The 288,358-nt window shown below is 39.6% G+C and overlaps 9 protein-coding genes and 4 long non-coding RNA genes across 23 annotated transcripts; 7 read left to right on the forward strand and 6 right to left on the reverse strand.

Moving 5' to 3' along the window:
- Positions 1-8,755: 8,755 nt before the first annotated feature.
- On the forward strand, positions 8,756-12,189 carry Parg (Poly(ADP-ribose) glycohydrolase). Its single transcript, XM_002055329.4, has 3 exons — positions 8,756-9,225; positions 9,287-9,956; positions 10,038-12,189. Exons 1-3 carry the CDS (start codon positions 9,012-9,014, stop codon positions 11,464-11,466), a joined length of 2,313 nt encoding a protein of 770 aa, XP_002055365.2. The 5' UTR covers positions 8,756-9,011; the 3' UTR covers positions 11,467-12,189.
- Positions 12,190-12,692: 503 nt separating this feature from the next.
- On the reverse strand, positions 12,693-15,044 carry Ilp7 (Insulin-like peptide 7). Its single transcript, XM_032440280.2, has 3 exons — positions 14,054-15,044; positions 13,080-13,246; positions 12,693-12,984 (listed from the first exon to the last, which is right to left on the reverse strand). The coding sequence occupies exons 1-3, from the start codon at positions 14,194-14,196 to the stop codon at positions 12,809-12,811; spliced, it is 486 nt and encodes a 161-aa protein (XP_032296171.1). The 5' UTR covers positions 14,197-15,044; the 3' UTR covers positions 12,693-12,808.
- A 71-nt stretch (positions 15,045-15,115) lies between these two features.
- On the reverse strand, positions 15,116-16,323 carry LOC6631644 (uncharacterized). 2 transcript variants are annotated; one of them, XM_002055327.4, is made up of 3 exons: positions 16,166-16,323; positions 15,758-16,099; positions 15,116-15,710 (listed from the first exon to the last, which is right to left on the reverse strand). In XM_002055327.4, the coding sequence occupies exons 1-3, from the start codon at positions 16,172-16,174 to the stop codon at positions 15,192-15,194; spliced, it is 870 nt and encodes a 289-aa protein (XP_002055363.2). In that variant the 5' UTR covers positions 16,175-16,323; the 3' UTR covers positions 15,116-15,191. The 2 variants fall into 2 exon arrangements, with proteins under 2 accessions (XP_002055363.2, XP_015026668.1); XM_015171182.3 differs by having other exon boundaries at positions 15,758-15,979; positions 16,166-16,309.
- A 4,073-nt stretch (positions 16,324-20,396) lies between these two features.
- On the reverse strand, positions 20,397-152,689 carry AstA-R1 (allatostatin A receptor 1). The gene is made up of 12 exons (XM_002055326.4): positions 152,324-152,689; positions 103,605-103,765; positions 82,920-82,963; positions 56,921-57,586; positions 37,764-37,953; positions 37,615-37,710; positions 36,603-36,753; positions 27,430-27,548; positions 24,162-24,237; positions 22,397-22,552; positions 21,649-21,757; positions 20,397-21,564 (listed from the first exon to the last, which is right to left on the reverse strand). Exons 4-11 carry the CDS (start codon positions 57,300-57,302, stop codon positions 21,653-21,655), a joined length of 1,275 nt encoding a protein of 424 aa, XP_002055362.1. The 5' UTR covers positions 57,303-57,586; positions 82,920-82,963; positions 103,605-103,765; positions 152,324-152,689; the 3' UTR covers positions 20,397-21,564; positions 21,649-21,652.
- On the forward strand, positions 35,725-36,629 carry LOC116652221 (uncharacterized). Its single transcript, XR_011417438.1, has 3 exons — positions 35,725-35,993; positions 36,051-36,256; positions 36,324-36,629. It is a non-coding gene; the product is annotated as an uncharacterized lncRNA (long non-coding RNA).
- LOC138911317 (uncharacterized) lies at positions 66,755-68,440 on the forward strand. 6 transcript variants are annotated; one of them, XR_011416836.1, is made up of 6 exons: positions 66,756-67,398; positions 67,508-67,580; positions 67,641-67,730; positions 67,790-67,862; positions 67,914-68,043; positions 68,153-68,440. It is a non-coding gene; the product is annotated as an uncharacterized lncRNA (long non-coding RNA). The 6 variants fall into 6 exon arrangements; XR_011416835.1 differs by having other exon boundaries at positions 66,756-67,377; positions 67,440-67,580; XR_011416834.1 differs by having other exon boundaries at positions 66,757-67,377; positions 67,443-67,580.
- Positions 84,422-87,852, forward strand: LOC26530535 (uncharacterized). Its single transcript, XR_004305214.2, has 2 exons — positions 84,422-86,020; positions 86,079-87,852. It is a non-coding gene; the product is annotated as an uncharacterized lncRNA (long non-coding RNA).
- On the reverse strand, positions 114,950-124,178 carry LOC138911024 (uncharacterized). The gene is made up of 2 exons (XR_011416329.1): positions 115,973-124,178; positions 114,950-115,921 (listed from the first exon to the last, which is right to left on the reverse strand). It is a non-coding gene; the product is annotated as an uncharacterized lncRNA (long non-coding RNA).
- Positions 152,690-155,983: 3,294 nt separating the features above from the next.
- Crag (DENN domain-containing protein Crag) lies at positions 155,984-166,799 on the forward strand. 3 transcript variants are annotated; one of them, XM_015170954.3, is made up of 15 exons: positions 155,984-156,142; positions 156,813-157,148; positions 157,212-157,758; positions 157,830-157,980; positions 158,040-158,311; positions 158,378-158,591; positions 158,659-158,814; positions 158,885-159,049; positions 160,280-161,721; positions 161,806-162,114; positions 162,425-162,505; positions 163,946-164,396; positions 164,456-164,890; positions 164,952-165,136; positions 165,561-166,799. In XM_015170954.3, exons 2-15 carry the CDS (start codon positions 156,848-156,850, stop codon positions 165,877-165,879), a joined length of 5,028 nt encoding a protein of 1,675 aa, XP_015026440.1. In that variant the 5' UTR covers positions 155,984-156,142; positions 156,813-156,847; the 3' UTR covers positions 165,880-166,799. The 3 variants fall into 3 exon arrangements, with proteins under 3 accessions (XP_015026440.1, XP_032295524.1, XP_002055361.2); XM_002055325.4 differs by lacking the exon at positions 155,984-156,142 and adding an exon at positions 156,181-156,348; XM_032439633.2 differs by lacking the exons at positions 155,984-156,142; positions 162,425-162,505 and adding an exon at positions 156,180-156,348.
- A 2,376-nt stretch (positions 166,800-169,175) lies between these two features.
- Caf1-180 (Chromatin assembly factor 1, p180 subunit) lies at positions 169,176-172,996 on the reverse strand. The gene is made up of 3 exons (XM_002055324.4): positions 170,888-172,996; positions 170,655-170,824; positions 169,176-170,590 (listed from the first exon to the last, which is right to left on the reverse strand). The coding sequence occupies exons 1-3, from the start codon at positions 172,860-172,862 to the stop codon at positions 169,439-169,441; spliced, it is 3,297 nt and encodes a 1,098-aa protein (XP_002055360.1). The 5' UTR covers positions 172,863-172,996; the 3' UTR covers positions 169,176-169,438.
- A 24,539-nt stretch (positions 172,997-197,535) lies between these two features.
- Positions 197,536-217,828, reverse strand: oc (ocelliless). 2 transcript variants are annotated; one of them, XM_032439981.2, is made up of 4 exons: positions 217,093-217,828; positions 208,920-209,302; positions 206,134-206,288; positions 197,536-198,924 (listed from the first exon to the last, which is right to left on the reverse strand). In XM_032439981.2, the coding sequence occupies exons 2-4, from the start codon at positions 209,089-209,091 to the stop codon at positions 197,671-197,673; spliced, it is 1,581 nt and encodes a 526-aa protein (XP_032295872.1). In that variant the 5' UTR covers positions 209,092-209,302; positions 217,093-217,828; the 3' UTR covers positions 197,536-197,670. The 2 variants fall into 2 exon arrangements, with proteins under 2 accessions (XP_032295872.1, XP_032295871.1); XM_032439980.2 differs by having other exon boundaries at positions 208,911-209,302; positions 217,093-217,775.
- Positions 217,829-247,221: 29,393 nt separating this feature from the next.
- RhoGAP15B (RhoGAP_ARAP and RA_ARAPs domain-containing protein RhoGAP15B) lies at positions 247,222-265,380 on the forward strand. 2 transcript variants are annotated; one of them, XM_002055320.4, is made up of 9 exons: positions 247,222-248,428; positions 256,151-257,022; positions 258,741-261,099; positions 261,171-261,297; positions 261,920-262,560; positions 262,629-262,724; positions 263,368-263,502; positions 263,567-264,090; positions 264,149-265,380. In XM_002055320.4, exons 2-9 carry the CDS (start codon positions 256,160-256,162, stop codon positions 264,282-264,284), a joined length of 4,881 nt encoding a protein of 1,626 aa, XP_002055356.2. In that variant the 5' UTR covers positions 247,222-248,428; positions 256,151-256,159; the 3' UTR covers positions 264,285-265,380. The 2 variants fall into 2 exon arrangements, with proteins under 2 accessions (XP_002055356.2, XP_015026442.1); XM_015170956.3 differs by having other exon boundaries at positions 247,224-248,428; positions 256,151-256,863.
- A 1,377-nt stretch (positions 265,381-266,757) lies between these two features.
- LOC6631707 (uncharacterized) lies at positions 266,758-268,081 on the forward strand. The gene is made up of 3 exons (XM_032439998.2): positions 266,758-266,907; positions 266,982-267,344; positions 267,758-268,081. The coding sequence occupies exons 1-3, from the start codon at positions 266,848-266,850 to the stop codon at positions 267,908-267,910; spliced, it is 576 nt and encodes a 191-aa protein (XP_032295889.1). The 5' UTR covers positions 266,758-266,847; the 3' UTR covers positions 267,911-268,081.
- The last annotated feature ends 20,277 nt before the right edge of the window (positions 268,082-288,358 follow it).

Below are 288,358 nucleotides of genomic sequence, written 5' to 3' on the forward strand. Positions count from 1 at the left end.
CTCAGTATTAACAGCAGTAGCACCAATAATAACAGCAAACAAAGCAAAGAGAGGAACTGAGAGGCTACACTCTCGCACGCACACACACACAAATGCAAATGCATACAAAGAGCAGTAACAAACATGCAAAGTCAACGCAACAAAGAAAATAAAGCAAACAGAATGAGGGAAAACAACTGCATGCAAGGCGCGCTCTTTAAAATTTGCTGGCTTTCTCTGTATGTGTGGCTCTCTCTTCCTCTCTCTCTCTCTCTCTACCATTCGCTCGTACAATGTGCGTGTAAGTATCTGTGTGTTAATTGCAATGCGTCAGCTTTGATTATAACCACGAGACAGCGACTATTAACAACAACAATAACATTGGGCCTTGCATACGACGATAGGTTACGACGACTGGTCTATGCTCTCAGTTGCTTGTGTGCCTACACAACGCCCTCTTGAGTCAAAATTACCGTTGGTTGTTACGTGTATGACGAGACGTTAAGTGAACGCGCAGTCATAAGGCAAATCTCTCATTGCAGTTGCATTAGTCTCGGTTAGACCGGTGGTGGACGCTGTAGCTGCAAAAATATTTATAACGAACTTATTTAAATTGTTGTTATTGAAAATCTTGATTACAAGAAATGTCTGTTATTTTGGCCCACTAAATAGAACCTGCTCACATGCCCTGTAGAGTAGCGTACTCAAATTGTACACGAAATTTACACATACATACATGCATGCATATGCACATGTACAGAGACGCACACAAACACAACTCAATACATACATATGTATTCCAACGTGCTCTTCTGCTCTTCTTGAGTTGCTCACCCACACAGACAGAGGCGTTTTAATACAAACAAATGCAGTCATGTGAATGCATTTATGACCTACAATAATAAAGTGGCGAGCAGCGCGTGAAAGCGAGATGGCAATAGACCAGGCGTGACACCCACACAGATAAAAACAAAGACAGCAGAAGAGAGAACAAAACTTTGTATGATCGATGGAGATGTGTGTTTTGCTTTTGAGCGCATTCACACGAACAACGCCTTGTTTTCTGTGTGCCTAAAAAATCACGCGACAAAAATGTACGTAAAAATGTTCAAACTTGTTTACAACTTAACAAATGCGTGTGAGTGGGGGTGTACATATACAAATATGGGCATATGTATGGCTGTTTAATGTGTGTGCGTGTGTGTGTTTGCATATGTGTGTCAGGGTGTGTTGTCGTTGGCAGTGCGAATGCAAGTGCTGAAGCGGGTGCCTTGCTCTCTGCTAAACAGTCAAAACAAAACACGAAAAAGATGCTCATTTTCATTAGTATTGGTATGCAAAACTTGTTTTTGTCCACGCACGCTCTACGCGCGCTCTCTCTCTCTCTCTCTCTCTCTTTCACATAACAAAGCTCACGTGTCAGTTTCTCAGTCTTGGGAAAACTATCAGCCGGTTTTTTCTGGCTGCCTTCGCGCGCTCTCTCTCTCACTCTCTTGCTCTCGCTCTCTAGTTTTCTGGTCTCTTTTGAATGCCGCTGACGTGTTTACTGGTTTTGGTTTAAGTTTTTTGCTTTGTTTTTGCGCGGCGCGCACGTTGCTTTGTTATTGTTGTCGCTGATGTCAGATACACATATACATACATATATTTATATATACATACATACATAAACACTTAACACATAGTCAAGCACAAAAACACACAAATACATTGACAGAGCTGCCGCCATGTGCGATGTACACATGTATATGTGACTGTATATGCATGTATGCACGATGATGGAACGCTAGGCAATAGCAAATGTGCAACGCGTAAAATGAAATTGAAAAAGTGAGCGATAAAAAAAACTCACCGAAAATTGTATAATAATTAAAAAGACCATAAACTGCAAACAACAATTTTATTACGTATGCGAGTGTGAGTGTGCGTGTGTGTGTGTGAGTTCCACTGTTAACGAAATGCAAAATTAACATCCAGCTACGCCCAGCCGCCCCTAACACAATTACTGACAACCCATACATACATGCATACATACATACATACGTGCATCAAATTTGCCTTTGTTTTTGTTGTAATTTTCTGGCCCTTTTTGATGTGCGTTCTGACGCAAATGCAAAAACAAAATAAAAACAACAACAAACAGCTGAAAGGAATCATATTTGAGTTTGTCAAAAATTTGCGAAATATGGGAAAATAAATTGAAATTGTCATTAAAATATAATACATACATATACATATGTATGTATGTATATGAGGAGCGCATGTGGCATTTCCCCCAAATAAACATTTTCTTGCTCTGACTGGGAAAATTATTAAAGCGTTGACATTGAAAATATACTTGTGACACCTACAAATTTCCTTTTCATATTTTTATCTTTTGACAAAATAAACATTTCAAAAATCATTTCCATTTCTTTGCTCAAATAGATTTCGATATTGCAAACATGCTTTTCACAAGCTTTTCCCCAGGACTTTCGATTGTAACTGTAAATGTTGAGAGGAATTCTAATTGATTTCGATTTACACTCGATATTTTTATGAAATGTAATGTATGTATGAAATGTACATATATGTATATGTATGTTCCTGAACGGAATCAATAGATGAGTCGATGAAAAACACTTCGATTTAAGAGACTTTAGAAATTTCTTTTGTAATCTAGGTTCTTTTTTAGCACAAGCATCGAGCCTATTAAAAATGAACGATAACTCATGTTTTTCCAAAATCGATAAGAAATCCATACAAAAATTGAATATATGTAATTCGATCCAAAAGTTTAGGTTTGTTCATTCTTCGAAAAAAACTTGTGACGGCACTGGACACAGGGTATGTTCTAGTCGTTCAGTGCCGGACAATCGTATTTTTTCTTTGTAGTTTTATTTTAAGAATGTTTCAATATGGGAATCCCAAATTTCAATGCGCTTTTTGATCCACATTCGTTTGAAAAGTCGTCTGCGTCATTTGAATCATTTTGCTCTCTGCAAACGGCTTACCCTGCGCCTTCCCGCTACCGCTTCCCTTAACACCTGATAATCGCTTATCGCCTTTTGACATAGTTCGCGTTGCTATTTCTTTTGGTTCTCCTTTGGAATCGCATTTGGCTTTTGCCTTTGAATTTCATCATGCGTTCAACTAACGGCAAAGCCGCTGCCGGCGACCCTGACCGAGCTAGTTACAGTACACATCATCAACAACATGTGCGTGTGTGTGTGTGGAGGGGGGGGGGGTGTTGGGGGGGAAGATTAGTCACCAGGCACTGGCACAGACAAAACGGCATTTGTGTCGTTTGTCTTGAGGTGTGCTTCGCATGTTCTTCTTTTTTGTTGTTGTTGTTGTTGTTGTCCCCAACTAGCACACTGATAAGCCCAATGGCAGCTGACTAATGCTAAGCATACCGAGCCCTACCCCCCCCTTGTCTGCACCCATGCGATTAACACAAGTCGCCGGATTGGGATTGAGCCAAGCGTCTTAGCCATTGGCAAATTGCATTTAGCCAACGGCATTTAAAGGTCGTACAATGACTTTATGCAGCAATTGCAACAACAAGAACAATGCAAGGCAACACCTGTCTGTTTTCTCGCGCTTTAAAGCTCTCTCTCCCCCTCTCTCTCTCTGTCTATCAGTCTGTTGCGTTCTGAGCTTTGCACACGGCAAGTGCATAAAGCGAGCACATGTGCATATTTGCTATACTCACATGCGTTTGTGTTTGTGTGCTTGGTATAAACGGCAGCTGGCTTTATCAAGTTCCAGTCAAAGTTCATGTTAGCTGACAAGCGGAGCGGTACAACAAATTGCAAAACATAACTGTTTATGCTTTCGGCTCTTAGGGAATTACAATTAGTTCTTACTTAAATATATATCAAATGCATAGTCAGAATATTTTACTTTATGAATGCCTTAACTCTTGAGGGTAGGGAATAGGTTCGCCTATGGCTCCTCTGTATTACGGGCTAGCTTCAAACCATAGATAACTTGACCCGTTTCTAGGAAATCAATGCAAAATCGATATAAGCATTTTGTATCTAGAGAACTCTCGTTAACGCGAGTTTATTGAAATCAAGAAAATTGCCTTCTTTGCACACCTTTCTCTCACCGCGGTCCTTGTGGTTAAAGGAAAAAGCTCGGCAGCGGCATAAGGTGCAGCCCTTGCTTTCACAGGCGATATGACATATTCATAAGCATGCAATTAGATGGATACTATATGGAAGGAACATTGAATATGCAAGTACCTCACGTTAAGTACAGTTTGTCGAGAAATGTTATATTTTTGATTTATTTATAACAAGAACAACTTTACAATCATATTTATATAGCTATACTATTGTATTTCAAAGAATACATTTATTTTTAAATTCCCTTAAGGAATGACTTAATATCTTGGTCAACTGTGATTATCCGCAGGATAAAGAGAAAGCTTGCGGATAATTGAGTTAAAAGTGGCATCTTGGTTAAGAGATGTTCCCGGCCAAAAGAGTTCCTAGCCGAGCTAACCGAGGCTCAACCATATCTCTAGGGTTTCTCTGGCAAAGCTCCCATTTCCGATGCGATTATAACACAGATATAACATCATGTACAGTTAATTGCAAGTGCTTTGTATGTGGCGCCATCTGTTCTCTGTTTGATTTGTTTTTGATGGAAACACTTTCGCTTGAAACTGTCACGCCCCCAGTCAAAATAAAGCCGCCCACAACATTCAAGGAATACAAAAACAACAACAACAACAACAACAACAAAAACAATTTGAAGTACGCGTGCGATCCACATAATTTTTCGTCTTTTTTTGACTTTATTCAATTTATGTGTGTGTAAATTTTGTATTTTTAGCTGGGCCCGCGTGTATTTTGTTAATTGTTTTACAAATTTATTGGGGTTAAGGCCTTCTTGTTGTTGTTTTTACATATTTATATTATTATTTGCTCAAAGCGCAGATACTATTCAGCCATATATACATACATATATATATATATATATATATATATATATATATATAATTTGTATTTGCTGGCGCTTTATTTTGAAAACGTGCGAAATGCGAAATGATTTCTCTTTTTCCAAATATTTTTTTTTGTTGCTTTCATTTGCAATAATTTGTTGTTGTTTTTTTGCTTTAATACGTCTTTATTGTTGTCACTTTTGCACCAAATGACATTTTCGTGTAGGCGTTAAACAATTTCCGAACGAAAATTCAAAAAAAAAAATAAATAAAATAAAAGCCAACAATAATTAAGTGTTTGCTCGTTAACAATAAAATAAATAAATATTAAATAAAACTAAAATAATTTCCATTTGCAAGCTGGCAATTGATCGTATATTTCACACCTATTTATAAATAAATAAGAATCATAATATAATTAATTCTTTTCAAATTAATAGTAGGGGTAGTCCTTTGACTGCTTATCCTTATGTCTATCGATTATCTTTATTAATTATATATAATTTATCAGATCTTCGTGTTTGCAATGCTTCATTCTAACCAGATTTTGGAATATATTTACAGATTTGATACAGTGGAGTCGAGTAGGTGTTTCAGAGTTCGGTTTTTGTGTCCTGCGAAGGACCAAATGTTTTGCTAAATATATATATCTTTATGTATATTCGACTAGGCCCTTTGTGTTTAAATAGAGGTTAGTCCTGTGCGTGGCTTGCACTGGTTTAGGCCGGGCACAAATTATGTTTATCTTTATTAATTAAGCCTAAAATTAAATGTTGTCTTCTTTGAATTCTATCAATAGCATTGCAATTGCGTTTGCATTGTGCTGCTATTTTAATTTGTTTTTTTTTTTTCTTTCTTTTTTTCTCATCAATACTCGATTATTGGTGTGGCTGCGGACTAGAGACGGCGGCAGGTAGTGTGGTTTGCTGTGGGTTCGAACCCTTATCGGGTGTACATTTGGTGTTGAAAGAAGAGGGTGCAGGGTATCCCCTAGTCGGGGACTCCCGACTCGATCCATTTACTTGTTTTTCACTGAAATGGGTGAAAACTTCCCAATTGAGCCAAATCTGTTTTTTTTTTTCAGTAAACCTTTTCTGAAAACTATGTGTGCTAATACATACAGCACATATGTACTTATGAATGTATCTATGTACGTATGTATGTACGTACATACATACACACAAATGTATGTATGCATGGGCGCAAGTGTCGGTAACAATTTGTGATTTTGTTTTTCGGGCAACAAACAAGAATAAAGAAAATGTTGTTTTGCCTGCGTCTCTATCGCTGTTTGTTGACTTGTCATCGTCGACGTCAACGTCAACGTCAACGGCGACGTCGACGCCGGCGTCGACAGCGCACAGCCGTTTTTAGATATGGCTATAGAATTTTCAAGGTCATGCGATGCGAAAATTTAGCTGAGGAACACACACACACATGCGCGCAATCATGAGTGTATCTATGACTGTGTGTGTATGTGTGTGTGCGTGTGTGTGTGGGCCAAAGTTAAGTAACAAACAGAAATAAAAATTGATAGCAAGTGCAGCAGCTAGAAGAAGAAATGGCCAGCGCAGCTGGGTTGAGCGACCCGCCTAGCAACACGTGGTTGGCCACGCCCCGTGCACTAACAGCCCCACAACCCACTAACAGCTCACACATCCAGTTTGTTTCTATTTATAGATGGCAACAGCGTCTGCCCGTACAATATGCATATGTGTATGCAGGCGTGCGTGTGTGTGTGCGTGTGTGTGCGTAAATTGCATTGTGTTGCTTTGTGCTCCACGCCCCAAAAGCCCACCCGATTGCCCACTCCGCAGCAAAATCGAGCGTTTGGCAAGGCGAAAACAGGGAGAAACACAAAGTGCAAACAATGCAAATCAAAAATAATATTCGATTGCTTCGATTATCGCACCTCTTTGTTTCTTGGCTTTTGTGTTTGTTGCTGCGACGCGGCGCTGACAACAACAAAAAGAACGACAGCAGCAGCAGCAGCAGCAGCAGCAACAATAAATTGGCAAACGTGCGACTTGGCGCATTTGATTAACGTTTTTGTTTTTGCCAGCGCAGAAAACGCAAAAAGAATAAAAAAAAAAGAAAATAAAAGAAGCAGCAAATCAAAACAAATGCGGCTTAGCTTTAAAGCTTACCGAAACGCACCTAAAAGCTTGTGCTACGCTTTTGAAAACATTAGAGCAAAGTGCAATGAGTGCTGTTTACAGGGTGTCAGTCCGCAAGCACAGGGTGATCCACTCGCACTGCATGAGATAAGCAATAAAAGTGAAATTTTGAACTGAACAATTGATAGCTAAAAAACTCGTAGGGAATTCAAACATAAACATAAATGCACTAACACAAGTTCATGATTTTAGTTATATATCTAGTTATCATATCAACAATACCGTACAGTATTACGTCACTTGCATCCGAGTAAATTGATATGGATTTACTGTAAACGAGATGCTTAGATAATAATATTGTGTGACTACTCAAGCGCATCGATTAAAGTTAAATTCCAAATGTTTTGTTGTTTGTCTGAAAAAAAAAGTTCTGACAAAAATGTATTTTTTTTTCAATTTTTTTTTTGGTTATGCAAGATTTTGTAATAAGAAAAACAACTACACAAATAACTACTTGTCATCCATTGAAGAGAGTATTCCAGACACATCATTTAAAATTACATATTTTCTTATCCCTCAACTAAGCAACAATAAAATATGCAATACGCAGCTGACGCTGCCTGCAGTTGAGTGCGCTGACGTCGACGTCGGCGTCGGCGTCGACGTTAATTGTGATTGCGATTTGTAGTTCATACTTGAGATGACCTTGAAAAAGTTTAGTAACATTTCGCATTCTCTCTATGTATGTACATATATACATACATACATTCACATGTATGTATGTATGTATTTGTGGCCGGCAGCGCTTTCATTGCCTGTTTGTGTGTCTCCTTATGCTGCCGCTTTGTTGCTGTTGCTTTCACTGTTGTCGTTTGTTTTTGGCACCTGATTGGACGCCGGCGTCACTGCCGCTGCCTGCGTACCTGTTTGCAGCTGCGCAGCTGACGTAAACACACATATGTACACCTTATAGCACATACACATACATACATATGCATGCGGGCAATCTCTGAGAGCGACACAACGCGTATGTATATTTCTAGGTTATGGTCAAGGCGACTGCGGCGTAGACTTGAAGGCTACACACACAGTAAAACATACATACACAAGAGCACACACACACACACACACACACACACACCAGAAAACTAATTGAGTTTCGCGGGTCGAAAAATTTCAGTGATAATTTTGTTGCTGCTTTCTTTTGCTGTTTTCATTTGTTTACGCATTTGACCGCCATGTGACGCGACGCGATGCTTCGCACGAAGCTAACGCAAAAGAGTTCCAAATAAAATCCAGCAACTGCGCAGCTCGCCTAGTGCGGCTGATTAGGCATCGATAAAGGTGTGTTGAACTCTGTGAAAGTACTTAATATGCACATACACGCGAACATTTTTGTATATGTGCATGTGTGCGGGCCGACGCTAAACAGCAAAATATTAAGCACAAGCGAACGGTAAATTAAAGTGCAGTTAGCAAAAGTAAGTACCTAACATGTTCCCTCTCTCTCTCTCTCTCTCTCTATGTCTATGTATATCTCATTGGTTACGTGAAATTCGCTTGGTTCACTCAAATAAACAAATGTGTATTTGCGTAGACCATTCTGATGGCATGGTCGAGCAATAACATTTTTTGAAGAAAATACACAGGCGAACTTTATTTTTCTGATATTTCTCTCATTTTAAGTATTCTCAGTAATATGTTTACTTTAAATGCCATACAAAAACACACACGTAAGATTGCGCGCGCGCAAATTCGAACTTACGTGAAGTTGGCTGCGCGCAATTTTCGACTCACGTGAAGTTGACTGTGAACGCGCGTTTTTCTTCATCGATACAAATATTTTATACGTATACTAAATGTGTTAAATAAAGTGAAAAGTGTTATTTTTCGTGTGAGATGTTATTTACATGATATTTCGAATTTGATACTTACAAGTGTGCGCGGATTAAAAATTGCACATACTGCAAAATCATTCCGTGAGTATGTTAAAATTCAGTAAACGTTTACCAGCACTACGTTTCCATTGGGCAACGCTGTCGCGTTTTCAATTTGTTAAACAACTTGCCGATTTCAAGCATACGCACAGCAGTGATAATCAAATGGATAGTGAAAGCAATAACAGCATGGAAATAGATGCGGAGAGGCAGGATATAGTCGCTGGAAAAGTCTCGCCGCCTGTGTCGCAACGCTCAGATGGTGAGTCCGGCAAATTTTCCACCGCCGGTTTTTCAATTTTGATTTCCTCCCATTTTCGTAGACAGCGACGGCGAGTCGGAGCCGCAATGGCACTGGCGCTGTTTGCCTATTGAGTCCGTGCATCGTGGCTTGCATCCGTTTGAATTGGATCACTTGAGCGCCGTTCAGCCAAGCGGCCAGCACAAGGTGCTCTATCGACATCCAATACGCGAGCCGGCTGTTGAGCCGCCGCGTCCGTTTCGGGCTCCACATCGCTGGGACGCCGAGCATGTACGTCTCCCCTGTGCCGCAGAGAGCAAATATCCAGTGGAGGCGGAGGACGGCACATCTGACATTCAATCGCGCTGGGGCATGATAGAGCGCGCCCTACTACGTCCGATAAGCAATAGCAAACAGCTGCAGGCGGCAATTCTCTCGTACAATACCACGTACAGGGGCCAATGGAGCTTTCGTGCGCTGCACAAGCTATTCAACGAGGAGCTGGACGAAAGCGAGTCGCGCGTCTTTTTTGAGGATCTACTGCCGCGCATTATCCGCCTAGCCCTGCGCTTGCCGGAGCTAATCAAGGCACCGATACCGTTGCTTAAGCAAAACCAGTCAGTTGCCCTGTCGCTGAGCCAGGAGCAGATCTCGTGCCTGCTGGCAAACGCATTCCTTTGCACATATCCTCGTCGTAATACTCTCAAGCGCAAATCCGAGTACAGCAACTTTCCCGATATTAACTTCAATAGGTAACCGAATTAGGTTTGGGCAGTGAGAACAAACTATTTACCATATACACAAATATATATATACGTATGTTTAATTTACAGACTCTACCAGTCTGGCGGTGCGGCGGTGTTGGAGAAACTCAAATGTATTTTTCATTACTTTCGTCGCGTTTGTCCCACGGAACGGGACGCCAGTAACGTGCCCGCAGGCTGCCTGACGTTTGTGAGGCTCAGTGGCAGGCCGGAGGATGAGGTTAACTGGTATTCAAGCGGCGCGATTCTGGCCAGCATACCCATGCATATTAATGCTGGTGGCACCATTGAGGATGAGGGCATTGGTCTGCTGCAGGTCGACTTTGCCAATAAATTTCTGGGCGGTGGTGTCCTGGGCCAGGGCTGTGTACAGGAGGAAATACGCTTTGTTATCTGCCCGGAGCTTCTGGTGTCGAAGCTCTTCACAGAGTGTCTGCTGCCCACGGAGGCCTTGCTGATGGTTGGCAGCGAGCGTTACAGCAACTACACGGGCTATGCGAGCAGCTTTGTCTGGGCTGGCAACCACGATGACCGCACACCCTACGACAGTTCGCGACGTCGTCACACGGCTATTGTGGCCATTGATGCACTTAGTTTTGGCCAGGAGCTGCAATCACATCAGTATCGCGAGGAGCTTATGTTGCGTGAGTTGAACAAGGCTTCCATTGGATTTAGGCACTGGCTGTCTACTCCGCCGCCGGGCGTGGCCACCGGCAACTGGGGCTGTGGCGCCTTTGGCGGCGATCCGCACCTCAAGGCTCTCATTCAAATGATGGTTTGCGCGCACCATTGTCGCCCCTTGGCCTACTACACATTTGGTAATCGCCAGCTGCGCGACGATCTGCACGTGCTCTGGCAGCTGTTCCGAGCACATGGCACCACTGTGCAGCAGCTCTACTCCGTGCTGCGTCGCTTCAAGAAAGAAGGCGGCAGTAAGTCGTTGTATGCATTTGTGCTCGAAGAGCTGAAGAGGATACACAAGCAGCCATCCGCTCAACCAAAGGAAACAGCTCCGGCAGCAACTCCAACTCCAACTCCAGCCCCGGCTCCAGCTCCAGCTCCAGCTCCAGCTCCAGTTACAAACGCAACAACGCAGCAGAGTCCAGATATATTTGCCGATTCGGACTGTTCGCAAAACAATGGCGCTTTAGTTTCGGATGATGATGCCGAACAGGAGCAGGCCAATGCCATGATGCTGGCTGCAAGTCTTGAGAGCGGCGGTAGTAGCAGCAGCAGCACCACCACCACCACTACCATCCCAACCAATAACAGCAATAACAAAACAGCAGTTGCTGTCGCTGGTGCTGCCAGTTCTCCAGCCCATGCCGGGGGCAAGCGTCAGCAGACGCTGCTTGAAATGCTGGACCGGCATTACGATCAGGGACAGGCCAACGGCTCGAAGCGGCAGCATCAGTCAACAAATGCGGACAAGTGCGGCAAAGCGCGAAAGGACTGCAAGGATGGCGATGCGAGCAGCGGCAACAATTGCCGGCATTAGTCACTGCCCAATATTCTCCTGTACGCTATATAGCTAAATCTCACAGTTGCACTCTGTTGCCATCTCTTTCGCTTCGGTACGACTGCTATTGCTTTGGTGTGGTGTATTCCACATATGGTATATGCAGTAAGGCATAGATTTGTATTCATCTAAAGTTTATCTACATGTAGAGCAATATATATATCTATATATATAGATATAAGTCTGTAGTGCTTGGCCTATTTATTCACACTCAGTCTTTTGTAGGTTGTCTCTCTTTTAAGTGTAGTTTTAATATGACACAGCTGTAGTTGTTGAAGTTAATACACAATTTGTAATTACTTATGGGATAAGCTATATATTGTATACAGGATCTTATAACTAGTTTGATTGTAGACCCATATCTATTTATACACAAAATTGTTAATAAGTTTTAGTTATAAAAAAAAAGTTGTTTATGCTTTTAATTTGGACGCTTCTGCATCAGTTTGCGAATTTCGAACGAAATAGTAACAACCAAATTAGACTTCAGTTTATGCAATGACTTTTTTGTTTGTTTTTTAACTAACCTATTTAAATTAGCTTTACTTTGCATCTTATTCATTTTAATTACATAATTAATTAGTAATGCATCTGTGATACAAAAAGTATCCGACAAGTTGGTGAAAACGTGTTCATATGTATTCCTTTGTTGTGTGGGCTTAGTTTACTTGAATAAAACTTGTGTTAACCCCATTTAAGTAATTCCCCAACCGAAATCAAAGTTGGGATCTTCGGCACGCCGAAGATTAAATACTCTTATGCGGACTTGAAGTGTTTTGGCAGAGCTAGTGTATTTCCAACCGATTGTTCTAGATGATAAGCAGTACGATGTTGATAATATTTGCCAGGAATGTTTTAAAAATAGTGAACCTTGTAATTTCTGACTTTGGTTGAGAAACAAAAATGTTTTCGATAGATTCTGAGAGCTTTGTGATGCGTAGTTCGACAATGAGATATCACGCATAGATAAAAATCATTGAAATCTTAAATATATATTCTATACCATACGAAGATAAGCTATCTCCCTTCGATATTTTTTTCAATTTTGAGATTTGGTTTTTTAGGCAATTCTCGAAGACCATAGCGCTAGATCCACCAAATGGTATGCAGGTTTTCATATGATGTACGCAGATAGAGAATATTTCATTTTTTATACTTCCCCCATATTTTGTACTATTGTTTAATGAAACAATGTTTTTCTGTGGCTAAAATTTTATTTAACTGCAAACACACAAAAAAAAAAGAGTGGAGCTATATCGTGTATATAGTTATATAGGCAATATTATGGGCTTATGTGAATAGCCACGGTAGTTGAAGAAGCTCAGTAGTGATTGCGGCGCTTGTTTGAGGGGCAGTACTCGGCGTATTCCTCCCAGGTGCAGCCGGTCTTGGTGCAGCACTCGTTGGTAATGGAGGGCGCGTCGGAGCGTCTGCTGCGCAGCAACATATTGGCATAGTTCACATGCAGCCAGGTGGAGGCAGCGGAACCAGCTGCGGCTGTAGGATGGAAAACAATTTCAATTACGATTTGTATACGAATTTTTTTGCACAAATTATGCACACAATTTAATATGAAGTTCACGTTTACTCACGATTGTAGCTGCTCTTGGTCAAGACCTCGTTGCCGCCCCTCTTACGGTTGCGCCGCGTTAGTCTGTAAATGTCCTTCTCGCAGGCCCAGTAGAGCTGGCGGACCAGCTTGTCCCGGCATCGGGAATGCGTTTCCTGATGCCACACGTTCTCCCAATCGGATTGTGAGCTGTGCATATTTTTTATCTTCTATTAATTTCACTTATTAAGTTAACAGCTTTGGGAATTTGATTTTATTTAAAGATATTGATTTATTTTATTTTTTAAATTTTATTTTAGAATATTATAAATATTCTCGAAGAAGTTTAGTCTTTGTGATGATATAAACCCTCTTCTATTCTAAAATTAATGTTATTTTTTTATTATTATTTTTTCTTTAACAATTCATTAACCTCTTGCCTTTTATTTTATGCAAATCTTCAAAATGATTTTTTTGTGGGCTTTGTGATTATTTTTTTCGATCTTGTATTGTTAGCTTAAATAGTTTTTAGTATTAAGATTAATATCTGAATTTAATTTAAAATCTTTTCTTATGCATTTTGGAATTTTGCTTATGAAGAAAGCACTTTGCTACTTTTTTCTTATAAAATGCATTATATTCGGCTGCATTTAAAGCCATAGAATATGTTTTATCAAACTGCAACATTATTTTTTTTTCTGATAATAATAAATCAGATTTAATTTTGTTTGCATATTAAAAAGTTTTCTGAAATTTCTCAATTTCTTAATGCAATGCGATCTGTGCATAACATGAAAATCACATTTTATCGGATAAGTTGGAAATTGACCTAAATCGATTTATATTTTACACACAAATTGGGTGGGTTGGAAATGAATTTCCCTTTTTGGCTAATAGAAAATATAATGGCACAACTTTTAAACGTCAAGCAAAAATAAAGAAACATTTAAGTATCCAATTCATTTCGAACTAAATTCAGATGCGTAACTGAATTATTGATATGATCCAAGGACTTACCGCTCGCGAAAGAGCAACTCGAGACCCTCCTCGGTGTGCTGCAGTGCATTTGGTGTCTGGAGAAGCTGCAGGGCCAGTAGCAAAACAGCGCCGCGCAGAGTCCAGTTGCGTGGCCCTGCGGCAACTCCGCCGATCTGGCTCATGGCTAGAGCTGTGTTCTCTTGGGACTAGTTGGCTGGCTGATTGGCTGCTTGACTTGTTGGCTGGGAGCTCTTGCGCTGGCGACTGTGTGTGGCTAACACGATGGACACTGGTTGACTGAACGGCTTGCTGGCTGCGCTGGCCGGTTTTGAAATATAACAGCGTGGGGCCCAACTGGCGGCGACTGCATAATTAAATGAAATGCCCTTTGGCCTTATATTTGAACTAATGAGCCGGAGTGGAACAAAAGCCAAGCAGACGCCCACTCATATGCAAGTTGGGCGCCGGCTAATGAGGAGCAATGGCAACAAGTGTCCTGCCTGACGCTTATTGCCTTGTTTATCTGCTCGTATCCTGTGCTCTGTGTGTGCTCTGCCCGCAACGCTGGACCCCAATTGCTGCTCCAACCTGCTGCTGCTGCTGCTGCTGCTGCTTACCTGCTAACAAACAAACAGCATAAAGTTGACCACGTTATTATTATTTTTTGTTTGCATCGTAAAATTCAGCTCGGTATCCACCATCTCTCCGGCAGCAGTCACACTTGTTGTCTTCTGTCCCGGCCGTGGTGTTCACGGATATTCATTAACAAATTCGCATAAATTTCGCACCCACAGTGGTGCACATCTATTTTTTTTTTATTTAAAATACCTGAGACTGAAGCCTTAGCTTTTTCATAATATTATTTCTGTTTGGGTAAATGTTAAAAGCTGTGCCTCGCTTGACGCTATTCTACCTTCAACTGAAAATACAAATTATCTTCTTGGTTTCATATTGTATTTTTGAAAGAAATTACTTTAGCTCTATTTATCTGTATCTGCTAAAGGATAACTAATTTCTTGGCTTGTCGTTGTTGTTGTTATCCATAGATACTTCAGCGTATATAGCTGAATCCATAGTGGGAAATATTATCATTTACTAGAGTTATACGAGGCACATTTATTTTTCGGATTCATAATATAATAACTTATAACAAAAAAGGTAATTTCGCGATATTAACCTAAATATATATGGTAAACAGAAATCCAACTAAACAAAGTATAACGAAATAAGTTACAACAATTTTCATGAATTGGTTCGTATCGCGTTTCCAGAACGTTTGAATATCAGTCAAATAGGAAGTCAAGGTATTCAAAATGCCTTCGTGGTTATTGGTTAGTTTCCTGTCATTGAGATTATCGTCCATGGGATAGAGCGTCTGCTCGATGGCTCTCATCATTATGCTATTGGGATTGGCATGTTGCATTGTTTCCTTCCAAAAGATGCCGGAGCTTATAAGATAAATGGCCGTGGGATTGGTAATCAGATCGATTTCAATGCGCCAAGCGAACCGCGGCTCCGGCAAGGCGACAACAAATTGTGGTCTTATGTTCTGTTTCTCGATAATTACATTTTCCCAAATTCCGTCGGCCTTTATGGCATCTCCCAGATGCCGCAGCTTGTCGTCTATGTAGCGACTTATCGGTAAAAGAAGCTTCAGCTCTTCATCCGTGAATATAGATTTCATTTTCTTGGGCAGCTTGGGGAGAGGTTAACTGTTACCTTGAGAGGCGAGTCAATATTTACCTGGTTGGCAGTTTCTTTGAATTCTTTGGGGACCTCCTTAACCTCGGGTATAGTCGGCAGACGTTGCGGTGAACCTTGTTTTACTCTGCTCTGCCAAATGCTTTTAGCTGGGTCAAACTTGGCAGTCATCAGCTTGGGGCTTGTCTCTGGCTGCTGCTTCTGGGCCTTGGCTGCGTTTTCGGTTAGAGTGAACTTTTCCGCCTCCTTCGAATTCTCGTCGTCCTTTTTGTCACCCAAAAAAGAAGCGTACTTTTCATAGATGCATGGTTTAAGTTTTTGTAGTACGGCTATAACCGAGGACCTGCGCCCCATGCCGTAGTTGGGCACCTTGAACTTTGGTCGCTGGCACAGCACATGTGACACAGAAGACATCAAGTTTGTTTACCAGGGAAACCCATTCACACTTACCTGAGCCATGCTCAAATCTCATATATTCTGTTGCTTTTTAAAGGAGTTGTATTTTATGAAAATATAAATTGGACTATGCTCGATATCGTCTTAAAACTCTAGTGTGCACTAACTGTTATTGTATTGGCAGAGTAAGAAAGTCAGAGTATACTTAAATTTCAAGTTAAGAATTATCAAGTTTATGCGATGAAATACACGATTGTTGTTCCTTACAACAAATTTGAGTAGCAAAGACAGAGTGTGTACCTAAATTTGATAAAAAAGAAATACAATAAAACCCCATTTTTAGACGACATTGTAATTTTGTCAGAAATAGTTTAACACGTTCCAAAGAGCAGCTCAACCCTCACAGGCGCCGCCTGTCTTCTGTTTCTATGCAATCTGCTTAAAAATGGGATTGAAGTGGACTTTTAAAATATAGAATATTAAATTATTACGCAAATCGGAAAGTGTTTCTACTCTTCGACATTCATTAGCTCTAGCTTTCTGAAAGTTTTGCTATACCTTCTATGAAGGGAAAGTTTTTGCTTGCATAGTCCTAGTTGTTGTGCCACAGTTCAGCTGAGGTGGAGTCAAGTGGGGCGGGTGCCCACAGAAACGCAATTGCTTAACTAAATAATGGACCTGTTTACACGTATTGCCAATTTACATGGCTAAAATCTGCGCAGGTCGAATGTCGAGTGGAGTTCTGTTTGCCAATCGGTGTTGTCGCTGGTCCCGGCTCAGTGCTGCATTGGGATTTCTTCAAGATGGTGCACCCGAAATTGCGAGGCACCGTCTATCGGCGGCTCAGCCAGTTGAGTTTTGTCTTTTGTTTTGTGTGAGTGCCAGTGAAATTTGAAGAGATTAAATACGTATATTCCTTACAGCTTTTAACATTCAAAAAACATGTAGAAGTAGTTGTTTTCAGTGTGACACTGATTGAATACCCGTCTTTATAGTCGGATTTAAGCTACACAAAGCGTTCGCTGATATACATATATATCTGATATATACCTAGTTTCTAAGAGAAAGCTTTTATGTCGCTTTATTGCTTTCGAGTAAGGTAGCTAAGGCTAGCAATGATTGACAAAACTGGGTAATACCCTAAAAGATCTAAGGGTTTCAAACTGATTGCATACGTGAAAGTCTTTTGGGTGTAATTCTTTTTTTTTCTTAATAATATTACTATCCTAAATAATAAAGTATTTATATTAAGCTGGCGGTCGGGCCAAGTTATTTTATTTAATCGTAGACATCGCGTTCTCATTTCTCACCCATTGGAAAAGCCTAACTTTTCCAAATTTTTCCGAACCTCCATTTAAAATCAGCATCGATATCGCCGCTGAATGAAAATCATTTAATTGGACAAGAAACAAAAATATTGCAGTCAACCGTTTTTGGCCGTGGGCAGAACTTCCCCAAAAGCCGAATCACATATTGCTCATGTTTTTGTTGACGTGTAAAAATAAATTTAGCCTCTGTTAATTCCGGAAAAGTGCCGAATAAGGCTTCAATGACTTCTGATATATTTTCTTGAAAATGCGTATACAGCGAATAGGAAAAATAACAAAAACAGTTTTCACAACCTTGTTTCACATATTTTACGTGTGTTTCGGTATGCGGTTAGTTTATTTATTTATTTTTTTTTTGAGGGCGATCTGCAGTCATGTAAATGGCTTTACCGAGAAGTGTGAAACAAGTTTTCAATGAATTTTACATTGAAAATAACTTTAATGACGATCGGATCAGTAAACAACAAAGTTGCGTACACACGTGACAGCTGCACACAAATTTTCCAGGTAAATATCGCTAGTCAGGTCGCACGGCCAGTCAGCTAATCAGGATGTGGCCATGCAAACGAGGAAGTGTCTGTCGAATGCCAGAGAGTGAAACGAATTCAAGTCCAATTATACGCAACTTGTACATATAGTATACGTTTTATTAACACAAGAATCAAATTTATGGTACAAACATTCATATTTAAATACAATTATTTACTTTTTTGTTGGTTTTGCCGTTTTTGTTTTTGTTTTATATGCTTGCATTTATGCATCTGCTGAATACCCTATAAATACGTTCATACAAACATCTAAACGAGTTGCTGATTCAAAAAAAAAAAAAAATTGTATATATTTAAAATTTTTACAATCAATTCTTTGCTCGAAATCGTTTATTTAGTTTTAGTTGCTAATAATTTAGAGTTGTTTTTGGTTAGGTTTTGCTTAGTTCTACAATATTTCAATTTGTATTTGTTTATTGTTGGTTTGCAAACGTTTCAATTCAAATATTGTTCAATTCCACAACTGTGCTAGGAATGCAGTAGGTAACATTTACAAATATAAAATATATGCAAATTACACATGAAATCCACAAGTTGCTTACTTCGTCTTCTACTTTTTCTTTTTATTATTTAACATTTTTTAGTTTACTTAGGCTAAACTTTAGTTCGGCAATGCCGAAGCCAAATAAACAAATTCGTAATAATAAGCAATGACAAAAACTTAGAGAACAAAAAACACTTATGCATTAGTCAATATAATTATAATTTACATTGTTTCAAGAAACACATAATAATTATAAACTTTATATTATATTAATTAATACGTTTTACATTCAAATGGTCTGCATTTGTTTGACATTGATCATCAATTTATATGTTTTAATTTTCGTAAAACAATTTCACATTTGCTTACAAAATAATTATGAATTTGCGTCTGTAAACATTTCGTTTTACGTCTGTCGAATTTGAAATACCCTTGCAGATTTAACTTACATTAATTGTATATATTTTGTAAGCATTTGTTATAAGTAGTAGTAATGCCCGATATATATAAGGATATATGCATAGTTATGTGCTATATTTAAAGTTGAAAGGTTTTCGCTTATTAGCTTATTAAAAATTGATATCCAGTAGGTCAATTTTGGGACAATTCAACTATATAAATTTATGAAATTAAACAAATCCAATGAGAAGCGACTCTTTAGAGCAGACATTTTGATTTTATGTAAATTATACTAGCATTAATTACAATTAATTTAGAAAGAAAAATATCTTTTGACAAGCAGCTCGGCTCGGAAGGAATTTCTGATAAACATATAGCAGCATTATAGATCAATAAATATATATATATATATATATATATTTTATTATATTATTAATTTTGTATACAACATAGTTTTGTAACAACAAACTGCAAGGGTTTAACAAAAAGTGCCATCAAATTGGAGACTTTATGTCAATTTTTATAGGGTATACGGTTGAGCTGATTGGACTAATTGAAATTCGTGTTGGAATTAATACTCAGGTGTGGAATATCAGCTGGAGCTTTATTTGAATGCCAGCTTGTTGAATTGTAATTGCATTTAATAGCATATTACGGATCTTAGCAATTGCAAATTGTTTGTACGTTTACTGTTTTTTTTTTTTGTTAGTTTTACAACTAGCTGGACTACATTTTCTTTTGTTTCTTTGACAACTGTTGCTAGACATGTTTAAGCTTTTTTTTGGTTCGGTTTTTAGGAACCTCAATATATTGGAACTTGCAACAACTGTGCACACTTTGAATATTAGTTTTAGTTTTAATTACTGACAACATTTATCGTAACCGTGAACTGTAACATGATCCTTTGCCATGTTCTCCTTATCTATTATATAGCTCTCTCTCTCTCGATCCCTCTCGCTTCCTTTTCATAAATCACATTGCCTTCCCCATTTTATATGCATACATTTATGATATACATATACATATATGCAGTATAAGCAATGTCAACTATTTTCTAGACATTTAGTACATGCATTTAATAATTAACATTTTTGGATTATTTTAATTCCATTTGTATGGCATGTCAATTATTACTTAAAACTGTCAACCAATTAACCGCAAATGTATTAATTTATTTACCTGCTTTTATTGGCAAATACCTTTGTGACTTTTTTGTATATATTTATATATAATTGGGACAGTTCAATTGTTGAGTTTAGTGCGTCATATTTCCAATTATTTGAATAAGCTTGATTTTCACCATTATAGACACACACACGCACACTCGCACACACACACACACACATACATATAAATCCATTAAAATGTACTTCATATTAAAATTACTTATTTTAATTGAATTTTCATCTTGATGAACTTCAATTGCGCTTTGAGTACGCAGTATTTCATTTTTCTTGTTTTACGTTTTATCTCGCGGAAAGCCAACGGAATTCTCTTGAAATTAAATATATATATATAATAATGAGATATATATATAAATAAATGAGATAATTCAGTATGCATCATAAACTAATCAAAAAAATTGTCGGGAATTCTGATTGCAATGCATGACTTAACCTATTAAATGCAGGGATTACGAAATCCGAGCAAAATCTATGATAATTGGTCAGGCTTGGTCTACCAGAAACAAAAAATATATTTTGCATCCATTTGCGAGAAGCAGAGAGAGGGATAATAGTAAATATATCTTGTATTATTTTATTAATAAATAAATATAAAAAACAAGAAATAATGTGGCAAAACATGACGAAACATCTTGCTTCTCCGCAGATTTGGCTTGATCAACTCGATAATAATTAAAAAGTTTTGTTTAATTGTTTTTTTTTTTTTTTTTTTTTGTAAAGATTTAATTTGAATCGATGAGTTCCCTCTTATCTCTACCAAGTCTAAGATGACCCGAACTTAGACCATGTTTCTGGCCCGTCGTTCACTTCTTGCGAGCTGCTCGCTTCTGACAGAGGGCCTATATCAACGACATATATGCAATTTATAATATTAATTAATTCACTCCAATTTAGACAATTATATTTCAACATAATCAGTGGGATTAATGCCGATAATGGTGGCTTTAAACCCTCATCGAAATATAACAAAACATAAACCATTTTCAAGGAACACGGATTTATTAAGCTCAGGCCATCTAGAAATATCGTGTACATAGTTCATCAGAAATATAATTTGGATTTCATTTGTTGAAAACTTCCATAGATATCAAGCATACATATTTTCTGTGAAAATATAATTCCGATTATATAGAACAACATTTTGTTGCACCAAATTCAGAAGCTGTATTATACCAATTTTGCTCATGTAAATATTTGTTAAAAACAAACAAATATTTAACAAACTGACGCCATTTTCGTATTCGCACAACAGATTTTTCGGGTCTCGGATTAAACCTTAACTATTTATTCGAAAAAAAAAAACACTCTTAACTATCTAGTTAGGCAACACCGAAAAAATCTTGTGTGAAATAATATAATGGTTATGTATTCATATGAAGTTACAATGTTTGTAATATTTGCATTTAATAGCTGCAATAATTTTAGTTAAAAATCGTCTAATGGAATTCTGTGGCCACATACACTATGGCCAAATACACTATATAATTTCCAGAATTACAAACTGCAGACACTAAGAAAGAAACAGAGAGAGAGAGGGAGAGAGAGAGAGTATTAGTGAAGTGTTGTTAATAGGTTAATAGGCTATTTAACTTACCAGCTTAGAGCATTTCTATGTTGGACGTGCCGTTGCCGGTCGCAGTTCTTGTGGTCTTTGTCATCTGCTGGTTGGTCACAATTGGCGGTGGGCTGCCGCACCAGACAACCTGTGAGGAATGAAGATGTGCACAGAATGTTGATTTTATTTAATTAACAATTATAGCGGCCCAACTATTTGAACAGCATTCACAACAATAGCCTACAGCTAAGATAATATTACACGCTCCGATTCAAGCCAATATCCCTGTTTTTCGATATCCGAAATGAATAGGATATCTTTTCTGCTGAATATTGCAGAGTGTAGTGCGGCTGGGTTTTTGATCATGTCGACGCAACTACAAGAACTAGAGTCTTGAAATTCTACAATAATTTTATTTTTTTATCTACTCCTGATTTCATAACATCGATATATATTATTTTTCAGACATTATTCGTTAAACATTACTTGGAATTTATAAAAGCTAAATTCACGAATTTTGGTAAGCAGATTGTCATACGGTATACACATATGTACACATATTTACACATATTAAATCAGGTAAGTTCCTTCCCATTTTGTATGTGTATATTTAAATTTGGAAAATATCGTCCGATCTGGGCAATAAACATCGAAGAATCAAGAATATTTATGTAACGACTTGAGCATCCCTACTAGTTATAAAAAATATAATGAGCTGCCTGTTTTACGCGAGTTTTTGGACTGTTATAAATACTATACTATATAATATAATAAAATGTTGCCTCACCTTGCGGAACGCCTTGCGAAAGTTGTCGGACAAAAAGGCGTAGAGTATGGGATTGATGCAGGAGTTCGTATAGGCCAGCACATGGGATATTATTTGTATGATGACAGTTAGATGTGTGCCTCCGTACATGTTGAGCGCCTTCAGCACCAGTATAACCTGCAACATGCCCCAATTTGTGGCAATCAATGTATTACACATATGGCAATTTGTGCATGCCATTAGTTTCTGTTCTCCATATCAATCACAGTCGCTGCTATTTCCGTTTCCGACTTCATCTCTGTCCGTGTGCATGTGAGAGTGTGCGTTTGTGCGTGTGTGTTTTATTCGGTTTCAGTGTGATTTGTAATTTGTATATTGCATTTGCAATTTGTAAGCGCATTGATTTTATGCAAACAAAAATGTCAGCTGCGTCTTGGCTTATTCAACATTCGAGCAAATAATTGCAACCATTTACTAAGCGGAAATGTCAATTTACTGCCTAATGACGTCTACAACTAAGCCGAGTATGTTCGAGTTTTCGCATTTTGTATCGACTATTTACCCAGGTCTTGTCTTTCGTTACGGTTTTCTATTTCTGTTTGTCCCACAGCCGCAGCAGCTGCAGCTTTAATTTTTAAATGTGCGACCTTAAATGTCAATGACACTGGCTGTCATTTTTTTTTTTTTTTGCTTTCAATATGAAATTAAAATTATGCTGTTTTGTCATACTTTGCATTGTAAATTGAGCTGGCTTTTAATTAAAAATTAATTTATTTGCATACAACATTAAGAAGTTTATTGATCCACTTTATAAATACTTTTGCGTGTTTTTACACTGCACTCATTTTTTTTAAACATATGTAGCTTCAGAAGCGCATAAAAGCTTTGCGTTAACCTCTGAGTGCGGATATGTGTTGAGAAAACAAACTTGCCAGACGAAAGCTTTAAGTCGAAAGTTGGACTAAATGTACTCGTTTGAATGTACAATTTTTAGCCAAGCACATTTGTGGCAATTTACGCGCATTAAAGCTTTAGATGAAAACGTATGAGAGCTTTTAAACACCAAAATGCAGATGTGGCTTCAAGCTTTTATTTGGAAATTCAATACTTTTAAGCAAAATTTCTTGCTAAACGTCGCTTGTTCTATATATAAAAGCTTTTATAAAATACATTTGATATTATAAAAATTAAATTAAGCTTCACTAAGCCAAAACCACGACACTATTTAATCAAACATCTATGAATCTCAAAAGCATATTAAAATAAAGGTGTTAATAAATTATATTTGAATAATATTTATGTAAAAAAAGCTATTTAAACTTTATACTTATTTTATACAAAAGTGTAAAAGCTTTCTAGGTCACAGTTACATTTGAGCAACATTAGATGAATATTTTGAAGATATATATATTGAAGATTATTTCAAGCGCGCCCAAAGCTTCAGGTTGTTCACCTCTTTTGGCATTAAGCGCATTAAAGCTTCTAACAAAAGTATTGATATTTATTTAAGCCACTTGCTTGTAACTACACTTTTATAAAATATGCAGTAAATTGAAGCTGTAAGCATTAATTAAAGTTAAGTGCACCTAAAATTGGCAAATATTTTTATGAAAATGGTTTTAAGGCTTTCAGCTGATCTTTAGTGCTACTCGCAGCCAGTGTCATTGGTGTTTTCACTGAAATAATTTTAACTCAATCTGTTAACTTGTTTCCGTTTTAAGGGATAAACTCAAAGTGATTGCATATATGAAGCAGGTGGTATAAAAGGTTTAATAGGATTACTTACGTGTATGGGCAGCCAACAGATGGCAAAGGCCAAAACCACAACAACAACCATACGTGTAACGCGTCGCTTGCCTTTGCTGCAAGTGTAAGGATATAAATGAGAAAAGCGTATATAATATAAGTTGGCATTGGTATATTTTGAAAAAATAAACAAGTTAAATAAAATAAATATTGCTGCAGTAGAGTTGTTATACGCAATCTGATTTATGAACTCAGGCATTGCCAGCTCCAGCCTTTTGCGCCAAGTGCCAACGCCAAATGCACAAACGCGTCACGCGGCGTATGCGCAATTTGCATATGCATTCGATGTATTGCGCGCGTGTTTCTATATGTGTGAGCGTGTGCGTGCGAGTAGGTATATACAAATACTCATTTAGAAACACCCACTCACGCACAAATGTACAATCAAATGCTGGGTGTGTGGAAGCAATGCAGGCATAATGCGGAATTGGATTTTTGATTTGCTGCAACAAAGTGTCACATCACGCATACGCAGCGTGTGGCGTGTTTTAAAGTTGAAAGTCAAAACAAGATGTAAGAGTTCTCTACTTGGAAGAAGTACGACCAGGCCCCTGCACTCAGCGCTGGCATGCAGTCACTAAAATACAAACTTATTTTCAGCTATTCACAAACATCGTTGGTTTTTATTTAACCTTCATAAAACAAGTGAAATTAAATTATTCTGCCAAGTTTATCTGGTTAATACAAGTGTTATTTTAAGGAAATTAATCAGTAAAAGGAGAAAGGCGAGTTTACGATGTGTTGAGTTTGTGGAGAGACAGACCAGACTAACGTGCTCACACTTTTGCCAGAAAATGTAGGGCAATGTATAAAGTTCCACCCGATCGGCTTTAAACATATTTTTAAAGATCTAACAACGAAATTTTTGAATATGTGTTTCAGCGATTTCGGAAAAACTATACACATATGCTGTAAATTGGAGGAAAACTGAATTCAAAAATACTTGTGAAAATTTATTTGAGACGTGCTTCACACTTTCTTTTTTAAAATTCGCGCCGCTTGGATTATAAATGGGGGCAAGCTTATAAGGCGAGGCTTTATATAAAGAACTAACTAAAAACTAAAGGGAATACATGTATCAGCGACTTTGGAAATTTGGGGGAAATTGGAAACTATTTTAGCTTACCACCAGAGATCTTTGTTAAAATTTATTTAATATGTTTCTCGCAAATTCCACCGCTATTGGGTGGGAAAGCTTATTTTTCGACTATGAGATTCTCCTCTCTCACTAGACTAAAAAGTTTACTCCTACTTTCGTTTCTTAATACGACATACTACCAAGCCTCTTTTTTATATTTATGAAAAGTAATATCTAAGATTTAAAGCATTTAATATGCCATGGGCAAGTCCGGTAAATGGTAAACTTAATTGTGGCTAGGGCTTGTACACTTTATGGCGTTGGAGATGCCTCCTTCTGCCTGCTACCCATGTTTGTACTTAACCATTATACCCTATTACCCAATTCTAATGGGTACAGCATATCAAAACGCAATTTGAGTTGTGTAACGCGACTCGCAAAGTCAAAATATTTGCTTACACGACACCCATTATTATATTTATTCTTCTTTTATGGTATCGTTCACTTTATTTTCAGCCAGCTACTTTTTAAACTTCCTGGCTGTCAATTATTATTTCAGGTTAAATAACTCTTTGATTGAGGGTAAGTCTAAAATAGAACCCTGTTTGTGTACATTAGCGCCAAATGCATTTTTGGTTAGATCAATTAGCCTTATATTGGCACTGGTTCATTTTTATTGCGTCATCTGCCCATTAAAAATGAATAAATACGGCATATCAAAGTTGTGTTAACTAACCGATTTGCAAATGTTTAAAATCGTTTAGTTCGGGAATTCTTGGCTATTATTTTATTTTCTTCGATATGTGCGCACATTTCTCTTTACCTTATAAATCTCTTTAAGCATATGAGGAATTTTAGGTTTATGCATATATGTATACTCCATCTCTATACCCTTACAAAGCGATTGGACAATAAATATGGAAGTTATTCAATGCCGAATTTTTCACAGTGCAGAGACTAAGAAGAAGCACAGAAGTGAACAACTTGCAGTTTCTGTGTTTCACTGTATATGTGTATGTATGTATGCATGTATGTATGCAACAGTGTAAACATTATGTTACGGCAGGTTCAATACCCTAGTCAGTGTGTCCAAAACAATTGTGAGTTACATAAAAATATGACGCAAATTTAAGTCGCAATATCCGCTATATCGAGTTTTATGTGCTAAGCTAAGAAAGTAGATGCTTTTGGCTCTATCTGTTGCATTTTAGATGTAAATACTTTCCTTATATCTCTAGCCCAATAAGCATACCTAAATATATACAACGTAGTCGTATACCTTAAAGTTTCAGAGCTAAGATTTATAACGTGACAAGGAAATAATTCAAAATGAGTGATGAATTATATCAAGTTTTGATTATATATAGATCGAAAGAAACCATCGGGTGGGGTTTTGTATTCTTCGTTCAGTGATATAAGTTTATAAGTTTACTTATACCCCGTTTTAGCTTTTTTGTGGTTACAGGGTATACTTCTTGTTCAGATATGACTTTTTACCTACAACATTTCAAAGAGTCGTTTTTATGACATTTTTGTGACAACATTCGAGCAAAAAAGTTGCTCTGATATAAACCTTTTTTCTCGTTGAGATTGAAAAACGGTTTTTATGAGAGTTTTTCGCTGCGAGATCAGAACTCATAAATTAGTGAGAAATGCTATTCACAAAGCCAAAAGGGTAATAAAGACAATAAAGGCTTATAATTCGGGTGCTCAAGCTTCGATTAATTATTTACAACCTTTACAGTTTTTACAGTGTCTAACTACATTGTATTTATAATTGGATGTGTATAGGAAAAATTTCATGAGTGAATGACAACGGTTGGACGTTAGAGTTGACAAGGTATATAATAATCCAGAGAGAGAGAGAGAGAGAGAGAAAGTGTGAACTTAAAAATTTATGAGCAACGCCCACGAAATTCTATTCGGTGTTTACTCGGTGGAATGCCTAAGCGTAATAAAAGAGCATTCATCATGTCGAATGGGGCAGGTGCAACTGCCACCATGTGTGTTCCTTGCGTGTGAGTGAAGTAAACAACAAACAAAACAACGTGCCTTCTGGCTCGTTATTTCAATTCCAATGCCGAACCCAAGCATGAAGCATCTCTTTGTGCGTTTTCTGCACAGCGACACGTGGCGTATGCGTAATATTTGTATGCCTATCTTAACTCACCGAGACTCGGCCGATGGCTTGCATCCGGGCGCACTTTTCCACAATCGTGCCAGCATGCCCATATATAGAAAGCAAATCAGTGTCAATGGGGCCACATACGATGACAGGAAGAATGAAACCTGCAAAGAAAAGCAAAAGGAAATGAGTCAGTGGACAATAATCAAACAATGCTTCAATAAAACTTTTAAAACTATGTTTAACACAGCGTACGCTCTTTCATGTCTGTTTTAAGGGATGAGCTAGCAAGACCTGGGGACGGGGGGTCTGTTACAAATTTGCAAAGTATTTTACTCGTTCACGGCAAATGCAAGCAGTTGATGTGGCTGTTAAATAGTTAATAAAAGTACCTGGAAGTTGGAAACAAGTTGAGGTGGAAATATTTGCGTAATTGTTTTTGAGAATGGAAATGTTTGGATATGCATAGGCTTATGTGCAGCTTGTTTAAATGCCTGGGGTGCAAATTAATTACTTAGCTTTGAGTTAAGTTACTCAGATTTATATGGAGATTGCTTAAATTGTCGGTTCACAGATTCGGCTAGCTAATCTAGCTTACACCTCAATCGAAGTATGCATATTTTTTTAAATATTCAATAAATGGGTTAAAAAATTGGTTCGGTTCAGGTTTAGTTCGGCTGCCTTCTGGCTCATAGCAAAATAAAACTTGGAATTGGTTGAGTTATGGTTGAGTTATTTGGATTGGTTCAAAGCTGGCCCAAAACAATGGTTCTTTGCACATTTTACATTCATTAGCGTAAAAAAGTTGCAAAGCCCTTCATGTGTCTTTCAAATGAGTCTATAATTACGGTGTGCAAAACATTTGCATGCATATAAACATATGGCATGACCGGAAAATGTAGGAAAATACATATATGAATTTCATATGCATGACATACATAACTCATTGCATTACCGTATGTTAAGCATATTGCTTTCAAATTAAATAATTAATTTTTTTTTATGAATTTAAGTTTTTACATGTGCAAGTAACATATGTTATGCTTGTATGTATGAAAGTATGTATGCATATATGTGTACGTGTATGTATGCATGTTTTATGCATGCATGTATGTATGTATCTATGCATGATTGTATGCATGTATGTATGTATGTATGCATGAATGTATGCATGTTTGCATGCGTGTATGTATGCATGTATGTATGCATGCATGCATTGTGTGCGTGCATGTATGTATGTAGGAATGCATGTTTGAATGTATATATGCAGGTATGTCTACGTCGTAAGATTGCAATTAGATGAGGTTAAAAAATCTTTTAAAATGGGCGAAAAAATAGATTCAAGATGCTGGCATATGAACATGTACGGACGGCCAAGCTTCACACTGCTTTACAGTTGACACTCGAATCTTCTTCTCTTGTTTCGTGAGTTATCCAAATTATCCAATGCAGGGTTACATGTGATAAATGAATATAATGTTACCAAACGAGCGGCAATATTATACTCGTCTGTTTATCTTAACTGAGTACAAGCACGACAACTTCTAGTTTTATTTCCGGATCCTACATACGGCATACATGTGAGTGCTATGGTTGCTCGACGTAAGGAGCCTGTGGGTCATTTGTTGTACTAATTGTTGTAAATTTATTTTCTCTGTCCAAAAGGACCATAAAGGATATATACATTTAATTTAGAGTGTGGCTTTTCATAATTTTACATTAACACTCCCCTTTTGCCCAGAACAGGTAGATTTCGATTCCACCAACTAGGCAAAAGGAATTAAAGCCAGGGACACGTTAATTTTTAACTGTTTCCCACAAAAGTCGCAATTCAGAGTTAAAACACAAAGCATTTAAATGCCATTTGTCTGCCCTAAAAATGCTTTTTAAAAATAAACTTTCCACAATGAAAAGCTTCAGCTGGCAGGGTACAGAGTATCGTCCGAGTCGAGCACTTCGTTGTTTTAATTTGCTGCTTCCTTTCCTCTTTGTGTGTCTTGCCGAAAACAAAATAAACACTTCTTCGAATGTTAATTTTCAACGGTGAATCACTCGCAAATAACTTAATATAATAAATTTAAAAGGACAATTCCGAGAATAAGCAGCTGGCGACAGTTGGACACAAGCAACGGCCACGCTCAACCTTAAATGCTCGTCCACATCCCTGCTTGCTGTTGTCCTCAAGTGCTTTGCCATCTGCTGCCATGTCAGCGGCTTTTGTTTTTGCATTGGAAATTGCCAAAAGCACTGACCCGTAATGCTGGCCAGATACTATATACCGGATGCTAGACACCATGCTGTGAATGCTTGGTACTGGGCCCAACCTAGTCTGCTCTAGCTGATGCCATTTCATTCTAATCCCAGTAGACACTAATATCGCTCAAAATATTCTGTTCTGTTGTCAAACGAATTCTCGCGTAATCTTTCGGCTGCAGGGGCGCTTTATATGGGCCTCTAATCAATTGCAAAAATAAGAATTTCATTGCAGATAAACCGAAAAACGGCCTCTGTTTTGTACTACAATTGAGCTCTAGACATAAGTTTGACAAGATGACGGCTCAACCTGTGGAAATGGCATTATATTATTCTATTAAGCAAATCCGGTAAATTCAAGAGTATTTCACAACAAATTATTTAGTAAAGCAAAGGAGTAAAAGTTCCCATAGCCGAATGCTCATTGTATTTTTGTCCGGCTATGGGTCTAAATCTGATTATGAAAGATGTATATTTAAATCTTCGTTTGAGCTTAACATATAGTAAAAAAGTATTTTGTTTTAATTTTCCCAAAATTTGGGTTATATACAGAACCTAGAATGCTTTAATTTGTAAGCTTTTTTCTTCAAAAATTAAAATAAACTATTTTTTCCAAACATCTGCACAGATGAATAAAATAATAAATACTAAATGCATATCTAGATAATCGATATTGCATGGATTCGGTATTGATAACTATTTTTAACGATTATACGGTATTAACCTACGGTATTAACTTTTGCTGCATTCAACGTACGGGTCTTGTCGGATGTGGCAAGCAATGGCCAAACTGTGGCAGGTCCTGGTTGGTGGCCTGCAATCGTTGAATCGGGCATAATATAACTCATTTGAGGCACGATAAGTTTCAAGTGGCTTCGAGGCTTCCATAAACCAGCTAGCCAAGTGTAAATGCATAAAAGGATGGAGGAGCCGGATCGGTTATGTGGAAAACAATAAAACACACTCAAGAGAAGGTTGGGAAAAGTACGTTCTGGTTTCGGTTTTGGTTAAGGGTCCGGGACTGGAGCTTGATTCGCGTAGGCGGCAAATTGTGAATCTCAATGAAATGTTTAACCAATACAAAAATGCACAAAGGTGGGCAAATGTAATGAATCGGAAAACGGAAAAACCAGATGAAACGAGGCTAAAGGAAATCGCGCATGGCACAATTGTTAATAATCGCAGACACGACCCAACCAACAACCCACAAGACAGCCTACTTTTGTGGATCGGGATGGCGGTGGGGGACCATCCCATTCATTCATATGGCAAAATGGCCGACAGCGCCGGAATTGAAATCACTTTGGTTGTATTACGCGCCATGGCCAATGAACATGTCCCGTGATATCGGCGACAGTCGTCGTCGTCGACGTAATCTGCACTGACATTTGCGCCTGTAAGGAGCAGCCAGGATGTTGATATGATGCGGGTGCCAACCCACTAGCCTAGACCCTTAGGGCCACGCCGTCAGTCTAACAGAGTTATTGTGAGAAAAAAAAAAGAAGCAAAATGTTGGGAATATTGCGATTGTTTTGCATTCCTGACGTATTAATTAAAGAATAAATTGCAAAGGACATAATTTGCAAGGGCAATGTCAGACGGCCCGATGACGATTACGATAACGATGACAATGATGACCAAGTTAATGATAGAAAGCAAATAATGCTATTTACGGCCCACTGCGCACACAATGAACGTATCACACATATCCACGTGACCCGTTGTATAACTCGCTATTTGATCTACCTTCTCTTACACAATATTGAACTGCAGTTGTATATTTAGCAAAGTATCTTATTTTATGGGGGAGCAGTTTTCTATTGAGTATTGAGAAGAAGAAACAAAGAAAGCTGGTTCGAGGCGAAAACTAGCGAAATAAACTGCTAAAATTGCAGTTTTTATTTTGTTGTTTATAAAATATTGACACAATGATTAACACGTAACACACATATCTCCATGACCCGTTGTATAACTCGTTATTTGATCTTTTCTCTCTTATACAATATTTAACTGCAGTTGTATACTTAGCAAAGTATCTTATTTTATAGGGGAGCAGCATTGTATTGTGTTTTGGAAAATGTTTGCAAATACGGAATTATATTGTATCATTTTATTATTCAATTTTTTTCTTTTACTTAAGGTAACTTGATATTTCAAGAGTAATTAAAAAGTATTACGTAGATATCATTTTAAATAGTGACTCAATCAGCAATAGACGAAAAACTGTTCCATTACCCACGCCTCACAACCAATGAATATCGAAAATATAGTAATATTTTTACGAGACCTTACTCAGCTCTGTTTAAGCGCAACACCCGCAGTTCTAGCTATAAAGTCGTACCCTTCATTCTCTCATAAACTTGTGGCAAATATGAGAAAACTATTAGAGCTTTAATGTCAATGTTGAATGTGTGTCCCGGAAAAACTGGGCCAATAATGCGCGTGAGGGGATCGCGAACTCAAGTTGATTAATTTGGCTGAGTGACAGCAGGCGCGACAGTTTCTATGGTGTTGCTATATGGCTAAATCCCAGGCGCAATTTGAGCACGCCAAATATTAACGAGTCGGTCCGGTCCCCAATGCCACACACTCTGCACACCCTGCAAACTACCCTGCCATCGTCTGGTTGGTTCTCGTATATCATATGGCATACACTTCAGTTTATGGCTTTTTATTAGGCGGCTCATAAAGTTTAAAGGCGCGTAGAAAAAGTTTAGCCTACAAGTTTTCTCGTATACTTTCAACTTGTGTCTATGACAGAAACATCCGGAATATGTGCCCTCCAATCAACCCCCCCTAGGCCATTCTATTTTCACAATGTAGTTAAATTTCATTGCATGTATCTCTATCTGAGGCAATCGTATCTATAGCTGTTATAGCTAAGGCTAAAAATTCGGAAGTAGCCCATTGAGAAGACGAAGTTTTATGCCGTTTCAAACTCTAAATATAGTTATGGCCTAACATGTATGCATTGTACTATGTGCATGTTATATGGTCTATCATCTGAAGTGTTTAGCATCATAAATTCCTAAAATGAATGTAGGGCAACATCCTTAAATGTGCGCTCATCATTTGGCCAGGCAATTAGTTTCATTTCGTTTCATCGACGAACCGACTAAGGCAACTGAGAACTTTTTATGCAAAGTTTTCTATTTATTTTTCAACTCATTAAATGCAGAAATGTTGCTTTAAATTTATGCTGGGAGCGTAACTAGCACACACAAATTTTGGTTTTAAAAAAAGCTTTGACTTTACTGAAAACTTTGGTAAAATATTTAGTTTGTAATACTCATCAAAGAGCTGAAAGCAAAAATGCGTATTTAATATGAATTTAAGATCGTTAATGAGTCTCTTGCACCTAAAACCAAGATGCCGAGTCTAAGGATTCATTTTATGTTAATTCTTTGAAATGCAAACTTTTTAATTCAATTGAGTGCGCTGGAACATGGGTAACAAATAGTGTTTGCAATAAATGAAATGAAAAGCACTTAAGCCTTGACCGACACATTACCGCAACTTCAAGAACGAATAACTTTAAGAGCTGGAATAAACTAAACTTGAAATAAAGTGGAGCCACCGAGGCTCTGTGGTCCCGCATGCCACACGGGGCAGATTCGAGGCGTGTTTTTGCTTTTGTTTTAGCCTTGTTGTTTTATTTTATTATTTATTTACGATGACAACAGTTTCCCCTGTGCCTATAAAATAGCTTGAAAGGGTATGCGTTGATTTCAGAGGGTTTAAGTACTTTTTAATATCTATATTCACAAAACTTTCCCTGCTTCCCTGGAATCTATATATATCTATTGCCAGCTTCTGACTATAAAATAATTTTATAAATATATACAATAAGGGCTACTCAGATTATTTATATTTCGCTGCGTGGGAGCTTGGCTTGTAGGGAACTTTGTTTAGGGTATTTTTCAGTCGGGCACTCTCGACTAGAGCATTCTTGCTTTTGTTTTTCTGTACATGTGAAGTGCTAGTTGAATGTTGCTCGCATATTTTTGTTGTGTTTTTCTATTCGTTTTTGTTTTTGTTTATTTTTTTTTTTTGTGATGCGTTTAGGCGTCAAAAGTTTGATCCATTTTTATGTGCGGGCGAGCAATAAATTGAAACGCCAAATTTGCCAGCGAAATGCTCAACTGTTTGTCAACAGAAAACAACAACAAAGTATTGAAGCATGGCAATGACATTTGGGGGTCCAGGCCAAATAAACAGCAAAACCAAATAAAAGATCCAACCATGGCACAAGTTTGGCGGCCATATCAGGCGGACAGCGTATATGTGAAGTCGCACTTGTAGTACCTTTCATATTGCGCTCTCATGTCCCTGTTGACTTGGAGGATATCTCATTCACTTTTTCTTATTAAATAATTTATAAATCGAAATAGCTTTGACATTATAAATTCCTGTTCAGCAATAAGCAGCGTTCCGATTTCTGTTTTGCCTATATCTACTTACAGGGTGTTCCATGGTCGAAATTTTCTACTTGTCGCCAAAGTAATTGTGATTTATATGCTATGCTAGACGGCGCAACATATCGACCCGGCTCCCCATTTCCTTCCTAGGCCCGTGCCTGTCCTTGCCAATGTCAGCGAATGGAGCTGTGTAAATTGCTCTATGAGTAGCATTAGACGCGAGCTCCACTAGTGCATATATTAGCACTTGGTGTTCGTATATAGGTATATGTTCACACATGCGCGCACACACACAGACACACACACGCATACTCAGACAAATAGGCGAACAACTGCAGTTAGTGGGTTATCATTGTTGTTGTGATGATGTTTGTGTTGAATGACAACATTGGCCACAAGTGCGGGTTGCTTCGCCACATCCTTCCGGCTTGAAATTGCTCTGACACGCCATACTGTTGTTCTAGTCCACGTTAGATGTCGCACTCCACGATTTGCACTCCTTGTTGCTTGCTGGGCCAAGGTGCTAAGAGCACTCAGTGACTGCCTGAATGGGCCCTCCAAGCATGGACGTAGTTTGTCAAAGCAAACATTTTAACCGGAGTAGTAGCTCTTACAGATAAACTGGGCATTGAATTCTTTTAGAGCGGTATGAGAAATATTTGTGAAATAGATTTAAAAAAATATGTAATAAACGTAAATAGGGGTAGAAAACAATATGGAAGCACGCAGAAAAACACCATATGCAACTAAAATCGTAAAGAAGGAACTGACGATACTCGAGGAGAATTTAAATATTTTTTTGGTAAAAATATATAAATTGGGGCTTACCTAAAACGCATTAAAAAATGTTAAAAATCTAAAAAAGGAACATAACCACAACCTGGCAACGTTTTTACTTCCTTTAAACATATTTTGAAAACAAAGTTAAAAAAATAATAATAAAAAACATATATCTACATAAGTATATGGGCAATTTCGGGTTTTTCTTAAGACCAACAGCAGACTAGAGTGAAATAACAAACTTATCGAATCAAGCTTAGTTATTGGATGCATAAAAATACCGTGATTTGCATTGCTATTAACTATACATGTTGTATTCTGGAGTATTACCTTGTTTCAAATATAATAGGTACTTCTTAATTTAGCTTACATTTAAATGATCAGACAAATGTGTCGAAAAGTCGGCGACAAATCTCTTGAATTTCATTCGTATTAAATTCAATTCAAATGCGCAGAAAAAATGTTGTTTAACAAAATCATCATTTGGGGAAACTTTCCCGCGATGTGAAAGACCGCTTCTCTCGCTGCACAAAGATTGCTTTGTATACAGTTTGTTTTCCCTTGGCACTGGTGAAATGCAACTTAATTGCAAAATATACACTACAATTTGGCTCTCCCTTGGAGGGAATGCCAGCATTATTAAGTTGTACATTGGCTTCGACGCCATTGTCTGTCTCTAACGCCGGCTGCTAGCTCATGCTGAATGTATGTACATGTAAGGACTGGGACTGCTGTCTGGTCTGCATGTCTGAGTGTCTGTTGCTAAACAACAACAATGTGTTCTTGGCTGTGTGTGAGTGTGTTTGCACAGTGGCTCAAGTTTCAATCAAAGCATTTTACAAAATTGTCACAAATGCTGAAATTTGATACTTGCTTAGAAATTGCAGTTAGCTTTTTTTTTATTGTAGATAGGTATGCTTTAAAATTTTCAAGTCTTATATTTAAATCGCAAACCCTCTTCAGATCGAAACTCTACGTTTTTTATAATTATTATTTGAAGCTAACAATATTCGGTTAATGCGATTTGGCAGATCTTAAGATTAGCCTAAGATGGCAGACCACGGTTGGAGCCAAACCCCAAGTTCAAGAATGTCGACCTGATTCCAAGTCCAGGCTAGTGTCTGTGTGTAGTATGGTATAGTAGCTACTGCTATTAAAGTAAGTTATTTTGAACGCTTAGGACTTTACTCTATAATTTTTTATAAAATAATTTAGCATTTGGGCTGATGTCATCAGATGAAATGCGGCTGATTAAGAATGCCAGTTGCACAGTGCAGCTGGTTACATGCTTCTGTGACTCCGACAGGGCTCCAATCCTGGCGGAACGCTGTCAGCGCGACGTCGTTGTCCCTGTCGTGTTTGTCACTCCGCGCTGAGTACTGTGTGTGTGTGCGTGTGTGTTTGTGGATGCAGTGAGTGTGGTAAGTAGCAAATATATTGCAAGCTACTTTCAAGCACTGGAAAATATGAGTTTACGCCAACAATAAGCAATATATATGCATGTATACACGATGTATTGTATGGAAATTGTGTGTGCTTTTGGAGTAGACGTCACTTATGTCGCCATTCTGCAATTTCACGCAATTTCCGTGTGTAGAGCCGCGAGCTAGTGACAAATTTGGCGGCGAGGCATGAATAATGCTCACACATTAATCAAAGAGCGGGACAGGCTCGAGCGACGGAGTGAAGGCGGGGTGTTAGCGCAACGTAGTGGGAGCCGCACCCAGATTAGAGGCCACAAAGCGTGCAATCAATTGCTTGACTTACCTGAAAGCCAACCAGGCTCCAGACCTCCTCCTCGGTGGAGAAAACGCAGGCGGTGCCAGCACGTCCATGATACTGATAGATCCGTACCGAGTGGGCCAGGGCTACGGGTATAGCAGTCGTCACAATTGTTATCCAGGCGCACATAATGGCGCTGCGTGCAAAAAATAATAATAAAAAAATAAACAAAAAACCAGCAGAAAAAAGAAAATCAAATGGTTTAGATAATTGGCAGCCATTTGAATGTCTGTTTTTTATTTGCATATTCCTGTCAAGCTTAGCAAGCACTTTAATTTAATTTTTTAATTCAATTAAATGTCAATAAATTCGATTTTATTCTGACATGTTTATCGAAGCTGTTTATTAACCTGGCGCTTAATCTAACTGGAAAATATTACACATGAAAAGAGTATACTTTTGGCATACAGCGCTAATTAATAGTTAAACATACAATAATACAAAATATTAATATATAAAAAAATATAATTATTGTACAAAATGAAGAGTAGCATAAAAGAAATTTTAGTAATTAAATAAATAATAATTTCAAGAATAATACAAATAAAAATAATATTAATAAAATTAAAGTCTATTTGCTAGAGATATTGAAAAGTCAATTTAAATTTTACCGAAGATAAAAAAATGTCAAGTTAAAATTAATTAAAAAAAAAAAATTAATCCAATCGTTGAATATTCCTCGTAGTTCAAGTATAAGTGCTTAAGCTCACCCTCATATATCTATCAAATACATTCAAATGTGTGTTCTTTTGTGGATTAAGTTGACTCGAATCTCAGTTTCGATATGAAGATTTATTATTTGGAAAGCACATATGCCCAACAAAATGTGCAAAAATGATAGGTATACACCATAGTAAACTACGGCCGTGTGCTAAGCCAAAGAGCACCGAAAGCAACTCGAGCCAACTTGGGGCCCAAACTAAGCCATTGGCCAAACACGAACTAATTGACGTAATTACAGGCACTATCAGAACTAGTGTAGAATGTTGTTACTTACAGAGTGGCGTTGCGTTCGGTGCGGAGGGACATGCTTGTGACGGGATGCACGACGGCCAGGAAGCGATCGAAGGACATCAGAACGAGGGTGTAGACACTGTAACGCAGCACGATGTTACACTGGCCATATTAAGCTTTCAGCAAACTCACCTGCAGTGGCATGTGACCACAATCATGTACTGCACGAATTTGCACCACAAATTGCCAAATGGCCACTCCGGCAGCACATAGTCGGTGGCCGTGAACGGCACGCAGAAGATGACGAAGAGTATGTCCGAGACGGCCAGGTTTATAATCAATAGGTTTGTGGTCGAGCGCATTTGTTGGTTAACGACAACCACTAAACGACATGTAGGGAAATGTATGCAGAGAGAAATAATGAAACAATGTTGGGTGTGTGTGTGTGTGGGGGGGTAGAGGTGAAAAGTTCATTAGTTTGATATTTGGTATTTCCATGTTCCAATATGTATAGGATTAATTATTACTTCGATAATATTATGATACCCTAGCTGAGGATTTACATATATTAAGTGAGGTATTTTGGACTTTGATTCACTTTGACCAGAAGATATATATGTATATATATTTATATTTTTTTTTATATATTTAGAAAAAGCCCGCACATCTGATATCTGTTTATTTGCCTCCGAAGCAAAAGCAATATTTAAAGGGAAATCAATAACATCAATGTTATAAAGGGTATTTCATGTTCTGCACATTAGAGCTAACGGCCTTTTTGCAGAATATCAGCATCGGGTTCTTTGTTTGCATAGCCCGTAAGCCTCTTTCATTATGATATTAGGTTATTTTGTTTCAGCTCTGATTGGCTTCCTTTATTTGCTATTATTATAATACTTTGGGTTGTTATATATTAATATGTGTTTAGCAATTAGCACCTCCATTGTTTGCATTCCCATGAATGCAGACCCTTTAATTATATTTGCATTAAACTTCAAATTCCCAATAGACCAAGTCAGAAAATTGCCTTGCTCACAAGTTGAGAAATTCCTAAGCTCTACGTCAAATTACCATGGAACTTCCATTGTGCTGTGTGGCTATAGGTTTAATAAAAGTTCACTCTTTGTCTGTGGATAAAAATCAAATCAATTTAAATGTTAAGCTGGCTTAGAAAGTTTTGTTATAAATATAAGTTTTGCTGCCATTCAAAATGGTAAATTTTGCGTCTTTCGATAAATGTCAGCTACGCAGAGCAGGTGCTTAGTAAGGCAAATCATCTATACTATATGCTCGCTTAGTTAGGCAAATCAACTGTAAGCTCAGTCATTAAATATGTATTCGCATTTGCAATAAAATATTAATATGAAAATATTGAGAAATCTATCAAAACATACAAATATGCTGGTCAAATTAGTAAATTGTGTGGAAAATAGTAAATCAAAGCCTAAAATCATATCCAAATATCCAAAGGCAAAACACACAGAATATAACATTATAATTGATTGGACTATTAAATGAGTCCATTATACAATTAATTTGGATATTATATTTCATGAAAAGCTGGACAGATAAAAACGACGAAGCAAATGCTCTTTTATATTTTTAAGCAATAATATTTGAATCTCAATACATTTTTATAGTATTTTTAAACCATGGCAAAAACTTAAAACTTTACCAAATTTGTGATTTACCAGTTTTACTATTAGCAATATTTTACTAACTCGTATTGTATGGAAAACTTTTCTGTTTTTCAAGATATCTTAACCAATACATATCATATATTTTCACTTTATAGATCCTACAGAAATAATCGTTTGGAAATGCGATTTATTGTTATTGTCGATTTCGATCCTTTGTATTGCCTCAACACTTAACTAACAAAATATTCGATAGTTTTGCTGCACCTTATGCTAGATAATCGTAATCTATTAGATAACACAAACAGATCTGAGTTTGGGTTCTAGCTTGTGGATAATTTGAATGGGATAATATGTCTCATTTTTTATGGGCCAATCAGCAGCTGTTCCTCTTGAACTTTCTTATCTCAGCTCGAACTTTAAACAACATAATATTAAATATCTCACAACTATTTTTACTTGCTTTTTAATAGCTGTACAGAAGGCAACACTCTCTGCAGCGACACAAGCCAATTCTGAGCTGATCTGTGACCCCAGACAACTTTCTTGGCTGGAAGAACTGTATCTTCGCCTCCCAACGCCCAAGTTTTCCTGCCAATTACGCGCAGAAAGATGAAACTCAAAGCGACTGTAGCTGGACCTGGAGCTGGAGCAGGCTCCCGTATTGTTTCCAAGCAGGTCCTTGTTAACTTCTTTGTTGTTGCTCTTCCTTTGCTCCTCGCTGCTCCTTTGTGGCTGTTGTTGCTCCACAATTTGCTTGAGCGGCAGCGGCGACAGACGAAAGCCACTTGCAATTAGCCAAACAATTTATGTTTCTCTGTTGAAAAGTAGCGCAGCGTGTGAATTCTATAGAGCTTTCAGGGGGGGGTGGGTGATGGGGTGCGCTGGTTGGTTGGGGGCGGTTGAGTTGTATTGTCACTGTCACAACAAAAGTTGCCTCTAGTCGCGTGCAAGAATGGGAGGGGGGGACATGCACGATTTGAACGCTTCAATGGATTGATGGGGCACGCTGCCAACAAAATAGCAAACCATGGTGTGTGTCTATGTTTGCGTGTGTGTGTGTGTGTGTGTCTGCAGGGACTGTAGGTCACTAAAAGTGCAGCGTGGCGCGCAATTTTTGGTAAAAGGAAATTTTCGCCATGCGAAGCTACATATAGAAAATGAAGCGGCTTATACCCTGTAGTTGCTTGTCACAAGAATACAATACACAAGAATTATTATATACCTAGAAGTCGCAATGAATAGTCGACATAATGGCAGAGCTGTTCTATTGATAGTTTCAAGGCGCGCTCGTTTCAGGTGGCCTATAAGATATATACCATGGAACGATGAAATAGAATCTCTTCTTTTTGATTTCGTTAGTGGCCTAAGATGTGCAACAGTAGGTCTAAAAATTTCAGTGTTGGCAAAAAAAAAGTACACAATTGAAAAATGTTTCTATCGGTGGTTATCGATGTTTCGCAGTACTACTCTATAATTAAGTGCAGCCTCCTCAGTGAGTGAAAGGGCCAGAAATCACGAATTCGGTAACTGTGAAAGCCCTTTGACATGCGCCTCAAATACCCCTTACTAACTTTAGACTAAAGCCTATTGTTGATGATGGATCTGAAGGTTGTACAGCGTTTCCTTAAGGCAGAGAAGAAGACACAACTCCAGATATTGCACCCATCTTCTATACTTTGCTTATTCCAATCAATTGATTGTTCCCATCTGTACATATGGAATTCCTATCTGATTGAGTTCTATCATGAAATTCATGATTCATCCGCCGCTTGTTTGAAATTCTTGTATTATCAGGCTTACGGATGTGACGGCGGCATTTACTACAAGGTAACTCAAAGTCGTGCACTCTCGAAGCGAGAACATTTACTTGTTATATGTACGTATTTGTTGCTGATGTTTGACTTGTTGTTTGTTGTTTGCTGCCGTTGTTCGTGTTGCTGCTGCCGCAAATCAATTTCCTTTGAAACATATTTAGCACAGGATGTCGAGCGGCAGGAGGTGGGAGTGGGGAAAAAATAAATAAAAAATGACAGCAACAGCAACAGCAAACAGCAAAAAGTGGCAATAAAAGCAACATAGAAGTCACAAAATTTGAACAATAAATATAAGTTGCCTTGGTTTGTCTTGGGGCCAAATGGCCGCGTGTGCCACATGAGCTATTTTTTTTTCTTTGGTATTACTATTCGTTATTATTGTGTGGGTAAGCATATGTAATACTCATTTTGAATGCTTGCCACTTTGCAGGTGTTGCTTTTTTCAAATTTTCTTACATTATTGTTACAGAAAGTTGCTTCTCAAATTTGGTAGCGTAATATCATTTAAGATAGTTGAAAAATGATTGTGCAGTTCGGAATTTGTTTCACAGAGTTAAAAGAACGTTTCAAAAGATAAATCAACATATATAGGACATTATTTAATAATATCATTGTAATCTGACTGTCTAACATAACAACATATTATAGAATCAGAATTTTGTGAAGAGCTTCTTGTACTAAAACATGTGTAATCGTCATGCCTAGTGAGGAGCATGCTCTGATATCCACCTTCTGAGTTTAGTAGCCATTTTTTTTCATCGTCATATTCAGGGGTGACACAGAAATCTCTTCTAACCCAAGTCCAATTCTCGGTGACAGCAACTATTTTGGTTGGTTTCAGACCTCATGTATTTTTTCGATTGATTTGGTCAAGAGCACCCTCGAAAAAAATTGATTAAATAAACCTAATGAATGAAATGTAAACTCTGTGCATTTTGTGAGTATTCCGCAAATTCCGCTTAAAGCTTTTCATTTTAGTTTGCTTAATAATATTGTGTTCTACAAAAATTCCAATCAACAATTGGTAACCAAAAGCCTCCAAAATAATCTAACCTTAATGATGCCAACTGGCTATAAATAGAATTTCAAAATTTTCCTGGTATTTGTTAAATTGAATTGATCAATGACTTATTTATGAATACAAATTCAAAGTAAGGACCTGCACATACTCTAATTCTCCATTGAGCTCGTATTAAATATGTATTTCAATGCTGTTTCGGACACTGTATTCTGATGAATTCGCAAACTAAGGCTACAAGCCAATGCCACATGTGTATAATATGTACTGCTCGCAATACATTTAGTCAAACAGACATATGTAAATTATATATTGAACCGTTTCATTGGAATCTTGAAAATAAATGGCCAGCCTAAGTTTAAGCCAAAATCGGAGCTTGGGAAGTTGGGAAACTTGGCTCAGGAACCAAAACCTAAACCAATCAATTGAAACTGTTAACCAAATACATACACATATACCTAAACTCAACTTCCATACTTTTATACTTACGAGCCAAGATCTGGCAACTTGCTGTGACAGAAGTGATGCAGAAGATAGCAGCTTGAACTAGTGCACATAATTAATTAATTACTTTGTTCTTAGTCACTTCAAGCATATACAAATGTCTATTGGGCAGCATATGGTTAAATGAGAGGAGCGCAGCATTAGAGAATCAGTTAAATCTCTTGTGCTGCCTGGTATTTCTGCAGGAGGATTCCTTTATGATATAACACATTTGCGTAGTTTTTTCTAAAAATATATTGCGCGTTTAAATGTAATCTCAGACTCGTGTGCCACAGCAATATAGTACCCCCTTTAATACATATAGATTCTAAGTATAACTAGTTGAAGCTGTCATGTAGCATATAATTTGTCTAATTATATAAGACATAGCAAACTAAAATAAAAAAACGCCGATTGTTCCCATGGAAATTAAGCATGTCGCCTGCAGCAAGAAAAACTGAACACACCATATTTTATATAGATTTTGAAAGGGGATACAAATATTGAATAGAAACAGAGAGACAGAGAGACAGACGGGCATCGGGACATGACTATATCAATTACCATGGTTATGTCTACCATATAGTTTTCCGAATCCGTGCTGGGTTGCAAATTTCGTAATAAATACAGTGATAAATTCATCATAGTTCCCGCTGGCCACAAAAAGTTTTAATATTTTTCTGTTGAGTTTCGCTTCTGGCTAGCTGTCAGTCATTTCCAGGCAGTACCAATTAATACGTGTACACACACAAACACACACTCGCACAGGCTGCTACTGTTGCCGATAACAAGTAAGCCATTATGACTGATATTTTACGGCGCAAAAAAAGGGTCAGGTTAAAAGTATCTAAGTATGAGTATGCTGGACCATTAACTGACGCTGAGCTGAAGGTAAAGTTTTATGTTGCTTGCTTTACAAAATAATAAAGTGTAGCATAATTTATGGCGCAGGCGGCTGAGAAAAAAATATATATATGTATATATAATAGAAATAGAATAGGGGAAAAAAGCAAAGCTGCAAAAGTTCTTCAAGCGCAAAAAACGCTGTTATTTAATGCCACGTTACACACACACACACACACACACACACACTCACACAATAAACAAATAATCAGGCGTCGCTCAAGCATGTGTGTGTGTGTGTGAGTGTGTCTGTGTTGTATACAGAGGCCCCAACGGATGTCGGCAGGGCCATATTTACAGCTTGCCATATAAATTTTCTTTTATGTTACTTTAATATCATACATTAGGCAAAATATTGATGCATTTCAAGTGCGTGCAACACTTAATTGTTGTCGTTGTTGTTTTGTAAAACTGAAACGAGAGAGCTAAAGCTATATCCATATATTCACACCAATGCTATAATCCTTGAAGTTATATATGAACAACATGGAATGCTCTTGTCGAAAGTGGTCGACTAGGCGATGTGCTCCACTCAGCTCCAAGCCGCCACCACACACATTTTAGCTGCCTTATGCTTCTTCTTTGCTTACCTCGATAATGGGATAAATGCATTTTTGGCTAACTTATAACTTATGATATAGACGATTATCTATATACCAAGGCGCAAATTCGTATCTTGAAAATTCTAATTCTGCCAGATGCATACCATATGCTGACGGACAGGCTGACATAGCTAAAATAGACTCAGCTCATCGTCTGATCTAATATATATACAATTTAAAGGGTCGGAGATGCTTACTTCTGACAGTTGCATACATTTGCCCAAAAATATGATACTCTTCTTTACCCAGTTTCAATGTGTTTCGGGTATATTATGTCATTCTAGCTGTGGAATCTGTAAAGCTATCAAGGCTCATAAAAGTCAGCTTCAAGCGGGATTTAAGGCCGTCATAAATATTGCAGACAGCTGAAAGCTTACGCAATTGACTGCAAATCGCAATTTCCTCTTGCCCAAAATACTGTTCTACAATTAAAATCTGTAAAGCTTTGGGTCCTTAACTGCCTTAATAAATTGGGTAAGAACAAGTCTGAATGTTGCATTTGGCTGCAATCGACTGCGAAATTCTCTTTATATTGAATAACAGCTGTTGATAAATAAGGTGGTCTAATTTTTAACTCTGGGGTAAAAGCTGGATGGACCGCATTTTATTTGCTCGATCCTTTGAGAAGGACATCAGTAGTCGACTTCCAACATTTTGGACCATGCCTGTAGCTGATTTCGAGAAGAATTAAAGTAGAGCTCATTAAATGCGATCGGTTACGGTTTTAAGAAGCATAAAAAAATACTTTATGCAAGCTTTAACATAATTAGTTATTAAAATCAGTGGCACATTAATCTTTAATATAATTGGTCGCAACGGACAATTTGCTTTAAAATAATTTTAATAATTTCTTGCTTTTTATTTCCTGTAGTTTAAGTCCTACAGTTTATTTTCAGCTTATGTTATTGAGTTTTTACTATTATGAAGACTCGAGCAATTAAGTCATGTTTAAAATCAGTGAGAAAATGAGCTTTAAATATATTTTCATGGGCAGCACATAAAGACCAGCTCTGCATTCATTCGGAATGGCACATCTAAATGAGACATAAATTAAATTCAATTAAAATTTAACTATGGCATTGTGACAGAGCTGTCTAATTGTTGTTGGCAGCTGTCTCTGGCATTGCTTTATGAGGCAATTGAAGTGTGTTAGCCAGAACTAGGCTAAGCCATGTCTGCCAAATGCATAAATAATTACGCTCGAAGCTCAAGGCGCAGTCACTCGCACACACCTACATAGCTATAGTAACAGATACATGTCCATATGTCATGCTTAAACGCTGGTAGATAATAGCAAGGACCTTTTGTTTGACGGCCAAACAATGCCGGACACATATGTACTGGACCCACTGCTCAGCAAAGTCAGGACGATTAATTTAAATTTTCGTAAATTTTGTGCATGTTTCTTATGAGCGACCACATCCTGCCCTGTGCCTGTGTGTGTCTCTGTCTATGCTACATGGACTTCCGGTTGCACATAATACGACGGATATGCAAACAGCCCAACCAAAGATGAAACACAAGTTTTGCTTCCCACACGGCCGACTGCTCGATTTAATAGATATCTGTCTGAGTTGTTGTCAGTGACTATGGGGCAATATCGAACTGTTCCGTTGAATATTTGGTCAATATCTGCCGCCGGCTATCACACAACACAACCTAAACAAATAAACATCAGATGGGTAGGTCCGATTGAGAGGGCAGCAGAAGCTTTAAATAAGTTGCTGGGTACTCGCCCACGTATCAATCAAGTTCTAATAAACTCAAATCTGCATAAAGAAAGGTTTTTTTTTGTTCCTTAAAACTTTGTTTGGGTTGCTTGATTGTACTTTATGTGAATTACACTTGACGGGTTTTTTGTCATTTCTTCACAGGTATTTGTTTTGCTACACAAGCCTACAAGTGCGGAAAAAAAACAACTTAAAAGTATGTTATTTTTTTAAACTATTGTGCTGACACTTGAATTAGAAAAAGAAAATCATTTTTTTTATCTCTCTCGCTCTGTCCCTCTTTGTCTGCTTGGGAGACCTTTCTTTGTTTCACCCGCAACAAAGACCCAAATAATGGTAACTGCTATCTTTGTTTCTTACATCCGTATCCAAGTCATTATCATCATCATTACTATTATACACATATTAAGATACATGCCGAATTTCCTGAGGCATTCTCAGCACAAGGAAATATGAAAGAATATAATAAATAAAATCAATAAAAAGCAAAAAAAAGCAAAGAATATGTAAACTTGCAGCTCGCAAGTCCAAAATAAAAGAATTTTTCATGAAATTGTCGGTAGTTAAACATATCGAACCGATTCATTTATTTTCTTTACATTGTTTAGATTAAGACTATTTGTCATGACTGACTGACCAATTGGTGATAAGCCCAAACTTATTTTCAAAGTTTTTCGTTCAAATTAATTTAAGAGTTGTTTCGTAGTTTTTGGGCAATTTACCCCTCCTGTGTGGCAAATAGGGGCCACAGATCGGACGTAAGTTTCATACCATAGAACTAAAATGGCGGAAAGCGTTGTCTCCAATATTTGGTTCTTAGATTAATGGAATATGTTTTGGGTAGTAAAGCAAAATAGCTTGGGAAAATCGTGGTAAACGACGATCGGCTTCTAACTCATAGATCTTTGCTAATATTTATTTCATATGTGTTACAACTTACCACCTGTAATAACGCAGTTACCTTTATAGCTTAGAGCTGTGCTTTCTATTATAATATAGTTTAATTTCTAATATTATGTTGGTCCCACTTAATTATTTTTTATGCCCATTGCCTTCGACACAGTCGTAAAGTACTTTTATGTGAATTTTGCCGAGCATAAGCCATTGCTGCTGCCCAGAACATTTTTCAGAAGTCCTGCTAGATTGTTGATGGCGCAGCTGTGGACGTAGCCTGGGGCAAGGCATGCGTTCATATTGAATCCATTGCCCTTTTTAGAACTATCCAACACCTAGCTATAGCTGACACAATGGCACATTGGCAGCCATATGACCATCAGAGCTCATGTCTTCAGAAAAGCTGCGCCGAAGGGTGTAAGGTCGTGGCACATGCATGGCTAGAATATATATATATCTGTGTGAGTAGAATGTGTTTGCTTTTGTGTACGTACGGCTGCCAAAGCGCACAAGGAGTCAGCAAGTAAAACAAGTGAGTCTGAAAGACACATTCGCTTCTAATTTGCCAAATTAAAGCTTTGTGAAGCCTAGCACGTTTTTAAGCCTCATGCAAGATTTTTGTAAAATAACGTTTACAACTATCAAAGCGAGCGATCGTTTTCAGTCTCTATAGTTATATTTACGGTTTTACGGTCCTGAAATTTTATGAACCATTATGAACTTCATTCAACATTGTATTTAGTTTGAGGCTGAATACTGAACGAGATTATGCGAAAGGTGTAAAACCTTTTTGAGAACATAGACAAACACAGGACAATTCCCTTATCAGTTATTCGCATTGTTTAGCTCTTTTAGAGCTCTCAACTCTGTTGTGCAGCTGGATGAAGCACTGATATTCACTGCCACTTTGATTATCAAGGCGTGTTTGTGTGTGTGTGTGTTGTGGTGTTGTGGTGTGGTGTGTCGCCAGCCATCAGACATTGCATTGAAAAGTAAAACAATAAAATTGTACATAGCCCATAAAAAAGCATAAATATGACGAATGTCAAGAGAAAGACGTAAGGTGGACGCTAGGGGGTAGCTGGAGGACACGCTTACCCACGATTCCCAGACCATTGTGTGTGTGTGTGTAAGTGTGTGTCTGTCTGCGAGTGTGCTGCCCACATGGGCATTGTTTGGCACACGTGTGCGCCTGCTTTTCGGCGCTGTGCTCATTTCTGGTTATAAATTTTATCACTAGCAACACAGTGAAATAAAATTGTGTACCGCCCTGTGGATTTGTGTAAATTTGCACAACGCCAGCCGAAACATATATGCACACATGCCCACAACTCATATACACATATAAACAAATGCCATATGCTGCTTAAATATTTTTCATAGCACACTTTTTTGCGCCTCTGCATATTTATTCTTTTCAGCAGGACTACATGTGTGTACACGTGAAACTGTGTGTGCGTGCGCGTTTGCATGAGCAATTGCAGCTTAAATCAATTGACAAGTGAGGCGGCAGGTTCTCAAATGTCGATTGAATGTTGAATGGTCTAGCTTAATGGTGTATTTTAGGCTTCTTACTTGATGCAAGTTATCATCTGAAATGCAAAACTTTTTTTTAAATTAATAAATACGTTCGGGAAAACTGTTGGTTAAAACTATTGTGCTTAAATTCATTGACTACGTGCTTCACATTATCCATTACATCACATTACGAGCGTATGTTTGTATGCATGCAGCTCTATCTGTATGCATTAGTGTATGTAGATATGTGTATAAGTTGACATGCGTTTTTAAGATCAATCCTGCTATGCTGTTTATTGAAATGTATTAATTTTTTAATATATTGCCTTATTATGCGATTCTCATGAATTCAAGTAACAGTGAAAAGAAAGTTCCTCAAGTCAGATGGAGGCGGCACTGATCTAAATAATATTTACAGATCTTCTTGCTTCGATTAAAAGTATTATATTAATTGGTTGCTCTGTCAATTAAAAATACTCGGTGTTTCTAGTCCGCAGGTTTAAACTTCTTTCTTCTGTTAAATATATATAGTAATATATATGTAAGCATATATGTTAAATCAATACAGAACTGTTTTCTGCTGTTAATTGATATCATTTATTTTCGAATTTATATATGGGCTCATAAATTAAACCAATTGAAAAAATATAAAACACATATCTTAAAAATTTCAAATTGTTTCGACCTAATAAGCTGAAAAGGAAACATGAGAAAAAAAATCTGAGAAACGAACTATGCCCTGATTTCTGTGTATTTCTTGTCTGAGCTTAGCTTGCACACAAATCTTTTCCAAACCTTATATAATTTTCATTGAGTCACATATATATTTTTGTAAATTCGATTAAAAATGTCAGCAACACTATCTAAAGATGTCGCTGTTTATAACCAGCAAGGGAATATCGTGGCGCTGAACAGTGTCATAAGCATAACATCCAATTTGGTCGGTAAAGTACGGAAATATATTAAACCTCATGAATATTTTATGGCCGTAAAGGAGATGAAACAGATGGAACTAAATGGCAAGAATGGGACAGTCGAGTATACAGAATGCCAAAATCAGATCATATTCCAACGCCAATTGCGGGAAGTTTACGTTTACCGGCTGAGCACAATAATGGAGAACGATGGTAGCGAAGGAAGTGAGGGCAGTGAGAAAAGTAGTAGGGAAATTACCGACAGCAGTGAGAGCAGTGAGGAAAGTGAAAGACGTAAGAGACATTTGAGAAGTAAATTTAGTGAGATCAGCTTCTATAGTAAAATAAATCAGTATAGTGAAATGACAGAGAACAACGAGAGATATCAGCATTCTGAAAATAGTGAGGATTATACGAATAGCGAAATGAGGACTGACCTGGTAAAAAAAAGTGAGAATAGTGAAGGAAGCGCTAGGAGTGAGAGCAGTGGGTTGAGTGACAGCAGTGCGAAAAGTGGGTCTACTGATTATAGTGAGCGATGTGAATATAGCGCAGAAAGTGAAAATAGCGAGTGCATTGTGTTCAGTGAGGTAAGTGAAATTAGTGCGAGAAGTGATTGCAGTCGGCGCAGTGAGAGCAATGAGGGAAATAGCGAGAATAGTAAGAACAGTAAGTTTTTAACAAGAACAGGTTATGTTACGTTAAGTGATTATGGCGACAGAAGTCAATATAATGAGAATGGCGAACATATTGTGTACACTAGAGTAGGCCAAAAAGTTGAGTATCTCTATAGAGATGGACACATAATATATTGGGTGAGAGAGTGCAGTGAGAATAGTGTAGAGCGTCAAGCTAACCTCTACAATCCAGTAGAGTCATTATCTATTGAAGAAATAGAGAATAGTGAGTACAGTGGCGAGTCAAAGGACTATCAAGTTGTGCTCTACGATCCAGATAATCCTTTTAATGCCCTGCGTACTGTGCTAACAAAAAGTAGCTCGTCTAGTGTAACCATTGAGAATGAAGGCAATATTGAGAATAGTTACGATCGGTATACTGACAGAAGAGAGTATAATGAGCAGGGTTGTGGTGTGCATATAACTCAAAACGAGGAGGGATATCATTTTGGTGACTATAATCATTACAGAAAGTATTACAAGAAGAGGGGGCTTATTAATAGTATAAAAGATGAATATCGTGAATACAAGGAGTTCTGTAGGAAAAATGAGCATATGGACTATGCGACGTATGAAACGCTTGCTAACGATATTAAACAAAGTAGCAGTGATGCAAATGAGAACACTTCTGAGTACGATGAGTATGATATGTCTGAAGAGTATAATAGGTCTGATGCGTATTATAGGTCTAATGAGCATGATTGGTCTTATGAGTATGATGGTTCTAATGATTTTTTTAGGACTGATATGTATGATGGGTCTGATGAGTATGACAAGTCTAATGACAATAATAGGTCTTATGACCATAATAATGATGACAATGATAGGTCTGATGACTCTGATAGTTCTGATAAGTGTGGTAAAGAAGAAGAAGACAGTAATGAGCTTACTGATGGATTTGATGAAGGCAATAATTTTGTGTATATTAAGAATAGAGAGAAGATTGAGTATCAACTAGAAAGTGATCTACCAATATATTGGAGAGTGCCTCGCGGAAAAGGAAGTGATAGCAATGAGGGCATGTTCAGTCAAGCTGCGATGAGCGATACGTCCGAGTTCACATTACCAATAACTATAAAAGAAATATTTGATTCTGATGAAAGTTGTGACTCAGAAGAATCATATTCTTCTGAGCATATATGTGGAGTATATGGCTCAGAGGAACATGAATCAGAAGAAGTTTATGGCTCAAGAGACGTTATTGACCCTAATGAAAAATTATCCCCAGAGAAAATATGCGAAACAAAACAAGTTTTTAACTCAGATAAAATATATCAGCCAGAAGATGTAACTAAGATGTCATATATGTTCAATCTTTATGCCATATTTGATTCTGGCAGAATATTCAACTTTGAGGAAATGTTTGATTTAAGAGAGTTACTCAAGTCTGCCGAGGGGCAATATGGAAGCGAAATCAAAATGAAAATTAATTGGAGACGGGCAATTGAGATTCCTATATATATTCCAACGGTTACAAGTGCCCATTTCTTTGAGCCTATGCTCGGTCGACGTATGGAAATTGATCTGACTGATCAACCATCCATTGTGGACATGCTACATCTGTATACATTTCTGAGCGCCAGAGGCGAGTTCCACCCGGATACCATAATACACGTTCTGATGGTGAGGCATTTGAACACTATGAAACCCAGAGATAAAATGCTCACTCAACTCAACAATCTGGATAAACATATTACAAGAACAATACTCATTTTTCTATGTTTGACAGCCGTGATTATATATTATATTTTCTATATGGAATGGAAATCTCAGAAATACCTGTTGGGAAAAAGAAAGCGCTTTTATTTTTTTTGAAATTAAAATTAGTTGAAATTGTTTTGGTTTTGTATTGCAAAATACATATATTTATTGGGGCGTATATGAATTATTTCTTATTTATATTAAAATTTTACAATTGTCTGTAACCTCTCTTAAGCTTGGGGTTAGCTCGTATGTTAGTATCGAGTTGAATAACTATATCATATAGCTGACATAAAAAATATCGTTCGAGCCCATCATTTTTGTATTCGAACCAAACACAGGAGCAACTAGTTATTACAATGAATATAAATATGTTAAGTATTAAAAATATAGAATGATTGGTAAATGTTTGTCAATGTAATTATTCTCAGCTTAGAAAACGATTCTTTCCAATTCCTCTTTTTATATGCAACAATTATACGTGTGATAAGCTTTTTTGGGGAATCATTTATACCCTTCTTACAAAAGACTTGCATTAAATTAAAAAAAAATCCAAGCGGCTTCTACTTATCTTGTTTCCTATACTCCCGCGAAGTGTCGCAAAAAACGAGTCATTTCCCTTTGATAACAGATAAGAAAGCTATTACGCTAATGAAAATCGTAATTTAAAGGGGGAAGAGGACATTTTAATCATCCGCGGTAAATAATTTTAGCAACGAAATGGCATATTTAAAGAGATGAGAGCCCTGCAGTAGATTATACCCGACTGCGCCATACACTGCTTAGGGTATAATTATAAGTCAGTTAACAAGACCCACCTTGATTATTGGCTGCATCAAGCAATCACTTTTCGATTGAAACCTAAGTAAACATAGATTTTTAGTTTTGATTTTATGAGAGTTCAAAATTTGTGAAGCAAACCCATAAATATTTATTTTTTCTGCATAGAGATAAAAGCCTGGACTTGTTACAAGCTACAAGTCGATGATTCCTCAATATATTTTTTTATATGCATTTATGCAAGCTTGTGATATTTGCACAAGCAAAATCATTTTGAGAGTAAATAACTTTTTTTTTGCTTTATTGGGTACAACAAGATTGCAATTTAACTATATTTAAAATTAAAAACGTAGCATTAAAAGCTGAACATTGCCCCAAAAATAGGAAATGTTGTTGCTGTTCAGTTGCACGTGGCGACAAATAAGCCAACAACAATCGATGGTACTCAATGATGCTTATTTAAATGTGCGGTGTCTGCTATACATACTCACACACGCACACACACACACACAAACAAGAACAATAAGAACAATAACTTTTATAAATACTGTTTTTAGCTCGACCCAAAAACCATGGGTGCCGTGCAACTCGGCCTGAAAGCAACCTGATGCAAGGTGACACTTGAACGCCATGGCATTCCACAGCAGGTGTGTGTGTGTGTGGGTGTGTGCACACTTGTGCATGGCTGTGTGTGTGGGCCCTAGCTGCTCTATCGTGGACAAGCAGAGAAAATCTCAACAGCAAAGTCGTTTTCCATGCAGTTTTTGCAACCTTGGCTCAAGTCGCCACCTTTGCAGCCACACCTGCATAAGTGTTCGTGTGTCTGTGGGTCTGTGGGTGTGTGGGTGTGTGGGTGTGTGGGTGTGGTTGATTGCGTCAAGGTGTCACATGCTGCGCTGCTGTTGCATTGTCGTTTCAGTAAAATAACAGCAAAGTAACTGAAGCTAAAAATAAATGCCATCCAGTGAAAGGCAGCAGCTGATAATAAAAAAACATCCATGCCACAGCACTATGGGGAAAATGTATACTTTTTGTGGCATAAATAATTTATTATCTTCCTTATATTGATGGGTAAGATTGAAAATAAAGGGGCTTTTGCCGGGTCAACAACAATTAAAACGAATCCCTACAAACAAGTTGAATAAAATTCACTTTATAATACGTTTTTTAATAAAATATGTTTTCTGAGTGTACGCTGATTTTCCATGGCATTAAGAACAGGATGAGTAATGAAAACCCAATTTGATCGCACCCATATTCTCAAATTGGAATCAAAGTGCTTAAGTCTTCAAATTTGTTAGGTTACTGATTACTTTTCTATAAATAATACTTATATATACTTAACTCCAGTTCCATTTCGAAATCGAACTGTCAATTCAGACCCCCATTAGCTTCTGGTTAAGCCGCGTTGAAAAGATTCATTATTATACAAATTAGTTGACTCTGAATTTTTTTAATTTTATAAAAACCGTATAAAGAATAGTCGTTATGCAAAATGCTTTCATTTGCACTTAGCAAGTTGCAATAAGAAACATTCCCCATTTCGGCATGCCCGACTAGGAGACACCATGTACCCAGCGCCACACTGTCCTTACAAACATTTGAATATAGAGCACAAGAAGCTGTGCATGACATATCCTAAACGTGGTCTATCAAATGTCAATAAACTAAGCGCGACAGATATGCTCATGGCATGGCAATCAAAGACGTCATTAGTAACCGTGTATCCTTAGAGGAGATTTCCAATGTAAGTGCGTATGAAGATCTATTAGGTTACCTTAGACCTGGCTACAGAGTATCGTCTTAGCGATGATTCATGACTAGAGCAGAGTTTCTTTTTTAATTTTTCCTTTTCCTACTGTAGGCGTCAAAGTTAAAAGTTATATTCAAAGGCTTGCGAGCTTTTCTGTTGCCAGGCATCTGTTACCCAGCCGTTCCCGACCCCTTTACATACTTCATACAGCTTGCTCTGTGGCTCCTGCTCCATTCTTTTGGCCTTGCTGGGTAAATGCCACTTTGTCAGGACTGGGCGTTATTTTGATAAATGATTTGTAAATGAACGTGTGAGTTTTATTGCAAATTATGAGCAAAATTAGACTCGCTTGCCAGCACCGCCTCTGCCTACACTTGCCGCTCGTCATCCCTGGGCAACGTAATCGCCATTGGGTGGGTGTTTAAACAAAAGAGATTTGGCTGGTAGGGAAGTGGGTGCAAGTGTATTTATGGCTTATGGAAGGACAATTTGTCAAAGTGCCAGCCAAGCAAGCAGCTGCATCAGTATCAACCTCAGTGTCTGCTTTTGACTCGTATCTTCAAGCCTTAAATGGATGTCTATGTTCTGCATTTTATGGCAAATTAACAGACTTTAATGTGCTGCGTCCCGGCAGTGTCTATTGGTGTTAGGGTATTTGTGAGCTGAAGTTATGGAATTATATGTAAAAGGCGAGTCTGTGTGGAAGTTAAATCTTTCATAATAATTTAAGCTCACAAGTTATGGTTTTTAATCTTCTTCGTGGCAGCTGCACAACTTTAAAATCAATTGGCTTAACTTTTTATTGCAGTTAACCTTAGTTAAATAACATTATAATTGACATGATTAAAATGAAGCGCGTCACGTTCTACAATCGCATTTATTCCATATCAAATATGCCTGTAATTTAACCAAATTAATAATAATCAATTAATAATAACCATCGAATTTACTTTACTGTCAGTCCGAAAATGCAAAATTTTTATAAGTATTTTTGGAAATGGGCAATGTGACAGGCAATTTATAAAAGCTAACAAGTACAAGCGAAGTTCTAATGTCATTTTAATAATTGTAATATTGAAGAAAAGCAATAGAATGACATAAATAATAATACATAAAATATCAATATAATCCATTTAAATGAACAGTTTCTTGGTTTCTTACGTCAGCATCTATGTGCCAAATGGGACATATTGGATGACAACACCAACAGCAAACCACTAAATTGTGACATCTGTCAACACCAATATTGGGCCAGAAAAAAAAAATGAAATGTAGCCACGAAAAGCGAAATGCGGCTAACAAAATGATGGATAGAAACCAGCAATATTTGTGGCTTATTTGTAATTTGTGTTTTATTTTTGGGATGAAAAAGGGAAAACAGGCAGAAAAAAAAAAACAAAGAGACATCTGCATTGACTCATTGCCACTTCAATTTGCATTGGGGCTTGTCGGATAAAGCTGGCATCCTTTGTGACACACAGTATCACAGGGATGGAGACATGTCGCAAATGATGTTGGCCAGAAACAGCTGTGGGGCAGCAACAAATTTGTAACTGGCGCATGGAAAATCGTGTTATAAATTTTGTAATTGGCTACTCAAGCGTGCTCACAGACGTGGTCAGAGTTTTCAGTTTTCATGTTCCCAGTTGCCAGTTGATCTGCTGCCTGGCCAATACAGGCATAATCCATTCCGTAGCTTGAGGCATCGCCAACTGCAAAACAGCCAGGACACGAAATCCGATTTGCTCTGCCCATGTTTTTTTTCTCAATTTATATTTCTTAATACCCAGTAAATGTATACAGGAAGGGTATGTTGGAGCTGCTTGATATACAATTACTGAGGGGGACTTTAATAGTAAAAATATGTGCAGCTGCTTAAATTTAAAAATAAAATATAATTTCTAAACAAATATTTAACTAGGTTTTACTTCAAATTTTGACTGTATTAAAATTTGACTGTAACAATGATATGTTTTTTATATAGCTATGATATTTTTTTCTAAATTAATATTATACCATATATATCGACTTGTACGCTTTCTAGGCGATAATTATATAAGATAAATCGGCAAGCGCCTTAAAGCCGGGTGCAACTTGCCCAAAATCAGTTTTACACTGTGAAATGGGTAAACAATATGTATTAGTTTGACTTCCTTCGTGTCGTGGTTATTCCCTTACAAATTCTTAATACTATAGTCCATGTATCTCCCAGGCAATATATTATTGCAAAACTCAATCGACGACCGTTAACATGGTTCAAAAATGCATTTTTTTTGTAATATCCTCAAAAGATAGAGTCCTCATAACGAGTATTTGACAAGGAGATACTCCGTATCAATTTTATGCGCTCATAAATGTATAGCTTGTCGATGGCTTGTACTGCCTGTTAAAGCCGGTGGCCCATGGAATCGGCCTCGCAAAAGGCATAATTCATTGTCTCTGAAGCTTTTGCATATTCGCTCATCAAATGGCACTCAAAATGCGGCCGTAAATCGGAGAGTGCAACAAAATCTGTTGCATAAACGTTGTTAATGCAACCAACTGAATGTGGGGAACGTAAAGTTGCAATGCGCTGGCCTCGGCCACAGGCTCGGCCCCGACTTTGGCTGTTGCACACACATTTGGGGCACATAAAAATTCAATTAGCTCAGTGGCTGCCTTTCTGAAGCTGTGCGTGGCACGTTTATGGATGGAATATTAAGGCCGGTAAATGAACGGCTTGCCAACAATACATATTTGCAATTATTACGCATAATTTGGCAAAAGTCAACGGCCATTCGGCTATCAACCGGGGCTGGCTAATGTAACGACCTCAGAGGGTTTTATTGGCTCTGGGCCATAAAAAGATGAGGACGATGGATGGTTCAGACTTAAGCAGCTGCAATTACGGAACGAAGGCAGTTAAGTGGTAAAGAGACTTACCCAATATGACGAGCGCATTACCCAGGAGTCCGGCGAAGCCAATAATGCCAAAAAATACCGGCACAATGATGGACACAATACGCTCCAATGGCCAATTGTCTCCGTCCTGTTCCAAATCCATTTCCAGCAGATTGTCTGGCCGCATCGAACTATTTAAATGGTCCAACGCGGTGCTGCCAGCCGCATAGTTGCTGCTATTGTTGCCAATTTTGTTGTTGTTATTGTTGTTGTTGTTGTTGTTACCGGTGCTATTGCTGCATTCACTGGGACTGAGCCAATCGGCACAGTCAACGGCTGCTGCCCCATGACTGCCAGTCGGCCAGAAGCTAATTAGCACTGTCAGAGCCAGCGCCATGGCCAGCCGATGGCTGCTCAGGCCCATTGCCACGCCCACTTTTATAACCGCTCACAAGTACTTCTTAATTACCTCCAAGCTCTTATCGTTGCTCTCGCTGTTATTGTTGTTGCAGCTTGGCTTTGTTTTCCATACAATTCTGATCGGACTTTCTATGTGTCCGTGTTGTTTTTACATTTTCAGCACGCCCGCACTGCCACGCCCTTTATGTGAACAGTGTAATTTGCATTTAAGTGGTTCCGGAATGCAAATGGCGCCCGTCAAGGAGGCGAGTTGGGCAGGTGTCTGCCTACTGACCGTGAATAATATGCCTGCAACAGTTATTAAAGAGCATTTGTTTACCAATTTTTAATATGTGGTACACAGATACAGATATATTTAACTATACAAATTATTATGTATATACCATATATAATAATATATACATATGCATATCAACTTCGGCTAAAACCGTCAATCGTATTTTTATATTTCCTAAAAAAAACTGGTCCCATTCAGGATACACTTATCTTGTTTAATGGATGGGGTAGTAAATTTATAATTAGTGTGTCCTTCCGCTGCTAATTAATATGTGACCCGTACCGTACGCACAATGCTAATGCATTGGTTGATGTATTTTTTATTTAGGTATGTATATGTTATACAACTTGTCAAGTCCATATTGCCCTGAATCACGCCCATCGCTAAATTGCTTGACCGCGTTTTTGCGGAATGAAATGCAATCAAATGAAATTTTCAAAAATTTTATTTTAATTATATATTATATATGCATATACTTCCAATCTAAATATGTGTGTTCTCTGGTATAATAATAATAATACATTTAACTATAAATAACTAGATTAAACTGGTCAGTTGTCTGATTAACTGATTGACTGATTGACAGATTGCAGTCAATGAAATTTCGGATGAATTGAAGAAGCAACTAAACTTTTTTTTTGGCGTAAATCACAAAAAGCCCAAAATCATGCGTGGCTATGCTGTGACTCTGGTTTTTTAATAAGGGATATTCGCAACAAGCGAGAATGTAGTTGCGTGTCATCGACTACAAGATTCTCTGCATGCCTCAGTCAATCAAATATTTTGGAGCAAAACGCTTTGGATTCATCATGAAACTTAGCCCAATATGAATAAAGGATTTTTTGCAGGCTATTATAGATGAATTTATGCATATCGCAAAAACTCATGTGCGGGAACTCAAAATATGAAATACTCGAAAATCTGTGTATTGTATGCGAGAGTCTACATAGCAAGTGTTGCATATTTAGCTTTTTATAAAGAAACGATATATTTTGAAGTCATGAACCTATTCTACGTGTGGTATATAAAAATATTTATTTACAATTTCAAGTCTCTAGCATTTGTATGGGAAGCCTTGCTGCGTATGGGGCTTTGGCTTTCCATCTTGAAAATAATTGAAAAATAATTCCAGCCGCAAGTATTAAATTAAAACTTTTAATTAAATTACTAAATAAATTTAAAAGTTAATGAGAATCTTGCCAGAGTTTTGCTGCAATCTGTTTTAGTGCTTGCGGACGAGATGGATTTTTTAAGCTCCGAATAAATTTGGGTCACGCTCAATTTAAGCAAACGAACCAAGTTCGTCAAAATAGCTGTGATGCCTCGCTTTTAGCCACATCAGTTGTTCCCCTAATCGACTCAGAAAATTGTTGAAGAATTGAGGCATCAGATTTTCTCCTTGCAAGTCCGGGTAATAGCTAGCTTATATATACATATATATATGTATTTATATATATATATATGAAGTAGGATGTATGTGCCATGCCATATGACAGGCATAATTTGTTGACAGTTGGCTTAAACTGTTAAATAATTTATGGCCTAGACTCTTTAAGGGGAAGAGCATGAGTCAGTGGGACTGCGACAGGCGCCAATGAGAAACGACGACAACGTCAATGCGTAATTGAGAACGACTAAATTCTGCGGAAACATTCATTGGCTGCCAGTTTCGCAATATTCTGGAAATCGATTTCTCAATAATAATAATTTCCTGTACATGAGTCGATAGCTCTTATATAAATTTATTATTAAGACATTTAAATAAAATGTGGATACTGTAAGAGTCCAGGAAACTCTTACAAACATTTTTATACTCATTCACAAAGTGCAGAAACTGTTTTGATTATGTGCCATGTACGACTGTTTTCATTGAGTCTCAGTAATGGAAATTTATTCCGAATCTTGGGACGAACAACAGTTGGATTCTCCATCTTTTTAGTATGGCAACATATTATAAGTAGTTTCTTTTGACTTTTTGATCATGATTTATTTATTCTTCAAAATAGAAAGCATCAGAATAAGCTTCTTTTAAGTACGTATTTTTTATGTAAGGTTCGTTTAGTTTTTTTTTTTTAATTTTTAGCCGACAAATTTAAAAATGAACTTATTTATTTTTTTACCCCGACTGCCTTTCAAACCTAAACACCTGCTTTCACTTGGACGTTATTTACACCGAGACAGCCCATTCCCCAATCTGTAGGGACCAGAATGATAATTCAGACGACCCTAAACAAACCAATCATGTCGATAAAAAGAATCAAGGATTCAAAATCTTGAATAGTCCATCTGGAAATTTGTTTTGTGCTAGTGGAAGCACATGCAAAAGTGTGGGTTTTACATTTTGGATTTGATGCACCGAAAAAGCTTGCAGATTGTTCTGATGAAATTTCTGTATTAGTTTAATGGATGAATGTTTCCCTAAACTTAGATGTAAATGCAGTTTAAGTCGGCAAAGGCACCCAAATAGAGCAAAACAACTCAAATATCTAAGAGAGAGCCACGTGGGGAAACGATTTGTTGTAGATATCGGAAAAAGAGGTTAGTACGGCCGACGCTTGATGTTGTGACAGACGTCAGGGCGGCTCCCAATATCGGTGCTATATATACAGACAGAATCAGGGTTATCGATAGATAGTGGCAAAAGTGGAGAACATCAGTCTGTGCTGATTGCGGGACTGAAAGGTGGAACCTAATATTTTCAGATGCATTCCACCGATTTATATGAATGCTAGGCAACTGTTGCTCGAAGAGCTGTAAAAAGATTTTATAATATGTTTGGCTCAGAATTGATTGATGGCAAAGTCGTCGCGTTGGCAAACAATTTAAAGAAAATTCAATTTCATGGACGCTTGCCCCACAATCACAGCGCTTAAATCTTGGGCTCCCTGTCGCATAGCAACAGATCCTTTATTTGCCGGCCAATCCATAAACAGTTTTCCCACAAAGCAATTGGCCAAGAAGCTATAAATCAAAATAGCCTAAAATGCTCAAAGCAAATCGACTATTCAGTATTCAACATTTATTCATTCTGTCGGTATCAATCGATTTCGATAGCAGCCCTAAGACTGCGTTGCCAGACAACAATTATGAAGATGAAGCTGTAAACTGCTTGTTTATAATTTATTCATGGCATACATTTCTGAATTTATTTCAAATGCATCTAACATTTCTGCTTATATGATTATTGTATCCAGGACCGGTTTTCCAAGTAACACTCGTCAAAATTATTGATATAAGGCGATATTGGCTCTATGATAATAAATATATTTAAGGTAGTATTAATGGTGTTCTCGGTGGGAAATACCAGCAGTTGTGTTTTCATTTATTTTTACTGGCCAAAGGTACATTACTATCGTCAGTGTCTACTAATTTTATATCTATCGGGCTTGTTTTAGATTTCGATGCTGATCAAACTCTTCAAAGTTGATTGATGTTTACTTTGAATCCAATAAAATCGCGTCGTTCTTAAAAGCTTTGCTCTTTAGTTGTCGGAATGAAAAGTAAATAGCAAAATAAAACTAAAATATGTTTCTTGTCTGCAAATTAATTGTTATTTCATTCATTCATTCTAGTGAAAAGCAATTGCAGTATTCACTGCTGAGATTTTATTTATTTAACTGAATACTTTTTTTTTCAAAGCGTAACCTTGTTCTCAATTGAGGCTGCAATCAGATATTGTTTTGCCTTAGGCCAATCAAAAATCGCTGGCTCTGACATTTTAAACAATATGTTTTATGTCCCAAATCACAATTTATAAGAAACAGAACAGCTACCAAATTCTATGGAAATAATGCTATTCGAAATCCATTCTGACTCAATCGGAATCACAACTATCACAATGGAAACGATTTCAAATGTATCAAATTTTCTTTTTCTTAATCGAAATCGAAATTTTAAGCTTGAAACATTAATAAAACTCTTATGAAAATGGCCTTGCCCACAACACAACACAACACAGCAAATATAGCAAGTGAGGTATGCGGTGTAGGTATAAAAACCTGCTGTAGTATTTCTTCCTACTGATTTGTTATCGATTCAGCAGCAACTTCTGATGCTCTGCTCACATTATTGGAAAGAGATGTTCTTCATTTTGGACAGACTTTATCTGTAATGGTACTTTTTACAGGGTATTGTGCAGTTGATTGCACCTAGCCGTACCGTTCTTACACTTTTTGCATGGGCTGTAACATCAATAAGCATTCCCAAACTGTATGAGTAATTTCGAGAAAAGAAGTTCCTGGAATTGAGTTGGTTAGAGCAGGTCAATCATTGCTAGGCATTGATGGGGGCCATAGCCTAACCACTCAACCAGCATTGGACATTAGCAGCTCGGCTGGCCAAGCGCCCACTCATGCAAACAGACGGGTAAATTACGCATACGCAGCGTATATTGTGGGCAACTGGCTTTTCTATTCTAAGCCATGTTGAGCGGCTCTTTAATTACTTCGACTGACGGGCTGCAGAAACAACAGCAAAAACAACAACAACATCAACTGTAATAACACAATTGGTGCAGCTGCAGCATTGGGCGTGGGCGCATAAGCCCCAAAAAGTGCCTGTGTATATGGGGGCCCGGCTGCCCATGGACGGGAGTCAATCACGTGTGCCACGCCCACATTCAAGCTGTGCAAATTATTTCAATTATTTCAATTAGTGCGGCTTGCAGTTGGTGCTAGGAAGCGGGCAATATAATTGTGATAGAGCGCGGAGAGAAGGTGCGGTGGGAGGAGGAGAGAGAGAGAGAGAGTGAGAGAGAGAGGGGTAATTGACTAAGTTGATGGGTGTAGCCGCTCATGCGGCTTTTATGAGCTTCGCGTTCAATCTAATTGGCGTTTTTATGGCCACGCTATAAAATCAGGCAAGTGGCTGCGAGGCAAGCCATCCGAGGAGCTGGCTATAAACAGCAGCAGCAACGCCAAAAACAATAACATCTGTTGTTCATTAATTATAAATAATTAATTAGCTTGAAAATACATGCACTAACTGAGTTAAAAGCGTCTGCTCGGAGTTTATTTGAATCAGATTTTTCCTCTAAATTGATATTGCTTAAACGCCAATAAATAGGCAGGTCTCTTATATGTATTAGTTTCGTCTTTCAAGAGCAGAATCGGCATGTTAAGCAAAGCAAAGGTATATAAAATAATAGCAATAAACAAGTTCAAACAATAATAAATTACTGTTCTTATTAATATTAATGTTATTGCTATAACTATTATTATTAATAATTTTTTGATATGCGAAAGAAGGAAACTTTGCTGAACATATTTTGTTTGTGCGTGACTGTGAATAAATTAATATGTTAGCTAGTCTATTGTGGCCAACCTGTCGTAAGCTTCATTTTATTTCGACAATTTTTCACCTGTCAAACGAACATCAGATTGTGTCCGAAATGGTCAAATAGTATTCACTGAGCAAGCGAATCACCAGAGACAAGGAGCAAATTATGAAAAGGGATAAAAATGGAAAAGAAACGATTTGAAAGGACAACACAAAAGGAGCTGAACAAACACAAGGCAAATAAATAGCATTTCAATCAAAACGTCCGAAATGGTAGCGATTTATTTGTGCAAAAACACTTCATGAAAAAATAAAGTGTAAATTGTAAATCAGTTAAACGAATCATATTATATTATGCACAGTAAAACAGAAAAATAGCTGAATTGGGCTAGCAGAAATATCTAAGCTAATAACTTAATAAGACAATTAAGTTTGTAATTTACTGGAATACATTTAATTAACGGAAAGACTGATATTGACTTGGCATTTCAGTGTAATGATGCATGGTTTTGTTTAAATTCTTACTTTAACCCGAATCTGTTTAAATCCGTAAAATATCTAATTTAAGTTTTAATTAGGTAAATGTTATCAAAATTCAGTAATTACTCTTAAGCCATGTGCGTGTATATTTATCAACGCATGCATGTATTCCAGCTGAAGCCTATCTAAGGCGTGCGATAAAATTGTTATATTAGAAGTTAATTATTTTACCTCTATTAAAGTTTGGGATCAACAAGCATTGCTTGGCTGTTTGCCTGTTGATGTTTTTCACCGTTCAGTCAAACATTTAATAGGATTCCAGTATACTAAGTACACCTTAGGTAAATCGCTGTCAGCAAGCGGATTGAAAGCTGCCGGGCACCTAGAAAAGGCATCAAACCACCAAGCCACCAAGCCACCAAACCACCAAGCCACTAAACCCGCCGTCAGCCCCCGCAAACCGATGACATTCCCGACAGAGCAGGGCTGCCAAAGCAGATTAAGCTTTTTAATTAATTCCTTCTGAAGCGGTGCTGAAACCGAACTGAGAGTGGGCTACTTTTTACGGAGCCCTAGAGGAGGTATAGAGTTAAGAAGTAGGCTTGGGTGGGGTGGGTAAAGAGGGAGGCGCTAGCGTTAAAGTCAATTAGTTTCATAAATCCGCGTTGACAAACACTCTATATTTGATTAAAATCGTGACAAAGCCCGAAAACCGGGCCAATGTGCTTGGCGTGAAATCGTTTTAAGGGCGCCAGGCAGAAACTAATACAAATTTACTTTTAATTACAGTTTGGCAAAAGATCTTAACAATATTTTTCAGGCTTTTGGCGTAAGTGGTCGGTTCATGTGTAACCCATGTGTTAACTATTTACTACGTATAATAAGTACTTTTATTGTTTTCCATAATGTTTAGTTTAGATCCGGGGGCAACATAAATGACGGTTTGGCTTACAGATCAAACCAATTGCCTGCCACATAAATGAATCAAAGATTTCGTTCAAGTCCTGCTTTGTAATTTTTTTTTAACATTTAATAAAGATATTTAATTTTAATTTATAATTTGTGCTTTGGTCCTGGACATTCTGATGATTCCGGGCCCGAACAGGTTCGGCTTAAAATTAAGTCCAAAATAAATTTTCTAGTCCTTGGTGCGTAAACAAAGACGAAAAGACCAAGAATATAAGTATGTATATAAGGAAGGGGCCTGCACATGCTATGTCCTGCCCTTTTACATACTTTTAGCAGAATAGTTTTCTGTTTTTGAACCATTTTCAATGGGTGCAGGGTACAATAAAGTTTAAGGTTTTAACATGGATCCGTTTTTGTTTTTCATTTTATTTTAAGAGGTAAATGCAGAAAAAGTTAAAAGTAGTTTTCATTTAATTTGCGGGTCAGGCGTGGGGGCTATCGTAACGGGGGGGAAGAGGTCAGCATCGCAACTGATCGCTGCACAGTTGTTTAAACTTTAAGCTGGATTTGCTTTTGTGTTAGTTGTTAGCTGGGTCTTTAGGACAAAGGCAAAAAGTTTTTATTTATATTTGTGTTGTATACTTGAAGCACTTTACTCAATTAATTTCCTAATTGGTTCAAGCAATGCTCAAAGACACGCATACATACGCATATATACACACACGCACACACACAGTGCTTTGAGTACTCAATAATGAAGGTCTTATGAGCACTGTGGGCGATAATCTAATAAAAGTGCACGAAATTTGCGAAACACTTCTGCTAATTGTGGCGTTACGAGTAAGGCGTTAAAGTTAAAGCTCTTAAGTTGCCCCGCATGCGATGTCAAAGCTTGTGCGCTGGAGCGTAAGTCGGAGCTGAAGTTGGGAGTTGGAGTCAGAGCTTGGAGCTTGGAGATGAGAGGCTCAATAGCTACTTCTGCCTTGTAAGATTATTAAGTGTGTTTCGTTATACTTGAGCGTTGTTCGACTTGTTATGCCCTCAACATGATGAACATAACTATTTTTTTTTTATCTATTTAATTGTTTGGCATTGATGCTAAAGTGCGAATGCACAAGAAGTTTTTAATTAGCAAGCTTAGATTGATTAGCAAGCCAATTGTGGCTTATTCAATCAATTTTAAATTAAATTGATTATGTTTGCTTAGAACTCTCCGTTCAACAGATACAGTTAATATGTTGTAGCTTAACATCATGACAAGAATTTTTATTGTACAACAAATTTATTTCTTAATTTTAAAGAAAATTTCCAAAGCATTAATTAAGAATATTTAATAGTTCCGGGACCCATTGTGTTCTGGTGAAATGATCTTCAAGAATTTGACGTTGGCACCTATTTGCGGCATTTGCGGGATTCGCACCCACATAAACGCTCCCAAAAACGTCGCAACGTTGCCACTCATTTTAGCCAACAAACAGTCAAAAGTTTTAGACCCAATGACGGCGCCAATAACTTTATCGCCAATTTTGGGGCCAGCAAAGGCAGCGGCTAACCCGGGGGTTCGACATGGTGCCCAGAAATCAAAGTTGGTCGGCTACGTGAGCGGCAAGTTGCCTTTTTGCTGTATAAGTGGCTAAGAAGGGAGGGCTAAGAAGAGTGGCGTGGGGGTGTATGTGTGTGGCTAGACTAGTTTGCGTGTGTGCTAAGTCGTGCGTCGAATGCATGCCTTTGTGTGTGGCTGAAAGTGTGTGCGCGTGTGTAAACTGCAAGTGAACAGCTGATGATGATGTGCAGCTGACCGTGACAGCGCCTTATCGCAGATGCTGCCCAACCAACTGTAATTCAGCCCGCTGCTCGGTGCCCGGGGTCATGATTTCCGTTCTCATATTGATTGACCAGCCATGAGATTTCTTTCATACTTCTCCTAAGCACATACAAAGTGCATTTGACTTTTATGCATTTGCTAAGAGTGACTTTTATTACATTCACGCCGAGCTGCACCAGCTAGCCTGGCGCTAAATCTTGTTGATACCGACCGGTTTTGTACTGAAATTTTATTCTATTAACCATTGAGCCGAACCTTTTTATTTTAATGGTTTGGTTCCATCAAGTTTTTACACACTTGTAGGGGGTATTATTATTTTGTAGCTCAGCAATTAGTAGTAGTAGTATGAGTATTCTCCTCATTATCTACAAGAGCGTAAGCCATATGTTATAACATTAATAAATTTTTAAATATAAGTGAATATCTATATATAAAACTCTTCCGACTGACAGACAGGCTGGTGATCAACGCACATTCCAAGCCGTAAGAGCTGGGAATTTCATAGATTTAGGCGGGAACTGGCGGGGCCTAAGCTGGAGCAACCCGATCCTGCTGGCTGGGTATATATACGGATAACAACACAGCTTCAACACGAAAGCATGATTTTGTATATAACTTAGTAGCCACTTGCATTTAAAAAAAAAAACCTAGTTTTCTTAGGACTTATACGAATTCACTAGACTCAGTATACGCACATTCACAAGTCGAGTCAAGTCATTTAACTAAAAAATTTAAAAATTATTTTTTTATAAAATTGTGAATTAACAATGGCTGTACCTAAAACTTCTGTAATATCTGTTTTGATCTGCTTAAGCTTGTTCATCGTCGGCTTTAATATATTCGAGGGTGATTCCCAGTCGGATTTAGCGGGCGTCTTGTTCTTGGCATGGATAGTATTGATGCTGGATAAGTTCCGCATCTATTTGCGCGTTTTCAATCGACGGTGGATCTTTCCGATCGCAGTGGCGGTCTACTATCTATTCAGCCAAGTCGTAGTGTTTTTTATGTGGGATCCGATATGGTTTAGAATCGAAAATATAATGCACTGGATCTTTTCAACACGATTTGTATACACCATCTATTACAAGTTTCCAACTATTGTTGTGTTTATGAGGCGACAATCGCTGGCTTTTTTCAAGCTGGTCATGATGCTTCTAGTTTTCTACAAGACCCTGAAGAGTTATCAAGTCCCCGAAGAAAAAAAAAGATATAGACGTGGAATTCATAAAGAAGCGTTAAGGGGTTTGCTGTCTAAGTCTGGAAATCGAACTCCTCGAGTGTCTAACAGGCGGAAGAAGAAGCAGTAAAGACGTAATGCCAATATTAGTTCAGGTTTGGATTGCAGTACAAGCTCGTTCATTATATATATTCAGCAGTTGCACATTTGTGATTGTTATTTGGAAATTCATTTAATGCTCGTTTTTACCATATTGTTATTAAGATACTTCGGTTGATGAAACAAACAGATCAAATCACATATTTGTATACGATTTATTTTATACTTCTATATATAAGTAAGTTCCATGGGTAAATTAGGTATAAGCATTTGTCTTCTTAATGAATTAGTTTTACAGGTTTCGGTTTTTATGCAAGCTCGTTAATGGCTAATGGTCCGTGTCGCACGCTTTTTATATAATTGGGTTCCATTTAGGTACACTCTACAGGTAAGTTCAAAGTTAATTAATGTTTGCACATTTTTACCATATTTTTACCTTATACTTAGACGATTAATGGAACAGACTATTATACGATTACATATTGTGTTCTGTTTAACTAGTTGATTCTCCAATATATAAGTAAGTTCGATGTAAATTCGCGCAATTCATAGTAATTGTAGATTAATGCAGCAAGTCAAAACACTCATTTTATTGGACTTGAACCTTCTTCTTTGTATTATTTATTTATTGATTATACTGGATTTCAATTGTGACACAATCTCGTTCCCTATATTGCCAGCATGGTAACTCCAATACATAGGTAATTTGAAAGTAAACTCAACAATGTTTCTACATATATTGTATTACTATAAATTATTTGTACTAACATATTTTAATGGACTTTGTAATTACACGCCTTATAATTACAGGTTTCGGCTTTCGTTTTATAAAGTATACTCATTTGGATGATTGATGGAACAAACATCAACATATGTCAAGTGCTCTATTAGAACCATTTATTTAGTCGTTGATTATCTTAGTCTTGACAGTAATACAGATTGTCCCACAATTTCATGACAATTTTCTACTTTAAGTTCGAAGTATGCACCTTTTACAATATTGTTTTTCAAGCCGTCAGACACTTGATTATCAAATCAAATGACATAGATATGAGCGTAATTGCATGTATATTAAATCCGATTTCTTTTTAATACAAGCTCGTTAATTACGTTGACGGCAATCACAAGGCTTTAATATAATTGGGTACTATTTAACCCATGAAGTATGTGCGTTTTACTATATTGTTTTTACTTACACGATTTGTGGAACAAAAAAATCAGAATATTTTATTGGATTGTACTACTCATTGATCCATGTAGATTTTCTTCGTTTTGTTGCTTAAAGTCGAGGAACAATTACATTTTTAAGATTAAATGTTATTTAACTATAGGTAATTCCAAGTAAATGTAATCATGCGCGTTTAACTATTTTTCCAAACAAATCAAATCGCATTATTGGACTCTTACACAATTTATAATACAGGTCGATCAAATCTGCTATCGGTCAATATATTAGGGTGCCGCCAATTCTGAGTATTCTGAAATCGAAAACCTCGTAACAGACGGAAGAACCAATAAAGCCGAAGTGATTAGTTCGTGCTCGACAATTTCCATTTATTTGGGTACTAATTTCCACTGGTATCTAGGTAAATTGTAGTATAAACATTTAGCTGTAGGGCTTTCCTAATTGCTCGGACAAACAAAAACAAATCAAATGGAATTGAATAGTATTTAATTCATGGCAACTGCAATAAACATGTAAGTTCGAAAAAATTCTATGCTCATTTTTCAGCATATTTTTTTTTTTGGAATACCTAGATATTTGATGAAATAGGCAAAAAAGATTTTAAGAAGTGAATTAAAATGTGATTATTTTTAATGCATTTTATGAAAAGAAATAAAATAGTTCACAATCTGTTATCTATTTAATTTAAGACTGAAGTGTTACAATCGTTTGGATCAGGCTGGAATACTTGACCCACATCTAATGAACTATTTTTGGTTACTTAATGTCGCATTTTCTGTATGCAGGCGAACAATTTAGGGCTCTGCGACATTTATGTGCTCATTTCCTCAACCTTTTGCCCTCAAGCCCCGCGCTCGTACTTGACCTGAGACCTGTGAATCAGTTGCCCGCCTTGGTCAGCGTGTTCCCTGGCATGTCCGCACATGAGCTCATATTTGGCATGCATTTTAATTTAGCTTTCGACTATTTTGTTGTTCGCCAAACAATGAGAATTCGATCAGCGATTTCGTCTCACAATGCGCCATGAATCATGTGACAGAAAGCGGACGTGCATAGGGTTTTGATTATAAAATACGATTTTGAGGGAATCTGTTACCTAATGCCTGGACAAAAGGGACTCGAAATTGGAAATTAATTTTGAACATCAAGAATGCAAAGCAAATCAATTTTCAACCAATTATCATCTATTGGCATAGACGCAGTCCACAAGTTATCCATGTACGTTAAAATTGTTCCAATTGGTTTTTATTTTCGGTAAAAATGAACACAGGATTGGAATTAAAATTGGAAATATAGTTGTCAAATTGGGTCAGGAAACTAACAACCTTTCCGAATGTGTATGTCGAATAACCAATCGCCTTGCAAGCATATGGCATATTTTTTTGCTGAGCTGTGAAGCTTATAATTGTTGAGTTTGAAAGACATCCTTCCTATGGGACCTATGTGCAACAGAATGATGCACCTATTCAAAGTTTAATGATAGTTCTAAGGAGAAATAAGTGCTTGCATAGATTCTTCACTAGAGCTCGGAGATGCTCTCTTTTTATTATAGTATCTTTTAACTTAAGTATCCTTATCCCCGACAAGGGTATGCAAATATGTAGTTCTTTTTCCCGGTTGCTGTTGTCAATTTACAATTTAGGGGAAAAACTTTTGCTGTGATTTTGGGTGTGTTTCTAAACTTAAATGACAAGCTATTAAAAATCATCGTGCAGAGCTGTTAAATAGTGGTTGGCACACACGCAACCCCCGTCGCAACGCCACTTAAGAAAAGTTTTGGTATGAAAACTCGTCTTTTGTATCTTTTTGCTATGGCAACAAAACCGATAACCGAGAACTATTTTTATGGCGTCTGACAGGCTGGGGTGCCTGTTTCTTTGTCCGTCTGTTTTTCTGGATGTGCATGTGTGTATATGTGTGAGGGTGTGTGTCTGTGCATGTGTGTCCTTTCATGGCAATGCATTTAAAGTTTCGTTTCATTGTAATTCCATCATACATCAGCTGCCACAGACATTTCTTTCAGTTTTCTGTTTCTGACAGGCATTCAGGAATGGAATTGCAACTGCAACTGCAACTGAAATCCAATTGGCATATTTAATTGCTTAACAATGTTGCAATGTCCACTTCTGGTGTGTTTCATATCTAATGGATGGAACGTCAATTAGTCATTCGACCACTGACAGCTAAAAGCGCTGGCATTTCATAATTCATCAACTTTTATTACAGCTAATTGCAAATTAAGCTAGCTTAATTCGAGAATATTTCCAGTGTTGACTGTAATGGAATCTGCTAATTATTTTATAACGTATCACTTGTCTCTAATCAGTTGGCGTAATCGGTAAATTGCTTTTTGACGCCATAGGACACCCACAGATTAAACTAAAACAATTTTCGCTTCGGCATGAAACGTCTTTTAATTATGGCATAAAGTTTTTGTATAACTTAAACTATATTTTAATGGAAATTAATCATATTATGCAAATAATGCAAAGTCCAACATAGATTGTCACTGATTCAGCTCAGCGTTGAGGTTCTGTTTTTAAATCCATGTCCATGTGTTGGGTTTAAGCGCTGGTCATAATTTTTTGTAAATTTTAATCATTCTATTTATTGTTGCCCGTTCTACTGAAAATGTTGCAAGCTTTAGGTATTTTCACATGAAGTCGCGGGCTAATTTAGTTTCTAAGTTTTTAATTTACATTTTTAAAAATGGTGTTTGATTAATTTTTTCTGCCAATTAGTTTTATTGTTAAGAGTACAACATGTACGTAACATAAACGCGCCAACGAAGCAGTTAATTTTAATGAGTTTACGTTCGAAATATTTGATAGATGCTATTAAAATGCCATCGAAATTGGCCGTTTAAGAGTTCAAGCTATAATGTTGTAAATAAGCCAATTGAGACTCACGCCACAATTGTCAGCAAATTGATTTTTGACGACGTTTCTTTTAACAATAAATAGGAAACAAATTTCTATATAAATACAGAAGGGCAAAGAAGGCAGTCCTGTTTGAGCTCAAGCCATTTGACTTTACTCAATCCAATGTAACTGCGGTCAATGACAATTTGTGGCTTAAATTGTTGAACGTAAGTTTATGGGAAAAGAAAAAAAGACAACACCATTGCAACAATTTGTGTGTGTAGGTGTGTCTGTGTAAGACCATTTAACATTAACCACGTTTACCTGGTTCAGCGGCTTGCCCAACAAGCGCTGTTGGGCCCAGTTAAAATTGGGCGGGGGGCCGCAAGGTGGGGTATTTACTGTGGGCAAAGCAATGTGCGTTTATATTGGAAAAGTTGGTGGGCCACTTGTGCGTTTTGTTGCAAGTCAAATGGCAACTAAACGAGCAGCACCATGTGCAACTGCCCACAAGGACCAGCAGAGCGGCAACATGACAAACAGGACACCAATAGGAACTGGCTTGAATACTTGGGCGCAGCCATCGGTTGCAGGCAGTTAACCCTCCAGACTGTGGCCCAGTATTGCAAGTACTGTAACTGTAATATCCGTGTAAGCGGCTAACGGAAATAACAAGCGTGCAACTCACCCTATCGCCCCTATCACACCCTACCACCGATTGCAGTTGCAGCTGTTGGCCTGTGGCGCCACGCAATGTGGCCGCAATGATGTCACATAACTGACAAAACTTTTGCCTCGGGCTGCAATCCCGACTGAGCTGATGAACATTGTTTGCTCTGTAGTCACTTGTGCGTCATGGATGGGGGCAACGATGAGGTTGAGCAAGCAGGATAAAGCTCAATTGAAATGCTAGAAAGTTGTCGCATTAGCATTACGTATACGACACCGACTCCAAACGGCTTGGCTGTTGACCTGTTGAAGGTTTATAAATACGCTCATAGCATCAAACCCGTGGCTGCTTTAATCCGCGCAAAATGGTTGGCTGAAACCTACTTTTGCAAATTATACTAATTTTTCCTAGTTGCATACCTGTTGTTAATTCGCGTATATTGTGCTCAATTTGTATGCTGTATTATTGCGAAATTAATTTACTCATAATGTGCAGCTTGTTGGATCTATAGAGATAGAAATGGGACTAGACCTAGTCCAATTGTCGTATAGTTGGCTTTTATAGACCCGACGAATACTTCAAATGTGCGGCATTTAAAGAATGCCTTAAAACTACAACCTTGATAAATGCCTGACACACAAAAAAAATACATCTTGCTTGCTGCACAAAGCGAATACCTTAAACTTGTCAAACATTTAAAACTATTAGACCTATGAAATACCTCTATTACATTTTATACAAACGTTATGTGCCTTTGAAGGCTATAATATTTGAAGTGTTATTTGCTTAGGGAATATCTCTCATATATGTATGTAAAAAGATATGCAACCACTGCCCAAGACTGGTAAACTGTATTAAATTTTAATTATATTCTTTTATTGCACGCGCGGAAAGAGCTTATATTTATATCTATTTTGATCGATTTTATGATATTGTCAAAATATTAATTGAAACAAGCTTTTTAAAGCAGTTCTCAGAGATAGAAACATTCAATTAGGGATAAGCCTTGTCGTAAAGTATTCTTAGATCTTAGAACTGGAGAGTATATGTATACCTTCAAATATTCAAATAGAGACAGAAGTTTTAATGAGAGGAAGTGGCTGCGTAAAGGATAACTTCTAGTCGGTCACACCTTGATAGAGCGCTGATGCATGTTTTACTTGATATATGTATGGGGAAACTATTTGTTAGAAAACTTCCGTTTCAATTTGTTGTTGTCCTTGCGGTTGCCATTCTATGTTGCAGTTGTTGTCACCGTTGCTGGGGCGTGTCATTTTTGTTGTCATGATTAGGCGCGGCACGTCGAAAAATCAGACGGCAGGCAGACAGAAAGGCAACTAGCTTCCACTAAAAAAGCTCAACTCGGAGGTCTTCGCCAAGGCAATGCCAGCTTTTGACTCGCTATGTGTGTGTTAACAACTTGTCAACGCACATAAATTTTCCAGCGCGTGCACACGCAGGTTGGGGCTAGAGAGGTACTAACACGGTAGGACACACACAGGCACTCACACACACACAGATCAGCTGTAAAAGGACAAGTCAAAAGATTGCCAAGGGCGTAATTTTCTTAGCAACTGGCAACGAAGTGTTTCCTTGCTCTACTTGCCTGCGCCTCTCTGGGCCCTTGTCATTTGTCTTTTGGCTAATCAATGTGCGTGTCGCTGCCGCACAGTTGGCTTACTTCAGATAACTTTTGTCATTATTAACCCATATTTGTTCCATGTAAAAATATATATATTTATTATTGTTGTTTATGGAATTAAAAAGTGACATAAGGTTATTAAAATTACAATTTTAACTTGCCAGATTTTACGTTTTGGGCTTTGCAGTGGTCGCCAATCAGTCAGTCAATCAATTAATGAGTTTGTTTTTGCTTGCGAAAATGCATTTTTAGATAGCAGTTTCGTCGATTGTGCCCACTGTTCGTGGCCGCGTGACATTCCCTGTGTGCCATTGTATGTGTCTGTGTGAGTGTTTTTTTTTTTTACAATCTCAATTTTACAATTACGTCCTGGCGACGACTCGCAGCTTCAAGTAGCAACAGCCAAAGACAATGACCGCGGCCAACCAACTACACGTACCCATAGGATATATATATATATATATATATATATACAATACAGTATAGTAATGAAAAATGGCACAATTTCTCACTTACTTTCATTGGAAAATTGCGAAGGCACCGCGCTTTTGTCGCCCTTGCGCCCTGTGCCTGGTGGTCCTTTGTTTTCGACCATGTTGAAAGCGTTTTAATAAGCGACCGAAATTGTGGCCGACAAAGTGTGTGCTTTGGTGGTGGACAAGAATCTCAACATGGCTGTCGTTTATAAATCAATTGGATTTGTGTCTACTATTTTTTCTGGGTTTTTACCAACATGTATAATATTTTGTATAGTAGACTTGAACTTTTTGTGTGTCGACTGCCTGCCTGCCAGGATCGACATGTGTGGGCTCGTGTTATCGTGGTGCCACTTTCATGGGGCGTGTCACGGCCCCACATAGATAATACGGCACGCGGGGCGCATGAAGAGAACGACCCATTTGTGCCATCAATAAAAATAACAAACTGAGCATTTGCTGAGGGGGCTGCGGGGCAATAACCAGGACGTGAACTCACACATAAGCAATCATAGGCGCCGTTTATTTGCAGTATTTTCCCAGTCGTTTCCTTCTTGCCAGAGTCATTTTGGACAGGCATAATAAAAATCAAAGAAACTGGAATACTGTGTAAAGTACAGCTGCCCAACTGGAAGATACCCTGTACACAACAAAAATGCAGACGCGATTCCCAGTAATTACGATTTATATACCCGAAGCTCTTATTTAAAAATATAATGGGCGAGGGATGTTATCAGTTTGATTTATGCTTGGAACATTTGATTAATGACCTGCGTCTCGGTAGGTTCATATACAATTTTTATTTTGAGCTTATGTCCATATGCAAATAGGTCTAAAGTATTTTACCACAATAACCTTTTGAATGATATTAACAAAATAAAAATATACTTTTTATTTTAAGTAGGTAAATACTTAACTATCATTAAAATTTATTTATACCCTGTATTCATGGAATGTGCAAAAAGGGCATATTGCAGCTGTACAAAAAACCGGATGCATTCGATCTGCAGAGAGCAGAGCCCAAACCATAATTTAATCAAGAATTGTTCAGAAACATGGATGTACACATGTACACATCGCCTAGGGCGATTGTATTCTTTATTCATGGAAATTACTTGGTGTATTTTTTTTTCTCCAATTTTATGGCGATTGTTTTGTATACGTATGATACGTTTTACTCGTAGCGTAGTCCAGTCTCACAAAATCCAATCTTAGTCGAGAGAGGTCAGCGATTGTTTTTTAAATGTTCTATAATCATAGCTAGATTCAACTCGAGGACAGGACCTTGGAATTATAAAACAAATAGTTGAACGCCCATACCACAAGTTTGCGTACATAGCGCATATTGTGTACACTTTGTAATAGGATAAAGATATGATATTCTTAAGTAGCTAACAGAATGACCTATGCCCCTTTATTTGCATGTATAAACAGACAATTTTTGCTTTGTAAATGGAAAGATCTAGCTACGCTTCGAAATTGTGTTTATATCTGTGCTTTAGTTCAAAGGTAACCAGGAATATCGCTAAGTTAGCCTCAAGGGAGTGCCTTTAAGTAACCTTTTTGCAGATTAGTCATCAATCAAATCAAATCAAAGTTTTTATTGCAACTGCAACAGGGGAGAACTGTCTGAGATGTCCTTTGAATATCTCTCAGGCAGCTTGAAAATATATTCAAATAAATCAGTGTGCACACATTTTTTCCAATTACCCAAACAGATGCTAAAAAAGCGAGTATTGTAAATTATAAATGAGAAAAATGTCAGATAAGAAAATATATAAAATACACATAAAGCGAAGGAGAAGCAGACGATAAAAATCAAACTGAGGGGGGATTGAAAAGAAACCTTCAGCAAGTAAAATTGAATGCCAAATGCGCGACCTTTGGCCAGCAAATAACGCAATAAGAGAGCAAATAATTTCCGATTTGAAAGCGACACAGCGCAAAATACATAGAGTCGAATTCCCTTGTATCCAGACACTGCCCACCGCGCGCCACGAAAGTCTGGTCACATTTACAGACAGCTTCCGTTTTCCGTTTCCTGTGCAAATATGCGCCATAAAAGGACCAAAGAGTTGCAACGCTCTCGAAATGCCAAAGCCGCATAGGTCGTGCCTTAGTTGACATGATTTGAGCCGGGTCGTGACCCCGTCTCTCGTCTGCTGCCATCGCTGTTGCCGTTGCCGGTGCCGTTGCCATTTCGCTGTTTGTCTGGGTCCCTGGTGTGCGCCTAGGCGGCTTATTGGTCAGACATTTGTGCTCTGGTAAATAGAAACTAACTTTCCAGTTGCTGAGTAGTGCCCGCTGTGTGCGTAGGCCCCTATTAAGAGGTCATCTCCCCCGCCTCCCCATCTTGAACACGGCCAGAAAATTTGTGACCAAGTCGCCGCACGTGCCTAGCCCCTAGTCCAATAAAAATAATCTCTTTCGCGTTGAAAACGGAAAATCCTTTTCAGAATCGGGTGTCTATTGCATCCGTTAGAGTAGAGTTAGGAATTTCGTAAAAACTAATAAGTACCTTAATCAATAATATCTAAACTAATTTGCATTTGCCTGAATTAAAAAAGTTATAGAATCATACCAATTATCGAAAGCAAAATGTTCTAATCCCTTATGTATTTAATAAAACGAATGCATATATAAGGTGGGTTCTTCACAGCAAAAATTATGGAATTTACAAGCCTGAAATTATGCAAACAATATGGAAAAGCTCTTAATTAACAATTTAAAAGTTTATTTCGCAAATAATAATATTATTTTCATTGCTTTAGCTTCGGTAGAGCATTTACTTTTCTGCGAAGACCGAATCATGTATTTGTTCATCTGAATATATAGACATTGGTATTTTTTTCGTTTGTGCCCAGTTACCATACCCTATACATTCTGAATGGATCAACAGGCGCTTTTCCAATGTGTGAAATGATGAAATAGATTACAGCTAGCGATGGGATTTCAGATAGCCTTTGACATTCCAGTTTAAATATTGATCATTTTAAAAGAATCCGAGTATATAGATAACAAAGATTACAATAGATATAATTTTTGTATATATAGCATTAATGGGGGCAATCCTCTAAGACGCAGAATCGTAGAAGCAATATCTTTTATTTTGCACTCATTCCAATTATCCTTTTTCCCTACATCTTATATAATTGAAATTAAGTTGTATTGTTTGCAGGGTATCTGCCAGTTGAGCAATCTGTTGCTCGTGCATGTTTTAATGCTTTTGTTGTTTGTTTCTTGTTGAAGCTTTTGCTTTTTTTATGGCATCGTAAACAGCACATAATACTAAAGAGCTTTGTTTTGGGGGGCCTTTTAGGGGCGTGGCATAAGGCTGAGCGCATCTGGCTGAAAATTTGTTGCTTACTTGCAGAGAACCCAAATGTGGGCACACACTCGGGGCTGGGATCTCTGGCCAAGGCACTTTAAGGATGCGTGTCTGTGTGTGTGGGCATGTTGCCTTTTGCCCGTGTGAATAATAAAATAGTTTCGAGCATCCATTTGCATATTTAAAATGCGAATAGGTAAGGGGCGTGGCAAGATGGCACTAAATATTTGCTCAAGCACTAAACGCTGTCTTCTTCACGCTTCTGTGTCCTGTGCTTTGTGCATGTGTCTGTTTGTCTCTGTGTGTATGTGTGCGTGCGTGTGTCCACAACTCTTTTTGCATGTCCATGTCCGCAGCTGCTAATGGCTTTTATTTTGCATCCCTGTCCGCCTTGCACCCTCCCCCACCCTCACATCACGTGCAGAGCATTTTGATTTAATTTTTTATGCACTCTCATTAAATAATGGCACGTCACCCAAGCACGTCGGACAGGACTCGGGACTAAAAGAAGTACGAACACACATACACACACGCGCACACACATACACACGCAAATTGCAACAGCTGCTGCGCGCTTCTATTCAGCGCCTACTTCTCCACATCCATCCGCACTTGTATCTGTATCCCGTGGTCTGAGCCACATCTCCCATTGGAACTTGGGTGCCCATGTTGATTTAGGTTAACAGCAACTGGACGAAAATTCTTTCATCAGAAATCCACGGAGAGCCTTTGCTTTGCGTTCTGAATTTTTGCACACAAAAATTCACATACACACACACATAGACAAGCACTCCAATTTAGACATTCACCCACAAATTGTATTTCTAATTAAGCACAACTGAAATTCAAAGCAACGCGCACGCACACTTTTTGCACTAGTTTTTAAAATAGTGAACGAAGCAAAAACAACGAGTGAAAACTCTTTGTTAAACCAAAAATTGGTGATTTTTTAAAATAATTATAAAGAAACTCGTTGGGATAGCGAAAAATATATACTCTAGTATTAATTAAAAAAAATTACTCTTTATTATGAGAATGGCCTTATCAAAGTAAATAATCTTAAGGGAAATCGAATAGTGTAATTAAAGGGAACATTTTATGAGACAATTCTAGCTCAATTAGTTCTAAGGCCCTTGCTTTTATTTTTAGAAGTAATGCAATATTCATTCTTGCCAGATTAAATTATTGTCTGACGATCGGAAGAAGACAAAAATAATGACATTTTGGCATAGATCAATTCAGAATCTTAAATATTTAAAATTTCTTTATCTATATGCTATACTGTTTTCTCTTCTTAGTATTAAGACTTTATTATGCCTAACTTTTATTTGAACTTGTGAAACTCGCAAATATGTTTTGATTTGCCTTGTTTATGTTGGAGCCATTCGTCGACGGAATGTTAGAGTAGCTTAATATGTATTATTAAAGGTATCGTCGCCCATGGTGATCATGGTAGGGTAGCGAACAGCTGTCGCATTGACACCTGCGCAGCATAGCAACAGCAATAACAGCCACTGTCCCAATATCAAACAAGTGCCATTTCTTTGATTCTGTCGATCTTTCCTAGAGAAATACATGTCTGCGAGTAGCTCGCACTGTTCACAGGAATACTTAAGTTAACCCACCCCAGCTGACGTCATAGAATCGGAAACAGCGCGTGCTCCGCTGACGCTGCACGGACATCAGTTCGTTTACATACGTTGTACCTATGTTACAGGCATTTTATCTTATTTTGTATCTGAAATGAAATCACAATTGTGAGCACACGTTCTTGCCCCAAATGGAAAATAGCTAGAGGTGCTGTCAAGACAACTAAATTTCAAGAGGAAATCAAGAGTGTCTCTGGGTACATCAGATTCGAACAACCTTGCATTCAATGGTTAGAAATGCCAGTTTTATACCAATTATTTAGGCCCAATAAAAACGTTTAACTTGCAGGTTTTAGAAACTTGGCATTGCTGAGCACAAAAATATCAAAATTACTTGAGTAATTCTTAAGCTAGCTTCTGGGCACATTGAATAATTTAAAGATACTCATAACTATTTAAAAAAAAAAAACCAGAGAGCAACTTTCAATTATAAATTTGTGAAAATAAGTGCTTTGTTGTATTTGTTTTGTTTGCTGTTGCTGCTGCTGGTTCTGCTGGGCCCTTAAGGCAGTCGAAAGTTAGAAATTTCTATGGAAATGTTTTTGTTACGAGTATAATTAAAAATCGCAAGCCGAGAGACTAGTGCAAATGGGGATTGTTTACTATAACAAAAAGCAAGAAACACAAATTCCAAGAGTATTAAAAATAAATTACAAACTTTTCGAACTACACACACTACTACACATATTGGCAAGCACTGTCGGATAAAGACATATACACAAACAAAGCTCAGCCTTTAAGTTGACAACAACAAACAGTTGGGAAGTAAGCATTAAGAGCATATTGTATATTGAAAACTTTCACCTTGCAAACTCCATCGAATCCCAGGCTCAGGTCCAGTGCTGAGACCAACCAAGCCCGTGTCAGACAGAGTGAGTGTCTCAGATTATAGAACAGAAATAAACGATCGAATCATTGTACAAAACATTCACATGACACATTATAACAAAAAGGGGTTATGGAGCTTAAATAGTATATTTCATGATACAAGAAAGACAGTCGAAGAATAGCTTACTAGTCCAGTTGGACAGGTATTTCATAGGGTTAGCATCGATGTGTGTGGGCATTCGAATGAGAATTGTTTGGGTTTCACTCTTGAAAGAGTGTGATAATTTAAAAAGGGACTAATGCTAAGATTTAACGTTGATGTTGAAACTTTTGCAATTGTAGGAAACATTAATATGTTTTAAATGTGCAATTGTGGGTTAACATATTGTTTATTTGCAATTTAAGGTGTTGACATATGTTTACTAAGTTTTGTTTATTTAAGATGATTTTTATAAATTTAAAGCAATTCTTTAAATTGCAGTCAAGTCGAATAGTGTACATTTAACATGCATTGCATATATAGCTTGCAGTTAATTTACTTTTTAAAGCAGACACTTCGATGTATTTCGATGCTCATTAATGAATTTAAACTAAACTTAATTAACTAAAACTTTAAGTTAAATCATTAAACCATATTCGCATTAATCCTATACATTGTAAATTTAACCTGCATTGTATATTTACCATGCGCTTGACTTACGATTAAGAATAGACACTCCGGTTGTCAGTTGCACTGACTGTTCCTAGAAATTTAATCAAGTCGAATTTTCACAATAATGCTTTAACTGATAATAACGGCTTGTGCGTCAATTTTTCTTTTATAATCGCAATTTGTTACTTGCAATGGGGCTATTGTATGAACGGCTTTCGGCGCTGATTAAATTAAGTGCTTGGGGCACTGGTTAACACATTTGGCCTTGACCCCAACATGAATTTGAGTTTGATTTTGGAGTTGGAGTTGGCCGGGCTTCAAGCGGTTGGCTGTTTGGTGTGTGCGTTGTGTGGGGTCAATGCCATGGTTGCATAATTAAATAAAAGTGTCCGCTTACGGGATCCAATGTCATTTATTATGATTACGTGCACATGGTGCTGACAGTTGATGCCTTTGTTGGTCTAGCCGCGTGCGGGGGCCAATTTGTTTGCTGCCTTCGGTCGCAGGTGTCGATGTCGGCCCAACCGATTTTGCGATACTTACGAGCGTGGGGCTCAAGCGATTCGATCTTAAAGTTTTTATGATGCCAATGCTGGTAACGGCAGCGGCATCAGCGCTTTATTAGCCCCCTGTACCACCCGCCATGACCCTGCGTTATAGCGGTAGGCAATGCATTAATTTAATCGGCATGTCATTTCATGTTGAAAGTTTTGTTTTACGCTTTTCAGCAGGGCTTGTGGGTTGCTGTGAAGGAAATACCACAGGCTTTGTGTACAACCCTGCCACAGCTTCGCCCACTCGCCTGCCACGTCCTACCTCCCCTTTTCTTGCAAACACTGTCACTGGCTGGCTTTGTCCTCAATGCTCTGTCAATCAGAGAAGGCAGCGTCGACGTCGTTCGCGTTAAATGAGCTGAAGTGGCAGTGAAAATTGCAATATGCCGAGTCGGAGGGCCCCAGGTGATTGAGCTGGATTGAGTTGGAGTGACAGATAACGCCGCCCCTTCTACTCTTCCTCTCCTTCCCACGCACGACCCTGGGTAGTACGTACATCCATGCCTGTACAGGCGACTCTGTATGCGATGCAGCGTTCTTTGATTGGCACTTTGCGTTAAGGCAGTCGCATTGACTGTGGCCTGACAACCTCTCAATCTAACCGCGTGCACACACTGAGCGCCAACAGTCAGCGCTCAGAAGCGCTTCAATTAATGAATTGCAGTGCATCACCAGCGGTGAAGTTCGTCTAATCTTTGCACGTTGCATGGGATTGGAGCTTGTAGTATGTAGGTCAACAGAGAATCTGTTTTTTAAGAAAAAACTCAAAAGCCATCTACTTAAGCATGATCGAAATGATCAAATGTAATGATCAACTCAAGCCAATCGAATTACCTATAAGTCTATCCATAGTAGGTGGAAACCAGAGCTGTAAGCCCAGAACTGATTGTTGTTGGTGCGGTTCGATTATTCCCAGCCTTTTGCTGTACAATTTTTGAAAATTACTTTGAGTCGTGTGAAAGTAATAAAGGAGAAGCGAGTTTAAAATATTTGACGCACGTTGCTAGCATGATATAATTTATGATCTCTAACCTCTTGTTTAATAGCTTTCATCAGTCGTAAGAGACAACATGTAGTCGAGGCAACTCAAATTAAGGTAACAAATCGATTTACTTACTGCTGTCATCATGCATATCAAGGCTTTAACTATTAACAATTATACTTTCGATTGTCTAGTTAATTAAGGCTTATTCAGATACTAAATAGGTCTTTCGACATGGCAGATATCCTGAAAGACCGTCGAATTAAGCTAACAATCTGGCCCACCGACTAAAGCTTTAGTTTAATCGGTTATTGTTAAGGAATACGTATCGTAAAAAACAAATCTACCTCTGAAGCGAGCACGTTCGTTAAGCGTTCACTTGAAATCAAAATAGTGACAAGAGAACACGGGCTTCAATCTGATTCCGTATATTCGTTCGTATATTGTCTAAAGCTTTCAGTGAGTAAAAGTGCCACGATATTGAATAAACTACTGACTTATCTACCAATATGGAATATTTGAATTCACCTTGACTCTTAAAGTGACTTTTGACAAAGAATGTCTCGACTTCTGTCCTGCTATCTAGTATATTTAATATACGTGAGATCTAAACTCGTCTGCAATTGTTGGTATTCCAATAACAATGGATCGTTAAATTTTTACTATCTTGGATTCAAGCCTATGTCCAACACATTTAAAGAGGCATCTAAACAATTCATACAAAACACGTTTTTTTCTGTTGATCTTACCTTAATCGCACAAGCTGCGCTCAGTTTAGTGTCAAAGTAGGCAGCTGCAAAAAAAAAAAAAATTCAAATATTTAAATTTGATTAAATTTTTAATTAATTTAAACATATAAAGCAAGTGTTTTCCCAGAAATGTTCTCGCTATGTGGGGTGGATTTTTACGAATCGATTTTAGTTATAAAACTCTCTGAATTTCATGATTCAGTATTTGGTATTTAATTGCATTTCGTCGAGCATTGCCCATGGCCTAATTGTTTTTACAGCTGTTATTGATGATGTCCAATGCTGAATTACGGCAAACTCAATGATTAATGAGACGGGGGCAACAGTACAGTAAATTCACGAGCAAGTACACCATATTGCCTGTATAAGCATGCATATGTTAGCTATACATGTGCATGCTTATATGTCTATTTATATGCACGTGACCAGTTTCATTTAAGCCAGAAAATAAATGACCAAATTAAAAATGTCAGCGGTTATATGAATTGAGCAAAAGGGTATGCCAGAATATCACACATACGCCGCGCACCCCGTAGCCTTTAATTAGCGTCGTTTCGATTGAAATGAGCAAGCGCGTCCACAATTGAGCACACTTTTTTTGTGACTTTTTGGGACTTTTACATTAGTAGTCTATATTGCATATTGATCAATCACGCCCCTGTTAACAATTATACTTAATAGGTGCCCATTTTCCGCTTAACATTCAATATAGATAATTGTCTGAACCAAAATGATTTGCATTGCATAGTCAATGTTTTACTAGGCCCCAGCAAATTGCATTTGTTGAATTAACCCAATTTGCGTTGCTTGAATTCAAAATTGTATATGCGATCAAGCAAAGTGGACCGTAAATGCAAATTCTATAGTTTAGTTTGATTTGGAGTACACGAATGTAGAGAACTGTATTGTTTATTCGCAATACTTGAAGGTAGGCGTGGAAACGCACATGAGTTTTCAGTATTCCAAGTGGAATATGGGAACCAATAGATTTTGAATTATGCAGTGTATACGCTGCGTCCTATGGGTTTCAATTTCAATTGATTTACTACGTCGTGGGTTCAGGTCAGTGAATTTCTTGGTATTTTAATTATTTGTAGAACAACAATTCCAGCGTATTCGTTTCCCGTGCACGACATTTATTTAATGATTATCAGCAATACGTTTAACCACCAAATAGGTACTATGGAGCCGTTGACAGGCGAGAAAACATATTTCCTGTACAGCCTTCGAGCATCTACTGATGAGCGCCGCCTCGTCTTTACTCAAGTCCTATCCAATCAAATAACATGGAGGCGTAGCAAATTATTTGAAATACCTTTACATACTTTCAATCTGGCCAAAATTATCGACCGTGTGGCTTGCGCCTAAGCGACTTATACTTTTTCGCTGTGTGTTCATGTGGCAGCCTTTGTGCTGATCATTGGGAAGTTGTAGGTGCAACCGCAATATGCCATTTGTCAGATGCAAATGACATCGCATTTGTGGCTTGAATATGCCTTGGTAGGCGTGGCAGTTGGTTCAATTTTGGCAACCAGCACCTACAAAATTCATGTGGCATACCAATAGTATTTATGCGCCGCACACAATGACGGAAACTTGTTTGTGGCCACAATGGAGGAGGGCCTAATAGAAAATTGTGGCAGGAATTGGCTCATAGTGGCTGCCACTCGGAGTCACAGTTATGATGCCTCTTTCATTGTCTTGTTATGAGAATGAAATGGCGAATCTGTGGCAGCTGTGAAATATGAGCGCACGTACGGACGGCACAGTACAATAAAAAAGCTGCGTCCAGCTGCTGAATAAGAGCTGTTCCAAATATGGACACAATGTGTGGAACACATACGCGCACGCACACTCACACACACATACACACACCTAGATATCATCGGGCATATGCATATTCACAGTTAGCTTGACAACAACATAGTTTCGCCTTTTGCATGTCACACAGCATGACTTTATTAGAATTGCAGCTTTGTTTGCTCAAATGAAAGTTTTTGCCATTTTTCTCATGGCTTTCGCGCTACTTTCATCAGCCCCTCAGAATAACTCCCTTGCCCCTCCCACTCCCTTGTGGCAAGCGGCAAAAACAAATTTTCCACGCAGCATTCAATTTATTTAGCAAAATATTCGCGCCTTCTCTTACCTCGCAAAAGCTATCCAAGCAGTCCAAAGTCGCCAAATGGAATTGCAACTGAGCAACTGGCAAAGAGTACGAAATACATCAAATCTACGACAGAGAGACGCACATAAAGTGTGAGAGTGAGAGGGCGAATGCAGCAGCAGTGGATTGAAGTGAAGGTTTGGTTTGGAAAGCCAGCCTGATAATACTTGTGCAATAAATGACGCACTGTGAGCAAAGAAGCCAGAAAATATTTTATTCTATGCTTTTATCTGAAGGAACTGGAAAGACAGAGTAAGAGGGTGGCAGGATTGAGATTACCAATCTGCTTTTTAACAGTTTTATAAAGAACATGCAAAAGCTCGATTAATTAAAAAAAAACGATTCATGATGTAAACTTTGTGTCAGCTTAAGGCTAAGAAATAATTCCCATTTCATTAAATTCATCCATTATTCAACTAAACAAGCATTATATAACAAACATTTTAAAACAACTAAGTAAGCAAATCTATGTCGAAACCAGCATTGATAATACAAATAAACAAGACGCAGCTTTGTAAACATTACGTACACTTAGAGTTGTCAGTAGGCCTTGACATTAAGTGGAATATCTATTTTCTTACATATCATATAATTCTATATAGTTTTTCTCATAAATAAGTTGTTTCAGAAATAGGAAAACACTTCCATTTTTAAATTTCTGCTTATTCATCAGAATACAATATCATAGCTTTTTAAAATTTGTAACTGTTTGAAATTTTCCGCAATGTGGACATACAAGGAAGTTATAAGCACCGAGACAGCCATTAAGATGTCGCCCACTTGTCAGGGCTGGCCGACTTGGTGCTGGTTTCTTATAAAGGCAATTGGTGGGTGTCGTGCTGTGGGACTGGACAATCATCAGTTTTTGTGGTTTTCACTCACTATCTTGACGTTCTTAATCATGTTTGTCATGCAAATGATGAAGCGCTACCACAATGTAAGTAGTTTCCCAGCTACGGTTAAGGTCCATTGATGAAGCAGTTGGAAATTTACAGAAGGTTCGGGTCGATATACTACTTGAACAGGAACTTAATCAGAAACACTATGAAGAGAGCATGGACAATTTACTTGCAACCAGAAACTTACAGCAGAATCTCGAGCAATATGATAGCCTATTCAATGATATGTTTAATAAGTCGACTTCGTCAAAGTTAAACCTAAAAAAATCGAATTCATTTGGGAGAACACCAAAAAAAACCTATAAGGAGGCATCTACCGACTCGTCCTCTCTACAGAGCACTTCCTTTAACAGTCAGTGCACACAAACGGTAACTACAAGCCCGACAAGGCGGACTCGGATACCATCACCTTCCCCAACCAGGCAATATACTTGGACTCCAACTGAAAGATCTAAGTTACCCCATTTAAGTCAGTTTCTTTCAAGTAACAAGACTTCTCCAGTCTGGCGCAATTGATTTTAAAATAAGGTTAGAAGGGTTAGTTGTTTATATTTAGCTTCTTCTTTTTTTTGTCTTATACGGACAGCTTAAATTTAGTATTTTAAAAGTTTTTAATGTACTTATTATCAATGATCAAGCTAAATGCAGTTAGAATGAGAAGGTTTTACACTTATGTTTAATTACAGCTAAGTTATACAAGTATATATGCATATACGAACAAGTTTTCAATTTAAGGTAGACGATATTTGCTTAAAATGAGATTGCGAATAGAAATATCAAAGAATAGGTTTAGTATTCATAATTGTTGGGATAGATTTTGCTGAAAGAAACTAAAATATAAAGAACAGTCAAAGAAGGTCCTCACGAGAAAGGCATCAAATGTAGAATATGTTTACACACTTTCGGTGAAGTGAATTAATTTACTGCAGCTTGATTGTGAGTCAATGTAGGCAGATTAGCTTCCAGTTGGAAGTGAAAGCCACTTCATGTATTAGAGTGCTCTTGCCGCACACACACACACGCGCATAAACCTACATACAAACGAGCGCTATCTACCTGTCCACGCAACAGAATTTCATTGCATACTTGCAAGAGTGCGCAGCGATCCAGTAAAGGTCCCATGAGGCAGGCCAACACTTTCATTATCTTTTATGTGCACACATTCTCATCAGACATAAGAGTAGTGCATGGGTGTATTGAGTGTGAGTCGAGTGTATTCGAATGGCGCAGCAGGAAATTTATTTGAATAACCAAATAATAGGAACAACTCTGACATATCCATTGATGAAGCAAGCACTGAACCAGCAGTAGTCAGCAAAATGGCCAAAATTGTAACATAATGCGAGAGGGCGGACACATGTGTCTCTGTCTAGTGGCATCTACACAGAAAGTTGGCACTTCACATGTACTCAACCTCCTTATCAATTCAAGGGCATACTGGAGCAGCCCAGACTGGCGTCCGGGTGAGAATAAATGAGCTGCTCATCGTAGATATAGATGTGGATGCTGGTGACACTGCCGATGATAGTGCGAAAATCCGTTTGATGTTGCCACAGCCGTAAATGAGTAATCCTAATCGGAACGCCAACGCCAAAGCAAACTCATACTCAAGCCCAAACCCAATCACCAAACCAATCGATGAACGCCAAAGCCAATGACTTCTTCAATTGAATATAATTTCACTGCCGGATTAACAGCTGCCTCCCAATACGCAAAACGACAAATCTACAAGCAAAGGGCTTTCGATTTTAGCGCAAATCAAATGTAAATGGCCCCGAGTGAAGCTAATCTCTTCGGTTGTTCATGAGTGTCCCAATGCCATAAAATGTGAACACAGAAAAACAATAAAAGTTTCGTCTACTAAAAACAAGGGCTACAAAATCCAAACAAAAATATCAACAACCGGGAACCAAACATGTAGTAGGTGTGCCATGTGGTGAAAAACGTAATGTTTTTTTCCAAAAACCCATATTTACAGCCAATAAGCTTCTATGGAAGCTCTAAGTTCCTGAATGTCGTAGAGATCGTAATTATTGATGTTTGACCGAGTGGGTCAACAATTTACGTGATACTTATATGATTGCAGTGTTGGGAAAATTTGGCAGATTCTTAAAAGAATAGAAAGGTCACTGATAATTAAACATGTACACTAAGCTTTAAACAATAAAATAAAATGCTCTATTCAAGAGTATTCAACTTCTTTGTATCTGCTAAAGATAATCCCTGCTCCATCAAAGTATCGTTTAAGCTACAAAATTACCTTACTATAACATATCCTGATCAACAAGAAAGGAAATAAGAATGTGAATCCGAAATGACTTTTATTTTGGAGATAATTGCTATACCGAACCGTTGGGCGTGGCATTGGCTTGAACCCTGAATCGAATCCCAAAAACGTATTTTGGTTTTTCAGATATGATCAAAAAACTCTGCAAGCACTCAACACTCGTACACATGTATTCAAACTGATCCTGGATGGGAGCGACGATAGAGATGCGAATATGTTTGCTACAAGTAATTACAAAAGCTGCAACTGGCAGACAGGACAATTCTGCAGACGCCGATGTTTATCCCTGATAAGTCCTGCACACTGCGGTTTGGCTCTAAGCTATGCCAAATTGGTAACAACAATAAATAAGCAAATAAATGGCCAAGGCTGCTGGCAGAAACAGTTTGCTGATACCATTCACCGCCACATTTAATGGCCAGCTTTGCAGGGGATTGTGTTGTGAAAAGCGCCTGACGTGTGCCACGTGGCGTATGTGCAATCTTTAACAAGAGAAAACCCAAAATCATGAAAATGCTTAACAAAAAAAAACTTTCACTTTCACCAATAAGAAGAATTAAATAATGTGGTTCATGATACTACAGCTGCAAATATAGTTATCGAATTTTGAATCATAGCATCATTTAAAACGAAACTGGGCTTTGCAATCTTCCTTGAGTTGCTGTCTGACTACGAAGGGGCTTTGCTAATAGCATCGAAAATTGTTTAAAGAGTATTGAATAGTGTGCGCAATAAAATATCACAACTGTTTATTTTGAGTGCTGCTTAAGAACAGATTTGACAATTATTTGATTTAATATTAATTAGCCTCGAGCTGCTGCTGCTGCTGCTGCTGGCGTCTTGTCGCAGTAGGTTTGTAGCCGCTGTCCCGTCCAATTGGGTCGTGTCGGGTGACCTGGTTGAGTCCCACATTGCAGCTGTTTCACTGTGGTTCTTTAAAATGCGCTGACGGCACATGTGTCGATTATTGCACCTTGGCCGTGATCGTTGGGCTGGGTGCATGAGTACTTTGAGAGTTTTACACTTTGCAAAAATAAGATAAGATCACTTACAAGCAATTGGCAAGAGTGTTGAAATGAGAGCAAATTTTGGCATTAAATAAATGGCAAAAAAAATGAGATAGATTCTTTGAAAACTACAAACAGTGTGTTTGAGTAAGATATTTTGTTAGATTTTTTTTAATGCAAGAAACTCTAATGTTATACTTAATCTGAAACTTAAATGTAAAACTAAGCCAAAATAAGAATAAAAATGCTAGTCATGTCGTGTTAACAGCTCTTATAAATTACGCAGAAGAAGAGAGTTTTTTTTATCCTGTTATATAATAGCTGTTATAAGAAAGCCATCGGATGGTGCTCAATGGGAGATGCATGTTTATTCAAAAAAAAGTCACAGCTGGTTGACAGCATGTTTTCATGTAATTAGGATTGAATGCTTGAGAGATAGATAGCTTGAGATTGTGCTCTGTAAACTTAATTAAAGTGCTTGCTGGTTTTAACTGATGGCTGAATATACTTTCCAGTGCGTGTAAGTTATGTTAGTACTTGGACTTGAGTGCATGTACCAATCAGCAGCTTCACATCAATGCGAAAGAGGGAGAGTTGAAATAATTGCTTGTGCTTGCCACGTGTTCGGCGGAAGGTGTCATCAATCAAATGCGAGTGAGAAACTAATCAATTGATGTTTCTAAAAGCTAAAAAAAAAGCCAACAGGCTCAACACTAGGCAGTAAGTGGTGAGTAGAATGTGACCAATGTGGCATGTAGCCAATTTCAAAGGTCTGGAGCAGTGGAGCTATTCAATCACTTGCGAAACGCTGTTACCACTGCCACTTGCAACTGCCTGTCAAGAGCACAAACATCACAGAGTTGAAATTGAGTCCACATCCATTACAATAACTAAATGATTCAACCAGACCGTAAACAATGTAGGACACGCCAAATGTTTTAGCTGACCCGTGGCCCCAGCTAATGGGCCCGAATTCGTTCCAGCAATCATAATATTTGTGCCAAAGGCAATTCAATGATAAAACAAACAATAACAATGCTGATCAACCTAATAGGGCAACGCCTGTGACTGGAATTGGAACTGGAACTAGAACTAGAAATATAACTGAATCTAATTCATCTTCTAACCACATTACGCCCCGGGCCAGGCAAAAAAAGAAACACTGCTGTAAAGATGGGCGACAACTTTCCAACTCTCTAGCGAAATAGCGATTAAATTAAATATGCTGACGCTTACAAATATGTCGCCACACACCCACAGACCCAGCACACCCACTCTAGCACACACAGGAAAAAACTATAGATACAGATACAAATTCTGACTGGCCGTCAGCTTGTTCATTGTATCTATTGGGGTTGCTTTGAGTTGACTGCACATAAATCTTATACCGAAACCGAAACCGGAAAGGAAACCAAAACGAACATTTGGGTTTTCGAGAGGTGAGGAGATAGGGCGGCGATTGGTGTAAATGCATCTAGCTACATGGAAATTCAAAGAAATCCATTAAATGAAATGCATAAATAACAAAATCAATTCTCAATGCAATACTCAACAGTGTAGATGAATTCAAAGGGGAGCAAATGAATAAGACTCATGCGAATATGTGAATATTTGTATATTTGTGATATCAATAATACTATAAAACAATTTGGTCTCGTCGTGACATTTTGCTTCGGCATTACAACTAAACGTGGGTTCTTTACAAATATAAAATTATGATCAAAATCTTTTTAAATTAAAATACTGCTTTTTTAAAGTTTTACAAATTTAATTTAATAAATATTATTTCTAAGAGCTAGGAAGGCAAAAAGTATACTTTGGGTGGGAAACTCTACTTTAAAATGGATAAAAAACGAATGTCTAAGACTTAAAGCAAAATATTTGAACTGGGTAAGGTAGATTACCAACTAACATACATGTGGAGCTACCTCCTTGACTGATTGGAGATCAACACACGACTGTTTTTGCATTAATGCTCTTTTAAACCAAACGGAGTAGAAGTTTTCTTTCCGTTGCGCTGCTTATTTACAAACGAAAGTTACTTGACAAAACGCCCTACTATTCTATTCTCATGAATTGAAATAAGACTTGCTATGATTATAGGTGGTGTTGACAATCAATTAAACCTAACCACTGCGCATATTCTCAAGGAAAGCGTTCGCTTTATAAAGGGGGGAAATGTCCGCCCAAGAGAGTTGTCCATCTAATAGGAGGAAAGTTTTCGCTGTTATGTATTCTCATTGAATTTCAATCTAATTGAAAATACTGAATTTTTGTTTGTGATTGCAACTTTTTGTTCCGACGGACTTCAAACTCATTCTCAAACATCTATATGAATGGATTTTAAACGTGACTCACTGTCTACGGGAAATTAGCTACGAAGAATGGAAATTGGATTTATGAGAAGAAGGGAAAAATTAAATTATTCCCTCTCAATAAAACTGTAAATACAATGTTCAATTTTGAAGGAAAAACTGTGCCCAGAGAGTCCGTGCTATGTCCGCTAGTATATATATGACAAACGGATCTTACAGCTAACTAAAAGGGACAACGAGCTTCGCTATAAATTAAAACGAATTAAAATTGTTAAAGTTGCAAAAATCTCAAGTGATGTTGGAGCAACGGTCGGGCGATAGCAGTTAGTATGGGTGGCACTTGGGCGCCACTTCGAGGATTTCTTTGTGTAGCCAGGCAATGGCTAACTAAGATTAACGAGCAGCGGCTTCAACGGCGACGAAGTCGACAAACTTGGGTTAATGCCAATAAATGCTTGTTCCCCTCTCTCATTTTAATCCAATGATTTATAAACTTTTTTTCCGTATATATTTATTTATACTTATAAAATGAAAGAGACACCCTAAAGAAATTCTATTCTATTTCTTCCTGCTGTACTTATTTTCCATTCGTTTGAAAATGCAAATGATTTTTCATATAGATCCTTGGAAATTAATTTGAGCGCAAAACGTCACCAACCAAATCTCTGATTCACTTCAAGTGAATCTAAACAAATGTAAAATGGATGGTTAACAAAAAAGTTGCATACAAACGTTTTTCGCGATTTTTCCATACATGCGGGTGGAATTTCCTTAAGCCAATTGTACCTAATATTCGGCATCGACTGACTTTTTGATTGTTTTTCCCTGAGAGCAGAGGCTCGGACCGTTTGCTCTTTTTGTCCGTTTGGCGCTCTATTGTAGACGTTGTTTGATAAAGACGACCACTACGCTCGGCTACTGGCTCTTCTGAAACAATCCCGAATCCTACATATATAATATCAAATATTTAAACCTAACATAGAAGAAACCCTGAAATTGAATATTAGGTAAAAAATCCTTCCTATTTATTATAAATATTTTGTTTACAGAGTTGTCACAATTAGAACACTCAAAATGATTTCTTCTAATAGCTAAAATACGACAGCATTAATTTGAATTTTGTTTGAGTTTTTCCCTTAAATGGTAGTCGGCAAATGTGCGCCATTCAACAACACGCAACCGGACCATCAACATTGTCATCATCATAGCGTTGAGGTGGAGTCGGGTGGCATTTGGCTGCCACACCTTATGCTGAGGACTTACAACAACGCAATACAAATGCATAATCGCTTGGTGTGCAGGTCATTCGGCTTTTATCATCCTTTTAATCTTTTGTTGCAACATTTTATGTTTATCTTTGTTTTTTTCTCTTTTGATTTTATACTCTGTGGCCATTTAAATGGGTAGAAATGTTGTTATGTTTGGCTTAACTTAACTTCAATAGCTTGATAACAACAATATTCGTAAAAACGAATACTAACAGGTATGTGTGTATTTGGTAGTGTGCGTTTATGTGGATGCCTAAAAGGGAGTTCAATTGCTTGCTGCTGGGTACAGGGTATCTTTCAGTCGGACACTCCCGACTAGAGCACTTTAACTTGTTTTTGTGGCTTTTGTGTTTGTACCCGGGCTGATTATAATTATGCCTGATGGCGGCGACTTTTTTATACCTTGCTGTAAATTCTCAGGTCATGAAATTCTTTCCACGCATCAAGCGGCGGACAGCGTTAGCGGTAAGGCTGTCATTTTCGCAGTTTTTCCTACTTTTATAGCTTTTTATATATTCTTGTCTTGTTGCATGCATATACTTATACATATACTCGGAAATGCAGCTTTTTTCACTCTGCCACGACGACAAAGACGATGGCTGCTGCAGCAGCTGCAGAAATCATTTAACAGTAATGGCGGCCATCAGCAGTGCATTTGCGAGTGTGTGTGTCCGGGTGTGTGTGTGTGTGCGGGTGTAAGTGTGCGGGTGCATTTCGTATTCGGCAACTGTAGCCGTATCCTTATCCGAATCAGTGTTTGTGCAGCGCATTCGTTTCTTTTTTATACCCTTACCCATTCAGAATGTATAAAAAGGGTATAATGCTTCTGTAAAAATGCATGTAACAGGATAAAGGAAACATTTCCGGCCCCATAAGCGGAGCATATTTATAAGTATTCTTTCTACTGAGCCGACATAGCCATGTCCATCAATTATGTATGAACGACGCGTCGATCCTCAGATACTACTTATAAAGGCTACACAAATTTGGAAAGTATTTTCCATTGCCTGCGCAACTCAAGTTTGTTTAAAATCCATGAAATCGATAAAAAAAAAAAGAAGTGTATATTGGGCTGTGAATGACATCTTGGATGCGTTCGCGTGCTATCCAAGTCCTCCATGTCCAGATTAACTTAATACACATAAACATAACGATTGCAAATGTTTGTAGAACTGAGTAGATGAGATATATTAACAATGGGATTCCTTGAGTTTTCTGAGCTCTCCCCCAGCCCTCTATTTATTTTCTGCGAAGCGACTTAAAAGTAGTTGGAACAGAAAAAGCAAATATCTGATGTGCTTAAGTTGTTTAAATACTTGAATGTTTTCGTAAAAACGCATTTATATTATTGTGTTAGTGTTCAAAGGATATCATATAGTCGAGCATTTTCAACCGGAGCATTATTATTCTCAAGCGCTTAAGCCGAGATTGTTTTAAAAGTGGCCCGGAAATATTCGCAACGAGTAAGAAGGGAATTACCGATTAAGGGATACCCTGACCTCTCTTCTACCAACACCAAATGTAGGTCGCGCCATGAGCACGTTTGTTTTAAAAGTAATAAAAATGCATTAAAAAAAAATTAATAGTTTCTTTAATAAGACTTGAACCCATAACGGACTGCACTACCTACCTTTACTAAGCAGCCGTACCACCAAGTGATTTATTTTCTAGTGATTTCTAATCTAATGCAATTGTAGCTGCAATGCTGTTGATAGAATTGAACAGTAGAGTTCATTATGTTATAGAATATTCATATATTCTCAAAAAGACAAGTTAATGAAAACTGTTGCTTAAGTTGGGGCGCAATAAAAATGGGTGTTTTTACTTGATTTATAGCTATGTATGGTAGCGGGATGGATTTGCTCAAAAACCACGATTTCGATTATGATCGATTACTTGAGCATAGAGCAAGTCATGGATTATCGGAAACAAGCTCAGACTGCGCGTTTTCGTACTGCAAATTCAAATCAAGTTTAATATCCTTGCGTATACGGACGGACGGACAGACAGACAGACTGACATGGCTAGATCGACTCGGCTGTTGATCAGAATATATATATACTTTATGGGGTAGGAGATGCTTCTTCTGCCTGTTACATACATTTGCACACATACATTATACCCATTTACCCATTTTTAATGGGCTCAGAGTATAAAAAGCAACTGTATATTTTACTGAGTGTTCGCTACAAACTCAGACATGGACCCATGGAACATTTGTATGCATACACTCGTACGAATTCTCATATCGTATTCGTTTTGGTATTCGCAGCTATGGTTCAACTTGTTGTAGCGGCAGCGGCAATTGAGTGAATCGAGATTCGACGGCATATAAAAGAAAAGTTTTGAAATTGTGTTATGAGATTTATACAAGCATTACGCATAACGTAACAAGAACCAAATGATACCATGAATCGCAAAAGTAGCTAATGCTTTCTATTTTTTCTGCATTACAAAACACAGGCTAAGTGCAAAGCAACAGGAGAAGAAACAACAAATAGAATGGCAAAGTCTGAGCTTAAGGCAAAGTAACTAAGTTAGCAATCAAGTGTAATGAAAAAGAATTTAATCGGGGTAGGTAAGAGTCAAGCCGGTCCTCAGTAGCGTTCTTCATATAATTGGAACATGCTCTTCACAGTTAGGAAACTAATTAATAGCTACCTGAGCATATAGTTGAAGATGGCAAATTAAACAGCTTGATTGTCGGTTGTACGATTCACGGTTCACGATTCACAGCCTATGTTTGTCATAAAATGCATATAATATAATATAATAAAATTCAATTTTCAATTTATAAGTAGACATTTTCATAGAAGTTTGGGGTGAACTTTGTATCTAATCTAACGAAATGGCTTTCCTTAAAGCCAAATTTATCTGAACTTTGCAGCTGGACCTCCTGCAACGTTTTTTTTTAATTTGAAACCAAATCATTTTCACATAAATAAACATAGTTGAACTAGGTTAAGGTTGGTTTCATAGTAAAAGAATAAAGTGCAATAACTAAAGCCTACATATATATAATGCCCAAAAACATTTATTATTATTGACGAGTCTGTCTAAAAACGAAGACCTACAATCTACAAATATATATTATCACGTTAGCTGGGAATTATATATTAAGAATTATCAATCTTTTTTTTCAATTTCTCGTGATAAACAAATAAGGAAAGCTGTCTGAATTTAATATAATAATTTAATATACATTTATTAAAATATCAGCAACACAAAAACGAACTTTCCTTATTATGACTTTAGTTCCCCCATTTTAAATGATTTCAGTAAAAACAATAGAAAACTTCTGCACGCGTACTTTGTACAATTTATTACCAACCAACATTTTTCTCCCATGCCACTTACCACAAAAAATCGCTCAGCTCATTTCGAAGTATTTATACCCTGAACCCACAGATAATGGTAAAAAGGGGTAAAGTGGTTTTGTGAAGGCAGCAGGAAGCAATTATAGAGCATATAAATATTCGTAACCCGGGCGATGACCTGAGCCAATCTTACCTTGTCCGACTGTCTGACCGGCCGTCTGTTTGTCCATCTGTCTGTCTGTGTGATCGCGTTGATCTCGGAAACACCAAGAATTAGGGACTTGGTAAAATTTTTAAAATATATGCTCTAGTATATTTTACGCAGATCTAGCTCTTTTTGAGATATTTTGCCCATTTTCGTAATTTTGATATCTTATAAGATCTAGACAAACCAAACTTGAAAAGTAGGCTCTCGTAGAGTAGTCTTGATAATATTTTCCACATTGGATACCTCTCTCATTTTCAAAATTTGAAATGCATAGCCTTGAGTTTCTTCAGTGTATATAAGAGCATCCACAGATCGATGCTTCGAAGAACTTGTGCGAATATGTAGTTTCGGCCAACAAGTTGGCATTTCTCTCTCGTGCTCTCTCTCTCTCCCCAGTGCTAAGTTTGTTAATGGCAGGTTAACAGCAAAACTGCACAAAAAAAATTTTAAAAAATATATAAAAAAAATGTTCAATTTGTGCATGCACGAACATGAAGTTCTGAAATTTTGCATTGGTTGTGCATGTGAATTGCTTGTGAAACCGAAATCTAGCCTGATTGTGAAGGCGCTTAATTTGATTCGTTTCAGGGGGTGGGCCATCAAAATTATTTGGTCATTTAACCGCCTCCAAATCGAGCTGTTAATTGAGCGCATAAATCACAGTGCCACACGGCGTATACACAATGCGAATAGGCTGCAAAATGGTGGATGAAGTATATAGTGCCCAGTATGTGTGTGCGTGTATGGGCGTGGGTATGTGGGTGTATGTGAGGGAAAAGTTATTTAAAGCTAATCCATAACAAATTGGCGGTAAAGGCGAAAGCGAAATGCGCAAAAATATTAATAATGTGCCGCATTTGGCTTTTGTTTTTAGCTGATGCCAGCTAATGAGTCAAAGTGCGAGGGTCCTCTGCGAGTCCTGCTGTGCGCTGCCTGTTGCCTTGCCTGGCGAAGGGTTTCGCTTCATGCCTTTTGTCTCGCTTAGCTTCCATTTTCGTCGCAGCGTGCGGGCCATAATTTATTTCCACATAATTTGACTTGCACACGCGCCAGAACCCTACACAAGAGCAAGCACAACAAGGATGTACTGCGTGTGGCAAATGGCATAAGGCAAAAGGCACACGGCACACGGCACAAGGCATCCGGAAGCCAAAGACACCTGACTAGTTACCTGGCTGCCGTGTAAAGCCTTCGTGACAGCTAGGACCCGGGCACTTTCCACTGTTGCTACACAGACAGATGTCACTTAAATTCACTCGGTGGACCATTGCTGAGCTAAAACGGGTGAGTGCAGGGTTAAAGCTGCCACCCTAACACAGCCGAGGGGTGTGTGTGCAATATTTTAAAAGCTTTTTTCGCATTCAATGAATGTTAATTGGCGATTGTCGTTAAAAAGACGAAGTCTTCTTCATTATTTATTGAACGCATAAAGTTCACCATAAACTCAATTTAAAACCAACGCAGACAAGAGACAACACTATATATATATATATCTGATCGGACGGTAAATAAAAACTTTCATGCCAACGTTTTCCACCTAATGATCACTGCTGCGGGTGGTTCATTAAATTTGAAAAAGCTATTGGAAAAAGCTAAAACATCCACCATTTTTGAATTGTACTTTTTACCGAGGATGCTTTGATTCTGCGAAAAGTGTAAAACAAGTCTGAAGTGATTTTTGCTTATGGATCCTTGGAAATGAATTTCGCGCGAAAAGTCACCCACCAAATCCTTGACCCCCATTTCCACCGAGAAGGGATGAATTTTCCAAAAAGTGAATTCGAATTTCATGTGAATCTAAACAAATGTTTTTGAAAATGAGTTTGAGGCCGATGTTAAATAACAAAAAAGTTTCATACTAACATTTTTAGCTAATTAACCACTATTGTGAGGGGAATTTCCCAAATCGCTATAACACTTCGCCCAAAAAATCGCATTTCTACCCAAGGAGTTTAGATTTGTTGAGAAAAATGTAAAACACGTTTCAAATGATATTCCATATAGATCCTTGAAAATGAATTTGAGGGCGAAAAGTCATCCACCAAATCGTTGACACCCATTTCCACCAAGGAGGACAACATTTTTGGAAAAGTGTGGAATTTTCTGAAACCGCTTCATAACGTGAACATTCATCATATAAGGGAACTACAGTGAAAATTTCAGCTTTCTAGCTCGTACGGTGTGGGCTGTGCGTTGAACACGAATCAATCAGTCAGTCAGTCAGTCAATCAGGACAAACAGTTTTATATATAGAGATTATATACAGAAAAATTTCAAACATATACCCTTAATCTATACACATGGCTGCAGGGTATCAAAGGATTGAAAATGCATATATTTTGTTGTTGCTCGGCGGCAAAGCAACCGCAGGAAAATCAAAAGAAAAACTGTCGTTTCGTAAATTTGTAGGGGAGAGAGAGGTGAAATGTTGGTGTGGTTGTATGTGGAAACGGAAGGGAGGGGGGGGGGGGGGGGGGGTGTCGTTAGAAAATAAAAATAGCATTTACAAATCGTATGCCAACACACTAAATGCCCACAGACCTGTCCCTGCACAGGGTGTTGGCTCGTGTTGTGTGGACACACATGAGTGATGTTTGCGGTTCTTACAATCAACAAGGTGCCTCAGCGTAAGTGTGTGTCGCTGTGGATGTGTGTGTGTGTGTGTGTCCCGTGTCAGGTTCTCTGGTTTGTGTTGAATGTAGGTCTCGCATATTTAATGGCAGTTTTGTTTTGTGTTATCCGAGTAGTAACTTTGGCATCGATGCATCGTCTTTGCCCTCACCTTCCCCCTCGTCCGCATCTAAGTTTTTCATTTTCCACATGTTTTGTGTGGGTTACACACGTGTGTGTACATGCTTATTTGTGTGAGTGTGTGTGTGTGCGCGTATCTCGTTTCACGGCGCACGAAGCATGAAAAGCTCATGCTATACTTCAGACCATGGCTAGCAAAAATAAAACCCAAGTTGAACCAAAAAATTATTTAGTTGTCAACAGTTTCAAGACACATTTTTTAACACTCATGTGTGGTTACGCGCATGTGTGAGTATATATCGGGTAGGTGTGTGGTAAATTAAAGTGTCTTGCAAATATTTGTTTCGAAAAATTGCGCATTTTATCATTGACGCACAACATACAATGGACGCCAAACAACTTTACAGCTTGCCAGCTGGCATCCCATATACATGTAGCTCAATCAATGCCTCCAACTTCCAGTAATCTGTCTGCCCTGTTCTGGCTTGCCCAACAATTCCTTCCCTCTCCCTGCATGCTGCCGTTCAGCCCACAACCCGAATTCACCTATCCGAAACCTTCTCGCTCCAGCACGCCTCGCACTTTGCTGGTTTTTATTGGATTAAAAATAAATTGAACTCAAAGTTTCAAGTTTTGTTTTATGTTTTTTTTTTTTTTTTTTGTTCTTGGGGAGTGGACATATGAAGCTCTCGGAAACTAAATGATTTTTCTGATATTTTCAATAATTAAAGCCTGATAAAAAAAAACCAACAGCTTAAGGTTTACATAAATCCCCAGTAAGACAATTTCGGGCCAATTAAGAATTCGTTTTTTTCTCAATAATCATATGTTTGTCTTGACTGATTGATTGAATGATTGCGCTCAACGCACTTCCGTGAAAGTTAGGAAGCTATATTTCTAACTATATTAACCTTAACCAACCGTAAATTTATTTTGAAAACTATTTTCCCTATTCTCTGATTAGCTTCTAATTGACTTGCGCGAGAATTCACCATACGATCGATACATATAACGATAATTAAAAAACGGCCCTATATGCGAAAATGACTGCAGAGCTGTTGTTTTCACAATTTCCAAACATCTATTTGAAATATTTCGAAAAGCGATCTTTAACTTTACTTAAAGACGAATAGTACTTCACTTTATTGTGGTATGCATTTATGTATGTATGTCTGCATGTATGAATGGATGTAAAGGTGTATGTATCCATGTATGTATGTATGTTTGCATGTTTGTATGTATATTGTGTGTATGTATATATGTGTGTGTTCTCCTATGCCAATCGAAAGAAAAGTTTACTTTATAACTTAAGCTACTATGCGATTCTCAAGAAATAAGCTTAGTCCAGCAAGTTCATGCTTTGTTTAAAAGTGTGCTGTGTTGGCAATTTAATAGCTCTATATATCCCTGCCTCCCTGTCCCTCATTTTATTTCTCTTACATATAGTTTAGGCAAAACCGGCCTGGGCATGACCTTCTCTTTGTTCTACTATGTAAATATTTTCCAAAATAAATATGAATTGAAAATTTGAGCATTTATTACGCCTGAGATGCTCTCAAAGCTGATGACAGTGATATAAAGTTTGCATATTCAAATTCCGAACCAATTTAACTTAAAGTATTCTAGCATGTGTATTTAAGCTTTTATGTGGTTTAATTTTGGAATAAACGAAGGCATAACGTCCTGTAATGTATTCCAAAAGATATTTCAGTAGTGATTTTTCATGTCGATAGATAGATTTCTAATCCTGACCAAACGCGTTATTGCTGCAAGGCCATCAGATACAAAGTACATTTCATACATTTTGCCCTTCGGACAATTGAAATTCAAACAATATTTGAATTTAGCTAATTAATTAATTTATTATTATTTGTTACTCAAACTAATTAAATATTTAATCAGCATTTAATCACTTATTAGAAAAATTTATATATAGCATATATTGTTCCCTGCGGCATGGAAAACACAAACTTCGAGGAGAAGCTATTTTGTCTGGTTTTTAGCATTTAATTACCGAAGCCACAAAAAAGACAGTCTATTTTAGTTTCAGTCTTAAGCATCCACTTTATTTTATTTGAAAACATGTTTTTATAAATTTCATTTGCAGTGAAAGCTTAAGACAGGTCGGTGGGTTTTTGTGGGGTGGCGGACAGCTTGTTAAAATTGCATAACCCACTGGCTGCTGGGCAAACAATGCTCAAACAGTTGACCAGGTCAAAGGCTGCTGCTGCGGCTATTGTCGGTCAGTGGCCAACTCGGCGGATACGCAATGATACGGCAGCTTAAGAGCCAGCAATTTTTATACCATAAAAAAGCACACAGCAATTCCCACTGCGAGTATATGGATGTGTGTGTGTGCGTGTGTGTGTTAAAAGCTTTATGTGGATTATGTTTTTATGGCGCCTGCCACAGCAATAGAGTCGCTTGGTCTTCGTAAACAGCAAATTCTAGATACATATGTATCCGCATATAAGTAGTTACCCGGCATTTGCTGACCACGTCGGTTCAGCTTAGCCTGAGACTTAAATCCGTTTTTTTTTTTTTTTTGTGCTAAATTCTCCGCCGACTCTACAATGCAACCATTTTGTTGCTTCTTTACCAAGCCTTATTTATTAACCCGTCCAGCTAGCTCGTATGCCAACAAAATTCCCGTTACCCCAAATTGGCCAGCAGCTGATAGTTTAACTGCAATGTGATAATAATATCAGACATGCTTTTAATATTTCAACCCCGGGCGTGTCCGCAATGCAGCTCTCAGTTTTTACAGAGTGCTCTTGCGGGGAGTGCCCAACTAGGAGATGCCCTAAGCTTAGTGCGCTAGCTTCCTATACAAATATACACAACAGTGCTTTAGGCAGCGACTTTGCTTCAGCTTCACGTTGTCCAAAACTCGTATGAGAAATGCTTTTGATATCAATATCGGATCTTATAGTCTGAACGTTTGTAAATTTTGTGCATATGCCAAATCTTAAGGCCCTTATTACAGAAATATGAAATATATGTTTTTCAAAGTGGTATTCACATTTTACCCGCTTTCAATGGGTTTAGAGCAAAAAATAAATGTTAAAAAAGTGTTGGCCAAAGACAACATTTTCACTCCCAGAAGCAAATACATTTACATATTCTGCATAATTCAATGGAGAATAAATATATTTACAGTTTGGGTTAACTTCCTGTCATTTATAATGATAGTCAATACAGATTTCCATCTATCCCATTCCCTATAAATAAGATTTAGATAAGTCCTTGCGATCTCCATGCTCGTGTGTTTATAAGCCAGAATGTTTGTAAAGGTAGCTATGCACGGGGTTCCTATCCTATCTCCTAGTCGAGCACTTCCGACTTGAGAATTCTTAGTTGCTTTCTTTATTTTTTGCATTTGGGCTGAGGAACCTTTTAATTCGGCACAAGTATTGCCCGTCTCCACCTCGCCCCAATCCGGACCGCAACAGAGCCGTGGGCGCCTTTGTTGTGCCACTTTTCCCATTTGGGTACTGGGGGCATTAACTTTTACTGGAAACCGGCAAAAACCTCAATTATCAACTTACAGCAGACAAAAAGGCGCTTAATTAAGTGAAGCGTCAAACGTGCGCCGCCATTTTCATTTTGGCTTCCATCTCCGCACTACACCCTAACCGGGCACACCCCCTGCGCAATAGAATTACACGGTCTGATCGGAACAGCAACTGCCAAATGGTATGTGTGTGCGTTTGAGTGTTTGTGTGTGTGCTAGTGTGTGACGGAGGAGTGTGTAATCTTAGACGTGTGGCGCTGTTAGAAGTTTTTCGCTTAGTCAGCAATTGGCTGCCTGCCTAATCTATGCAATGTACGTTGCTGTAGGGCATTGCAGGGCATGGCGGGTTGTAATGAAGAAGATGCGAACTCATTGTTGTTATTATTGTTGTTATAGTTTTCGCACACGCACTTACGAGTAAAATGTATTCAAAAGATTTTCCTTGTGCATGCAAGCGAACCAAGTGGAAGGCGTGAAAGATTTCCATCAAGTGTGAATGTTAACAAAAGTTCCTGAACTTCTTCCCAACAACTGCAAAACAGATTCCCTTAAATGCGAAGGGTTGAAGCCCACTGACTTTCTGGGTTAACCTTATTTAATTATAATAAAACCACATAAGGTTAGCAAAAAGTTTCGCATGTGCCAAAAGTTTATGATTATTATATGATTGTTCAAATTCACATGTTATTTATAATTAAGTTAGATCATTTCTCATTTTCCATTCATTATTATGAGAGTTAAAGTTTCAACAATAAAATATATAAATTTTATTAAATTACAGCTATTAGAACCAAGTATTATGGTCATAAGAAGACTTGTTATATTACAATGATAGTAAAAGACATTAGTTATTATTATTATTATTATAATTGGCAGTGTGATATGCAAAATGCATTATTCCGATTAGACATATTTTTTATATAAGCTTTCAAGTATAATTCAACTTATTACATACCACATCACTTTTTTCCAAAATCTCGTCAAAACAGCATCAATAGGTTTTCTCAGAGGTTTTTAGTGTTCTTTGTACAACTCAGATCAGTTTGGTTTTGCTCGAATGGCAGCTATACAATATATTGGTTCGATTTGGCCGTTTTCTACATAGATATGATCTGTCTGGAAAAGAAAGAAGAATATGAAATGTTTTCTCAAGACTGCTTCTAAATTAGCTTGCACTGAATTATCCGGAAAGCATGACAACCACAGGTTTTTGCCACCTGGAGAGAGGATTTGGATTTTTGTTTGTGCCTGTGCATAAAAAATATGTTTAAGGTTCATGCAACGCAAATTTAACTTTGGTTGAATCAAACATAGATATTATATGGAGGTGGACTATCAATATTCGGTAAGACATGCCAAATTTCAATTTCATTTCACAAAATGCCTTTCTCATTTGCCAAGCTTAAATTGAATCAGAAAGACAACTATTGTTTTGAATTTAGCTTTCAGTCAACACAAACAGTATTAAATATTGTGTATAGACAGGAAGATCAAATGTCCAAAGAGTGACAGTCAAAAATAGAAAGAGCGGCTATATTTGGCAGGCTGACAGTGAAACACCCTTGTAGAATCATGGCTTACGGTTATTTATATATATTCTTTCATGCGTTACACATTGCATAGAGTGTTGTAATACCCTATATGAGGGCATGTAAACTTGATTTGTGGTGAGCGAAATTTGTTTTCATTCTAGCCAGATGGCTGCAGTTAAGTATAGAGTATCTTCCATTCGAGCACTCTTGTATTTACTGATAAGCACTATGAATTTAAAGCAAGCCAAAAGCACTTGGTACACATGCAACCAGGCACAAACACACAAACCAGGCAGCTCTGAAGAAAAGCTTACTTAAGTGCCTTCAAGTGGATTAAAAACATGGCAGCTACATACACACATACATACTCACACGCCCACACAGTAACTTATTTGCGTCTTAGTGTCTGAGCATGCGAAAAACTCAAGGGAAGTGCATTTCAGCGCTTTAGAACAGTCAAGTTCCTAACTCCAAGCTGCCAGTGCACCCATGCACATGTACTATTATTGTTGCTATTGTTATTTTGTTAAGCTATTGAAGCTGTTTGTGTCACTGTAAATCGGATTTGATCACCTCCCAGGCGACATGCCATAATCCTTAGCTGGCTCTTCATTGTGTGAAAATCACATACTGCAGCAACACTTTATCCAATCTGATGATATATGTACTTAGTTATGAGATAATTGTATCTTTAGTTTATCTGAGTTTGAATGCCTGGTGTAGCATTGTCCTACCAGAAGATAGCTAGTGCTATTTGGAAAATCAGTATGATCGGTTCCAGCTTGAGAGTGTTTGACAATTAGATACCCTGTTTCCTAGCCTCGCAGTATGCACTCGCCTATATTTATAAAAGTTGTTCACATAGTTAGAGGGAGAGATCCAAGATGGACATTGCCTACGAGCAATAAACTCTGCTTCTCTTGGGCACAGAGTATGGTTACAAACTGTATTTACGTAGAATTAGGGAGTTTTACGAAAATATAAACATAAGTATGACATTTATTCGACCTGTTGAGTATAATCAGAAAATGCAGACATAAATAAATGACAACCCTAGACGCTTGTTTCCAACTAACTATTTTTGAACAAGATATGATAGCTGACATTTTGACATTTGCTCCTGTATCAACAGACAAATGAGTATTACTCAATGGAGTTAGTCAAAGGATTTTTGGGGGATGTTTGACGGCTTGTATGCCGACGGCTCAGTAATAATAACTAAGGTGGCCCAAATTACAGAGGCTGAACAAAAGACACTGCCACGCCCCAAAAATGTGTCAGCCTGTCAGTCAGTGAGTCAGTTGTCTTCAACTTTCAACTTGCCACCGTCCTGGGAAGCCTTTTGTGTAATGGCTGGTAATTATCCCTAATTAGTTGTAAAATATTGTAGGGAAAGTGCTTTGGTTTGCCAAAGCGAAAGCGAAAGCCAAAGCCAAAATCTAGGCCTCAGCGAAATGGCAACAGGAATAAGTTTACACTGTGGCAGGCCATTAGCCAAAAGTTTTTGCCTACTGAAAAGGATGTCCATACTGAATAATCATAATCTTAATCATCATCATAATCATGATAATTTTAGTAATGGCAATTAGTTGTTAAAGTAGATTACGACTTTAGCTGCGTGCCATGATGAATTGGCTTTCCGCTTGGACACTTGCCAAGCCCCCATTCCCATTCCCTCTCGGATCCCTCTCCACCAATACCACACACACGCAAAACATGACCAAATTTAATTAACTCTAAACGCATTACGCATACGCCACCGCGTACATGATGACTTTCACTAACAAAAGCCGACTACTCGTCGAATGTAAAACTAGCCGTGTTGCCAAGCACCGGACATCCGCAAATAGTTTGTGAGTGCGTTCTGAAAACGTGTTCCACAAAGTAATTTCAACTATATATTGCCGAATAATATGGAAAACACTGTGCAACGATGTTCCACTCCACGTCAGTCTATAAATATAGTATTGTCCTTCCCGGAGTACGATAGATAGTTTGCTTTACTCCCATGCTAATAATAATAATAATAAGAATAATACAGATCATAATATAAAATATATTAATAATAATATAAATAAAACTGAATAATAGTAACAATTATAATTGTATCTTTTATACACATATGACATAAAAAGCGTTACATTATACAGAAGCCTGATTTGAAACGGAAACGGATTTGCAGCTATGCTGTTATACTTATTAACATATCTGCAAAATCAACTGACTCTTTCTATTGAGCAAGTGATTTTTCGTGGTTGATCTAGTTAATGCCAAATTTGGTGAAGATATGCTGATGAACACAACTTTTTGAGTGATTAGCCTACACAAAAACAGACAAACAGGCATGGTTATAACAACTCGGCTGTTGCTGATACTGGTCAAAAATGTTTATACTTTCGAACCGCAGACTTCTCATTCTTTGCGTTTTACAGGCCGTGACTGATACATAAAAGTTGAATATGATATAGATTTCTACCAGATTTGTATCTACTTTTCAAACAAGTATCCGAAGGACAGATAGATATACTTGCTGTCCTCTTCTTTACTCTGGGAAGAGTGTTAAAAAGCACGGTTTCTTATTAAATAAATGTTATGGTCAAGATGTCAAATTCTAAGTAGTTACAATGTAACTGCAATTTTTCAAATCCAAAGCCGACCGGCTTGAGGTAGTATAAGTACCAAGATTGAACAGATTGTTTAAAGAACTATGTGTAAAATCGCCCAGTTCTAAGTATTAACGACAGACTTTGCTTTCAACTCTAGATTCGCAAGACCTTTTACTCAGCTCGAAACTGTAACCACTTGAGAATTATAAGCAGTAAAAAGGCGACAAAGCTAGCAAAGCCAAAGCCTACTCTTGTGTGCTTACCCCTGCGGCATTTTCTGCGTTTGCGAGGCATCGCTTTTGATTAATCAATTGAAAGCTGTCGAGTTAACTCGTTCTGATATTTCTTTTTTAAAATAAAGCGTTTGGAAACTTTTCCAGTACGGCGCAGATTCCCAAAAGTGTAAAAAGAGAATGATCCTTTTAGTCGTTTTGGTGGCAAGTGGTGTCATGGCACGTGGCATGTGTCAATGGCCCCCATCAGAGTCAGACTAACAGTGACAGCCCACACACCCGGCTAGCCCCCACCCGTCCGCTGCTCGACTGGCCACCCGCTGATTGGGTTTCAGCCAAATCATTTGCAATTTGACTAGACGTCGCGACGTTTTTTGTTTTTCAGAGTTTTAGTGGCATTTGGCTCGTTGATTTTTTTTTTTTTTTGTTTTTTGTTTTTTTGGTTGTCACTTGCTCGTAAATATGTGTTAAAAACTTTTAATTCAGCTTAGCTGTGGGAGTGGGGCGCTGTGGGCGTGCCACCTTGACCGCTGCCTTGGCACCTGACAGTTTTCTTATTTATTTTATTCATTTGGTTTTGTTCTGGCCTTGCGAAAAATTACATTGTACATTGTATTGTTTATTGTTGCTGCTGCTAAAAAATAAAACTGAAGACGTGGCGGACTCCAGGGCTAGTGTGAGGTCTCGGGCCTGTCTTGGGATCGTTACTTGGGTCAAGTGAACTTTATCAACTTAATTTATACTCTTCGCATACACAGAAACTCATATTTTCAAGCATGTTTTTTTGTTCGACTTTTCTTTGTTTTTGTTGCACATTTTTCATTTGTTTTCGCGGCAGCCCCTCCAACCCTCATCCAGCGCTAGCTTGAAGACATCTCCCTCCGTTTCCTCCATCCATTCCATGGGCACAGCTTACTTTTTGCATTTGGCCCGCGGAAAGTTTCGTGCGCGCTGTCTCTTGTTGTTCTAGTTAAAATTGTATTTGAAACTTTTCCTTAAGTGGCAAATGGTTTTGCAAACTCCAGTTTTCCTACACCTATTGTTACGGTAAAGGGGCTGTTGAGGAGGGGGGGTAACAGCAGCGGCATAGGCACGTGCCATAAGCCATTTGTCAACAGCCACCTGATTGGATTCTCCATGACAGAGCACCGTTGCCTGGCCCGCAAGCTCCACAACTACTGCTAAAACGCTTAAAAGCAAAATCTAATCATACTCGGTTAACACTGGTATGTGGCCAATTTACCTCTTGGCCGACCCTGGCCCACAAATTGTTAGCTAAATTTGGCAGCCATACAAAATGATACCCCACAAACTGCACTGCCACAGCCCAAGCCCCAAACTGTCCACACTGGGCATTTCACCAATACTTGCTTAGCCTTAAGAGTTGTTTAGATCTTGGGCAAAGTTTACCAATTAATGTGGCGAGGCCAACTTGAACCCGTCTTGGGTCAATGTTAAGTATTATAAAAACTAACCCCCCCTTTTAAATTCTGATGGCTTTTTTTGAGTTTTGTACTTATAAGAATTCTATTGTTGCAAGCGTTTTTTTTTCGGGCTTAACCTATGCCCAGTTTCGGGATCAACCAGACGTCCTTCAGGGTGCCAGTGTCGCTTCTGGGCAAATTAGATGGCGGAGAGGCTGAAAATTTGCTCAGACATTATAATTAAGTTTTCAAACCTGCTTTTAACCAATGCATTGCCTTAAGGTTCCCTTACGTGAACCTAATTTTAACAAGACTCTTCTCAAACCTTGGTTCGTCAAAGCTCTTTCGATTTACCATTCATCTTCTTTATATCCTTGAGTGTATTTTATTTTTGTCATGAAATGATTAAAAAGTTATGGAAAAAGACATCACTTATAACATATCTGTGTTGTTGATCATTATGAACAGCTTAGACGATATAGCCATGTTCGCCTTGTCTGTTTCTACGCAAACTAGTTCCCCAGGCTTAAGGCTTTGCATGGGACTGTCTTGCTTTTGTAGTTTATTGTTGGCAAAAGTCGGAATCTTTAGGCTAGTATTTAAGTTTTCTGCATGCATTTGTCCGTCTAGCAATCGAAAGTACTTAAATATCTCAATAGCAGGAGCGACGTCCAAGCTATGATGTAAAAATATATTATATAATATATAATATACAAAAACTTTAAAATTCAGTCACAGTTTCGATAACCTACTTTTATGCGCATTTAATGCACGTATACTTGATGCCGTTTCCCAGTGAACAAGGTAGCTTCTAGTCAAACACTTTGAAATAATTATATGTAATCAAAAACGCTTTAGTTTCTTTAATTTACCGTCGAAAGTATGTATTAAGCGTTTTATCTTAAACACCAATTTCGTATTTGGAAGCGAGTTGTTTTTCGTAAATTAAATTAAGGACCGGATTCACGCTGCTCCCACAACACGCAATGCCTCGGCATGCCTTTCTGTCAAGAGACCGGCGCATGGGCAGGCGGGTAAGCAAGGGTGTGCGACGGGGAACTGTGCGTAGTGCTGTTTAAGTGACATGCAAAAACACCAAGCCAAATGAGGCGATAGGTAAAAGCAAGAAAGTATAAAACAAGTAGTGGGGCATGCGCTAAGCTAAAAGAACTTTTTACAATATTCTTTTTTTCATTAATAATATTATGGACGTATCTCAAAATAGGTATACTTTATGGAAAAAACACGTATGCGTAAGATATACGAGCCACATATTTTATATTTTAAATATAAATTCTCGAGCATTTGTAGCTTCCGATATCGAAGAGCTTGTAGATCGACTCCACTCGTCAAAGATAAAGAATATATATACTTTATGAGGTCGTTAATGCCCTTTTCTATCCCTTACAACTTTTCGAATTGAGTACAGGGTACAAAATAATAAATGAACGTTGCAGTGGATTCGCGTGTGAGCGGGACGCTAATTTTTTTGGTTAGATCTTTCAACAAGTCATCAGCAATCTGACTAAGCAAACCTGATGATATCTAAAATTGAGAGAAATTGACGGGTAAAAATGCTCGTTTTGCTTGATCTTTAAAAGATCATCAAAAAGCCAACAAGCCCTATTTGGAAGCCAGTACCCCCCACAAATAATTAATTATTCTAGATTTTGGTGCCTCTAGCTTCAACAGAAATCAGTATACCCCATTTTCTTTCCTTTAGGAGTAGGATATTAGAAGTAAAAACGTTGCTTCCTGTTAAGCGCTCATTTCGCGAGTCATGCCCTGAGTGCTTGCGTGTGCGTGTGTGTGCGTGTATGTGTGTGTATCTGGCAGGGCTGGTGTGGAATACTTGTCCAGCACAAGTTTTAATGCATGCCAACAGCAGCAGCAGCTGCTGTTGCTCTCAACTAACGAGAGGGCTGCCGCACCGCCTACCCCAACCCCCGCCCCAAGGGCTGGACCAGCAGGCGACACTTTATTCGAGTTGTTTTTGTTGTTGTTGCTGCTGCTGCTGTCGCCATAAGTTGTTGTTGCTTTTGGTATTTTCTTTGAGCGACAGTTGCTAATTAAAATAATATGCAAGCAACATCCAGTAAAGTGCAGGTTTATAAGTGAAACTGTTTGCGTTTCAGCCTCCGACTGTTGACAGGAGAATTTGCATTGTAAAACGTTTTGACGTTCCAACTAGATGCTAACTAATAGTTGGGTTTTATGTCAACGATAGGAGGGATAAGTAATGGGCTGCAAAAGTAAACGAAGTAATGCAATAAAGATATACGTAATAGTATGCAGAAGTATGCAGCAGAAGCTAATTTATTTCCAAGGAGCTAGAGTATAACGTTATATGAATACATATATGCACATTTATATATTACTGACTGTCTGACTTGATTGATTGATGATCGATGCATAATGCAACAAGTAAGAGGTTCTAGTTGGAAGCTCCCGACTAGGGGATACCCTGAACCCTCTTCTTTCAACATCAAATCGATTGCTTGGAAACGGAGTAAGTTTTCGATTATCGGAAACAAACTCGATCTGCGCAGGCACTAGGAGCACCTACATCTAAAATTTCAAGTCTATAGCTCTTATATGTTTTGAGATCCTTGCGTTCATACATACGGACGGACGGACGGTCGGACGGACAGACAGACGGACAGACAGACGGACATGGCTAGATCGACTAGGCTATTGATGCTGGTCAAGAATATATATATACTTTATGGAGTCGAATATGCTTCCTTCTGCCTGTTGCATACATTTTCACAAATACACAAATTCGTCACTATTTATATATATATATATATATATATATACTCGTACTTTTAGTGTGATAACTGTATGTACAAGGTACGCTTATTCGTTAATGTAAGGAAGACAAGCTCGACCTCAAGCCGATTCGGTTCAAACCCGGCTTGCAAACTTGATACATGCAAGTTGTATCGGAAATCCGATAAGCTTTACCGCTTCTTATATCCCCACTCTAATAACTCTCTTGCCTTCTTACATTCTCGCCCACTCACTCTCTCTCTCTCTGTCTAACTCGGCGAACCTCTCTTTCTCATTATCATGCTCATTCTCTCCTACTCGGACTCTAACCCCACTGTTTTTTTTTCTACTCCTCCTACTAAACTACAGCTTGTTGAAAATTGAATTCAATGCGGCTAGAACCCACCACCAAACTACAGACCGAGTCCAGCCGCAGACCTAAATCTTGTACCGACAATTGGTTGCACTTAACTCGAGCCCGGCGCGTGCTTGCATATTTTCATAAATTTATTTAAGTGAGCGCAATTTTGTGTTGATTCGAGTGGATAGGAGGTCCTGCCAGCGCCAGGCGCCAGTGCCGCTAAGGACCTAAAACAGCCCTACAAGTTGCAAGAACAAGAGTCGCAGTCGGAGTCGCAGACAAAGTCCAAGACGTAGACGAGCCAAAGTTTTCCGTGCGTTTGGGCAACGACGCGTTACGGCGCAGCATGGCAGGTGGCAAGTGGCAAGTGGCAGGTGGCAAGTGGCAGCAAAGTTGTTGTCAACTTGTTGGCCCAACACAAAATGCATTTCAAATAAATGCAAATAGCGTGCGCGCAGACCCCCCACCTTGCTTTCAACGTGCACCGCGGCGGCGTCGGCGGCGGTTGGGACAAATTAAAATAAATTTGCATTTTTATTTCATATATTTTTCGTTTTTGTCGGTCGTGCTCCTATTTGCCGCAAAATCTTCAACTTTCTGTTGCTTTGGTTTTTTGTTAACAAATTATGCAGCAGCTAGAGCTTAATTGGCTTAATTGTCCCTTTGTTGTTGTTGATTTTTAACATATTTTTTTTTCACTTTATAATAATTTTGTATTATTATTATTTATTTTATTTTAGCTATTATCGAGCAAAGTTTTTCCTACTAACTCCACTTTGCAATTTTATATGATTCTTCTATGCGTGTTGCTCTTGCCCCTAGCGTGCCCCAAGTGGGGCCCCCCCCCCCCTCCTCCTTCTCGAAAAACTGCTCTGACACTTTGCGTGTAAATTGAAAAATTAACTTGGCATTAAATTGGCTGAAAGGGCCAAAAGAAAAACAAACAAGTAAGTATGTGTGCACAGCAAGTTGGCCCACAACACAAAAACAACAAGAACAACAATAAACAAGCAAATGAAATCGTAATTAAATTAAGTTATAAAACTGAACATTTTAATTTGGTATGACTTCTGAATTATTAAACTTTTGCTCTATTTGATGACCTGCATTGTAGGGACACTCGAGGGCGAAATAATAAAAACTAAAAGAAAAATATATATGACAATATAAATATAAATACATATTATGTTTTTGTTTTTAACTACAATAATATTATTATACCCTGAATGCTCGTCTATCTGTCCGTCCGTCTGTCTGTCTGTCCATCACGACCTGGTACATTAAATGGGCTACATGAGCTTAAATAAATATCAAGTCTAACACATATTTATATTCCATATATAATCTATAAATAAGTGCACTTATAAAATTTAAGTTCTTTAGGTCTCTAAAATCTAAACATTCTTACAGGCGAACAGGCCGACAAACAGATAGAGAATATTTAAGTTTATTGGGGTTGCAGATACCTTCATTTTGCTAGTTACGGGGTATATGTGTGTATATAAAAGACTGTTTAAATTAATAAGCACAACACACATTATATAGAGTGTACATTATATGCATTTTAATACTTAATATTTCTCTTGTAGTTCAACCGCAACTTTTTCGGCAAAAACCCAGCATAACTTTTACATTTTGACATGCTCAAACATGCCCCAAACTATTAATCACAGCACAGACTGAGTGACGGGTAGGCTGTGAAGAAATTGCATACATATAGTTTATTAAAGTTAATTTGAGACAACTGGAAAAACCCAGGCGAAAGTTAGGCACGCATCTTGGAGCCCACAGCGATATGATGAATTGCCGGAAAGCACGCAATGTGCTCTTGTCAAATAAGGATGAAAATGAATGCCAGCCTTTTTATTGCCTTGAGTCATAAACTGAAAATCGCTGAGACAATTCTAAAATGCAAATACGATGTCCCGAAAGATGTCACACAACTAGACGCCGATAGGAAGGGAGTCACCATGTCCAAATAATGACCAATTCGTTGGCAATATAGAAGGCAAACTCAAGCCGCTTAGGTGCTCTCCTATTTTGGTGCTGGACACGATACCTTTTTCTGACATTAACGTTGAGTTGAGCTTTCTCATTCATAACAAATCTTGTTTATAGCTGAGTGGACAGTTTGCTGCTCAAAGTGGGCGGACTTAAGTCCCACGCCAGGTACGCATGAATGTCATATCATTCAAGCTATCAATAAATGAAAATTAAGCTCTGGCTTTTAAGTTCTCTTATTTCTTGCCGCCCCTTAAAGTGGCTGCCTTTTTGTTAATATTCCCTCAAAAATTTAATAAAATATGTACACAATTTCATTTAGAAATACGTGACGTATGTGTAATATATATGTACATGCATATTCATATATACGAATGCTGGGAGCTGGGAGTAGCTCTGCTCAGCGACTCGTGTTTCCCAGCCAACGCTCGGAAAGCAAATTCAATTAAGACTTTACCTGCCACACGCGAGAAATTGCCGCACCACCGCCCACGCGGCGTATGAGCGATGCGCTCGTAAAAGTCAGCACAGCCCGAAGACACGACCCTTTAGATACAGACCACCCCCAAAAATGAAAATAATAAACTCAAATCGCGTGTATGCTGATGAATGTGTGTATGTGTATGTGTGTGTGAGTATAAAATAGAATTGTATAGAAAATTAAAAATCACATTAACTGCTAGAGGCTAGGCCAAGTTCAGTTATTGCAGCTCTTAGAATTGATCGATATAAAATTTACTGAGATGAGGAATCAATATGAGATCAAATGAATTATTGTGAGGTTTAATTGTTGTAGAATTTATTGGCTCATTTTCCTTTCGGGATATGGAGCTGAAGTTGTAATGGTGGGAAGGTTCGGGTTCAGTTTTTGCCTTTCGTTTGGCCATCTACCAAAAATAAAAACAAACGGCCGTGGCTGTTGCCTAACCGGGTGCATAGGGATTGGAGGTTCGCACTTCTTGCTAATACTCGGACAATAGCTCGTCGGACTGGTCGGGGTTTTTTCCTTTCCCTTTTGCACTTACCATAAACACATAGTTTAAGTGCGATCAAAAAAAATAAAAAAAAACTTATTGATTTAAGTAAATCCATTGAAACAAAAAAAAAACCGGATTCTAGTATGGGTACCATTAATGTGTTCCGACCGAACACCCAAATTCAAACTATTCAATTTCGCGTAAGTGAGAGAACTAAGGTGTTGATCGTCTCTCTTTCTCTTTACCCTCCCTACCTTGACAAGCAAAAAAAAAATGGAATGTGGATGCTTGTCCCTATTTCAGGTTCTTAAACCATCACTATAAATTGCAAGCGGCTAACATGGGTACTTGACAGATAAAACAATTAATTATGGAATTAGGATATCATATCATATAAGCTAATATAATTCGTTTATTCACGCATTGTTCAATTTTGTTGCCAATTAATAGCAAGGTGAGTATAACTCTATTTACAAGAAAAAATATACAGTTTCCAAACAAAATTTGAATCCAAAGTTAATATGATGAATGTGCAATAACGAGTTTAAATCCCATAAAGAAATTAAGGGGAAGGAGAAATTCACCAACATTATCTTGAGACTTGACGGATAGTAATTAATTTACCGTCTTGCTAAATTAACTGCATTTAAATGTTCATGTGTGTATATAACTACATATATCTATAGGCATTGGTTTAAACTCTTACTCACGCGATATCCTTCGAAGCAGACGTTGGGCCCAATGTATACGACGATTATGATCGCTATTGCTAAATATTACAAAAGAAATTTATAAGTATATAAACACATGTATATATATATATATATATATATATATATATATGAGCAACGGTCAAGGTCGGTGGTGTAGGAATTTCCTCTCGCTTTAACTTATTTAGGCATATTCATTGCACATTTTGTTTTAAAGAAATTAGTAAAAGAAAAAAAAATTAAAGGAAATAAAAATTAAAACTAAGGATCTATTAGCCGTCCATCTTGGCAACGTTAAACAATTAATGGAATTATATGGCAATGCTGCTAAGCAAGCGAAAGGGGTACACCAAAAGTAATACAGACTCGGCTCCTTTGTTACTCTCTGCAGGTTACACTATATGCTTAGTGCATGCGGTCCCGATGGTGCTGCATAAATAGTAAGCGTTTCACCCGCTTGACGCCGTTTTCCGAGGCTATGCCAGATGTTGTTCTTCGCAAGACAGCGGCTGATAAGTAAAATAGCAACAAAATTGGTTCTGCTGGGTTGCTAAGTGCGACACGTGCTCTTGGTGTTGCCCTTGTCTGGTCCGATCTCCCCCTCTGGTAGTGCCGACTAGTACGTCTAAATCTAGTCAACTGAGCAGGCACGGAAACTGTGGAAGCCTTAATTAGTTCCAAGTCTCAACACTAGCACATATAAATACCTTTTCTTTAAGGGTCACCCCGAATCACAATTAGGTTAGTGGGTCGAGTTGTTATGAAGGTTTTTGGTTTCTATTAGCGTACCAAAAGAACACTTCCAAACTGTACCACAATTGCAGCCTTGGTCGTTGATGTCTTTGCAAAAATTATTTGCAAAGAAAGAAAAAATGTTATGAACTTAACTCGCACGCGCTTCAAATATATCTGACATGCTAAGCTGTACTTTTAACCTTTACTACTTCCCAACGACAAAAAAAATAAGGAAGCTTTCAAAAGCTCTACATCACGCGATTATATTTTAAAACGGTACTATGGCCTGATCTTATCACCTTTTTCCTCTCTATTCGCCCTATTCGGTTGCGCATGCCCTCAGCTGTGCAATAAACGAAGAATTGGCTTCCAGCGCGGTCGGTAAAGCAGTAACTAAACTAGAGCAGCTGATCAACAAGCAGATTCGTTTGGGGAGTGCAAAGCAGCCACTACACCACAGTTTATGCAGCGCTACTTGCTAGCGGGACATAAACTGAAATAACTATAATAACTGTTGAGTTAGAACTTGTTACTAGTTTGTATATCTTTGAGATGAAAAGTACCGATGCATTTACCTGTTTCATTAGCTAGTTGATAGTAGGCTGGGCTGACTTTTTGTACAACAATCGCCGGAATGAAAACTGGTGCAAGCTTAGAACTAAACTTCTTTTGCGCGTTACTCTGACAAAAATTGCGGGCGAAGACTTTCGTACCGGCAGTAAGACTTATGTTTCGGCTGCGCAAATTATATATCTTAGCATTTCTATTATGTGACTGAGCTACATTGTCTTTAGCTATCTGACGGATTACTTGTAAGGCTGTGGGCCTCTCAATAGCAGTGTCTTCGGACAAGAGGTTAAGTCGCTTTAGCAAGTCATAGTCTTTACCGTTTAACATCATATTCTGTCCAAACGCTAAAAAATATGGAGAGTACCCTGTACTTTGGTGAACGCTGGCTCTCAAGGCAGCACAAATGGCGTACAGCTTTTTATCCCAATTTGAATGATCTTTTCCGATATAGGCTCTAATAGCCGCTAATACTGATCTATTTACTCGCTCACTCGCATTACTTTGTGGCGAGTATATTGCCGTTCGAATGTGGATGATTCCATACCGGGTAAGAAAAGCTTTAAAGACACTAGAAATGAACTGAGAGCCATTGTCGGTCAGAATAGTTTCTGGCACGCCGAAAGTGCAAAACAGTGTGTTTTCTAGATAGTCGATAATTTTGTTGGTAGTAAACGCGCGAAGAGGCCACATAAAATGAAATTTAGTATTGTGGTCTACAACCATCAGGAGACCTATATTGCCGTTCTTGGACCGAGGATATGGCCCTAGAAGATCCATGTAGAGCTTCTGAAATGGCCGTTCTGACGTCATAGGCTTGCCCATTGGAGGTCTCAACACTACATTGGGGCTTTTCGTTTGCCGACAAACTTTACAATTGACTATATATTCATGAATTTGGGCCGACATTTTTGGCCAAAACAAGTATCTCTTGAGTTTCTCTATTGTTTTTCCGATGCCACTGTGTGCAGCGTTAGGGGGATTGTGGGCTCTCTCTATCACTTGTAGGGTGAGAGACGAAGGTATCCAGAGTTTCCAGGATTGTTTCTCCTGAATGCTATATCCCGTCGCTGGCTCAGTACGTTTATATATAAAACCGTCGATTATCTGTAAATCCGGTAATCTGGATTGGTTAGAAGAAATACTGTCTATCAGATCCAGATAGTTTGGCGATTTGAATTCGGGTGAAGACAGGTCAACTATGGGACCTTGCTCCTCGAATTCCGCAAGCTCTGTCTCATTTTGACGCGATAGCGCATCAGCGACAACATTTTGTGTACCGCTACGATGCGAGACTTTAAACTTGAAGCCCTGTAATTTGATCACCCATCTACCTTGACGTCCTCTGAGATCCTTCTGTCTCATGAGCCATTGTAAGGAAGCATGATCAGTTATTACTTCGAAGTCCTGTCCTTCTATATACGCTCTAAATTTAAAAATACCTCTTATTACGGCTAAGCATTCCAGATCGGTCACACTATAATTCCGTTGGGCCTTTGACAGTTTCTCTGACATGTATGCTATTGGAGCCTCCTCTTCCTGTTCATTTAGTTGAGCTAGAACGCATCCTAAACCAGTTGTGCTAGCATCGCAAACTAATCTAAAAGGTTTTGAGAAGTCGGGTGTAGCCAATACAGGTGCAGAAGTTAAAAGTGTTTTTAAGGTGTTGAAAGCGGAATCAGCATCAGTGTTCCATTTCAATACTTTCGATTTCTTTAGCAACTCTGTAAGCGGAAAGCTAACTGTTGCATAATGATTAACGAAACGTCTATACCATCCAGCGAGTCCAAGAAAACGTCTCAGTTGTTTTACACTTTTTGGTACAGGGAATTCGTTAATAGCTTGTATTTTGCTAGGGTCCGTCTTTAGTTGACCATACCCAATTATAAAGCCCAAATATTTAATTTCCCGCATACAAAATTTTGATTTTGCGATGTTGATTGTCAAGTTCGCTTTACGCAAGTGCAGCGCTACTTCCTGCAAAAGCAACATATGCGAATCGAAGTCCTCTGATAGCAGAAGTAAATCATCTAAGTAGACAAATACGCGGGTCCGCAAATGGGCTGGTATCACGCGTTCCATTAGTCTACAAAGCGTTTGAGGAGCGTTACACAATCCAAACGGCATTACTTTGTATTGAAATAATGGACGATTAGGGACTGTAAAAGCGGTATACTGACGTGATTTTTCTTCTAGGGGTATCTGCCAGAATGCGTGCTTCATATCGAGGCCCGTTATATATTTAGCCGGCGGCAGACGACTAAGAATTCCGTCGATATGGGGTAGAGGGTACGCATCTTTACGAGTGTACTTATTTATGACTCGAGAATCTAGACACAGCCTGTTTTTATCCTTTCTTTGCACAAGGACGCAGTTGCTGCTCCAGGGGCTATGCGATACCTCTATTATATCTAAAGCTAGCATTTTCTCGATCTCGTCAAACATTAGCTTTTCAACGGCTGGCGAAATAGGCCAATGTCTTTGTTTGACGGGGGTCACATTATCTATTTCAATGCGATGTTCGATTAACTCAGTGCGTCCTAATCCTTCCTTTTCATAAGAATAGAAATTAGAAATGATCGAATTTAATCGTGACTTTTCTTCAGCGGTTAGCTGATGCATTTTCGCTGTTTCCTGGATATCCTGTTCGTTACTGTTGTCTAATTCATTTACGGACTCATCAGGACGAATTAAATTCGTTAACAGTCCAAAGTCCTGCCAAAAATTTATGCCTAAGTAAACATCTTGTTTCAAATCGGGTATAACATAAAAATCAACATTATGCACTTGTTTTCGAAATTCAACTTTAAGTGTCAGTTTGCCTACCACTGGGCAAATAGCGTTGTTAGCTGTTCGGATTGATCCAGAGCATTTGCGCGCTTTGGGATGTGACAACAGTGACTTAGCTGCAACATTACCGAGGCAACTAATCGTCGCTCCGGAATCTAATAATGCTACATATTTTTCTCCCTCTAGGCTTAACTCAGTGTACAAGCGGTTATCTGAGCTCATAAACACTGATTGAACGAGCTTCTTACGAAGACTTTTAATATTTTTCCAGAATTTCCTAAGTCGAACAGTAGAGCGTTTTGGCCGACTGAGAAATTCGATGGGTTCTATGCTGCTAAAAATTCGTCTTCGTGTGTCAAGATAGTGTTTTACTCTAATATGGTCCGGTACGTACTTATTTTCAATATCAGTTTGAGTTGCAGTCTCGGCGACTGAACATGTATTTGCCATATAAGTTGTAAATATAGTATTTGGAGTTGATTGCTCCAAACTACCATATGACTGTATTTCTGGCAAGGACTTTATTCTTTTGTGGGATGCGTCAAACTGGTGTTGGTCTGCGCATCCCGCTTCCGGTTTCCCAAAAGATTGCATTTGCTACAATTGGGTTTAAAAGTATTTTTAGCACCGCAACCGTAGCAGAATATACGCCTTTCTCCCATGCAGTCATCGAATCGGTGTCCCACTTTATCGCAATTCCAGCACACTATTTTCTTGTTCTGTATTTCTGAAATATTATCTTCTATATCATTATTTTCCAGTAACTCAGAGACATTACCTCTACCGTATTTGGTTCGATTGGGAAACGAGCCAGTTTCTCTACAGAAACTTTCATGTTTCTTAACTTCCTCTCTTAATTCTGCTCGAGTTCTAATCTTCAAATGCAATAGTTCGTACCTGAGCGCTGTTCTCGCATTGCGTTTTAATAGGTCAACAAGCTTGTCTTCGCTTATTTCGTTAGATAATTGGCTAACCAGGCCTTCAATCGCTGATTGAAAATCATCAAATGTCTCCTGATCTTTCTGGCGTCTTTTCCTAATTAGTTCCCACAAGTCAAAGTCGTCTTTAACGTCCTCGAATCTAAGTCGGAAATCCGTACAGAAAGCCAACCAGGTATACTGTGGGTTTTTCTTGTGGAAGCTCCAAAACCAATCATTGGCTTTCCCGAAGAAAAGTAAATGAAGATTGTCACAAAGCAGCCTATAGTCGCCGTTCAAATTTTGAGCCGTTAATGAACGAATTCGATACAAGAATTCATCTATCTGCATAGAGTCTTTCGAACCGTCAAATTTAAGTCGCCAGGTTTGCATAATGCTAGCTGCTTTTTCTGAACTCAAACTTGAGTTTGATCGATTGCTACCTCTGGGGCTGTATGGTCCGCAGTCAAGGGGTATGTCAGAGTTCTGGGCACTATTAGGGAGAGTATCAGCACCTAATCCCCTTGGAGACTGAACTAATCTAGAGCGTGTTGATTCAGCTTGCTCACTTCGTACATTTAATGTTGCTAACTTCTCTTGCAGTGATTGTTCAACAGAATCTTTAATAACGTTTTTGAGTTCTGCTATTAAAGTCCTTTGCTGAGATTGTAGAGCTTCGTTGATATAGGTAATTGTCTCTACATTTGGACCATTGTCCACTGACTTATTTCCGTTGCTGCCTAAAGACATGCAACTACCTAAATATTCTCTATGATTTCGATTCATAGACCTAGTTTGCATACTTCGCTTGGGCGTGGCTCCTCGCCCTTTTCCGAATCGCTGACCTCTCCTGATACCTGTAGTAGTCGAACCATCTTGGCAAGGTAGAGTATTTCGCGATAGAGTTTCGTCTGTTTCAGCATTACCAGCTGAGTGTAACTCCGCTGCCAGTGTATTGTTCATAAATATTAGTTGCCCTGGGTTGCAATCTGCCTCACATACTGGACATTTTGGGGTTGTCTTTAGTGTATTGCTTATGCAAACGTCGTGAAAACGGTGTTGACAAGGAGTAGTCGCAGATAGCTGTTCTGCTTGCAATTGCTCATGGCAAATGCCACAAAATGGATCTTGCGCGTTAATCGCTGCAACTATGCTCTCTGTGCTTCGTCTCACTGCCATAATGAATGCAAACTTTTGCTTGTTTCCAAACAACAAAAGGAAAACTAAATAGGACTTGTATTATTAAGTCTTGGTTATTTATTCTATCTGTCTTTTTCCCACACGTTATTGCTTACAATCCTTAAGCAAACCTGAGTAGTTGAATTTGTGCTATTTATTTTACTGGAGTCTATTTCTGATTTGGATTTTTACTGCTCATGGACTACTAGACAACATCCGAAATATTTCCAGTTTGTTGTAATTCCAAATAGTCCTTGAAACAATTAACCCAAATTTGATTATTATTCCCTCTTTTCCGATCTTACCCGCTGCTTAAAGTACTAGTAATTAATTGTGGTCGACTAATCCAGCAATGCCTGAATTACAATCGCAAATTCCTACAACTAACTACTGTCTGAACACAACGTATTTTCCCGAGAAAGGGGCCTAACAGGGTAATTAAAAAATAATAGGTAGTAATTGATATGGTATAACTTCGAGTTTCGATTGGGGATTGTTGTGCACTAGGTGTTAGTCGTGCTTACGCAAGAAGTAAAAGTTTTACGTTCTTGCTAGGGTCCCACGTGTTGGGCGCCATATATGTAATGGTGGGAAGGTTCGGGTTCAGTTTTTGCCTTTCGTTTGGCCATCTACCAAAAATAAAAACAAACGGCCGTGGCTGTTGCCTAACCGGGTGCATAGGGATTGGAGGTTCGCACTTCTTGCTAATACTCGGACAATAGCTCGTCGGACTGGTCGGGGTTTTTTCCTTTCCCTTTTGCACTTACCATAAACACATAGTTTAAGTGCGATCAAAAAAAATAAAAAAAAACTTATTGATTTAAGTAAATCCATTGAAACAAAAAAAAAACCGGATTCTAGTATGGGTACCATTAATGTGTTCCGACCGAACACCCAAATTCAAACTATTCAATTTCGCGTAAGTGAGAGAACTAAGGTGTTGATCGTCTCTCTTTCTCTTTACCCTCCCTACCTTGACAAGCAAAAAAAAAATGGAATGTGGATGCTTGTCCCTATTTCAGGTTCTTAAACCATCACTATAAATTGCAAGCGGCTAACATGGGTACTTGACAGATAAAACAATTAATTATGGAATTAGGATATCATATCATATAAGCTAATATAATTCGTTTATTCACGCATTGTTCAATTTTGTTGCCAATTAATAGCAAGGTGAGTATAACTCTATTTACAAGAAAAAATATACAGTTTCCAAACAAAATTTGAATCCAAAGTTAATATGATGAATGTGCAATAACGAGTTTAAATCCCATAAAGAAATTAAGGGGAAGGAGAAATTCACCAACATTATCTTGAGACTTGACGGATAGTAATTAATTTACCGTCTTGCTAAATTAACTGCATTTAAATGTTCATGTGTGTATATAACTACATATATCTATAGGCATTGGTTTAAACTCTTACTCACGCGATATCCTTCGAAGCAGACGTTGGGCCCAATGTATACGACGATTATGATCGCTATTGCTAAATATTACAAAAGAAATTTATAAGTATATAAACACATGTATATATATATATATATATATATATATATATGAGCAACGGTCAAGGTCGGTGGTGTAGGAATTTCCTCTCGCTTTAACTTATTTAGGCATATTCATTGCACATTTTGTTTTAAAGAAATTAGTAAAAGAAAAAAAAATTAAAGGAAATAAAAATTAAAACTAAGGATCTATTAGCCGTCCATCTTGGCAACGTTAAACAATTAATGGAATTATATGGCAATGCTGCTAAGCAAGCGAAAGGGGTACACCAAAAGTAATACAGACTCGGCTCCTTTGTTACTCTCTGCAGGTTACACTATATGCTTAGTGCATGCGGTCCCGATGGTGCTGCATAAATAGTAAGCGTTTCACCCGCTTGACGCCGTTTTCCGAGGCTATGCCAGATGTTGTTCTTCGCAAGACAGCGGCTGATAAGTAAAATAGCAACAAAATTGGTTCTGCTGGGTTGCTAAGTGCGACACGTGCTCTTGGTGTTGCCCTTGTCTGGTCCGATCTCCCCCTCTGGTAGTGCCGACTAGTACGTCTAAATCTAGTCAACTGAGCAGGCACGGAAACTGTGGAAGCCTTAATTAGTTCCAAGTCTCAACACTAGCACATATAAATACCTTTTCTTTAAGGGTCACCCCGAATCACAATTAGGTTAGTGGGTCGAGTTGTTATGAAGGTTTTTGGTTTCTATTAGCGTACCAAAAGAACACTTCCAAACTGTACCACAATTGCAGCCTTGGTCGTTGATGTCTTTGCAAAAATTATTTGCAAAGAAAGAAAAAATGTTATGAACTTAACTCGCACGCGCTTCAAATATATCTGACATGCTAAGCTGTACTTTTAACCTTTACTACTTCCCAACGACAAAAAAAATAAGGAAGCTTTCAAAAGCTCTACATCACGCGATTATATTTTAAAACGGTACTATGGCCTGATCTTATCACCTTTTTCCTCTCTATTCGCCCTATTCGGTTGCGCATGCCCTCAGCTGTGCAATAAACGAAGAATTGGCTTCCAGCGCGGTCGGTAAAGCAGTAACTAAACTAGAGCAGCTGATCAACAAGCAGATTCGTTTGGGGAGTGCAAAGCAGCCACTACAAAGTTTAGGCACTAAGTCAAGGGTTTTTAAAAAAAACTCTGTTATAACACTTTTTGGCCTATCATTCGATCGTTTATGCAAGTTTCTTGGCACAAATGCACTTGAGACGTTTTTCACACATTTTCAAAAACCGCCAACTTTTTTTTTTTCAAATACAAAGTATTTCATATAAAAAATATACTTATTTCAAACCGAAAACAATTTTTTTTTTAATATAAAATTTTACATTTTTGCCAATTTAAAATTATTATATATTCAATGTATATTTTTTATAGGCTTGAAGATGCCTTCTTCTGCCTATTATTTAAATTGTTGCAGAGCATAAAAACGTATTAAAATGCTTAAAAATATTATGTTTTTCAAATGCCAGGCTGGGACGTGGATATATAAAACGCGACTTTATGTCAGCGTTCGTGATTTAAATTTGATAGACACTCGCGCGTGGTCTATGTGGGCAGTCCGTAGCCACAGGGACCACAACAATCGTTTGAGTCGCCGTCGATGACGGCGTCGGCGTCATCTTCGTCTTTTGTTCGTCACATCGTGGTCCGTGTTCTCGTCGTCGCCGTGCTCGTCTTGTGCACTTAATTTAATGACCAAAGTTCGCCGCACTGAGCGTTGGCATGGCAGCCGGGGGGGTACACCCACGTCTTAAATCGCCAGCATCCAGCATCCAGCCTCCAGCCTTTAGCGTCCTCCTGGAGTCTTCTAGTAGTCCTGCTCTTTCACGCTTTGCATAAGCAGCGTCGTGTTTATTTACATTTGTGCAAATTGTTATTTAATTAAATTTTAATACGCTTCATTAAAACTTCTGTTGGGGTTGCCTGGCCTTCAGTGCGTCTGTTAGTCAGCGGACGCGCGAGCAGATTTAGTCATTTTATTATGCAATGATAATCAGAAATCAATTTATTGTGTATACAGGAGCTGGCTAGAATGCTTGGATGTCTAAGGCCAGCCAAATGGTCAGAAATGTCAGGCAAATAAATAAAGTAACAACAAACTAAATGAAATGCAGCCAACGGGGCGCAAATCAAGTCAATAAAATTCAATTTGCTGCTCATCAGTGGTTGAGCAAAAGTAAAGTGGGCGCTAATGTTGTGCACAGAGCCGGGACCAGGACCAGGACCAGGACAATGCCTTTGGCCCCCAACGCCAATGAATTGTGCCGTTTTGTGCGTTTAAGTAAATACAAGCACATTAGGCTGACAACAACAACAATAACAACAACAACAACACGAGCATTCAGCTGTAGCTGAAGCTTTGGCACGCCACGCGTTTTGACTTGGCCAAGTTCAAGCCCCCCAAATGAAAGCTACTTGGGAAAACACGAAAAATTCAAAGAGCAGCATAAGATGAACTAACAGAGAAACCCCCCACCCATCCTCTGCTGAATCCTCTTTGCTCGCAAAGAAAACATTAAGTCCAGACAGAGAGAACGAGAAAGTGAGAGAGAGAGAGAGAGAGAGAGAGGGAGACACTTAGAGAGACAGTCGTTGTAGTCAATAGGTAAACGTTACGATTAATTCCTTGAATGCTTTCACAAATTCTCAATACTTTTCGAAATCTGTTTTTTAGTGCGGCTCCAAAATCTTTCAAATTATGCTGATAATTGGGCTAAGCTGATTTAAGGATAAGCTGATAGACTCATCGGAACGTAAACATAAGATAATCTTTCTATTGTGTTAGGAGAAATGTTACTTTAATTTATTTAGGGTATCTAATGTCATGCTGAACGCCTAACACTAATGAGTGAAAAACTAAGGCAACTGAGTTAGTTGTGTGAAATCAAGGCGTAAAACTGAACTGAAGTAATGCGAGCCAGACTAGAAGAAACAGCTCCTGGCTCAAAAACGGATTGCCAAATAATTTATTTATTCATTCTGATCATTTGTTTGGCCTTGGCCTTGTCAAAACGTTATTTAGCAATTTTCGTTTATTTTAATAATAGAAATAATAATACTTATTTTTCTTTACTGCCCGATCTACATAACTTATGTGTACTTTGGGGCCGGTTTAAGGCTCGGCTTCGTTTAAACCGGTTCGACTTGTATACCTATTTTTTAGAGTACCGCTGCAAACGAAAACGGACGGCATATTCAAGTACTTTGTTTAAATCCCTTTAGTATGTATGGCAGACTAGATTTGGGGCTCTATTGTCTGGCTAGCGTGGAAGCCCAGGCCATTGCTCTAGCATTGTGCAGCTGACAACTATTGTGCTGGACATCGCTCCGCAGCTGAAACATGAGACATTGACACACAATGTCAAGCCAACACTGAAACAAGCTGAAACTCGGCCCAATGGGCGGTGCGATTCAAGAACTTGGTCCAATACTTGAATTAAGGCCCGAAATGGCCAGCATACAATGAACTGAAGGAAAGCGCTTCGAGATTAAATTTCATAAAACGATATATGGAAACGCTTTATATTAAATTGGGTAAGCAATCGTTTTAGTTATTTTTATGCTGTGCATGACTTAATTACAATTCATTTGGTTTGGTTACAAAAACAATCAAAATTGATCAAATTGTTTATTTAATCAGATTTTCATGCTGGCTGAACAAATCAAATTAAGAGTCGCTCACATATGCAAAGCCATAAAATGCAATTTCTCTCACAATTTTCATGCTTCCTGCCTGAAGTCACATTATACCCAAAATATACCCTAGCAATATCCGACCATAATCTCATTCCACTTAAGTTGGCCTAGTCTGGCATGGCAATTAACATTCAGATACTGACCTGGTACCAAATAATTCTGATTATTGCAGCAGCAGAAATAAATCAAGCAAATATATCACATCACAACGTATCGCATCACACATACGCAGTGTTGTCCAATGAAATGTGTAATAAAATATGCTTAGAGCGACGCTTTACTCTGTCTATTGGCCAACTGTCTGCTGTCTGCTGTCTGCCTGTGTTCGCTGATTAAAGGTTAATAAATATTTCATTGAATTTGCCATTTCACATTTTCGCATTTACCAACACACACACACATTTATATACATATATAGATGTATATAAAAATGTATATATATGCATGGACATATATGTTTCGCAATAAGATCGAGCGGATGCGTTTCGCATCCAGATATGCTTTAATGCTCTTTTAATGCCCCCGCTGCTCGTTCACTGTGTTTGTGCGTATGTGTGTGTGTGACGGTTCAAAGGCTAAAGTCCCGTTAAACAGTCGATGATGTGCTTGGGCCATCATTAAAGCCATTACTCAATGCTCATCGCTCAACGCTCTTCGCTTAAACACTTTCCACATACGGCACTATTTGATCCTGTGCGTGCGAATTCCCTTTGAGCTGGCTTCAAAGTGATTTTTACTGCTTGGACTGCCCGGACTGCGCATCCCGGTCAATTGGACTGTCAACGGTGCTGGCAACGATTTTGCGAATAGCTTTTTAGATTGAGCTTGGGCCTATGGTTTTGGCTGTTATTTAAGCTGAACACACGAAATTAACCTTGAACATAATGTTATTCGTCTGTTAAAAGGTTAAGTGGTTTTATTTAACCACTTAAACATGTGGTTAACCGTCTGTTAACTGATTAACTTACATATACTTATATTTACAGATCTTCATGATCAAACCAAGTGCAATTTAAATTTGTTTGCTTTACTTTTTCAGGTAATAATCATTTCATTAGAATGTTGAATTATCCTGATAAGCATTCAGAGCCCTGGAACATAAGTTAACCGTCTGTTAAGAAGTTAACATATGTATATGTACAGAGAAAATATTAGCACAATTAAAATTGGAATAAAACAGAGCTATAACTTTGCTATTTTTATACCCTGAACCCATTAAAAATGGGTATAAGGGTATATTGTATTTGTGCAAAACGACTAGAACCTCTTAATTGTTTGTTACTATTCAGGTAGAGAATTCTTAATGAAGCTAGTCTGTTATATTCTATTGCCTTTAAGACCGTTGTCAATACTTTAAAATTGAAATAATCCCTTTTGTTTATCTATATTGCAACAAAACTTAGTGTATACAATTACACAAAGGGATAGATATAAGTTGGAAATTTATGTATTTTTAGTTTATTGAAATCCTTTTTAATGCTTGCATAGAAAATTCTTATTTAACAGCAGTCAGTTGCCTTTTTTTTGTTTACAAGGTGCAGGAGGCTGCCATATTTTCATCTGTGATTTTTTTTTTTTTGCAAGGCAACAAATTCATTGGCCAACAACATATGAAGCGTTATGTAAATCTTACTAAGCGATTTCAGTGAAAATTACATAAGGAAATTACAATAGTAGAATAGCAATGAGAAAACGGGCAAATGAATTTGTTTTTAAGTGCTATAAATAAGCCTAGGTAAAATAATTCAATTGCAAATTACACTTATATATCCCTATAAATAAATCTGTTTCTCTTGACTGATCAGTTGACTGATTGCTGAACAATGCACAGTCCATACCTTATGGCTTTTTGGGTTATACGTTTGTAAAAGTCTTCTTTGTTGACCATCCGATCGGTGTATGTACGTACGTATATATTTATCTACATATTTATGTATGTAGGTATGTATGTATGTATGAATATATGTATGTATGTATGTATGTATGTATGTATGTATGTATGTATGTATGTATGTATGTATGTATGTATGTATATATATATGTATGTATGTATGTATGTATGTATGTAAGTATGTATGAATATATGTGTGATTAGATATGTTTGTTTGAATATGTGTTTGTATAGGTGTATCCATGTGAGTATGCATTGATGTGAGTACTTATGTATGCATTATATCTGTATGGATGTGCCTAGCATATACATATAGATATTTATGTATTTACGTATATTTTTGTATGCATGCGAGTATGTGTACATGCTTGTATAGAGGTACATATGTATTTACATAAGAATTTTTGTATGTTTGTATGCATACATGTTTGCATTTATATATGTAGATGAATCTATGCATATTTCTTGTATGTTTATATGCAAAACCCATTTTCTCTTTAGCTGCGCTGCAAATTAAAAAAAAAAACGTTTTCCTAACTAATGCCCTACTACGATTCTCAAGAATTCAAGTAAGTCTCACAGGCTTCACTTAAAGTGAAGGCGGTGTCCGCTTTGATATTGGAGGAAGCGGCTTCTACTATGGAGTAGACGGCAACGTAAGCAGATGGGGTGATGGCAGCTTGAACAATAGAGAAGACGGATTCAATTATGGAGCGGACTGCGGCATTAAGTACGTATATATTTAAATTGTCTACGGGCTGAAAGAGTTTATTCTCAAATTTAAAGCCGAAAACTTGCCGGGAAATACCCGCTAGTAGTAATATTTTACTTTGAGTTGTATGTCTTACTGTCAAAACTGAGTCAAGATTGAATCGGCATCACTTTTGATTGGAAACCTAAACCACGCGTTGCATCGAATTTTACTTTTAATGTACGCTAGAATCGATCAGAACATTCTGATCTCCACCAAGCGAATGGACTCAGAGTGTGGATTACAGTTTCTACGTTGTGTAGCTTAGAGGAAACATATGTTACAATGGCAAGGTGTTACACTAATAAAAAAAAAGAGAACGTACCTTTTGAAGGAGCTTCTCTAAGGGGTTCAGCCAGGACCCAGGACTCTGACCCGCTTTGGAATGCCGTAGCGGCTACTAAAAAAAATTGAGCGGCTTCTGTTTTAATGAGCAACGCTTACGAAGCGTTTGATTTACATATGGGAACAAGATCCAACTGACTTAATATGGCTTAGGACTTAAATTAAATTAAAAACAAAGTATTTTACGTTGTATATCTGAATTAACAATTTATGCTCAAGCTGGACATGCAAATAATTAATTGGCAATCCAATTAGCATCAACAAAAAAGAAAGAAAAACAAAAAAGAAACTAAAACGCAAAACAAACCCTAACAAACAATTAAAAAGTCGTTAATTTTCTCATAATCTGCTCCACACTCGACTGCATTCAGAATTCATCTAAACTTTTTCGCTCTGGCTTGAGGTCCTTATGATGACTAAATCGCAAACAATTCATTTCTTCTCTTTTGGTTTATTTTTTCTACTGCAGAGGCAATTAAAACGTTATGTAAGAAAAGTCAGCAAAGCATTTCGGTAGAACGTAGCACAAATTGCAACTTTCCGGATGTCGATATACTTGTCACTTTTACCTGCCACCTGTACTTGCCACCTGCCATCCGTCAGCCGCCACCAGCCAGATGGTATTCATGGCCAGCCATGCTAAACCTTTTGCGAGCAAGTGGCTGCCAGACTGGTCGGAACGGAGGGGGAAGAAGTCTTTCATGAAACATATTCAAAAATAAAATAGACAAACCATATACGAGCACATGATACTGACGATGCTGCTGATACTAACCAGGGTAAGGATAATGTTGATGATGACGTGGATGATGATGTGAATGGTAATTATGGGCATGGAGTAAGGAGTTTGAACTTTGGAGGATGGTGTTCCACCCCAGCCTAACTCTCGCTGCTCTGTGCAAAGTTTTCTTGCGAGTATTTTTCATACTTTGTGAATATTAAATTCATTCAAAAGATTTGAAACTTTTTCGGCGCTGCTCATTTTGTTGTCCAATGCAAATAACAGAAGATGCCCCCAGTCCCCAACCACCAGTTCTCTTTCCTACTCTACCCAGACCCTGCTTTAAGTAAATGTCTGTAAATGAGTAATAACTGCGGCGGGGCATGGGTGCGCGCGTAGGGGCGGGCAAATTGAAGGCAGATGAACGTCGACTGGGTGCTCAGTTCCATGGAAGGACACGACGTGAAATTTGTTTAGGTTGAGTCGCCTTTTTATTTTCGAAGTTGTTTCGTTTTTAAGTGCCCCTTCAATAAAATCAAAGAAACACAAAATAACAAAAATATATACATAAAAATGTATTAATATGTATGTGTGCAATAAAAATGCTGCAGCTGTTGTGCTTTTTAGCAGTGCCTCCATAAGAGGCACATGTTATATCTCCTAGGTAAAGGTGCCCAATTTTTAAATATTTGTCTTCAATTTAAATACAATGCCCGCATATTGATTCAATTATAAATAACCAACAAGCCTTTTGATCAGGACAAGCCTTCCGTGTTGAATAGAACTTTTAATAGACAAGCATATTTGAGGCTAACATTTGATCTGTTTTCAAACATTTATGCAGCAATTAGCCCCAATTGAAAGATATTTAATTTGACATTTTAATTTATTTATAAAAAATAAGTTTTTAGATTCACAGAACAAATTTTTTTAAATGCTATTAGTACATATATTTTTTTTAAACATTTGTTTCGTTTTGGGTTCAACTTTTCTTTACCCAATTAATGCGATGTAAGAAGGTTTTGTTTTTGATAAATGAAAATCAAAAGGAAGACTCTTGCTTTAATAGGAAAAATCCATTTAAAAATATTGCCTAAACTGAATTATTACTCATCTAAACTCTTAAGTATGTCAATTAATTAAGTACTTAAGAGCCACAAGCAGCTCATAATTCATATGCTACGCCTGTAGCTAAATTAATTATTTTCGGATCAACGAATATAAAAGATTTCCTTTTAATTAGAACGATTCTTAGGATATAAATCCTTGGCTTCCTCAATATTAATCGAATACCTTGCACACCTGTATGTATACACACACATAGGCACACACCCCTCCGACATGCGTTTGAGCAGTTACACATGTCCTCTCTGCCGGCACATCCCACAAGACGAAAAGAAGACATATCTGAGACAATACGCTGATTTATGCATAACGCTTAACATCGATATTTGAGGCATTGCTGGAGGCCACCTGGTCGCTGTGTGGCATTTGGTGTCAGGCTTTGTTGGTCTTTTTTTTCTCGACTGTTTCACGCATCGCTTGTCTTCACGCCGCAGCGCTTCGCAACTCGATGACACTCACGGAGCCTGAGTCCTTATGCTAGGCGGTGGCACATGCAAACTTTCTCAGCGACTGGCACCGAGAAAACACTTCGAAAGCTATAAAATGAGTAATTTTTACGATTAATGGTAAAGTAAAGTATCGCATTTTCTCCATGTTGGGCCGGTTTGACGCCTTGTCGCACCAGCTCAGGCTTGGCTCAACAATGTTTGGTTTCGAAGCGGTTTCGGCTTCTGATTCGGTTGGGTTCGGTTTTCGATGTGGCTTCGTTTTAGGGCCATGCGAGTTACTTGTGCTGCTTGGCCTTGGAAATGGAAATTTGATAGCCACGTGGCTCCATAGGCGCAGTTATTTTTGGCCAAGTTTCGCGTAATCCGAAGCCGATGTCAAGCAAACAAAAGTTGGTAACAGCCCTGACTCCGAACTGACATACGAGCAGTCACACGACCCACGGCTGCAGTTGCTCATAAAAACGCCAAATAAAATCGACGAATTAATCAACTGTTCGACGCCTGCAAGCCTGAAGGATTTACGTGCCGACTCGTTCTGGCCCTTAGCTTCAAGTCTAAGGCTGACCGTGACCCCTATTGTCATCGCTTGGTCGACCTCATCGCATGCTTTCTAATTTTATGGCAGTTGCGGCTTTGATTAAGTTGCTCCCCGCCTCAGATTTATAGGAAAGATTCACCCCAGCTCAATCGCAAGTTGTTAACTTGACCATCCCTCAAATGACTCCACAGAGGCTTGCCTCAACTCAGCCCGATGTATTTATATATACATATATATATATATATATATAATATAACATATATAAACCTACATGCACACATTTGGGTTATTTAGTCCTCATTTCCATGGCAACTGAAGCAATTTAAATGAATATTAAGATTTTATGGCTCATGAATTCTGCTGATTTATGCTTGGTATTTCAAATGTCTGTATATATGTCTAATAAGATCAATGTCAAATGTTTGATTGGCACAGTGAGTGTGCGTTTCGTGTCATGGAATTATAGGAAGAAGTATAGATTTCCCTATATTTGATAGTGCTTATTAATATTCAACTCAATCTACATACAATTAACGATGTACGTGTGTAAGATATTCGGCAAGAAGTTTACCATTCAAAAACCAACCCATTGTCTTCATTCACATTCAGTATACATTTAATTGTGAATTCTGACCCTAAATAGTTCCTGTTAGTACAATACAGAAAAACAATTATGTTAAGTAGAAATAAAAGCTTCATATTTTCATTGCCGAATATACTAAAGATTTCTATTTAAGATAACATACATTTAGTATGTGCAGGAAATAACAAATTAAGCACAAACTAAATAAGTTGTACTCAATTAAAATAAGGGCATCAGGGCATACCCCCTATTATATTGATATCGATTAGATTCAGTTGAATATAATATATTTATTTGAAATTATTATTATTAGTTTCATAATATATACGCATATAACTAGCATTTTATAGTGGTTAATGTCCATCCAAAATCTGCTCAAGTATAGACAGGGAAACATAGCGCGTCCACGTCCAACAACTCGCTTAGCTTTTCCAGTTTCGAATTTCCCTGTTGACATGCCACGCCCACACACTGACACACAGGCTGTGAAGTGAACATATATTAAAATGCCTCCATTCAGCTGAAGGAGGAAGTGGATGAGTGGGAAATATGTAGAGCAACAATGTTGGGGGCAGAGGAAAACGGCTTCCGGTGGCCGGCACAGGATACCGGAGCATAGTCTGGCGGTGAAGGCGGAATGGGGACTTGGGCGTGGCACTCTGGGGCTGGCATTTCAAATTCCGCATACAATATAATGTAAACAAATCTCAATAAATAACAAATATTGTCGACTGCCACAGCCTCATTGTTTATAATGCCTGCGCCTGGCATTTTGTGGGCGTGGATAGAAAAATTCTATTTTATTGACAGCGGCGAAACATTTTTTGCATACATTTCAAATCTCGGCAAAGTTTATCATCTGCGTGTGAGTGTGTGCGAGAGCGTGTATGTGTGTGTGTGTGGCGAGGGGGAGGGCGTGGCATGCGTAATTTTTGGGGCGTGTTAGTGTTTGCGTCGCTTAATTCAATACGTATAAACAATAATTTATGCATTTTTATTGAAGCTCTCGCGCCTGCCACGTGTTGTTGCATTAGACTTGTTTGTTGTTGCTTTCTGGAAACACTCAGCATACATGTGTAAACATCTGCGTGTGTGCGTGTGTGTGTGTGTGTGTGTGTGAGTGTGTGCCAGTATGATGTACTCACACAGAGAATTTGCCATCATAAATTACAAAATGCGAGTACACTGCCAGAACAGATAGAATCAGCGGGAGGGGTAGCAAAGGCATTCGAAGAGGATGCCATGAAAGTCATTGCTGCGTGGGCATCGCCTCCGGGCGCTTGGCCTGGCCTTAAATATTAATCTTTTATATGCGTTGGCGTTTGGTTTGGGTTGCCCTACACCTTTGTCTAGGCACCTCACTTCCCAGTAGACACCTTGTACTGTCGCCCACTCACTGGACTCTTACAAAAAGTAAACCGCTGCTTGGTTCTCGTTCATTCGTATAGTTCGTATCGTAATTGATACGCTTGACCTTAGCAAATACTGGAGAGGTCATATTAAAAATACATTAAACCTAAAAATATTATAAATTATACATATTTATTTACATATATTCTTTTAGGCGATAAAACACCAGTTTTGCATTTAATTGCCTTTTGTTTGTGCTGCAAACCTGAAAGTGGTCGAGCTTTTCCCTATTTTCACAAACATATAATTACGCGAGTATTAAAACCATACAACCAAGGAGTCTGTCGGTAGTTCTATAGCTCGACAAGTATTTTATACCCTGTTTCAAATATCTGAACTCACAAGGTAGATCCGTTTGTTATTTTCGAGGAGCTCATATATTTGATGTAAGCGCTGTTTATCTTTTTTTGATACATTCTTTTAATATCGATCAACATCAATTGACTCCAAACCTACGAAGGTGGTTCAAAAATGTGATTTGAAAACTTTTTTAGATATAAGATTTGCAATTTGTGGGAGCGAAGTCAAAAAATCTTAGAACTAAGTATGTATAAACGATATAGCCGAACCTTAACTGAGTGTCTGGTATTGTGCGTATTGAACTAATTTCAACAAATAAATATATGTGCATTTACTGTAATGAATTTAAATAAAATTATATTGCTCCAATGAAAGTTTGTAAAATACGTGACGAACTAAATTGTCGAATCAAAACCTGAGTTCGTCGAGCTAGAAATATATGAATATATTTGAGTATATAGCTTGATCAATTGAAAGTCTGTTGCCGATTGGCTAGCGATTCATTCCAGGATATGTCTGTGATGTATAACTGCAAATCGGATAAGAATCAGCATAAGTTAAACTGTATACGATTTCTACTATTCCTACCAAAGATTGTTAGCCAATGGGCGCGCGTACTGCATGGCGTATGAGTTACGTGCTTTGCGTCGGCGGTGGTTGTTGCTATTAGTGTGTGTGTGTGTGTGTGTGTGTGAGTTTTTGTGTGTGACATGTCAAACACAACAGCAACTACATAAATAAACATCAAGCATACACACACAGGCATACCTAATGTAGGCGTGTCGCATAATTTAGGTCGATGTTTTTTTTTTTTGTTTGTCCCATACGTGTTTTACCTATATAGATAGATATACCATGTATGTAAATACATATATATAGAGATATATACATATGTCTCTGAATTGTCAATTTATGTTTGCTTTGGGCAAGTAGGGGGCGTGGACTGGGCGTAAGGGGCTGGAAATATTTAAAGTTCATAAGCCGCAAAAATCCTCTGCGAAATTAATTAAAAATGCGACAAAACATAAACCTGCCAAAGCAACATTTGAAATGTTATAACAAGCTGTTGTTGCTGTTGTTTTTGTTGTTCTTGCCGCCGTTGTGATTGACTTGATGAAGGACAACAAAGACGAGAATGTCAGCTAATGCCTAAGCGGCAGCTTATGCGACGCATTAATTAAGTTAATTCACAACCAAATAAAATGTAACTCAAAAGCAGAATCCAAAGGCGAAGCAAAAAATACATAAATATTTAAATAAAATAAATATGCGCATTAAATACAGTTTACGGTAGGCGTACGCTTGTGGGCGTGGCAGTGCTGTGCGTAATGAAGACATTAGCCCACAACAGATAGACAAGCTCGCAAAATACACAAGCTTTTCCCCGCCACCTCTCCTTGTGCCCCAACCCACCTCCTGTGAGCCCTTGAGGCTTAGGGCGTTCCTATTAGACCCAGCTAATGACACAGCCCTTTTAGATACAGACACAAATGCACGCATATATTAACATATATTTTTACAAAATGTGTCTGTATATATGAATTTATGGAAATCTGTTAAAAGATTTTCGCACGACATCCTTTGCAGCCTTTTTTCCATGTAATCTCTGGCGATTAGATAAGTTTTTTGCAATTCAGTCACTGAAGGGAATTGGGAAGGGCACAGTTTGAGTTGAGGCTTAACAAGAGTTTGCCACAGTAATTGAAAAACATTTTAGCAAACTTTATTTAACCAATTCATGGCTTAAAGTTGGACTTAATTTACCAAAGAACACCCTATTTTTTATTAGATTATGTATGAACTATTATGATTTGGTCATTAGTATAGCAATGTGTCAAATGGGTTGGTCAGATTTAACGGCCGAGTCGATCTGGCCACGCGCCCGAGCAGTTCAATTATACATATATATATATATATATAGTATAGTATATATATATATATATATATATATATAAAGTAATTTTATTTTTACTTTTACAAAATAGTAGGTGTGTTAAGTTTTTAGTTTTCGTCTAGATGAATGGAATCCGAACTATAAAATATTGATAATCAAATAATATTGTTTATTGCCACGCAATTGATAAATCTGTAAGCCCAACAGGTTGCAAGCACGGCCAGACATTTTTATCTAAGCCAGCGAAAAATCACAAATAAAGCATTCATGAATTTAAGATTGCATTTCGGCCTTGTCACTGTCATATGCTGAGGCGCCCCAAAGAGATCCAAAGACCGGAATACGAAGCTGTGTTGAGTAAAATTTCCGGTTTATAATAGTCGCTAAACTGCTGCCAGTTGCACGCTCACACGCACACACACACATATACACATATACACAGAGTAAAACCCTAAGATTAGGCAAATCTGCATACAAAATGGGATTTTTAAGCACACACACACGCACACGCACACAAAGGCAGAATTTTTGTATATATATAAAAATTTGTCTTTCGTTTTTTTTTTGTTGTGGTTGATGCCTGACTGGCGCCCATTGGCAGACGCATAATTTATTGCTTCGTTTAATTTTTGCTAAGCTCGGGGCTGAAGGGTTAGCTGCCCAGTCACAGTACTTCCCGCAATAACACCCGTAGCCGCACCAGCAGCAGCCGCAGCAACAGTCGACAGCCATCAGACAGTTCTTGGGGCATGCAACAGTGCGTATGCTTGATGTGCTGCGCTGCCAAGCGTTAAACTTTCGCTTGTAGCACAGGAAAACAGAACCAGTTCCAGACGTTTTGTAACCCAACTGTCGCCTTGTGGCTTTCAACCCCTCCCAAGCCCCATAAGCTCGAATTTGTGAATGGAAACGTGGCGCTGAAAGCGTATCGATGGCGACGGCAACGGCGACGACGACGACGACAGCAACTGCGACAGCGACTGCGACGGCGACTGCGACGCTTGAGGGCAGCTGTAAACTGTAAACTGTTTAAACTTTTTGCGTTTTATCCCAGTTGGCAAGCAGCATATGAAAGTCGCATAAAAAAGCAGACAAGTTAAATTATTGTCGCAAGACTTTGCCCCAACATCATAAAAGTTGTGCAGAAAAATAAAAGAGAAGAAAAGAATGTCACTTAAGTTGGCCAAACGCTGACAATCCACAAGGGTTTCATTACCAACGCATCCGACTCTCAGTGTTAGTCCGGAAGCCTTTCGGCATGGCCAGAACTTGATTCAATTTAAATGTTCACAGTTTACGCAAATGTCTTACTTAAAAAAAACACACGCACAGTAAAAGCCAGCATGCACATACACATATATACGTGCATATATTTGCCTTTGAAGGCCCATAAATGTTGCCCGCTCACGTAGCTGCCGCCAACTGTATCTGCAAATGTATCTGTGGGCGGGTGTGTGTGTACTTGCACGAGTGTTTAGCTCTTATTTAGGCTCGACGCTAACTCATTTGATGCATAAAACACATCAAAACTCGCACACATGCTCACGAAGCAAATAAACCAGAGGGCTAGAGTCAAAAGTGCTCGACCACAAGATACGCTGCAAAAAAGACGGCAAAAGTCTAAGACTAAAAAATCTTCACATGCTGTGCACTAAAAATTAGTAAATGTTTATGCTAATAACTGAATAATTTCTTGACTTTTTTTTGTATTTTTAAATTAGTGCTTAAACTTATCTTCTTTTCAAGCTTAGAATATGAAACAATCACTACATATTTTAACTTGTATTGGGATCTTCTATTGAAAAAGTAGAGCTCACGCAAATGCAATTTTAAGCATATTTTAGCTGCTTGATTTGGTTGAAGAGAGGCCAAAAATCGATATTTCTGGCCCACAGTCTGCTGTGCCGACGATTGTTCTACCATTAAATCTAGGAGAAATATGCCAGTTCGCATTGAGGCCGTAGCCACAGATCTGTGTTCTGTTCGCATTGAATAGAAAAACCACAGCTCTCAGTCAGAATTTGAGGCCGTAGCGTAGCCAACCGCTCGACAGCTCAACCAAATACCGCAGTACTGCTCCACCAAACTATTTGATCTGTGATTTAGGTAATAGTACATGCGTTCGAACAATAGCAATTGAATTCAAAACATATTAGATATCATTGTGGAGAGTGCTCGACCAGCAAATACCCTATGCACTACTTCGAGCTGCCCTGCAATGCCTTCGAACCTGTGTGCTTCTACAGGTCCACGCTAAAGGAACTCCATTCTTGAATGCACTCGTTGTATAAACACATGTAGGAAAATATTCAGCGTTTGGCGGGATAAAATAAGTTGCTTTTTAATATTGCGGAGAGCGGAAAAAGGTGTCTAAAATGTGAGAAATACATGGTCGGTATGTAGAATACAAAAAGATCGTATGCTTATTACCTTACAGATATAATGAAAAAGCCATAGGCTAATATTTATCGAAAGTTAAATAGAAAATTTAAATTAAGCACAGATTTAAGCGGCTTAAGGTTTAATCAGATTGCCTTTGCCTTCACAATTTTCGTAAATAACTTTTGCGCAAAAATCTATTTAACATTTATTCCTGCTGCCTAGCCTTTTATGATCGATAGCTTTTTCCACAATGCTGTGTTATCGGTTATCAATCGACAGCCTTCCCCTTGCACCTACGCTTCCCCTACCGCCGCTCTCGGCTGGCCGCACAACTTGTTGGCTTATCAGTTGCATTGTATGATAAAGTTATTTGTCACAGATTGACAGCGACATTTCTATCAAGAGACCACGACTACCCACTGCCTAGACTAGAGAGGCAGACTCTGTGGGCATAACAGTGGGCTTCTGGGCGTGGCACAAGCTGGCAATGTATTATGACGCCCACACAGGCACACGCGCAGCCAGGCAGTGTGGCCCAGTGATGTGAGCACACATATCAGTCAAACGGGATTCAAAATTGACACGTATAATACATTAGCATCGGTTATTGTCTTAGCGAAAGCGATGTGCCCGTGTCGAAGGCACTCGTACACCAAACGGGGCGTGTCTGGGCGCAATGCAGACCCGATAAGAGGACGATCCGTTTATCGCTACCGTTGCCGCTGATGCTGCCGGTACGTTCTAGTCTTTATCTAGCCAACTCAAACATTTAGCCAGCACGTTTAGCGCCTCGGTGCGTATACGCAACGCATCCTTGCCACATTTGATTTGTTTGTTGTGCTTAGGTGCGCTTCAATGGGGCACGTCCACATAGATATGCTTGCTTACCTATGGTGTGTGCGTGTGTCTATGTGTGTGTGTATATCTGTGTGTATATATGTGTGTGTGTACACATGCTACCGTTGTGCTAAGTCACAGTCTGAGCCAGGAGCCAGTGTCACTGGCAAACCCACTTACACAAACATGCTCTATAATCCATTTTTCGTGAAATATCTTAAACAATAACTAAGACTTTAAGAAATGCCTGACTGTAAAATGTCCTACACTAACAAAAGGAAAACAATTGTAGGTAAATTATTTAAAAATGCTGAGCAGACTTTAGGTAATTTTACATATCATTATGCATTGTATATCCGTGAAGAGAGTAAAACGGAACTGGCTAAGAAACATTGAATGAAATATTATCCTCCTATGAAAAACTGTACTTTCTAGATTCTCTTTTCGGTTACCTCAAGTATGGAAAATTCATGTGCTTGCGTCTATAAGTATCTTCAGCAAACACTTTGTAACTTTTTAACCACGCTACTCAAGCTTCATAAAATTGATTGAAATAAAATAAATAATGGAAAATTTCAAATGGAGCAATCTTATCCGCTTGGATACGCCCTGGCGAATATGTTTAATTAAAAGTAGAGCTCGAATTTGCTGAGCCTTAAAACCAGAATCAGAACCAACCGAATCTGCCCAAAGATATAATCGATTCTGATAAGATTACAATGAAGCACGTGAATTCCAATTCTGGGTAAGATATCTTAAATAAACTAAAGGTTGTCGAAGAACAACTTCTTTCATGGGCAATCATTTATATGACACCTAAATGGCATCGTGCTCCGACCCGACACATCCTGTAACAGAAAGACGGATCTATAAAAAACCAAGCCAACATAGAAGCAAACAAACGGATACGACTACATTATCAAGAATATGTATATAGTACATATAGTGTATGGGGTCGGATACCTCTTCTTCTGTGCGTTACACACTTTGTGACATTATAACACCCTCTACAAGGAAATACAAATTGGCAAGCTGAGTAGCCATAATATGTATATGCATATGTAAGTAGGTGTAGGGTAGACATAACGGCAAGTGTTGGGCCTAGAGGCACGCACACGGCCACATTAGCATCTCAATGGGCGGAACTTTGATTGTTGCTGTGTGTGAGATGATTATTAAGGCTGTCCATCTGACAATGGCCAACATACCAAGATGCAAATAATAATGCGAAAAAGGAAATAGTCTCTAGTCTGGCGGCACTTCTAAGAAATCCATTTGAATAGATCCAGGCGAATGCAAGTGGCTTATTGTTAGGCATGCTATTCAAAGGAACTTGGCTTAAGCCAAAGTTAAATCGAAGGAACAAAAGCCTTGCTGATGCACGAAGAGAGAACTATTGCAAGTCAAACATTGGTTCTTGTTAAAAATCATCTGTGAAAGCGTAACAAACGTGGAAAGTGTAAAAAAGAATCTCAATAAATATATATACAAATATGTGAAGAGAAGAAGAAAGGTTCAGATACACGATGTTATGATACTATGGTAATATTTTTGAACAGTTCCAAGGACTCTCTTTTATTTCAGTGAAGAACCCGTCGTTGCTCGGCTCAATTCAATCAATTTTAACAAGCAAGTAATACCGAAGCGTTCGGTACGTGAAACCAACTAAGTACAAGTTTTAGTAGAACAATTAAATTGATTATAAATCAAATTTGCTTGTTCATTTTTTATATAATTGAATCAGATTCTATTAACTATATTTAGTAGTATAGTTGATTATTTCCAATTTACTTTTGCATTGCTTTTAAAGTATGTTTTTGTGGAAAGAGTTGGACTGTACTAAACGAGTTTGTTATAGCACTTATCCCGTAGCTCAAAGTACTTTTAATGCCATAGAGCAATCAAAAAAGTTGTAAAGGAATTTAGACCGAGTTAATTCAAGCACAAGATTACTGTTCTTCAGCATTGCAATCAGTTTAAAAGACTCAACTACTATTAAAGTGCCATTAAAGTGTTCAACAGTTGCCAGTTTTAAAGCTTCTGTTGTTCAACTTTGTTGAACGCCGAAACCTTGTGACGATCCAAAAAATGAACAAAGCGCGCAAATGAAATGCGTAAATTGGTATTTCGTATTTTGTATTTACAGCTGTTTTACCCGAGTGCCAGAAGCTCATGTTTTCTGGTCTACCATGAAAATTTGCCTCAATTAATTTAACATGGCGTTGGGAAATGCATAAAATTTCCCACATCGGACCATGACGTTCCGCTTACAATAGCGAAAAGCAAATATTTAATTTGTGTGAATGACCACATCCGTTACCGTTATATCGCACTACGTATTTACCATTCAGCTTTCAGCGGCATACCCCGCTCCGTGGCTGGTGGCTGGTGGGTGGTGGGTGGTGGGTGGGAGTTTGCCCACGAAGGGTACGCATGAAATGAGCCACTGACATGACAAAGAGTCGCACCAGGACTCCTGCTACAGGACAAAGCAATGACAATGGCCACAAACAAAAAAAAAAAAGATGGAAGTACAGTTCTCTTCGGAGCTTCGAAGTTGATATACCCTGGCAGAAATATATCCGAAGCATGACTTTTTCGGTATCTTGAAAAGCAAATATGATTTGTAAATGAATAACTCAACTCTCGACCGATATAACTTTTGGTTGTCATATGATGTACAGATATTTAATATTCCGATTCAACTCAATTGTGCATACATAATAAATGTTCCTTGAGGAAAAAAAGTTTGAAGTTTGTCAACCAGTTTATAGACTGATCAATAAAATATATATATATATATACTTTAATTAGAATATTTTTTGCTCAATGCATAACACTTTTTGTCACAAAACTAAAATACCCTCTGCATAGATAGAACGAAGAATAGGCCAGACAATGGTGCTCTTCCCGGAATTACTTCCCTTTTTCGATAAATATCAATGAAATTTAATGGCAATTAATCCGGGATGCTTTGTATTAGAGGATTGACGTTTATACAAGCATTTAGTCACATTGACAATGCATTCCACGGTAAATGAATTGTTTAAGTGACCCAGAATTTTCGTCAAATGAACAACGTGGATGCGGGCTATTGTTTAAATGTGGTATTTGTCTTACCACAAGCCTTCAGTAGACAGTTTAATGTTTGAAATGTAAGCTTGATATCCTTTACATTTATTAATAATAACCATTATAATAATAAGAATCAATATATATTTCGAATAGCCGAATATCAAAAAAATCACTAACTATCTAACTTATTATTACATTTTTACAGAAGTTGAATTTATAGTATTTTAATATATTATTTTTATATTATTAAATCACAGCAGTTATTAATCCAGTTTAAAATAATGTTATGTTTCCATATCAAAAATTGTATGATACCCCAGTACAGTACAGGGTATAAAAAGGGAATAGCTGTTACGACCACTCACATGCTACATTAAATTCATTTCGTCTGGTCGACTGCTGACCGGGCTTGCAGCCGTGTCCTGACTTCAACCTTACCTTCGGGGCTACGTTTTGTCATTTCTACTAATGATTTCATTAATAAAATCAAATTAGCCTTTGGCTGTTCCCTCAGGGTAACCGTGTATGCGTGTATGTATGTGTGGGTGTATGTATGTATGTGTGGGTGTATGGAACTACTCAGCATTTAAGGACAAGTTATGTTCTACACTTAACATGAACATGCAACAGCGCTTCAACACGCAAAAGTGTTTCCAAAATAGTCCAAAAACTAAAGTTTGCTTTAAGAACACAAACGACAACATTGAATCGCGAAATTTATTTACCCAGCTTTTGTTGAGTTTAAGCTGAGTTACATAGTTGGCGAATAGTTGGCGAAATTGTTGCGATTGTAGAAGAGATTTGGCAGTTTGTGACTTTCACGTTTCGTTGCCTGTCGCACTGCCAGTATGTGTGCTGTGTGTCTGTCCACGCCCCTAAACTCTGAACGCCCTGCCTTGCCCTTGGACTCCCTCGTCTGCTACATAGCACATGCACTGTAGAGTTCATAATTTAATGCCACGACCACGCCCCATGCTCCATGGGCAAACGGCATGCGCCAGCGCGTTGTTTTTCAGCTGCTGCTTAACCCGCTGACATATTTTCACATTTCTTTTGTTGAATTTTTTATGCTGCTCCCGTTGCTTGAGCAGCTTGCTCCTTTGTGACATTTGACTCGAAGCACACACAGACACACGCAAACGCACACGCACACGCACACGCACACATGCAGATCATGAGTACAATTGACGACTGTAACATGCACATTGCATACTTCTTGGAGGCGTAAAAGTTTTAGTACTTGAGGGGCGTACTTTACAATTTGGTAAAAGTTGTAAAACTTTTCCAACACATCATACAACGCTCCGCCCCAAGCCCAAACAAAGGCACCCACACACGGGCGCAGAGAAGGAAATCATAAATTTTAATAAGCAAGCGAGTCGCACATTGATATTAAGCTTGAATTAGGCTTAATCGTGTGAGACGTGATGAGTTGATCATGGCGAATCTATGACAATTGTTGCTCGACTGCTGGGAGAATGAATTATACGGGCTGGGACCATGCCAAGCACAACTTGATCTAAGTTTTAAACTAGTTTGCGAACCTGTTTTTTTTTTAAGGCTAAACGAGAGTTGAAAGACAGAAGACAAAGATTGAAACGTCCATCACTAATTAAGTATCTGAAGAATACTAGCTGAACTAGTTTTTTGCAAACTCAACTGATTCACAATCGCTGGTATGATCCAGATCCTAAGAAATCAAAGGAAAAGTGCTGCAGTTTAATAGAAAACGCACCAACGTTTCTCAATATCTTTGATATATGTTGGTATAGAGAGCTCACTGAACTAGTTCATTTAATAATTCAATTGGCATCAATAAATTATAAAAATTAAGATAAAGAAGATCTAGTTGCATTCAATTACTACTGCTTTTTCTTTTTTTTACATATATTTTATTTTATATAGTCGAAACCTTTGTATGTATCCTACGATCCAGTTCATTTTTTCAGTAATTGTTTACCTTGTTCACTCAATTGTGGGAGCTCATTCAATTTTATTCGATACGATTTGAGCTCATTTTCAGAGATTTTTTTTTAAATTCGAAACATCATTCTTTGTACTTTTCGGAAAGGACACCATCCTTGGGTGAAAAACTAAGGACAAAGGTTACATGGGACAAAGCTTACATGGACGAAGTTTTAATTATCGCCCGAGCGGTTTTCAACTCATTTTGCAATATTCTTTATCATAATACGGGCGGAAACGGTTCATTGTCAATTTCCCCTTTTAATCGATTGACGTAAAACTCACTTTAAAATTTAGAAAGGGGTAGAACAACTGCATAATTTAATATTCTCCCGACCAGTTGTAAAAGTGAAAGTAATACTGCTTGTCCCAAATTTACAATTTACTGTCCAAGCCTTCGAGAGTAAATATATGTATATATATATATATATATATATATATATATATATATATATATATACATGTGAAAAGACATGCAAGCGCCGTTTAATTTTGGAAAGAATAAGTGGCTGGCTATGAAGATATATTGTGGACTTAAAACCAGGCCAAAAAAAATTCCCTACAGCTGATAAATTCGCAATTAACCTATTCTCCTAAGTCCAGGCCCAGTGGGTCTTACGAAGCAGGGGCTATGCTGGAGAAGCGCTGTTCATTTGACTGTCTCCCTGTTCCTGGAAGGGAAATGAATGTGCGCAATTTCGTGAGGCCAAAATGCAGCGCAAACTATTTTCGTGGACAAAGCGCTTTGGCCTTGATGGGCCCCAGTCGAAAGCAACAAGCTATGGCCGACCTCCCTTGTTATTTGCAGCCACACACCCAGCCCCCCGCTCCTTGCTACCACTTGCCCCCTTTACGGCCAACAATGTGCTTTGTGTCGCCCTCATAGCCAAGACAAATTTGGAACATGCCTGAGCGGACTTTTGACTGTCCTCCGAGTCGCAGGCAATACAATTTTGCTCATAACTCTGCTTAGCGCTGTCTTTCCTCGTGTGTGTGTGTGTGTGTGGTTGTGTGTGGGCGTGTGAATGGGTGTTCTGGTATGTGTGTGCTTGTTTAGCCACAAACAGTTTTCATTTTTGACATTTTACAAATGGCCAAGGGCCAAAGTGAGTTAGCCTCGGAGCAGCAGCAAAATTTTCTTACATTTGCGCCTCAATTAACTAGTTCAGAGCCATTTTTTACAGCACAGCAAATAATTAACACAGGCAATTTCAGTGCGTGTTCGTATGTGTATGTGTGTGAGATTAAAACCAAAAACTGTTTAATTTGTTCGTAAGTTATTCACAAAAGCCACGACAAAAAGAACAACCGCACATCTTGTTATGTAGACGGAAGCAGCTCCTGGGGCACATTTTGACTCGATTAGCATGCAGCAGCAATTGCCACAGGCAGGCAAACCCCGACGTGCCCTCAGTACCCAACTCGTCACCCACTGCCCCTGCGCCATACCTCAGAACGTCTTGCGGTTGGAGCGGGTGCGGGGAACTTCAAAGTGACTTTGCACCACATTTGTTTCTCATACACTCTCTGTGTCTGTCTCTCTCACTATTCTCTCCCTCACTCTCTCTCTCTCGAGATGTCTCTTGGCATGTTTATCTGTTTGTGCGTGTTGCTTCTGAGGAAGGGAACTTTACTTTCATCTCGACAAGCAGCAGCAACACCAACGGCAACAACAACGAAATGAACAATTTTAAGTCAATTAACTAATTGTGAGGCAAGCAAGAGCCGAGGCATCCTGTAGGCTGGCAAAGGGCAATTCACATTTAATTTACTCATAAAAAAAAAAACAACCATAACAACAGCAATAAGCACTTGAACAATTGAAATGAACATCAACATAAACGTATGTCAGTCCCAGCGGCCGACTCACAACAATTTCGCGGGTGCGAGAATCTCTCTTATATAGCTCAAAACTATTTGGTTCGACTATTTGAGCAGTTCTGGCTTTATTTAAAGTCATCAAAAAAATAAAATACTTTCATTTTAAGGTAATATGCATGCAGCTAGAATTTATTTGAGCCGGCTCCTGAAATATAAATTTGTATAAAATGTATATTTGGCGAATATTTCATAAATGCATTTGAATGATATATTTGTTAAAGGCCGCTGCGAATTTCAATTAAAGTCACAATTCGGTATATCAAATATCGAAACTGAGCCCACGTCCAGGCAAAAACAATTTGGAGTTATTGTTTTTGGGAACACATGCCAGGCACGCTGTGTGTGCAAAAACAATTTACATATCATTTATTTACTAGCAAATTTTTTGTCTTTACGCTTAAATAATGTCAATCAATTATATTTAAACACACACACACACACACACACATACAGTGGAGTCACAGCAGGCCTGGAAACCGCCCGCTGGCAAAATTTTATAAATTTTTCACGATATGCATAAACTTTGACTAGGAGTGTGTGTGCGTGTGTGGGTGTGTGTTGCTACGAGGGTGCATACAAATTTTAAACGTATTTACCTTGTGTTTTTTTTTCATTTCATTTTATACATATATTTATACTGTGGTTACAAAGAGAAATAAGCATATTTGTTTTGAACAATGCAGCTAAATATTTGAAATTTATATAGACGAAAGCTATTGTGACCAGTGCTTGTTAAAGATTAATTGTAGATAAGTATATCTCAAACGTTTAATTAATAAATAATAATGATAAATATAATAGTATTTATAATATTATTTGCCACGCCTTAACTGTTTCTATGGTCACAACTAAACAGACTCCATTTGAGCTGTCTTGAGCTCCTATTACATTGTAAGCAGAGTATTCGGAAGTCGGTTAGCAGTGAGCAGTCAGCAAAGAACAATTTGTATAAGAAACAAAAAACTTCATTTTTTATGGCATCTCTTGTGAGCATTATAGATCGATGTATTGCTGGATAGGACATCAGTCAGTTTTAACCCAACTGTGTTAAACACTTATTTTTTGCTTAACTTTGTTGACGTTAAAAAAAAGAAACAAAACACTTATGCTTGAAATTTAAAATTTTAATTTATTAATATAATAAATATTATGTTTATGAACATATTGTTATTTCTACTATATAGAAACAAATCAACAAATCAATATAGTTTTATAGCTTTTTTTCATTGACATGACCTAGTCGCTAGTTTAGGGATCGAACGCCCGTAAATACTCTTAAATTATATTTTTTTTCTGTTGAAGTTTGGATTCTGTTTGCCAGCAAAAAAAAAAAACATTTTTGTTTTACTCATAGAAGTAGAAAACACTTTAGCTGGGTTTCGATAATATAACTGAGTATTTTCTGCTGTAATCGTATGTCTTGTGTTGTTTTTAGCTTTGGCTTCAAGATATTTGTAAGCAAATAGTAACACGTTACGCGACATTAGGTGACTTTAAAAATTTTCATCTGTGTCTATAGAAATTGACTAATTTTGTTTAGTTTCTCGTTATGCTTCTCATTATATGTTACGTAAGATATCTTGCGTGATCAAATTTTAGACAATTGATGATATTTAGGTATTTAAAGAAAATTCGAATTCAACTATATTTTATTTGATATCACATTAAGCATTCTCTTTATAGTCTTTAGTCAACTAAAATTTATTGCAAGCTGGTCAATAAATATAATTAAAAAACTGATTATTGACTAAAATGCTTACCAACTCGTTGACCTTAAAAAAAACCTGTACATATATAAGTTTTAAATTTTCGTACAATTTTTACCATCGCAGCTCAAAGTGAAGGCAAAAGAAAACTTTTGCACGAAGTCTGAACTATTTCGAGGACATAAAACATGTAGCTTATTATGCACCAAAATTGAGATACCTTTTTTCTCCTCCTAAAATTGCCATGCTGCAGATTCTTGACCAAGCCACATGTCAGTGCAAAGTTTCAGTGCAATCGCAGGAATTCTTTGTGCTCGTACATTTGAGATGCATATCGTAGATATAAATTTGTTTTAACTGGCGCCACAATGTATGCAGCATCTTCTTGGCTGAGCTGCTTAGCCCAGCTGAGAGCAAAAATCCCACAAAGGGTTCGCAGGGTGTCGACTAGGGGGGTGGGGTAGGGTGGAGGGCATGGCTACGCTTATCTAACTGCAATTGCTGGGAGGACACCACTTGCCATGCCAACTAGCAGCAGGACAATAAGCAAAACATTGTGACTGCCTGGGCTTACAGGAAGGCCGTGGCGGAAGAGATAGACAATAGGTTGGAACGGGTTGTGGCTTGCTCGGCAGCCACCAGATGAGCCGAGTGTGTGTGTGTGTGTTTTTTTTTCGGTCAACCTCGTGCCACGCCCACCTGTGCCCATGCGCCAGCTGGCTTTGACTGTGCGTTATGGCATTTTTACGGTTCCGTTCCTATTTCCAAAGTGATGCAAGACTCAAGAGAAGTCAACGCTTTGCGATGCTTTTTCATACGCATACCCTATATGGCTGCCAAAGTCAGGTGTATTAGCTATGAAACGGCATGACACTTGAGTCACGCCCATAGCCATAAGTGATATTTCGGCATCCCAAGCTATAGGGCATTAGCAGGTCGTACTAGCCTATGCTGTTCGCTTTTAATGCCTTATCTTGGTCTGTTTGCCTTAGTGTAGAAGGTTGGTTGTGTTTTTGTTTTTTTTTTTTTTTTATGATGGGAGTATGCTGGCTTTGCCTTGCCTAAAGCGTTGTTAAATTCTTGCTAAAACATTATGGAAAAGTTTATAAAAATTTCATTCTTTCATAGCATTCGGACGAACTTTAAAGACTGCGGCTAGCACAATCATTTAACCAGTGCGAGCATCTTTCGTCAGGACACCCCCGGCTCCCTTGCAGCAACTTTCTCTTTGTTGTCGCGCTTGTAAGACATTTTTTAACCCATTCAATTTTGACATTTGCCTCATTAATTCAATGCGCAATTCTCATATCTCGCATTTGTTTCACTTCACTTCAGTTCGTTTCAGTTGCTTCGCTCCATGGGTCACAGTCTTCATTTAATCACTTAATGCGTGAATGTTCACGTTACATTTACGGCCATGTCGCACCTAATTAGGCCAATTAAATTTCAACGAAAAGTCCCCACATTAAATGCAAATTAAGTAGGAATTGAAATTAAATGCAGGTCGCATGCTTCTCAGCTTTTCTTCATTATATGAAACAAAATCGCGTGTCAAAGGCGAAATTGAGAAATTTACTCAACAAATATTCAAGGTTGGTTCACCCTAGTTTCAAAGATTGCAATTCCAAAATGTGTAGAAACAAGTCGCTTACTCACATTTTATCATAACTACTGAAATATTTTACTTTGTTGTATGTTAAGCGAATAAGAAAGGGAGAATGCTTAAAGTTTTTTCCCAGAATCAGTTTAACTTGAGTTTATATTCTCTGAAATTTCCTTAGCTTGCTTTGAAACGGAACCTTGGATAACTACTTTGGTGGTCTAGTTTTGAAATTCGCAAGCTTGCCTGTATTATCAAGCCGAACTCAGGTTGATTTTCAAGCATTTCACGAAAATTACTTCATCATTTTAAGCAGTAAAATCATAAATTATAATAATACAAAGTTTATTAAGCTAGCGAGTATTTGCCAGTTTCCATCTCATTGCAATCAATTTTCCGCCCGAGGAAAAACTTTAATTTACTACTTTGATCCCCAATGAAAATGAGTTCAAGCCCGATGCTGGAACCTTTTTCCATCATTTACCGCACTTGCGGTTGGACCATATCAAAAATCCTTCTTAACACCACATGAGGTAAAGAGTGTGCCACAAAGAAACTGACCAGCTATGCACAGTGGTTCGATTGGCTGAAATTGCTGGCAAAAATCGGTGACTTTTGAACTAGATGCGATATCAGTCGTAAGATTGAAATACATATGCTCAACAATTTAAAGAAATAGTTGAAAACAAAATAGGTTTTTGGCGAGACGTTAAAGTGGACCGTAAGTTATCAGCAAATCGTAGACTTTTTTTATATTCATCACGAAAACCGCATCATACATTTGTAGCATATTGCAATAACTAAATAGTAGTTACCAACTCTTGATTAATTTGTCACTCAGTTAGTTGGAGCAAGCAGTTTGATTCAGTTTCCAATTATTTAACAGGTCTGCAGCCCAAAAAAAAAAAAAAACGGGTTCGGTTTATGGTGCGAACCAACTCCCAGCCTTAAGCTTTGGTTCATTACCTTGGTTCTGACTTAAGCCTTAGCTTAGAATCAGACAATAAAACTTTTTATTTAATTTTATTTCATGTTGAAGTGCTGGCTAAATTTTATCTCTACCCAAGTGTGACATCTACAAAATATAGTTGAATAGTATTATGGGCCCAAATTTGTTATGCTTTTGCGCTAAGTCCGTCTCACAAAAAGAGCTATGATGCGTTCCAGCAGTTTTTGGGGCAACTGACTTGGTTTAAGGTACGGAACGCAGGTAAAAATAAATTGGAATTTCCGTTCCGAACTAGTTCGGTTCGAAAACGTATTGTAGCCTGGTTTTCGAAGGCAACTTAAAAAAAATACAATACGAATTTGTGTTTAGTCACAAATGTTTTGTTTTAAAATGCTCGGAAACCCGAAGTAAAAAGAACAAAGGAAATATAGTACATGCGATTTGAGCGGATGTTGATTGTCGCTGGACAAACGGCAAACTCATCTTTTTGTTTAATGCGTATCATTTCTCTAGCTCTGCAGCGGGAGCAGGTAAATTTGTAGACGTGGCGCCGAGTATGAGGTGGCAGTTTTGGGTTGTAACTGGACTCATCAATCAAGTGGAAAACTTGGCAACTGGAAAATGGGAAATTGTAACATCTGCCCGTGAACTTGATGACCGACCGGCGACAATATGCTAATGAGCTTAATTCCGTCTGCGAATTTAAATAGCTCGGCTCCTGTCTTTGATATTGTCTACACCCACGACGGGAAGCTCTTCGGCCTGAAAGAGGTCCGGCAGCTCCCTTGCCCCTAAGTAAAATGTAAGCGGTACAAATTGGTGGGCACCTAATTGAATAAGGTTTACAAAAAAAAAAAAAAGAAATGAAACATTCCTCAACCTTTTGAGTTGCTTACAAATCGCCTTTGATTGGGGTAACCGCAAAATTTAATTTGAATCGAACTAACGACGTATGAATGTAATTTGAGAACTCGAAAGGTATTCATTCACAGTAAAAACAAGTTAATATTATTTTTGTGCATAGACACTTCTCAAACTCGAAAAAAAAACTTTCTTATGGGGCATTGAGGTGTTTATTTTAAGCCAGACCCTGTGTTTGGAAGTAAGGGAGTTTTCTGACTGCAACATTTTTTATTACTTGCTTATTTTCGGGCTGCGAAGCGGGAGCGCGGTTGGCTAGGTAATGCAATTACCGTTTACAAAGTCGACGCCTCACCTCATAATTAAATTTCCGGTAATTATGCGGTGCACTCACCTGCTTAGATTTGAATATATACGCGGAGCCGAAAATCAGCAGCTGATGTGACAGCTACTAGACGCAAGAAATTTGCCACGCTCAAGACTCTTTTATAAAATTTAATAACCTTTATTGCAATTTCTTGTAATTTCTTCACTTTGGATTTTGTCGCCGTTTTTTGTTGATGGTTTTTTACAGCACCAAAAAAAAAAACAAATTAAGAAAAACTTTCACAGATACAAGTATGTATTTAGGAATATTATATATTATTATTTTCAGTACTCGTAGCTACTCTGCCAATTTACATTTTCAAAAACAATTTTCGAAGATTTTTTTTAAACTATGCGGTTGCTCGGATGCTGGGCCGGCCACACAACCGTCGGTCAGGACATTCGCATGCGAACTGCGCGCTTTCTACAATTCAAATCACAATCCTAGCGCCCCGTAGCAGTATCGTCAGAGTCAAAGAATCGACGAACTGAAACCCGAACACGCATCCAACGACGGCCGACACGGCGTATGAGTTATTTTTCCATTTTACTCTGAGCGCTTTCGCTGCGGCCGCCCACTCAAATATCCTGAGTGACATTGTCGCCTGAGACATGGAACAAGAAAAGCAAACCAAATGAATTAAGATTAAGCATTATGCGAAAGAAAAAAAAATGCATTGAAAATTGTTCTCTGAAATACAATAATGTATGTATTATGAAAAACCTGTAACAAGTTGCTTTCACCCTTTTGCAAAGAATATATCGCATAAGTGTTTCTTTTTTCACTTTCATCTATTTTAGCACTTTTTCCACTTAACAATTAAAGATTAAATGTTATAGCCTAATATATAAACAAAATGATCTTATAGTTATTTATTTTGTTAACACAACGTCCTTTAGTAAGAGACTCTAATATAGATTATATAGTGTCTTTTGGTAAGTTTTATAGTTGTATAATTCCAATTCCTTAAACGAGCTCATATTCAAACATGCACCCTATATATATTTTTAGAAGCTTGCTCAATCTGTGGCTTAAGTAAATGAACTAAAAATCATTAATAAAAAAAAGGGGCTATTATTTTTTCCTTCTCAACGCATTTATATGACAAATTTTATAAACATTTAAACGAAGAAGTATTAGAAACATTGAAAAATCTAGCAATAGTTCCGTTCCCGTCCCCAATATTGTATATAATTTTTGAAAGCAGACTGATTACAGAGTATTCCTGAGTCGACAGAAATTTCGTATATGAGACATGAGAAATACAATTTCAAAGACCATTTTTGTCAAGTGTCCCAAATACCAAACGTCCAATGCCATTTGGCATTTGAATGTTGGCTATTGTTCTTAATTAATCTGATTTGTTGCCCTAAATTGCTTAGTTAATTGTTTGGCTGCGATTTTTATTATGGCATTTGTAAATAAATCTTTGTTATATTATTATTTTGTAATGGCCAGCCGGAGGACGGACGAAGGACAACGGGCTGTCCAGTTGATTAGAAGCAAATAAAATGGCAATGGCACAGCCGATAACCAGCTCGGGAAGACCGCATAATTAGATTATCACAAACAGAAACGGATAGCAGCCAGGCTATCGGGGCAACCAGAGCAATCGAGGCCGCAGCAGAATCCATTAGGAGAATGTCCAACGGGCGCACGCAACAGGCGCGCATACAAATCTCAAAGGACTACGGTACGAGCGGCAAGCACGATGGAATATTTGTAAACAAACCCGAGTCAAACTGTGCAGCAGAGTCCTTGTCGCAGGGGGGGCAAGCAGCAGGCAACAGGCAACACTCCCCTTTAAGGCGCCACTGGCTGCGCACAATTTGAGTCGCGAGTCGCAGTCCACAATGCGCTCATCTTGAGTTAAAACTCGAGCCAACTGCCTTTATGAATGAAACCGAGCGGCTTGGCTCAATGGACAAGTGCCGCCACCAACTGGGCCAATTGTAAATTGGGAATAATAGACAGCAGCAGCTTGGCTTAAATCCATAAAAAGCATAATTAGGTCTAATGCATGCGTCGCCATTGTTGGGGCCGGTTACGCCCCGCTTGGCTTGGTCACAGAGCAAAGAACTGTGAATACAATTGCAAGGCACTAATTGGGTCGCGTTTAAAAGAAGTCGATTTGTCTCTTAATACTGTAATCAAATAGTAGTAGTAGTAGCAGTAGAAAAGGGTTAAGTGTTATAGAATAGAAAAAGATGCTAGCGAATTTAAAATGCGGAATTGCTGGCGCTCAACCGATTACGATAACTTGTATATCAATAGTTGTGCCGCCCAACGGTATAACGGTAATTGTACATTTGTTATTATTTGTGTTGATTTTATCCTAGATAAAGTAGAAAGTCCAAATGAGTCGGGTTGGTGTCTATTTTTCTAAGCTTTTAACGGGATTTCGTATCCAGCCGCAAAGCGATGCATATTTCAAAAGAATTAAGCAGTTGAGGTTAATCTTAGCTTTATTTACCCCAGCTAAATAACGTCCACATGAGTTGATGGTGTCTTATCCACCAGGATTCCGTTTGCGTTGATGGACCTTGATTTTATGTTGTAGTTTATTAAGTATACGCAACTAGTAGACCCCAATAACACATTGGCAGCACGATTGCCGATGTCTTGCCGCACCGATAACTCATAGTTTTCAATTATCGTCAACTCTTCGAGATGAGCTAACTATCGATGACGATTTATTCAAATTAATCGAATTTTCCACTAAACGCAGGCCGTTATATATTTGAAAACTGTATAAATAATGCAATTGCAAGCGTGTGCATCTATGCCCTTGTTTTGTATATAAATGATATTATTAGATACAGTACAAAATATTATAAATAATTTCTTTTTTCAAAATGATAAAAATGTTTATAAATTATTAATAAACATGTACATAGCATACATGGATATAAATGGTTCAAAAATATTTATATAATCCTCAATATATAAAACTGTTTGTCTAGCTGACTAATTGATGATCAAATGGTAAGTGGTAGGAAACTAAAACTGATTTTACTGAAGTTACTTAATATGATGGAAGTGCATGCTTAATGGTAAAAATCATGAAAAACGCGGGTGGGAAACCTTTATCTCTCACCTTCCGATCGGCCGATCTTTGTTTTGTGTTAACATGCAATACAATATATTATTCTTATAGTTTTGAATACAAAACTGTTCGCGGTAAATAACAAATTCGATAGTTACAATGAATCGTCATCGATAAGTAGCAGCCCATGTTCGCTCTTCTCGAGGCGATGGCGATAGTGCAAAACTATCGGCAATTCGTTGTTGCAGCACGGCACGCGGCATTCGGGATATGAGCAACTTTTAATTGTTGCAATTTACCAAAATACGTAATGAAAGAATTAAGTGGAATAATCATCCATCCACCTCCGAATCATTTGGATGCTCTCTAGCTGGGCTTACTAAAGCAAATAATTATGAAGAACCGTCAATAAAGCACAATGATATGAATTCTGAAACTGACTTCGTTAAATCGCTTAGCTTGACTCAAATTTAGTTACTTTTTCTGGGCACAGTACACACTTGATATGGAGCAGCTGTGAACAGCTGATCACCGAAATCTAAATCAAATCAAAATTAGTTTCAGGAGTCCCACTATTAAAAAATAACATTAATATTGATAATCGATACATATACTGTAATATCGAAATTGCATGTAAACGATGTGCGATATATCAACAACTCTAGCTTTCAATTGATTACGATTTCGCATGCATTAAACGGCTGCGACGTAACAAATTGGTCAAGAGACGCGCGATAGTTAAGGGCACAAAGTCAAGACAAAGTGCAAGTGGGCGAATGTCGCCGCCTACATATCGATATGTATGTATGATTTCGTGTCTTGTCAGTATGAACGTGTGTATGCGTGTGCGTGTGTGTGTGTGTTTGTGCAACGCTGTGTAGAAATTAACGTAGTGTGAAGAAGTTGCAAAAACGACGACGAAAACTGAAAACTGAAATCAAAGACGCAGCAGCGTTTTTTTTTCAGCAGCTGCAACAACAACGACCAAAAAGACAGCAGCGGATTTGTAAGTTTTGCATACGAGTCTGAAACAACCGCAACGGGAGCGAATTTCGATTCCTGTAAACAAAAACCAAATCAGCAGCAACAAAACAAAAGGCCTGGCATTGAACAGCAGCAACAGCAGCGGAAACGTCGTTGAATCATCATGCGGAACTTGTTTTTGTTGTAAGCTGTGGTCGCAGCATAATACAAACCAGCAACAACAGCAAAGTCCACGACAGCGACGCCGTTCGTATCGAGATTCCAGCAAAGTCGCTTAGTTATTTTTATTATTATTTTGATTTTCATTCGACTTGTGCGCATTTGCAATAAGCTCTCGGCGATAGCAGCGACGACGTCGGCAATGTAAACAAAGATTTGCGCCAGCTGCCGCTTGCGACTTGACTCCGTGGCTGTGTCTACCGTCTACCCGTCCGTTTTATCTAATCACCAAACTTAAAGTATACCCTTTTTGGCGTTTCTTTGCAGTTGAAACAAACACACGACCGATTACAGCATAAAATATGGAGGAGAAGCGCATAGCGGACTACTTTGTGGTGGCCGGCATGCCCGAGCAGCCGCAGCTGCTGCAGGAGAACATATTCAATGACTCGGGCCGGCTGCGTGCGGCCAATACAATTGAGCCGATCACCGACATTGGCGTTTTCTTTCCGCTGCTGGGCGAGCAGCTGCCCGATGGCTATGAGCTGTTGGAGCACACACCAACGGGACTGCCGGCGAATCTTAATCATGGCTCGGTACGCACCACCGAATGTTACATATACTTTCGACGCGGCAAGGATCGGCCGCCGCTAGTGGATATCGGTAAGCAAAGCAAGACCTGCCAAATAAATTCTTCGGAGTACATTTGCTTGTTTTGTCATTTAGGCGTGCTTTACGATGGCCATGAACGCATCATGTCGGATGCGGAAATAGTTGCCGAAACGCCCGGCGGGCGTGTGGCCAATGTGAATAATTCGTCGGCAAAAACCTTTCTCACATATCGACGCGCCCGTCCAGACATGCCCTGCAACGAACTGGTGGTCACAGAGCTGTGCGTGATTGTCCAAAGCAAAGGAGAACGGCCGCCGCATGCCTTCTGTCTCATTTACAAGACGCTGAACAAGGGCTATGTGGGCAGCGATGTATATTTGTGCTACAAGAAGTCCATGTACCGTCCCAAGCACATTAGCTATAAGCCAGAAATATTACTGCGCTATCCCACCGTAGATCACACGGACTTTCCACTCAAATTATGTCCGAGCGTGCCGCTCTTCTGCCTGCCCATGGGCGCCAGCCTGGAGGCCTGGCCACATGTCAATGGCACCGAAAAACGCAAACCCATCAGCCCAGTTTTCAGCACTTTTGTGCTGACTGTAAGCGATGGCACCTACAAGGTCTACGGCTCGGCTCTTACCTTTTACGAGGATTACGAGTAAGCGGCACACATATTGAAAACTGATTCCTGGCTCAAATGTTGTTTTTTTTTTTGTTTCGCTATTCCAGTGCATCGCAGCTATCTGCGGAGCAATGCGAACTGCTTGGCTGGGATGAGGAGTTTGCGTCACAACACTCGTTGCACATGATCAAGGCCATTTGCTTGCTGTCGCACCATCCCTTTGGCGACACCTTTGATAAATGGCTTAAATACTTACATGTAAGCGACGCGAAGATCAATTAACAGATGTCCGCTAACAAGTGTCTTGCCTCCCTTAGCGCATGGTCGTGTATGGCGTCAATATACCAATACCCGTGGAGCGTTACATTATCCAGCTGCTGGACGAGGTTCCGTTCCCGGCGCCTAGCATACATCTACAGCTGTCCAGCGAGTCGAATGATCGTATTCTGCTCACACAGCCAGAGGATTCGCCATTGCCGCGCAGTGGCGCCGGTTTTCACATGTTGCTCCAAAATTTAGGCACCGACAATTGTCTGCACGTACTCCTCCTTGCGCTCACCGAACAAAAGATACTCATACACTCGCTCAGGTATGTGTGTATGCACTCTATTTATTGCTTGTAAATTGTTTCGTTGAACCATGCTCTTACTTGCAGACCTGCGACGCTGACTGCCGTTGCTGAGGCGATTGTCTCGCTGTTGTTTCCGTTCAAGTGGCAATGCCCCTATATACCGTTGTGCCCGTTGGGCTTGGCCGAGGTTTTGCATGCGCCTCTGCCCTATTTGATTGGCGTCGACTCGCGCTTCTTTGATCTGTACGAGCCGCCCACAGATGTAACCTGCATTGATCTGGACACCAATAACATCAGCGTACGCATGTCTCATACGCAGCTCCGCTGTCAATTACTCTATTCTTTTATCTCTCTATCTTCTGCAGTTGTGCGACTCGCAGCGCCATTTGACGCCAAAGCTTCTGCCCAAGCGGGCCGCACGACTACTGAGACAGACGCTCACCGAGTTGGAGAACGCCAAGCCCATTAGCTATGATTCCACTAATAGCTTGGATCGTGACATACGGAAGCGTAAGCGTGAGGCAAGCTACCCGTCATATCTTATCTACTTTCCAAAGTATGTTTAATTTAGTTCTTTGTTTTTGTTTTAAGCTGGTGCTAGAGCAGCGCATTCAGGAGGCATTTCTGCTCTTCATGGCGTGCATATTGCGCGGCTATCGTGACTACTTGGTGCCTATTTCAAAGGCGCCTTCCGTGGGCGCCACGGATCCAAGTGCCTTATTTCAGCTGAAAGCTTTTCTGCGCTCGCGCGATAAGGTAAGTGCAAAGAGTTGGGTATCATTCAGACGGGGTTAGCTAAGAAATTGCGTGTAGGCAGAATCTGAACGCCGTTCAATATGACCTTATAGATTATTGCTGCTTTCGTTTTTATTTCTTTCCTAGCAGTAATCTACAAATTTTCAATCTATTTTTATCTCAAATGAAATTTCACGTTCCTCGGCTGACGTCAGCCTCGAGAAGTTCCCCGATGAGGGAAACAGCAAACGGTGCAGATCTCTTGCCACTTTATGGCGTCACAGATGATTCCTCTTAATGCGATATTCGAATACACTTAAATGCTTGCCTCATATCGCAAACATTTACGCAGATCACCAATAACATATTTTGGTTATGTGACAACATTTTAATACACTATAATATTTCAAACTGTATAAGTAATTGCTTATTTCCCAATTTGATGCTTTATGGAGCTTATTTAAACGCCAGCTAATTAAGAATTGCTTGTAGGCATGGTATTAACCAATTATATAGCCATTTGAATTATTGTTTAAAAAATCGTTTGATTAAGCTAAATACGAAAATAACAAGTTTCAAGTCCAAGGTCAATAATGCTTTCACTATTTGAAACTACTTTTGTCAAGCAAGGGCAATAATTTATCGGCCACTCTCTTTTCTTGTTTTTCTCCAGATCATTTTTATGTTACGCCTTTCAAAAATATTAGCTTTTAATAAAAATGCATCTAAAATTTCAAGTCTATAGCTCTTATATGTTTTGAGTTCCTTGCGTTCATACATACGGACGGACGGACAGACAGACGGACATGGCTAGATCGACTCGGCTATTGATGCTGATCAAGAATATATATACTTTATGGGGCCGGAGATGCTTCCTTCTGCCTGTTACATACATTTGGATTTTGCACAAATACAATATACCCTGATACCCATTTTTAATGGGATACCCATTAAAAATGGGTATCAGGGTATAAAAAAACTGATAATCTTCAAAATGAGTCATGGTTTGTGATCTCATATTTTGAATTCCAGCAATAATAAAATAAATATTGAAATATGATTCACACTTAAGACGTTCAATAGTGGAAATTGATGAATAACAAAACCTCTTCGTACACAATTTTCTCTTAGCAATAAACATTTTTATATTTACATTTACATTACGATTTAAAATGGATTTTATGAATAACATACTCCCCTCTATCTCCTTCTCACCCTCTCCCTCTGTCTCTCTCTTTCTCATTTGTACAGTCGCACCAGAAATTCTTTGAGCTGCTGATGAAAACCCAAATGTTCATTAGATTCATTGAGGAGCGCAGCTTCGTGTCTGATGGAGATCACGGCCTCAGCTTCTTTGACGAGTGCGCCGAGAAGGTGACCGGCTACGATGAGACGCCTGGACAGCTGCATTTGGTCGACTGGGATACGGGCCAGAGCAGCGAGCGCACCAAGTATATCTTTCCGCCGGACAACGTGTCGTTAACATCAGGCGGCTCGGCCAGTTATGTTTACAAGAATTTTACGCTGCAGCCAGAGTTGCTGCATAGCACAAGAAAGACGGCACTGTCGCAGTTCCTGCAGCTACAGCTAAATGCATCTCTGTCGCCCGGCTCGCCCATCGCGCGTCGTACCAAGCACGAGGTGAAGCTGTCACAGAAGATGGCCAGCCGTTGCCAGCAACATCCGGAGGCGTGGTCTAAATATCTGCTGGCCACCTGCTATTCACTGTACTTTTTGATACTGCCTTCCATGGTGATGGATCCCCGGCATGCTGGTAAGGAGCATGACATTTTGCGCGCCGCCTATGATGTTCTGGTGCGCGCCAGCAAGCTGAAAATCACCTGCGATGAGTTCTGCTATCGCATCATGATGCAGCTGTGCGGCATACACAATCTGCCAGTGCTGGCAGTGCGACTGCACTATCTGATGAAGAGGTCGGGCCTGCAACCAAACGCCCTTACCTACGGCTTTTATAATCGCTGCGTCCTCGAATCCCAGTGGCCCAGCGACAGCACCACGCTCAGCCAGATTCGCTGGAACCGCATCAAGAATGTCATCATGGGCGCTGGACACTTTCGACGTGCCGGCAAACGTCGTACCGCCAAGGTGTGCAAATCACTTAGCTCCTCGCATGACCACAATCTGAGCACATTGGAAACGGTGGACGGTCAGTCGCGCAGCAGCTTGGCCAGCTCCGGCGAAGGCGGCGGTGGCGGTCTGCTTGATTTTGCCGCCTTTGACAGGCTGCGCAACAAGCTGGGCAGCATTGTGCGGCAAACGGTCACGGGCGGTGCTCCGGATGTGCTGCCCACCGAGGATGTGGTGAACAGCGCTGGTCTGCTAATCAGCGGCGATTCTGCCGCCAACAGCGCCAATGGCAGTTCGCCCCACACGCCGCATACGCCCATCTATGGCGGCGATGCGCAGCTGCTAAGCAAACCACGTAAGCAAATCATGAGCATTGGCGATGGCGAGGACGATGAGGATGATGACGGGGATGGGGATGGGGAACGGGCCGAACATGAGCAACAATCGGCGCCGCTGACACCACAAAAGGGCAAACAGGATATACAATTTGCAAGCGGTGACTACGAATTAGACGTGGATTTGGATGAGGAGGAACAGGAGCCAGACGAGCTCGATGACCATGTGGCTAATCAACAGGCCAGACAACGCGTTCAGAGCCCCACCAAGTGAGTTGGCCTCCACTGGAATTGTTTTTTTTTTATTATTATTATTATTTCTCTTCATGATTTGAAATTTGTCTCCTTTACCAGAATCTCACCACGCACGCCCGTCACCCAAAACGATCCGCTAGGCGCCCTAAATGAGGAGGACGCTACGCCCACACAGCTACCGGAGGCACAGGCAGAAATGACAACGACAACGACAACGACAACGACAGCTCTCAATAGCAACATGTACAGCGATAAACCAATCCTTTTCAGGGGACAGCGCAGCGCCACGTTTGATGAGTCCACGCAAATTGGGAAGAGCATGCATCGATCGGAGACGATGCCAGTGGCCAGCAGCGGGGTTACCCACAGTCTGGCCAACATTGGCTCCTCGCTGAAGTTTACATTCGGGTAACTAAGTCGTCAGTTGGTCCAAAAGTTGAATGCAAAAACAACAAAAAGCAGCAGACAACATGTTTTATTATCTTTAGTGTGCCATTCACCAATCGAATTTCAATCCACATATATTCCACACACATTCCACGCACACACACCCATACGAACGCAGTTCAACTTCTTTTTTCTTTCAGAGATTTTTGTACTAGATATTATTTTTATTTGTTTTTTTTTTTTTTTTTTTTTGCCTCTTGTATTTTTACATATGAAAACTCTCTTAAAATCGCTCCAATTCGTTTCTGTGCAACTTTTTTTTTTACCGTAGACGTTATTCACCCGCACGATTGTCCCTTAAGAAAGACTTGAAATTGCCCGCCAATATAATAGAAAATATATCAAGCATAAGGTAAGTCAGACAGAAAAAAAGCTCCTAAAACCTACACACTCTTACACACACACACACACACACACACACACACACACACTGTACATATGCTGCGGGGCATACGAATAAGTTACTTTCCACTCAGACTCCACTTTGGTAAACCACTGCAATAGGTGGATTTTCTTGTCTGTGGAATATTTATAACAGCTATAATTGCAATTAATACTCCAAAGTAATGCTTTATATATCACTTTTATAAAGTACTTTGGTTATTCTAAACGTAAAGTACTCTTTCAAACAGAAAACTGTACAATACAATTGTGCATAGTGGTTATTTTTAATTTTATTTGGCTTTAATTAGTATAAATTTCACACATATTTAAAAAATTTGAATTAATTTGAAAAACAAACTCAAGAAATTTTAACAAAAATTACGATAATCGAAATGTTTAATTGCCAGTCCAAAATACTTTTTTGCATAAAAGCCAACTCTTAAGTATTGTCGATTACAAATTGTTTGATTTATTGTTCTGTTTGGAAAAGTGTTGGTTGTCGCGCAGCATTTGATTCAATACACACAAAACAATTGAAACCACTTATGTTCCACTTTAGTTCCACATTTGATCAGTTGCGGCGATACACGCTTCGGTTTTTGGGTTCTCCTTTAATTCAACTTCGACGTCTTCGGCGTTGTTGTTGTTGTTGTTGTTGTTGGTGGCGGGCAATTCAAGGTTTGACATAAGCCACACACACATGCACGCACACACACACAAACATTCACATTGATCGCTAACAACTTGCATATTCCATAGCATAATAGTACAAAAAATACAAACTTAACATCCACACAAAACCCAGTTTTGTCATAACCCACAACAGCACCCAAAACTCGCTCTCTTTCTCTGTCTTTCTCTCTCGCTCGCTCACTCACTCTCACCCTCTTTCTCGCCACTCACCTTCTCTTCGCACCTGTACATGTAAGCAGCGCAGCAGCAAACGATTCTATTCAATTATTGACTTATCCTTTAACGAAACTTGGGGCTTTTGAGAATTCACAATTGTGTGAAAAAGGCAGAACTATTTTCTGTAATTATAGTTTTATATTGAACAAATTTTGGAAATGGGGAATTGAAAAATCCACCTACAGAATCGAGTACAAAACTTTTATCTAACATTTTGTTTTATATCCGATCGATCTGCGAGAACTTTCTTATCGATTCACCTAATATTTGAAGTTTTAAGGTAGTATGGGCTGGAAATTGATTAAAGGAAAAAAACTTTTCGATAATGTGGTAATCAACTGGGGATCGTTAGCTGCTGATGTTGCTATTGCTGTTGTTGTTGATGTTATTGGCACTTCTCTCGCTAACCGTCCTGTATATTGTGTGTTTGTGTGAAAGCCTTTCAACCAAATAATGGCAAATATTAACCAAAGCTCATCTTACTTTTGCTCCCTAACAGTCCCAGCTTGACGAGCAAGAAATCCAATGAGCTGATCCAGGGCAGCCTGAGCAGCATTAAGTATGCGGCCAATTCGCTGACGCGCAAATTTGATGAGATCAAGGGCGCCATATCGGCCAATTCGACACCGGTGAAGACAAATAATGGCCATCAGCAGCACCATCACCATCATCATCATCACCATCATCATCTGCAGCACCATCATCATCATCAGCATCATCACCAGCAAGAGGCGACTGCAGGCGGCGAAGAGCATGACACAGCTAGCGGTGCCGATGAGGGCAAACTGCGTCGCGTCTCTAGCGATCTAGATCCTTGGGGCAGGCTGAGCGAGTCTCGCAAGTCAAGCTACAACAATTTGGTGCCGCTTGGCGAGAACAGCTCCAATACGGCAATGCATATGTACGCCTTTCCCGCGCTGCCCGACAATCTCTACAGCCCCATAATTGAGGTAAGCGAGTCTATCCAATTCCGAACCAAAACTGACCATTCATTATTGCTATGCGACAGGGCGCGGATCCGGAATGCGATGTGCTGATACAGTTGACGACATGCTCGCAGTGTCACAACTGTTCGGTGCTTGTCTATGATGAGGAGATCATGAGCGGCTGGTCGGCGGAGGATTCCAATTTGAATACCACATGCCATGCGTGCTATAAGCTGACGGTGCCTTTTCTCAGCGTTCAGATCACGCGCCTGGAAGCTGCCGAGACAGAAAACAACAGCGAGGGCGTGGCTGCCAACAAGTCTAGCTTGACGGTGCCGTATCTGAATCCGTTAGTGCTGCGCAAAGAGCTGGAGAATATACTCACCCAAGAGGGTGACTTGTCGCTTATCAAGTCCAACTTTGTCGAGGAGCATCCAATCATTTACTGGAATCTATTATGGCTCATGGAGCGCATCGAGTGCAAGACGCATCTGCCCGAACTGTGCCTGCCGCCAACGGTGAGTACAATACAAATGCCATGGTGTTGTAGCTCATGTAATTGATTCATTTATTTTGCAGAGCGACGAGAAGCAACTGGATCCACTGACTAAGGTCAAGACCGTGCACATACAGTGCCTGTGGGATAATCTAAATTTGCATAGCGAAACCAGCGGTTCGCCCATGTATATACTCTATCGGGAGACGCAGCCAACAAGTCCATTGATAAAGGCTCTACTTACCGATCAGGCGCAGCTCAGCATGAAGTGAGATATAAATATATAATTATATATTGTATATAACGACAAGTCGTCCGTCTGCTTTCCCATACCAAACTCAAGCAATCCCTTGTCGATATGAAAAACAAATAAGAAATAAGGTTGATATGCCCTTATAGACATATGTATGGCTCTTATTTCCGAGCAGCTGCTCCCATAAAAGCGTTATAATATACTAAGATAAGTTAAGAGAATAGTACTGCTAGAAACACTATTCTATATATTGGATAGTTCCAATATAAATATATTTAATGTACCATACAAGATATAGCTCATGGTTATCAACACCAGCATGAGAAAGTGCGTGCACAACTAAGTGACTGTAGATATATTATAATATTTTTCAAGAATTATATATATTGAATTATTTGTTATTTATTTAACTAATTCATTATGATTTCTTTTGTTGCAGTGTCATTCAACAAATCATTTCGGCGATACGGTGCAACGATATGGCAACGCCGCTGAAGCGTTTGGCCAACGAACGGCACAAGCTGAAGAGCAGCGGGGTGGAGCGTTCGCATTCATTCTATCGGGATATACTATTTTTGGCGCTAACGGCCATTGGCCGGGCCAATGTGGACCTGGCCACATTCCATCGCGAATATGCGGCCGTATTCGATAAGCTGACGGAGCGCGAGTGCAATATGTATTATCGCAATCAGGACCTGCCCCCATCGGCATCCACAATCTTTTGTCGGGCATATTTCAAGCCCCTGTTGCTGCCCTGACGTGCGCTCGATAAAGACCAGGATCAGGATCGGGATCAGGGTGTCTAGTGTGGATGGGGAAACAAAGTGAAACCCTAAAAGACATGGCGACCAAAAACAAACAACAAGAAAACGCTTAACAGAACCACATCAATTGACAAACATACAAAAAACAAACAACAAAAAGAAAAAAAAACAAAAATTTTGACTTGTAAATGACTTAAACTTAAATCTTAGGTACTTAAATTTTTTGTTTTTTTTTTTTTTAAATTCTTTTTTTATTTGTATTGAGCATTTTTGTTTCGCTCGCTCGCACAACGCAGAGCTCGTACACACACTCACACACACACACACACACACTTCTAAATGACTGGTTTCTAAGACAATACACATACCCTTACACACACGCATCAGGCGATCTATTGACATACCTATAGATATACTTTTTTAGATTCGACTTCCTGCAACAAATTGACCCTCAACGTATTTGCCTTATTATATATAATATAACGGTACATACATATATTTATGTGTGATCCGTCTGTAGAACTAGTTTGTATGGATGTCCTATGTATGTATGCACGTATGTCTGTCTATGTATGTAGTATATCAACATTTCAAATCGCATCGCCTTCAAATTGTGATTTTTATTTCAGAAATATATAATTTCATCGAGCTGCGATCGATTAATCGATTAACGATCGAATGTAGATAGCGCGCGAAATGAACTATGTCTCGAAAGCCAAGGATTGGTGGTGGGGTAGGGGGTTTTGGGTAAATTGGGGTAGGGTTTGGGTGGGGTCTGGGACTCGGGTTATACGGATTGAACTGGGAGCGAAACCTTCAGAACCAACAGACGACAACAACAACGATTACCATAGCAATAAAAAAAAAAAAAAAAAAACAAATAATCAGACAGTTTATGTCAAATTTAAACAAAATCGCAATTTTTAAATATCACCCGTTCATATACAGCCACACTCACACACACACAAGCACACACCAACAACGATAGTAAAATTTTAAAGAATTAAACAAAAAACTAACAATAATAAACTCATGTTTCTTTTCAACAGTCTTTTGTGTCGGTCATATTAAGTACATGTATATTTAATATTTAAATTAATTTAAAACAAAATGCAAAAATAAAAAATAACAAGTAAGAGGTTCTAGTCGGGAGCTCCCGACTAGGGGATACCCTGAACCCTCTTCTTCCAACATCAAATGCATATATATATTCTATTTTAGAAGCTATATGTCAAGTATGGTTACTCTAGCTCTTATTATTTACCAAAATTGCCTAAAAAACAGGATATCGATATCGATTCTTATCGATTGCTTGGAAACGGAGTTAGTTATCGATTATCGGAAACAAACTCGATCTGCGCAGGCACTAGGAGCACCTACATCTAAAGTCTATAGTTCAAGTCTATAGCTCTTATATGTTCTGAGATCCTTGCGTTTATACATACGGACGGACGGACAGACAGACGGACATGGCTAGATCGACTCTGCTATTGATGCTGATCAAGAATATATGCACCCTTCTGCCTGTTACATACATTTGGATTTTCCACAAATACAGTATACCCTTATACCCATTTTTAATGGGTTCAGGGTATAATCGTCGAAAAAGTGATGGTAGGGATCCGTACGCATTCAAAAAGGTATAACATTTTAAAATCAATTTACCCGAGATATTAAGAAACATCATCGAAAAAGTTTCGATTTTTGCACCGACCTTTATTTGAAAAAAAAAAACGTGATGATTTGGAAGGTCAATTCCGAGGGGAGTTCTGTCGTTTTGGAACGTCATATCTCCGCGGGGAGTTATGTCATTTTGGAACGTCATATCTCCGCGGGGAGTTCTGTCGTTTTGGAACGTCATATCTCCGCGGGGAGTTATGTCGTTTTGGAACGTCATATCTCCGCGGGGAGTTATGTCGTTTTGGAACGTCATATCTCCGCGGGGAGTTATGTCGTTTTGGAACGTCATATCTCCGCGGGGAGTTATGTCGTTCTTGGAACGTCATATCTCCGCGGGGAGTTATGTCGTTTTGGAACGTCATATCTCCGCGGGGAGTTATGTCGTTTTGGAACGTCATATCTCCGCGGGGAGTTATGTCATTTTGGAACGTCATATCTCCGCGGGGAGTTATGTCATTTTGGAACGTCATATCTCCGCGAAGAGTTATGTCGTTTTGGAACGTCATATCTCCGCGGGGAGTTATGTCGTTTTGGAACGTCATATCTCCGCGGGGAGTTATGTCGTTTTGGAACGTCATATCTCCGCGGGGAGTTATGTCGTTCTTGGAACGTCATATCTCCGCGGGGAGTTATGTCGTTTTGGAACGTCATATCTCCGCGGGGATTTATGTCATTTTGGAACGTCATATCTCCGCGGGGAGTTATGTCGTTTTGGAAATTCATATCTCCGCGGGGAGCTATGTCGTTTTGGAACGTCATATCTCCGCGGGGAGTTATGTCGTTTTGGAACGTCATATCTCCGCGGGGAGTTATGTCGTTTTGGAACGTCATATCTCCGCGGGGAGTTACGTCGTTATGGAACGTTATATCTCCGCGGGGAGTTATGTCGTTTGGAGCGTCATATCTCCGCGGGGAGTTATGTCGTTTTGGAACGTCATATCTCCGCGGGGAGCTATGTCGTTTTGGAACGTCATATCTCCGCGGGGAGTTATGTCGTTTTGGAACGTCATATCTCCGCGGGGAGTTATGTCGTTTTGGAACGTCATATCTCCGCGGGGAGTTATGTCGTTTTGGAACGTCATATCTCCGCGGGGAGTTATGTCGTTTTGGAACGTCATATCTCCGCGGGGAGTTATGTCGTTTTGGAACGTCATATCTCCGCGGGGAGCTATGTCGTTTTGGAACGATATATCTCCGCGCGGAGCTATTACCCGAGATATTAAAAAAAAAAAAATCATCGAAAAAATCATGGAATCATGCCATTTTGTCGATTTGGTCAAAATTTCGCAATAACCCTGCTGTTAAAATGCGAAGCAGACGGTCTTGTGGTATCAGACTTGGCTCTTCTGCCTGTTAAATCTACATATTTATACAAAATCATAAAGTGGGTTCAGGGTATACGAATACGCATTTCCACCGCCACGGGAGGAAAATGAGTGAGTAACTGATATGCTGTCTCTTCCGTTTTTATTCTATTATAGAGTTGTACTACTCATCAATTCAAATTGTTTGAATAACACAGGCTGTCATATCCCTTGGGTAGGAAAATACTACGATACTTACCGCAGACTGCAATTTTACAAGTATTTCAATAACTTTCTTGATTTGAATATAAATAATAAACAAAATTTATTTGTTGTAGAAATACATATATATATATCGAGAAAAAAAAACACTATTTGTAAATCAATGTACCTTCTGGAGCACGCATCCGTACGATTATAGAACCATCCAAGTGAATTGATATTGCGTTACTTGGACAGCTCGCACGGCAAGTACAGTAAAAACTAGGCTAGACGAATTTAGATACTAGGCAAAGGGTGTGACAAAGATAGATATATTTAATGTTTTAGAGAGAAGAGACAAGCTCCGTTTAGTCGGAGAGCAGAACAACATCGTCGGTCATTGGCGCCGGTGAGGGATTCTTCCTGCTGGTCGTCTCGTTGTGCTTGCGCAGATACTGGCTAATGAGCGCATTCTTGGTGGGCGCATGGAACTGCTGATCCCGCGGCACAGACATGAGCAGTGTGCCACGTTTCTTGGTGGTCGCCGCGGGTGAAGCCGTGCCAGCTGTGGCAGCGGTGCCTGTGCTTGCGCCTGTTATGGACGTTCTGGGCGCAGACTCCTCGCGCTTGTTATCATCGGATTTGGGCGTGCTGCAAGCCTCCGCTGCGTCTGCGGGCGGCGTGGCCTCGCGCAAAGATGTGTCCGTCTTACTGATCTTGGGTGTGAGTGTATAGCTCCATTGGTTCTGCAGCGTCAGCTTGTCCAGATTGAACTTGTGTAGCATTTCTGCATTGACCACCCAGCAGAGTCGCTTTTTGGGCTTTTTCGACCTCTTGGCTTCGGTGCCAGTGCCCAGCTCGACGGGCTTCCAGCTGGCCAGCTCGTCAAACTTCTCGCGCAGCAGAGTCTTGGGCGGCAGCAGTGTTTGCGACTCCTGCGGAATCTGCGTCTTCAAGTACTCCAGATACTCGGAGATAAGGAAGGCCTTGGCATTGCTATTGCCGTGTATAAGACGCACCAGCTGCTGCAGCAACTGTTCGTCAAGCTGCATTGTGCTTGGCTTCGCCTTGACTTCCTCGGGCGGCTCTTCCTCGCCAACGGACTCCGGTGGCGGTTCCAGCGTGAGCGGCTGCAGCTGCCAGCAGCCGTACATGTCAATGGTCTGGATGAAGACGGCCGGGCACAGTTGCGATTTGTTGCCGCTCTCATCTAGCCAGACGGGGCCCAGGAGGCGTGGCTTAATCTTCTTGGTCTGTTTCTTCATTTCCTGTGCAAACTCCTGTTGCAGCACCTGTAGCTTGGCTTTCTGTGCCTCACGTGTGTTGCCATCCTCGAGCTCGCCATCGTTTTGCAACTCCTCGTCGCTGAGATGGCCATGGGGAACAAACCATTCGTTGTATTCCTCTTCAGATTCCTCCTCAGACTCGCGCTCCTTTTCATCCTCGCTGGCGCTAAGCGATTCGCCTGGCTCCTCCTCCTCCCACTCGCAATCGGAGTCCACCTCGTAGTCGAAATGATTCTGCAGCAGAAATATAAATATGTATGGTTAGGGCACAGCTGGAGCAAATTTCCTTATAACATACCTTATCCTGGCCCAGTGGACGGCGCGCACTGATCACCTGGCTGCGCTTGCGCCAGGTGCCGTAGTAGGGCGGACGACGATTGTCCGCAAAGTGCAAATACTTGGCACGCGTCCAGGGCAGCTGCTTGGGCCGCTCCTCCACAATGGGCGTGCCCGCATTGGCCAGATCATCTGCAAGCAGCAAATTATGTTAAAATGAGATGTTTCCGAAAGAGCCAAAAACTGTGCACTTACCAATCACCTGGACATCATCGTCATCTTCCTCATCCTTGGCACTTCTCTGCAGTCGGGCATCACGTTTGCTGGCCAGCGGCTTGTGCTTGCCCAGGCTCAGTTCGCTCAGATAGAGCTGGGCGCGTGTGGGACGCTTGACGCGTCCAATGCTATTGTTCAGTTCCTCCTTCTCCTCTTCATCTTGATCATCGGGGACGAGGAACAGGCTGTCTAGTTGTTGGCGCGTGTCGGCGCCGAGTGTGGCGCGTATGACGGGAGCCAGGATCATATCGTCCTTGACCTGAAAGGGACGAAAGGCGAGCTGCTGGCTGCTGCTGTGACTGGGGCCGCTGTCGCAGCTGTTCTGCTCGTGATCCAGCGAGCCACCGTTGGATTGCTTCGGCTGTTTGGGCACAAAGAATTTAGTGAAGGATGCGGCGGCGCGTTTCTTTTTCTCTTCAGCTTCCTCCTTTTCCTGCTCCTTGCGGCGGCGCTCCTCGTCCTTTTTGCGCTGCACCTCCTCTTTGGCCTCGTTGCGTTTGCGCTTCTCCTCGTGCTCGACTTGCCGCTTTCGTTCCTTTTCCTCGCGCTCTTTGCGCTTCAGTTCCTCTTTGTCCTCACGCTCTTTGCGCCTCAGTTCCTCCTTGACGTCGCGCGCCGCCTTCTTTTGCTGCTCGCGCTGCTCTTTCTCCAGCAGCTTGAGGCGACGCTCCTCCTGCAGCTTGCGCTCTTTCTCTTCGCGCGCCTTGCGTCGCTGCTCCATTAGCTTCTGCTGCTTGGGCGTCAAGTTCTGCAGCTTCTCCGGCTTCTTTGGCACAAGGGCAGCAGCGCTGGCGCTCGAGCCGGCTGACTTGTGCACCTCCTCCTCCTCCTCCTCCTCACCCTCCTCCTCCCTCTCTTTTTCCGGGGACGTTTTGTTCAGCGTGTCTGTGTCAACGTCCATGTCCAGATCGGTGCTGGACTGCTCGGCGACGGCATTTTCTTCGGGCTTCAGGTCGTTGTCGCTGCTGTCCAGGAGCATCACTTCCGAGTCGACATCCTTGTTGGATTCTTTATCTGATTTTGATTCATCTTTTGCCTTTGATTCCGTTCCGGACGTGGACTTCACATCGGCCTTGGCCGGCACATTCGGTTTGGACTCCAGATCAGTCTTGACAATCGTCTTGGCCTTTCCGTTCGACTTGGCCTCCACATTCAATTTGGTCTGGACAGGCGTTTTGATCTTGGCTGTGATCTTTGGCGATGCTTTGGACTTGGCCACACTCACCTTGGGTCGCTTTTGCGGATTAAGACTATTGGCAATGACCTCAATATCATCGCTGGAGTCGCTCGGCTCGGCGGCTGGCGGAGCCTTTACCGACTTCTCCGCCTTCCTCAGGGACTTGCGGCGCTTGCCGCGCTTGTTGCTCAGCGGCAGCTTGATTTGAATTGGCGCCGGATGACTGGCGCTCTCCGCGCTCTTCTCCTTCACCTTTTTCTCCTTGACATGGTTATCAGCAGCTGGATCTTTGACATCTCCGTCTACGTCTACGTCTACGTCTACGGCGTCGTCGTCGTCAACATCATCGTCGTCGTCCAGCTCAATGACTTCTTCGGACATTGCTTCTGTCGTTTTGGGTTTCTTGCTAGACGTAATGCCAGACACGCCCAGCTCGCCCAGATTCTCTTTGCTGTTGGAGCGGCGCAGCTGCTCAGCCACCGGTTCCTCGCCGCAGCCATAGGACAGCTTGCGCTTGCGCGGCTCACGCTCCAATTGCTCCTCCTCCACAACGCTGGACGCTGATGCTGTTGGAGATGTTGTGGCTGTTGGCGTTGGGGAGGCGGCGGCGGCGGCAGCAGCCTTTGCCACGGGCGTTATCAGCTTAAATGGCAGACGCGTCTGCACGAATTTCTTGCCACTGCTGCCGTTGTCGTTGCCACTGCGGTCCGCCGATTTGGTTGCATTTGCATCATTTGCACGCGTCGTGTTTGGTGTTTTAACAATGCCGGCAGGCATCTTAATACACTTGTTTGCGGTGTTTATGTAAATGTTTATATATGTAAATTGCAAATGTAGTTTGCTTTTTTTTTTCCACCTATCGTTTATCTTTCTAGCGCGCTACACACAAACACACGCACAACAGTTGTGGCAAAAGCGCGCCAAGAACAAAACATGCCCAGATGTTTTTTTTCAGAGTTGCTGTGGACGGCCGTTTCGATGGTTAAACGTCAGCAACAGTTCGCAATGGTTGGCAACGCAGCACCAAAACAATAACAAATTATTTATCCAGATGGCGCTTTACGTTGATTTTTCTTGTTTTATTCGCAAGCCGTTATTATTTTGAAAAGCAACGGAAATTGCGCTACCCAACAAAATTTCCCAACTGCAGTTGGGAATCTTAATTTATGATATATCCATCATATCCATCCATAAATGAATATTTATTTATGAAAAATATTCCCTAAACAAATATTTGATTAAATCGCAATAAATTATGCACAACTGATCAGGTTGCGTGCCGTATTTAATTTCATTGAAAGCGTGCGCAATTTCTGCAATTGCATTTATTCGGATGTTGTTTAATATAATTTTGCAACAATAAACTAGTTATTTACATTGTTTACGCTGTTTAATGTGGCATTTTTACTAATCCCGGATAAGTGCAATTCACTTGCGGCCACAATGTGCACAAGCTGCCCCTTCCCCGTCGCATGCCCCCTCCTACGCCCACGCCTCTGCCGCACCCTTTGCCTTGACAGCGGCAGCGGATCTCGTTGACATGGTGACTGAATGCTCACAGTACTCAGCCGGGTCTTGAGCTGCAGTAACATTTATTTAATTACAATGTGTCTCAATACGCAGTCACGCAGCGTGCCCCCTTCCCCGCTCCACGCTCTCCGCCCCCTGCCTTGCTGTACCGTTAGCCACACTTATGGCCTGTGTTTAAGCAAAATATGTTGTAAATTGCAACCGATGCACAAGTGTATCCTCCCACTGCCAGTGCCACTCCACCAGCAAATGATGGTCATCATTGTCATCGCCAGCTGCCCTGGCTTTAACCCATTTAACTTGTGCTCAAATCTTAAATCTAATATTGACATGTGTAACAGAAACGGCCGCCCGCTGCGGTCGCTGTTGCGTTTGCGGGCTCTGATTAGGGCGGCGGGGGGTGGTGGGCGTTTGTGGTTGGCATTAGATACGCACTTTGTTGGTTGGGCAGCCCTGATTTGGCAGTTTGCTCGACATCGACTCCTTTAATAATGATAATCATAATAATTTTGCCTTGATGCTGACTCCGTTGGGATTTGGCTGGAAAAGCGTTTGGCGCGCGCGTTTGGCGAGCGTAAAATGAAAATTCGGTCATGCATGTGAACGGGACCGAACGAGCTGCGGGAATTGCCCTATGTAGGTAATACAAAATCTATTAGCGCGCACAAAGCGCACCAACTCTCTGGAGAGCCAGCGGCTGTGGGGGTTGGGGGAGGCACAGACAAACATTCATTCATTCATTCATTCGTTCGCAAAGCAAAGCAAAGCAAATGCAAATGCAAATGCGTGAGTGCGAGCAAGAGCGCGTCCGAAATTAGAGACCTGTTGGCGTGAAGCGTGCATGACAAACGACTGACAGACTGACAGACTGACAGACAGACACATGACATACATACAGTCTTACAAGAAATGCGCATGGCCATGTGTGTGTGTGTGTGTGTGTACAGTTGTAGCGATATTTGCACAGTGTGCGTATGTGTGTGGTCGATAGTTTTTTTTTTTTCTATCATTGGGGCCAGCCCATCTCAGGTGCTAGAAGGCATTGCGAGTAGCTGAGTTTGGACAATTTCGCAATTTTGTCTTAACAAAGTGACTTGATCAAGTAGTCGCGCCTTTGAGCACGGCATTACAACAAATTTTCCATTGTGAATAACGGCTCATGCAGTTTTTTAGCTCTGAAAGAAGTGGCTACGTTTCGCTTAATTATATTCACTCCATTAATATAAACCCTGCTGGTTTGAGGAATTGGTGATCAATTTGCCGGAGCCAAGGATGGCGGAACTTCTGCCGATGGTAATTGGGATCTTAGGGGAAAAAAACTTGCAGTTTTAGGGATGGGGAAATGGGGGGCAGCGTTGTTCGGTAAACACTTAAGCATTTGTCTGATCAGCTTCAAATATATTTGCAAAGATCTTCATGAACAATTTGTAAGAAAGAACACGTTTTGATACTTCCACGCTACGGGCGAAAAGTGGGAGGACTATGGATGGAAAATGGGTGGGTTTGAGTTCAACCTTTTATTGAACTCAAAATTTGTTTTCTCTAATGTAAGACGTGTGTTTCACGGCTGAATCGATGAATTTAAATTCACCAACGGGTGGGAAATAGGTGGAACCCATTCAAGTTTTCAGTTTTAAGCTTTAAAATACAAGTTTTATTTTTTTCATTGACAAGATTTTATATATTAATGATAAAAATATGGAAAAATCGAAATATTTTTGAACTCAACTCGAAATCGCGGTCATTACGAAAGCTGCAAAAAAATGTCGCAGCATAAAAATAAAATAATTACAATCTACTCGTAATTAAATGTAATTATAAAAGCCAATTGGGTTTTAATTATTTTGAAAGATTTAATAACTAATGCGCCACTGTGACAGCTCAAGACTTGGCTCTTGGCTCCTGCTGCCGATTACCCAACCGCACCACACCACACCCTGCCCCGCACGCCCACCACCACACCCCACCCCACTCCTCCCCGCCCCCTCATGCCACGTAACCCCCTGTTCTAGTCTTCAATCGCAGCGAGTATTGTATTTAAGTAATTGGAGGGTAAAATGTGTTTCCAATTTGTTGTACTTTATGTGTGTGTGTGTGTGTGTGTGTGCGGTGGCAACATTTTTCGCAGTACTGTGGACTTACTTACTGCCACAGAGTAACAAACAACAAGAGCGGCAACTGCAAGATTGAAAAAAGTATTGAATTACATTTATACAACATTTGGTTGAATAGCTTTTGCGAGGAAGCTTCCCGCCCCCCTCTTCCCCTGCCCACCACAATGCTGGCCCGTGCGCTGCGGTTTGTGTTTCCTTTTGTTCAGCGAGTTCGTCGTGACGGGGTCGTGGGTGGGTTTTTGGGTGGCCTATCTGTCTGCCAGTCTGCCAGTCTCTCTGCCAGTCTGTCTGTCTGTCTGTCTGTCTGTCTGTCTGTCCTGCTGTATATTTGTGGCTTCCATGGTGTGTCTAGGTACGTCAGCGGCGACGTGAAACGTTGAAAGCTATTGGCATTTCCCGCAGGAATCGCCATGAAAATTCATTAGTTGCCTTACTTTTCGTTGGATGTGCTATTAGTCGCACATACGCATCCATATATGAATTTAGCTTATATACATATGTATATATATATATATATATATATATATATATATATATATATTTGTATTACTATACCATTACGCATCTATATGAACGCATGCATGCATGCGTTTAATGTGTGTCCATTCAGAGCTCGCTTTTTGGGATTTTTTTTTTTTCATTTCTGGGACCGGGTCTGGACTCTCTTTATTATGCCGTTTGCGCCAGAGACAGATACGCATTAAAATTGTAACAGGCAAATGGGAATGGTAAAAGGTAAAATGCTAAAGGGAAGTTCGTCAGGTACACAAGAGAGTCACAGTAGAAAGCCAGATTGAAAGAGAGAGAGAGAGAGAGCGGGACTGTGTGTGTGAGAGAGAGAGAGAGATATATATATGGGTTGACACACTTGCCACAGACGCAACTGGCAAACGTCCTTAGCACAATGCAGCCTTTGTCTGGCCTTACCGGATATTTCGTAGAAAACGCATTTCCCACACTTTTCACTCTGTCTGTCAGTTGCCCACGCTTTGATCTGTCGACCTGTCGATCGACAGCCATAAATAGCTGTCAAAATCAATTCCCTTCGTCTTCGCCTTCCTCTTCTTTGATTGCTGCCTCACGCTGCTGTAAGCTTCATTGCAACAAATTGGCTTGATTCACATTTTGATGCCATGATCGGGCAGTTTCCAACAGCTTCCGATCTTCTTGGCTCAAAGTTCAACAAGTCATGCTCATAAATTGCCATGTTCCTAGCCAGCTGGCGATGAAAGTTGTTTGCTCCATATGCCTCCGCGTCACGATCTCTGCCACGCCCTTTCGAGCTTGCCACAAAGTGTAGCACAGTTTTAGGGTACACTCACTTTTGTGGCCTGTCACTAGAGCTAGATTTATATATGTTTTTTTCTTGTACAGCAAATATTAGATAATGCATTTCTTGTTTATGAACACGTAGTAAGTATTAGAGAGAGAGAAAAAGAAAAAAAGATAATACATCGATAACCGACTAAAGACAACGAATAGATGTTAGTGTTAGCCCAAGAAAATGCTCCGCGTTCCATGTGGCAAGGATCTCTTGAATGGGAAATATATTTAGTTCAAACCATGACTCGCTAATATTTGCTTCATTTCTCTTGTGACAAATAAATTTGCTCATATTTTCATTTTAGTTTTTTCTAAATTTCAAATTTATGACATGATAAAAGTTATTTCCAGTTTAATTCGAAGCACAATCCGTCTGCGATGATTCCATTCAAGCTCTGGCATAGGATGCACTCGCAGTTATTCCAAATTTCAAATTTATAATCTTGCAGACTTGTCTTGGCTGGAACAGTAGCTCTCCAGCGGGCCTTTAACTACAATTAGAAGCCAATTAGTTAAGCGTAATATTTTTTCTTATTTAGGCAACTTCCTACGGCTTTGAATTGGCCTTTGGGCGGCAACTATCAAAACAAACTGCATTATAAAATGTGCTCTAAATAGAGACAAAGGCGAGAGATGCGTAACGAAATTTGTTTTGATTTCTATTTGAGAATTGTTTTACCCAAATAGACAGAGAATTGGCCGAGCAATTGCTGTGCATGAAATTAATATGCTACAGAGAGAAGGAGCCGAGACAATAATAGAGAGGCTCACTCTGAAGCCGACGCAGAATCTCAGACTGAGCCGTAGCCGTAGACAGAGTCGGAGTCGAAGTCGGAGTCGTGTGTTCTGTAAGGACGGGGGTTGGCAAAGGCCACAGGAAGTCAAAGTGTCAGATCGAGCGAGGCGGAAATGCGGCTAATTTGCGCCCCTCCTCCGGTTCCTGGGCCGGCTACTGTTCCTGTGCCTGTTCTGTATTTTTTTGGTTGCTCAGCTTGCCGTCCATAGTTGTTGTTATTGTCATTTTGTTGTTGTTCTCTTTTGGGCCCTGTGCGAAATTATTAATTTACGAGCTGTCAACAGTTATTGTTTGACGGGCCCGTGTTTACATCCAGCGGGCCGAAGGTTTCCTATCGTTAATACCTTTGACAAATTTAGTTTCCATTCATTCTGTGCCCCCTGCTTAATACCTTTGTACCTTCTGTCTGCTATTGCCCCTGCCCCGACCCGGCTGCTGTCTGTGCCTCGGGGCAGCGGTGACGAGCATCATCAAGCAATTATTCTCGATTAGCCAATATCATGATGTCGACGTTTTCTCTTCACATCACGATCGCTGACCATCTATCTATCGCTGTCTCTATCGCCAGTGATATTCCAGTCCACTGTCCTCTCTGTCCCCTCTTCCCTGCCTCCCCCCCCCCCCCCCCACTCTGTTCTACGCAATTAATACGATGACTTGGTAAATTTTTGGGCGGAGCGCGACTTAAATTAGCGGCTCGATCGACAACGATCACCTGCGATCGGTGCGATCATTAGCGCGCTAATTAAATCAAGTGTTGAAAGTTTTGAACTCCGTCATTGTTTGGACAATGGCTGATCAAATTAGCTTGGGCCAATGCTCCAACACGCCGCGAATCACTGCAAAGAGCCGGCCAGGCTGACTTTTCATATAGATATAATAATAGCTGCTAGAAATACCAGTTATAACATTGAAGAAGGACTACAAAAAAGCCCAAGTCAACTTATTCTGAGAACTATGCACAACTTGTAAAGATTTCCCCTGAGCACATGTCTCCAATCTAGGAGCAGCATTTCTTGTTTTTGGAAAGATTGCAATACTTAGATTATAATATACTAGAGTGTATAACTTAGCCTTGCCCGTGGCACGTACTATATTATAAAATCAATATTTCTAAAGAGAGTGAAACTTCCTTGAAACCCCGCCGTGCACCTTCATTACATAAGGTAACTACAGTGAAAATTGTGTGCGTTGATCATCAATCATTCAGTCAGTCAGTCAGTCAATAAGTCAGTCAGTCAGTCAGTCAGTCACGACAAACAGTTTTATGTATAGAGATGGCCAAGGACAGCGCATTGCTGTAAAGAAGCCATCTAAGTTTGCCAGCCCGACACATTCCCCTGAAGAAGCCCAGCCTCGATGGTCTTGATGTTGGGCTCAATCCCATCAAACTCTATCAAAAACGATCGGTTTGCAGGGTAGCTGCGCACAATCATCACTAGAAGGGCAGAAAGGGACAAATTTCGAGATGCAAATTATTGGCCCATTTAATAGTATTATCATTAAAACTTCCAATCAAGAAGCTGCAGAGAGAGATATGCAATATTGATATTGAATTTGGAATTTCGTGACAGGCAGTATCAGAATTGGCAGCCTTTCAGGTAATGCGCCTGGAGAGATCAGGACTGGATGCTAATCTGGTGGATATAAGCCATTTGGCGTTGTGTTAAGGCCGCGATGATCGGTGCTTAGCGCTTATCGCATTAAGCCCGGACTAATCCAGCGGTTGCCCTGCGGCTTTGCCAGCGATCTTGGCATGTTTGGACCTGCGGCTGATAAAGCGCACAAAGCACAAAGGCAACGATGTCGACAGCCAGTTGGGATGACAACAGGCAGGAGGATGCATTTGTTGATGATGCTGCTGCTGCTACGGCTTCGGCTGTGGCTGCGGCTGCGGCTGAAGATGTTGATGATGGGCCCTTAAGCCGCTGGGCAAACAACTAAAATGCCAAAGACAAATATGCCCTGAGATGGCTGGAGATGCGGCTCAGGGCAGAGGCTGCGGCTGATACTCGGGCTCTGGCTGATTTGGTGGCACAGGTGCCACTTGCTCCAACTGGTGGCAGCGGAATCAGGGGCCAGGCACCCACTTGCCATAGTCAATGGTTGTCGTCAATTGTTTGGCATTGTTTTTTACCGACTCGACTCGGCTCGACTCGACTCGAATCGACTCGGCGACTTGTTGGCCACTCGACGCGCCGCAATTGTCCTTGTTTTGCTCGTGTAGACACACATACACACACCCACAGTGCCACTCTAGAGCTCCTCGAGTGCTTCTCTAAATCTAAATGAGCAATTCATGTTGTTGGCAACCCTACTTGAGAGCATGCTCGCTCACTCGCTCTCGCCTTCTGCCAGGCTCTCAGCCGCCGCCGCCGCCGTGGCTGCCACTCGGCGTGCTCTCGTTTCTATAACACATCCTTTATGTGCCCTCTGCACCTGCCCCCGCTGCAGCTCCTGATTCTACTTTGTACCGACTGGGCGTGTTATTGTCGCAAGCGCTGCCTTTGTGCTCGGAGCGCATTGAGCTCGCAGCCAGCTCGTCATCATGATGCTTATTATTATTATTATTTTATATTTTTATTGTACTTGTATTTTTTAATAATAAACTGACTTGACTTTTGTTGTTGCACTCGCACTCGCACTCGCACTCGCACTTGCACACATGCGTACAAAAAAAAGGCAGTCATTATTATTTACACTCGACCTCCCCAGCACACACCCACCCATCGTAATGCCGCCCACATTTATGATAGGCCATTGCAAAGTTCACCGTGGGACAGCTATCATTATTTCCGCACATAATTTTGCAGTTAATGTGCATTGATTCCATATAAATATGTATATAAGTATTTAAATACAGATAACATAATATGTGAAAAACCAGGCTTACGAGTCGGGCCTTAAGAGGACGCTTTGGTTCTTTTGATTTTATTTGACTACATTTTAAATAATTCACATATTTAATACAAAAAACTTGAATAGAATGAATAAAAATATATTTTTAAATGAAATTATTTTTTAACAATTAAATATATTTTTTATTAAAAACTAGAAACAAACTGAAAAGGGAAAAATGTGGCCAAACACATTGCAAATAAAAGATTTTGTATAAGAGTAAAAAGTATATAAAATATTTAGGTATTCGGATCCCTAGAAATAACTTTTAAAATATTTTGTAAATGATGCAAATTTTGTTGTTGTTCTTTTTTCCACTTTCATATCAATCTTGAGCTAAGAATTCATAATCTTTGAATATTCCTTTTTTATTTTATAAATATATTCATTTTTTTGTCGCGTTTGTGTGCATTTGAATATTTCGCTCTTCATTTGATGCCTGCGATTAACATTTTGGCTAATTTGATGGGCCACTTTTTTGGCTATTTGCATCCATTGTGCGTTGTGTGTGATTTGAATGTGCTTATTCCTATCCTAATACACACACACACACATACAGGCACACAGTGAGTGCAACCGGGTGCGGTTTTTACACTCCAAATATTCAATTACGCCACGGGCGGTCGCTGTTTACGGGCTTGAGTACGGGTCTTGGTACTCGTTATTGCCTGCCGTTAGACCCGTAACGCCCGGCTCGGCCCAGCCCGGCCCGATACAAATACACTACAAAACACTACACACACACACACAGAGAGAGAGAGACACACACACATACCCTCTCTTACCGCTCGCTGGCTCTGTTGACACTTGAGCTCAGGCGGTGGTATTTAATATGCGGCTCAACATTCTTTTCATTTCGTTGCGTTTCGAAAATCTTTTATTTTTCATTTTTTTTATTCGAGGCAACAACAAATGAAATAAAATACAAAAAAAAAAAAAGAAAAAGTAAATGGAAAAGGCTGCGAAAATGAAAATCGCCCGCCAACAACGTCAAGTGTCAAAGGCGTCGCGGGGCGGAGCGGCGGCGAGTTCTTCATTCGCTTAGAGTCGGCTTTTGATGATGTGATTTGGTGTCCAACAAGGGAGAGCAAGTTGCGGCAGAGGGGCGGCAGAGGGTGAGGGATGCGCTCAGGTAGGGCCAACTCTCTGATCTCAGCTCTCGGTGTGATAAGGCAAAGTGCGCAGCAAACTTCCTGCTGATTGCTTAATTGACAAAGAGCATATGCGATGCATGAATGAATAAACGAGTATGAATACGAATACAAACACACACACTCATACAGTCGCACACTCATGTGGGCCTGTCATTGTTGGTGGCCATAAGCTGCTGCCGCTGCGGAACTGGAGCTGTTTGGTCAGCTCTGGGCTGTCTGGAGCACGCATGGGCGTCCAAAACGCTGAAAATGCATTAAGCAAGCGACACGAGGAGTCAAATTCAAGCGGCTCCACCTTTGGCTTGACCGGCAGCCGCTGCCGCTGCCGCTGCCACTGCTGCTGCTGCTGCTGCTGCTGCTGCTGCTGCTGTTGCTGCGCCAAAGATTAAAATCTAAAAACTGTCAATTAGAGCACACATTTTTCCTCATCAAAACTCAAGTAACATGGAGACGGGCCCGGGCCTGGGCACGGTCCCAGGGCAAGCTTAAGCTGCGTCCGTCAATGTGACGCTGACGGCAATGGCGTCCCACGTTGCACGTTGCCACATCGCACAACGCACAGCCCCCATCCCACCCCGCCTCTTCCCCACCGCCTACCACGAGCCAACGCCTGCCCCAGCCAGCCTGCGCCCGCCTTTGGACCACACTAAATCGCTGGACGTCGGTCGTCAGGCATTTGGAATACACATTGACATATTTCTTTTATTATACTCGTTCACAAAATGAAAAAAAAAGCATATTGGATTACATACACTCGAACATTTTTTTCTCTCGAAATTTATGAAGCAAACATAAAAAAAGATCAGCTTTTTACAGCAATTCGAAGTTAGATGTAAATGTTTAGAATATATTTGAGAAAATTCGGAAAGTTTTATTGCATTTAGAAATAACAAGCATTATTGAAGTTAGGAATTTGTCTAAAATTTAAAAAAAAAACATAGAAATTAATTCTTCTCCAAATGTTCTTAAAAAAAGAGACTTTAAATATATTCGAAAATACTTTCGATTCAAATGGAAACTGGAAGCGTGCCCAAAATAAACCTAACTGCCAGGATGTTATGGAACAGTAGACGAGTATTCCGCAGTCGGTTATACCCGATTGCAAGTTGCTCGCTTGGTTTTCATTATATGTATATATATTTCGGCCTGTTGTTGTTTCGCTCTTGCGCTATGTTGTGCTTCTTTTGTTGCTGCCTACTTGACTCGCATTCGTATATTTTAATTCACTTCCAGTTGACTGTTGCGGCGCAGGTTTTGAATTACATTGCACCCACCCAGGTCCGAAAAGGCTAGCGAGTTGCAAAGAGCACATGCACAATACAAGTAAATACACATTTATTTAGTTCGATCTGCCAGCAAGTCCAACAATCAGCCAACCAGCCAGGCGAGCCAACAACCAACCAACCAACCGACCAAACAACCAACCAACGTCAACGCCAACATCTTCGTCTTGGCCGTCGTCTTGCGCTTGGTCTGCGTCTGGGCGGGTAGACAATGAGAGGAAGAGCTTAAAAATAATACCTTGGCCGCTTATGTTGGCGTTTTGCTCGGCCATAGCTCCACCAACATTATTACAAGGCCCCTGCCCGCACTGAACACCCAGCCCGAGCACCACCAGCTAAACCCCACCCCATTGACAAGTATCTGTATCTGTAGCGATGTATTTGTATCTATAGTTGGCCCTGCCCGTTGTCACCAGATACCCGTGGTGCAGCACCGGGAACAGTGCATCGTCTGGCTGGACGCCAAGTGTAAAGCTGCAAGTGCCTTAGGTTTCTTGCAAAAACAACATTAAGATTGTGCTGAGGCAACCAGGTTGCCAGGTGGCCAGCCATGCAGGCGAGATGGCGGAATGGCGGGCAGTCAGGCAGGTAGGCACGGCTTGTGAGCCAAGCTAATTGGACGCTTAGTTCGCGTGCGGATCGTGCATCAGGACCCAGAATCAGGCAATCACCGAGAAAATGGTGGCTGCTCAGGACATCAAATTAATGAAGTTTATAAATAAAATTCACCTAGAAGTTGCGAGGCCAATCGAATGAAATATAATATGCTGAATACAAATATAAGCCTCTGTAGATATTCGCCTATTAATAGCTTTAAGGCTGCTGAAAATCTCTAGCACGATGCTGGTTCTCTGGGGCAACGTTGCTGATAGTCATGCATGACTGTCTTGACGACTTGTCTTTAAGGCTGTCAGCAATGATATTTTTCAGCACTTTCTTATTGGTTCTCAGCATGTATATGATGGCGTCTTCTTGTTTTTGGGACATATTTCGTAACAAATGCTTTTATTCTGATGCTGGAGAATGTCATTAAGCAATGAATTTACTTTATACAAATACGCTGTTTAATTTCTATTTAAGTTTACTCGCATTTACTTTTTCGAGAGTGTTTTTCGTTTCTTAATTGTTATGCCTGAAAGCATTGAAAATGCCTGAAAAGGGCATATTGTTTTTGTGCCGATCTATGTATTAGGCAGAACCAAACATTTTCGACCCCATAAAGATAGCCGGGGCGATCTAGCCATGTCCATTTGTTTCATTGTGCGTTCGTCCGATTTCAGAACTCATAGGAGCTAGAGTTTTGCAAAGGTTGAATCTTTGAACGTAGTTTCCCCTAGTGCCTGCTTAGTAGTTTCCGATAACCGATAACTAGCCCCGTTTTCGATAAATCGATAAATTTAAATGTATTAGCATGTTTCTTAGGTTTTAAAAGTTATACACAGCATATAAGTAGTTAGGATAGTATATACAAATCAGGTATCTTTCAGTATATAGGAGCAAGCTGCATTTGGTGTTGGTAGAAGAAAGTTCAGAGTATCGCCTAGTCGGGCACTCCCGTTTAGAGTATACCCTGACTTCTTAACCATGATGATTAAGTTTAAAAGCTAGGTGTACCTTTAGTTTAGGTATAATTTAATGGACTTAAATCAGCGAAGTATGCGGTCGCTTGCTTACAACAAAACCTTCTTGCCACATTTTGCGGGTTACCCGGCGAGGGGCACGGTCGGTGTTAAATAATGTGCAGGCAAAATAAGGGCAAACAGCGGAGGCTGCATTTTCGTTAATTTATGAAAACTGCCATAACTGCCAAAAAGGTTTTTAATTTAATAAAACTATAGTTGTTTAAAAAAATTCGATTTTACCAAACAAAAAAGTCAACATTTAGAACAATTTGAATTGCCAATTTTCTAAAATATAAATATGGCTCAAAGAAAGCTTCCTGTGGCACCAAGAAGTTTAAAAGCTTCTGTGTGCTATCGTTTGGGTGCTAAGAAATCGATAATTTTCGATCGATTGGGTTCACTTGCGATCATATTACCCTTTGAAGTCAAATCCCAATGGATCAACAGAGAACAATGGCGAACCGCTACCTAATTGGACTTCTCTTTCTCGCTGGCTCACTCTCTCTTTCACTCAGTTTGCTTTGAATTTCAAGTCTCTGAATCTCAATCAACATCTCGATCACAAAGTTTTGCTCGCTGGATTAACTGATCTTACTTATTATTTTGTATGCCTGCTGATAGTTCCAATTTCTCTTGCGCCTCCGGTAACTGACTGGCTGCCTGGATCGAGCCTCAGCCTGGGCCTGACAGGGCCTGCAAGCTGTCAATCAAGCGATCGGCTTTCAAAAATGCACTCAACTCATCTGCCCAGTGCCCATTGTTTAGATGTTTTGTGTGTTGTGTTGTGTTGTGTTGTGTTGTTTTGTTGTTGTTTTGTTATGATGCCGACACGATCGTTATGGTCGATAGTCGACCAGGCCCAGTCGGATGGGCGACTGTTTAATAGATGTGTCGAGCCATTTGGCTATTGGCATTGTTTGGGCATGGAGGTAAATCCAAACCTTGCATTGACATTTCTCACTTGGGCGCGATAAGCAATCTCTAGAGAGACTCGAATACGAAACGCGTCATCAAAAAGGCCATCAAAATGGGGCAAACATTTCAATTAGGCAATATCTGGTAATTCAATATGCTCAGTTCTCCTACCTTAAATGCTCTCGTTTCACCTGAGTTTTCTGTTATGTAAAATGGCGAATAGATCGCCTTTGATAGGTATTTGCCACGAGCAGAGCAATCGATATCATTTGTGTGTGTAACTATATGTCCTATGCTTATGTAATATAATAGATGTATTTGTCGTTGAATCTGTCTTGAGGCTAGTTTTAACCACTTTTATCATACATTCCTGAGACTGCCTTGAAGCTCGTATATCATTCGATAGCATTTATCGATAAGAGTGATCGTTTATGCAACTATTTTCATATCTATCAACTGCAAATACAGAAACCGATAACAAGCATTGATAAAAGTTATCGATTGAAGAGTCTTTGTTTGAAGCGTTTTCTATTAATAGAGAGTAATCGGTAACATTTCCTTGTGTTTGCCTAGTGCAAACTATTTGATAGTAAAAAGCAAATATATATTCAACGAATTTTGTCATTGTCATTGAGCAGTTTAAATCGTTTTCAATCGTGTGTTGTTGCAGAGTTGCATGTTATCGATATATTTATCGTTCAATGCTAATTGTGTTGCAGCTTAATAAGTCATAACGAATGCTTCAATTAGATGAAAGAAACGCTTGCCTTGATCTTCAAAGATGCCTCGAAATGCTGACATATGGATAAAACAAGCTCCATCAGCATTAACTCCACCCCAACCTAAGTCTTACCCCTTGGCAAATACAGTTTAATTTTTGTTTTCCTTTTTTATATGTGAGACTAATGCCAGCGCCTAGCAACCGATTGCCAAATCCAAGTTTGTGCAACGCCTCGCCTCTTGAATTATGTAGTTACCCCGATCTAATCAGCCGACAAACCTGGAATTGTGTGGACCGCTTGTTGCCCCGGGCTGCCGCAGCGCCTAATTGAGCATATGCCAATTAGCATAACGCACAGAGACCATCTGGGCGAGACAGAGAGAGAGAGAGAGAGAGAGAGAGAGAGAGAGAGAGACAGCTAGTGTGGAACAGAGAATGTGGAGTAAGGGTGCATTAAGAGAGCTGGCAACTGGTTACGGATTGGGCGCATGGGAGCATGGCCCATGGACATGGACAATACCCACTAGGACTCGGGCATTATCAACGTCATTATCGACATGCACAAAGAACAAAACCAAAAAAATGCTCATTTGCGTTTCGCTGGGCTGTTCCCGGCTGGTTGCTGGCTGTTGCTTGTTGGTTGCTGGTTTGCTGCCTGTTCACTGGATTTTAAACTACCCCCGCGGGCGGGCTGATCTCCCAACTCGTCGTCGCTGACGTTGATGTCCTCGCCTGATTATAGCTACGACTCTGACTGCTTGACTACCGACTACCGACTACCGACTACCGGGCTTGGGCTTTCCACAGTTCTCTGTGTGTTCTGTATGGAGTTGTTTATAAATACGTTGTTGTTGCTGTTGCTGCTGTTGCTGCTGTTGCTGCTGCCGCTGGGTGCCCTCTCCTGTATTTAATTAATTTAAAAGCGTGTGGATAATACCCTGGCATTCGCAATGAAAAGTCAAATGAATTGAAAACTCAAAATGTTAATGCTCAAAAGCAAACATAATAATAACAGCAACAACAGCAGCAACAACAACAGCAACAACAACAACAACAAATGAATACTACTCATAATGACAGGTAGCCATCGAGGACAGCGCCTCGGATCTGCCTCGAGTTGTCCAGCTGCCTCGCCCTGTTGTTTTAATCAGCAAATTACAAAAATTAAATCAACAACAACAACAACAACAATAACAACCACAGCAAAATGTATTAAAACAATAAACAACAGTTTAGCTTCGTTTAATATAAACAACAACAACAACAACAACAAAAACACTGCAAAAAACAATACAAGCATATTTAGCTAGCTTCAGCGCACCGAAAACCAAATACCCTTAAATCTTAATATTTGAGTAATTAAATGAAATAATTATTCGAGCCGGGTTTTCTAATCAAATATCTGGAGAATTAACTTTTACATCAATAAACCTTATTTCTAGCCAGACATTAAGTTGTAAGCCATTTATTTGGAATAATGTTCCGATATTGCATAGATTTGGTCAGGCTTTAATCTTTACTTAACTCATGAAAAATCAATTTTATGAAAACACACTTAAAGCCAATGGGGTATTTGTACTCGCTGGTAGCTTAGTTCAAGGCTCTTTCTTTCTTCACTTTAGAAAATCGCCAAAAATTCAGATTTTTCAACACTTTACGAGATCATTTTTGTTGTTTTAGGAACTTTTTTTCTATATATTAAAAAACTCTTTTAAAGCGAAATCATTTTTAAAAACTTATGTTTTTGTTGTCTGGCAATTCTACAAAATACTGAAATAATTACACACCTCTGCCCTGACCGAGGCAAAGTTCCAAAATGCCTAACTAAGCAATTTCTTGGACTCTTGATTCATATTCCAACGTTTTCTTGTGGGAATTGTGTGTGTCTTAGTAAAAATAATAACAAAGACTAGGCACACACAAGAATTCAAATTTCTTTAATTTAATAATATAGTTGTTCGGTTCGACTTTGGAACATTCACATTGGGCTCAGAGACGCGCCCAGACTTTTCATAAAATTCGTATAATACCCCACAGAGTATAAAAAAAAAACACGTATATTGTTTGTTTTGTTGATTTGGTGTTGTCTTTGGGCGCTGGCTACGCATATATAGAAATAATAAGGAATGCATTTAACGATTTAACGGATATAATTACTTAACATAGAACTGAAGCCACTTTTAATTGGCGCACTCGTAAGTAGCTTAGACGGAGATTTCGATCTAGACCTTAAGCCAAACTCGTAAATCGAACCTGTTCACAATTGCGACAGCTTTGGATGACATTTTCACTCAGCTTAAAGCATCAAAACGTGTTCATCCATGGACAAAAAAAAAACAAGCTCCAAGCGTTAATTGAGGCATTTGCTTGGGAACATGACCTCAACTCTTCGATATATTCCAGGCGTATACGTATCTATACCTGAACATACAAAGAATCCGGCTAAGACCAATATACTCAGACTATACTGTTTCTGAACCTTAAACGTTTTGATAGATAATATGGAAAAAGTTACAGAAACATGCAGCTATTCGCATGCAAAAATATCTGAAAACTTTGAGTATAAGTTTTTCTTTTATTCTCTGACATTTTTTGGCTGAATTCACAAAGTAATAAAAGAACTTGTTATTGTCGATTTTAAACAACAATTGGATTTGTAATAGAAATTTCTATACATATAAGAAATAAGAAACGTATATCTATCGGAAAAATACGAAGTTATGATTGAAGTAAAAGAAATTAGTGAGAAATTGCGGATTGTTGTTATGTGATGTTCTTTTACCTTACAATATCTTATTGGACCGCAAAGTCTCGCCATTTTTGTAAACGAAATATGCAAGTTAAAGATATATGGGGCTTCGTTCAAAACGCTTAACGCAATTGCAATAAATCGGCAATTAAACAGAGATATCTTTGAATTCCTTAAATATATACACTACACTATTTTGAGCTCATGTTTTTAATAGGCCTCTGTAGCTTAATTCTGTGAATTGAATTGCTCTTAAAACTAGGCTCTCTGCTTGCCAACGTCCAGTGCTGTCCAGTGCTGTGCAGGGCTGTGCAGTGCTGTGCTACAGTGCTGCCCATTCACAACAAATTCTAGCCCTGTTGTTTGGGGATTGTGATTTCATCTGCTTGCATCAATGCAATTGCAATGGAATTATGCATAACGCAGAGTTTAATGGGAGAGTACGCAAGAAAAGTAGCCCTGGTAACTGCATGACATGCAACTACAACTACAAAACATAGACACGCATCCATATACAGATACAGATACACATGCAGATACAGATACAGCCAGAGCTATATGGCAGCACATTTGAAAATAGACGTAGATATTGCTGCCAGGGCTGTGGATTCCGATAGCCCATTGATATCAACGTTAGTTCGTTAGTTAGTTCGTTATCTGTTGGCTGGCCATGGAGCAAGCAGACACCCCCCCCCCCCCCCCCCCCTGCCACGCACGCACGTAACCAACCACCGAGCCCTGTGGCAGTCGGAGGGCTGCCAGTTTTATGTATAATATTTTGGGCAATGGTTAGGAGTGTGGGGTGTGGGGTGTGGGGTGTGGGGTGTGGGGTGTGTTGGGTAACGGTTGCTTATGTACGTGCAAAGACACAGACGAGCGAGTTTTTGGCTCGGGTGTTGCAGGTTCGGGCTTAGGTTCGGGTTTGGGTTAGGTGGATCTGGTGCTTGATTGGCGTTGCTTGGGTAAATGAAAAGAAAAATTGCCAGCAAATGAAGAAAAACGAGAAAAAAATAAGCAGGAAAATGTGAACACATGCCAAAGAAAAATTCTTGAAAATAAGAAAAAAAAAAAAAAAAATACAAATAAAATAAATAATGTGCGCACGAAAGAGAAAAGAACACGAAAATATCCTTGGTTAGGGCGGCCAGCCCAATGTAAAGGCAAAAGCAACAAAAACAACAAGAACAACAGCCAAGTTGAAGAAGAAATTTGTGACTTTGAAGTGAAGCGAGGTGAAATGTTGGCTGTTGCTCGTGCTATGGCCATGGTTAGGCGTGTGCGCCCCCTGGGTCGTATAGGTGGTGATCTGGGTTGGTCTGGCTTGCTTGTGGATAAGCGATATGCGGGCAGGGCCGGGCAGGGCACAATATTAATGTAAGCAACGCAAACGCTATATGTGTGTGAACAGCATGCGGTTCATATGTTTGTCCTGCTCGCACGCGCGCTTCGCAGACCGCAACAACAACTGCAATGGCGACAATTTAACGGTTGCGTCGACGTCGACGCTATCGCTGCGTCGCCGTTAACATAACTGGCAACGCCCTACAGCTGTGCGAGCGAGATGGCAGAGGCGGGTGAAAGAGCACCGTACAGCGAGCAGCGAGCAGCGCTCGCATGTGGAATCTATGGAACCCATGTGGATGGCAGCACTGGGAACAGTTTACGTTGCCGCTTTTGGCTTGTTTTTTTTTTTTTTTGTTATTGTTTTTGTTGGCGTTTTTTTTTCCGCCCGTCTGTCCGTCAGTCTGTTGGCATGTCAGCTCATTTTCTTTGTTGTGCGTGTGTTAAAAACTGAAATTTATGCAATGCCAACCCAACGACGAAGCCAGATTCAAACAAAAATGACAACAATAACAGCAACAACAACAATAATAAAAATAATGCAGAAAAGCAGAAGAAAACAACTGCATTATTTATCGCATTTATCGACGAGTCATTTAAATATGTATTTAAAAAAAAAACAAAATGCCAGCCTTGTTGTTGTTGTTGTTGTTGTGGTTGTATTAAATATAGCAGAGCAGTCGGCATCAAATAAATATTTCCAACTTAAATCTCACGCTTTATATGCATACTTATGTTGTGGCCATTTTTTCAATACAAGTAGCACATTCCAAAAATTTAATGCTACCTTTTGTGGTGTTCACACACACACACACACACTTAGATTAAATGGTCATTTCTCAAAGCATTTTTGATACTAATTAATCAAATTAAGCTGAGCCTTTTGTTGTGCGTCTTTGCGGACTTTGCGGACGAATACAAGAACCTTAGAGAGAGACATGTTTATTATTTCTTCTTTTAGCAAACAATATTCTAAGCTAAAAAATCTATGGATATAGATACTTTATCATAATAAGAGATTTCTTATTCATAGCTACGGAGACTTTAAGTGCAAACAATATTTGAGTTTGAATTTAAATAGGTTTGCCTCAATTACAAATTTTGTCAACTTCAATGCGCTTTCCTCACATTTGTCTCGCAATTTATAAGTATAAGCTCATCGATTGACCTCTTGTTTTGCTCCTTGATCTCATGCCAAATTAATCAGGCTAAATGACAAAGCAGCACAAACAGCTGAACGCCTAAATCGAAGACAATGGCTGGCCGGCTGACCATGAGGCTATGGCAATAATTGGTATTATTTTCTGGTGCCTCTTTCTTTGTTTCGGCCAAAATTTTCCAATGCCCGAACAATGCCAACAATGTGACAATTAATCAGTTTGACAAACGTGTTCGAAATTTCACCTAGCCACTTGTTCGACTGTAGACGCCGTTTGGCATTGGTTTTTGGCAGCCCTTCTAGCTGAACGGCGGGCAAACATCAAAAGCGTGGACTCTTCTTCTGGGGAGCGAATGGCTTACGGGTTACGTGCGGCAAATCATAATAAACACACACGTCGCACATTATCAGCAAAGTGCAGCGCGGCGTCCATTAGCAGAAGCCAAAAATTAAGTTGATAAATAAAACGGCCAAAAGGCAGCCCAGCGTGAAAGATGAAAGCCGACCAGATCTATGCAGAGCAGCCCCGACCAGCAGCAGGAACAGCAGCAGGAACAGGAGCAGCAGCAGCGGCAGCGGCTGCCACTTCCGCACGTGTCGTCAGTCAAATCGGCGAGCGCCAGCGGCGGCAACCACCAGCAGACAACCACCAGCAGCAACAACAACAACAGCAACAACAACAACAACAGCAGCAGCAACAGCAGCAAGGGCAACGTGAATGATAGCCGAAACATGAATGCTCTGCCCTTGAAACGAAACGATAAAAGAATATAAATAAATTAACATATTTATCCACATTCTTGAGTTGACTACAAAAATATATAAATATATGTTGTATATATCGGGGAAAGTGTTTCATTGACCTCATCAGTTCATCAGTTGTAGACACTTTATATTTGATTCAATTCGTCGTATATTACAAAGAATTTATAAATTTATGGTAAATTATTTAAACAAATTAGTTTCGAAACAGTTAAATAAATAAACTAATGAAAATAATTGAACTATAGAAATTAGCTTCAGTTTTATTAAATCAAGCTAAAATTATTTTAATAATAAAGCAATCAATAAATAAAAAAAAATATGCAAAGATAATTAAAAATAATTTATTTATTTTTAATATATCACAAGAATATACGTTGTTTTTTTTGGGATTTTCCCCCAATTAAAAAGTACGAAGGCAATTTACAGTTATGCTATTTCTTTAAAGTGAGCTTTAATCTTTTTATTATTTAATTATTATTATTTTGATTATTTATACTAAGCAATTGTAGCTCAAGACAAGTAAATATCGAGGAAAAGGCAGAATTAAGAATTAAAATCATATTTAAAATATTTAAAATCTATTCATATCGAAATTTCATATCCTTGTCCGAATGAAAGAAGAGTTAACAGCTTGATAAGAATTTGAAATAGATACTCTTTCTGTTATATTTTTACCAACTGCAGCAGAATTGAGGCATGCCCCGAATCGGATGATACCCTTACAGCGACGCCCACGAATAGCGCAAATCAAAATAATGAGAAGGGCGTGTGCCCCGAGAGTTAGGAACTGGAAACTGAGAATGGTTTCGGTTTTGATGACTGCTGCCGAGTGTTCCTTTTTTTTTTCATCTATCTTTTTTCTTTTTTTTTTTTTTTTTGGGGGGCCGTTAAAAGGCACAACGAAGTCGTCGCCGGTTGCAGATTAAAAACAATTTCTGGCACTGCTAGCATCTCAATTTGCAGGCTTCCTATGGCAATTCGTGTATTCCCATTCCCGGGCCGGGGCCCGGCGACAGTCGCAGGCCGCAATGCACTCGACGAAGCCTCATAAATACCGAATTAGTTGGTAATTCTATAAGCAACACGCGCCCATTGATGGATTGGCTGCCAGTTGCTGTTGTTGGTTGCTTGCCACGGCTGCGTGTGCCCCACCTCCCTCTCCAACTGCGCCGTGGACGTGGGCGCGGGCGCGTGCTAGATAAATAAAAAGGCACGAGCGGCAAATTGTATCTGTGAGATGCCACGTAAATAGATTCGCATTGGCAGATTGCCGTTGCTGCGATAGCTCGATTGCCCGCTGTCGATTTGTGGCGCGTGGCACGCAAGGCCGCCGCAGGGAGTCGCCACAATTAGCCGCAAATGGCAAATGAATTTTCATTTTTAATTATCATAATTAATAGAAAGATGAAAGCTGACCAAAAAGGCCAAAGGAATTTTATGTCTATCAAGACAATTTCCAGCCAGGGATTAGACACGCACACACACGCACGCACACACACACGCACACACACACACACACACACACACACATTGCAGTCAGTTCATTAAAATCGCAAAAATATTATAAAAATAAAAGAGAACAAAAAACATGCGACGCGAGGCGTGGCATTTGTGTGACTGCGACTCTTTATGAGCTGAATTAATGGTTTATGATGATGATGGCCGCCGGATTCGCTGACATTGCCGAAAAGCGCGGCTCGCCCAGCCTCACAGCGCTTGGGTCCAGTTGATGTTCGAGCGGTCGCGCGGCTGCGGGAGGGTTACGTGGAAGGGGCAGGATAGGGAACAGGAATAGGGGATGTGAGCTCGGACTGGATCAAGCGTCGTTCCACTGTTCGTACGATCAAAAGATTTGTCTTCTTTTTTAAATTCAAGAAAACCGCCTCCAATTTAACTGGAAAATATATTCTAAAGCGCGTGCCCATGAATTCGTTTAACATGCAATGCGTATGCTCAGGAGATACAGATACTGTTTCTAAGCTAGCAATTGATATGGACAGCAAAAAATTGACTAATTACATTGCAGAGAAGAGGAATGTAAAATGCAGAAGCAGCTTTTTCAGGGCTGCAAGTCGAGTAGAAATTGACGTTGGTTCGGTTTACGGTTCGAAGTTCTACATTTCGATATGAATCAAAGAACTGGATATGTGAATGATAAAATACGCATAGAGGAAAACATGTTTAGATCTTCGGTAATATATATAATGTTATAGATCTAGGTAGCTTTGGAAAAATAATAATGTTGGCTTGAGCCAAGGCGTCAATTACTTGGATACAATTACAATTGGTAGGCATTTTCTTTAGGGATATGTTTCCAGACACTTTTCATGTGCAATATCAGCTAAGCCAAGGAAAGAACGAAATCGGAACCAGCTGGATGGAGTTCATAATTTTAGTTATTGTCCCAAATGTTAATTATTTTCAGAGATCTGAGCGAAAAGTTTCGATTAGTAAACAATTATGCTCAATTATCTGAATTTAATCTGAGTTATTCTAAAAAGCTCTTTCTTTCTGAATCCAGCTAAGGAACTTGTTATTGTTGGGAGAAAATTCAAATTATTTATACATATTAGTTTATAATCATATTAAGTGATTTTTACCCACTGTTGTTATAAATAAAAAAAAAAAAAAAGAATTGGATGTTGTTTTTATATATATATATTATTCATCTGATCATATTTTTGTGAACTTTTTACAATTATTTTAGTTTATAATTAAAAAAAAGAATTAACCAGTTTGCTTAAATATTAGCACATATATATATGTATGTATATATATATACATATAAACATACATATCTATACATATATTTATACATATACATATATGCATGCATATGTATTGCTGTGTGTCGTATGTATACATACATATATATATGCACTTGAATGTGTCTATACATACACATATATATGCATATAGCATATACATAATTATACCCACTTAAGTATTATTAACTAATTTTTCATGATTTTCCATTTTGTTTTTCGACTTTGCTTAATATTTAGTTCAAAAAAAAATGCACTTATATTTAATTAGTTTCTAAATGTTTTTGTTGTTTCTATTTATAGCGCAATATCGTTCAAGTGTGTGTATGTGTGTTGTTTGTTTGTGTGTGTTTGTGTGTGTGTGTGTGTGTGTGTGTGTGTGAGTGTGCATGTATTTGTTTATGCACGTGTGTGTGTGTGTGTGTGTTTTTCAAACAAAATAGATACGCTTAAATTACAATTAAATTGAACTTAGAACTAAACAAAAAAATTAAATTAATACAAAAAAAAAATTGTCTCTAATCGTGTATATGTTTCGGTTGTATGTATATATGTATGTGTGTATGTATGTGTGAGTCAGAAACTGTTTTAAATATATTTTATTTAAATTTTATAAACGATTTTGTTTTTTTGTTTTGTTTTTTTTTTCCTTTTAGCATACTGTATCATGAACATATACACACACATATATAAAATATATATATATACATATGTGCATACAATATATATGTACATACACATATACATATACATATATATATGCAACGTCTTATACTATATATATATATATATATATATATAGGTTTTTTTTGTAGTTTTTTCAAAAGATTTTCGACTTTAAGTTATATTTTTTTTTGTTTATAGTTTTGTACATGTTTAAAATGATTTATTATTATAAATATTTTTTTTGCGTTTGCTTCGTTTTGGGTTGTGGCATGTTTTTTATATATATATGCATATATATATATCCATATATATAAGTGCATATACAAATACATATAGACATATGTACATATATTTGTATATATACATATATATATACATAATATTAAAATAAAATTCACTATATAATATATATGTGTTATATAGTTACCGTTATTCCGATTTAGTTGCTTAACTTCTAATACTTTTGCTTTGCTTTGAAAGTCTGAAATGTGAATTCATTTAAAGGGTGTGTGTTCGATTTTGTTTCGTTTATAATAATATTCACTATACATGTATAAATATATATATATATATATATATATGTATATATATATATATAAATATGTGTTATATAAAGACGACATGAAATGATGCTTTGAACTTTTTAACTTGATGTCACAATGAAATGCATTTCAGTATATATATATATATTATATATTTCATTTTCTTCGATAATTAGTTTAATTTTTTTTTGTTTTTTTTTTTCCTTTGTTTTTGTTAGCTATGAAATAATGTTTTTGTTTTAAGAACAGTGAATTAGTTTAGTTTTGATACATATACATACATATATGTATATATATATATATATATATATATTAAAACTTGTGTTTTTCTTGCTATTTATGATATGAAAAGCTGGCTACGTGGGGCTGTCGCAAGGTTTTCTACACAAAGAAAATATTTAAAAAAAGAATGGAAAATGAAGTTGAAACATATTTTCAGAGTTTACCCCAGCCAAGGAGCCAGCATATATTGGCAGAACCACGCCCTCGTCCTTGCCCCCTTCCGCGAAATTGTCTATAAATATTGCAACTTCTTTCGATTTCGCTCACTTAGAAATTATCGCATATCAACTACGAGTTTCAACAAATCTTTGTTAAATGTTTTAATTTTTTTTTTTTGTTTTCTTTTGCTTTTTGTTTTTCGTTTTTACTTAGTTTATCACTCATTTACTTCGTTGATCCTGGCGGCTTAAGTTATTATGTATATATACACACACACATATATATATATATATAAATAATATACATACATATACATATATGTACTGAGTGCATCAATTTAACACACACACATAGTAATATTTTAATGCATAAGTGTAAAAAAAAAAATATTATTAACTATATCAAAAAAAAAAAAAAAAGAAAATATATGTATGTATATATAAATTTGTTTAAATTTGTCCCTCATAGTTGTATATATGAGAGAATGCAGCGCCCGTTTTTGGAGTGGGAGAGAGAGTGGGGTGGAGGGAGGGAGGGAGAGAAGAAGATATGTATATGAGGAATCAACTAGCCATAGGCGGCATGCTCATGCTCATGCTCATGCTCCTGTGCCATATCCTGATGCTGATCCTGCTGCTGCTGCTGTTGCTGCTGCTGCTGCTCCTGCTGCTCCTGCTGATGCTGCTGTTGCTGCTGGTAAGGCTGCAGCTGCAACTGGGGCTGTGGCTGTGGCGAGCGTCCGCTGCTGGCGCTGCTGCCGCCACTGCCGCCGGAGCTGCTGCAGTACTGGAACAGCAGATTCTACACCATGTTCGCATACTTATCCTGCGGCGACATGTAGTCGAGGCTATTCTGGGAGAAGGCCTGCGCCGAAACGGTGCCCGTGAACGATGGCGACGGCGACAGGCCAAAGTTGGAGGCCGTGTAGCCAGAGTGGCCCATATTGTAGTTAACCTGGTTCTGATTGCTAAAGTACTCCATCTGGGAGTAGTAGCTGGGCGCCTGGGCATAGTTGTTCGGATATTGCTGGTACTGGTTGTGCCAGAAGTTGTACGAGTCGTGGTTCGACATGTACGCCGAGTGGGCCGAATGGTGCGCCGATGCCGACTGCGCGGACTGTGCGGCATGCGCCGCTGCCGCCGCCGACTGTGGCGACATGGGCGTTATGGGCGGAGAGGGCGTCGTAATGCTGCTGCTGCTATCCATGGGCGTTATATTGCCGCCCGGCTGCAGCAGCCGCGGATTGCTGGCCGCTGCCGTGCCATAGATGCTGTGATGATGATGCGCACCGGCACCAATATCGCCGCCCGCATCCTTAAGCGTGTCGTAGGGCGAGCGCAGTGCATCGCCGGAAACGCCCACGCCCACACCGACGCCAACGCCGACGCCGATGCCAACGCCGGAGCCATTGCCGCCCACGCCTCCGCTGCCATAGCCGCCGCCCAAATGCTCCTTCTTGCACACAATGCTAACCGGACTGACCGATGTGGCCGGCGTCGGCAACAGCGGCGAGGAGTTCTGATGCGCTGCGGTTACGTTCAATGCCGCCGCCGCGGCCGCTGCCGAGATGTGGGCATGCGAGCTGCCAGCACCGCCCCCGCCGCCGCCTCCTCCGCCGTGGCTGCCGCTGCTGCTGCTGGGCGTTGAGCCACCGCCGTTGTTATTATTGTTATTATTGGCACCACCGGCGCCAGCGTTGAGGAAGGAACTGTGATGTGACTTGATGGACTGCGCCGCCGCAACGGCTGCGGCGCTGGCAGCGGCTGCTGCCGAGCTGCTTGGGTTGCCGCTGCCGTTGCTGGAGCCGCTTTGGCCGGCTCCACTCTGCTTCTGGTTCGATTTGTTGCCGCTGTTGTTGTTGCTGTTGTTGTTGCTGCTGGAGCTGTTGTTGTTGTTGCTGCTGCTGTTGTTATTATTGTTGTTGCGTCCACCATTGGCGGAGCTGTTGCAGCTGCCGCTGCCGCCGCTGGTGTTCTTCGAGCTGCTCAAACTGTTTGACTGCTGCTGCTGTTGCAGCTGCTGGCGGCACTTGGCCCGTCGATTCTTGAACCACACCTGCAACAGACAAAACAAAAACAATATTCATATATTATAAATAAATACTATGATATTATATTTAATTCAATGATAATTGAACAAACTTCCAGTTATGGATTATCTTGAAATGTAATCCGTCTAAGCAATAAGGCATTTCCCCAATAAGCTCTCAAGTATATTAGTATTAGTATTAGTATTAGTATTGGTATTATAATTAGAATTAGTATTAGGATGACAGCCCCCGTACATCCCACATATCTGACCTATACGAGCTTGTTTCTCACGGCAACTGCGCTGATTAAACTTGATGCAGATATGTTTCCTTCTTATATATGGTATATACCATCATATCTGGACAGTTTTTGCTGCTAAATTCTCCGTTGAAGGATATTTAATAATGCATACCAATTTGGCGCCTTAGTCGCTTATAAGACTTTATTCAATCGAGGCTTTAACATATATATATATAAGCTCTATGTCATATACGATCGGACTATTTGGTTTTTATTATTATAGAAATTGATAGCTTACTTTATGGATTACTTAGACTACTTTGTTCTGTGGCCCTTCATTCATAAATATGTGTATACACATATTCCAGCTAATCTTTTAAATCGAAATGTCGAAAATCAATCGACAAACGAGAATAAGATTTAGCTCCTCTCTTTGTTCCCCTTACATATCTATCTCAACTTATCGAGCACAAATTAAATTGAAATTTCGAACGACTGTTTCTAAGAATCAATTACTTTACTCTCTGATTAGAGGTATAAGCCTCATTATAATTTATTATATAGGAGGACATATTATTAAGTTGTCATCATCGAACTCCTACAGCCCTTGAGCACCGTAATAGACTTTATAAGTTTTCATTTCGCTATCTAATCGATCGAATTTGTATCTAATATAAACATAAGTATTTAACTGTTAGCGGATCTTGTTTCTAATAGTCCTGCTAGTTGTTTACACTTGAATCAATAATCAATAGGTTTGTGGTTCTGTTTGAACTAAGTTAAAAATATTTTTTAAGCTTTCGCATGAATATGGCAACAAAAATCGATACCTCAAGTATCAAATTGTCACGTGTAAGGCGACAAGTATTTGTTTAGTCAAGTGTGTGCGTGTCTCTCTCTCTCTCTCTCTCTCTCTCTCTCTCTCTCTCTCGGTTGTGGCTGCCAGCGGCTGCAATTTTCCCACATCAATTAGTTTTCTGGGCTGGCAATGAATAAATTATACGAGGGGCGCCGAGGGGGAGTGACAGACAGACGCACAACTCAAAACAACAAGTGCAAAAAGTCACGCGCTGCGCCGCCGGGCCCAAAAAGGAAGGAAAAAGTTACATCAACAGCCGACGGCGACGACGGCGACGACGGTCGAGAGTCCGAAAATTGACTCGATTATGTTTGTACGTCCGCCCCTTTTTTAGCTGGCTCCCCGCCCACGGAAGCAACCACATGCCGCCGCCCGAAGACAACAATAAACAGCCCATAAAGCGGCACATTCGAGCGCAAGGAATTCACTTAGCCTTGTTTGTTATGCTTAAGGGGCTGCAAACAATCCGCTAAGTGCAGGCATCGCAACCGAAGCAGTACCCAACCTCAGGCCCAACCCCAAGATCAACTCAATCCCCCCTCAACACTCTGCACCCTCCACCCTCCATCATCTCCCAGTCATGCCTCGGAAATGTTGTTTCAGTGATTTGTTGTTTGGGGTTGGTGTTGCTTGCTAATGGCTTGTGCTTTGGTAAACAGCAGAATTTATTACCGTACCGACATAACCACTGCCCCACACCCCCCTGCTGCACCCCAGCACCACAGCACCACAGCACTACCGCATCCACGCATCCACCCACGCCCCGCAAAAGAGCTTGATGGCATATTTCCCAAAGTTAACACTTGCCACGCGGCGGCTGTGGCCACTCGAGCGTTTCATTGCAGTCGTAACGCAACATGGATGGGCGTCTGTAAAGGAGGACAGGGGGGGGGGGGGGGGGGGGGGGTTGAGAGCTTTGCCCTGATTCTGCTTGAAAGGGGCGTGTTGCGAGCTACGCACTTGACGAAAAATGAGCATTAAACAAGGCGTATCAAATTTCATTATTTGTCAGCACCACACAGGGCCACCCCACGCGTCCCCCTCATCCGCCCGCACAGCTCAGCTTGCCCCTGCTTGAAATTCAATTTCAATTTCCAATTGAATTTTGCATTTTGGAAAATCTGCTTTGTGATTTGACTTTGACGTACATTACATAGTATTTCTTTCTTCTTTCCCATCTACTTTTTTAATTTTTTATTTTTTTTTTTTTTGGTTTCGGTATTCTCCTTTGAAATCGTTTAATGAGCTGCATCAATTTTATAATATGTATTGGGCCTGGGAATTTTTCCAAGTTTTAGCAAAAAATTAAAGGCAAATGCAAAAAGAGTCGAAGTGAATTTTAAAAACGAAATCTTAAACGCAAAAGATTCGATTGTGGCTCTAATGAAGTTTGGCCAACATCAAAGCAATTCTCATTTTCTCTCTGCGGTGAATCCACAATTATAATGTTAATGAAGATGATTTTAATAGCTTGATTTTCATTGATGTTGATTTCAGCGCATCTGAAACGAGCCCCTGAATAGCAGCAATTGAGACTTGTTCGAGTGGATAATGCGACAGTTGATACACAAACGCTATAGCTCTGATAACTGGCAGCGAATACGTCGTTAAGTAAGAGCTATTTGTTATATCTTTCATAAAAGCCAAGCTCCAAGTGCAGATCTTGCTATATAAGTATTTTATATCTGGTCTTGTTGATTTCCAGTTCTTAACTCAATTTTCACTTTCCCTATCTTATTATATAACTGAGTCAATTTTTCGCATTAACCAATGCAAAATTATGCACGACTTTGCATAATAAATAAATCAATGCCCACTCGTAGAATTCAATTCTGTTCATTTCTTTTTTTTCTTTTAACCTTTAGATGCAGATCTCAAAGGAATATGAGTATGTATTATGTGCGGGCTATGGAGGAGAGAAAAGCGACTGAAAATGTTAATCCGCAATGGGAAAATTAATTTTATAAAACAGCTGTGTGCGTTACACACACATACACACACACACACGCACACACAACGACGGACTCACACCCATGGCAAACTTTTCGAGTCGTCCTGTGCCACATCCTGTGCCCGTTGCATTGCGCTATCATGCGGCAGCGGCAGTGACAACGAGACAAATCCTTTTATAACAGCGAACAACAGCAACAACAACAGCAAGACGAAGAAGAAGAGAAAGCGAGCAGGAAAAATGAAAGAGGGGGAAAATGGGAAACTGCCTAGCAAAGAGTTACGAGTTACGTCTGGGATCGGGTCACGATTTTGACTATTCGGTGCTGGGTAATCCCCTCGCACGCTCTCTCTCTCCCTCTCCCTCTCACGCTCTCGACTAGGTGCCTGGATCAGCTAAAATGGCTGCCTTTTGTTGTTGTTGTTGTTGCTGCTGCTGCTGCTGCTGTCAAGCAACCGCGAAACTCCGTCGGCTGCTGCTTCAACCCCCGACGGCGAAAAATCGAACAGCTGAAACGGAGGTGACAATGGCCATGGCTGTGAAGGGGGTGCGGGGGTAGGCAAGCAAGCTTCTGCTTGTGATTTATGATTGCGATGGCAGCCCTCAGCGACCGCTCACTCCGCACTCCGCACCCTGCACGCCCTTGCCCTGTGCGCAGCGGCGAATGAAAACATTAGGGCGTAAATGTTTGCTCTGTTCTGGTGCAGATAAGCTGCGTAAAATTATTACGTTATTTGTATTGGTTGCAATCAGACGTTCACCCCGCACCCCGTATCACCACTCGACCCACCCCCTCGGGCGACTACTGTGCGGTGCCATAAAGATGCCTATCATTCAATTAATATTTGCCAGGGCAAATGCGGCATAGTCGTTAATTTTTGCCATTTGTGAAAAATTATTATTTATGTGCGACGCCTCGACGTGGGCCGCTTCTGGTTGTGCCTCCGACTGTGCCGCTCACTGTGGTAGGTGGAGCCATGGTGTGGGCCAAGCCAAGTCGTGGCCACTGCCTCAAGCCAACTAGTTTTGCCCGACAGCCTGGCCTGGCCTGCTAATTGAGTTGCTTGGCTTCCCTGGGCTTCCAGACAGTTGCATGCAACACTCGATTTTCATGACGACGTTGCTGCTGTTGCTCTTGTTGCCACTTTTGCCTTTGCGTTTCCACTGTTCGCTTGTTTTGGGGGCTTTTACGGCTTTTCTAGTTGCGGCTGTAATTCAATATGCGCCGCGTTTGTAGGTGTTGCCTCACACTCCCCTCCACCCACTGCCACAGTGAGGCAAACAGTGCAAGAACAGCACATTTTAACATTTTGGAAGCAACATGATAATAAGTAAAAGATTTAAATATGGTTTTTTAACCGCGAGTCGAGCTGAAGCCCGCCCTTATGGAACATTAAGTTCAAATATTACCCGGCTTTGCACAGGTCGCGCTATAAATATCAACAGCTGCGTAAGAGATAATTAAGCTTTGATCAGCCAATCCGTCAGTCAGTCAGGACAAGTATAAGTATTTATACAACATTTGTATCTTGAAATATTTCAAACATCAAAAATGAACATCAGCCCACTGTGCGAGCTGAGTATAATAGAACCTAAAAACTAGATACATATATGTTAAAAACAGTAACAGGATGACTTACAAAGCAAAAAAAAAAAAAAAAAAGAGTAGTAGAAATGCAGAAAACAATGCAAAAGACAAGTGTGTGTTGCGGAAAATCTACACAATTGTCAATGCACTTTTCCAACAACTATCGCTCCCTCTCTCTCTCTCTCTCTACGCCCCCTGCCACCCTCACAATGTCTCTTTCACTGGCGCTCAGAGTGTGCATTTCGAAAATCAATTGTGTATAAAACGTAACAATGACTGTCCAGGGCCACAGAATGTGTAAAGTCAAATGGAATATGCATGCCTAGCTAGCTGGTCCTGTCCAGTTGGTGTCCTGCCAGCCTGTGCTTGGCATGTTACGTGTCGTTTTTCACTTGGCCCGGCCACTGCAGGGGCTTCGCCCTGGGCCAACGACCGTACCGGTCCGATTGTAATGTCACGTCACGTCCTTAGGTTACAGGCTACGGAGAGGCAAAAGCAAATCAATGAACATGTCAACAATTCGAACGAGACATGCGGCTGTGTTTGCACTAGACATTAGGTGACAATTGCCAACTGATCCTCAATCAAAATGCTGAATCAAAACCGAATGCCGAATATTGAATACCCTGTCGATTTTGGCCATTTGGCAGTTGAGCCGACGGCGCTAGCAATTTGTGTTTGTTTAGGCAACAGTCGGCTGTCAACACAGCGCGGGCACGGCACCTAAGTAAACATAAGCAGTTCCTGCCATTCCGGCCAGAAGGAGCTGGGCACAAATTGGGCTGTTGTTGCTGCTGCTGCTGCTGCGGGCCGGGAAAAAAATTAGCGCAAATTATGCGCGGCTAATGCGAAAAGTAAACTCAAAAAACGCAACTGGAGCCGTGTGTCCTTGCCCCTGCCCCCTGCCATTGTTTCGTGGCCTGTGTCCTGTCTACTGTCTCCTGTTTGCTCTCTCCTGTTTGTCCAACCCTCTAAACGATTCGCACCAAATGCCTTGTGCAAATATAAAAAAGTCGACAATCATCGTTCATCTTCTACGCTTTTGTTTTTTTTCTTGTTTCTGGCACATTTGACATTAAAAATATGCCAAGGCTCTATCAGGCTTTTCTCTCTCACTTGCTCTCTCTCCCTCTCTCTCACACACACATACACTCTCTCCCTCTCTCTCTCTCTCTCTCTTGACTGTTTGTTACATTTCACATTTCTATTTGCATAGCGATTTTCTTTAGGAAAATCTATGAATTTGCTACGCACACGCGCTCACATATTCCACACCAGCTATACACCAACACACACTTGCATGCACACACACACTCACACACACACACACACACACATACATATACCAAATGAGGCAATCTGTTGGCTGTTTGTAATTTGTTTGTTTTATGGATTTGGCAACTTTGATTTTCGAGGGCGTCTTTCGGCTCGACATATGCTTAATTAAACAATTGCCACTGAGTCTTCCAAGTGCAAACATGACTTAAACCAGATAAATACACACACGCACGCACGAGGCGAAGGGAGCTTTTTCTTAACACACGCACACACGATCCGGGGCGTTGAGCCATTCAAAATCGAAGTCAATTTCGACTCCCAGCAGCAGCAGGTGTCAAGTCAGAGCAGTCAGCGGGTCAAGTTATCGACTTGATTTTATTATCCAAATAGAATTAAGATAATTCAAATGAATTCCAAGTAGACAATCGATATGAGTATGTCTCAAATAACTCGATTAAGGCGGATAGAAAACTGCTGACAATATGGCTTCAATTTCATGCACGCATTATAAGCTAAGCCCATTAAAAATCGTTAAACAGGGTATACAAGGTTTGTGCGAATGTATATAACTGGCGATTGGACACTCTAGGGAATACATTTATGGTCAATTACCACCAAGAACCGACTCCTTCTAGTCAAGTCCGTCTGTTTGTTTGGGGTCTCACAATTCAAGCAAATATGTTCAATAAGTCCTTGATCTTATTGATCTTAGCTTGTTTTCCTGAGCATATCTCAAAGATTATAAATACTAGACACCATAAATTCGGTACATAAGCTATCGTTTTGCATACATAGTTCAGGAATGTATGTTTTTTCATAGGGAAATCGATAAAAATATTTAGGCATGATTTTCATATGAACCAAATGTTAAAGATAATTTCCTCCTTGGCGGAAATGGGGCTCAAAAAATATTTGCCAAAAAATGTATAGATATATTTTGAAAATTATGAAGGTCGTTTTTTAAAGTAGGATAAAAGTTTTCTTTTTGTTGCGATTGTGCAAAAGGTTTGTTAATAACTTTAACTAATCATTTTGACAAATGGAATGATTAAGTGTTATATATTTTTGAAGAGGTCTTATAAGTTCCTAACTTTTATCCTAACTAAATATTTGGTATAAACGGGAAGATAGCCAAACATAAATCAAAAGCAGGTAGCTATTTTGAGCTATAGGCGCAGCTCATCTCCTTATGTAAAGACTCTATATACTCGATATACCAAATACTTGATTGTGATAAATGATTAAAAGATATATAATATTCATATTTGATGGTTGTCAAAAGCTACTCAAGACGATATGCAATTATGTTTTAGCTCACCTGTACTCTGGATTCAGGCAAATTGATCTTTAATGCGACCTCCTCGCGCATGAATATATCCGGATAACGTGTCTTGCCAAAGAGCGCCTCCAAAACATCGAGCTGGGCCCGTGTGAATGTTGTTCTCTCGCGACGCTGCTTTCTCGTGTTGACGCCTGCATAAATTGGTTATGTAAAAAAAAAAAGAGAAAAGAAAAACCAAATTACCTTCTAGTTGCGATAGCCAACAAAATGCCTAACCAAATGTGCTGAAAGTTGTTCGCTGTGGTTTGGGTGGCGTGTGCGGTGTTTGGGTTTCTTTTACACATTGCGCATACGCCGCGTGGGCCAACGGCAACTTTAATTAACATGTACACATGCCGCATACTTTTCCCAGTGTTTTTTTCCCATTTTTTTCTTTCCATTTGTTATTTTCGTTGATGTTGTTGCTGTTGCTTGCGCAGCAAACCGTTATTCTGAGCAACCCCTGGACAAAATGCCACCCCTAAAAAGTGCTTTGAGCTCTGAACCAACCCCGCACAGCAGCCAAAACTTCTACTATGTATATGTGTGAGTACTTGTGTGTGCGTGTGTATGAATGTGAGTGTGTGTATATAATGTACCACCAAACACTTTTATACATATGTAGTGCGTATATAAAAGTCGCTGTCTATGTGTGTGTGTGTGTGTGTGTGTGTGTGTGTGCTAAGCCGCGGCATTGTTTGTTTTTGCCGGGGCAGCCGTTGTCGGTGCGTGTCTGCTGTCGCTGCTGTCCCAAATATTCAGAGAGAGCACCCCTTTTTGGCCCGGGCATGCCGAAATGCCTTTTGAATGCAAACCCCCCGCCCCCTCCCTCAGAGGCTCTGCTCTGCAGACTACCCTGCATGTGCGTCGCTCTGCTCTAGCTGGCTATGCCCGTCTCTGTCTGGCTCTATCAAAAATTAATGAGTTAGTCATTTTGGTCATGAATTTTTAAATTGAATAAAAAACTTCATTTCACTTGGCTCGCGCGTTGTCGTCGTCGTCGTTGTCGTTGTCGTTGTCGTTGCCTTTGCAGCTGCCGCTTTTCGTTGTGGCCTTTTTTTTATTTTCATTTTTATTATTTTTGTTGCTTTCAAAATGGTCGCCGGAGCCGTTGTTGTTGTTGTTGCTTTAAAACAAAATTAATTGCAATTTGTAGTTTGCCTTTTGCCCGGCAACGCCAACAACAATTTTTTATTTATTTATATACCATATTTGGTTTCTTTTTTTATTTTTAATTTTTTTTTTTTTTTTTAATTTTTTTGTAGTGCCCAAAACCTTGGAGTCAATCTTTAAAGACTTGTTTAATTAACTGCACCTATTTAATTGGTTTATTTTTATATTTTGAATATATTTCTTTAAAAAAGTTTTTTGTTTTTGTTTTCCTGGAATTCGATTCTGCCGAAATGCGCGGCATAAATCTCAATAGTTAAAAGCCCAAGGCTAATCTTAGACGCTTAAGAAGTTTTAGCGGCTTATGAGTCAATATTTAGCCAGCATTTTTTTTTGAACCTAACCATTTTTGCCAATAAACTCTCTAATGCGGCGCCAACATATATGATAGATCTAGAAGTTTTGGATTTTCCACTTTTCAGCGAATTCAATTTAGATTCCTTCAAAACAGTTTGCATTTTATAGCCCCAGTTGACTTGAAAGATTTGAGTTGCTTTTCTAGTTTATTTATATATGGTTAAGATTTAGAAATATTGCCATATAAATATTATATTTTATGCGCTGTATTCACATTATGTCATATTATATCCATCTAGTCGCAACTCTTTAAGTGGTTTATCTTAGCTTCCATTTGAGTTGATATTCAAGTTTTTCTGCATAGCTAACATTTGCCACATTCAAAATATTTGGCTATGTAATAAATAATATGTTTGTATACTTTCTGCCTTTCAGCATTTTATGTCGCCCATAACACATAATATCTGGCTCTAATACCTTTACCCACTCTTTACTGCTCATTCTAAGCTGCAATTGTGCGCATTCTATGCCCACAAAATATGGGCTTATATAACTTGACAATATCATCAAGATATCAGTCATCGGACTCTGTTACAACTTGGCTTATTACAAGATCGAAGAAAAATATAAATTGATTACATGCGATTGTTTGTATTATTTTCGGTATTTCTGACTGTTAAGTACATATATATATTTTTTTTCTCTTTTTTGTTGGCCGTAAACTTTTTATTTATTGTATTTTATTTTATTTTTTTTTATTTTTTTTGATTTGCTTTTGGCATTTTGTAGCATTTTTGTCAGGTTTTTGTCATTTGCAGCGTCACCGAAATGAGACAAATAACTGGAACCCGAAAAAAAAAAAAACGCGACTCATGGGTTCCCAAGAGCTGAGATTCGACTTCGACTTCGACTTCGGCTTCGGCTTCGGCTCATTATTCATTTTGACAATTCAACTGATAATGATGCAATCGATGCGAAACGGCATTGAAAAGCATTTTGTGCGACAACTGGGCTGCACATCCATATGCCCCCAGCCCTGCCCTGCTCTGGCCCGTTGCAGTCAGGGCCGATTCAGTACCCATTCCGCATAAAGTTGGCCCAAATGTCATCTTGTGCATGCAAATTGAGTTATCAGCCAGCGCGGCGTCTGCTTATGCGACTCCATATATCATTTATCATTTAAATGGAGCTGAGGGATGAGGTGGAGCTTGTGGCTTGGCTACCCGCTTTCAACATTCAGCACATTTGTTCTTTTTCTTACTGGACTCTTACGTGTGTGTTTACCAAAATTGTATTGCGATATTTACCCCACATACCTTGGGAGAACCCAACAGCCTCCAGTCCGTGTGGCAGGCCGAAGGGACCCAAAGATGGCATTGGCATGCCCGGCGGCAGCGGTCCATGCGTCACCGAATGGTGCGGATGTGGCCCGCCATAGCTGTGCGGATGTGGGCCCAAATCACCCGATTTGAGAAAGCCCGCCGCCATTAAGGCTTCCGTTGAGTGCAGCGCCACGTTGATGCTGTTTATTATGTCCTTGGTGATGATCCTTCAATTGCCTAAATGTGACTTACTGAGCTGAGCTTTCACTGAGCTCTCAATGCCTTCGTCTGTGGCTGCTCCTCCTGCCTGTGGGCGTGGCAGTTGTCTCTATATAGCTTCAATGTTCAATTGTAGAACAGCTGCTTGGCGTTTGTTTCTGCAAGGATCAAGATTCAGATTGTTATAAAAATTATTGCTACAGATTAACCATTAACCATTAACACTTAGATATAAATGCCAAACTATCTATTCATGTCCGAGTATGATAGAATATGTTATATTATATAATAGTTGATACTTTAAGGTTGTCTAAAAGCAGAGCTTTTAATAGGCATTCCAAGATATACTAAATAGATCATTTGATTCATTTTATCTGCAATTTTAATGATCGGCGAATGTCTTTGTAGTTCTAAAGACTTTTCTTTTTATAATAATTGTTATTAATTATATTCTAAGGAATTTTCTTGCTAGTGCTTTGATTGGCATTTCATTAACGAAACCATTTTGGCTGGCATCTATGACTTTCGAATAGCCTGGAATGCTCGGGATGATCTTGATTAAACTGCCTAAATGACTGTGTGTGAATTAGAGATAGCAGAGTTATTCCTTGAATAGCTGTTTAGCCTGATATAATCATTCAGCATCCAGCACGAGCCGAAGTCGAATTCGAATGTTACAAAAGCTATGCATGAAATAGTCTATCTATAAGATGGCTAGAGTTGTCAGGACGGTTTAAAAAAGAAAGTTGAGACAATGATATATATTATTTAGATAAGTAAATTTAGGAAATTTTCCAATCTGCGCATCATATCACTTAATTTCTGGGCGTTGAGCACAGCAGCGTTGCCAGATTGGTCAGATTGGCCTGCGCCTGTGCCCGTGCCTCAATATCAATTTGGGCCAGATGTGTTATTAATTTGCGTGTGCGCGTGAGCATGTAATTTGGAACGCTCTTCCTTTTCTGTGCGTGCCTGTGTGCGTGTGTGTGTGTGTGTGTGTTGGGGTTCGGTTTCGGGTTCGCAGGGATTCGGGTGCGCTGTGTTCTCTGGCTCGAGTGGCTGTTGCGTTGTATTTGCGGCTTTGGTTTTTGGCTTTGCCGGTTTCCATTTCGCTTGCGTCCATTTTGCTGGATGCATTTGGATGCATTGAGCCATGAAAACGACATGACAAAACAAAACAAATTTGTTGTGTGTCCTCAGTGCAGGCTACTTAGTTAGCTGTGTGTGGATTTGTTTTTGGGTTGATGCTCGCATAGTATATGTTATATGCTTATCGATTTATATGTGACAAATAGCTGGCTGCATTTTTCAATTTCAAAACAATGAACGACCGCCGAGGTGTCCGTGCTAATCCCGCAATTTCACTGGGTCTCACTGCTCCGCTGCATGTCCCTATTCCCTATTTCTTCTGTCTCATTCCCACTTGGTTTTGTGGCTATTGCTAATTTTTTTCGCACGAAACAACCGAAAATTGAAAGATGAAAAAAGTGGGACAAAAGAGTTTTGAACTCGTCGCCGAGCATATGAGTATTAAGCCAGGTTCAGGTTGAGTTTGGTCCGGCCTAATCTTAATACCCAAGCCATTGTCTCATCATGCCCAGTGCTCATGTGTGTGTGTGTGTGTGTGTGTGTGTTCCTACCTCAGCTGTATACATCCCATTTCGTCCTTTTAGTAAGTGTCTGAGCTAATCCAGCGGCTAAGCACAGATCAAAGATCTTCAAACCGCAAGACAGCCCAAAAACTAGGCCTAGGCGGTCTCCGTTCCCGTTCCCATTCCCTTTGCCGTTCCCTTTCCCGACGAAGAACTGAACCTAAGGCGTTCTTACACAGTTGGGTAATCTTGCGATAGTACACTCTAAGTAAGGATCTAAGATCTGAGGCATGACAGGCAGAGATCTGCACGTAACTGCTTATTTTTTGGGTAAACTATGGAATAAATGCATTTTCCAACTAAGTGCGGAATGTTTATTTAAAACAAAAAATAAAAACTTGGCTTATGAAATATTATGTCAAATAATTTGTTCAAATATATTGAAGCCAATTAAGAACAAAACTAAATAAATTTAAGAATTTAGTTTCAAAAGGTTGAAAGAAACATAAAATATGGCTCTTGAGTATGTTCAACATGCGCTTTGCTGATCGATTTTTTATAGCTAGTGTATATATATTTTTTTGAGTGTATCATGCCTTGGTATTGAGTACCCCGCTAGCTGCCATGTGGCATGTGGGCTGTATCTATTTCTGTTTGAATTGTGTTTTTTGCCAAATGTGGCACATATAGGAAAAAAAGACAAAAACTAAAAATAAAATAAAAACGAAATAAAGAGCTACGTGATTTTCTACTCATTCGGCGCTGCTGATTATGAAAAATCATGGCAAAAAAAAAAAAAAAAGAAGAAAAAGAAAAAAAGAGCCAAAGGCCCCGCTGGCTTTTGTGACTGCGCCTCGGGGACTTGAAACGGGGGACACTCTGTGTGTCGCAGTGTGTTGTATGGACCCGAAATCATTTCGGCTCGACATATATCACGTACACGCACTTTCATTAAAAATTCATTTCGGTATTCGACATTCGACATTCTGCATTTTCACTTTCAGTTTCCGGGCAATGCGTAGGTTATTTTTTTCTCTTTTGACTCGGTTCCATCTTGTTTTTGGATTACCTTTCGAATTTGGTTGCTATCCTGATGCTGTCATGTGTTTGGCTTATGATTCTTGTAATGTATATTTTTTCCGCCTGCTCTCTTGCTCGTAATTACGGTCAAAATAATATTTTCAAACTACTGATAAGTGGGCAGACAGCGGCGATCCGAAGGTAAACAGCCTTAGGAAAATAAACAAATCGAACGCTACCGAATCTTCCAACTGATTGACTGACTGACTGACTGGCTGACTGACTGACTGACTGGCTGACTGGCGGACAGACTGTCCGATTGAGCCAGTGACTAACTGAACATTGGACAATTGGACCAGCGCCCGCACTTTAAGATCGTTGGACAACTACCGAAACGGTAGCCCTAGAAGACCGTGTGTTTTATGGAGTTGACTGGCCATCCGACTGTTATTTTTATCTTGCCTCGTTTTTTTTTTCTGATGGTACCCTGGGAAAGTGTGTAACCAAGTTTTGTGATCGTTGTTGGCTCTGGCTACTGTTAATTTGTGCCATGGGAATATTTTTGTGTCTTCGACAGTTTCAAGTTGATCATTTAATTTTTGTTTTTTTTTTTGGCAAGTTTTGTTTTTGGCCAGTTTGGCCAAATGATTAATGATGGCGGCTATTCGAACGTTGTACAATATTTGTGGCATTCAAATGTTGTCTTAAGCGTAGCATTGAGTGTGTTTTAGAAAGCGAAAGATGAGCAACAAATGCAGCCAAGTTCAAAGTCTATAAAAATGACTTAGGCCTTCCACTCCCTCCCGTCGTCGTTCTATTGCCACAGGCATGCGAAAGCCAAGTGTATTGTGCAACACTGGCCAAAGCCAGCGGCGAATCGCCTCAGATACTGCCAGTCGCAGTCGCGAGTGCAACCAGCTGTCAAAAGTGCTCACTTGTCATAGTCGCCACTCGCTTAGTTGTTGCAGTTGCAGTTGCAGCGGCTATTAGCAGCCTTAACAAGCTCTATAACAACTTAATATGTCCAGGCGTGTGTTTACAGTGCACTACACGCCGCAACACAAATGCTGTTCGTATATCGCAAAGCGCAAATCGCAAATCGCAAATCGCAAATCGCATATTACATATTGCATTTGTATGTGTGAGCTTTTTGAAGCTGCAGCCAAATGCAAGCGAACGAGCCGAGAGCTTTCCACGTGCGTATAGTGTGCATGTGAAAGCTTAGCTTAGCTATTATATTAGAGCCAAAGATACGTGTGTGCGATTTGTGTAGAAGAGCTGTCAACCAAATGTTGCAACTTTCTAACGTTTGCAGCCCAGTGTAGAAGTTTGAATAACTCGAATGCTTATGGCCGACGCGGCAAATATTTCTCAGGCTAATTTACATAGCGAGCAGCTACTGGAATACAAGCTACATGCAGTTCGGACTGTAACTGGAAGTTAAACTTCATCTCATAGTCAGACTGGGACTGAGACTGGGACTGAGACTGTGACTGGGACTGAGACTGGGACTGAGTCTGGGACTGGGACTAAGACTGGCCTAGCATAATAAGCTGTCTGTTGAAAATAATGCAACTTAATAAACGCAACAAAGAACTCGAGGCGGCTAAGGTGGCACGTCCCAAGCTGCCACATTGCAAGTTGGCAACTGGAAACGGGCAACTCAGAGACTGGAACTGCAACTGGTAGCCAGTTTTAGAGCATGTGCCATTTCTACGCAAATGCATTTTGACATTTAAATTTGCAATTTTCGCATAAAATTATATTTATTTTTCATTGGGGAAAATGCAACCTTGCCGCAGCAACTGTTGCTGCTGCTGCTGCTGCTGCTGCTGCTGCTGATGATGTTGTTGATGTTGATGCTGATGCTGATTCCAGCTACCTGACTCTGCGCTCTGACTGCACTGAGTGACATACGTGACGTTGACGTTGCTGAAGTTTAATTAACAAACGTGCCAAATAATTGAAAAAGTGTGAAGATTTGACAAGTTTAATACGCATTCAAAATGGGCACATGGCCTAGAAACCGCTAACTAAACACCGACTTGAGGCTCTGGCGACAACTCAACTTAATTAGTTTTTTTTTTTTTTTTTTTGCAACAGTTTCTCATTTTGTTAATCATATGCATTACACATTTAATTAAATTGACACATGAGCACGCTGAAAATACCATATACATATAAAAAATGAATAGACGTACAGTTAGCATTTTAATCATACATTGGCCAATGATAAATTGGCCAAGAGTTGGCCAAGTGTTGAGTTAAAAAACGGCTGACAAACGGCTAAGCAAGTTGACTTCTAATGCACACTCACACACGCACATGCACATGTACACAGGCATGGCAAGTGCAATAGTATTGGTGCGCTTACATTGTAGGCAACCGCACTCACACATGAAAGCGAGCGCTAGAATTAACCGTTGCGATGAGTGTTGTAAAATGCAAATTACACTTGCAATGCTTTTTTTTATGTTTTAATTACCGAGCAAATTGGCGAACCGGCGTATCAATTGATCAATTAACGATTTGACATGACCGAGTTGCCCGAGCTGAACTTTGTGTTGCTCTTTCTCAAAACTGGAGACACACTTCAGATCCGCCTAGAAGGATGATTGTGCTGTGCTGTGCGCATTTTGGGCCCATTCAAGAGTGTAAAAATAAAACACAATCAAAACAAGAAATGACAGAAAAATTATTGAAATATTGTGACAAGGAGTTTGTGAGTGCGCGCGTGTGTGTGTGCGTGTGTGTGGACGAATGAATGAATGAATGTTGCCTTCAATTCGGACTTGGCTCGTACAAATGATTGCATCATAGTAAAAATAAATCAAACAAATCACACAGAAACACAAATCAATAATAATAACGCGGTAAGGTAATAGAGTAAAGAGCCCTGACTGGGCACAGAGACAACAACAACAACGACAACAACAACAACAATAACAACAACAACAAAAGTTATTATTTGACGCATTGTCAATGTGATCTTGATAACTGCCCGGCTCGGCATGGTATGGTTAGGTTCGGTCTGGCCTGGTCTGGGTACCTCTGAGTGATTTCTATTTAAATGGCTTTGTCAACGAAATTCGAGAAGCAAAAAAAAAAAAAAACAACAACTAAAAAGTTCGGGTACAGCCGCGTAATGAGCAAAGAGTGAAGAGAGATAAAAATTAATAATACAAATAATTGAAAGAAGAAAAAAAAGATCAGAGAAAAAATATATATAAATATGAAGAAAAGAAGTCAATCGAAATGAAATCAAACCTCACTTAAGGCAAGGCGAGGCGACGCCAAGGCGTCACAAATTGACAAAGACTTGATTCCGTATTGGAACCCCGCCCCCGCCGCCGCCACCGCCCCCGCTCCCGCCTCAGCCCAGATCTCAGTGAGTGTAGGCACAGACATTGGGCGTGCGTCGATGTATCTATGCTAAACAATTGAAAACTCTGGCTGGAAGCTTTGGCTCTCCCAGATAAGTTATCAGAATGTCGCGACGCGATCTTGACTTGAATTCAATTCATGAATTGAAAACGGACCAAGTAACGGATGTGGATATGGATATGGATATGGATGTGGATGTGGATTGTGGATATGAATGAACTGGCTGACTTGAATTAAAGTTGTGTTAGCCCTATTTGTTGTCGTTGTTGCCACGGCGTGGGCGTACATTGGAGCTTTGGGGGGTTTTATGCTATGCTCAGCTTAGTGAATCTCGCTGGTGTCCGTCTGTCCGTCTGTTTGTCTGTCCATCAGTCCGTCTGTCCGTCTGTTGTCAGTCGGTTGCCAGCTGGCTTGGCTACAAACAAATTGCCTTGCATATTAATTTTGAACAGCAAAACATACAGAAAACCATACAGAAACATCCATATACATATCTATGCAAATTAATAATAATACAAAAAGCCGCGATGAGCCACAAAAATATTAAATGTGTATTTGTATACCCTATACCAAAAGATATACAGACATGCACAGAAAATACGCTCGATGTTTTAATTTATCGCCCAGCCGCTTCGAAATTAGCTAATAAAGCGCGGCGGCTACAACAACAACCACTCAGAAGAAAAAAAAAAATAAATAAATAAAACTAAACAAAAAAAAAAAAACAAAATAACCAAAAACTTATCAAAATGTGTGAATAATGTGACCTGAACCGGGTCTGTCGGGCAACGCTTAAGTTCGGCATAGTTTTTTTTTTTTTTTTTTTTGTATATCTCGGGTCCATTGTGCGCTCTGCACAGTAGTTTTGGGGTTCAGGTAGCCCGCAGCATATGATTATGGATATGCATAGTTATAGTATCTTAGTTAGTTGGTTGCTTATGTTTAGCTGCTGGCCCTTGGCTTTGTTGTTGGGCATCGATTGTTGCGCCCTTTTGCCTAATTAACAAACAGTCCAAAAGGGGCGGCTTTAATATGCCCATTAAAATTATGAAAATTCATTTTGATTTCAATGCGATCTCAACCTTATGCAGCATTCGACTGGGGAAGTTACTCATCTTCGAGTTTCCTGTATAGCTGCTGCACAGATTTTGGCTGCTTCTTCTTCAATTCGTTTAGTTGGAGCTTAGCCGCGACTAGCTACTTGCTGTAACCAGTAGTATATATTAACTGCTGTGGTCAAGCATTATGCTATGCTATAAGTATATATACCTTCTATATAGCTCAGAAAGTCTGCTAAAAGAGTTTTCTATGTGATTTATGCTATTTCCATGGCATTTTCTACTATTTTCCCTGTTTTCATTTTACAAAATCGTATTCCCAGTAAAAGTAAGATCTAGATATTTTATGGGATTTACAAGAATTGAAGAACCAAACTAATATTCTGACTTAATAATTTCTTACAATACCCATAGAAATTTATATTGTTTTTTTCTTTTAAACTAGACGAGCATACAATTTTACAAATAAGTCATATATGAAATAGCCTGGTTATCAATTTCAGATTCAGTTGCAAGTTCAAAGTTAGGCCCGACGGCAAATAGCCAGTGTTGGAAACGAAATCTTGAATGCATACTTGTATATCTCTTGCTATCTCTAACATAACTATATAATGCTTTAAAGATCTATACAGATCATTCCTATATAACCAGCTCATTGTTCCAAAGTTCAGCGGCCCAAAGAGTTGGGTAAGAGTTGGGTATCGCCACAATAGGCCTGGAAACCCCTATATCATCTAGATGATGGGCATAATCCTTGATTGGCGCGTTGTCGGCGTCATTTGGTTAGTTCATTAAAATAATAATTATTCGACTTTTCATCAATATTTATATATACATATGTATTTATAGATGGTTTTGTATAGTTGCAAAAACGCATCTGGAAACAGCACTCACCAAAAAAAAAAAACCAATATCGGATAACTTGTGCGATGCTCGATGCAGCCAATGTCGGCGGCGTACGGATATTCCAAACGAGCGAACGGGTGAAAAGAACACGTTTTTAGGATATCGGATATGTTGATAAGTATTATTATATAGATCCAATTGTTTGCGTTTATCGATGCCTGGCCGAATAATATAGTATGATCTATATTCGATATTCAGTTATTGTGATAGTTGAGTTTTTGTTTGTTTGTTATGGCCAGGTTAAGGATAATACACTTGCGGCAGACACCAAAAAAAACAATGCACACTGCTTGGGATGAGCGTAGTATCTTAAAGAACTTTTGCTAACGGTTGTACTAGTTGCTGTTGCGGTTGTTGTTACAGTTGTCGTTGTGGTTATAATTGTTGTTGCACACGCACGTTGTTCAAATGTTTGTTGTTGAGTGTTGGCTGGATTTTTGCATATAACATTTGCGACCTCTGTTTTGATATCGAATTTGTTGTTTGTTTTTTTTGTTTGTGTGTGTGCTTGCGTGCGTGCGTGACACGGCGATCAAGAGACGCGGCGAAATATAACGGTGAACGGTAAACGATGAAACGCTATGGACCAACAACAAAACGAGCGAGCGGAGCGACGAACGCACAACCCGAGCGGCACGAATGTTACTTTGGAACTGATTTTCGTCGTGACACCTTCAATGCGAGCAGCAGCAGCAGCGTTAACAGCGGCTATAGCGGCAGCGACAGCGGCAGCAGAAGTCGTTCGACCAGTCCCGTTCGTTGTTGTTGTTGTCGTCGCTGCCGCTGCCGTTGCCGTTGCCTCTGCTCTGGTCGTCGTATATCGTCGTCAATCGTCAGCCACAACAACAACAACAACAACAACAACAACAAAGGTCCAAGCAACTTCCTTTTTCCACGCACGCACACACTCACACACACGCACGCACACACGTCAAATGTGAGCGAGAGCGCACTGCTTCAGCAATGGCTGAAAGTTAAAGCAATCGAAGCACAGCGTATGATAAAGCGAGATGGCAACATTGTTTGCGGCAGCAACTGCCTGGCTGGTTGGCAGCATATATTTATAGACGCTGGCAGTGGCCTTACTTGTGTCTCGCTCACACAAGCGCGCTAGCGTCGACAGTGTGAACGAGTGCGCTGCTCTTGGGCAGCTGTATTTACCTATGTGTTGTTGCTGTCTTGTGTGCTTTTGCCGAACCACACCCCCAAAAACAATGAAAATTGCTGATGGTGTTGTTGCTGCTGTTGCTGGCTGTCGCTTCTTCGCACTCGGTTCAACAGCCAAGCAGTACGCCAACTTTGCTTTTTTTTTATTTCATTTTTTCATTCTTCTTGTTTTTGCACAAATTGTTTGATTCGCCTTAGTTGTTGCTGCTGCTGTTGTTGTTGTTGCTGTTGTTGCTGTTGTTGCTGTGTTTTGCGCGCGCAATGAAATTTTAATGAAAATGACAGCCCAAACACACGCAAAACTCAGCTACTAAAGCAACGCCAAAATTGTTAGTTAGCAGGAATAAAAATAAATAATAAAATAAAATAAACAACAAGAAAAAAATAATAGTAAAGAAAATAAAAACGAAAAGACGTGCGGGGGGCTGTGAGGCGCAGGGCGATGGTTAGCATGAAATACACCAACACAGTCACAGCAACAGCAACAGCAACAGCAGCAGCAGCAGTAGCTGCCATCGTCAGAGCCAAAATAGCTATGCACAGGGAGCAGCAATAACGCTGATGGAGTCAGATATTTAGACGCAAAGTGTGCGCCCTTACCGCCCACACAATTCAAGGCTGGCCTGCACTCGCAGAATCATTCACAATTGCGTCTGGCTTGAGGATGCGTAAGTGGTTTCTTAGTTACATGTACGAGATTCATGCACCAAAATGTGACTGGATGCTGCAGTTTATCACACTCTTCTTTCAAGATTATTGAAGAGGATATCTTTGATTTTTTTTTAACCCAAGCAGTGCAAGTGCAAGACCCTAGACAAATAAGATGCACTGATAACAATTATTCAAAGAGTATATTGCGTTATGCATAGGAATAATTATATGAAAAGTCAAGTTATGTAATTGGTGATAATTATTTAATTAACTGTAAATATTTATATAAAATTAGCAATTTCTTAATACTTTATATCGAATATTATAAGTACGTTAGCTTACGATTTCATAAGAATATCGAGTATTAATAATCACTCCAATTATAATTCCGAAATTCATTTCTTAAAACACGACTCCGACTCTAGTGTATATGATAGTTAGCCTACGCACAGCTACAACAACAATAACAACGACAACAACAACAAGGACAACAAGAACAACAACAAAATGGTTGACATGTCCCCTCGTTCACCGAGTGGAAAAAAACAAGTAGGGAAAACCTTATCAAATTTTCATGAAAATTGGAAATAGCTGACGACAGTTTTTTTCGTTTCACACACACACACACACGCACACTCGCACACACTCGTAACATAAACGAAAGTTGTGTAAACTTTTTTTTATGGATTTCTCTTGTAAATTTTCTCATTTGACCGCACTCGAAATTAAATTTTTGCGGCTAATTGATGTCTATATCGAACATACCGTAATAATACATACAACCGCCCACCCCCTTCTCCACCCCCCCCCCCCCCCCCCTCTCTCTCTCTCTCTCTTTCTCTTTCTGAGGTCATTTAAATTACAGTCCTGGCAGCTTAACGCACAGTTTTTGGGTCCTTGGAAAAATAATGCTAAACCTAGAACGGAATTTTGATTGCATATTCAAAGATAGCCCATGTACATTTTTAAGTCAGAATAGAACAATATATATATATATTAATGGCTGCTGCTTGTTCTAATATTATTACTTACATAATTATCGGACAAATCAACTGAAATTGTTAATATATTTATTTAGTCAACCTAATGTTACACATAATGCCCAGAGCTTAAGGGTCTCGACTCAACAAATTGTACACGAGCATAATCTGTTTATCCTTAATAGAATCAGAACCAGAGCATGCTTATATATAAGCATTATATATATATATATAAGGCTGAACTTACTGTGCTGATCAAAATCTAAAGCCAAAAATTGTTATTCAGAGAAAACATTTTATTTTGTATTTATTAGATTCTTTAGTCTGCAGTAAGAAACTGTGGGAATAGAAAAATAAATTTTTATTCATATAGTTTTAATGAAGAAACATTTTATAAATGAGGCTTTAATATTTCTTTAATTCCTTAGACTGCCCTTGAGAACCATTTAATGAAACGATTTTATATCTTTTTAATCGTTAAATTTGCAATAAAATAATAATTATATTATATACAGAAATACTATAAGCTAAAAATATGTTTACATACACTCGATTCTTTAGTTTACACTGAATAATTAGATAGATAGAAAACGTTTAATACAAACACTATTACATGCATAGGAAAATTTAAAGAAATTGCTTTTATGTAATTTTGTATTCTTTAGCTTGGACTAAAAAAACAAAACAATCAATATAAGAAGTTTTAAATGGAAACAATTCATTTATATATATTTAATTCTTAAGTCTGCACTTAAAAAACATTAAAAAATGAGAAAAAAAAAAAAACAAAATGAAAGCTGTAAATTTAGTGAGAACAAAATAAAGTAACTGACAGATACACACGAGCACACGGCGCCGCAGCTGGCTACCTGTGCATAAATTTGTATCTGTATTTATGTGTGTGATATATTTTAACTACAGTTTTGCAAAGTGCGGCTTAAAAACAAACAACTATTTTCTTTCCACATTTATTTTGCACCCGAAAATAGAAAATGTGCACAGCACGTATAAAAAATATAATAATAAAATAAGAACATGAAAGGCTAAAAATAAAATAGAACCAACATCTAGAGCTTGTGTGGGTGTATGCAGAGTGTGTGCGGGCATGTGAGTGTGTGTGTGTGTGTGTGTGTCTTTGTTGTTGTTGTTGCATGTATACAGGGTTCGACGCCATTGCCCTGCACATATTTCATAGGCGACAGTTTTGATTGCTCGAAAGAAACGCGACGCTGAGAATGGAGAATATGGGCAAGGTGGAGATTTGCCATGCGTATGTGTTTGAGTGTGTGTGCGTGTGTGTGGGTGTTTAGCTACTGAACAACAAAAACAACAACAACAACAACAACGAAAACAGCAACAACTTTTACCCGCTGCAACTTCGACTGGACATGGACTTCAACTTCGCCATTCGCCTGAGCGCTGATTAACGACAATTCGTTTGCCTGATTTTTTATTACCGCATGCAGCATGCCACTGCATGTTGCTGCTGTTGCTGCTGTTGCTGTTGTTGCTGTTGCACATTCATTAGGTGCTGTCGTAGGCGCGTGTCCAGACTCCAGTTGCAAGTCTTGGGCCAGTAAATTTCATTAGCGCCTGAGCCGTTGTCTTTTATTGTCTGAAGCGAGGCTGCCCCCACAAAGGGGGCGACTACGTGTAGTGGGGCGATGGGGGCGTGGCATAAATATCATGATTAAATTGCATATAACAAGCAGCAATAGCAGCAGCAGCAGCGAAAAGTTTAAAATGTGTGACAACTACAAATGTCGCGAATGCCGTCAATTGGCCAGACCTGGCGTATACGTAATATGTTATTTGCTATCTATTGACACAGATTTACCGATGGCAACTCTTCGCATGATGATTGCAAAGCGTGGAAAAAGGAAAGTCCAAGCCAATACGTTGATTAATCTCATGTTACTTGGAATGTCAATGTTTTTATCTAGCAAATAGACAATCCTTAAACTCTTTTCAAACAAGAGACTGTTGGCTTGACGCTGAGTAGAAGTCATAAATAAAAAATGAAAAAAAACAAATTAATAATGAAAAAATACGAGCAATTAACTGGCTGCTTTCTCAGCTGATTAATACGTGGAATGGAAATATCTAATAAAACTGATCTTAAATATAAGTACTTTCATTCGAGTTGCAAGTCCCATAAAAGTCGGCGCATTGGTTTAAGTTTGATAGTTTAATGTGAACTAAACAAATATGCCTCACAAATATGCCTCAGCTGTGGCAACTGGCGTAATTAGAGGTTCGGTTCAGGGCAACTATTGTATTGGAATTCGGGCTTCTAACCGATTCTGGAAGTTGTGCAATAAATTCTTGTGCAATCAATTTTTTGCTGATTTTACACCTATTTAGAAATGTGCTGAATATTAGATCAACGCCTAAACAGATTTTTAAGACTCAGCTGTAATGAAATATTATATTCTAAGCGACAATTGAGACTTGACAGAAGAAAAAAAAACGGAACATTGTTAAATGATAATTTTACTAAAAAAGGGAATGCCTAACCACGAATATTTAATTAACAACTGTTAAGACCTCTGGGCAATGCCTTAAGGCAGCAGCTTGAATGGAAATGCGCGGCGCAAGTGGAAACCAGAAAATGTGGAAATTCAGGCGACGTCTTGCTAAACGGCAAGTGGAAATTTGGTCGAGGGATTCGTGTTCGTTCATTAAAAGGCAGCAGCTCGAACAAATGGTACAAAAGGATCAATGCAGCTGGTGCAAGCGGGCGGGCCGAGCGGGTCGAGCGGGCCGAGCGGGCGGTCGCAGCGGGCAATACGGCGAGAGGCAAAAGCCTGGCTCAGAACAGAGGGACCACCGTCGTGCGTTCGTGATGATGATAATGGTTTACTTTTATATTTTGTGATGGTTTTATGATGCGGTTAAGCGCTCAAACCGCAAAGTGGCCGGCGCGCGCGACCAGCGCAGCTTGAGGATAAGGCTGAGGACGAGAACGAGAACGAGGACAAGGACGAGGACGCCGAGAAGAGAGCAACACTCAAAAGAGTCGCATAAGCTGCACAAGTTTCGGTAATGCCAGGCCCAAAACGGGCCTGGGCTAGGCAGGGGCAGGGGCAGGGGCAGGGGCAACAGCTACCTGACACCGTGTCGTCCTGAGTCTTGGGCCGAAAAGAGCGCGCGACATAGAAAATAGCAAAAGGATTAACCGCATTCCGAACGGTTTGGTTTTGGTATTTGGCATGGATTCGGCAAGCGATTCGCATCGAGAACGCTGCGGTTAGCAGGATGAACGCCTTAATCGCGTTCATTGTTTCAGGGCAGGCCAAAGCATGCGGAAACAATAAAAATGCGAGCGCATTAATCTCAGTCGCAACAGGGCCTGGACTAGCAGTATGAGCAGTCGCAGTCGCAGTCGCAGTCGCGATTGGCAGCGGCAGGACTCCAATTGCGAGCCCTAATAATTACCTGAAGCCCGAGGTGATTATGAGTTTATGATCTATCTGTCTTGCGGAGCGTGTCAGGTAGCTGTTGCTGAGAAATTTAACTGGAAGCCTTCGCATCGATAGTCGACGGCTTTACGCCTTGGCCAAATCCATGCTGACTTAATAAAGCTGAACCCCCACCAAAAACGTAGCGGCAGCTACTTGAGCTCACGGATTTATGGGTTTTTGGTAATTGAAACCCCGGGACCAGTGCCAGATCCAGCGCCGAACAAATACAGATAGCCAACATCCATCCATACGCGATAATGAAACGGAGCCGGGCAACTACATTGACGATTATCAGCGATTATCACGTTTTCGATAATGAGATTTCGTTTTATGATTTCGCCAGCGCGTTTTACCCCTTGCACCATACAACAGTTCGCCCCGAATCTCTCTTTTTAGTTTGTTTTTTTTTTTTCCTTGTTTTGTTTTTGCCTCGAATGATTCCCAGTCAGTTTAAGGGCGGGTTCGAGCCACTGGGCTGGCAATTAAGTTATGTCAATCCACTTGCCATATGCCAGCAAGGACGTGGTTGGACTCGTGCGTACAGGGCTGGGGGAGCCTGGAACTTGTGTTGTAAGTTAGCCGTGCTGTTTGTTTTGGGTGGTTGTACATAAAGCATTTGGAATCAAAGCGATTAGCACTTGAATGAAACGCACTTAAGAATTCATCAGCATATCTCCAGCTATATATGTGCATGTTGACAACTTGAGGTAGGGAAAATTCAGATGCCCGACCTCAGCAGAGTACTCCCCAAAAGTCAAGGTGTAATACTAGCTATCAGCGTGTAATAACATGAGTTATCTGCTGCAAATTACAGTCAATTTGAATGTGTTGAATAGTTTAGTAAATGTTTACACTTACATTTGCATATATGCATTAGTTTCTCTTTTAATCGTAATGAAATAGAATCTTTGAATATAATTGGTTGGAAACGGGAATTGTTCAACTAATTTGTATGTCATACTAATGCTATTCAACAATAGGTATATTGTCTTTGTGGAAAAACATACTGTAGAACATTTCATAAAGATACGTTAAAAAAAAACCAAAGTTATATGCAACTGCGCAATTGAATAGAGCAGCATCTTTAAGAATTTTTGTATACATGCACAAACACATATTCATGCGCGTCTGCTTCGCATTTTAACAGCATGGTTATTGCGAATTTTTTCTGTAATGCTATTTAAGTTTCTTTTTTTTATCATAAGTGCTTAATTCAAAATTTTGACCCAAATCGACAAAATGGCACGTTTTTTTTGCAAAATCGAGGTCGGTGCGAAAATCGAAACTTTTTCGATGATTTTTTTTAATGTCTCGGGTAATAACTCCGCGTGGAGATATGACGTTCCAAAACGACAGAACTCCGCGCAGAGATATGACCTTTTTTCAAAATCGAGATCGCTGGAAAATCGAAACTTTTTCGATAATTTTTTATAATATCTCTTTAATAAGTAGCTCCGCGCGGAGATATGACGTTCCAAAACGACAGAACTCCCCGCGGATATGACCTTCCAAATCGCGCGGAGATATGACGTTCCAAAACGACAAACCTCCTTCCAAATCATCACCTTTGAGAACATCTAAACTTTTTCGATGATTTTTTTATAATATCTCTTTAATAAGTAGCTCCGCGCGGAGATATGACGTTCCAAAACGACAGAACTCCCCGCGGATATGACCTTCCAAATCGCGCGGAGATATGACGTTCCAAAACGACATAACTCCTTCCAAATCATCACCTTTGCGAACATCTTAACTTTTTCGATGATTTTTTAATATCTCGGGTAAATAAAGTCTGATTTTAAAATGTTATACCTTGTTGAATGCGTACGGATCCCTACCATCAATTGGCATTCAAACAAATTAATCATCGATGGGTTGAAAAATGTTGTTGACAAGAAACCGATTCGTTCGTAAATTCAACCTTTTTGATGATTTTTTGGAATATTTCCATCAACTAATGTCCGATTTTGGAATTGTATACCATTTTTTACTCGTAAGGATCAGTTCTATCGATTGGCATCATCCGAGTCGATCTAGCCATGTCCGTCCGTCCGTCCGTCCGTATGTATGAACGCAAGGATCTCAGAATATATAAGAGCTATAGACTTGAAATTTTAGATGTAGGTTTTCCTAGTGCCTGCGCAGATCGAGTTTGTTTCCGATAATCAATAACTTACTCCGTTTCCAAGCAATCTATAAAATTCAATATCGATATCCTGTTTTTTGGACAATTTTGGTAAATAATAAGAGCTAGAGTCACGAAACATGATATGTTGCTTCTAATATAGAATATATATATGCATTTGATTTTGGAAGAAGAGGGTTCAGGGTATCCCCTGTCGGGAGCTCCCGACTAGAACCTCTTGTTTAATATGCAACTGTCTTCGAGTTAAGATTGTATCTGAGAAATCAAAGTCAAGCTTGACAACGGGCTTAGTAAGCCTACTCTAAATGAATTTATCAGTTTAATATTCAATATATTTTCATAAATATTTTATAATATTTTAATTTTCTTTTAATATTTTGATACAAATATTTGCACGTTCACTAATTCTTTTCATTTTATGCATTTAAATATTTCAAAGCCAATTTGAATTGAATGTATATTCATATCACATAAACATGGATTAAATACGCCCACATTAGAAACCGAACTCATTAGACGTTTTTTAGACATAAGAATATTTCATAATTGTAATAGTTAATTTTGAGTTATTTCATAAAACTCAAAAATAAAACTATAATCAATATTTGTGAGTTTTATTAGTGTTATAATCCCAACAATTCAGGAATGAACTTTAAGCCCAAGAACTTTTTATCGTGGTACTATATATGCAAAGATTCTCCAAAAACGAGAAAACTGATACAAAAAAAATGTTTCTTTAAATTTACTAAGTGGGGAAACGTCAATCTTATGATTAACAATAGATCTTTGATCTACACAGTTCCAATTTATTCTTCCGAGTTATCCCATTTGTGGTTTATCAGGAAAGTGTATGTAGTATAGTAAGTCGTAATGCTAGATTGTAGCTGCATTGTATGCTTAAAATAAATGTTATAATTATAAAATGCTGTTAAGCAGCGAGTCAAATATTTCAGTTCACGTTGCACAACAATGCGGCGTAACATTTTTTCCCAAGTATTTGAAGAAGTCAAGTAATGACATGCAAACACTGTGCCCCATTAGCAAATTCGATTTTTCTTGTTCAGCTATTCTCTTTTCTTTTCTTTTTTTTTTTTTTATTTTATTTCCTCCTTCCTTAAGTCATTTCCATACGCAGTTGGCCATCAAAATTTGTATTTATTTACTCGAATTTCCCAGACCGTTTCCCAGCTTAGTGTGTGCCCCAATGCACCGATTTTCATTAATAAAACTGACTTAAATTACAAAAGCAAATAAATCAGTTAAAAGAGAGCAACAACAACAGTGATCGCAGCAGTAAAAAGCCATCGAAGAGGAAGAAACCTGCCAACTTGTAGATCATGCAACAACAAAAACAACAACAAGCCATCAGACCTCCTCTTGCTTGATCGACAGCCACTGTCTCAGCTCAAGTCTCGGCTGGAGTCTCTCTGAGTGCTGGAAGATTTGTGGCCGTCCGCTTGTCGTCCCGTCTCAGCGGCCGTCGTCTCTCCATCTCCATCTCCATCGCCAGCTCCAGTTCCAGCTCCAGCTCGCAGCTCGCAGCTCGCAGCTCTTGGGGCAGTGAGTTGTTGCACGGCCGTTCATCATATACCCTTCAGTCCATTTAACACGTTTCTGACACTAATCCTGCCTTGATGAAACTAATTTTTTTCATGTGGCACGGCCTCCACAGTGCCAGTTGATTTATTTCAGCGTGCGCTGCTGGCGACCAACTTAGACAAAGTATGCTGTATACATATATATATATATATATATATAGCGAGTATATAGCTCTATATGCATATCTGACTGACTGACTGGCTGACGTGCTGGACGTCTGGCTGGCTGACTGTCTGACTGGCTGACTGACAGTCGCCAAGTTTTCGGTTCGCCGTTCGCCGTTTGCCGGTCTCAGCTTCTGCTTGAACTCACACGCAGCCAATTCAAGTGTAGCAACGTTTCGGTCCCAAGATCGCTTGCTGTGATATGTATGACTATATCTCTGGCATGATCTTGCCACAAATTAGTTTGGTTAGCTGCTGTTGGACGATGACGACGGCGACGTCGACGTCGCCGTTGCCTGCCTCCGCGTTTCTGCTGGCCATGTCAATCATTCAAAATATGTATGCAACGATCCGATTCGATGCCGATGCCGATGCCGATGCCGTGGTTGAAGCAACTGCAACTGCGACTGCGACTGCGACTGCGACCGCTACAGAGACAGTGCAATGTCATGCTTCATTTCCTGAGTTGTCAATTTGTCGGACTTGGTGGAGCGACTGCGAAGAGTTTCCATAAGCAGTTTATGGCCCGGGATACGGGATGCACTCGCCTGCGATGAGTGGCCAAAAAAGAAAGAAACGAACAACAATATGAGCCCAGTAAGACTGCTCTAATCGGGAGTGCCCGACTAGGAGATACCCTGAACTCAGCGCTGGGCTGCCCCTACAATCATTCTAGCTTTCTTCTAGACAAACATACGCACAACATGAAAATGTCGTTCTTGAATAACTTCAATGTTTATAGTTTTATATTCCTGAAATTGTTCGGGTCGAATGGTCTCATGCATCTGGCACTAATAATTCTTGAGTAATGCTTAAGAAACTAAGTCTCAAAAACGATATTTATCGATATTATGGAAAAAGATCAAAGTATCGAACATAAAAAAATATAAGCTCGTCCTGTCTATAATATACGATAATCTATGTTTTAAGTTTCGATTCTCAGGCTCTTATAGATTCTTAGGAATATATATACTTTATATGGTCTGGGTTCAGGGTAAGTAAGAGTGCCCGAGTCTGAAGTACTTGACTACGAATTACCAAGTATTTAAGTCTTTGAAACCCTTGATAGCTAAAGCAATACTTCAAGTTCTAAGGCTATAAAATTGTTTTAAATTGTTGGGTGGAGGTATAATTACACCTGTTCTTAGCCATTTTTGAGGAGTGCAGGCCATAGAAATCTAACTGTAATATGCATTTTTGGCAGCCGCTTTCGAATCGCGGCATGTCTGCATTCAACAATTGGTTAGAAAGCCAAACAATAAATATGAAAAGCTAAGGCAGAGAATTACAGATTAGTGCCATTAAATGAGTAGCAGGTGCGCAGCTGCTGTCCAAGGGGTAGTTGAGGAAGCGAGAGAGAAATCAACAAAAGCACGTGGAGTTTTCGAGTATGTCCGAAAACCAACAACCATACTGGAGTCTTCGACGGGGGTTGGCTAAGATCTAATAGTACAAATATATGCACCAATCTAAGCCCCATCATTATCTTAACCCTCATAAGTATTTCACACAGCAGTCAAATGCTAAGCACACGCCCCCCACAAACAGAACTACTTCAGGCAAAAGTATGCTAAGAGGAAGAAAAGGCGAGGGAAGAGCATCAACAATGCGAATGTATAGAAAGGTTGCGACTGAGACGTTTGCGGTGTCAACGCCCATGGCAAAACAGTGCGAAAAGGAAGAAGGATATGCATGGCATGCAGGGTAAGTGGTAGAGACAGAGTGCCAGAGTGATCAATAGAGAGCGAAATAGAGAAAAAGAGGGAGAGTGAGAGAGAGAGAGAGAGCTGGCTGAAACCGCAATGATCGATTGATCGCTGATCGATTGGGCTGCTTCCAAAGTGAGCAGCGACAAAGGCAGCCTCTTCAAGTAATTGCCAAATAATTGCATAACATATAACTCTCACACACACACACACACACACACACACGCACACAGCGTAAACTCTTATCGATCGTTGCCTGCAGCATTTGTTGCTCCTTTCATTTTGCAGTGCTGCAGGCTATTTGCACATAGGGTTACCATAGACCCACAGTGCACAGATAGAGCCTAACGATAAGCACACGCACACATCCAGATCTCACCCAAAATGCGTGAGTGTGTGCGTGTGTGTGTGTGTGTGTGTGTGTGTGTGTGTGCGTGTGTGTTTGTGTGCAATCATGCGCAATTAACTCGGGCTCGACAGTTGAGAAGTAGTTGGCCCAAGTAATGGGAATGGGTTTTTGCCGATGGTTTGGTTTAGGCTTGGGCTTGCTTTTGTTGTTGGTCTTGGGGGTAACTCGGTGAGAGGACGCCTTCGGCAAAGGCAGACACCGACACGAACAACAACAACAACAACAACAACCACCGACACAGACAACGTGGTGCCCTTGCGAGTTTTTAATTGAATGCATTTCAGCGTAAAAGGTGAAAATACTTTTACCTCCTTAATGCAAAGAAACAAAAAAAAAAAAAAAAAAGCAAAACAAGTAAGACACCAAATTATGATGGGCATATCCGAAACTCAAATACCCTGATTGCGCCACGTTAAGCTAAGTTTAACATAGTTGAGGTTTTGGTCCTTCTTTTACTTTCTCTTTAAGCTCTTGTTAAGCTTAATTTGTCTCTCTACTTCTTTCACTTTCTTATACTCTCTTTTTCTCTTTTCTCACTCTTTGTCTCTCTTAATTTCTTGCACCTTATTTTACTCACTTTGACATTATCCCTCACTTTCTCTCACTCGTTCTCTCTACCCCTCTCGTTCTCTCTCCGCCAGTTTCTGCCGCCCCTTCGTAAACATTCTCTTAACACTAAAACATGCATCAATAGCCGACTGGGTTCCTTTTGTTGTCTTCAATAAATCTGATAACTGTGGAAATAATTTAACATTTTCGTTCTTGTAAACTGTACGCACTCCAAGATTAACTTTAAGAGATCGATGAATCCGACATTCGATAAGAGGCATACCTTGAGGTATATATGTTAAGTTCATTTGTATCTGAGCTTTGTAAAAAAAATTATATCTCCTCTTTACAGTGTATCGTGCAGTCGGTCACTCCTGAGCCAACCTGGGCACTCTTGTTTTTTGTCTGTTTTCTCTCCATGTACCCTCCCCCTGATGCCTACCCGTCTTCAGTCCATACTCAGTTTGCCTCGCTTGCTTATCAATTTCCATTTTTCCGGTTTTAAGCAAACCAACTCACACGCGCACACACAGACTGACACTCACACACACACTCGCACACTCGCACACACACACACACACACACACACACATTCACAAAGACATGCTGCTCTTACAGTTCTTGTCGCAGTTTTCTTTATACGTTGCTTTTCCTTCTGCTCATTCTTCCTTCAAATTGTATTTACTTATGCATTTTCCATCATGTTACTCATAATAGTTATTATTTATGTTGCCTTTTCCCCGCCCCACTTTTGATCATATATAATAAGCGTAATTATATGTACATGTACTATCTGGCATGACTTCGATTTGGCTATGCTATGTGTATGCTTACAGTAGAAACTCACTTGAGCGGACGGCGACCGTCGCGTATTTTTGTCCGCTCTAGAGCGGTGTACGTCTAATAGAGGGGTAATGGGTATGGCTTGATTCCCAATTGCTTGTCCGCCCAAAATGTTTGTCTAGTAGCAGGATTTGAAAGCCCGGAATGTAGGATAAGATTTAATAATTATTAGCCTCGTTGTGGCTTCATTAGACCCTTCGACTGCCGCTGATTGCATAATATTTTCAAGGGGAAACTATTCGCAATTTGGTGGCGCAAAGGGACAACAGGAAGCCTTATATAAAAGCTTATATATATTTTAAAATTTGTATGAATATAGTCATCATTATTATAAGTACTATTATTATTATTATTATTATAGCTTATAATTATTATTATTATATTGTAAATGATTTGAAAAATGCAATTAACTTAGCAGGATTTAATCGGATTAGTTGAAGTAGATTTGCATCTTGAGCATTTTTTATTTACTATTTCTTTAAGAGCACGTGAAGTGGATAGTTCTGCGAAAAGTCATATACATATATATCAATTTATTCATTTGTTTGTCTTCCTCTCCCCCCTCTCTCTCTCTCTCTCTCGCTCTCACTCCAGATAGACAAATGGATGCTAAATCAGGCAGATTTGAGAGCAATCAAATAGTCAGCAGCAAATTGCGCATACGCCGCGTGTGCGAGCTGCAGGCAACTGTAAATAATTTGAAATGTTAGCCAGCAGCTACTCGTGTGTGTGTGTGTGTGTGTGTGTGTATGTGTGTGCTTCGTATTTGTATCTATGTCCATTGTGTGGTATTTCCGGTGGCTGCCAAAGGAAATTTTAATGACGTCAACAAGAATGGGAACGTCGCAAACAAACGGACCAAACAGCAATAATGCCATCAGGTAGTTCCCCCCACAAAGAGATGAAGTTTCATCTTTAAGGTTTTCTTTCTTGCCTGCATAAAAGCCAATAAAAAGTAAAAGAAGAGCCAGCGAATATGAAATAATAATAAGAATAATAAAAATAACCCAAAGCCCCAAAACTCGATGCTTTCGTAACAAAGCTCCGGCCCGGCTAGAGCGTACGAATGGCGAGGGGGGGCTTTAGTGGACAACACTTGCTGTTTAGCTTTTTTTAATACCCTGAATCCATTTATAATGGGTAAAAGAGGTAAGCTGTATTTGTGCAAGAGTTGGAACAGGCAAAGGTATATTCTTAATCGAGTAGGGATTTATTTTGTTTTAAATGTATTTGTAATATTGCTAAAGGGGACCAGGGTATCCCCTAGTCGTGAACTCCCGACTAGAGCCTCTTACTTGTTTCTTTTCTTTTCTTTAATCAGTTTTTTTTTTTTGGCAATGGGCCTACAAATTGGCTTGCTTGTCTCTCGCTCTCGGCTCCCCAAAAGCCATGCATATATTACCCGTGCTCGATGCCTCATAATTAATTTTGTATATATCTACTTCTTCTTCATTTTTTTATTATATATATTTCAGTTTTGTGAGCTATGCAACAGCAGCGGCAGCGACAACAGAAATCAATAATACAAAAGATCTTCAAAATCCAAAGATCTACACTGCGACTACAAAACTCTGCTGTCGTTCAGTTTAATGTGCAGGCACACATATATATATATATATATATATATATCTATATATGTTATTTCTTCTTCTTTTCGTGTGTATTTATTTTCTTTTTTTTTTTGGTTTTTTTTCCTTCTTTCTGTATTTTGCTTTGCTTTTGGGCTTTTTGTTTAATAATGAGACGACATTTCGAACGCATAAAATCGTCATAATAATTTTTGATATATGAAGCAGCACAAGCGCGATACAGCGCGCTAATATCAAACGAATTCTTTTCAAGATATAAAAAATACACACGCACACACATGCAGAGAGACGCACACACACGCACACACGCACTCAACTGAGTCGCAAAGTCTCGCGGCATAGTCCGAGAGCATCTTTGAGTTCACTTAACGAAACTTGATTTTGAGGCAGCCACGGTAGCTGCATTGCCTCGTGTTGGGGACAGAGAAGCGAGCCCTCAGGAGGCCGAGCGATGGGAGGAGAGGGCGGGTGGGGTGGGGGGCTTAGGCTAGCTGCCACAGCCAATGCTGACCAATTCTTATAAGAAAAGCTATGGCAGAAGGCAGCATGCGAGAGCATAAATAAATAAAAGGCAGCCACAGCCACAGCAGCAGAAAAATCGAAAAAATATACAACAGCAGCAGCAGAAGCAACAAAAAAAAAAAAAAAAAAAAGGAAAAAGAAGCATTAATCGTAACAATGTTATTAGTCGTACAACAGGGGATTAGGCTACCGATTCGTGCCCGAGGAGCTTGACCAGCGAGCTGCTCTTGGAGCTGCGTCTTGCTTCGTTTATTGTCTGGCCGATTGGGAACCTGCAACGGTTGCTGCTGCTGCTGCTGCTGCTGTTGCGTTGTTGCTGATGTTATGTTTTTTTTTCTCGTTTAATTTTTTTTTTTGGGCGCGTTTTTATGGACAATCTTATGGCGGTGATTAAAGAGGGTGAGGCCCATGGTGGCATTGGAGGCGAGGCCCAACGCCAACGCCAGCTGCGCAGCCATTGCCACCGTGTGCCACACTTTGTTGTTACTGCTGTTGCTGCTGCTGCTGTTGTTGTTGTTGCTGTTGTTGTTGTTGTTGCTGTTATGGCTGCAAAAGTTTACGGCGGCGCACTATGGTTCCTCAGAGATTTGTTTGGTTTGCCTCCGTTTAATTGCATTAATTAAATGCACTACAGCCGGCCTGTCCATGAGTGAGTGGGCCTCAACGGGGGCGTGCCTGTAAGATGTTTTTGTTGCTTTTCGGAACTTGGTTGATGGAAGCGGGAGGAGCACGGCATGGGGGGAGAGGGTGTTGTGAGTGCTGCAAGTGCTGGTTAGTTTTTTAACATATTATGCACATTGTTAGCCTTTGGGCGTACCAACTATTGTTGCAAGCCAAACATTTCACAGGAGACTTGGCTTATGGAATGCTATTAAACATAAAATCGATGAAAAGCGGCTGCCCGACTGGCAGTTACCCTGTGGCCGCATGTATTATTGTTATTATTGCAAAATTATTATTATAATTGTAATTAATAGCATTATTATCAGTCAATGCTATAAAGAGCTATAAGAGGCTATCAAATCAATTATTTTTATAGTATAAGACAATGCCACATTCTTATGCTAGACTGTTTTTCTGCTCACATAATATTCTCCAGCTTACCTGAGAATTTCAAAGTATATATCGATACCTTGCCAAAATCAACATATATCCAATATCAATCGTATATCCTAAAGAAGTCATGATCTGAATTTCCGAACTAGCAAGATTTCCCAGTTCCTTGTGGACGTATTGCTGAAAAAATGAGTGCCTTCAAGCCAATACATCTTTATTATCATCTGGGTAGCCTGAAGGTGAGTATTGATTCGCGAAAAGGGAAAAAGTGATCGGTATTTCAAAATGTAAATAGTTTTCAGGCTTAAAGATTCATTTATATCTTAATAGGGCGTTGGCACCAACTTTGGAAATCAACATAGAAATGTCAGAAATGAACCAAATGTCACATATTTTGTATATTTGAAAATGAAACCCCAAATTGAGTAATTGAAAAGTGTTCAGTTAATTTTTTCAGCCGGTGGTATAATTCTAACTAATTAGCCCCAGAGTCAGAATCGTAACTACAGCATAAGTCTAATGATCTATTGTGGAAATATCTTTTTTTTGTTGGGATTTCATTTATTTGGATTCCCCGAAAGTTGTTGTTCCCTGATTGACAGCTTTGCTGCTTGCATTTCTGTATATTTGGCAACTTTAGGCTTCCAAGCTTAAACTCTAATGGGAATCTAAGCACATAAGATTAAGCTTGCTTTCTGCCTGCTAGAGATTAATTAAATATATATGAAATGATGAAAAGATATGGACAAAGAAATTGCTTGCCCAATTACTTAAGTTTACAACTAAATGAAAATCGGATTATAAGCACTAAAATTAAAAGTATATTAGCATAAGAGATATCAATATATTTACTAAAATAAATAATCATGCCTTTTTGGCACCTAAAATACTTAAGTCGCAGCTTATTAGCTGCCAGAGTTGCCATAGTGCCCATCTGGGCAGTTAACATCTGGACAGGTGCGGCGTACGCGCACCTTAAGCTTTTCAACAACAATGCGCGGCGTCAATCAAAATTGATGTATGCTGTTATATGGTTTAGATATCTGGCCGGGCTTATTGGGCGGCTGCTGACAAAACATTGACAAGCCCAACAATGGCAGCGAACTGACGAGGCGTACTGTAAACGTTAAGCCCACATTGGGAACAATAAAAAAATAAAAAAAAAAAAAAGAAGTTCAATCGTAAAACAGAAAATTTTTCAAACTAGTTGCTAACAATGCGCAGAGAACTACCGAAACACCGGTTCCAAGAATGCAGACCGAGGGACGGAGCTAGAGCTGGAGCTGGAGTCGGAGCTGGAGCTGGAGACGATGCAACGGTTTCTTGAGCTATCCAGCGTTTATCTGTAGCGATGTTGCCAGTTGTTGTTGTGCAACCTTTTTGATTGACACTGTTTACGTGCTGATTGAAGACAACCAAATTTCTGAGCCGAATTCAGTTGAGTTGAGTTGCCCACGCATATGAGAAAGTAATTGTTTTGCTCGAGTTCAAATTGATTTTTACTTTCTTTCATGCTCGACTTGGCCAGCACTCACACGGTCCATGTGCCCTGTACCCTGTACCCTGTACCCTGGTTTCCAGTTGCCCCTGTCTTCAATACCATTCGCATGCCCAATCCCAATCCCATTTCCATTCCCTTTCCCTTTTCTCTACTACTATGTTTTATGTTTTCTTGCTGTTGCTGTTGTTGTTGTTAGTTCTCAATCCCTCGTTCCTGGATTTGTTTTGTTTAACCTTTCAATTTCTTGAGCCCCGTTTTCGTCTACAAGTTGTTTTCAAGTCTGGGCCGACGCCGCCAACGCCATCGTGTGTGCGTGTGTGCGTGTGTGAATTGGCCTACTGAATGCACATGCATAGACAACGTGCCCATATTGATATGTCTTCATTCTTTCAATATTGATCATTGCCGGGATAATCCTTCTTTTTAGCTGCAACAACTTGGAATTGAAATTGGGTCTCGGTCTCGGTCTCGGTCCCTGCTTCAGTCTCAGTCTCGGTCTCGGTCTCGGTCTCGGTCTCGCTGGCTTTGGCTTTGGCTCTGGCTCTGGTTCTGGCGACTGGCAGTCTACCTCATTCAGATTCTTATTTTCCGTCTCTGCTGTTGGTGTTGCTCTCTCAGGCTACTTAGAGAACCCGGCTCTGGGTTTGATGTCCAAACAATGCGCCCGTTGAAAGCGACATTGGCATATTGAGATGAATTGTTCATGGGCCCTTTGATTTCATAGGCACACACACACACACACACACACACACTCATACACACTCATACACACACATATATGTTTCATATTTCAACGAACAAAAAATTCGTAACTGATTTGCTGTCGATTTGTTCAATTGTTTGAATCGCTTCAATTGAATTCGCCAGCTGCCCGTGTGGCCAAATCTGTAGCGCTCTTTCGGGCGCTATCATCTCGAATTTCCGTTAAGGAAAAAAGTCTCCTCTACCTAATACGATAGCAATCGACGGCAATTTGTTGTACGCGTCTTTGTTCTGAGCAACGCCTTTTGCATAATTAGCACACCTCAAAGGTCAAAGATCAGACGGATTGTAAAAGATATGCACATTCCAAAACGATCAAATGGCAGCACTTGGCGCATTGCGCAATCCAACGAAATCTGATCAGGTATCTGGCTGCACACAGACATTTGATACATTTATGTGTGAAAAGTGGAATGGGTGCCTGTTCTGGTGTAAATGCGATGCAGAAGGCATTTTTAAGAGAATCGCCGAGAAATCTATTTTCAGATATATATTGTTCAATGCTCATAGCAAGAGTAAAGGCGAATGTTATAAAAGCATTGATTAAATTAATTAAAATATAATGTAACCAAAGAAATTCAGTTACCGGAAAGGATGACAAATGCATTCAGGAATTCCTTTCGAATTTTTCAGTTTACAAATTCAAATGTGTATAAATCGCAAGAGAGAAAGTGTCAAAATAGTAAATATTTCATATTAAATAATAACAACGAAATTAATCAATATAATAAACGAGAACATATACTTGTAATTTAAAGTCTTTAGCTTCTGATCTGTGCTTCCTTTCAGAAGGATTAATTGCTTCTTTCTGATAAGGAATATATATACTCAATGGGACCGGAGATGCTTTGCTCTGTCTTTTTAATACATTTACACATTTTAAACCATTTTCACAGGGTCTAGATAATAGCAAACAAAGTACTCTGGTAAATACTCTTTGCTGCGGAAAAAAGGCTTTTAATTTATCTCTGTGCTTGCTTGAGATTAAGATTAAATTATAAAATCCATATAAAAACACACATAGGACTAGCTGTCTTGACTGAAACAAAATAGGAAAATACTTCCCGCTGTGCTGCAATTCAAAAATAACGTGGATTTAAATATCACCGCTCTATGCGATTCTCAGGACTTTCAAGTTGTCTTGTTTCTCTCTCTCTCTCTCTCTCTCTCTCTCTCACTATCTTTCTCTCTCCTGCTATGGCAATATTACTATATGAGTAGCTAGGCTTGGAAGTAGATGCAACAAAGTTTCTTAAGTCAATTTCCAACCGTTTGCCACACCCATATTAAGTGGCAATCCCAGGAGATAAGCAGCTACCGCGCAATGAACTGATCTAGATGTGGAACGTGCACTCTGACTCCACTCGGAGCCGTATCTTCTGCCTGGCTTGATGGCGGACGGGGGTGAGGAGCAACAACTGTCAGCCACACCTTGTGGCATGTAACCTGCGCCGGCTGATTGACCCGGCATAGCCAAAGTATTGTCGTTGTTCTGCTGCTGTTGCTGTTGCTGTTGCTTATTATTGTTATTGTTATTGTTGGCTGTTGTCTGTTGTGCGGCATTGGCTTTCAGATGTTGCGCCTTTCATGTTGTCACCGCAGCGTAGTGAAAAGAAACCAAAAACCAGAAGCGTAGCGAAACAGATCGAAGCAACACGACAGACAAGCCAAAACCCAAACCAAAACCAAAGCCAAAACCTAAAATTGAACCGAACCAAACCGAGGCAAAATCTCGACCCTTGCACGCGTCCGTAATTAGATGGAGGCTGCCTCGCGGACAGGGATCATAACTGCGGGATCTCGGTTCTGGGCGTGTTGGCTGAACAAATTTGTTAAGAGCTCCAACAGCGCGAGCGGCTCCTTTTTAGTGTGCGGCTGCCTGCTGCCGTCCTTGCACCTTTTGGTATGCAAATTGTCTTTGTTGTTGTCAGCCGCCAGCAACAACAACAACAACAACAACAGCAGAAAGTAGTGCTAAACGGCGGCGGGGGGCAGGCGGCAGGAATGTGCATAAATTTTGCCAGTGTATTTGAAGGGGCTCCAAAGCAGCTCCCATAAAATTATGAGCAACTGCAGCAACGACACGGACGCTGACGCGAAACGTGGCATGTTAACTGCACGAGGGGGCGGTGGAGGGTCAGAATGAGAATGGGGATGGAGATGGAGATGGGGATGGGGATGGTCAACGGGGCAAGCCAGGGACACGGTCATGAATACGCATTCGCCTTCGCCTTCGCATTCTCAAATTATATGCGATCATTAAATGTCTTCGACAAAAATGAGCATAAAAATCGCACGCGGCCCAAATGAAAATAAATTAAAGCAAAGCAAAGCAAAAGCGTTAACTAAAATTAAAAATCCAATAATGGATTACACCGAACTGCAGCATGCCCTTACATAAGTTCGATTTTTATGGAATTTCAATTAATCAAGAAAATCAATCATTTTGTCATATGCGTATTTCTCTATCAAATCAAATCAAAATCGATCTCAAATATTGTTTAGTATTTTTTATAAATTTATATATACTTATATTATTAGAATGCATCATTATTTATATTAATATAATTATTGTTGTTGTGTATATAATTTAACATTAAATAAAACAATAAGTAAACTTATATTTATTATTTTATTATTAATTTGTGCCCAAACAATATATTATTAATAGACATGTTTCATAGTTTTCCTAACATTTTCCATATATGATCAATTTTTAATGGAAAATTGTTTTAACTTTGAGAATTGAAATGCTTTGAAGATGCACTATGCTCCTGGTTAGGGTATTTAAAAATGAATTGTCAGACCTGCTGAGATGGTCGCATTCGCTAGGTGTGTTTTCTGTTTTGTATTTGTATTTGTATTTGTATTTGTATTGCCTGGAGTTGGGACCCACATCAAGGCACCGCCGTATCAGAATACCAGATGCTACTCACGCTCTCTCTCTCTTTCTCTCTCTGTTTGTCTCTCGCTTGCTCACACCCTACCTTGGACTGTCTCTTTCTAAGTGCGAGCATGAGTCATCGGTCCAAGTGGCCAACTGGTCAACAGTTCAACTGGCCAACTGGCCAACTGGTTGGGCTTGAACCCAAAGCTGAAACTGTCGCTGAGTCTGGGGCCAGCGAACAGACTGGGCATTGGGGGCCTCCATGTTGTTCTGATTCCTGTGTGGCTCGGCGATCGTTGCGTCGCGTTGGCATTCAGAAGCAAATAAGTCACGTGAATAAGATTTCTCGCATAATAAATTATCGAAGCTGGCCACTGTCCAACAGCAGCAGCCGCAGCTGCTGTGGCAGAGCTTAAGAATGCGCTTCTGTGCAACGCCGCACTGTGCCCCAAGGGGACGGGGGCAAAGTGGCAGCGGGCCAGTGTGGAGCAGAGCAGATCGGAAGAGCTTTGCAGCGAACATTATTGTGACCCGTAAATGATACAAAAATTGTGTGTCATTAATAAGCGGCACAGCGTGGCATCCAAAACGGCAGCTCCCCTCCCAAGCCCCCAACTCCAACTCTGACTCCAACTCTAACTGCGACTCCGACTCCGACTCCGACTGCGTCTCGAAGTGCAGCTCGGCGAACTTGTAGACTGGCAGGTACCAGGGACCGGTTGCAGCTTGTTATTGTCTACCCCAAGCCCAAACTCCACCGAGCACAGGCCCAGTTCTAGCCAGGCACAGGGTGCGCCCAGGGTGGTCGGCATTTCTTGTTGTTCCTCTTCTTGTTGCCGCTTGCTGGGAATGCTTTTCCTATCGATTTGATTGATTTGCCCTGCTCGGGAAGTTTTAATGTCCAATGTCAACGATTTGTTAAATGATTTGGTTAATATCTGCATCGCAGCGGATTACAAAAGGCTCACAGTAACCGACATGGAACTTTCTTATGCGCCTCCCCCCCCTCGCCAAGCTTCACCGGGCCCCGCCCTGCCCCGCACTGCCCTTCTGCAGTTATCATCAAAAAGTTTCACAATGTTTCTGACATCCGGAATCACTTTATAAAGTACACCTCATGTCCTGTAATCCGTTTGTCGCCAATCGCCGTCTTCAGTATTGTAATTGAAACAATTGTAAATTTCAACAACAAATTCGAATAAAGTATTTTTTTTTTTTTCGATTGGCAAGAAAAATACTTTTCTGCAGTTGTGAAACGATTCTATATAAAGTATTTATGTGCTATGCAATAATGATGAGGTATATGTTAGATATTTTTCATATATTTAAAATTATAATAGTTAGAAGAATTCAACCCCAACCCAGAAGCTGAGTGAGTCCAGACATGTCCATCTGTCTGTCTGTGTGAACGCGGCGTTCTCTTGAAGGTTGCAAACTTTAGAATAGGAATATATATATTATCCTATACCAAACACAGATTTCCATAAGATCGACTTGTATAATATACTACAGTTGGAGAATATTTCACTATTTGATTTTGATTTGAGCTTCGCCATGTATAGAGCTATGCGCTTTGGTATATGCGTACTAGAAGAAAATTAAATTAAAAATTAACGTAATTCGCATAGACTGCATGTATATAGAAAGAAGCTCAGGGTAGCTCCTAGTCGGACACTTCCCTGCCGTAGAGCACGCTCACTCACTCTGGCTATCCACTCGTCAATTAAAAGTTAAAGTCCGAGCAAATAAAGAGCACAGCATTCCAATTCTATGCCCTGATATCGTTGGCGAGAGGAAACAGGAACTCGATCGCACCATTGTGGCACCTGCAGCGAGCAGTAGCGACCGGTAGCCAGGACCACCTCCCAAGCTGGCACCGAAACTCTGCTCACATCCGGTCAATCCAATTGTAATCGAATGGCAACTAGTTACGGCAAGTGTGTGTCTCAATAGACAAAAACCGCACAGATTCCGATTCCGATTCCGATGTCGATGATGTCGCTGCTGCTGCTGCTGTTGAAGACAATGTGGCAAATGCTGTGCGGCTTCCTGTCGCATTGTTGTGACCAATAATTGGTTGGTAATTGTTAATTTATGATGTGACAGGCCTGCACCTGAGCAACTGACCCCGAGTGTGAGTGACCTTTGACATCGAAGCGACTGCGGCTGCATCAGCGGCTGAGGGGCAACTGTTGAGCCGCATTTGAAGACCAGTTGCAGTCGCGCAATTGTTTGAGTTGACAGCGGCACATAAATTATATCACAAAATGAATTGGTAGCCAGCCCCCTCCCCCCCTGCCGACACACACTCACCTCTACCCTGGGCACCATAAGTCTATGGCCGAGCCCGTTGCGGCCCCAAGCTGGACCGTTGTTATCTGAGAAATGTGGAAATTAGAAAAATGAATTAGTGAAACAGCCGACACGACGAACTTTCGCTGTATCTATGATTTCTTTCAACATTTTCTTCTTTCATAAAGAATTCAAAAATACCAAAAAAAATGCATTTTTTTTTTTTGTGTTGTATATTATATGCGTTCGATTCATTAATGCGACGCAGCTTCGTATTATCATGATCATGATCATCATACGGTTCGAAATGCAGTTTGAGAGTTCATGTGGTGCCCCCCCGCCAGCCCGTCTGCGGGCTGCCCTGCTGGTCAGCCAGTCGGTAGCCAGTTCGATGTGTGTTTAATATCCGTTTTATTGCCATTGAATTAGTGCCCTTTGTCAGCATTTAGGGATCTTAATTTATATATGAGCAGCAATGAGCGTGACTCCATAACGAGCACGGCTTCCTGAGCCAGGGCTATACGGATGCCTCTGGGCCTGCCCCCGCCCTTGCTCCTACTGCTGGTGGTGCCTGGCCACTTCTTCGACCTCTGGCAGATGCAAAAGGTCAACACACACACACACACACACATGCACACGCACACGCACACTAATCCCAAATGATGGCCGCCCTGCCAGACTGACTGTCGTCGTCGTCGACTCGTTCGAGTTTGCCGCGTTGTCCGCGTCCACGTCCTTAGCCAAAACAATTATAGTTGCTCATAAAAAAGTAGCAGCAGCTGAGGGAGGGGGAAAACGGAGAGGAAGTCGCCCAGGCATAAAAAATAGTTACGTTCCATACCCTGCCCGATGCCCGTTTCCCAATTTGATGCCGCATTCCGAATCTCGCCGAATTGCCGATTCGTCGCGGGCGGCACAGGACGTGCAAAAAACAACAACATTCTGTAAGGGCCCAGAAGCTATTGAGTGCCTGCCCATGGAGTGAGTCAACTATGCGCCTAGCTATGTACATATATATGTAACATATCTATACCATATACAATGCGGGCATATCAGCAGGCCATAGAAAATGTCGAGTTCCGGCCCCGTGTGTGCACATGCGTGGCCAATGATTTGGCCAGCAATTGGCGTTATGTGTGCGGAAATTGGGAATGTTTTTTACCGGAAGCCAACCAACTGAGACCTGGACGCACACTCTGTGATTATAAGTCCCTAATTAATTGCTGGCCAGCAATAAAAAAGTAAAAACAAATAATAAACATAAATCACATTTAGTCAATTTGCTGAACTCGTATTTTAAATTGGATTCGATATCGTTTCTATCAAATACTTGTATTTAGTTTCTTCTTTTGCCACGAGCAATATGGAAATAAATCGAATCATATTTGGATTTTAATACATTTATTATTAATATACAAAATTCAAATCAATTTTAATTGTGAATAAAGAAAATAGTATAAATAAATGCAATTCAATTAGACAAATAGAAGTTGTTTTTTTTTTTTTTTATATATATATATTCTGCGCACAGTTTCTCTTTGATCCAGGCAATTGATTTCTTGCCTTCAGATTTAACATCCTTTTTACTTTTGCCTACGCGAAGATTTTCCGCCAATTTGCAATTACGAGTGCCGAAAGGACGATCCTCGGCTGCCACTCGACGTTTCCAGCTCGTCGCTTTCAATTTGTATCAAATATCAGAAATGAAATAGAAGATACAAAAACATTCGACTGTCTGAAATCCATTCAAACTAATGTTTACATTGCGAGGCATCAACAATTGAAAGGTGCATTCGTGTGTGTGTGTGTGTGTGTGTGTGTGTGTGTGTGTGTGTAGGGTATATCCAGATTCGCTAAATTGCACTCGGAACGCCTGAGGAGCTGCCGGCAAAGTCAGAAGTCGATCAAGTGTGGCGGCTCATCCCGAAAACGAAGAATAAAATAGGGACTGCCAAGTTATGCTAGGATCTGCACGCATTCAATTGGTGTTTGTCGGATGGCTTAAGGAGCCGTAGCAGGAGCTGTAGCAGGAGCTGTAGCAGGAGCAGGAGCTGGTGCGAAGCATCATCATCAAAATGATGAAAACTGCAGTTTCTCAACAATTCCTTTGTACTTGCTCAGAACTTGCTCTTCTTCTCGAAATTTACCTATGCTCTTGTGTGTGTGTGTGTGTGTGTGTGTGAGCATTTTTGTATTTTTATTTTTGTTTTTTTAGTTGTCTTGGAAAACATTCAAGTGGAAGTCCTTTGAGTGCTCTGCCTGTCTCTGGCAGCGTGCGCCCACGCTGCAGCTGTCCTTCTCTGACACACAGTCTATGAACTCTCTTCCACTCCCCCCTCCCCCTTCCCCTTCCCTCGCCTCCCTCCAGCCACTCATCGTCCGCACAGTCGTTACAATTGTCTGCTGCGGTTTTGTATGCAAAATTTGTGTGCAGTTGCCCGTCATTGTTCAGGTTGTGTCCATTGTCATACGGTCTGCAGATCTGAGCCTCATATGCTCATCTGCATAGTTTCATTCTGGCACTCAACTAAACTCAGCCAATTCTAAACTCGGCTGGTTCGATGTGTGTTTCGGGCTTGTTTGCCACTGTAATGTTTTGTTTTGTTTTCCATTTTGTTGCTGTTGCAATGCGTTTTCTTTTTGTTGTGCTGCGTGTTTTTGGTCTTATTTGATTTTCTTTTCAATTGCAGCAATTTGCATGCGCTCGCTTTCATCAGTTTTCCATTTTCCATTTTCACTCGCCCGTATTGTGGCTTGCATGCATTTTCCATTTCCATTGTCCGACAATCATCTAGCAAATTGTTTGGCTTATGTTTGTATTTGTGTTTTTTCTTTCTCTCTCTGTCTCTGATCCCTCCTAATGAACTCAGCATCGTCCACTCGCTCCACTCATCCTTTGGCCCCTTATTGCAATTGCACTTTTCAAAGCGAAATGTCCTTTAATAATATCGTAATATATGCATAACTATCCCTCTCTCTCTCTCTCTCTCTCGCTCTCTTGCTGCAACCAGCGAAGTATTTCTATCCAATTGACGTACATGTCCTGCGGCAAAGGATGTCTAATTGCCAGGTCATGTTAAGCCCAGCAGGGAGTGAGAGAGTGTCACAAACGCAAAACAATCGCATTTATTTTTCCAGGTTAAGATGACTTTTGCCATTACGAACAGCTGCAAAATGGAGTAAAAGCTACATTTGTCAGGCACTCACCGGCCACTGGCATTATTTACGACGAATGCTCTGAGAAGCTGGAGGAGACCGGCACTTAACACATCCGGACGTGCCCGACTGAGCAACAGCTGGCGGATACTCTGCAAGGAAGAAAGGAGGAACAGAATCTGTGCTGGCAAGCTAGCAGGTAAATACACGTATAAGTTAATAGCTTCTTCATTGACGAATTTCTTATGATAAAATGAATTATCTGCCGATAGAGCATGAGTCTGATGAAGGACACAGACGGACAGAGCCTTGCAGCTTATAGTTGTTGTCAGATATAAAACATGTTCTAATACATATTTTCAGGCGTATCAAATCGAAATGTATGTAAATTTCATTCGAAAATCCTCTGGAATACGTTTGTAATTGTGCATATGCTGAAAGCTTTGCATTTTCAATACAAAACAATCAAAGCACAATTTATTTTCATTTGTTTAGTTTTCTTGCATGCTAAATTTCTCGACAATAAAAACAAAAACAAACTAAAAACAACAATTAATCTAAATATATTATTTAAAATATTGCATAATACGAACATGTGATGTGAATGCAACGAATAATCCAACGGATATTCAAATTCATTCAGTGCCAAAACTTTGCCTAATATAATTTACAATTACAAAAAAAAACTTCAAATTCTGCGAATAGTTAATTACATTTTGTTTGCAGTTCAAGCTACTGAAAATGAATTATTTTCAATTTTTAATTCTTAATGCAACTGCAACTGAGCTGCAATAAAGCTCATTTGTGTTGTTTGCTTACACAATTTCACACTGTTTTTCAAAAAATGGCAAAGTGGAAAAGGCGCCCCTGAAAAGTATTCAAATGTTGTTGCACCTTCCGCAAAAGGTGGCAAGCTTATCCAGGCCGTGCGGCAGGTTTTTCCAACTGCACAAAGAAAAGGTAATTATGCTGTTGTTTGTGCTCACCTTTGGGCTGTTTTTTCTTTTTTTTCATTACAGAAAGGTGGACAATTATATATGTAATTAAAGAGAACCTAAGCAAAGCAATGCCATAAAAGTAAATTTATCTAGCAGAAGCCTGGCAGGACAATTCAATTAAATAAATGTATATATATAGTGATATATGTTAAATCTAGCAATAGGAAAATGGGAAAATTGTATAGTACAATTAATAAAACATTATTGCCAGTGTTGGCATTCATTTCGATATAATCAACAATTCTACGATTGACAAATTGCAGCTGGTTAAATGTGTTGGCAAATGTGGGCCAAATGAATATTGGCAAATGATGCGAAAATATTGCATTATGTTAAATGAATGCAATTTGGCTTACATGAATTAACATTTCTCTCAAAATCTCTTGCAGCTAAAATAACATTGCGTGCGCCTAGAAGTAGGCAATCAATTTTGCACTCACGCAATTAAATATGCGCATATGTGTGTATGCTAAGCACACGCACACACACACACACACACGCAGGCGAAACAAACACAATAGCAAACAAACAAAAAAATTGTTGCCAGATTAAATCAACTTTATTAATTACAAGTAATTAAAGTTTAATTAAGAGAAGAGTGCAGCACAACTTTTGCCGTTATTGGTCTTTCAAGGTTGCGTCTGTGCGTGTGCGTGTGCGTGTGCGTGTGCGTGTGTGTGCTAGCTTGTAAAAGTATTGAACACAAATGCAAATGTTTGTTTGCCATTTAACTTATCGATGCGGTTGTATTTTTCATTTAACGCCCACAAAAGCAGCAGCAACAAGAACAACAACAACAACAACAACAACGTTGTTAAAAGTCAGAAATGGGAGTAGCAACAGCAGCAGCAGCGCCAGCAGCAGCAGCAGCAGCATAAATAACGAAATGTAGTGCATTACAGTTGTTGTTGCTGTTGTTGCTGCTGTTGTTGCTGCTGCTGCAATTTCATGTTTCTCTGTTTAATTAAAGCAATATGTGGCATCGAGGAATGTTGGGTTAATTGACTCATCACTTATACGACAAACGAAGCACAAACAAACAAACAAACAAACAAACAAACAAACAAATAGGCAAGCATACACTCACACACACACACAAGCCCAATACTGTCCAAAATGGGGAAACACAGCCGCGTCGCAGTTGGCGGCGACGCCGACGCTTACGCACATAGTGCGGGGCGTTGCCAAACGGGTTTTGTCATTTGTGGAGTGTGTGCGCATCAGCGAGCCGCAGCGCCAGCCAATGGCAGCTGTGGATGCTATTGGCATACGCCCACACAGCGAAAGGCTGAAGTTGAACGTGTGCCATGCTCAAGCACACACAGGCAGCGGAATAAAACTGGTAACAACCTAAAATAGTGGTAATAACAGTTGGTTTTTGCTTTGCAGCCAACTTCAAGTGAGAACAGTTCGCTTGCGCTGACAACTTCACGTCAGCCCAGCTACAGCACGCAGCCAACTTAGCGTGAGTTCAAAATTTGAGCGCCCACCGCGTTGCCAACTACTTGTTGACAACGATGGTTGACACCAACTATCGATAAGTTATTAATGGGTTTCTCTTTGGTTTATTTTGCCATATCAGTTACGGCCACACTGTGCCCCGGGTACTTTAATATACGTTGCTAAAACCATTAAATTCTATTTCAAATTATCACTAATAATAAAAATTTGCTCTTAATTCGTGTATCAAAATCATGCATTTATAATTTAAAAAGCCGATTTGAAAACAAACTGAGCCAGTTTAACAGCAGTGCAAATAACTAACAGCCAGTCAACAGATCGTGTCCGCCATTGCCAGACAGTTGAATAGTTCGCGAGATCAGCCTAACAGTAACAGCGAGTTAGCAGTCCATTTTGAGTAATAACACAATTCTAGCAGATAATTTGAGCAACAACAGCGATCAAACCTAACAGACCAGACTATCTAAATACTATTTTAGCATTAAACGCAAAACGCAACAACAACGCAACGGTACACCAAATGTATTATGAGCAGCCAACAAGTTGTTTGCTGTTGTGCCATTGCCGTGATTCCAACTGACCGACAAATTCATTTCTGCTCGCTCATTGTCAGAGACTGTGTCAAGTGCGAAGTGTAGATACGTGCGTGCCTGTTATTGTTTTTTTTTATTCTTTTTTGTTGTTGTTTTATTTTGTATTAGTATATTTGTGTTTTGGTACACTTGTTATTGTTGTCGCCTGCCGGTCAGCGTCAGCCAAACGAAAAATCATTCACAATCTATTTCCATATTTGCATTCCGTTCGCGTTCGCGATCGCGACTCATTTAGCAAGCGTTCTGTGCGCGCGGTGGAACGGCAAAGGGAACGAGAACGGGAACGGGAACGGGTATAGGAACGGGAGCGGGTGCGGGTGCGGCGACCTGCTTGTCGTGATAAAAGTGCTGCGCCAGCGCGTTCATGGGGCATGGAAATGAATCATTCGACTCGGCCCGACTCGTCCCCTCCCGCGCTAAGAGAGTGCGAGCGCCAATCATAAATAAATAAATAATGTGTCCAGCCAGCAAAAGCTAAACGTAACGATTAGCGTAGCAGACACATTTAGCACACTCTCCGGACTCGCGTTTCAGTCAATTAAACACCGTTTATACCACAAATGTGCCAAAGTAATCGCTGTCGTCGTCGTCGCTGTTGCAGTTGCAGTTGCAGTTGCAGTTGCAGTTGCGCGTAGGCTGTCGTAAATGTGGCCAACAATGAGTGAACTTTAGTTTTGTTTTTTTATGTGACTGTGCCTGAGTGCGTGTGTGTGTGTGTGTGTGTGCGGTGCACAGGTTGAACAATTTTATGTTGAATGTGGGTTAACAGCGACACAAATTTCGCATAATTGCATAGAAATTTACAGCTGTCGAGCGACAAAAACGAAAGGTAAAAGTTTGTTTTATTTCTTTACGATATTTTCTACCTCTGGTATTGGGTTAATTTGCATAAATTGTTGTGTTCATATTCAAAAAAAACAACAACATAAATAACAAAACAAAAACGAGAACGAGAAAAATAACCAGCAAACGTCAGAGTTTTGTTAGATCGCTCTCTTTATCTCTCTCCCTCTCTCACTCACTCTCTCTCTCTCTGTGTCTGTCTGTCTCTGTTACTCTCTTGTTGACTATTAACCTTTAGGCGGGCGCCTGCATCATTGACAAACAATACACGCCCTGTAGCTGCATTGTTTGCCTGCGTGCGTGTGAGTGTGTGTGTGTGTGTGTGTGTATGCATGCGGATTTTATGTTATGTGTCTGGTAATCCATTATCTAACATTTAACAGTTGGTTAACAGCCGAAAACGCTGAGCGCAGCGCATTCCAGTTAACATTTGTCTGCGCTCTCATAGCCGGTTTCGTTTTACACTTCACACGCAGTTAACTGCACTCACATGCATACACTAACACTAACACACACGTACGCCAGCTTGTTGTTGTAACATTATCATTTTAGCACATATTGTTGTTTTTGTGTCCAATAACTGCTTATCGGTCCAATTCTGTACAGCAAACTACAGCGAGGTAACAACAGACTGTGACAGAGAGAGATAGAGAGAGAGAGAGAGAGAGAGAGAGAGAGAGAGAGTAAAAGAGAGTGAGAGCTAGCGAATGCTGTGGCAAAAAGTCAAACCTTAACGGTATCAGCCATAATCGCTAGCCCTCCCTCTGTCACTTCTACACTATCTGTCACGCACAGTGTCCACCTGTTGCCGCAAAATGGAACAGAGGAGGCGCCGCATGAGACACGCTTTGGCCATGGGGCACAATTCGCGTTTTCTCGTTCTCGTTCTCGATTTTGTTCTTTTTTTATTGTTGTTGTTGTTGTTGTTGGAGTACGCGGCCTTTTTAACGCTTTTAATTGTTTGGCAATTTAAACAATTATAAACATATTAATTTTGATGCTGCTGTTGACGGCTGACACACATTCTATATGCTTACATATGTGTGTACATATGTTTACACATTTGTGTGTGCGTGTGTGTGTGTATGTGGCCCATGGCAACGCACTTTGTTAATCATTTATTGATAAAAAGTATCTATGCACTGATTTGCCAAATGATAATAAGAAATATACATATTTGTTTATTATTGTTTTTTTTTTTTTTTTTTTTTTTTTTTGTGAGCGTCTAGCTAATTTAGTTGCATCATTTTTTAAACTATCAGTGGCTCGAAATCTGGCAAGCTTAAACATTAAAAACTATTCAATTTAGAATTTAAAGCATATTACAGGGTATTTGAACGCTAAATATTGATCGCTGAAAGATGCCAGACCATGCGCCAGTGCTGCCCATTTAGCTATTTGGCCAGCAACAGCGTTTGTCAGCCGTAAACAGTTAAAATCTGCAACTGCCTCTTAATCTGGCCATTTTTTGATAGAGTTTTAGCCTTTTCGAAATATATGGATGCATTGCAAGTAGTTTAACGGAAACTGCGCAAATTGTGGCAGCTCTATAGGTTTTTGTATACCAATCCTGTGAAGCAATTCCTGTCAATTTATGCTCAAAAAGCCAATTTAGCTATTTTTCATAGCTATTTTTCACATGGAATTCAGCTACTTAAGCGTCTCTGGCGTCAGTTGGCAGCACTGTCACGGACTCGCTTGACATTTCAACTTGTCGCCCAAACACACAAAGCACATTCAGCTCGACAATTGCAGAGACAAAGACGGCAACAACAACAACTGTCTGGCTGACGAGTCCAAAACCAGATGGGTCACCATTCGCGCGACACGTTGCCTTCAAATGAAGAGCGTGTACACACACACACACACACACACACACACACATGCATAATTATATATGCATGTATGTATGTGTACGTATGTAGTTGTATATCAGCTTTGTAATTCTTTGTCAGCTAATCAAGGAACGCATGCGCCCCCTCAATCTCTTACTCTCTCTCTCTCTATCTCTCTGTCACTCTCTTGATCATGCTCTCTTTGAAGTGAGTGCATTCAAATGTTGTCTGCGCAGGCGCGTGTTTAAATCAAAACCAAATCGTTGCTAACTTACGACAAAAAATGCCGTCGAACCACTTGGGAAATCGATGCCTGGATGCGCGCGAGTATGTATCGAAATGATTCGAGTACAAATGTATCTTTAGGAATTTTAAGAAAAGGCAGTACGTAAATATGCCCATTGCAACATATACGACAAGTATTCAAAGAGCTGTTCAACTGTTCGTCTTTGGGTACAAAACATGGCGAGTAAATGTTGCCGGTAATTAATTGGCAGAACATTCGAGAGTAATATATGCAATTGATTGACTGGATATCAGGATATATCGCAAGCAGAAATTCACTTAGCAATGAATACATTTATGCTCAGCAGGAAATGAAACTTCTGCCGATCACAACTTATTTTCTTGCATTGACATTTGAGCGTGGTGCCAACTCAGCGCATATTCAGTATACCTCGTTTGCTCCGATTCACATCCGTATCCAATTGCTTGGAATGCAACTCGAACTCCTGCGGCATCAGCGTCTTTTGCGGGACACGCTGGCAGATAAACTCGAATTGTATAAATACTTATTTGCTTATGTATGTGAATGATTCACAATTGGCAACAACGAAACCAACAACAACAACAACAACAACAACAACAACAACTGCATAAACAAGAGCAATCAAATAGAAGGGCAAGTGATTCATTTTCTGTTATCCCAGTCAAAGCGTAGCACCCTTTCAATGGAGTGTACTAAGCACAGCCTACCCGAACTTAGTTCTAATCTAGTATACTCATTTAGCAAACATTTCCACTGCCGGAACTATGCCCAATTAGTTACCATAATAATCATACTGGCCATAATAATAATGTATGCATATGAAACTGTGCGAATTCGGACAGAACATGACTAAGGGGCAGAGTCTATACGGCTGTTCCACGTGTCAATTTCCAATTTTGCAGAAAACAGAAAACAGAATACAGAAAATTAATCAAAAACTAAGTACAATCATTTTTCCACTCAACTCGAAAGTATTTACCAAATCAAAAACATATAAAAATATTCAAAAGTAGAGCAAAGGATTTCCTTCATGGCCACTCTCTCTCTCTCTCGCCCTCTCTCTCTCTCTCTTGATCGACTCGTTCTGATGAACATTTAATATATTAAAATATATATTACTTCTCTTACAAATCCGAATACCCAATCGTGGCGTCTTCCAATGCATTCAGAGTCTACGATGATAACTTTCAGTTCTGGCTGCAAGCTTTTTCCACGTTAATTAGTTTTTCTATTACACTTGCGCAATTTGTATAAATAATTGAAATTTCTAGACGGACTTCGTTCAGTGCATATTCAGCTTGGGGCATTTGTTTAAAACAAGCAGCTGGCAAGTCACAGCAGCCATGGAGTTAAGGTCCCTGGTCTACTCAGAATGCGGAGCTGATAGCAAACTCTGATTCTGCATATCGCCACAGCTCGAAGCTATAATTGTAAGAAATCTTTTCACGCGAAGAACGGAATGTTGAATAATATAAAATTATAAACTATGACAAATCGACACTGTTTGTTCTTGATGTTCTTGAAAAAGCTGAAACATGGACGTGAATGGATTTGCTATTTTTGCATGGATAACATTTATTAACTGTATGCGAAGCTGGGAGTCTCTCAGAAGAGACGGACGGACAGCCAGACTTTGTTAACAGAATCTAACAGAATATAGAGGGTATCATATCAATAAACTATTCAGTTATTTTTTCTAACATTGTGTTAGACTACAGCCAGATATGATTTTGGTTATTTCCCAATTGTTTTTAAATATACTTTCACAACGTGCCCAAAGAATCTTTAAACCAAACAACTTTCAACCTGTGCCGAGCGATAATTGCAAGATAAGGAAATATTGTTGTCTCTAGTAATTTACGCCGAGCTCTACTGTACATGTGAATGTGTATGTGTATATTTGTATGTGTGTGCATTTGTTTAAACTAGAACAAGCTGCATATGAACTTGAACCACTTTGCTATGGGGACTCGCCCGTGCATCCCACCTTGTGCTGGATATTAACTTTCCTCAGTTTTGCAAAGAATTAAAATGTTATTTGATATGGCATTTGTGAAAATCGGCGCACTCGAATGTAAGACGGCAAATGCTTCAATTATTTATACGAATGATACAATTATAAGTATATCATACAATAGACTCCGCTGGGCGAATTGTCTGGGTAGCCCAACTTGGGTATGGTTAATGAATTTAACGAGCTGCCCATTCATGCCTTATATGTGATTTATAATCGTCGCAATATCGTTGTCGTTGTTATTATCGCAAACTATAAATGTAACCACATGCACGTACACATTTGATACGCGGTCTATTTGTATGCTCCGCAATATATTGTATGTACGATATACTTACCATATATATGTACATATATACCCATTGATTCACTGGTCAAAGGCGCTTTGCGATTAATCATCAAAACGACAATTTTTGTGCGCTTAAAGAGAGAGAGGGAGAGGGAGAGAGAGAGAGGGAGAGAGTGAGTGGAAATTGGGAGAGATGGGAGAGTTTCCGTTCAAAGAAAATGCTTCACATGATGTGGATGTCAATCGATGGCTATGCCTCTGCCTTTCTCAGTACATCTCTCTCTCTCTCTCTCTCACTCTCTCTCTCTCTGCTGTGCCCATGATTCACGCATGCAACAAATGCAATGACATGTACACAAGTTTATACATCCATTCATTCAAGTTATTGCGGAAAGCATCAGCAAGAACAACAAGTTTATTAAACACTGTAAACAAAATCATTGAGCCAGCTGCCCAGACCAACTTCCATTTGAAGTGCTGGCCACTTAAGCAACAACAACAACAACAACAACAACAGCAACAAAACAGACTCCATGGCATCGCCCCAAGCTCTACTAAACAAGCAGCTGCTGTCCCGTTTGTCTAGAGCCGGCCTGGTTCGGAGTTCAGAGAACTGCTGACAAAGCTGGAGATATCCAGAAATGAAAACCAATTTCATTAAATGGATGATTGCATACCCTGGGAACAAGCAGGGCACGCTATATGACAGAATAAGGTGTTGATAAACTATAGTGCCCGCCAATTGTTATAATCTCTTTAATCTACTATGTATATGGCTTTAGAGTGTTTGCTGACAAGGGCTACATATGTTATATATATCGTTATACATACAGCTGTAAAATACAATTACAGAACACTGAATTGCAGTTCTATTCGAAGATATCATAATATTTCAAATGTTAAATTGGTTTGGTGCGCCCTTTATTTGCAATTTTCTTTTATTTAGTGCTCTGTTAACGGCACACTGTTAAGCGACACTGTAAACCGCACACTGTTAACTGCAGAGTGATATTTAATTTAATATTACTTTATTATGATTATTTCTTCAATATTACTCAACATGTGGAGTACGATTAATAAAAATCTAAAATCTACACTAGAAATAAAAATATATTGTGGTCTTCGAATATTTTTTTTGTAAATAAAATGCGGAAATGTCCAAAGAAATGCAGTAAAATAAAATATGAATTTACAAGTAAATGCGAAACTCGGCAATTCGGATGAGAGACAACTGATTTGCTTGTGGCAAAGAGTGCTCCTTTGTTTTCGAATATATTACAACGGAATCAAAATTATGAGTACATTCTCGAACAGACATATACATACACATTCCTCTATATAAACGATAATAAGCTTTGTATATACATATCTAACTTGATGATCATTTGCGCTGGCTTTCTTTGTGAATTGGCTAAGTTTCAGTGCCATTATTGACGACTCTTTAGTTTGCGAGGCAAAAGCGACAGAGGAAGAGCAAGAGATCAAAAAAGAAAGTGAAAGCCAAATGGGCAATTAATGATGCCTATCGAATATCGTCTATCAGTCGTGAGTGTAGTTTGGAGTTGGCTCGCTTTGTGCTGGGGGAAACACGTGTCTGTCATTTGTGTCGTTTGTTTTTTTAATTTATCTCTTGTTGACTTAACAGAGACCGTTTCAGACCGTTTTCATACTCTGTTCACGTAGTGAACTACAAAATACCGTGTACTTTTGCTTTGCTTAGCCTCAGACTTTGACTTTTAATTATTTGCCAAATAAGCAGCCTCTGGCTTTTACAGTTCCCCACAGTCTACAGTCTAAGCTTCTTCCATAGAAGTGTTCTTTTGCTGGTTACAAACACTTTCCTGGTAGACAATATACCCCTTTTTAAACCAACTTTAACACGTACAGGGTATACAAATATATCTGGTTGCCAAAGGCAAAAGCGAACAAATCTACAACAAATTTAAAAATTTTCGACTTATTTTTCTCTATTGGAAATAATCCTCTTCTAACATATATTTAAGCATTATTGAATTGAGAGAGACAGAGTATCTGTCAGTCGAGTGCACTTCACTAAAAGGCTATCATTTGGTCTTCCCTCTAATTATAGAGTAAATGAGGGTACTTTAAAGTCATATGTACATTTAGGGCCAGCTAAATGTATATGGTATGGCATGTCTGCCGTAATGAGTTGAATCAATAAAGCCAAATCCCAAGTTGATGATACACTAGATAAACCAATATATAGTACATATATATGGCGATGGGTTGAGAATGTAATTTCTGTATGTAGAGAGCTTTTATTCTTGGGCTTTCCGCAGATAATTGTTTATGCATTTTGTTTTATTGTGCACTTTGTCAGATTTCTTTCTATGATAATTTCCACTTAAATATGCAAAACTTAAACTACTTAAAGATAAACTGCGTATAAGCAGTGCGTCTAATTGCTCAACTCGAACTCGAGCCGCCGCCGCGCCAGCGCGAGCCGCAGCAGACGCCGCTGCTCCAGATGCTGCAGCTGCTGTTGCACCAACATCCGATGCAGCAGCTCCACTTTGTCGTATGACGTTGTCTGCCGCTGGGCGCGTGGGCGACGCGGCTGATGCTCTTCAGTCTTCGGTGCCATTTGGCCTGGCTGCATCTTTGTTGTTGTTGAGCAACTGAGAAGTGTGCCAAAGAGCTGTAGCAGCAGGCAGAATAACAGAGCTAAGTAATTGCACTGACTTGCAATTTGTGGCATGCTGCTGCACTGAGCTCTGTGCGTTAAATGCGCTGTTCTCAAGGATCACACCCAATTTTGATGTGCAACAGGTATGGGCCAAATACGAGTTCCCTGCCTGAAACTAACTTTAAGCCGCAGGCAATCGAAGCCCTATCCCATATGCCCCCCAGGAATGTCCTGGCTGCAGGTCAAAAATTTTCAAAAACCCAAAATCTACGTGCTATAAATATTGACTAAATGGTAATCCCCGTTTCACATGCCGTACGTCCGACAAGAAAATAATCCAGCAGCATCCCACAATAGTTCTTGTTCTTTTCGAATATAAATTCGAAAACGAAAGTCTGGGCGACGGTACTTCATAAGTCCACGAGCCCGTCGATCTGATCAAGAAAGTCCCCTTCCGCCCGTTACATACTCTTACATGAAATCTGCGTAACACGCTGTTCATAAGTATAGGGTATACAAGCAATGAAATAATTCTTTGGCTAGTTAGTTTGAACAGCTCATTGGTTAAATCGATGTACCAAATAAAATATATTAAAAGATGTGCTACTTCTTTATGCTCAAGCGCAATTGTTCTCCCTCTTTGGTTTGCTTTCAGGACTTGGCCATGGAGCAGGCGGGCACGCAAACACGTCCCGTGCCGGCGCCGCGTCGCCTCTACCCGGAGGTGCGGGTCGCCAACTACGAGAACATTGATATCAATGTGGGCGGCGGTAGCACCAGTGCCAACAATCACAACTGCAGCAACAGCCACAACAACAACAACAACAACAACAACCACAATAACAGCAAAAAGCTAAATATCAACGCAGAGAATCTGCACGACAGCTGTGCGGAGAAGAAGCTGCCGGCCAGCAGCCAGAGCAAGCTCATACTGCAGGAGCATAATGTGGATCAGCCGATTTACGGACCAGATGCGAATGAGAATGTGCCCGCGGAGCCTTTATACGCTACGCCCAAGCCGGCGCCCAGGCAGCGAGCCCTTGCCGAGCTATTGCTGGACGAGGAGCACGATGTAAAGGCGGAGGGAAAGGAACAGGAGCAGCCAGCGATAGCATCGCCCAAGGCGATGCGTGCAGCCCCGCAGGTGCCATCGAAGCCGCTTAACATTGAGGCGGATCGGCGACGGGCCGAGCGCTGCTCCATCTCCAGCGAGTTCTCCACAACGAGCATCAGCGGCGGCGTCGGCGTCGACGTTGCCGTCAGTGGTGACAATGGGCAGCCAGAGAATGATTCGCGGTACACATCCAATGCGTCGCTTGACTGCAGCGAGAGCTCACAGAGCGGCAAATTCAAGTCGCCGTCACCCGGGTACGTAGACGAGGGCAACGAGCAGGCGGATGAAAATCATCAAGATCATGGGCGAGATCTTGAGGGCGATTCCGATACGGAAACAGAAACAGAAACGGAGGCGGAACGCGCCGCCTCGTCCGATCAGTCGGAGCTATCCGCGAGCTGTGACGATGACAAGTAAAATTTTATCTACAATTTTTCATTTGTTTTATCCCTTCTTTACGATTCTTTGGTGTCTCTCACTTATTTTTGCTAATGCTAATTTCCGAATTGTTTTTTTTATTTTTAGTATCGCACACCTCCCCCGTAATATTATGACACTAGATTGTTTTTTGAATATCTTTTTGGAAACTAAACCAATTGGGTTGGGTCTGTTACTTACTTAACCCCGTAGAAACGCTAACCGAACCTTCCACAAGTTCATTTTGTATGGGATAAACAAACACTTTTATCACCCATGTAGAAATTGAAATGCACAATGAATCCCAAAAATATATTCCTTTGGTTATGGGCCCCATTTAAGTATGTTTTGGTGATGTGAGAAACCCATCGAAATGGTCTACAAAGATACAATAAAACACTGTACATTAAAACAAGTAAGAGGTTCTAGTCGGGAGCTCCCGACTAGGGTATACCCTGAACCCTCTTCTTCCAACATCAAATGCATATACATATTCTATTTTAGAAGCAACGTATCATGTTTCGTGACTCTAGCTCTTATTATTTACCAAAATTGCCCAAAAATCAGGATATCGATATCGATTCTTATCGATTGCCTGGAAACGGAGTAAGTTATCGATTATCGGAAACAAACTCGGTCTGCGCAGGCACTAGGAGCACCTACATCAAAGTCTATTCTGGGGACGGACGAACGGACAGACAGACAGACGGACATGGCTAGATCGACTTTACTTACTTTATGGGGTCGGAGATGCTTCCTTCTGCCTGTTACATAAGTACATTTGGATTCTATCTTATACCCATTTTTAATGGGTTCAGGGTATATACCAGCTTTCAGATAGGGCTTACGATTTTCAGATGGTACAAAATATAACTAGGACTATCATATGTAAATTATTTAGGATCTGTGCGTTCTTAACTGGTTCTGTATGACGTCCTAACAAACTCCTTCAAGTGAGTGGCTAGCTAGATATGTCAGTAGTATTGCAATTGCAAACAAACTTTATATAATATTATTGTGAACGCATACTTGGTGTTCAACCGATCTGTTGGTGTTCAACCTTGACTCCTGGTCATTGATCTCCGGCGTAATCAGCAAACAGATGCAGTTCAGCAGCTGGTTGTGATTGCGAGTTTTCCTGTCAGTTCAGTTGACGATAGACAGAGTGAAGCAACAGCTGAAACTGTTTCAGGACAAATCCCCACAATCCACAATCTGTCTGGCCATATAAGTACCTGGATCTGCCTCGGTGCATCCAATGTTCCCTATTATTCGCTCTATTTATAGAAAACCTTGTGACTCGTGGAACTTCGACTTCCGCCGACGCATTAATCACGCTCCTGTCGAGCGCATCCAAAAATAGTCGCCTGCCGTTTGCCATTTCAAGATCAATGACAAATTATATGCCGGCTCTATTCTATTTAGTTCCGTTCCGTTGCGTTCCGTTCCGTTTCGTTCCGTCTCGTTTCGGTTTCTTTCGCTTAGGTGTGGGGTCTGGCACTCGAGTTTAGTTAGCGCTGTGCAGTTGGGGTCGAACGTTCCATATTATTGACATACATATACATATATGTAGATATATATATGTGTATTTGTATATACTTAACATTTGTATGGGCGCTAACAATATTTTAGCTGTTTTTCTACTAACCCCAACTGGACTGGGCACCTTGATCCCTCTGACTAAGTAACGCCACGAACTTTGAATTTCTCACAGGAATTTGTTGCGCTCGCTGGGCAACACCTCGAAGCTACTGGGCGAGGCGATTGGCGAGCGTGTGGCCTTCAAGGCCAAGGGCGCTAAGAAGCGTCTGGACAAGAATCTGAAGAGCTCCACGGAGGCGTTAAGCAGCCTTAGCGCGGACGCCAGTAGCCGGCTGAGGCACGCCAGCAAACGTTTCGGCTCGAACTTTACGCTGGGCCGGCGGGACAAGACAACGGAAGCAGGCAACTTATCCGAGCTGGAGCTACAAATGGAGCTGGAGCGACGACGCACCATGCCCAACACGGACGTCTTTAATACGATACAGTTCAGCAGTCCGCTGCATCGAAACGCTGCTGGAGGCGGGCACACGGATCTCAGTGGCGGCAGCAACACGAAAACGCTGCCGGAGCTGCACAACCAGCTTGACTACGAGGTGCCCAGGCCAAAGCCAAAGCCCAAGGTCAAGGCCAAGCCGCCCAGCTACGATGAAGCGCTGCGTTCGCGCCCAGCGCCACCGCTGCCGCTGGCTAAGAATCTGGCGCAGGAGGCGGCACAGCTGGTGCAGCTGCGCAATCATCAGCCGCAGCCACAGCGCCAGTCAAGCAGCGGCGAGTCGACCGGCGAGGAGCTGCCCATGCCCAGCTTTCCTCCCCCGCGTCTGTCACAGCAGTTGGACGCAGTGCAGCCGCCGGCGCGCCATAAGCGCCGCAAGAACTACGAGAACATCCAGCTGCGTCGCCCCAATGTGGACTCAGCGGAGCTGCAGGAGCTCAATCGTGCCGCAGCTGCTGCCGAGCGTGAAGAATCACTGCTAATCACTGCCAACATTGCAGCCGAGGAAGCCCGCGCGCCCAAGCCCGAGCGCAGCGATTCCTGGCACTTCTATGGCGAGGCAGCAGAACCCGAGGCGGAGCCGGAGCCGGAGGCGGAGGCGGACTGTGAATCAAGCTCCTCGCCAGAGCCAGTGTATGCCAACCAAGAGGCCACCTACGGCAAGCTGTTCGAGATGGCCACCAGCAGCACCAGTCGCGGCAAGCTGCTGACACCGCAGCTGGAGCTGGCGTGCATCAGTGAGGATGGGGAACTGGACAGCAACGATGGTGCCGTGGGCGGCTGGTCGGCGCCGCCGCCGCCGCCGCCGCTGGAGCTGATTGAGGAGTTCGATCCGCTGATGGGCAAATGCTCGACACTGGCCCGCTCCAACAAGAGCAACGAGCTGCTGCTGCTCGAGCATCTCCTTGAGGAGGACACCTATGGCACCATCAAGCGCGAACAGGACGATGTCAGCATGTGCACCTCCGAGGAGGATGGTCGCAGCGAAGCACCCGCAGCCATTGCCAGCTCCACGTCCACTGGCACAGCCACAGCCACTGCCACCGGATCAGCAGCAGTTGGAGCAGCATCTAGTGCGCGCAATCAACCGCAGATTGTTCATCAGAATGCGCAGCTGCTCAGCGATAGCATGGAGAACATGCTGGACGACACAGACACTCTCGAGCTGGACACTCTCGAGCTGCGCGCCCGGCCCTATCTCAGTCGCCTGGAGGAGAAGCCGGCTACAAGTGCGGCAAATGTTGATCTGGCGGCGCCTTCGCGCAATCGCACCAATTGGTTTGTGGGCGACAAGACGCACATTGAGGGCGACAGTCCGCCCACCTATTTAGAGGCCATCGGTGGCGATGGACAGCCGTTGTCGGCGTCGGCAACCAGTGCCAGCGGCTCCGAATCAAAGAGCACGCTGGGCTCACGCTTTCGGCAGACGATGAGCGCCTTCTCGAATGTGAAGCTGCGCATGGATGCGATGAAGCGACGGGCGAGCTTCAAGGGCGCCACTCAGCGGCAGTCGGATGTGAAGGTGGCCCTGCAGATGGTGCCGCGACCGAGTCTATCGCCTTTGCTGGTGCGCTACGAGGGGCCATTGGTGCGCTTCCCTTCGGGCGTCGTCGAGGATATACTGAAGGAGATGCAGAACCGCAAGGCCATATTACGGGATCGACAATTTCAGACGTACCTTGACCAGGAGATGAAAACGCCCAAGGAGCTAATCCCACTGGACACCATCACAACGCTGCAGTGCGTCAGCAACAGTCGCGTCACCGATAGCGCCACCCATTTCTACTGCTTCGAATTGACCACGTCGCAGCCAAAGAACGGAACTGGCGCCGCCGATGGCATGACCTCTAATCCCAATCTCCTGATGACAAGCAATGCCTGCGGTAATGTGAAGCAGCTGCGTGTCGCCCATCTGTATGGCGTCGGCAAGGAGTCCGAACGCGGCGTCTGGATGCAAAAGATTCTCGAGAGCCTCACGAACAGTGTGCCCGTGAAATATACCTGCCACTATTATCGCGCCGGCTGGTGCTATCTAAAGGTGAGGCCTATCCAAACCCAAACCGGATGCACGATACCCGATACATGCCTCGCTAATGCTCCTCTTTGCAGAATTCGATCACATCCGAGTGGAGCGGCACGTGGCTGGTGCTGCGCAAGAGCCAGCGGCGCCTCATCTTTGTCAGCGAGGCCAATGGCAACGTCGAGAAAATGGACCTGAGAAAGGCGCGCTGCATCGGTGAGTTAATTGCAACAGTTGCAATTGCAAAAGCCCGCCCCCCCCCCAACAGTTGTTGGGCACGCTGATTTCAGTTCCAGTGGGCTATATAAATGTGAATCATTCGAAGATAATAAGCGCCCAAGATATTAGGTTTACAAGCAGGTGTCAGTTGCATGATGAAAAGAAAATTGAAAAAAGATTACAAATAATTGAATAAGGCAACCTTTTCCAAATGGAGGACATGAACACATGACAAATTGTACTGAAGTCATTATAAATGTGCTTGGATGGGCGTAAACCTTAGAGCTGAATAATAACGATTCGTTACGGCTTAAGCTCTGCATTCAAATTTACGATTTATAAATTTTGAGATATGCAAAACCAAGTTAACGAACGGTAAGCCGAAGAAACGAACCTTTTGGTTGGTTGGGCTTTCAGATCAATTAATTTGCAAGAAAAGCCTTCTATAGGTTTTCTTTTCAAAGATATCTGCACTAAATATATTGGAATATGAACAAAGACAAAGAGAGGAGCAGCAAACGAACAAGAAAACAAACGTGCCGCCTCTGTCTCTGTCTCCTTCTCTGTCTCTGTCAGTGTGTATCTCAGCATTCATCTGTGCCTCTCTTGTCATTTGCAGTTCTAAAGGAGAGCGACGAGTCCATTGATAATCTGCACGTGGAGAGCGGACCAATGCTGATGATCGACTGTCCGCCGTATGCCGTCTACATGATAATGAGCTCGGCGCGCGAGACAAAGATCTGGCGTCACATCATCAGGGAGGTGGCGCACAATAATGGCTTCTCGCTGGGCGATCAGCAGCTGACGCGCTACGACGTGCCCGTGATTGTTGATAAGTGCATCAATTTTGTGTACATCCATGGCTCCATGTCGGAGGGCATTTACCGCAAGTCCGGCTCGGAGAACTCCATGCACAAGCTGATGAGCGCCTTCCGGGCGGACGCGTTCAATGTGGAGATCACGCGAAACGAGTACAATGAACACGACGTGGCCAACGTGCTGAAGCGCTTCATGCGCGATCTGCCGGAAAGATTGCTGGGCAAACTGACCGACAGCTTTGTGTTTGTCACCGAGCTGGCGGTGGCCTCCGAGAAGATACCCATCTATAGGGAGCTGCTCGCCCGGCTCAGCACCATTGAGCACGAGACGCTGCGTCGCATTGTCGGCCATTTGGTGTTCATCAGCTCGCAGCAGGCCAAGAACAAGATGAGCGTACAGAACCTCACCATGATATGGGGCCCAACGCTGCTCGCCAAGAAGGTAACGCCACCGGCCGGCCCACTTACCATCCATTGGCTATTTCTAATCCGAGTGCTTCTCATTTACAGTGCGACGAGCTCATCTACTCGCAGAAAGAGGCCGATGTGCTCAGCGATCTGATCGTGCTCTACAAGAATCTGTTTCCCTGCAGCGCCGATGAAATGGTAATAATATAACAACCCTCAATATCTATACATATTTCGCCAATACCCTAGCTAACTGCCTTGCGCTTCTAATCTGAAATTCTGAACCCAACCGCAAATTTTGTGACTGGCTAGCTCTTTAAATAATGGCATTTACAGTATGCCATAAACCGCAGCTGCAAACTGAAACAATTAACTGCGCTTTAGTCGGGAGTCGATCCGTTTCTGCCATGAGGCAAATGCATTCTTTTCTAACTACGTTGTTTATAGTCCTACCTAGTTCAAATATTCAAAGCTTAAATATGGCAGCCAAAAGTATGTATATACCAAAGTTCACCCAAAAATAATGAGCATTACGTTTTGGGGCATTTGCGATCTGTCTCTGCTATGAGAATAGACAGACAGACAGACATGTCTAGATCCACACGGCTGTGTGGATTAATCAAGCTGATCAAGACAATATAGAAGGATATCAATCATTTGCTACTTATTAGAATATAATAGTATCGTTGTGCTGGCGAAGATTAAATACACCCAAATATTCTGATCTATTTTTGTACAAAATTGTGAAACTTTGGAAACTCTTTAGCTAATTCCTTATAGCATTTGTAGCATATGCCTTAGTCTTTATCTAGAGCTCATTTGCATTCTGTTTGCCATTTAGAAAAAGGAACAGGCGATGTTGATGTGCCTGCAAAAATACTATGCGGCCGCCGAGACACTGAAGGATGCTGTAAAACAATCGGGCGACATCAAAATCTGGATCAGTCTCAATCCCAATCCAGATAATACCACTGAGGTGAGCACATCGTTTTGTTATACATCATGAAAAACTTACTGAACGCATCACCGTCTGTTTTCAGGAGAAGACGCAAGTTAATGCCACAATTTCACCCACAAAGACCGCCTATGAGCTGTGCCGCGAGTACTCGGCAAAGATGTGCCTGCCGACGCATCAGTTGACACTGTACGAGGTTATACTTAATGACAGCCTGGAACGGCCCCTGCACCACGACGCCAAGGTGTTCGACGTCATATTGAACTGGTCCTACTGGCCAGAGGAGGATCGCAAGCACAACTATCTGGTGGTGCGACCCATTGACATGCTGCGCGAGGTGCAGCGCGCTGTCAAGAATCTGGCGACAGTGACGCCTGGCAAGGAGCTACGCTTCGCTGACTACCGCACCAAATCGTTCAAAACGCTGCAGTGCGAGCTGCGCGATGGCAAAATAGTTGTCTCCAAGAAGGACAAGAACGACAAGACGACTATTGTACGGGAGATCTTTCTCCATAGCTCCACAGCGTATTTGGGCTGTGAGCGTAAACGCGACTTCCCCTGGAGCTGGGCCATCACATTCGTTGAGCGTACCCAGGCGCAAATTATGAGGTAGATATTTATCTAGCTGCTCCATTTGCCAAACTCCTCACGTCTTGCCATTTTGCAGATCACGTGATGCACCTTTCATTGGGCACGTGCTGGCGGGTAGCGAGTGGGTCGATCGCACCATTTGGTATTCGAGCATCTGGTACTGTCTACATGGCGATAACATTTTGCCACCCGCCGAGATTATCATCAAGTGAAGAGCGACAACAACTGAATAGCCAAACATTCACTTGTTTGCCAATTTATTCTGCCTGCATTAGCATTTAATTTATATTCAATCATGATCACAATTTCTATTTTTCGAAAACATTCTACACATGTGTGTATAGCATACTTTTTGCCGTAGAATCGATTTAAATGTCTCGGCTTTCGTTTCTTAACTTAACTAATATGCTATCCGAAAAGTATGCAATATATATATATATATATATTTTTTTTTTTTTATGGAATTTAAAAAGATAGTTCTAATCATGGCTGATATATTTTTTGGAATACCTTTTTTTTTGTTTTTTTTTTTTTGTTCTATTGTTTGATAGTATAATTTGCAATATCGATTAGCACGTAAGCGCGTAATTTTGTAGATATTTGGAATTTATTTTATGCATAGATATTTTTATACATACGAGCACACACAAACATACATACACATATTTTATGTATAAGCATTATTTTTTGTTTCTATTGGTAAAACGAAACATTCAAAACCGATTTTTCACAACGATCCTGTTAGCAAATGAGCTAAACTCGTTAAAAAGTGTTTGCCATTTGTGCAATACGAATAATTATTACAATCCCATGTATCAAATTTAGATACCAGAAAAATATCTTCCTTCAATTCCTACGCACTTCGAATAGCCAGCAATATATGTTTACTTATCTGAGATCAGAATTTTGGTTTCGGTCCACGGTAAGCGCATTTATCATTATATCAGAAATAAATTAAGACCATGCCAGTTGTCTTCATTGTAGCTAGTTCCTTTGGGACTTACCCTGTATGATCTTCACAGTCTAGCGATTCCGTGTGGCTTACAGAACCATTTATAAGATTTGATTTAATCTTTACATTAATTTTCGGTCTTCTCGACCAGATGCTTGAGAAAGCCTTAACATACATATGATTTAATACTTTATCGTAAGTGAACATCTTTCTTACCAATAATATATATTTATTTATGTAACTATCAATAAACGATACGATTCACTTATCACAAAATGTACTGTATATATAATATATAAAATTGCCATTGCAACACGATATTAAAAGTAAATAAAATATTAAAAGGATTCAACTTATAACAAAAACAACAATCATTTGGAAATGCATAAAGAGAAGTATCCAAATAAAATCTTACATTTACATAAGCATAATTACTATAAAAACGCATCCGTCGACAACGAAGGTATGTCGAGTCGCAGAGTGATTTTATAAGATATGTCGGAAAACGATTCCTTGCTAATATAGATATTGTGAAGATTTTGTTCTTTTTAAGGTACATACATAGGTACACAATATAAGCTGAAGAATAAAAAATATATATAGTTATATAGAAACAGAAAAGGCTACGTTCGGCACGCCAAAGATTGAATAACCTTGCAGAGATTCAGCTTAGAGGCTTGTGAGGGGAGAAGTTAAGCTCGGAATTGCTTAATTTGCTTAAAACATACAAAAGTCGATTTTAGAGCAATTTTTCCTATAGAGCTTTTTGATTACAGCAGTGCGATCTTGACAAGATTTAGCTTCAAAGTCAAACATACAAGACCAATATTCTATGCAATTTTTGTAATGAAAAAAAAAAACATTTTTGTTTTTGGATTTTCAATTTATAGTTATTGCAATTAAGATGTCAAAAAGGATAATAGAGCTGAAATGTGGAAGAAGTTTTGCCTGATAGGCGAATGGATTGTCCAAGCTTAAGTTAAGAATGAAGATGCTTTTTGTCATTTGGCTGCAATAGAAGCGTTTCAAGATAAATGATGCGTGCTGTCATAAGCATCAAATGAAACAAGAAACTAAATGTGAATAATAATTAAATATGGACTATGACTCTGCGCGAAGAAGAAGAGCAGACGGCGCCACGCGTTGTTGGTGCTATCATTTATGGCACCGGCCGTAAAGCCTATCTGGCTGGTTGGCTCGGTGGCTGGCAACTGGGCGTGTGGCGCACATTATTTGCTTTTGGCCAAAATGAAACACTGCGCACAGTATTTGCCATGGGCCATGGCCCAAAATGCTGCTGTCTCACGCTGCGGACCAGCAAGGCCGGCGGTGATGGTTGTCCCGCAGGCGCACACGGCGGATGCGTGATAAGTGTGGATCGATTGCTATGCGACATATTGCATATAAGTAAAGCGAAGCACATATGGTACATACTATATACATATTTTATATCTTGTTAACTTATTTTGCATTTGCATTGAGGCGGCTTCCGTACAGGATGGCCTCGCTAGCGCCTACGCCGCCGGCATGCCGAGCGGGACATCTATTTATTTGGGTGCCAACCGCGACAACTTTAAAATGCTGAGTGGGAATCGAATCGGATAGGAATTCGAATTGGAATTATAATTTAAATCAAAAGCGAAATCAGTGGCAATTAAATGCTAAATGGGTCTGGGCTGTTTGGTAATTAGGCCGATAGACGCTGCGATAAACACACTTGCATTCAAATCAAATTGCCCTCCAATTAGCCGCAGCAGCTAAATGGGCTATAAATTTGCTGCATCTGCTGCATCTGCAACACAGCAGCTGCCGTTTGGGTCCAAATGTCACGACTGCCCCATATCGTCTACCTGCTGACAGCTCTGCTGCAGCATGGCGCCGAGGTGAGTTTGTCCCCAACCTACTCAGAATGAAGTATGTACATATATAACTCCTTGTACTCGTTCTTTTCTGGCAGACCGCTAACTACAATGTATTCCTCGATGAGCAATTGATCCAGGAGTCGTGCGACAGCACTGACGACAAGGGCAATGTGGCATTGAGTGAGCTAGTGGAAACCCACCTCACGACTGTCCTCGACAATGACTATGAAACGCTTTACATAAGCGGCGACATTATCATAAAACGGGCACTGCCACGCAGTCCCATTAAATTCGAGGTGGACGTCAGCCGCTGGGAGCGTGGTCAGTGGGTGCCCACATTTGTTACCCTAAAACGTGACAACTTTTGCAAGTCCCTAAAGGATCCATTTGAGGTCTGGCACCTATACTATATTACACAGATATCCAAGCAGCAGCGCACATGTCCACCGCAGCAAGGCGTAAGTTTTCCATCTGTTAAACCCAATTCAAATTCAATTATTTGTACAGCATTTTGAGTGTTCGGTGCACTTTTTAATTCCTAAATTTCACGGGCTCACAGCAGGTTTTGAATATGCTGGCAGTATAAGCTGATAATCAGGAAACGTCTGCAACCCAAATCCATCTTGAGGTCGTAAATAAACATTTTACTAAGCCTTATATATTCTCATTGGGATAAGTGCAGAAAAGTATAAAACTATTTCGTAGTTTAGTAAAAAACAAATATAGAAAAAAAAATATAGAGAAAATAATTCTAATAATCTTTATATATATTTTGTCTTTACGTGGGTTCGACAGTTAATAATATTATTATTAATGCGAATAATGATAATAATTTAAACAATAATCTTAATAATTTTCCGTTCTTCTTTAGCAAGTTTACAGCTTTACAAACGTTTCCAATCGCATGGTAGTGCGAAATTTGCCCCGTTGGGACATCGAGGGAAATCTGAAGGCCGTATTGCACCTTAGTGCCGGTAATATGAAGACCTGTATACTGATCTACTGCACAGTTAGCTTGGCCTAAAGACCCTAACAATGTCATCTGAATATTGACCGTATAGAGAATATTCTACAACTGTTGCTATTGTGTATGCTCTATATATAGAATTTTGAATTTGTTCCATTTTGTGGGTGGCATCCCCGTTGGCAGTTTATTTGATCTTTTCACTGATTTAATGGGCAGTATTATTCTTATATCTAAATTAAATGCAAATAAACAAGATTTCATATTCATGCACAAAAATGTCGCGTAATTTACCACCCAAAGTTCTCGCTGTGCACTTGATAAGCAAAATATATCTACATATTCGTAATCCCAGCGAAACGGAATGGTACGCTCGGCTCCCGTAATCCCCATTGCTATTTACCGACGGCTCAAAGTCAGCGCCATTTCAGCAACTGAACTCATTCTTATTTCTCATCCGTTGGCGCGTGATGCCCAAACACCCGGAGAATTTATGACACCCAGTAATATATTGTAGAAGCTCGCATTTGCTCTTTTCAGCGGATTCCCTGGCACAATATCTGGGTGTATCTCACGTGGTCGAGCTGCCATTGGCATTGGTTTACATTAATTGTAAGACCTACTCGCTTCATTTTTCTACAGTTGTCATAAAAATCCAATGAAAGGCCACATTACACTATGCAACAGCCAAATTGCGAGTTGGCGGCACAAATATCATGTTCTAACACTTTTCTATGGTACACTTATTTTGAAATGATAAGAAGCATTTGCTTATCAAGTTTTAATTAAGATTCTTAAAGCAGTTTCTTAAATATATGTTAATGCAATAGTCATTGTTATTTGTTGTGCATAAGACGGAAAATATATCATATAATTTTAATTTTAGCAAACCTGCTTCTAGACAATTTTATTCTTCAAATTTTCAATGAAAAACTGTGCATTGGTTAACATTTTTGAGGCAAATTTTCTTTCAAGATCATATATACATATATATTCATATGCCATGGATAGGATTAGATCGCATGCCTAATGCAAAAGTTGAATTTTGTGAGTCAGTGTTACCAGAGTAAATAAGTTTATTTAAACTCTATGAGATATGGGTATACACATATATATATGTACATATATTTGCAAAAATAAATATGCATGTGTATATCTAGAGGTTGGCTTAGGATCATAATCACATATATTAAGGACTTCATTGTTTAATACTGCACTTGGCAAGGTAGCCCACGCATAACCTAACAATTGAATGAAGTAGTCGACTCAGCCATACCCTGTACTCTGGTTCAAATATGTATGAAATCGAGAGTACGATAGAAGGAAAGAAATTGAAGCGATGTGTACATAAAATTAAGTCGACTATAAGATATCCTGTCGCCAGGTAATAAGAAATTTAATATATAAACAAATCAACAGATTCTCATAATGTTATCAAAATATAAAAATTTTGAAAATTGTATTTTTAATTTTAGATTAAGAGAGCAAATAATCAAATAATTATGGGACTGGGACAATATTAGTATATCTAGATAAAAAAAAAAAAACTAAATAATAAATAATATTATTATTTAGTTATTGCTTAAAAGGCACAACAATTTTAGTGAACTGTGAGCCTGCAGCTCACTTCGCTTACTACGGGATTTCAATTAGGAATATTTCTAATTTACTTTTTCTTACTGTTACATACATTGTCACAACTCTATAATAATCCATTATACTGGCTTTTTGATTAAGGGGTATATGTAATTACCAGTTACACGTGAGTATTCGCTATTCACAGTTGCCTCTATGATAACACACTCATTTGAGCATTGAATATTGTTGCTGAATATTTCAAATTAGTAATTTAATTCAGTGGCATAGCTACCTGATATTCATAAATATATACATTAAGGAGAGTGTATGGCGCACTTATCGCATTATCTGTTTCGTAATATTAACTAACTAAGCAAATAGTTGAGGCTCCCGAACTTAATTCTCAACAAATAACGGCATATAAATGTACTTAGTTATTTGTATATATATATATAGGTATATATTGTAAATATCAATAAATCTAGACGGACAATTCATGAGTGTTTCGCTTACGTGACCTTCTGACTCTTCACAGTCTATACTTAAGACAATTTACTCGATATGTTTGTGACTTTCATATCAGACATAATACAGACTAAAGCCATCAAACTCTCCAGTTAATAAAGAAAGCGCAGATATATCTTTTTCAACAGTCCCTAATAATGGTCGAGAGTAGAAACATAAATAAGTTGTTAGTGCCCCAAAAGGTTAAAGGTTATAATAAAAGGGTATTTGCGGCCAGATATATGGCATATTTATGCCCTGATATATTCTTCGTCCTATATATATACGTAATCCGAGTGAATCGTTACACAGTCATAGTCAAGGGGATAAGAGGGTAATACAGCCCGGAGTTGTCTGTGATTGTACAGCTGGCACACGTTCAGGTTGGAGAGATCGTATCGCTGGAGGTGTCGAAGGTGTGATGGATGTTGTGGCCAGTCGGTGGGTTGTTCGTGAATGCAAATATAAACAGTTTACAGACATTTATGTGACTTTATATTCGTACAATATAGCACTATATAGTTTCGTATGCTGGTTGGTAAAATAATAATACTATTAATAGCGACAGTTGTGAGCTGCTCCGTGTTTACATCATAAATACTTATTAACTACTTATTTGCTTGCCGCTCGACTTGCAAGCGCTCCAAACTGGTCGTGACCTGTTATTTGCGGACTTGGCTTCAGATACAATAACATACAGAATACCTAAATACCTAATATACTATATATATATTTAATACAGTCCAGCTTGCTTATAACGAACGTCGCCCACCTATTTAGTTTGTCTTGAACATTTTTAAGAGAGATTTTCGTGTTGCTGCATCTGCAATATTTCTTTGACCTATGCGAGATTAATATATTTATTATAGATTCAAAATAAGAAGTTACCTGATTTAATGTTAACAAGTATATCTTAAGCGAAGCAGCTTAACCAGAGCCCATATAAAAGAACATAAATAACACAAAAGAAAGGATAAAATTGAGGAGATATTTAGTCAAGCCATGAATAATACACGTATATATGCATACAATACCTACCTTATATGAGTTTGAATGCCTCGTATAAGGATTATTTAAGTAACTTTAGTCAATTTGGCGAGAGATCAACGAGGATCCAAAGCATTGATCGGCAAACATAAACAATTTTAATATTTAATAATATATAGTAAATATTCAAATAAAGAAAAGTATATTATGGAAATAGAAAATAGAATGTACAAAAATGTAAAAAAAAAGGCTTGTTTTGTGGCACTGTGTAAATATAGAGTACACTTGTAAGTTTTAAACAAGTTTTTATTGAACACCAACTGATACAAATGTCCTATTGGCACGAAGAGCTCGTTATTGTGGGCCTTGCCTGTGGGCTTGCGTATACCAAGTTGTACTTAATAGGTATTCAAATTCAGGTTGGTCATTTGATTGCCCTGACGGGCCGTTGCGTGTGCAACGAAATGTGTTTCTCAGCACAGGATACCAGTTACAGTACCTGTGACAGTTGAGAAACTACAGTTTTTAATGTGGGTGTCGTAATGCCGTTAACTGTTTTCCCAGAGCTTTTCAGTGCATTGTTGCGAGGGCTTTTCCAGTGCATCTTGTTGATAATTTGCTAGCCGCTTTGTATATCACTCATACGTCACGTTGGCCCTGCCACGTAAATTGCATGAATTAGGCATCTTATTTATCGCTTTTATATAACTGTATAAAGCACAAGCATATACACATACACACACGCACACACGCACACATGCACATAAATGTTACGAAATGCAAATAGAATGTCAGCTCGATGTTTGTCACAGTTAAAATGTCGCACACACTCACGCGCGCACACACACACACACACACACTGACACAAAAGCCTTGGCAATTGTTGTTGCTGCTGCTGTTTGCCTGCATTTTAATTTGTCAAAATTGTCAAGAAGTTACTGCAATGTAACAAAACAAAACACAACGAACGAAAAAAAATCAACAGAAAAAATTTACAATATAAAAAAAAAGGTTGTCGCACCCCGCTGACAAGCCATGCTGTCACTCCCCCCCCCCCCCCCCCCTACCAACACCCCTTCGCTCACCTGAACAGCTCCTGTACTGACTTTCAATTGAATACGTTTCATTTGATTAAATAAAGAACAGCATTTAATCAAATAAGAGGAAACGTCGAGTGCAACTGAAAAGTGTAAACAAAACGGAGCGCGTTTCATTCATCTGCTTCTTCTTCGGCATATTTATTTTATTATTCTTTTCCAACTGCTTGTATGTTGTTCTGTAAACATTCAATAAATAAAAATTAAGTTAATTAAATAAAATAAATAACGGCAGAGACGGCGAAAATGTTCAGGAACAATTAAAATAAATAAAACAATTTATGGCACCACCAACTGTATAAGACAACACGCAAATGGAAGGTTATTTTATTATTCAATCTCCCGCCGCCTCCCCCTCTCACATTTTCACTCCACACTCCACCATTGACACTAGGCACAAGAAGCTACGCTTTTCGTTGGAAATTCACACGTTTTACCACAAATAACACATAGAAATATTTGAAGTATTTGTCAATCACGTGACTCCGACTACGACTTGCACTTCGATTCGCTTCGCTTCGCTGCATGCCCGGGGCGGTGGGAGTGCGCCTGATAGGGGGCTAAATATCTTTATTATTAGCTTAAACTATTTTCAATTAGTTGCATTCAATTTATGCAATAATTGATGGAGATTAGCTCGTCAGTGCACGCAACAGTTTCTGAAACGAGATGAAGGTTTCCCCCAGTTCCGATAGTCTTTAACTAATTGGAAGTTGTAGTTAAACCTTTGTGATTGCTTTAACAATTATATAATAGACATCATCGCTTAAATACGCTATCTGAATTAGTAAATATCTAAATTAATATATAATAAAAAGTTACCTAATTATAAATATGCCCCGCATTCAGTTCCGAAATGCTCAAAAAACAGGCATTAATTTCTATAGACCCATATTATGTAAAATATTCCTTATATAGTTTATGCCTTATATCGAAAGCTATTCGATATTCCACTTTCTAAATTATTTCCTCAAGGATTTTATTAACAGTCAATTAATTCTGGTAATGGAACAATTTATCACAATTTTTTCTTTATTCATTTTAAACAAATTTTACAATTGAATTAAGGATCAGGGATTGAATCCCCGGCTAGGGTATGAATCTAATATTGCCTCCATTGAAAATTGCAATAAGATAATACAATTGGATTTTAATAGTTTCTTATGCCCTGAACCTTCAAGTTCAATTATAAAAAATAGTAAAGGAAAAGGAACCCAATTCAAATGAATTCGCAACATTGTAATATCTTAAAATATATATAAATACATAATAATTGTCTGATAGCTAATTTGAAGAACAAGTAAGCTTCAAAATCATATAGCTTAATCTTAAAAGTATTGTGCACTCGGAGACTGAGACTGCGACATTGCTATTTGTTTTTCAAAGAAGTATGTCACGATAATTGTGGGAGATGGCAAGCCCTGTTTACTTTTTTCTGTTTCTCCGAAAGAATAAGACTATGAACAGAGCTCAGTTCTTTGGCATTATGATTGATGCACAAATCTCCCATGACTACTCGCAGACGGTGCTACGAGCATTCAACAAACATTTACGGAGTCACGGAGCGGCTCTGGGGTGAAGGTGAAGGTGTTTTCTATATTGCGAGTTCTTATTTAATTATAAACATGTTTGAATCGCGTTTCGTTCATTGATATTTGTGAAAAAATTTAAATAATTTGTTTCAAGCATTATTTATGAAAATCTTACCTAACCAAGCTTTGCAAGTGGACAGCCAACACCTCTAGAGATCGAATCCTACATACCTATATTCGATATCGGCTTTCGAACTGCTTTGTGCTTACAGTCTTAGGGTCACCAATCCAATAGACAAGGAAATGCTATTTTGCTGATTTCATAGATAATTATCGATAATTATAATTACACTGTGACTAAATATGGTGTATGGCGCAGTTGTTTGCAATGTTCGCACATTTGTCATTGCTTTTTATACCCTGAACCCATTAAAAATGGCTAAAAGGCGTAGGGTATCACCCAGTCGGGTGCTCCCGACTAGAACCTCTTGCTTGTTTTACTTGCAATGTTGTGCGGTAATTCTGAGAATACAGCCTTAACCTAGCTGTACTATAAGGGGATTGAGAAGCTTAACATTGAGTTTTTACTTTAGTACGTTTTTCTTATTCTTTGTGTTTAACATATATCTATCCAAGTACCCGGATTGGGAGATCGATGAGGTGGATCCTGGGACGTCTCCATTGGTTTCTTCTGCAAAGCCATATTGGCAGTATTATAGGGTGAGCAGAGAGGCGGGCCACATAGCTGCTGGATTGCTGTTCCAGAATGTCGCCCAACAGGGAAAAAGGACTCCTTGAGCAAATGGCAAGCCGGAGCATGTTTGCCCATTGATAGCAATGTTTGGCTGCAAATTGGTTGCCCACCTCTTGAGATCGAGCCAGTATTTTGCAGCTGGCTTTCCAGAGGATTTGTGATTCAAGCAGATTTTGAATTTGTATTGCATATTTTTGTGGTCATTTGTGAAATTAACACCTCGACTTGTTATTCGATTATTGGACTGTAAAATCTTCTAAAAATTAGCAGTGGTTTGTCTGTGCGTCATTTAGAGCACTTGCTATCACGGCCTCGGTGAAAGTAAACAAAAAGTTTGCTCAATCACATATGTATGTAATTTGCGGCCACTTATTGCACCTGTGCAATAATTGGTGCGGCAATGCGAAAATTAAAATAACTAAACCCTCTAATTGCATATTAATTAATCGCACGGATGGCGCTCAAAATTTTCCACACGCCAAATGCTTACCGAATATGTTTTTTTTTTTTTCGCAAGTAAATAAAACATTTGAAAAAATAATATAAAAAAAAGGTAAATATAAATAAAATTTGTATTTACATAGAAAGACAGACATATCTGAGCGCCCAAACGCCCACGCAGCTGGTGCAAATTAGTGATAAATCCATAAAGAGTAAACAAGCGAGATAAATGAAAAGGCCATAAAATGTTAAATAAACGCCGAGACGGGCAAGAAGTCAATTTGACGAGTCCGGCGTGTCCGTAACCGATCCCAGGTCGGACCGGACCCAACCAGTTGGCTGGCTAACGGCGGAGGCGGTCGAATTAGCAGTGCTCATCAGTCCGCAACGTAAAATCAATTTGCTGCTGTGTACACAAACTTTTATGGCGCACTGTACGAGTAAACGTACTGCTAATCAATTGCACAAATGCGACATATTTGAGGAGCTTTTTTGTTGCGGTCCGTTTGCTTTTAGCGCCTCCAACCTTAGCTCGGCTATCATCGAGCATTGTCATGATGTTGATCGTGATGATGACGATGATGATGATGCGAATGCTGATGTTGCCTTAGCTTAAACATCATTAGGTCTGCTGCAACAAATTTACTTTAACACCTTAAAAACGGTTAATGCGTTGATTCATTTGCAAAATTCCGTATGCCCGTTGCTTTTGCAATCAAATTATTCGTTTCTTCATTGCTTAACCTATTATTCATTACTCATCAGTCATTATCGGGAAAGTGTTTGAAGCCAAAATAATTTTAGTTGAATCCATACTATGTCGGTACGTAAAATATGTTCGCAGACAATTCATCCTAAAGGATATCTACACACAGTTGTGTTCTTTGATATATGGAAACAATTTGAACAACTTAATTTAATATTTTTAAACCCTTTCTCATTCTCAAAGTGCATAATGCACTCCCTTCTGCTCTCGAACTCGATAAATGCAGATAATTCTCTTGATAAGGCTTTTCTGCTCCGATTAATCGATTAATTCCGAAAGACGAGCGAGCAAAGCATAGTACAGCATGTGCCTATACATATAAGAGGCAGTGTATGCTGTACCAATACGAAGGGTATATTCCAGTGGGCCAGCCTTGACTAAGGCACTCTTAGTTATTTGAAATATTTATTATTCCGTAGACAATTCCATATTGTAAAACTGTAATTACCTTCCCCTGTGGCAGGTTTTGATGTGGAAAATTAATTGTAAAAATACCCTTACAGTTTCGTGTGCTTTATTAATCACAGCACGACATATAGAAAAATGTTTAAATTACTTTCAAGTCGTTTTTTATTTTATTAAAACTTTTTGCTTTATATTTTGTATTATCATTTTTTGCGGTCACGAGTTTACCACATAAGCAAACCCGTGCAGCTTTTAACAGACGTCATTAGCCAAAAAAATAAAATAAATAAATACATAAAAAACAAGAAATTGTTTTTTTTTTTTTATATCTTTTGATCGCTGCGAAACAACAAATACACTGCCTCAAAACGAATCTGTATAAAATACCTTTTTTTTTGAATGTTAAAAAAAGTTATTCTTAAGAAATAAATCGATATAGTTCACTTGAAAAGTATTTATTGACTCTTTCTAGAAAATGTTGAGACTTTTGTCAAAATAATTTTTGCAGCTAAACATAATTTATACACTAGTCTCGAGTTCGTTGCAATATTTGGGCATAATAAAATATATTTCTGCCCTGAAATTGGATCAATTCGGCTCAAAACCAGTTTCAGCTCGTTTCGATTTACTATGAGGCATACATAATTAATAATACCAAAAAAAAAAAAGGAGCCTTAAACATATGTTTACCGATTAATTTGGGTGACCTTTTGCTTAAGTTTGTGTACTAAGATATGTATGTGGTAGAGAGGATTGGCTGAAAATAGATGGTCATTCTATCTATGACATAGTTATTATGATGTTATTGCTTGTTCGCTGTTATCAGATTTTGGGAAAGTTTTCTTAACTGGCGAAACTCGATTGATAGCCGGCAATAATCCGGCGTCTATGGTCGCAGTCTTTAGGTGCGTGCGTGTTGCAAATAATTAATAATTAATGCGGCTTCGCCCGACAAATGGAGCGGAACCCAAAGCGAAAGACCATGCCCAGGCATTGCCAAAAGCGCAACAAGACCTGGGCCTGGGCCCGAGCAGGGACTGGGGCTGAGGCTCGGGCTCGGGCTCAATCTCGGGCTCTGTCTGTACTGGAACTGGTATTGGCTCTGTACCGGTTCACCTTGTAAATCAACGCCACATACTAAAAATACCAGTGATCGAGTGTTGTTGTTGTTGTTGTTGTTGCTGTTCACTTGGCACTGTGCAGTCGGCGGTCGACAGTCGGCAGACTTGGCCAACATGAGCGCCACGGACTCAGCCCGTGAACCGCTTCTAATCGAAGTAAAAAACAACAACAACAACAGCAACAACAAAGACAACAACACAGTCGAAAAGTTTCGAATAGTTGTCGCCATTTTGTTTGCCATTTTTTCTTGTTTCTTGTTTCTTGTCTTTTGTCGATTGTTTATGTTTTTGCTGTCGAGTTCTTCGAACTCTGCGCTGAAGTTCAAAATGCTGTTGACGAAATTACCCCAACCTGGCCAAAACATCTGAACGATAACACAGATGGCGGCTGAGAGTCAGAGACAAAGTAAGACATAGCAGCGAGCTGGAAGATACGAAATACGAGAGTCGAGATTGGAGACTCGAGACTCGAGACTTGAGCGTGGATTTCATTGCGTTGCCAAAGCGGAAGCTTTATTTATTTATTTATTTATTTATGTATTTTTCGCATTATATTGTATATCTTTCTTGATTTGATTTTACTTTTTTTTGTTTTGTTTTTTTTTTAGGCGAAAAACGTGCACGGGCCGAGTCCATTGTCCGCGGCCGATTGCCCGCTGACCGATTTGTTTTGTCGCAACGATTTGTTGCAGATGTGTCTTGAAATTATAAATGCTCGTACGTCACATTTCGCAAGAAGTCTTTATACAAATATTGCGCAGAATTTGGAATTTTTGTAGAACCGGCTGCTTGGATCTTGGATGGGTTTGTTGCTCATTTGCTTGATTGCTTTGCCGGAACTCAGGGTTGCCAGTTTCTTGACACCGTCGCTTAGTTCCTGATTGGCGAAATATATGCGAACATATTTTTGCTAGCCTAGCCGCACAACCATTTCAGCTAGTGGCACCTGTAACTGGATTTCAATTAGAGCACACAGCTCGCTTAAGTTCAGCTCAGTTCAGCTCAGTTCTGTTCTGTTCTGTTCTGTTCTGTTCTGTTCAGTTCAATTCAGTTCAGTTGAGCTGCTCGTTAGGCTCGCTGGCCTTGAGCATTGCCGCACATTTCTGCAGCTAACCTGTTACAGTGGCCCGACCATTCCAAGCATACCGAGTGCTACAGTCGCTTTCCATTTCTATGGCATTTCCAAATTCAAACACCCTTCTACACAATTGCACCAGCACCACACCAGGTGATTGTCTTGGCCACGGCACGCATTAGCGTTGATTACATGGAATGAATCGCTTATGGAATTTAATGTTTAATGTCTCTCTTTCTAATAACTGAATCTCAGCTCACCCTTCACCGCTATGAATAGACTTTGGTCTTACCTCTAAGCACGATTTTTTCACGGCACGAGATATGTACATACATACATGCATGTATGTGACAATAGCAAACGGACGGCGCCATGTGCATGTCAGCTGGAGAGCGATCCGGTTATATCTTGTAATATCTGCTAGAAACCACACGTTCCGTACCTATTACAATGTATTAGAAAGACATACTATCTATGTGCACATTATATTTGAATACATAATATTTAGATTAGCAACAAGATCACGCTTCGATTCTCTGGTTCGCTAAATCACAGTTCATTCTTTGGAACCGATTGTTGTAATTGGATTGAGTTGCTATTCATCTGTTATATTATTGATCATAGTCGTGATTTTAACTAAACTAAACGTAGCTATAGTTGACTCGAGTTAGTCAAATGGATATTACATTTTCATTATATAATCTATATTTATTCGATAAGTACATCATTTTAGCTTAAATTATGTTCTATTATTTAAATATCAAATCCGAGTTCTTATCATGTTTGTTAAATCTCTATTTTATACGTGCCATATACATAGCTAGTTGTAAGGAAAGTATCTGCTATATTCTCAAAAATGCTCCAAAGCAATTTTTTGGCAGCTATTTCGTGTTCAAGCTCTGCAGACTTTGGGAACGTGTTTCCCCATGTAGCGTGGCCTGTTCTTTTCTTTTTTTTTTTTTTGAACTGAAATGGTATTTAAAGTTTTGTAATTTTCAGTGTAGAAATACTTTAGAGCTTCTGGGAAAAGTTGAAGATATTTCCATTGCTCAGTTGTTAAACTACTGAATGAATAGTTTCTATACTACACGCTCAACAGAAAAACAATGATAGGTATGCGAATAGTCAATGGGAATTACCCAATTAAATCATTAAAGAAATATTACCTTGCTACAGCAGGGTATTCTAGCTAAATTACAAGGCATGTTTCGATACACTAGATCCTAAATATGAAGTATATACCATAAATTCATGAAATTTTTGGCGGAATTAGTTCACTATATCAAATAGTTGGTGTTCATATTTACAAATAATATATATATATAAAAGGCTTTTATGAATTTCAAAGTTAAGGTAAAAGTTTTTCTTGCTTTTAAGTAAATTATGAAAACTAACTAAAATGTTTTTTATTAGTCACTCTCTTCTTTACTCTCTCTCTCTCTCTCTCTCTCTTTCTCGCTCACACTCTCTTACCTTCTCGTCTCATTATTTATTGCTCAATCGAAATTGACTTGATTGATTCCTTGAGATAGTGTATGTGTATGGGTGTGTGTGTGGTTTTTGAAGTGCCGACCCGCTCGTAACTTAATGTATCAGTGACCCTTCCAGCTGAAAGAAAGTTCCTTTAGACAGTTATTTTCCCGTGTATGAGCTGCCCCGCCGCCCGTTGACGGTCATGCAGTACAATTGTTGTATAAACAATTATTTATCTGGCGGCATTCTGTTTGCTTAATCAACAATTATTGTTTATTGTTGTGCAATCGGTGTCATTACGTTGATTTGTTTAATCTGCCGTGAATTTGTTTATGAGCATCGACTATGCTACCCATCATTAGCAACTGATTCCGCAACAGGTCCCCTTGATTAGTGTGGCAGGTGTAACAAACTTCGAACTGAGACATTCCCAAGCGTACATAGAATTTTGTGTATCGATACCCACCTACATGTGTACTCAGTGTAAATGGTCAAGAACGGGTGTATTGGTTTTGAGCAAATGTATGTGACAGGCGACAGTTAGTTGCGACAACCCCATAAAGTATATCGCATCGGACTAGGCAGCAGAAGTCGAGCTGATTGAGATATGTTCGTCTCGATAGACTCTTTAGACTTGCGCTTTGATTTATGCACACATTTATAGTACAGCAATAGATGTATACCCTATTACTGTCAGAAGTGTACCAAAATGATGTGTTATCTAGAATTATATGTTATGGAGTGTTATAATTAGTTTACCTAGTATATTTACTTATTATGATACATTAGACACAAATATTAGCTATTCATTTCATTTTTCGGTCTATACACTGTAATTTTGTCTAATGTATCTCTGAGATTAAAAGAGCTTGGGTCTCGGAGTGGGATATGTAATATATATACAGATGTTTGTTTGGCTTATAACAATGCATATGTGTAATGTTAAAGCACTCGGACAATTCCAACAGAAGTCAAATTTTGCCATATAATAAAACTCGATAGTGATCGGCCCACAAGTTCTGGGCCCTATGTTTAATTCCCTTGTTGCTTTAAATTGCCAAAATATGTATTTAAAATGCATTTATTGGAAATACTTTTTAAATTGCATGCCTTATTGTGGAACCTTTAGCAAGAGGTTGGTTGGTAAATTGTTGACTTGTCCATGCAACTCGATCGCGTCCTTGGCCTTCACACACATTTCGAACGAAACCTGGCCTGAACTGGGTCTGGGTTGGGGTTGGGGTCGGGCGCGGGCTCGGGCTCGGACTTGGGTTCAAGCTGGTGCTCAGGCTCGAGTTAGGGCTTTGGCCTCTGGCTCACAGCTGTCCTCTGTCCTCCGGACGTAACTAGTTGGCTACCTGACTTGGGCAATGTTGTTTTAAGCATTGTTGCTCCCGTTAATAATTTTCGCTGTTGTTTGTATAGTTGTTGTTGTTGTTGTTGTTGTTGTAATTGTACGTGCTGGCCAAAAACGATTTCAATTATGGGATTCTCAGTTGTTGTTGTTGTTGTAATTTATTGACTCGGATGCTACGTGACTGTTATTGAAAATGGTCATTTTGTTCATGTTGCTGTCATTTGTTGCTGTAGTTGCTGTTGTGGGAACCTCTACTATATATATGTATATATATATATATATAGCTTAGCCACTACCTCCACCCATATTATTATTGTAGATTGTCCGTCCGTGCTGTCTGTTTCTCGGAGTGTTTGTTAATTTAATTTATTCAAACATTGAACTTTTATTCGCTTTCAAGTGAGCAAAAGGTGTTGCACGTGTTGGCACTGCCGGGCTGTTGGGACAGCAAGGGGGCTGCCCTGTCGTTCAATTGGGCGGGGCACGAACATAAATCGAACGGTTGTTGCTGTTTTATAGATATGTTATTTTGTTTGTTTATTATTATTATGATTATGTATTTTGCCAGTATTATTATTCTCATTATATTGTTGAATTTATATTTTTATAGTTTTATGAAAAATTTCAAGGAAAATTGACAGAACACTTTGCATGCACACAAAAACCAATAAACATAAATATTGAATAAATGAACAAACAAAAGGCGAGCACAAAATGATAGATAATATTGTCATTCGAAATGGCGTAACGCTCAATAATCCAATAATAGAAATAACTATTCAGAAAATTATAAAAAAACAAGTAAGAGGATACCCTGAACCCTCTTCTTCCAACATCAAATGCATATATATATTCTATTTTAGAAGCAACATATCATGTTTCGTGACTCTAGCTCTTATTATTTACCAAAATTGCCCAAAAAACAGAATATCGATATCGATTTTTATCGATTGCTTGGAAACGGAGTAAATTATCGATTATCGGAAACAAACTCCGCGCGGAGTTATGTCGTTTTGGATAATCATATCTCCGCGCGGAGATATTACCCGAGATATTAAAAAAAAATCATAGAAGACGGACGGACGGACGGACAGACAGCCGGACATGACTAGATCGACTCGGCTATTGATGCTGATCAAAAATTTATATACTTTATGGGTTCGGAGATGCTTCCTTCTGCCTGTTACATACATTTGGAAATATAGTAAGGAATTGACGAACGAGAGCTTGATAAAAGTTCGTTTTGAATGAAAAGGAATTGCATTTGACAACAGATAGATGAGGCAGATTGGGCTGCAAACATGACCTAATGCTGCAGGTTCTTGTCAAAGCTTAGTATATTTAACAAGCACTTACGTTTAACAATAAGTTCGATAAATTGTTTTGGTAAAGATTCACACTTTTTTATATCTTCCTGTTCCTGTCAGTTCGCCTGCGCTCGAGTTTAATAATAAGTATAATACATTTGACAAAGGTACATTTGATATGTTTTTGACGAAAACAAAAAGAAAAATTTGACAAGCTGCTAAATTTAGCAGCAAGCAAAAAATCTGGTAAGGAAAAACATGCGCTGTTAACATCATATTTAATGTCGATTGCCAGACATAAAACAAGCATTTAAATTAAAAACCAGCTACAATGAAGAACATTTTAAAAAAGGTACCTAATTAAATGATATTCGACTTAAGCAATTGTGCGAAAGATAATATAAAAGAGCGCTGATTATAGAAAAGCTGACCTTAAGGCTTTGCAATAAACACAAGACTTAATGGAACCACATAATTAAGCTGCTCATATCGACAATTCTGACAATTCTGAAAGCAACTGTTTTTAGACTTGTGTATTGAAATGTACTAAAACTCATTTAAAATAAATATTCGCTTCAAATTATTATTAGTATTATATTGTCGTCATATTGTCAATAGTACAGCACAGGTGAGGTATAGCTTTCGCATTGTTTTTCTGTGGCCTTGAAATGGCTACTATTTAGCATGAGTAGAGAGGGGAGTAGGAGAGGAGCACCGGGGGAGCGAGAGTGATTCAAATAGCGTCATTTTGCTCGGAGACAGACAACGCGACGGCAATAACAAAAACCCCCCATTCGCAGATCATAACTTAAATTGACAATTTGAGCACCGACTCAAAGCGATCTCGGAACGATCGTCAATTGTTTATCGCATCATAAAACAAGCTACTTATGCGAAGAACTCTTTTTATGCCGTGAGCACATTGAAAATGGCAAAGCAAATGGGTATATTGGCACTGTGCAAGTGTCTGTAACAGACAGCCGACGATATCTCTGAGCCCATTAAGTGTAATTATTCCTGATCAGCCGAGTCGAGTCCGTCTGCCTGAGTGCCTCCTCCTAACAAGGGCTAGGCACTCCAAAATTGATATTTAGGTAAAAAAAAGCACACACATACATATATGAAAATGAAAACAGTATAGGACATCTATTGGGGTAGCTCTCCCGAACAGGGCATTGTTATTTGTTTTCAGTTTGGTTTCATTCATGCCCGACATCCAAAAATATTGTTCGGATGAATTGGCATGTGTCACATAGACATTATTTACAAACAATTCTCATACTCAAATATGATATGTGAGCTATGGAAACTCGTTTCGGCTGTGGGACAAGCCTCCCAGGTTCACCAAACCATATAGCCAGCCTCATGTTGATGTTAAATTGATAATCTTAAAGCCTTTCGCAATTGGCACAAAGTCCGAGTATCGGACGAGATGCGACTTTTCATTGATTAATGATAATTAAACAATTCCGCTCTGCTAATGGCATGGATATTTTGTATTTTGTCCGGCTGTGAATGAAGCTTTGAATGTGGATTTGGATATGGATTGGCAGTTCACATATCGAGCACTTAGCGTGCCAACGCTAATGCCCTCTAATAGAGCACGAATACAATGTGTTATTAATTGAAACATGCAGGCATTGGGATAAGCAAAAAAAAAAAGTAACACAAACAAATAAACAAAATGTTCGTTTCGAGGGGCAAATCCACGACGTGGATGAATATGACGTCTACTAGGAAGGCTATGCAAAGTCTGGCTCAGTCTCTGGCTCTGGCTAAGGCTTTCGATCTGGCGAAATTTACCTGGGTCTCTCCGTCAAATATAGAATTTATCAATTAGAGGGCCGATTCTCACAGTAGCGCAATGTTGCCTCAACGTTTCCTATTGCAAAATGTTGTTAATTGCAATTTACAATAAGTGGAAACTTATCGAGCAATAAAAACTGGCAAAAATAACAAACAAGCAAGTATGTATACATATTTATATATAATGTCTGTTCAATTAGATACCCTAATAAGCGTATCTGCCAAGTTTCCCTTAAGTATTTATATTGTTCAGAACAAAAACCAGTTATGGTGTTGAATGTTGTCAGACTTGCGCTCATTATCCCAAGCTATCCCAATTTATCCCAAACCTTAAGTTGTTTCTTATGTTCACAAGAAGCGTCATCGAGATATCGCCAAAACTTCCATTCATTACAAATTTTCACAAAGCTTTCGGCATTAATACACATGCTGATTGTAAATAAAAAACAAATTAACGAACATTTAAGGCTTTAACATAATTAAACAAATACTGAACATCAGTTTTACAGCAATCTTAAAAACTCTTTATTCAAATTCTTTTGCTTAAAACATTGACAATCATATTTTATTTCTTACAAAAAAAGAAAAACGTTGGCTTGAGATCAAACATCATATTTTAATATTTTAAAAAGATTGATCCAATCTAGAGAGTATCTTTCCTAAAAATTCGTTAAAAATAAAATATGTCAACATTTACAGCTTAAAGTAAATATTAAAGAATTGGTTAAAACTTGTATATCCTAAATCCGTTTTAAGGGAACAAAGGATATTATAACAAATTTCACTATGGTGTTAATCTGTCAGTGAGTAGAGGAAACAATATGCCGTTTGCAAAGACTAAAATGCTGGGTATCAATAGAGAATACAGTTTTCACAAGGCGAATAAGGCAAATAATTAAGTGAATATTGCGGATTGTTTTTGGAATGATGGCTATGATAGGGACAGGGGGCGTGTGACCTCAACGTCTTATGTTTAATTTGTTGCAAAAATATTTGTATTTATATTTTTCATGTACTTACCGTTTAATACACATTTAATACGACTTTTGAAGCACCTGTGCTAATTTTCCCGCCATTGTCTGGGCCAACTAAGGGAAAACTGACGCCCAAAACGATGGAACGATGAAAACGATAAAACGACGTTGCGCAAATAACAAATAGAGAAAAAATTAAATAAATATGTAAATAATGAAAAAAATATTTGCCAAGTTGTTTGTGTGCTAAGTAAGAGCTACGTCAATTTGTTGCTGCTGTTGTTGTCGTTGGTTGTTCGGTTGTTTGGTTGTTTGGCTGTTGCCGATGTCTCTGTTGGCTGTTGGCGTGTGGCGCTCACTGCTAAGTCCCGAGAAGTTCGAACATAGGAATCGAGCTGTTCTGGCCAGAGGTACTACCCATTATATTCGGGCTCTACGAAAGAGGTTTTGAGTTAATTGTTTGTCTATCCGCATACGTATTTTGTGACAGCCGGTATCATTGATCTTACAATCAATTGGATTTAGCGTTTCGAATCTTGCTTTGCCGGTTCCTTGTTGTCGTCAACTCAACTCAGATCTTTGATATTTCACGCAATGCATTTGCGCATTAGCAATATTTTTTTTTATGTTACAATTAGATTGTACTTCCCAAACCTAAAAGCAGTTTGTCTTTAGTTGTGAAATTGTAAACTCAACTTAATCCAATTTGCAATTAGTTAAGCAGCTATTGAAGCATGCGAGTCTTCAGTTCTTTGAAGATATTGAAAATGTGCAAAGTAAATTTGGATAAAACCATGAAAAGAATTTTAAGAAATACTTTCCATGAATGAAAAGTTCAAGTAAGTGCTCAAAATAATTTCCCATAAATTAGTTTGATTCACTTCTTGCAGTATAAGAATGCCGCACTTCCTTTAATCTAAAATATATAATAATACGAAATAGCAAAATATTACAATGAATAATAATATACACTTCTTGCTGCAACTTAAATGCGTTTAAATGGGTTTTTCAAAAAAAAAAAACTTTTTGTCATATTTTTTATACTCTTTTAAGCCATAAACAGGGTATTAAAACGCTTGCCAGCTTTCACAAAAAGTTAATTTCTCGCAGTTAATTTAACAACCTCTTAACAAAAGAGTTAATGTTGAATAATAATAAGACAATGCAGTTTTATCTTAAGTCTCGTGCAAATATGAGACATTTTACATTTTACATAATGCATATTATTACCTCTTCTCCTGTTCGGTGTGTGTTCCCCTCTAGTTTTCGGATGACTAGACATAAATTTATGAAAATTCGTTTGTATTTAATAAATAAAACTTAAATAGTAACAAATGTGAATTAAATCTCTGAACTCTTCTGTAATCATAAAATGATGCAAGTTTTACATTATTTTTCATTTAAGAATTATGTTATTTCGGGAAGATTTCTTTTGAGAGCATTATTTACTTTGTTTCGAACAGAAAATGAATCGACAATCCGTTCGATAAGGACTCTGATGAATCTGATATATCTGGTTTCTTTCGCACGAAATGCATAAACGAAGCAGGCCAAGCTAAGCTCTGAGAGCCAAAGATCTTAACTGATTTGCCAGCACTTTTGGCCGTGGTCATTTGTCGCTTGCTGCATCGCTGCATGCGGCGTATGCGCAATATTTATATTTGCCACGCTGCACCCCCCGCTGCGGCCAGTGGCCCCCGCAGCCTTAGCGTTAGCCTCTGCCAACTGCCATCAACCACACCCAAAAGAATGTCGCGCCTTGCCCGCAATCTTTTGTTCAGTTCGTTTCCAATTCGCCTTTCGAGCTTCTTTTTGTTGTGTGTGTTTTTTTGTTTTTTTGTGTTTTAAGTTTGTTGCCGCGTTTTACGCGACGCTTTTTATGAGCCAACAATAAGATTTTTTTCGCAAGGCCGTTGGTGGTTTTTTTTTTTGTTTTTGTTTTTGCTTTATCATAAAAAATTCGCTTGGTCTTGTTGTTGTCACTTTCTGTGTGGTTGTGATTGTGGTTGTGCGAGCCTTTTCAAACCTGGCCCAGTTGATTGCATTTTATTGACGCTCATTCCGAGCAATCACGTCTCATTAGAGCCCGGTTTCGATCCCGGTCCAGGCCCAACTGAAAAGATTTTGGGCCTGGCCTCAAGGCGCTGCACTTCAATTGGCATTGTCAAATTTGATAATGTGAATGCATTCAATGTTCACTTTGTCTAAAGGCACCGATCAATATTACAAGGAGAAGAAGGCACTGTTCCAACAACGATATTTGCATTCGAGCTTGTAAACAAGCTCTTCCACTTAATCGCCAACAATGATAACTTATATTTTCTCTATATCCAATGACAAGACATTTCTTAAATATCTTTAGGTAAAAGTAAATACGATTTGGAGAGAACGCGTGGACTACTTCCAGTTATCGTACCAGTTTCGTATCCATTTCCATTTGCAATATTAACGTGGCTAACCACAAAAACCGCCGTCGTGGCGAAAATGTAAGCAGAACAAAAAAAAAAAAAGCAGCATAAATATGTAATAGGAGTTATTGTTAGACTATGTGATACCCTGTGTTCAGCTATGAATAATAAAAGAGCTTTGCTCATTTGTATATCCAAAGGCCGAAGCTCTACATTGCCAAGTGAGATTTTTCCAGCTTAGGACAATGTGAGCTATTCAAAAAGTGAAATATAATATTTGTTTAATTATTATTACTTTACAAATGATTTATGCATATATGTTAGAACGGCTGCCGCAACGCAAAAGTGCATTATTTTTAGCCACATTTATTTTGGATTTGTTAAACTGGTTTACCCTTAACCAGTTTACAGGGCATCTACTAGCTAGTCGAGCCGAATCGCTTAGAACATTGCAAGCTGTTTATTATTGCTTTTGGGGGTCTCTCACTTACGTGAGCTGCCAAAAATGCAAGTGCCGACGGGTTAAAATGATCGACAGCCTGGTTAATGTACGTCCTTGACCATCGCAGCCTGGCAAAAAGCAAACGAACAACAACAGAATTTGCAATACGAAAACTACATTTAAAAGAAAAAATAAAAATACAAAAAAAAAAAAAAACGAAGCAAAAAACTGTGGAAATGCACGCTGCGATTCGCAGCGTTTCATTCGCATCGTTGGCGAGCCCGATCCAAAGAGGCCATGCAGCACAAGATTTATTTATAGACAGCACTGGCTTTTAGCCTCCATTCGAAACACGCTGCGTATGCGTTACGCCAAGTGCCGATCGTTACAAATTATCAGCCATGTTTTTATGTTTGTTTTCTTTTGTATACACGTTCACCAAATGAAAGCGAGTATATTCGGTATATTGTGCAATGTTGCC

This window comes from Drosophila virilis, chromosome X (genome assembly GCF_030788295.1).
Source record: "Drosophila virilis strain 15010-1051.87 chromosome X, Dvir_AGI_RSII-ME, whole genome shotgun sequence".
NCBI lineage: Eukaryota > Metazoa > Arthropoda > Insecta > Diptera > Drosophilidae > Drosophila > Drosophila virilis.

Coding starts and splice junctions, on each gene's coding strand:
- oc (XM_032439980.2), bottom strand. CDS start 209,091: ATGGCGGCGGGCTTTCTCAAATCGGGTGATTTGGGCCCACATCCGCAC. Junction 206,289..208,910: donor GTTCTCCCAAGGTATGTGGG/GTAAATATCGCA, acceptor CAATTTATGCAG/GCGTCAACACGAGAAAGCAG. Junction 198,925..206,133: donor TGCCTGAATCCAGAGTACAG/GTGAGCTAAAAC, acceptor TGTCTGTTGCAG/GTGTGGTTCAAGAATCGACG.
- Crag (XM_015170954.3), top strand. CDS start 156,848: ATGGAGGAGAAGCGCATAGCGGACTACTTTGTGGTGGCCGGCATGCCC. Junction 158,815..158,884: donor TACGGAAGCGTAAGCGTGAG/GCAAGCTACCCG, acceptor TTTTGTTTTAAG/CTGGTGCTAGAGCAGCGCAT. Junction 164,891..164,951: donor AACTGTGCCTGCCGCCAACG/GTGAGTACAATA, acceptor TTTATTTTGCAG/AGCGACGAGAAGCAACTGGA.
- Caf1-180 (XM_002055324.4), bottom strand. CDS start 172,862: ATGCCTGCCGGCATTGTTAAAACACCAAACACGACGCGTGCAAATGAT. Junction 170,825..170,887: donor CGATGATGTCCAGGTGATTG/GTAAGTGCACAG, acceptor TGCTGCTTGCAG/ATGATCTGGCCAATGCGGGC. Junction 170,591..170,654: donor GTCCACTGGGCCAGGATAAG/GTATGTTATAAG, acceptor TTTCTGCTGCAG/AATCATTTCGACTACGAGGT.
- LOC6631707 (XM_032439998.2), top strand. CDS start 266,848: ATGTCACGACTGCCCCATATCGTCTACCTGCTGACAGCTCTGCTGCAG. Junction 266,908..266,981: donor TGCTGCAGCATGGCGCCGAG/GTGAGTTTGTCC, acceptor CTTTTCTGGCAG/ACCGCTAACTACAATGTATT. Junction 267,345..267,757: donor CATGTCCACCGCAGCAAGGC/GTAAGTTTTCCA, acceptor GTTCTTCTTTAG/CAAGTTTACAGCTTTACAAA.
- Parg (XM_002055329.4), top strand. CDS start 9,012: ATGTTAAAATTCAGTAAACGTTTACCAGCACTACGTTTCCATTGGGCA. Junction 9,226..9,286: donor TGTGTCGCAACGCTCAGATG/GTGAGTCCGGCA, acceptor CCATTTTCGTAG/ACAGCGACGGCGAGTCGGAG. Junction 9,957..10,037: donor CCCGATATTAACTTCAATAG/GTAACCGAATTA, acceptor TTTAATTTACAG/ACTCTACCAGTCTGGCGGTG.
- RhoGAP15B (XM_002055320.4), top strand. CDS start 256,160: ATGGAGCAGGCGGGCACGCAAACACGTCCCGTGCCGGCGCCGCGTCGC. Junction 261,298..261,919: donor GAGAAAGGCGCGCTGCATCG/GTGAGTTAATTG, acceptor TGTCATTTGCAG/TTCTAAAGGAGAGCGACGAG. Junction 264,091..264,148: donor ACCCAGGCGCAAATTATGAG/GTAGATATTTAT, acceptor GCCATTTTGCAG/ATCACGTGATGCACCTTTCA.
- LOC6631644 (XM_002055327.4), bottom strand. Junction 15,711..15,757: donor TCAAAGAAACTGCCAACCAG/GTAAATATTGAC, acceptor CCTCTCCCCAAG/CTGCCCAAGAAAATGAAATC.
- Ilp7 (XM_032440280.2), bottom strand. CDS start 14,196: ATGAGCCAGATCGGCGGAGTTGCCGCAGGGCCACGCAACTGGACTCTG. Junction 13,247..14,053: donor GAGTTGCTCTTTCGCGAGCG/GTAAGTCCTTGG, acceptor AAATATGCACAG/CTCACAATCCGATTGGGAGA. Junction 12,985..13,079: donor GACCAAGAGCAGCTACAATC/GTGAGTAAACGT, acceptor TCCATCCTACAG/CCGCAGCTGGTTCCGCTGCC.
- AstA-R1 (XM_002055326.4), bottom strand. CDS start 57,302: ATGGGCCTGAGCAGCCATCGGCTGGCCATGGCGCTGGCTCTGACAGTG. Junction 37,954..56,920: donor TAATGCGCTCGTCATATTGG/GTAAGTCTCTTT, acceptor CATGTCGTTTAG/TGGTTGTCGTTAACCAACAA. Junction 22,553..24,161: donor TCTGTTGGCTGCCCATACAC/GTAAGTAATCCT, acceptor GGCATGTTGCAG/GTTATACTGGTGCTGAAGGC.